The sequence below is a fragment of the Prosopis cineraria genome, unplaced genomic scaffold, assembly GCF_029017545.1.
Source record: "Prosopis cineraria cultivar Desert tree isolate PC_DT_omini unplaced genomic scaffold, ASM2901754v1 PC15, whole genome shotgun sequence".
NCBI classification, from domain to species: domain Eukaryota; kingdom Viridiplantae; phylum Streptophyta; class Magnoliopsida; order Fabales; family Fabaceae; genus Prosopis; species Prosopis cineraria.
This window is the reverse complement of record NW_026555346.1, coordinates 4805768-5020081: the sequence shown is the minus strand read 5'-3', so window position 1 is coordinate 5020081 and position 214314 is coordinate 4805768. Positions and strand designations below refer to the sequence as shown.

At 34.9% G+C, this 214314-nt stretch overlaps 14 protein-coding genes, 2 long non-coding RNA genes and 1 pseudogene across 48 annotated transcripts; 8 read left to right on the top strand and 9 right to left on the bottom strand.

Moving 5' to 3' along the window:
- The first annotated feature begins 6854 nt into the window (after positions 1-6854).
- Positions 6855-14254, top strand: LOC129294498 (ATP-dependent 6-phosphofructokinase 6-like; annotated as a pseudogene).
- Positions 14255-25719: 11465 nt separating this feature from the next.
- LOC129294412 (calcineurin-binding protein 1) lies at positions 25720-39246 on the top strand. 4 transcript variants are annotated; one of them, XM_054932762.1, is made up of 19 exons: positions 25724-26114; positions 26251-26325; positions 26458-26577; positions 26668-26708; positions 27149-27360; positions 27559-29396; positions 30984-31190; positions 31296-31964; positions 32094-32329; positions 32458-32668; positions 32764-32919; positions 34311-34468; positions 34552-34744; positions 34954-35336; positions 35496-35676; positions 36646-36869; positions 37303-37966; positions 38340-38412; positions 38710-39246. In XM_054932762.1, exons 1-19 carry the CDS (start codon positions 26112-26114, stop codon positions 38934-38936), a joined length of 5871 nt encoding a protein of 1956 aa, XP_054788737.1. In that variant the 5' UTR covers positions 25724-26111; the 3' UTR covers positions 38937-39246. The 4 variants fall into 4 exon arrangements, with proteins under 4 accessions (XP_054788739.1, XP_054788737.1, XP_054788738.1 ...); XM_054932761.1 differs by having other exon boundaries at positions 25725-26114; positions 36646-36875; XM_054932763.1 differs by lacking the exons at positions 34311-34468; positions 34552-34744 and having other exon boundaries at positions 36646-36875.
- Positions 39247-39385: 139 nt separating this feature from the next.
- On the bottom strand, positions 39386-43591 carry LOC129294413 (RNA polymerase sigma factor sigC). Of its 3 annotated transcripts, none has more exons than XM_054932766.1 (9): positions 43331-43591; positions 42813-42976; positions 42130-42696; positions 41816-42046; positions 41227-41367; positions 40915-41115; positions 39888-40070; positions 39609-39737; positions 39386-39500 (listed from the first exon to the last, which is right to left on the bottom strand). In XM_054932766.1, the coding sequence occupies exons 1-9, from the start codon at positions 43428-43430 to the stop codon at positions 39444-39446; spliced, it is 1773 nt and encodes a 590-aa protein (XP_054788741.1). In that variant the 5' UTR covers positions 43431-43591; the 3' UTR covers positions 39386-39443. The 3 variants fall into 3 exon arrangements, with proteins under 3 accessions (XP_054788741.1, XP_054788742.1, XP_054788740.1); XM_054932767.1 differs by adding an exon at positions 43136-43236 and having other exon boundaries at positions 39386-39737; positions 43331-43490; XM_054932765.1 differs by having other exon boundaries at positions 39386-39737.
- A 3963-nt stretch (positions 43592-47554) lies between these two features.
- Positions 47555-49367, bottom strand: LOC129294179 (uncharacterized). The gene is made up of 3 exons (XR_008589311.1): positions 49267-49367; positions 48607-48695; positions 47555-47783 (listed from the first exon to the last, which is right to left on the bottom strand). It is a non-coding gene; the product is annotated as an uncharacterized LOC129294179 (long non-coding RNA).
- Positions 49368-61148: 11781 nt separating this feature from the next.
- On the top strand, positions 61149-64829 carry LOC129294575 (putative lipase ROG1). Of its 4 annotated transcripts, XM_054932993.1 has the most exons (10): positions 61152-61619; positions 61828-61895; positions 61991-62061; positions 62286-62555; positions 62764-62924; positions 63558-63613; positions 63745-63803; positions 63879-64002; positions 64354-64451; positions 64635-64829. In XM_054932993.1, exons 1-10 carry the CDS (start codon positions 61375-61377, stop codon positions 64704-64706), a joined length of 1224 nt encoding a protein of 407 aa, XP_054788968.1. In that variant the 5' UTR covers positions 61152-61374; the 3' UTR covers positions 64707-64829. The 4 variants fall into 4 exon arrangements, with proteins under 4 accessions (XP_054788971.1, XP_054788970.1, XP_054788968.1 ...); XM_054932995.1 differs by lacking the exon at positions 64635-64829 and having other exon boundaries at positions 61150-61619; positions 64250-64386; XM_054932994.1 differs by lacking the exon at positions 63745-63803 and having other exon boundaries at positions 63558-63600.
- A 4021-nt stretch (positions 64830-68850) lies between these two features.
- On the top strand, positions 68851-69781 carry LOC129294218 (EPIDERMAL PATTERNING FACTOR-like protein 2). Its single transcript, XM_054932415.1, has 4 exons — positions 68851-68963; positions 69092-69223; positions 69332-69366; positions 69481-69781. The coding sequence occupies exons 1-4, from the start codon at positions 68957-68959 to the stop codon at positions 69748-69750; spliced, it is 444 nt and encodes a 147-aa protein (XP_054788390.1). The 5' UTR covers positions 68851-68956; the 3' UTR covers positions 69751-69781.
- A 2918-nt stretch (positions 69782-72699) lies between these two features.
- LOC129294222 (uncharacterized) lies at positions 72700-75719 on the bottom strand. Of its 2 annotated transcripts, none has more exons than XR_008589325.1 (3): positions 75136-75719; positions 73640-73848; positions 72700-73109 (listed from the first exon to the last, which is right to left on the bottom strand). It is a non-coding gene; the product is annotated as an uncharacterized LOC129294222 (long non-coding RNA). The 2 variants fall into 2 exon arrangements; XR_008589324.1 differs by lacking the exon at positions 72700-73109 and adding an exon at positions 73242-73543.
- A 5167-nt stretch (positions 75720-80886) lies between these two features.
- LOC129294809 (amino acid permease 6-like) lies at positions 80887-84934 on the bottom strand. The gene is made up of 7 exons (XM_054933307.1): positions 84687-84934; positions 84356-84589; positions 84106-84199; positions 83765-83979; positions 83482-83624; positions 81560-81787; positions 80887-81467 (listed from the first exon to the last, which is right to left on the bottom strand). Exons 1-7 carry the CDS (start codon positions 84802-84804, stop codon positions 81042-81044), a joined length of 1458 nt encoding a protein of 485 aa, XP_054789282.1. The 5' UTR covers positions 84805-84934; the 3' UTR covers positions 80887-81041.
- An 8563-nt stretch (positions 84935-93497) lies between these two features.
- Positions 93498-111710, top strand: LOC129294154 (uncharacterized). Of its 14 annotated transcripts, XM_054932316.1 has the most exons (18): positions 93504-93872; positions 94137-94179; positions 94944-94988; positions 95114-95290; positions 95362-95447; positions 104846-105000; positions 105328-105392; positions 105511-105705; positions 105894-105948; positions 107199-107438; positions 107571-107704; positions 108120-108309; positions 108429-108488; positions 108576-108824; positions 109201-109459; positions 109530-109735; positions 110603-110653; positions 111083-111710. In XM_054932316.1, the coding sequence occupies exons 4-18, from the start codon at positions 95214-95216 to the stop codon at positions 111371-111373; spliced, it is 2313 nt and encodes a 770-aa protein (XP_054788291.1). In that variant the 5' UTR covers positions 93504-93872; positions 94137-94179; positions 94944-94988; positions 95114-95213; the 3' UTR covers positions 111374-111710. The 14 variants fall into 14 exon arrangements, 10 of the variants coding, with proteins under 10 accessions (XP_054788298.1, XP_054788299.1, XP_054788297.1 ...); XR_008589307.1 differs by lacking the exon at positions 94137-94179 and having other exon boundaries at positions 93498-93872; positions 109679-109735; positions 111083-111171; XR_008589304.1 differs by lacking the exon at positions 94137-94179 and having other exon boundaries at positions 93499-93872; positions 109649-109735; positions 111083-111171.
- Positions 111711-125530: 13820 nt separating this feature from the next.
- On the bottom strand, positions 125531-129042 carry LOC129294706 (receptor protein-tyrosine kinase CEPR1-like). Its single transcript, XM_054933167.1, has 2 exons — positions 126299-129042; positions 125531-126167 (listed from the first exon to the last, which is right to left on the bottom strand). Exons 1-2 carry the CDS (start codon positions 128790-128792, stop codon positions 125809-125811), a joined length of 2853 nt encoding a protein of 950 aa, XP_054789142.1. The 5' UTR covers positions 128793-129042; the 3' UTR covers positions 125531-125808.
- A 3595-nt stretch (positions 129043-132637) lies between these two features.
- Positions 132638-136360, bottom strand: LOC129294382 (receptor-like protein kinase 7). The gene is made up of 3 exons (XM_054932706.1): positions 133565-136360; positions 133126-133481; positions 132638-133009 (listed from the first exon to the last, which is right to left on the bottom strand). The coding sequence occupies exons 1-3, from the start codon at positions 136287-136289 to the stop codon at positions 132971-132973; spliced, it is 3120 nt and encodes a 1039-aa protein (XP_054788681.1). The 5' UTR covers positions 136290-136360; the 3' UTR covers positions 132638-132970.
- Positions 136361-143094: 6734 nt separating this feature from the next.
- LOC129294584 (protein ZW2-like) lies at positions 143095-144686 on the bottom strand. Its single transcript, XM_054933004.1, has 2 exons — positions 144608-144686; positions 143095-144523 (listed from the first exon to the last, which is right to left on the bottom strand). The coding sequence occupies exons 1-2, from the start codon at positions 144684-144686 to the stop codon at positions 143964-143966; spliced, it is 639 nt and encodes a 212-aa protein (XP_054788979.1). The 3' UTR covers positions 143095-143963.
- A 4619-nt stretch (positions 144687-149305) lies between these two features.
- On the top strand, positions 149306-155781 carry LOC129294260 (sucrose transport protein SUC4-like). Of its 4 annotated transcripts, none has more exons than XM_054932479.1 (6): positions 149306-150321; positions 152235-152974; positions 153241-153304; positions 153391-153434; positions 154616-154781; positions 155116-155781. In XM_054932479.1, exons 1-5 carry the CDS (start codon positions 149823-149825, stop codon positions 154778-154780), a joined length of 1512 nt encoding a protein of 503 aa, XP_054788454.1. In that variant the 5' UTR covers positions 149306-149822; the 3' UTR covers position 154781; positions 155116-155781. The 4 variants fall into 4 exon arrangements, 3 of the variants coding, with proteins under 3 accessions (XP_054788454.1, XP_054788453.1, XP_054788452.1); XM_054932478.1 differs by having other exon boundaries at positions 155029-155781; XR_008589336.1 differs by having other exon boundaries at positions 149307-150321; positions 154616-154852; positions 155029-155781.
- Positions 155782-157207: 1426 nt separating this feature from the next.
- LOC129294259 (protein DETOXIFICATION 48-like) lies at positions 157208-159986 on the top strand. The gene is made up of 2 exons (XM_054932476.1): positions 157208-157959; positions 158114-159986. The coding sequence occupies exons 1-2, from the start codon at positions 157903-157905 to the stop codon at positions 159629-159631; spliced, it is 1575 nt and encodes a 524-aa protein (XP_054788451.1). The 5' UTR covers positions 157208-157902; the 3' UTR covers positions 159632-159986.
- A 16381-nt stretch (positions 159987-176367) lies between these two features.
- LOC129294338 (probable beta-1,4-xylosyltransferase IRX9H) lies at positions 176368-180001 on the top strand. 3 transcript variants are annotated; one of them, XM_054932621.1, is made up of 4 exons: positions 176368-177571; positions 178545-178794; positions 178923-179122; positions 179439-180001. In XM_054932621.1, the coding sequence occupies exons 1-3, from the start codon at positions 176763-176765 to the stop codon at positions 179091-179093; spliced, it is 1230 nt and encodes a 409-aa protein (XP_054788596.1). In that variant the 5' UTR covers positions 176368-176762; the 3' UTR covers positions 179094-179122; positions 179439-180001. The 3 variants fall into 3 exon arrangements, with proteins under 3 accessions (XP_054788596.1, XP_054788594.1, XP_054788595.1); XM_054932619.1 differs by having other exon boundaries at positions 178914-179122; XM_054932620.1 differs by having other exon boundaries at positions 178914-179126.
- A 173-nt stretch (positions 180002-180174) lies between these two features.
- LOC129294336 (uncharacterized) lies at positions 180175-201478 on the bottom strand. 5 transcript variants are annotated; one of them, XM_054932616.1, is made up of 28 exons: positions 201346-201478; positions 200885-201089; positions 200226-200385; positions 199378-199470; positions 198575-198677; positions 198248-198410; positions 192536-192710; positions 191727-191855; positions 191010-191612; positions 190267-190887; positions 188842-188907; positions 187887-188000; positions 187328-187573; positions 186486-186533; positions 186248-186394; positions 185734-185916; positions 185567-185629; positions 185058-185168; positions 184866-184949; positions 184734-184781; positions 183797-183871; positions 183484-183579; positions 182508-182588; positions 182357-182428; positions 181664-181708; positions 181459-181542; positions 181272-181375; positions 180175-180879 (listed from the first exon to the last, which is right to left on the bottom strand). In XM_054932616.1, the coding sequence occupies exons 2-28, from the start codon at positions 201085-201087 to the stop codon at positions 180768-180770; spliced, it is 4029 nt and encodes a 1342-aa protein (XP_054788591.1). In that variant the 5' UTR covers positions 201088-201089; positions 201346-201478; the 3' UTR covers positions 180175-180767. The 5 variants fall into 5 exon arrangements, 4 of the variants coding, with proteins under 4 accessions (XP_054788591.1, XP_054788590.1, XP_054788592.1 ...); XR_008589368.1 differs by lacking the exon at positions 201346-201478 and having other exon boundaries at positions 181272-181426; positions 181503-181542; positions 200885-201339; XM_054932615.1 differs by lacking the exon at positions 201346-201478 and having other exon boundaries at positions 200885-201339.
- An 8900-nt stretch (positions 201479-210378) lies between these two features.
- LOC129294746 (auxin-responsive protein IAA8-like) lies at positions 210379-214013 on the bottom strand. 2 transcript variants are annotated; one of them, XM_054933219.1, is made up of 7 exons: positions 213745-214013; positions 212520-212953; positions 212242-212447; positions 211954-212168; positions 211700-211841; positions 211308-211369; positions 210379-210889 (listed from the first exon to the last, which is right to left on the bottom strand). In XM_054933219.1, the coding sequence occupies exons 2-7, from the start codon at positions 212928-212930 to the stop codon at positions 210873-210875; spliced, it is 1053 nt and encodes a 350-aa protein (XP_054789194.1). In that variant the 5' UTR covers positions 212931-212953; positions 213745-214013; the 3' UTR covers positions 210379-210872. The 2 variants fall into 2 exon arrangements, with proteins under 2 accessions (XP_054789194.1, XP_054789193.1); XM_054933218.1 differs by having other exon boundaries at positions 212520-212967; positions 213745-214011.
- Between the last annotated feature and the right edge of the window lie 301 nt (positions 214014-214314).

The window sequence follows — 214314 nt, the reverse complement described above, 5'->3', positions numbered from 1 at the left end:
TTTGTAGTTATTGTATGAGTGTATTAAGAGAAGCCGTCCCATATTGTCCACATAAGAAGAGCTCCTAATATATGTATACTAAGAAATGAAGCTAGTAATGAGCTTGAAGGAAAAGTAAGTTTGCACACTCCTTATGTTTGAGTTGAAGAGACACTATAGGCCTGTTTGGACACTTGTTTTGGGACAGTTTTCTGTTCTCCAGAATAAAAAACAAAAAATTCGTTTGATAACGTGTTTTCAAAAAGTGTTTGGAGAATAAAAAGGCAAAATATTGTTCTGGAAAATAGAAAATGAAAATAACTTTTAAGTGTTATGTGATTATTATTTTGGAGAACAAGAGAGAATGAGAAAAATATCTATTTTAATTTTTTTTCTCAGAACATGTTCTACAGAACACTAATTTTCAGAATAATAAAATAAAAAACAGTTTCAAACAGTCCCTATATCTTTTTACTGAATTTGGTTTTGCAAAGATTTTTAAATTAATTTTGTAAATATTATTTGCCAAAAGACCTTTGGTTCGTGTTTTAAGTCTAAATACAATAATTATTTAATGTGCATTAACCAGGTTTTATTTTGCATAAAAACTTGAAAACGAAGGCTGACATCATGGTTTTTGTAACTCACAATTAAATCAATTAAATCATACTTTAAGGCTTTCAACTGGTCCATGCCTATATATGTACCTATATATGTAGAATGCAGTGCAATCCACTATCAATCTCTCTCTCTTGAGTTCTAGGCCTCCTCCTCTGTACTGTGTTAATCGAGTATTATGTTAGTCTTTATTATTTTACAACCTTATTTATTTTATAAGAAAAATTTGTTTAATTTTAAAAAATTGTTACGTGATCAACTTGATATGATAAAAATATTTTTAGGATAGTGTTTTTGAATATTACTCAAACTATAATTTCACTTTCTATTTCCAAAAAGTGATTCTCCCTAAAAGAAAAAGTTACATATAATATTCATTTAATTTAATTTAATTGTTCGACGAAGGCGAGACAGTGAAAGGATCGGCGATAGTGCGATACCATTAGTTGTTAGAACTCGAATTAAAGTCAACTGACGGGCTGCGGTGTGACCTAGCCACTCATACATGAAGCGGTTCTTTTTTCTCTTTCATGTTGCCACCTCATACTGTCGTCCATGAGCTGGTTCTGCCCATTGTTTCCCTGCTCTTTTCCTTTCCATTTTAATTATAAATTGGCGAGGCCTGAATTTTGTCCACTAATTTTTTTCCCTTTACCAGCAAAATTTGTCCACTATCAACAGTGAGGCAACTTGCATCACTCATTTTCTTTTAAAAAATCTCACCTTTTGTAAATTCCGTTGAAATTACTGTTTTATGCACGGTAAAAGTACTGTTCTTTCTAGAGTATGAAAACTATTTAATATTTTATTATATTTTTTATAACTATAACATAAAAATCCACAATGGGGTAGAAGATTGAGGATATAATTTGCAATTCTGCACATAAATTATGAAATACTCACTCTGCAATCGCGTAAAAACAGTAATTTTTTGGGCAGAGTTTTCTTCCCAATCCTGTGCGTCGCATGAGTTATTTTCCGATTACAATAAAATTCCTTCATACGACAATCTTCTAGATAAGACTAACACGTGATACATTTTTGTAGTTCTTAATAACAATTTTAAATAGAAACGCCACAGGTCACGCACGTCACGTTCTAAAATTAAATATTTTAAAGTAAAATATTCAAATTAATAAGGTTATTTCAAAACATTTTTAACTTTAATTTAATTCCCGGACTTTCAATTGTTTTTGAGAATTTGGCACACAAACAATAATATAGCTGGGCTGTGTGAAAAAAATTTAGGATTTAAGGTAAAATTATTTAAGAGGCTAGAAGTATTTTTATTTGTTTATCTTCATATCACTTTTTAATTTTTTAAGTTGCAAAATTATATATAAAATTTTCTAATAAAATCATTCTTATATTTAACCTTCAATAGATAATATGGTTTATTCGTTTAATTTATTTTGTAACATGGTTGATTTTAAGTAAGATTTAAATAATTTTAATTTTGAAATTTTCTTAAGGATGCTTATGGAAATTGTATTGTCAATAGTAGGCTATAAAAAAGGTATTGTCAATTGTATTCCATAATCAATATATGTAATTAGAAAAGAGTATTTGAGAAAAAAAGGAAAGAAAGAAAACATTTTAGCCTTTGATTTTGATATAGTTCAATATTTTAATTGGAGTATTTTTTTTGTTGCTAACATTTCTTTCAATACTTTCAATTTTAAAAATGAATCAAGATATCAATATCAAAATGATCATTAAAATTTAAGATTTTTTCAAGATTAATACAACAAATTCATTTCATCTTCATTCAAATTTTTTAAATTTTTAATAAAAATATATAATTGACATTAATATTTAATATAAAAATAATAATCAGTTAGATAAAGTATCAGTACATATTTTTTTTAGACCTAACCCGGAATCTTAATGGCCTAACGCGCTCTCCGCAACTTTTGTCTGGTTCTCTGGTGGGAAATGGAATCTATGGTTGGAAGGGACGGATAGAGATGCATGCCCCCGGTTATGAACGCTGTACAAGCTCTTTTGAGTGCGGAAGCACTTCTATTTTTTTCCCCCTTTTAAAAAAGGAATCAGATTCCAGTCATAAACTTGAAAAATCAATGTCGTGCCGGCTTATTTAAAATTAAAAAATAAATAATTTTTATAAAAGCAGATATTATTTTATATTTAGTTTATTAATAAAAAGTAATTATTAATTAATTTTTTTAAACTTTATAATATTTTTCTTAATTTTTATTTTTTAAAAATAATTTATTATTATATTATTTTAAAATTTTATTAAATCTTTACGTATCCAACGTTTAAAATATTCTCTTTCATTTATCTCATTAAATTATTTTCAAAAACTATTTAAATTAGGGAAAATGACAAGGGACTTTCTAAGGATATTAATTTCAATTAAGGATCATGAAATATTGAAATCTCAATTAAGGATCATGATTTTTAATTAAAATAAAAATATGCTTAACTTTACAAAATTGTCCTTCACTAAATACTAAAAGAGATTAGCTTTTGCTTGCATTCTCTGCTCATTTTGGGTGCGAAAAATTTGCTATCATCTGCATAAAAATTTGAGCAAAAAATCATAGTCTTCAATGGAGTGGATCATTATTTAATCATCATCTTCTCTCCCTCTTAATGATAGGTAATTATATTCATTGCTTCTTTTTCATCTTCTTCCCTCCCCTATGTGAAAAATCTGAAGTTTTAAAATTTTTCTCTTTTTTTATCTTTTATGTCTTCTCTTCTCTCTCGGGCAAAAGATAATTTTTGTATCTCTGTAAATGATATTTTACATCATTTCTCTTCTATAGCTAAGAAAAATATAGATCTTGTTGATGATTATATACATATACACACACAATAAATAATTTCTGAGACAGATAGTGTTGAAAAAATTGAATGAAAAAAAGATGTAATGTGGATGCTAATTTTTTTTTATTTTGTGATGAAAAGTACACCGATATTGAAAAATGTAACATTAATGCTAAATTATTGTAGCCATAGTTGGGATTACAGGAATGATCGCTTTCAAGTAAGACACAGATAGTGTTAAAAAAATTAAGTGAAAAAAAATAAAGTCGTAACATGAATGCTAATTTTTTTTTCTGTTGTGATGAAAAGCATGTTGATGTTAATAAATGTAACATGGGTGTTAAATTGCTATAGTCATAGTTGGGATTGTGGGAATGATGGTTGTGAAATAATAAATTTACATATTGCTCCTAGTTGTTTTAAGTTTATTTTTTATATGGCAAGTACTTCTGTAAAAGAAGTATTAACCTATGAGTAATTGTAAATGCAAGATGGAAGATTTCTTATAATAGTCACAGCTAGAATCTTCCTCTAGGCAAGAGCTTGAAGGAATATCACCCTCTTTGCCATATTCAACACAAAATGCTCTCACACTACTCCTTGAGGTTAATTAAGTAAAATGAAATGATTTATTTATGAGTATTGGATAGATATTTGAAGATGTGATTGTATTTACAAAAGCATCTATATATAAGAAAAAATTATAGATTCACAATGATTTGTGTAAAAATCATTGATATGCCTCAATTGATCGATATATATTATAAATATTACAAAAACAATACCTTTTTAAAATTATCACTGATTACACGTTCCTCAGGACAACTATACACCAAGCGAAGAGAGTCACAATTTTAAAACAAGAAGGTGTACTATTGCTCAAGATGTAATCAGGTTAGGCATATCAAGAATAAATGCTTAAATCTTAATCCAAGAATAGATGTAGGGACTGAAAGATGGTGAAAACCATATGCATATTAATTGGTTTGAAATTAGAATGTATCTGTTTTTATTTATTCAGTGTGTTTTGCTGTTGACTCAATTTTTGTATAGACATCCACACCATATTTTTATATTTATGGTGATGACAAATTATGTAAATAAGTTTGCAATTTATGTTATCTTTTAAAAAGCAGACTGCACGAGTACCATTAGGTAGATGAAATATTTTGTGTGTAAAAAGGAATGCAAATATAGTGTATATGCATTGAAATCAATGTAATATAATGCTAATATTTATTTCAGATTTAATTATGTGCAAGCGTAACTACTGTGATAATATAAGACTATTAAAATTACTATTATAGAATGGGAAATTATTATTGTAACTTGAGAAAACATGAACCTCACTTAAGAATATTATATTTTTCCTAATATCAGAGAAACTTTTGAAATGTCACAAAGTCATTTATGAATATACAAACATGGCATGGGAATGTTGCTATTATATCTTGTGGAAATATGAAACCCTATTCAAGAATAGATTGTTTCTTATAATTTTAGAAACTAAGCTTTAAAAAGTTTCAATATTACTTACGAATATACTAAAATGGCTTGGAAATTCACTGACGTCAATTAAGATAATTTACCCATGACTTATCAAATTTTATGCTTATCAATGCACAATTAGCTCCATTTGAAAATTCACTAGCTTGATATGAGAATATTGGTATTGTATCTTATGAAAACCTTACTTGAGATATGATTGTTTAACAAAAAAATCACTTATCCAAATTGAGATTCATAAACATGACTTGGGAATTCGTTAACATAACTTGAAAATTCACTAACATGGTTTGGGAATCAATAACATTAATCAAGATAATTCACCAATGACTTGTCTAGTTTCTTGTAAATTTAGCAAAAAAATACTTAAGATTAATTGTTGTATCATATACATTGAGCCACGGAAAATACTTAAATACATAAAATTTTAATTTACATCATAGATATGATCAAAACATAACTTGTGAAAATCTATATCACAATTGTCTAATCTATTCATTCAATCTTTTTAGTCCTCTGTGCCTGGCATTTGAAATATATATCATTACTTGTGAGGCTATTCTATTGTGTGGATGAGTCATCAGGCAATACAATAGCTTAAACCTCATTTTACTCAATTATTCTTGCACAATTGGAGCAAATCAATTAACAGAGGCATGGTATGATTGCATCATTTCCCTTGCATAGTATCATTGCATTGTCTGAGGTGAATGATGACATACATGCCACAATCAACTCTACATAAAAATTTTGTAAGATAAAAGTTGTTAATAATTTATTACTTTACAACTATCATTCTCGTAATCCCAACTATAATTACAACAATTCAACATCCATGTTATATTTTTAATATTGGCACACTTTTTATCACATAATAGAAAAAAATCAGCATCCACATTACACCTTTTTTTACTCAATTTTTTTCAACACTATCTATCTCAGAAATTATTTATTGTATGTGTATATGTATATAATCTAATCATCAACAATATCTCTCTTTTTTTCTTAGCTATATAAGAGAAATGATGTAAAATATTATTTACAAAGATACAAAAATTATTTTTCACCTAAGAGAGAATGAGAAAACATAAAGATAGAGAGAAGATGAAAACTTTAAAACTTTAGATTTTTCACACAGGGGAGGGAAGAGGATGAAAAAGAAGCAATAGATGTAATTATCTATCACTAAGAGGGAGAGAAGATGATGACTCAAATGACAATCTATTCCATTGAAGACTATGATTTTTTGCTCAGATTTTTCGCATACATGAAAGCATATTTTTTACACCCAAAATAAATAGAGAATGCAAGTAAGAGCTGATATCTTTTAGTGTTTAGTGGAGGGTAATTCTGTAAAGTTAGGTATATTTTTTATTCCAATCAAAAACCACAATCCTTAATTTGGATTTTAACATTTCATGATTCTTAATTAGAATTAACATACTCAGGGTTCCTTAATTGTTATTTTTCCTTTAAATTAACTTCTTAAAATAATTAGATATATGCATTTTTTGAGATCCTAATTATTTTTAAAAAATAAAATAAATATCATAAAAATTTATAAAATAATTTAAAATTGAGTAATTTTTATATGAAATAAGGTAAAAACAAAATGTGTCCTATATATCTATCATCTTTATTTTTTATGCCAGATCTTTATTATTTTTATAATGTAATAACTGTATATTTAGATAAACGATGCAATCAAATAATTTTGCGGAGGGAATGTTAGCTACAGTGCCCGGTAAAGCTGCGCCGCTGGTTTTGCATCTCAGCCTTCTCCTCCCTCCGCGCCCAGTGCTTTGCAAAACTGCTCTGGATTTCCTTAGCGGCAATCCTTAGTATCCAGTAGTCAGTACCCTGTATTGCGCTGCAAAGAAAATTCTTGAACCCACGCCGTCAGTTTTTGCCAGGACGCATTGTCTAGATTGGAGTTCATTCCCTTCTCACCTGATCTCCGTCTTCCGTCGCGGCGCAACTTGCAAGCATATAATATATATATATATATATATATGCAGCTTTCCGTTTTTGCGGGCACGACCTCCTGTTAAGGCTCATTTCTTTTTCGGTCGCCATCCCTGTTTGAAAAAAGAAAATAAAAAAAAGAAGGAAATTGAAAGGAAACCGTAGCTCAAAAAATGGGATCTGAGGATTCGCTGATGAAGATCGTCCATGGCGAGTTTGGTTACATACTCGAGGACGTTCCTCACTTCAATGACTATATTTCTAGTCTTCCCGTAACTCTCTTTTACTTCACTGTTTCATTTCCACCCTTCTTTTAATTACTTCCTCTATCTTTCAGTTTCATTTGTGTGGAAATGTGTTAGTATCAGGAACTTAGAGAAACCACACTCTCGTGCTTATTGATTGCATGGTGAATCATTTATATGTTTTGATTTTGCTGGAACTTGCTGTTCACTTTGTTAATATTACATGGTCCCTGATTGTATTCGCAGACATACCCAAATCCGTTGCGATCTAACCCAGCATATTCAGTTGTGAAGTAAGTGAAGCCTTCCAATTCGTTAATGTTAGAATGTGCGTTGCTTGCTTGTTGTAATCAATATACTGATTCTTAATTTGCTTAATACTTATCATCAGGCAGTATTTTGTTGACGTCGATGACACTGTTCCTCAGAAGGTTCTATTCTGCACGTTTCCTGCTTCTTGTCTCCTTCTTCTATCTCATACGCCCTTAGCATTTAGTCTTCCCTGTTAAATGATCTATGAACTCCTTTTCCATTCGAACTCAGTATAGTGCCCCTTCAGGGTTTGTCTTTATGTCTCTATTCAGGGAAAAGAAAGGTTGAAAGGGGGAGGAAGTTCTTCTTTTGTTACATTGAAATAGAGAAAACTGATGCCAAAGGATTCCATCCCCCTTTTCTTTGAACCTTTCGATGCAAAAGAAGAATAAGGAAAGGAAATTGTATTTTTTTCCCCTTTCTTATCGGCATCAACATGGTGCATTTGATTTGACTTCGTGCAATCTTTCCATAGATCGTCGTTCATAAGGGTAGTCCAAGGGGTGTACATTTTCGACGAGCAGGACCCCGGCAAAAGGTAATTTTTTCTCTTGTAGATGTATTATTGAGAACCATCTCGATTTAGCTGACAGTAACTTAATATGCTGTGCAGGTGTATTTTAAGTCGGATGATGTGCATGCGTGCATTGTTACATGCGGTGGTCTTTGCCCTGGACTCAACACAGTCATAAGGGAAATAGTCTGCGGTCTATCTCACATGTACGGTGTCAACAAAGTCCTTGGTATAGATGTAAGCAGCATATTCGCAATTAGTTTATGTTTGATATATTATCTGTTGCCTTGTTATACAGCCTCTGATTTGCACTTTTAAATAAAGCTTACATAGTTGCAAAATCATGATGTACTCGTTTTGCTAGACTACTGTTTTTGATTTATTTCATATTTTCTGTAGAATGGCATGGGTAATTACCCCTGCATTCAACCGTTCCCAACTTGGTATAAATGTTTTGGAAGTTTATACTTTTTTTCTTGGCCAAAGATGATAATACTTAATTGGATGCTAGAATGATATTTCTTAGTGCAAGAGGTGAACTCAGAGTGGACTTCATTTATGAAAGGTATTACAATATAGTCATCACTATATATTTGTTTGCAACATCTTAGATTAATCGACTCTATTTGGATGCATCTATATGTCTTTACGAGCACTTCTATGTTCTTCTTAGGCAAGCTAGACTTCTCTTAGCTATGTGGTTTGTCTTTATTTCCAGTGGTTGTGTGTAGGAACTTAATGTTTGTGCTTTGAACTTGATCTATTAGGTATGGAGCTTCTCATTTTGCAAAATTAATATTGAAAAAATAAGAGTAATTTATACGAATTGCTACTCAGTTTTGCTAAAATTACAGACTTCCCTCTTATTTTGAAAATATTCACTTGAGCCAAAACTTTACTAAGACACCTTCTATAAAAGAATATTTAAGAGTGGTTGATGGATGTTACTTTAGTCAAGAAATTTAAAATTACACTACAGTGTAGCTTTAGCAAAACTTAAGAGAGGCCTATGTAGTATGTTATATTCATGTAAAATAATTGAGAAGACTGCATTTCAATGCTCACCCTGTAAATACTCCAGCCATGAAGAGAAAAGCATGGTGAATAATTACTAGAAACATGGGCATATTATGGGTTTACAGGTGCTAGCTAATAAATTGAGTTGCTGGAAATTAATTACTTTCTATTCAAGGCTGATAATGACAAATTATGATTCAAGGGCGCCAGATTTGAGCTATTGATTCGGAAGGTGAAAATATTTTGTCACCGAGTCATAAGTTTGAATGGCAATTACTTCCCATTCAAAACTTACTTTATATAGGTTTTTAACCAAACAAATATTTGGATATCTTGAAATATGTTTTTATCTTCCCTTTATCCTTTTCATCTTATGGATTGATTTGCACTTGGTTTCTCCACCGACTTCCATGTGGTTATATACAGGGGGGTTACAGAGGTTTCTATTCCAAGAACACCATTACTTTAACACCCAGAGTGGTCAATGATATCCATAAGCGTGGGGGTACCATTCTTGGGACATCACGGGGAGGGCATGATACTGGCAAGATAGTTGACAGCATACAGGATCGTGGAATTAACCAGGTCTATTATGCTTTAATCTTATTTAGATGAAGTTTCCTGGATGCTGAATGTTGAGAAAATTTGTTTGTTATATACAGTTAAACCTGAACAGTTTATTGTCACAGCATGAATAATCATATGTTTAGTCATTGTTACAGGTTTATATTATCGGAGGAGATGGAACCCAGAGAGGAGCAGCTGTGATTTATGAGGTATTTTGTATTTTAATGTTGCTTCTCTTGGCCCCAGTAAAAAATGAAGGTAGGTGGGGAGGCTCATTTCACTTAAAGGAGAAATATGGTATATATCTTTGGTTTATTTACTTTTTTGGTCCCTAAAATCGTACTCAGTTGTTAATTTAGTCATAAGTAATTAAGTCCCTATAATTTTATAAAACTTGCTTCCCCCCAACTATTGAACCCCTGCCACCTTGTTATTAAATTGTGTTCGCATGACCAATAAAATAACTATTGTGGCACTACGAATGTGCATGAATCAAGTCATCTTCTCACTGGAGTCACTCAATATAGTTATGCTGCAAGCCTAGCATGTGAGTTAATTTCACTATCCAAATTTACCATGCATTCGGAGAAACTCCAACCTGATAAGCTGTCTCCAAAAGGTGTAGATTGCCACAAAGTTTTATTATCCCTCATATAACCAAATTCTTTCTAGTGAATTTGGAGAAACTAACCCAAACTACTAGGATGTGCTATCTCTCTCCAAGAATACCAAAAGAGATTATTCCAAAAGCAACTATCTGCGGGACAGTGAAGAAATGTAGGCCAATTTGTACCAAGTCTCTTTCTAATCTTAGTTTTTTCAAATTTTGTCAAGAATGTTAAGCAATGAATCCTGGGAACAGCATTTTTAATTTCTGTGGACCTGTTCTGCAACTGCATGATTAACTTGTTGTCATTCTTAGCATCTTTTCATATTAGGTAAACATTTTGAATAGATTTTGGGTATGTGCAGGAAATTAGAAGGCGAGGTCTCAAAGTGGCAATTGCTGGAATTCCTAAAACCATTGATAATGATATCCCAGTATGTTTGATCACGTTTCTTAGTTCTTTATGAATTCAAATAATTTTTTTTTATGATTTCTTATAACCAGGGAAGAGTTGGTTATCAAATTTTTGAAGGAACTTCATGTAAATTTCCTTCTCTCACCTTAGGTTATTGACAAGTCCTTCGGTTTTGATACTGCTGTTGAGGAGGCTCAACGTGCCATTAATGCAGCGCATGTTGAGGCTGAAAGTATTGAGAATGGGATTGGGTTGTAAAGCTGATGGGACGCTACAGTGGTATACATCATATTGATATTTGTCATCTTATAAGTTTCTAACTTGGATAACGTGGACCCTCAGTGCTAAGTTTGTCTCATGCAAATATAAATTTGATTTTTCATTGAAGTCCTCTTAAATGATGCCAGTTGCTTTCCTTAATTATTATGAGTATATCTATGCCTGTAGGTTTCATTGCATTGTATGCTACTCTTGCTAGTAGAGATGTGGACTGTTGCTTGATTCCAGAGTCACCCTTCTACCTTGAGGGAAAGGGCGGACTTTTTGAATTTATTGAGAAAAGGCTAAAAGAAAATGGACATATGGTCATAGTCATAGCTGAGGGAGCAGGACAAAATCTCCTTACAGAGAGTATCCAGGCTGCAAACCAGAAGGATGCTTCTGGAAACAAACTGCTTCAAGATGTTGGTCTATGGATATCTCAGGGGATTAAGGTATTAACTCATGTTTCACAATATTCTTTAAATAGAATACTTTTTCCACGGCAGTTTGTTTAGTCTACAGGCTGCACATCCAGCCATATATCTTTTAGAACATCCAAGTGCTATTAAATCAATATCATCGCCTCCTGTCTTTTCCTGAAGGTGGAGAATTTCTTGACTGCAAAGATTTTCTCTGGCCATTGTAGCTCTTGCCTATCTCTTAGAGATCAACTGGACATCATGACATGCTGGGCTTAAGGCAAGATTTATTTGATTGATACAGGTGCTCATGATTCATGAGACCTGTATTTATTCCCCAAGACTATTTTGACTCAAACCCCACCAATAGGTGAGCAGAAAAACTGTTAGCCGTGGCCAATATTGGATGACCCTTTTAATAATCTTTGAGAATTGAGAGCAATTGTAAGAAACTAAACTATAACTCCTCTTTTATATATATGTATGTATAAAAAGTCTGCATATTAGAGAGATTGTAAACACTACCTTAGCTTTCTCTCGATACACAGATATCTGACATTTAGAAGTGTCCTTATTCCCGAGCCACAACCCCTTGAGGTTTCTTTAAATGTCATATTCCTAACTGATTAAATTGATGAATTGTGAGTTTATTTGATATCTTTCTTTACTTCTGATTTTGTCCATGCGGCATCTACTTTTGGAAACCTCTTATGCCACTAAATGCATTTTTTATATTGCTTAAAGATATGATTGGAAAACAAAATAAATAGATGTGAATTTAAAAGGATATCTAGTTCTTTTTAATATATATATATATATATATATTTGAGCTGTTATAGAGCCAATAAAAATAACTAGACAGATTTGGTACATGTCGTTTCACAAGCTTGATAAGTTGTGTTGGTTACTTGATTCTATTTACACATCACCATGACTAGCTGGCATCTCATACCATAATTGATAGAAATCCCACTGTTTTTGTCAATTTTGTTCGACCTACTTATAATTTGTATAGCGATGCATATTTTTATCAGCTTTAAATTTTTTGTATCCTTAGAAGTTTTTTTCCGACAGAACATTTAATTTATAGTGAAATCCACCAACCCACCCCCCAAAAAAAAGAAAAAAAGAAACTCTGTAAAAGATTGAGGAGTGTGGTAGTGTAAAGTTTTGCATTCATATGCTATACTTTTTTTGAACTTGGCAGCACTGCGACCAAGTTTGAACTTAGAACTTTTTCTGACATGTACAAAATTTTTGCTTCAATTTGGTGGCACTTCAGTTTGACATTTGAAGATTTTTTTCTATATTTTTGGTATATGATTATCTTACCTGCTTACACCATATGACTGCGAAATATTCTGTATCTATATGGATAAAAGAGATTCATTATTTGGATTTTTGAACTTGGTGGCATTGACACTGAGTTTGGGAAAAAAGATATTCAAACTCAATGGCACTGTTTGTGCAAAGAATAGTATGTGAATGCATAACATTTGACTTTTCGTACTGTGGAATCTTGATCCTGGGGCCTTGTGCACTCTCTAACATTCTTTTTTCCTCTAATAGGATCATTTTGCAAAGCAAAATAAGATGGCTATCACTCTCAAATATATAGGTGAGTTTCTCTATGCTGACTCCTCTTTCATGGATATATATCTTCATATGGTATGCTATTTTGATGGGGAGGAGGGAGCTGAGGGGAGAAGATTGGAAGCTTCTTTTTATTGAACCTAGAAGATAATGTGGAGTTCTTAAACCGAGTTATCTGGCAGATCCTACTTACATGATCCGGGCAATTCCAAGCAATGCATCAGACAATGTCTACTGCACACTTCTTGCTCAGAGTGCAGTTCACGGTGCAATGGCCGGGTATACTGGATTCACAGTTGGGCTGGTCAACGGCAGACATACTTATATTCCATTCAATGTAAGTCACATCCCATATCCTTAGGTACTGATTCATGGCTCTGTGTGCATGTGACTGTCCCCATCAACGGATTGCCAATGATAAACCCAAAATGCATTGTTCCTTCTATAATTGAGATGAAAGAATGAAACTGCATTTTACATCATTCATTGTCATTGCCACATATTCAAATGCATATGAACAAAAACAGCTAAAGCGTCATGCCTATTTGTTCTCTATTTCCACTAAACTATTTATTTTGTTTTCAGAGTTTGTATTCTCTAAAGATCAGAATTGTTCTGACTATATTGTGGATGTCTCAATTTTGAAAACCAGAGAATCACTGAGAGGCAGAACAAGGTTGTGATCACAGACAGGATGTGGGCAAGACTTCTCTCTTCGACCAACCAGCCAAGCTTTTTGAACCCCAAAGATGTTAATGAAGCCAAAAAGGAAAAGACGCCTCGTACTCATTTTTTAGATAGCGACAATTGTGAAGATGGACGACAGTCAGAAAACCAAGCTGATACGAATAAAGGGAGAAAAAAGTAGATCCTGGCTTGTTCATCTGCAACTATATTTGGTGGTGTCATTGGGACCAAGACCGGCCGTGGCGAAAGCTTACAGCGATGGGAAATCTTCGATTTGTTCTTGTTATGATAGTACTTTTGGTATTTTGTCAAGGCTAACTCCAGTCATCAACAATGATCCGGAATAATGCCACTGAAAATGAGGTTTCCCGAAAGGACTTGCTGCTTGATCACCGTTGTTCTATGGGTCGTCGGTGGGCGGCAGCGAATGACTTGAGAGTTTCTTCTCTTTTTCTTTTTCTTTTTTGATAAAAAATGACTTGAGAGTTCCTAATTTCGACGGTTTTAATTTTAATTTTCTTTTCTTTTCTTTTCTTTTTTTGGTCAGAAATCTCGATAGATTTACTATAGTGAAATGAGGTAAACAAGTGTTGTGCTTTTAATGATATTTTTGACTCGTGCTTAGAGATATTCAGGGCATTTTGATCGATAAACTTGGTATATAACCATGAAGCCTGTATATGGCACTTCGAGAATATGTAATAATTTCTTTATTGATTGGGTTATTGAATAAAATTCAACATTAGTAGCTTTCATCAGGATTCCTATGGAAATAATTTTTTTTTCTTGGCTATAGATTATTATTCTTAAAATAGTAGTAATAAATCGAGAAGACAAAACAAATTTCAACTCCTATAGCTCATAATCAAAATTTAACCACTATTCGGCGTCGTATTTTCTCGTATCAGGTGAATTATTTTGTAGGATCGTTTATTAGCTCCTTCCCTCTCTTTTTTGGCCAATTATCATTTATTAGCTTCATGAATATGCATGTGGGATCTTGTGTATGTCCAAAAATGGGTGCTTCATGTTACATGCTGGCTGCAATGGTATTATGTGAACTTGTGGAGGAAAAAACAACCAACTACAGCCACAATCCGAACCACAAACATTTCTTCATGTTATGCATTGTCACCATTTTTCTCTTTCCCCTTAGAAGAATACATCATCTTTTGAGAAGTCAGTGACACGTGCAATTTTTCTGAAAAACATAAACTTCATTCTCACATTTGAGAAGTTCAGAATAAATCATGGAGGCTTGACCGAGAAGTGACACGTGTCAGTTTAGGGGGGGACAAGTCGCGCGTGTTGGGCGATTCAATCCCGTGCAAAGCCGTTGGTAAAAAAAAAATAATAATAATAATAAAATAAAATAACCTTTTATTTTATCCCATTCTTTTCTTTGGCCAGAAGAGTTTTGCTTCTCATGTTGGAGTTTCATGGCTTTATCATGATTTCAGGGTTATTTGTTGTTCTGTTTTTTTTGTAACTTGTTCCTTACTGGAGCTAAATCTATCTTTAACCTTTTCCTTGTAATCCTGTTGATAAATATGATTGTATAAGCCGAGTCTTTGGTCCTTTTCCCTTCCTGATCTCTCGAATTGGGCGGTTTGTCTTCAATCTTCTCTATTCTTCTACACACTAAACCAAAAAAAAAAAATGTTTTAATCATTTCCGATTCCGATCCTACGTAAACTGATGGATGAAGGAGCCTTGAATTTCTCTCTTTTTCTCTTCCTGCAATTTCAAAGAGCTAGGACTGGATCTCAGGCTGGCTACATGATTTTGGAGAAGAAGAATCTAACGGTAACATTTCTTTGAGACGATCATCGGAAGCAAACCATGTAATATAATTTGCCTTTCCCTGAATTTTTGAATAAACATACCTTTAATTGGAAAAATAGCAGGGAGAGCCAGTAAGACCAGAGACGAGCAGGGAGAGAAGGTTCTTTAAAACTACGGCTAACAGAGAGAGGGGCGCCATGGCCTTTCTATATCCCAACAAAAATCAATTTACAAATAATCAATAACTGGTTTGTTTCGGCTTTTACTTTTGCACTAGAAAAAAAATTTTGAGAAAAAATTGCTTCTCTTAAAAATAATCATAACATGAGAAAAACATATTTATAATTATTTTAATTTTTAAAAAATTAGGAATTAAAAATAAGATAAAATCTCATCAAAATACGAGAAAACATTTGAAAATAACTTAATATCACAGTGTGTGTTTCGATTAAAAACATATACAATTGAAGTTAGAGTTAATTGATGCTAGAAAAAAACTCTATCATTTTAATGTGATTTATGTTTAAAAAGCTTTTTTTTTTCAGGAGTTAGCTAAGTAAATTAAAATTTATTTAGATGATTTTATTCAAAAGCTAGTTAAAATGTATAATGATAAAAATGTACATGAATTATATATATATATATATATATTATGGCTAATTTGATTTTTTATGAAAAAAATATTAAACTAAAAATTTTTTTTAAAATAAATTACAAATATAGATATAAAAAAATTTAAAAATCTTAACTTTGAAATAGGTAGAATTAAATGATAAAATTCAAAATATTCAATTGTGAAAATATAAAATAAATTCATAAATTATAAGATATTTAATTCATATGAGTTACAATTTTATTTTAAAAAGTAAAATTAACAAATTTAAAATAAAAATTAGCTTAGATGATATAATTCAATAATTAATTTAGATGTATAATAATAAAAAAGAATATAAATTTTATTTATATATATTTTTATGACTAATTGAATATTTTTAAGAAAAAATATTAAAATTTAAATTATTGCAATTATATTTTAAAAAGATAGTTTGAATGTATAATGACATAAAAGTAAATGAATTTTATTATATACATTCTGGTGACTCAGTTTAATATTTTAGAAAAAAAAATGAACTTTAAATTACGTTTTTTAAAAAAGGTAGAATAAAAAACATTTCATAAATGTGACATTTCTGGGATCTAACCAGCAATAACTAACTAATAAACACATATTTTTTATATTAACATAGTTTCAATTTAAAAACCATATTGTTAAATTATAATTATATCTTTTTTCTGCCAAATAGTCACAATTATATCTATCCATTATACACATACATGTCATTTTTTTTAAATACTATTTGCCTACAAAAAATATACTCCATTCGTTTAAAATATAAGGCATTTTTTGAAAACTTAAATGTTAAAAAATATAAAATATTTTTAGTTTTTTGAGGTATAATCGCTATTTTTTAAAAAATATCTTTATTGATAATAATTTTATATTTGTTATAGAATATTTAATAAAAATAAATATAAAAAATAAAATTAATTAAAAATAGATGATTATTTTATTAAAAGATAAAATTTAATTAAAAATATTTTATATGTTTAATATAAGAGGATGAGAAAAAGGAGGAGTGAGAAGAATCTGATACATATCACTCATTTCAACCATCGTCATCACACGACGTGCATTGAAAGGAAAACTCCATCGAGATTCAGCAACTACATTTTTTTAGGCCTCACATTTGTTTACCTTTTTTCTTTCTCAGTTAATTTAAATAATGAGCTTTTTACTCTCTGAGGTTTGAACCACCGCACCCTTAATTGAGTGGTAATTCAAACACACCTATCAAATTTTTTTTTTTATCAATGGATAGATACGAGGATTTCATAAAATATGAATGTCACTAAATGCTGGAAAAAATTTATTATTGTAATCAAATATGAGAATAATTTATGCTCTTTATAAAATATATAATAAATTATTTTTTATAAAATCTCTAAATAATCTAGAACTTTTTTTTTAAGTTTAGATAACCATGCCTTTAAGTTCCAACGTCTCTTTTGTAAATATCAATTTATAAATACGAGAATATTAATTGTAAACTAGGTAACAATTAATTTTACTGACTGAATCAGTTTTTAACTTTTTGGTAGGAACATTTTTTTAAAATAAATAAATAAAATATTTTTAAATTTTTTAAATAATATATTTATATATATACTCTTATGGTCTTGTTTATAACTTGAAACTAAGAAAAGATTTAAAATTTATTAATCCTATTTTTTTCAACAATTGATTAATTCTGTCTAGAAATATAATAATTTTTAAATTTTCAAATTTATCATATTAAGTATGCATATTTTAACAATATATTTACTTTCTCCAATATTCTATGAAGGGTGAATGAAAAAACTTGTGACGAAAATTTAATGAAGTAATTTATAAATAAGATAAAAAATATTCTCTCTCTATCTTATAAATAGGATTAGAAGGAATGTATTAATATTTCTCCCTTTTTAATATTTATTATTTGTAAATAATACAATAAAGATAAAAAACACAAAAAGATTAAATTCACAATGACTTTAATTTGAAACAAAAATAAAATTTTAAATTAACTAGTTTGAAAAAATGTAATAGTAATAGCATTTTTTAAAAAAATAACATATTTTTAATTTTTAAATAATATATTTATATATATACTCCTACGGTCTTGTTTATATCTTGAAATAAAGAAAAAATTTAAAATTTATTAATCATATTTTTTTTCAACAATTGATTAATTTTGTCTAGAAATTTAATAATTTTTAAATTCATTCTATTAAATATACATATTTTAATAATGTATTTTCTCTCTCCAATATTCTATGAAGGGTGAATGAAAAAATTTGTGATGAAAATTTAATGAAATAATTTATAAATAAGATAAAAAAATTCTCTCTCTATCTTTTAAATAGGATTAGAAGGAATGTATTAATATTTCCCCCCTTTTAATATTTATTATCTATAAATAATGCAATAATGATAAAAACAAACACTCAAAGATTAAATTCACATTGACTTTAATTTGAAACACAAATAAAATTTTAAATTAACTAGTTTGAAAAAAACGTAATAGTAATTGTTTTTTGTAAATAACATTGTGTTTATTTTAATAAAAAATCTAATTCCAAAACCTTTTTTTTAATACACGAACTAATACCCTTTTCTTAGAGCAAATTGTTCAATAACTATATTTCACCCCGTGCATCGAAAAGATTTCATCATTGAATACATAAAATATTGTAATGTTTCAAGAATCATTGTATTGATAAGTAAAATAATAATGTTTTAAAATTACCATATCATATATGATCAGATTTCTCTTGTAGAAAAGATTTCATCAAACACGTGAAATGCAATATTTTTGTTTTGAAAATGTTTATCTAATGTCTATTAAAAAGAAAATCAATCACATAAGTGTTTAATCTGGCCAATTTATTATGATAACACGAGTCATTTTTTTGTTAATACAAGGTGGACATGTATGTCTCTTAAATAATAACCAATAGTAATTATCAACTGAAACTCCCACTCTCAAAAGAGTTATCTGCATCTGTAGTAATGAGAATATTTAATGTGCTAGAGATAGCTTTATGTTTCTCCATTGAGCCTCATTCCTTCCTTATTTTTAGAGGCTTCCTCTTTAGCTTTGTCAGTCTCTTGTTTGTTAGTAGGATTTGACACTTCTTGCTCTATTATAACATGCAAAAGAATTTACTTCGGTTAGTCTAGTAAAAGAACCCTAAATTATGATGATAGCGGTCCACAGCACTATATTCTACCACCGAAAAATGCTTCACAACACAAATGAACCATAAGTCATCATCAAACAAAAGACAAAATATAGTCAAATCTACAGGGTGAATCCACATTGCAACTTGATTATCCGAACCAAGTCATCATCTTAAATGTATTTAGCTTTCCATGAAATCCTATTTTCTAAATAAAAACAAATATTATTCTATCAAGAATTATTTCAATACTTATGACCACTAAACTATGTTTACTAACAACAATGCACTAATGTGATGTGCACATGTTGCAATAGCAAACCGAATGATTAGCAAAAACAAAAAAAATTTAAATGATTAAAGTCAAATATTACTGAACAACTTTAAAAGAAGTACAAGGAAAAATTTTTTAATATTGCCAGTTTCTAATTTCCAAAAGCAAGTATCCTTTATAGTCAATAATCTTGCAACAAATACAATGTCACCCAAAAAATCATAGAGGACAGTTGCCTTCATCATCATTATCTTCACACATAACATCATCCATCCTATTAAATTTTGCAAAATACAAATAAAATCAACACAAGCAATATCAGTGAGAGAGAGATGGTTGAACCCGTTAATTGTAAAAGAACATCGCATACTGAGAAGTCCAACCTACTGAAGTTCAAGTCACAATGTGCTCTAGATCACAAGGTGACAAGTCATTAGGTTTGTGATTAAAAATAAAATAGCTTTTCATGACTTACATTTCAAGAATAAAAATTATCTTTTCATGACTTATATTTCAAGAATTCAAGTAAAATAACATGACTTACAATTGTGCATACCATATAATATTAAGAAAAATCATGCATAACTATGGTGACTACTAATAACAAATGTTGGAAACAATTTTTATGGATACTATAAAGTTTACATGAGATACAAGAGGAGAAATAAATGCTTAAATCTTGGAGACAAATTGCTAAACCAAAAGGATTAAATATATGATTATATGCCTATGTCATACGGTGAAATAATAACTAATAATTGATCAACTAATATTACAATATCTACAGTACCTAACATCTATAATGGTATCTCAAGAGAGGAATTCACATACAATGTAATTGATTGCACAAAGGTACAAGGAGTTCATTAAGTCTAATGCAATACTCTTTTTCAAATGGTTTGAGAACTTTATGATGTTGAGGGTTATAAATCATCAACATTTGGCAATCATAAATGGCACAAGTACTATCAATTTTTATATTTACACAAAAATCCTATCAGTTCAGTTAAATCAGTAAGCTAAGGACCACTTACCCTTTCAACAGAGGCAATAGTATTTTGTAAATCTCTTATAATCACCTGTACTTTCATGCTTCGCTTCCACACACCTACAATGAAACTTTAAAGCCCAAGAACAAAATCTAGAAAAAAGTTTCTACATACTAAGTAAGAGAGTTAATGTTGGACAACCTACCTATGAAACTCAACATAATGAGTGAAACAATGCCTGGTCTGATTAGTTGTAAGGAAACAAAAATCAACAGGTTCTGTTTTGATAATTATCATTGATTATTAATAATTAATGCATAGTTAATATATTGATATTTTAAAGTAGAAACTAGTTGGAAAGGATGTATACGAAGGGAAAAAAATAATCCATGACTGTACATGATAAATAGGCTGGATGCCAGCACAAAAAATTATTAATCATTCGATTAACGTAGAATCAAAAATGTACGTGCATCATATTACAAATCAACAGACACCACATTGATGTTGCTTTAATCTTAACTAATATAAAGGATCTCGTGGAAGTTTCAAACAATCCTAATAGAAGAATGGCAATTCCTTAAGCAAAAATATTAGGCGCAGTTAGGAATTTCATAGCGCTTAAAGTTATAAGGCTCAATAAAATTAGTACTTGCATGCTACTTCCAATGAAAAGTAAAACTAAAAATAGCATCATACTTCTACTCCTGACTTCAAATCAATATCGTCAATTAAAGCTTTTTTTAACTTGCATTATTATTTTGAACACAATATGTTCATAAATATTTAAATTTAAAAGCATGAGCCTTCTTCACATATCTACTACCCAATACCCTTGCTGAGAATTGAGATGGTGGCATTAAAGTGAGTTGCATGCAACTGCTATACCTATACAAAGCAGTAAAAGCTCCATTCAACTATTCGATGTGGGTAAAACATATAGGCAGGTGAACTAAAAACATAGTGCCTGTACTTGCTAAAGATGGGTAGGACAATCCTACCATCATATATATATCGAGATACTATTTTAAAATAGCAAATTTCAAATAAGTGCTATAATGCATGCAATATAGGTGTTATTGCTTTGCTACATAACAAAAACTATCTCATTACATAAAATATAATTAAAACTAATACACACGCGAGCACACATGCACATGAGTCATCGAGTGTAAATTAAAGGTAAGGTGCTTAAGTAATTATCCAAAGCTTTTAAATTAAATCCTCCTAACCATCAAGCACAAAAAATAATGATTAAATACATATAACTAACAGTCAAGGAATCAGTCATCAAATATTTAATGAATATTATATATAAATAGCTAAAATATAAAGATGCATGAAAAGGAAGTAAGGAGATGGAGAATTAGGCATGAATACGATGTGAAAGCTAAACATACCTATCTTTAGAGTTTAAATATAATTAAATATAACAGTAGCAACATTGACTTGGGTACCTCTTTCAAAGTCTTGACAATCAACAAGGTGGGTATCCAACAGACAGCTCACACTCATGATCACGTCATCTTATTTGGCCTGAAAATCAATATTTGGAAATGGCAATTGCCTGTCCTTATTGTTCATCAAACCCTTTCCTACTTTCTACACCTCAATCCTCATTTGCAAATTAGTGATATAGATAATGGCATCATCGAGTAAAGATGCCTTGTCAATTTTTAGATATGCTAGGAATGATAGATCTTAAGGCATAAAACCTCTCATTAAGTTTCTCACATTTATGTCTCTTTGCTTCAACATGATTCAGGGGTTCCTTTCTATTTTTGGCAGGTTTTCTCCCTTTTTTCCAGGCTTTAGTTCATCTATATGAGGTAAAAAGTCTTCATTACTAAGGTCTAGAAAAGATGCCCTTGCTTGAGTATTGAAATTCTTACCAATTATTTGATTTAGTTGCAAGAACAATTTTAGTTTGTTACTATCTACTATACTCCCATTGGAAAAATTCCCAAATGCATGGTTAGGCCTTAGTGCTTGTACCTCACAAGAGTCTCAAGTGAAACCAAAATCATCTTCTATCTTTTGGGAGAAACTGATAGTTATGGACTAAGATTTTACACCCTTAAGGCTTTGCGCATGATTAGAATCTTGGGATACACCTTAGTTTGTCCAAAATTAGGTTCTCCAAAGGTTGTTCTAATTTAAATGTAACAATAGCAATATTGAGAAGGAATTCTCAAGCAATTTCAAGGCTTTTTGCATGCTTTTTGAATTTTTAGGACTTAAACAGACATGATTATGATATTAATCAATAGACACCACATGACATATCCACACACCTCTCCCTATAACAATCTTCCACCACAATATTGACGAAGATGATTTAAGTGTAACTGTACCGTCAACATTTAAGAAACAAGAACCTTCTACACAATAAGCTTCATGGCTCCCCGCTATTGTAGACCAGAAAGAGATAACACCTATGCCAATACTCTACAATAGGGGACACGAGATGCAAGACAACCCAAAAAATACTATTTAAATGTGGAATAAGAAGAATCAAATGCGACAATACCATAGAGAAGCACGATCATTGATCGAACCAACCAATATTAAAAGTTAAAGTCCACAAGAGATCTATAGCGCAGAGAACTAGAAGCACATGAGCATGGTAAGAACCCTAAAATATGATGAGAAAACTGTCCGCGATAAAACTCTACACACACACCCCATAAATAAGCAGAACACATCAAAACCCACTTTCAAATTTTTCCTATAATGGTGCACTCGGCCAATGCCCAGGGAAAAAATTTGAAATATGCCAAAGCCCACCAAATGATCCACCACTCTCTCTCTACACTACATATTAAGAAATTGAAATAAAATAAACAAGATTATTAATTAAATAATCACACTAAACAATCTATAAGTAGGCAAAAATCGACAAAGGTTAAGGTGTTGGATGATAAGAATTACATTGACATTTTTCATAACATTTAGGGAAAACAAAATTCACATGCAACATTAGAAAAATAGTGTTCAAACAGGTGAAATCACAATAGTGAACAATGCCATTAATGAGGGAGGGGCGCGAACCTCCATTACTTTTCAGCGGCCATTCTTGGCATGACAAAAAAAAGGAAAGGGGTTTCATACATAAAAAGCCAAGCAAGGACCCACTCTTTTAAAAGAGGAATTGAAGAGGCCGAGGTGGAATTGATATAGGTATATTGAAGCTTACGTGGATGACACTATTTATATACTATTCAATGGACCATCCTAAGTAGACATAGATTATAGATAATGGTATTGAAATACAATTGGCACTTTGGATAATTACATAAAAGCCCCACGAATTGAATTAAAGGTGGCGATCTTGGCTAATATGAGCTAGGCCTTGAAGCTTAATTTCCTTAAAAATGTTGCATTTTTTAGGCCTCACCCTGATTCAAATGGCTCGATGGCGGGCCCATAAGCCTTTTTTAAAAACTTAAAAAAATAAAATATTGTAAAATTAAAAGTAAACCATACAATTAAAGGTAATCCAATTCAGAAAACCATGAAGAAAATTTCTATAGCAACTAGCAGGGCAAATTAGGAAAAAAAATCAAAGCAGTAAGATGTCACGAACAAATTCTAAGCAGGAAAAAATTATGAACTACTAGTGGTAATAAAAAATTGTGAGGGACTAAGAGTGATAAAAAAAAATAACAATAATCTAACCAATTTAAAGTCGATATTGAGAACCAAAACTTCAAAAGCTAAGATCAAGATAGTCAAATAGAGGCACTTGAAGGTAAAGGATGAGATTAAGAATGTGAGAACTAGGAGTTGAGAGCCTGGGATTAAGCTAGTGACTGAGTGCAGTAAGATCGAGAGGCAGTTGAAGATTAGCAATTCAGAGGTGAGATTGAGATAGGTGAAAGGATGTAGAGGAAGCGATCGATATCAAAAGGACAAAACCACCTCAATGCCATAAGTCCATGACTTATTGACATGCTGTTGCCAAGATCACTATGAGGGAGGAGTGGGAGAGGTTAGAGGAGAGCATTATTTGCGTGGACTCGAGTAGTCTAATATGAAGGAGCATTATGAAGCTAAGAGTGACTGACCAAGCACCTGAAGCCATAAGACGCCACCCATAAAGAGATGAGAGATCGCAAGAGTCGAGAACGGGGAGGCAGAGTTGAGCTAAGTGAATGAAGGGCTTAAGGTTTTTTAGGCCATTTTCATACGACGCGTTTTAAGGAGGGACGATTAAAACACCGTCTAGGTTCAACACTATTTTTTAAGGCTTATTAACATTAGGCTTTGAAACTCAATTGCTAAAAAAAACTAATTTTTCAAGCACGAATCTTTATTTTTGACGGGCTTAAATAAATGGCCCACTAAACCTGATTCTTATTCCTATCATAGATTGAACAATCAGGATCAAAGAGATGAGACCATATTTGTTTTGATGGAATGGGCTAGGTGGAGTGGGAACGGAGGAGAGATTGATAAAATTTGAGTGTTTGATAGGATTGAAGCCATTGGTAAGGATTAGCCCGTGACCTCAAACAAAGTAATAAGTAATCCTTTACTAAATCATGGGAATGGAGGTCATTCCATAAGAATGAATATTCTAGATAAAAGTGACCCTAATTATTAATTTTAAGGATGAGATCATCCTTTTATTTTTGCCCCAATACCTCTCTTGCTTTTGCCTCACACAATCACCTTTTGGCTCCGACTCTCCCCCTTGGCCATCATTCCCTCACATTCACCTCACCCCTTCATTGCTATCAAAGATCTTTGCCGCCCTTATTCCTCCCTTTGTCAATTTTGTTCCTCTAATTTGTTGCCGTTATTGAGTTGCCTTTGTTGCTGCTTATTGTTGAGATCTTCTACCGTACCACTAGTGATCGTGACGAGCTTGTGGGAGAAGAAGTTTGTGGATACAACATGGTGAGGAGGGGTGGCGCCTTCATTTGTCTTTTTGATGTTGTCGTCTTCACAAAAGAATATCTTTTTGGGCCACCCTAAAAGCAAAACACAAAGTTCCGGATTTATGGTTTTCAATTTGGGGTTTTGTAGAAGACGTTGTTGATTGTCTTCAATTTGTAGATTTTAACAATGGTTGATTATTTTTTACCTGGGGTTTAGGTTTTTTGTGCTTTTGTTAATTGTTTTTATATTTGGGATTTTGATTATTTGTGCGTGGATCACTATTTTTTTATTTGGAACTTTAATTCTGGATAGATGATGATGGATGGTTGCTGTCACCAGGTTCACCAACTTTTTTTTAAAGAAATAAAGATAAAATGGTATTTTGTCATTATAATTATAAATATTAAATAAAGCAATTTTAACCATTTTCATCACATATCTAACATATTTTTTACTCCCATTTCCATTTCCATTATTATTCCTATACATATTCCTATCCCTATCCCAATAAAAATCAATCCAGGTGCCAGACGAGGCCTGAAGGGAAAAAGGATAGAGGAGAAGGAGAGAGCCCCGTGCTCCGCTAAACACAGTGGTTATTTGACAAAAGTGGTAAACAAGGCAACGAAGCCGCTTGGGGAAACGGACGAACCTCTTGACGACGTCGTTGTCGATATCGTCCTGTTGCCCGGGGCGCGCGGTTGGGAGGAATTTCAAGCCAACATCGAAGCCTAGAAGTCCAAATTAATTAGTTTGCAACTTTGCTTTGAAGCCTCACGGTGTTACATTCTTGTGTGAAGATGCAAGGTTGAAGTGCTAGATTGAATTAACAAAAATATATAATTTCAAAAGATTAAGGAGCCACTCGATCCTGAAGATTTCATACTGAAAGTTGAATATGGTGAGATCATGTTAGGTTTACAAAAAAAAATTCTCATTCATACTCATTTCCGTGATACCTTCATCGTTCTCGTCATTGTCTGCATGGATTTGCACGAGTTTTATTTTTCTGTTAAAACTTTGTTTTATTTTCTCAGTTCTCTATTGCGGCTATCAATGATACGGACTCCAGAAGTCGGTGGGAACCACTTGCTCCAACAAAGGAAGCCCAGGTATGCCATTCCTTTCTGCTTTATTTGGTTGTAGATGATATTTCTGAAACTTGATGCCAACAAGAAAAAGGGAAGACTGTCGTCTGCAAGTTGTGTCACGAGCATTCCCAACATTTCCCCCTGTTGTTTCAGGAATTTCATCTGTCTCAAACTTATCATGAAGGACTTCTTAAGCTACAATCAAAAGAATATGAAAAGGCTCGGGAGCTTTTAGAATGTGTTCTCAAAGATCCTCTTATAGCTAATGCGCAAGTACATTTTTTTCCTTTCACAAACATTTTATTTATTGGGGTGTCCCACTTTTATTTTGAAATAATAATTTGACGCGTTTTTCCTTGTCAGGTGGATGGCAGTGCCAGTGATGATCATATTTTGCAACTCAGGTTTTGACCGTTTTGTTCCTTGTTAATGCAGATTTTATATTTACTGTTCTGTTATTTTATCACGCTTCTGTGATCTCCTCTATCAAAATTCAGAGTATTCTACATGATGCCTATTTTCCCCTTTATAACACATGTTCCCTGCCAGTCTTCCATGTGGCAGATTTACCCTGCTCACATCTGCTTATCTGGTTTTTTGTGCAATCCTCCATATTCTGATCTGATTGTAATCAAAACGTTTATTATTACGTAACTATGGATAGCAGATACAAGCCCTGCATTGCTTTAGTCTAGTCGTAGCGATCAGGACTTTTCTAATTGGGATTAGTAGGCTTTTTATTGTGGAATTTATGCTGACTAATAAGCTAGGTCTATTCCTTTCCAGTTTGCTGATTTGTGTTCACTTAAAATTACATTAGTGGTACTTATAGTTGTATTTACAGGTTTTTGGCATTGAAGAACCTAGCCTCCGTTTTTCTTCAGCAAGGTTCTGCTCATTATGAGAATGCACTCCATTGTTATCTTCAAGCTGTGGATATTGACTCTAAAGATTCTGTTGTCTGGAACCAACTGGGAACATTGTCATGCTCAATGGGTGTATTGAGTATTTCACGGTGGGCATTTGAGCAAGGCCTTGTGTGTAGCCCTAATAACTGTAAGTACTTAACTATCCTTTATTCTTTTATTTATGCCATGCTTAATGCATGTTAATTTTCCCCTGCATGTACTTGTGTTGGGTTTTCCCTTCTCTTTCTTCATCATGAGTTCCTCTTGAATGTGCCCCTGGGGGGGTTTTTTTTGTTTCTGTCTAGTATTTATGCATCTGGTTTTTCACCCCTGGCTGTGTCTTCAGGGAATTGCATGGAAAAACTTTTGGAAGTTCTTATCGCTATTGGCGATGAGGTTGCATGCCTTTCTGTTGCAGAATTAATTCTGAGGCATTGGCCATCACATTCTCGTGCTTTGTATGTTAAAAACACCATTGAAGAGTCAGAACCGTTGCCATTTGCTCCTAGAGGCATAGACAAGCTGCAACCTAAACATGTACGGCTTAAATTTCCAAACAAGAGAAAGGCTACTGATGAAAATCTGGATGAGGTTGTTGCATTTAAGAAACTGAACCAGAATGTAGAAATTCACCTAACAGAAGCTTCCTGGGTGGCTCTTGCTGATGCACTGCTGGATATCTTATTTCCATTGAATGCTCAAAGTTCTGATACAGAGCATGAAAAAGCAAGCAAATCTGGGGACATCAGATTGAGCATGTTCATATCCTGTTCAGAAAATGGTATGAACTCTGTGATTGGGAAAGGGCCTAGTGGTGACAATATTGCTTTTGGTGATGGTAACATAGAAAGCCCAGGTGCCCTTAAAGGAAAGGAAGCAAATTCCCAAGAAGAACAACCACATGAGAGGCGAAGTTCTCGTTTAGAAAGGCTCAGGAGTCGTAAACCAGGGAAAGAAGAATCAGATTCTTCATGTGGCAAGGACCATGCTCGGGTTGTCAGTCAATATCTAGAATCTTTTGTTTCTGGTGAATTGGTTGGCAGAGATTCTCTTGATACTTCTACAACATCCAAGACAGTAGATATTGAATCAAATGAAGTTTCTAGATTTGTAAGAGAAACCTCACAAAACTATGGTGCTTACCACGTGGGACACCTGCTTTTAGAGAAAATTGCAAGACAAAGCCTTAGGTATCAAGATGCATTTGTCAAATTCCTGGAGTTGGAGAAATTGACAAGGCATTGGGGAAAGGAAAGAACTGCTGAATGTAACCTTTTTCTTGCGGAACTGTATTATGACCTGGGGTTGTGCTCTCCCTGTGGTTCTGAGCAGTCAAAGTTTATGTCAGACTCATCTTATCATCTCTGTAAGATCATAGAGTCTATAGCTCTAGACTATCCTTTTCACTTGACTCATGAGTTGAAGAAGGAAGGTTGTTCTTTGGCTACCATTGCCTCTGTCGACGATAATTCAGACAGCTCACTTCTAATGGAAAACAATTCTTTTTGGGTTCGATTCTTCTGGTTGAGTGGGAGATTGTCTAATTTTGATGGTGACAAGGCAAAAGCTTGCGAAGAATTATGCACTTGTTTGTCACTCTTGGCAAAGAGGCAAAGTTTGAACGATTCCCTATGTAAAGTTTGCTGCCCACATTGTAAGATTATAAAAGAGCTAAGCATTGATAGAGTTCTTTATGAAATTAATATATTAAAGGTCAATTTCTTGATGGAGAAATCAGTCAATAAGTTGGTTGAAAGAGAAATGTATTCAGAGTGTGTACCCTTGCTTTCTCCACTTCTCTTCTCTACAAAGGATGTCTACATTGATTCATTGTCTTTAACTGTAGCGGATAAAAAAGATGAAAAGATAACCTCAGTTGAACTAATGGCTCTAGATGTTCTAATAGAAGCATGTCAGAAGTCAAAGCCAATGGATATGGAGCTCTATTTAAATTGTCATCATAGAAAGTTGCAAATACTGATGGCTATTGCAGGGCTGAATATGTGTACTACATCATTTAAATCTTCCCATCAAACTCTAGGCATTAGTACTCCTCCTAATGTTGATACTGCTTCAAAGGAAGGTTCAAGTAAGCACTGTAGTCTATTGGTTGCCGAGGAAGTAAAAGAACTCTCTGACTGTGTCTCAAAAGTGAAGAAAGTTATTGATCAATGTAGAGATTCTGTAAGTAAATGTAATTGTTTCAGTACTCTTGGATCATTGACGTGAAGTGTGTTTCTTGATTATCATTTCCCAGTTCAATTGTAAAGAAAGTTTATACACTACAGTATTGTGATACTCTCTTAATCGTCTGGTTGTTGAAACCAATTGATTTTTGCACTTGACTTTTCCATTGTTGATTTTAATATTTATGTAATTATTAAATGTTACTTACTATTACCTTGTTCCCTTAATCCTTGAACATCCACATGTCATTGTGGTTCCAAAGCTTTCCCTTGGCATGTGAAAACAAAAGGGAGAATGACAGATAGGTCCCAAGGGGACCAATTAATTCAAAATAAGTCCCAAAGTGCCTCACTTTAGGAATTTGCAAGTTCGGCTCTCAATTTTACAATTTCGTTGTGATGATTTTTTTTCAAATTTTAACATGGTTGAAAAATAAACAAATTTGTTTTTTCTTATTAAAATTTGAAACACAAGTTGCAAATTCATCACAAAGAAATTGTAAAATTAAAAGCCGAATTTGCAAATTCTTGAAGTTTGGCACTTCGGGACTTAGCTTGAATTAATTGATTCCTTTGGGGCCTATTTGTCATTCTCCCAAACAACGTGCTCATCCTGCTGCCTATCTTACGGTATTTGGCTCTTTGTATTTTTAGGGGTATTAGGTTTCTTTTTCTTCCAAAAAATGAAATTACCTGAATGTCTTCATTGACATACTAAGAATAGAATCACAATCTCATGTTGGAGATTAACATCATCTTGGTTGCTGTTGTTGTCATATTTAGAATAAAGTTATAGTTCATGCTATACAGATGTTATTGAAAATAAATTGGGGAGGTTTACACATATTCATTAGTGTTAGAGTAGCCAAGTATAATTTTTTTTTAAGGAGATGGTTTTCAAGTATGATTTTCCTAAACCCCTGTGGAGGTCAATGTAATTTATTCTAATTTTTCCTCTTAAGTTTATGGGGACAATGTTTTTCAGTGAGATTTTTCTTCTTCATCAAGCAAAATGTGGGATGAGGGTTAGTCAATGATTTATATGTAATTTGTAGTAGTTTATTTATTTTTAGTTCTTTTTCTCCTTTGTTAAAGTTTTTTCCTTTAATGCTGGCCAAAAAAGTTTTTGCCTTTAATTATTTACTGTTTTCAGGTTTGCTGATTTTTTTTGTTAATAGACAAATGAAAATGTGTTGAGTCTCGTATAGTCTGCAATACGATCAGCTATCCAAATTATCCACTTATTTTCACCCTTTGTTTGTGGGATTGACGAATGATGAATTTTACTGTGCTACTTGACTTTTTTTCCAGACGACATATGCAGCTAACTCCTGAATTTGTTTCTCCTTTTGAATCTTATATATTGGCACGGGCATCCATTTAAAGGCCCCCCTTCCATGAATGATTTTACACAACTTTTATTCTTAATTATGCTCACAGCAAATTTGTGTATCATAATTTTGAGGTCTTTAATGTAGATTCTGGGAAGTTGGTTTTGCTGACACACCTTTTGTTACTTCAATACTTTTAACAATGGAATGTCATTTGTAGTGAAAACGTTTTGTCTTAATTCTTATGCCTGCAGAATGGCATTATTGGTCCAATAAGCAGTATTTGTCAGATTCAATCTCTGCTCCAGTCAGTCATGAGCTATTTTGCGAACATACTTGTCTGCGACAAAGCCCCTGGAGTGGTGATTTCTGATCAAGCTGAGAGCAGCTGTTTTGTTGATGCAGCCATTGTATTTTGTAAACTTCAGCATTTTAACCCAAATGTACCTATTAAAACTCAGGTGAACTATTCCCTTCTAGGAAGATCTTAACTTGTAATAAAAGTGATCTTACTGATTCTGGTTTATATAGCACTTCTAATCTTCTTACCTGAAAGCTGATCTCAGGTTGATTTAATTGTTGCAATACATGACTTGCTTGCTGAGTATGGGCTTTGCTGTGCGGGTGAAGGTGGCAAAGGTGAAGAAGGAACATTTCTTAGATTTGCAATAAAGCATCTATTGATCTTGGATATGAGGCTTAAATCCAGCTTTAACCCTAAAAAGAAAGAGCTAATGCAGCGGGATGAGAAGGCATCCCAAAACAACGTTGTTAATGTGTCTGCAGAAGAATTGAAGACTTATAAATTAGATCTTCAGAAAGATTGGGCCAAAATAGGTGAAATGGGATCTGAGGAGAAGGATGATCATGAAGGAATAATATCCAAGGGCATTTTATCCCACAAAATCCATAATAAAGACAGTAAGAAGGTAGAGGGTGACAATCTTGGAGATGCAGGGTCTGAAAGTAAGCTAAGCAAAAGCGAAATGGTAAGCAATCCTTTGATTGAATGTGGTAATGAGCTTACCGAAGATGAAAGGGAAGAACTTGAGTCAAAAATTGACAATGCCTTAGATCAGTGCTTTTTCTGCTTATATGGATTAAATCTGCGATCTGATTCATCTTATGAAGATGATATAGTGATGCACAAAAATACAAGCCGGGGAGACTATCAGACCAAGGAACAGTGTGCTGATGTTTTCAAGTATGTTCTTCCCTATGCAAAAGCATCGTCTGTGAGTACTCTAATGTCTTTCTGCGTATCATATTTGTATATTACTGCTTGTCCATAGAATTCTGTACGGACTACAGACTACAGAAACATGCATTTCCAATTTTCTGGTGATAAAATTTGTTTGCATCAGAGAACTGGATTAGTGAAGCTTCGAAGAGTTTTGAGAGCTATTAGGAAGCATTTCCTGCAGCCACCAGAAGATGTCTTGGCTGGAAACCCCATAGACAAGTTCTTAGATGATTCTGATCTATGTGAAGATAAACTCTCAGATGAGGCTGGGTCAAATGGATTCCTGGAAACTATTACTAGGATCATTTTTCCTGATGCAGGAGGTCTCACACAGTATAACACATTATTATGTGGGAGGTATATTTGCATACCATACTGTGGATGCTATATCATCCATTAATTTGTACTTATACCCATCGTTCAGTATATATCCTTTTTCTTTGTTTTATCTCTTTGAAGTGACATTAGTATATTTGGACATTCAGGTCCGAACCGTATTTGGAGGTCTATTGTAACTTGTATTATTTCCTTGGTCTGTCTGAGGAAATGAGTGCAACAGATAAATGGCCTGGCTTTGTATTGACCAAGGAAGGGGAAGAATTCGTTGAACAAAATGCCAACCTTTTCAAATATGATTTAATGTATAATCCTCTTCGCTTTGAAAGTTGGCAGCGTCTTGCAAACATTTATGATGAGGTGAATTGTGGTTACTGTAAAAACAATGAGTTGGGTTTCTTTGTCTGTTATCCGTGGTTGTGTTTCTTAATATTCTTTTAGATGTGCTGATTCAGGAAGTAGATTTGCTGCTGAATGATGGTAGCAAACACATTAATGTAGCAGGATGGAGGAAGAATACTACTTTACCCCAAAGAGTGGAAACAAGTCGTAGGAGGAGTAGACGGTGCCTGCTAATGAGCTTAGCTCTGGCAAAGACATCTGATCAGCAGGTTTTTCCTAGCACGTGTGTTTTTAAAGTGACCCTTTCTAAGTTCCACTTCAAAAACATTATGCCTAGAACAAACTCAATAGCCATTGACGAGATCATTAAATGAGACATGAAATTTTAATTTCACTAGTTCACAAAGCTAATTCTGCTGAAGCTGACTCCTGTTTTCCTTTTGATAATTCCTTATCCTCTTCAAACCTGTAAATCTTGGGTTATCAGGAATATGAGCTACATGCCTACACCATGTTGAAAGAATAGATTTCATTGGCCCGAAAATCGAAAAGCTAGATCATATTAATGAAAGATTTAGATGTCTTATTTGTTTAAGCACATGACACCATGCTGTAGGTCTTTGCTTTGTCTGATCTTACATAAGGAAGCTTTGTAATGTATCGTGGCACCATCTTGGATGCATTCCCAAAATAGCCAGTAGTTTAGCACTATTCTAGCAATGGTTTGCCAGATAGTGAGAGCATCATGTCACAGGATTATTACTCTCTTTTCAAAAAGCTAGTTTAGTGGGGTGTGCAGCGCACCTATTTACATGGCTAAATCCTCCCCAAGTCCCTCCAATGTGGGACATAACAACTCCCCAGGCCAATTTGTTATGCCCTTGTCATGAGTGGCCTACCGAAAGGGCCTATTGACTTGACAAACTCAGGCTTGGCTTTGATATCACTTTGTTATGGGATCATTTCTTTCCAAAAAGCTAGTTCAGTGGGGTGTATAGCATACCTACTTATATGGCTCGAACTCTCCCCAGGTCTCGTAGACGTGGGACATAACAAACAGCCTTGATTACAGCACCCAGCTGCACACACACACACACACACACACACAAAATGAGCAGTCAGGATGAAAGCAAAGCAATCTGTTTCCAAGAATCAAAACAGAGCAACAACATTGATTTGTTTTTGTATGCAATTAGAAAAATTATTTTCTTCAATCAATAACCTGTTTCAGTGACACTGTAATTGGATCCATCTACTCCAAGAATTCACAGAAAATAAAGCCCTGTCAACCTTTGCAATTCAAATCCAATCATATATCACAGCATTCAAGGGATCACCCTTTATGTTTGCTCAGCCAATTCTTCTCCTCAAATTCTCATTTTTCATTCATTCAGCACCCTATTACTGACAATTCCTTTTCTTTCCTAATTTCCATATTTTTAACCACGTGCTGCTTTCTTTTCCAAGCATGCAACCCTCGATTTTCCCACTTCTATCCATGTGGTTATGGATCTGCACCTTTATATGCTTGCAATGCTAATTTCATATAAAAGAAATAAAGTATACTATGAAAACCTAAGCATATCCACAGTCATAGTTATCTTGATAAAATAAATGGGATCTGTTTTTAACTATTTGCATCAACTTATTTTTGCTACAGTGTGAAATACATGAGTTATTGGCGTTGGTATACTATGACAGCCTCCAAAATGTCGTGCCTTTTTATGATCAGAGGTCTGTTTTGCCTTCAAAGGATGCAGCATGGATGATGTTTTGTGAAAACTCAATGAAACATTTTAAGAAGGCCTTTGCACTTAAGTATATTCCCTTTTCTCTTGTGGTGTTATCTTTTTGCATCATTCTACTTCTTTATGTTTTAAATGATTCAATTCTTCGTGCAGACAAGATTGGTTGCATGCATTTTACTTGGGCAAACTTAGTGAAAAACTTGGATATTCACATGAAACCTCATTATCATATTACAACAAAGCTATTTCATTGAATACGTCAGCTGTAGATCCTGTCTACAGAATGCATGCCTCACGCCTGAAGCTACTCTTTAAGTATGGAAAACAAAGTTTGGAGATTCTTAAGGTTCCCCCCCTTCCGTGATCATTTATTTATCTTTTTATCATTTGATGTGAGTTTCATGTCTTCATGCTGTGAATTTATACTAATTTCAGCAATTTTATATACTTATATCTTCTTTCTCATTATTCAGTGTCTAACATAATTCGAAGTTAAACCTTTTTATTTCTAAGTTGACATGATTCTCATTTGGATCAATTTTTGGTCTTTAATAGGTTCTTTCAGCACACTCTTTTAATCAATCTGCAAAAGAAGCTGTCATTAATATCCTCAGTGACATGGATGAATCATTAACAAGTGCAAAGGAAAAATGTGTACAAGTCAATTCTGTGGAGATAAGGCATGAAGGACTGCTCAAATTGGATAGGGCATGGTCCATTCTTTACAATGACTGCCTCTCTGCCCTTGAGACTTGTGTGGAGGGGGATCTTAAACATTTCCACAAGGCCAGATACATGCTGGCTATAGGGATTTATAAAAGGGGTGACAGTGGTGATATAGAGAGGGCAAAAGATCAGCTATCTTTCTGCTTCAAGTCATCACGTTCTTCCTTTACAATAAATATGTGGGAAATTGATAGCATGGTAAAAAAAGGAAGGTATAGCTTTATACTTATTTGTTTTCCTTTCTAACTTTGTTTGTTGGTTGTAGAAGAGATTGAATGTTATTGAACTTGGTGGCTTGCCTTTTAGCCTTGCTAAGAAAGAGCACAGGTTGCTGTTATTAGCAACTAACCTATTTGCATTATTTATATCAGGCGAAAAACACCAAGTTCTGCTGGGAACAAGAAAGCCCTTGAGGTTAATTTGCCAGAAAGTTCACGGAAGTTTATTACTTGCATCCGTAAGTATGTGCTGTTTTATCTCAAGCTTCTGGAGGAAACTGGAGATAGATGTACTCTAGAGCGTGCATATAATTCTCTTCGGGCAGATAAGAGGGTAAATCCCAAAAGCCTACTGTATTACTTTAACATAGGTTATACATCAACAAATAATAAATTCTGTTTAATTGATGCTTCAATTATTTCTGTGGAAGTCCTTAAGGCAATAATTACTTCACTTGATGATTCTGAGTCGTTTGATCTAAGAGCCAGGAAAATGGAAGGATTAATTAGTTTAAGCTTAGAGGTCAGATCAGGGTGATGGAAGTTCACTGTTGTTCATATGTAACTAGAATTTTGGCATATGAGGAAGAGATTTTTCATGAGCACATTTTAAAGGGTTTGCTGCCAGATTCTCTGAAATAAAGCAGAGTAATATTAAGGAGCAACCTACTGCAGTTCACTTCCAGTTCTTAATCGGGCATGCAAATCAAGGATCCCTTTTTGCAACCACTCTGTATTCTGAAGTAGACCAATTTTTCAGATTATCATAACTTTTGCTAAGAACAAGGATGGACTTACAATTGGACTACCACTAAGCCAAGATTGTTTAATGAATTTCACTGCTTAGCACTGAGCTACTGTTTAATTGGTGGCAATCTCTATCCAAGTGTGCTAAACATCAGAGGTTGATTTTCTCTTGAAAGAAATTTCTGGAGGACGACCTAACCCAATCTAGCAAATGCAGCATTCTTACCGGCCCATCATCTCCAATAGAACAATAGAATCAATAATACGTGCATGTGTGTGTGCGTGTGTAACTATTTTAAGCATTTTACCAACAGTTTTTGGAGTTAATATTTTCCTCTTTCAGTTTGTAGCCCCATAGCTACTAGTACTATTCCTATCCCTGGAGGGAACCGAAAGAAAAGGAAGAAAAGAAAATGAAAACTTTCATAGATGCTTTAGTAATGCACAAGTTGTCCCCCAGCTTAATTTCTTCTGCCAAATTAGCATATTACGCACACAGCCCTCACAGTATCATAACCTGACTTGATTTGTCTTTTAATTCCCACCATGAATGCAGTTTTCTTTATGTATTGAAGATCTTGTGCCAGTGGCCATTGGAAGGTATGTAAAGGCTCTGATTTCAACTATGCATCATTCTCAGACTGCTGGCTCCCGTTCAGCAGGCTGTTTTGACCATGTGCTTGAGAGGCTGTTTACTTTGTTCATGGAGCAAGGGAATTTATGGCCAGAGATATGCTGCTTGCCTGAAATTAAGAGCCCGGATACATCTGAGAGTATTTTGTATGGGTAATCAACTTAAAAACTAATATGATTTATTGTTTTCCTATAAATCCTGAATTTGTGAATCTTGTTGAAGCTTGTCTAATTGATTTACAAGTCTGTAATAGAATAGAAGTGGAAAAGAGAGGGAAAGCGAGAGATGCAGGGGAGAGAGAAAAAGAGAGATAGAGGAAAAGGAAGCAGAGAGGGACGAGAGAACAGGGAAACAATAAACTGAATACCACTTCTGTATTTAGATCAAAGTTATTTCAGGTGGTCGTTACATCTCTTTTTTATAGGCACTCTCACTCCTAATAAGCTATCTCTAACAGTTATAGTCCCAACTACTCCCAAGTAGCTACTTTTATTTATTACAGCATCATATCAGAGTCATTCATATCTATATGTCAATGGAAATTCAATATGTCTAACACATATCATCTTATCCTTTCAGATATCTTCACGAATATATCGTGTCATTAGAAGAAAATGGAAGACTGGAAACTCTTGAAGCAATAAATGAGAAAATTCGCAAACGTTTCAAAAACCCAAAGTTGGCGAACAGTAATTGTGCAAAAGTTTTCAGGCATGCTTCTGCTGCATGGTGCCGATGTCTTGTATATAACTTGTCGCAGATCACTCAATTATCAAGTGAATTCTCACACGAGAACAAGGCCCTTCTTTTGACAGAAGGTGGTATGGACAACAGCCAGTTGCTGTGTGTTGATCTGCAGACACATGAATTATGGAGTACAGCTCTTGAAGAACCAATTCACCAAGAAAAAATTGAAAAAAAATGGAGTGCCATTTTATCAAAAATCAAGAATACAGTTATCAAGAAAGCTTTTGATGATAATTTGGAGGCTGCAAACACTTTGCTCAGAGCCTCCTACAATTTTTACCGTGAGAGTTCTTCTGTATTTATTGGCTCTGGTGTCAAGCTTTATCTAATTCCACCTCAATTGGCAACTGAAGCACAGTTCCACCCAAGTATGCATGGGATTGAAGCGCTTGATCTTAGCATCCCAAGGAAGCTTCTCTTGTGGGCTTTTGCACTATTGTATGGTCGCAGTGCTAATATCTCAGTTGTTGTAAAGCATTGTGAAGAAATTACAAAGGTATGTTCACTAAGTTTTCCTGCTGTGCCAGCACATTTATTAGCGTGAACAAACACTGATATGGCATCTTTGAGTAAGGTGCTTGACATTCAGATATTTCTTAAATGAACTTTGCTTTTCTCCTTTGAGCTTCGAGTAAGGAGTTCATCTCCCCTTGACTAGTGAAAGCACAAATCAAGTAAATTTTTCTAAAATTTCAGCCAGCGCCTATATTGAGATTTTTTTTTTTTTTAACGCAAAGCTATATATAGATTAAGAACAATGTCTTAAACTTCTATCTTGTTGGTGCATTGATGGCAGATGTGATTTTCTTAATTGAGCCAAAAATCGGTTCACCTTACATCCTCACTTGTTCTGAACTTCTGATTTGCAGTCAAAGATGAAAAGAGGAAGTGGAATTTCATATTCATTTTCAAATGTGGCAGCTGCCACTCCAACTGTTACAGGTGTTTTTTTTTTCCCCATCCTCTTGTGATTCCAACTAACTAGGTCTTATTGGGATTAGATACAGTGATTTCAACAAGTCCGTGCAAAAAGATGGTAATGATGCATGGCGATATACTTAAAATAATTTTTAAGAAACCCTTCTTTTATTACTTCATATTACTGTCTGCATGATTTCATCATTTACTAACTTCATGGTGGTATCATCTGAGTTCACGTCCTTTTACAAATCAATATGGCCCATTGATGTGAATCCCGGCATCTCGCGCATCTGATAACGTTGGGATTTTAAAATGTAGGCAGCGGGAAAGAGGGAGCAAATTCTGCTGGATGCATTGATGTAACTCCTACACATGTGACAACAGTGGGGTCTGGGTCATTGTCTGGCCACAATACCGCTAATTCAGTAATTTTGCGTTCTCCCTCTGATGAGATTCAAAAGAGTCTATTTGATTCTCCCCAACTGCAACATTGCAACGCCATGGCGGAAAGGAGCAATTCGATGACACTTGAAGGAGATCCGTAGAGCTTGACTTCATATGAATAGAATGCATCCAATTACTGGAGTGGAAGATGTCCTGTCACTCCAGGGAAAAGCATGAACAGTATCGTGTACAATTTGTAGATCTTGCTGTGATATATAATTAAAATGTAAATAATGTATCAGAGTTATACGCTTATGTCTTAAATAGACCACACCATCGTATTTGAAAATGATGGCTGCAGCTTTCCTTGTGGTTGCAACGTCCTCCAATTCTTCCTTATTTTCCCTTTTAATTTGTTATGTGACATTAAAGAGAATTAAGAGAATATATCTAGGTATTCTGTTTTTGTTATTCTATCTTCCTCTGAAAATTTGCGCGTCGGCCGCTGAACTGGTTGGCATTTCGCAGTCCAACTATTCAGACACTTGTTTCCTAGTAGTACGAACCAAAATGTCCTGTCTGAACATGTATTACTTGATGGATAGAATGGTTACTGTTTTAAGTTTGCCATAAATTTATCAGCATCTGATGCCACTCCGAAGAGGCAGCTATAGTAATGTATAACAAAATGGGCTCCCTGCCAATCTGAAAAATGACTCTCGGGGCTGCAACAAAAAATGAATTATTCTCCCACTCATCTATATAATATAATAGAATAAACGCCATAACGTGTTTTCAGGGGTGTACAAAAAACCACAAGAAATATTATTTACGCTGCTATTTTGGCGATGAGGCTTTCTTCTGTACAGAGTATATTCGAGTATCATACAGTGTCCCCACTCTCCAGGCGATTGTGATGCTACTTCAATTTGGAACAGCGGACAGAGTCTACAAAGTCGTCCCTTGCAGCAAAAATGAAGATGTTATTTGAGCTTCCCAAAAGCCAGTGGAAACTACAAATCCAAATAATTACTTAAATTTAAGTTGGTCGCTTCATTCTGTAACTTTGTTAGGGCTTTCTTTTCTATCCTCCTCACCCACTCCTTACTAACTTGGAAAAGCCTCCCAATTTCCTCAAGAGACCTGGGCTGGTGATCATTAAGACCAAAGCGTAGAGCTAGCACTTGCTTTTCCCTTGGTTCCAAGTCATTCAGAAGATCATGCATGTGTTTTCTCATCTGCTGCTTCATGACAGCTTCTTCAGGGCTCCCTACTGACGCATCGGGGACGAGTTCCTGAAGCATGGATGTCAGAAAATAGATTACACCCGATAACAATATCTAACGGTACGGGATAATTTTCATGAGTTCATAATGTTTCATTTTTTGTTAGGTTGACCACATTAAAGTGTAAAAATATCTCGAGATGGAAAACTTGGAACGACCTCCAGCATTCTATACTTTTATGAGAATGTCGTTAGGCATTAAAAAAATAATGAAATACTAAAAATGGACTTCTGAGGTAAGCGCAGTCAATAGTCATTCTCAGCGGATGAAATGAATGTTCAAACTGATGTCCCTGAACAGAAAAGCCAACAGTTTCACCTGGCAAGGCTCACAGAACATGAGCATGAAAAGATGCACGCTCGACAAAGTCTCAACGAAGCAAAAAAGACTTTAAACTAACAACAACAGTCTTTAGATATATATATTTTCATGAATCAAACATCTCCCAAGATCAAGTACAGATGTATTGAAGAAAACAACACCAAACAGAACCATACACTCTGTTCAGCACAATGTTTCTAATTTTCTATTAGTTGACGTGGAGCAAAACAGGTTTACCTCAGATTATTAGACATATTATCTCTTTACCCTGAAATCCTAGGCTTGAGACACAACAATGTTTACTACTAAGAGAACCTTTTCCCATACATGCTCCGCATGTTTTGCATTTTAATTTGCTTGGGGATCTTATTGTGAGAAATCAATCATATATTGAACGCAAAGTTCTAATTTTTCCTTTTCCCCTTTCTATGTTGGCCCAAAGGCACGCAGCCCTTTTCTTATACTGCCAGTGTAGATGTTAATAATTATGATCATGATGAAAAGAGATTATAGGGAGAACTTCAACACGTACCATGTATTTTACACTAAAGCAGTCCCCTATCTTCTGATTAATTGAACCGACTACTCTCAGGCAATTGTGAGCTGATCTGATTTTATCCACGGAAAGACCTGTTATCTTTGCGATTTCATAATCATCTGAGTATTGCATCGCAGTACTTTTCAGGGATTTTTGTGCTTTCTGTATCTGATTTATTGCCTTGCTCAATGACCACTAAGAAGAATAATGAAGGAGAAGGAACACAAGGATCAAATTTCAAGATTTTTCTGGCAGGAGAGATGAGATCGGTACTAAGAAATAATCTCTTAAACAAAAGAGACATACAGGAATTAAGATTCCCCGGGCATATCGCGCAACCATTCTTGACATCGATTTCCTTATCCAATACTGCACATAGGTTGAGAATTTGTAGCCTCTTGTACTATCAAATCTCTCTGCACCTTGGAGAACACCCACGTATCCTGCCTATAAAATATGCGAAAGAAGACATACTCAACTGAGAAGCTAGCTAGAGTGTTAATATAAGAAAAATTATATCCGCAAGCAAAGTTTCATTATAATCAAATAATTGTCACTGTTAGTCAACTTCACGAAAGCATTGATCAAAGCATCAAATAAAGTAGCACCCATGACTTTTTTTCCAAGTGTTTTGTCTTATAAACTATGAAGCAAGATAGTGAAGCACAACTGACATAATGACATATCAATAGTTCTAGCAAAATGGCCTTACTTTGTGTGAGGGTGTCAACAGTTCAAGATGTTTGAATAAGATAACAGAAACCAAATGCTCCTATAGACCGTAGTTTATATCATGAGTAAACATGTGGGTAGAAGGTCAAAGAAGAAACTCATCCTCAAAAATAATAAATTAATAATTATAAACAAACTACTCAAAGTAACGTTTGGAACACACCTGAAGTAAATCTTCTGATGCGATTCCCATTCCCTTGTATTTCTTGGCAAGGTATAGAACTAAGGATCGAGTACTCCTTATAAGCTCATCTCGACAATAAAGGCCATAATGCAGATGCTGCCACAGCCTCTTCTCATCAACTCCAGCTGCTTCTGCCCAGCTCCTTAAGGTTACTACTTCAGTGGTATCCTCTTCCATTGCTGCTTTAATTCTCTCCAACCCTATCAGAACCTACAGAGGCACAAAATTTTAATAATAACCAATTTTCACAAGCATGCAACAAATGCACTCCATTCTCTTCACAATAAACCAACCTTTACTGCTGTTGACATTTCCGCTTCCTTTTTAGCAACTATTGCTCTCCTGTTTCTATTATTCAATGTTCTTTTTACAGATGAAGCTGGTAGGCCTAAGAGACCGTCCTCAATAGGTCCTGAAGGCAATGGTTGAGATAAAACCTTCGAGGAAGTTAATGCTCCCTTCCTTCTTGGTTTATTTTCTTTTCTCCTAGATCGGACAACAACTTTACCCAAGTGGTAATCTGCCTTGCCATTTGTCTTATGCTCACAAACTTGCTCAGGATGTTTGTCACAGAAATCCAAAAAACGTGAGGTTTCAAAAGATCCTGACAGACGAGAATTGAAAAACTCTAGAGCTCCAAGCTTTCCTAGTTGCATCATGATATCTTTCTCCAACCTTAGCACTTCAGAATCAGAAAAAGTTTCTTCTAAAACATCTAGGTTTTCCATTAGCAAACGAAAATGTGATGCCTTGAATGACTGGAAGCTTGTAGAAGTTGTAAATGTCTCCTTCCCAAAAGGCATTTGGGTATTATCAATCATTTCATGAACACTATTCAAAGATTTCTTTCCTTTGTTCACCTAAGAAACAGGAGTTTTTATTATATTGCAAGTAGCTAATGATAGAAAACAGCATTAGGCATGAGTACTGCAAATCTGCAATAAAATAAGGGTTGTCATACAGGATAATAGCTAACCTTGATTTCTCCATCTTCCAAACAATCATCATGTAGGGTTTCCAAAACTGAAGATGAACAACTGGATGCCCTTCGAAAATCATTTTGGAAAGTTTCTCTTTCCTCATAAATGGTTGACAGCCAAGATAACCTCGTGGGATTGAAAGAAGCTTCCCTGCCTCCAGCTGAATCATATTTATCGTATCCAAAAGTTAAAATAACAGAGGCAAGCACAAACACTGTCACTAAAAAATGGTTGGGTTGATCAGGAATCGAAACTAGAAATAGCAAAGTATTCCTTCTTTATTTTTTTTTGGCAACGGACGACAAACATAGTTACATACTTGAACGCCAATAGGCAAATCTATACATGAGATTATCAAGCTGCTTCGGAAATTGGAACCAGAAAACAAAACGTTGTACAGCCCAGGACTTGACGCGTAAACTGAAGAAGAAATCATTTTTTATTTGCATCATCAACAATACCAAAATGAAGTACAAAAAACTCTAAGAAGTGGACGGTATAGAATAGAACTAACCAGAAGACGAAGAAAGCCTGATTGGTGAAGAAGTGAAAGAATGAGGAGAATGAGCAGGAACACTACAACCGCTGAGATTTAGCCTAAAACCAAAATTCATGATGTTTTCTGAATATCAGCAGTGCAGAGTGGAATGGAGTCCATGAAATGTTCGATAATACTACAGTCTACAGAGATGGCATATCAAAAGTATGGATATGGCTCTGCTGTCACTCCCACCACCAGTTGTTCCTCTCCTTTGCCCTGGCTGGAATATTTTTTTTGCTTCTTTTTTCTTTTTTTCTTTTTCTTGTAACTAATCAGGGTGATCATACATGCAGAGACGCAGAGGAAAAAAAAGAAAATAAAATAAAACTCGTACATTGCAGCCATGATGCGAGGAAAAAAGCATTTGAAGGCAAAAAAAAAAAAAAAATCCGGCAGTTTAATCACTAATGTTATCGGTGTTGTTACTTTTTTGGCCGAAATTAAAACGATAATCCTGTGGAAGATTTAATACTGATGTCAAATATGGAACATAAAAATATTGGAAGCAGAATAATTTATTTTGGGCTGGTGCAGAATACGATTTCTACTTTAGTTTGTGTAATGACTAATGACCATAAATATTAGTTTTTATTATAAAAAGGAAAACAGTTTTACCAATACATATTGTTTCACTCAATTTTTAATTTAAGTTTTTAACGCTAACCACTTTACACATTATAAATTGAAAAATAGCCTGAGGAACTTACAAAGCAAAACACGCCACTAACTTTGAAAATAAAAAATGAGGCTTCAAGGCAATTAAGGATCTCAAGTAGCGATATTTGTTGCGATCAATGCTCTCTCTGTTTAGCAGAAAGTCATGGGGATCTTCGTGCAACTGTGCAGTCTGCAATTGCCAAACAACATGGTGATCTTCGTTCACCTGCGATCTCCACCGATTTGACTAGGAACGACTTCTCTGTCACTGTTTTTCCGGTACAACTTCATCTCTCACCATAATTTAGGAATTCAAACAGGCTGCTTATTGCATATTTTGGGGATCAAAGCATTTGCTTGCAAGAGATGGCTGCTTAACTATCTTCTTGAATTCTGTCTGCAGTTGGAACTTTTGGTTACTAAGAATCTTATTCATGCAAATTTAAATTAGATCCTTATGCTATTACCACACATGGCAATGAGAAGTGATTCAAATGTGAATAACTATATGTATATTTTAGCATATGTTCATGATACGGAACGTGTTTGTGCTACTATTAGTTTGATGGTTTGAATTATGCTTGTACTAGTAAATGCTTTAGAAGAAGCAATGTTTTCGAGAGTAGTTGCTACAATAACACTTTTGGCATGTAATAAAGCAAAGATGATTCATATGAAAGGTTTTTAGTTGTTGTGACCTAGGTTTTAGCAGACATTACATTTCTATTCGACTAGATTTGAGTTTAATCAATTCTAAATATTTATTTTATGTGACAAACTAGTTTGTACAAAGAGTTTTAGATTATGTTAAGATTTTTTTTCCCACTTGCTTGTTCAATTTGAGGCTTGTAATATTCTACCTTTTATCAATCATGTATTTTCCTCATTTTCTTTATAGGATGCAAGGATTCTTATTAGATAAATGAAATTATTAAAGTATTTCTAAAGATGGTTCTCCCTCCTTCAAACTACAAGCAGTTGTCGATGAAATGAAGAGATCTAAATGCTAGATCAAATCACCTAAAATAAGAAGTTGAGGGCATAAAGCAAAAGAAAAGGCACTTCAAACAACAAAATGAGAACATGGAGTGAGAGGTTGAAGAGAAATTTAAAAAACTTGAAGACTATGTTTTTTTATTGTGGCTGTTGTTTCAGATTCATTATATCATTCCATATTATAACCCAAATTCAACAAATGTATAGACTTAGAAAAAAAGGTAGCAGAAAGGAGACTCAATAGAAAAAACATGTAAGAACAGTAACGCTAAAAAAAGACGCGTACATACATGTAGAAGAAAACTCACGAACCCATGTAGAAGAGAGTAGAACAAGAAAACAAAATGCCTTCAAATCTCTATTTGAATATATAAATCGAATTAAAATAGTAGAGATCAATCAAGATCGTTGTTTAATATAGCAAAAAAATGCTTTGGAAGCCCAAGTCTATGGTGCCATCTTCCTTTCATGCTGCAAAGAAAACAAAGGATGCACTGCCTTCAAAAACACTTGTGTGTTTTTTGTTTTTCTCTTAACATTTCTTAGTTAACGGCGTTGGCCGCTCCGTAAGCTCCTCGGTCGATTTCAAAATGTGTACGAGCTAACTTGTTTAACAAAGGAACCAAAGAGAGTAAATAAAAGAGGGGGGAAAAAATATGCATCGCATTAAAAAAATGAAAGAAGCAAAATGGTTTCCCTACTATAATTTTAGTTTTTTGAATTGAGTTTTCCAATTTAATTTTCTTTTAAACATTTCAATTGTTACACATTTTTTCCAAAGCAAACCCTTGGTCTCATCGGATAATTTAGGAAAATTAAGATTTTTATCTATAAATAGCTTTTCATTTTGGTCTTCAAGCAAAATTCTTCCAACTTTTTTTTTTCATCGCCTCTACTCCTCCCAAATACTTTTTCTTTCGGATACCTCTTTACAAGTTCTGAGCCATGACAATATGGCATTTGGTTTGGGAGCACGCCTCAGCAGATGAACGGTGTGCGGCCGTGCGGGTGCGGCTATTTTTTCTGAATCTGATTTTTCATTTTATTATTTTATTTTCATATTTTTAATTTGAATTTTTATAATTATTTATTATAAAATGAAATTATTTTATATTCTGAACCATTCACAATAAATATATTATTAAAATCTAATCTAAAATAAAAAGGTTATGTCTGCTCAAATATTTGTATTCTTTGAACGGTCTTGATGACGGTGCACACTTTTAACTTTTTCTTTCAAGGTTTGCAGCAGGTCTCTTTTACGAATTGTAACACTTGCCCCGAGGGTTATCCAAAAATCACACAATTCAAATAAACTAAGTGTGGTTAAGGAGTTAATCTTAAAACCAACTTAGGAAACAAACCATTTAAATCACTAAGCAAATATACGATTGCAAAGTAAACATTTAAAACCTTAAAAAAATTATAGGTTCTAACTATAGCGTACGGAAGCAAGTTAGATGAAAGAGAAATAAAAAGATACTGTCATGACAGCATTTAAATTGCTGTCATGACAACCCTCCCGAGTCAACTTCTGGGAGGCGTCGTTCCGCCATCCGACCTCTGATCGAAGTGATTTTAAAGCTCATACGTCACATTCAAAGGGTACTATAAGTATACCAAATTTCAAAAAGATCCAACGGTTGGATTGAAAATTAGACATGTAAAAAAAATAGTTATTTTTGCTGTCATGACAGCTAAAAAGCTATCATGATAGCACTTCCGGACCAACTTTCGGAGTGCACCATTTCATCATCTGATCTCCGATCGGAGTGATTCCAAAGCCCACATGTCACTTTTAAAGAATACTATTAGCATACTAAATTTTGAAAAAAATCCAACGGACGGATTGAATTTTATGCAGGTTACAACATCAATACTGTAGCTGTCATGACAGCAATTTAATGCTGTCATGACAGCACCTCCAGACCAAATTCCGAAGTGCGTCGTTTCTCCGTCTCCGATATCCGATCGATGTGATTCCAAAGCCCACACGAAGCTTGTAAAAGGTTTTATTTGTGACCCAAATTTTAGAGAAATCCAACGGTTGGATTAAAATTTGAACACCCGGATGCAAAAGTGCAGCTTTTTGATAAAAACCATTTTCAAAATTGTCCAAATCTCATCCTAATGGTCACAAACCTGTGGGAACACTTTGGACACGTCAAATAAGACTAAAAACACCTGAAAAAACATTCAAATGATGGAAAACCCCCATACATCAAAATTTGACCACCCGGGTGCCATTTCCCAAAATGGACCCTAAACCCCCAAAATGCACAAATCATACAAGGGTGGTCACAAATCAATCTAAATACCATGTATTTATATAAATACATATGCTAAATATTTTCACTTGGCTCAGAGCTCCTTGTGGGGCCCACGCACCCACTCTCTCTATCCAAGGTGTATGTTTGCCTATAGCACACCATTTGCAATGCAACCACTTTGCATTTGCTTATAAAATCACATATATATCAAAATAAAAATCTGCTTGTAATAGAAACTTGGTCTACTAAGTAAATCCATCAAAACCACACACCATAACCAAGTTTCCTAGCCACAAGTCTGCAAACAGACAAAAATTCATACACAAGCACACAATCCACACATATTCACACACACATACATAATCATATCCTACTGGCACCCTAATCTTAAATACATTACAATATATTTGCTCAAAAGAAAGGGGTTGCAGTTCTTTACAAATCACAAGCAAACCCCTAGCTTTGCTCCTTTCCTCGTCCACCACTGGATCCCTCGCCTGGACCTAGAATATTGAAAAGAAAGGGGTGAGACAACCACAGTCTCAGTAACAGCGAAATTTACATTGATTATTACAAAGTAAGCCATAATCAAATAAACGAATAATAAATTCAACATAGTATATAATTTAGCCATTTAAAATGCATGAATGCATGACCTAGGCCGGTATGGCCTTTCATGACCAACAGAATGCCCCCTGGCACTCTTTAACTCGCAGGTAAACCTTATACCTACTTGTACCTCCACAGACACAAAACATAATCTAAGGCATGATCTAATCCACCGAACCGCCTATGCCCCTTCGACGTGAATCCTGAGCAGTCAAAGCTAACTCCCTCCCAGAGCTAGCCCGACTTACTCTCCATGTGAGAGCTACCTTGGCCTAGGCACTCAACCTCACACTTCATATGTCGGATTCCCTCCCCTATTGAGAGGTGTCGAACACTCAATACACTAACCACTTTAGTGCACTGAGCCCACAATACGTAAGACAACACTGAGTACTGACAGTGTGCCATAGAATATCAAAAATCCACACCTTCTCATTGGTGAACTCCCACCGAGATCATGCCTTTTACTCTTGTCTATCTTTCCTGAGTATTGACCATTCAACACTCTAAAGTAGTATAATATTTATAAATCTCATTTCCATAAAAACATTGTTATTAAACAATTAGAAAACATATTTACACTATAATCATAGTAGTACCCTATAACCCTTTATAAAGCACATTTAATCTTTTAAAACATGTAATGCATGATAAGTAGTAATATTTATTCAAAAATAGCTAAAACAAAGTAATAAGAAATATAAATTCCCCTGTTACCTCAACCCTTTGGTACCAAAAGGGTTCTCCTTGTACAAAATAGGGCTCGGCTTGTTCCTTACTTCTCAATAAGTTCCACCAACAATTTTCTACAACATATAAGTGATCCACATCACTTATCATGACAAATAGCATCAATGAAGACTATAACTCATACCACACAACTTGGGTCTATGAGCCATAATCCATCCCAATGGTCCATATATTTAACCAACCATTCACATAGTATCACTTAACCACCAAAACCATTTATTAGCCATCATTAGGCTAATTTCCAATTTATATAATTTTTTATCAATTAAAAACCTTCACTTAGTGTCACCAACTTTCACCATTAGCCCTTATAATGAAAACCAAACATTAATTTAAATCTTATTGGGCTCAAATAGCAAAATTATAACTAAATCAATAAGCTTAAACCATTGAAGAGCAAAAACCCAATTTCTCAGGATTTATTTTGTGTCCAAAACACCTCTTTTCATCCAATTATCCACTCAAAACATTAGATCATTATATAGAAACTCAAAACATGCTCCCTAGGATCCAAAGAAACAAAAGCTTACAAGAATAAAGCCTTTGGGATCAAAATCCAAAAATCTCCTCTTCCAAAAATTGAAGAAAATCAAGAGAAAGAGAAGAGGATTGAAGTAGGGAGTTTACCTATCGTGTAGCCGAGCTCGCAACGGTCGTAAAGACTCCTAGATCCAAGCCTAACTCCCTCTCTTTCTCCTTTCTTCTTCCTCTCTCTCTCTCACTCTCCCGTTTGTGCGTTTCCTTCCCTTGTTCATTTTCTGTGTTTTCTGCATCTGTTTGCTCTTTAAAATGCTGGTCAAAAATTTTGGGGAAAATTACAAGAAATAGCCCAACATTTTTTATTATTGCACAAAAGCCCGGGTCAACTTTGGTAATTTTTCCATAGTTAAAAATCAAATAAAACCAAACTTTTGCTTGGTAAAATTCAAATTCTGGGCCTCTATTAAATTATTCTAAATTTTAATTTAATTATAGATATTTTATTTTATTTTTATTTATTTTTTTTATAAATTTGAGTCTTAAAGTTTTTAGGATGTTACACGAATCATGTGGGCTGAAGCCATGAGAGTGTGGAGCCTTTGTTTTTGCTATATTTTATTTCTGTATTTATTCTTTTTCCCATAGTTTATATATTTTTTAAAACTTTATTTTATTCTTATTTATTTTAATTTCTTTGAAAAAATTTGGGAAAGTAACAATTAGGTCCAGAAATATTGAATTGATGATACTTAAGCTTTCAACAATTTTTTTTGAAAAATATCAATTTAGATAATTGTATATTTAAGAGTTTCAATTGTAAATAAATATTTAAGTATGAAATATAACTCTTAGATTATAATAGAAATTTTTACTAATAACTATTTAATTTAATATTTATGATTAATTTTTTCAAAATTTTTGCTGAAAACTGAACTATCATTAATTTAATATTTTAAAATTTAATTGTCATTCTCTTACGAATTCTCATCTCTGTAATATAATATACGGGAAAAAAAATTCAGTTAAAACCCGGTTCCATTATATACAATCCTTAGAAGTTAGAACGACAGGCGCAACATTTTTTTTTTAAAGAAAATGAATTTGAATGCAACAATTTTCATTTTTTTGATAGATGGTTGCTTGTAAATATAAAAAATAAGAATAAAATATATTGACTTTCTTTCTACCATCGCCTTTCTGTTTTATAAAATATATTGAAGCTCTCATAGAATCAATTGTTTTAACACACAATTTTTTTTAAATTTTAAAATTTTACTTTCATTTACTCAACTATTAGCTAATCATTGATCAAAATATCCTCTTTAAATATATATGTTATTTAGAATTAAAAATAATTCATATATATATATATATATAAATATTTAAAATTTTTTCGTTTTACAAACTTATTTATTTTAGTAATTTTTAAAAATATAAAATATATAAGTTGTTTAAAATAATAATTCAAACACGTATGTAAAAAAATTAATGAAATAGAAATTTAATATATAATAAGACATAAATTTTTAAATATAATTTATTTTTATTTTTATTTAAATTTTATTAATTTGGACACGATATTTTTAAATTACTTATTTTAATATTGTTATACTTAATTACTTAAACTTCCTTTAATTGGAGGGGAAGAGAGTAGACAATTAGATTATAGCGGACAAAATAATAATGTTAAGTCTTTTGACATAATTAAAAATAAAAAATTAATGTATTTTAAAATTTTCAATGAAATATTTTTTACAATACTAAAAATTGAATTAACGTGTATGTTTTTGAAAATATAATAGAGCTCCATCTAATTTTAACAAAATAAAAGGTAGGACATTGTATTTTTCTCAAAAAATAGATGGAAAGTATTGTTTGTTTTTATTATTTGCCTAATTTTTTTTTTAATGAACGAATAGAGTGAAATCGAGAAGGGGATGATGATTTATATACTTAGTGTTATATATTTAATATATTTTTATCTAATTAAATTAAGATATGTGAATTTTAATGTTTTAATAGTATTAATAATAAAAATTTGTTATATAATAAATAAATTTTAAAAGATACACATGCCTTAATTTAATTTAAAACAAACACTTTAAGTATATTAAGTATATAAGTTTTTCCCAATCAAAAAAATAAACATACTCAATGCAGGGCCCAACTAAATAATCAGTTGCATTGCAAGAAATTGCATGTCATCTAATAAGGGTGAGCAAAAACCAACCACGCCGAACCAACCGAAATCAATTCAATAAAAATTAAATAAAATTAGTTATTAATAAGGCTTGATTTGATTTTATAAATTTGAAAACTGTACGAATGGTTTGGTTTTGTTTTTTTTTTGTTTGTTTTTTTGAAACCTTGACCAAACATGAACTGCACATCTTATATTTTCAATGTATTTTTGTTGGAGGACTAGCTCTCTGGAGAACAAAAGAAGTAGAGTTGAAGGAGAAAGTTGCACATATCGTCTTCAAACCATGGGTAGCGTTTTTTTTTTTTAGGCTTAATTGATTCCCACCTATTTCAATCTTTGAGTATAAGTTCGATTGATGGTGAATTTCTTTCGAAATACAATGAATACCTTTGAATAAGGTATACAGTTTACACCATGATTTTTACAAAGCAATAGTTTGATTTTATCTTTAGTGTATTCAAAGAATAAAGACAATGGATTTTAATGGTTAGATATACAAAATGAATGGTGAAGAGAGGTATTTATAAATACTAAAATGGTACCTTTTAAATAATAAAACTCTCCTTAAAAGTTATAACCAATATTAGTTTTACAAAATGAATGTTAGTTTATGAGCAACCCTATATTGATTTGTAAACATCTTTATATTGATTCATGAACCTATATAATTTAATAATTAATATTAACCAACAGTTATTTATAATAATTTTTCATAAAAAGAAACATCCTTTTAATATGTAAAGTTTTCTTGAAATATACTTCCTTTTTTATCAAGTGACACATTTTAGTTTCATAACCCTCCAAATGTTTCTTTAGAAAACAAAGAGACGTGACTTTCTTCTATATAGTCTTTTATAAAAATTTCTTAATTTATAAAGACATGATTTTTTTAAAAAGACATCTCTTCATTTTAAAAATATAAAAAATGTTATGGTTGTGTTTATTTTTAAAAAATTGTAACTTCAACTAAAGATCAACCTAAACCAAAAATGCTTTAATAAAATTCATAAACCTTCCTTTCTAAATTTTTCTATTACAAAGTCAAGTGTATATATTTTGTGTTACTTCAAGAATGATTTTTTAGATAATTTTAGATATAGAATTTCTCTTTTTTTTATTGGGTTAAAAATACAAATTTATTCTTGAAGTTTTTATGCAGATACATCTGATATTTTCGAAAAAATTTGATATAATGTCACCCTAAATTTTTTTAAAATTTTTTGTACAATCTCGCCTTGAATTAACAGATTTAAACTTTTATCATTAATTTGACCATTAAATGTTTCCTTGGCTTCTCCGTGTAAGTTCATGTCATTTTTTATTCACTTTTTCCCCTTCCTTCCAACCTTTAAAGCCATGCGGACATCTTCCCTTTATGTCATCCCTTCTCCAGCTTCCTCCGTCTCTTCTCTCCCCCACCCATCTCTCTCTTCTTCACTTGACCACTGTTGTTGATCCAATAAACCAAAGCACTTGGGAAATCCTTCATACCAGATTGAGAAACCAATTTCAATTGTTTGCATGTCCTCAATCTTCACTTCACATGAAAGCAACGAAACCTCCTTAAAGGAGTCGCTCATTTTGAACCAATCTTCATCATCTAGGTTGCGAAGAGAGAGATGCGATGAACATGATGATCTAGAATATTATGGACAATAATAGAGAGTAAATCTAATTCTCATTAATTGAATTGATATGCAGGAGTACAACTCATAATTGTAGACACTTAATGACTAATGACTCAGATGAACACGTGTCTGTAACTGCATAACCAACTTAACAATTGTTTAACAACTTATAACAATCTAACTGATAGATATATCTGACACGGCGCAAGCCTAGGCGAGCTTAGGTTGAGATCTGGGTTGCAGACACGGAGCAGGTGTAAGCAAGCTTAGGCTGAGATTTGGATTGTTGATTTTGATCCAGATACACTTTATGTTTGTTTTAATTTTATTTGGGTTGTCGATTATATTTGATCTGACTATATTTATTTTTTATTATTTCTAGTTTGTATTGATTGTAGATATGAGTTTGTTCGATTATGATTTGTCCTAGATTTAGATATTTTGACTTCGGGGGTAGGGATTCTGTCGGGGTATTCTTCTTCAGGTAGCGAGAAGAAGATGAAATGCGAAGAGAACAGGTATTCTTCAAGAAAGCTGATCTGGGACGTTATAGTTCGCTTGGATTGAAGGCTTTTCTTGAAGCTTGAAATGAACTCAGGATCTGCGAGTTTGAAGCTTTTCTTGATGTTTTCTCCTAAGCCGAAACTCTCCCAAATTTTTCATTTATATTTATCTCATATTCTCTTGCACAAATCAGCGTAAGAATCCAAGGTGTTAATCCCTGTTACAAGGTGCTTACAATTTCTATGCTTAAATTGAATTGTTCAATTGATATTGAGATAACCAAAGAATTATGTTGTGTTCTTGATAGGTTTGATTGTTTTAGCTTGATTGTTATTCTATTTGAATGTCAGGTTAGGATAATCGCTTGGCTGGGGTCTAGGTTTGAAGATTGATGATAAAGTTGATGAACTTTGAAGAAGATGAAATTTAGGTTTGAAGATTAACATCCTATTTAAAGATGATAAACTTATAAAAGAAAATATAAATTTAGATTCATGTATTTTACTCGCATTTTACTATTAGTTTGTATATTTTTTTTATTATTTTTTATCCATGTATTTTTGTTTTCATTGTTTTAGAAACCTTAGAGGGACCTAAAACAATAAAAAATAAAAGTAAAAGGATTAAAAACACCAAAAAAAAGTATAGGAGCTAATAACAAAATACAAGTAAAATATAGAAATTTAAAGTTATGTTTTTCTAACTTATAATAATATAATTGTTGATGATTTTCATTTGGCATTGGGTCTTTTTTTGTTTTCTAATTTTTAATTTTGAAAAACATTCACGCGACTGTCAAAATCAAATTGGGATTAACTATCAAACTGATAATTAATTGGGTCAAATTTGATGGCAAGATAACATTATGTCATTTTTTTAAAAATGTTAAAAGTGAAATTAAACTAAAAAATATTTTAGAATATAAGGAGAATAAATTGAGACTATAATCATTTTTATTTAAGATGAGCTATTTTTGATTACTGACATCAAGATAATTTTTAATGAAATTTAACTAGTGTTACTTATAGATGCTTATTTTGGTGTCTAATGATAATAAAATTTGAATATTTTTATTTTGAATGTGATAGTTGTTTTTATTCTAGAATGATAAAGTCAAAAATATGACTTAAAGTTGAAATAGGAAAGAAAAAATAAGAGTTAAAAATTAGGCTTAATCTTAATATATACTTGTACATATTAAAAATTAAAAACATTGAAATATATTTCATGTATAATAATATAAATTAAACTGAAAAGAATTGTTTAAAAACTAAATCAAATTTATTTTAACGAAAAATTAGTAAGCGTGATTTTTTAAGAAAAATTAGTGAAAAGGACATGGTTAAAACCAAAATTAGTCTTAGGGACCAAATGTATTTTGAGAAAACAAGTCTATTATTATATTCATAAAGTAATTTTTAATGTTGATTGAAATGCCCTTGTTTGAAATCCTACCTTCGCACGCCCTAATCGAAGAACCATCGGAATGCCTTTGAAGCTACTGAGCTTGAAGATGATTGGCAATGGTGACTCCTCTCATAATTGCTACCTCTACCTCTACCTACTAAAGGTGATTGGGAACTCCTCCCTCCATCACCTCCTTGTCTATTGCCTCAGATCCCATTCATTGTATCGTATGTGAAACCATAAAATTTGTGTTTTCACCTATAATGGATGCTAGAGAAATGAGCTACATTGCAGGACAAGGCTTGAATGTGGCAGGGAATGACCTAGTCATGGATTAAGCCAAAAAATTGATGTTTGTAAATCTCAGATCTTAAATTCATATCTTTAGTAAAGAAGAGTTGCAAAGATAAGATTACTCAAGTTGAGGGATCCTTGTAAAGAATGGTGATCTCATTGCGTAAAATCAAGAAGATTGAATCTCTCAACTACAGTAGGGACTATCCAGTGCTATGTTTCTCTTTTTTAGAATTTTTTCTATATTGAATCTCTGGTGTCATCTTTGTTTTATTTTTCTCTAATTTTCACATATTGATATTAGACATTAGTGATGTGGGAAAAATATTTAGAGAATCACAAAGTGAGCTATACATATTTATAGGTACAGAATGGACGTCTGCTTAAATTTTTTAACTGTGATATTTGACAATCATATACTGCTGTCTAAACTTGACCTACATTCTGCTCCTTACCAACAACAACTTTTGATCAATATAATATAAATGCTTTTAGTGTGTTCATATTCTTTAAACTTGTGTGACTTGAATTATAGAGATGATGCTTTAACAATAATCATTTAGAAAATATTATCATTCATTGTGATATCAACAAAACAACTATTGTACAAAGATAAGAATCACTCTTCATTGTCTTTGCAAATTAGCTTTTGTAGCTCTTAATTCTACTAACATTTGAGGACAAACTTGACATTGTCAAAGTTAGAGTCAATTTCACCTATTATATACATTCAAATGTGATCACATCTCATGTCTTCTACATTTCTTTTGGCCAACTCATATATTTTATACAAAAACAAGGCTTAATCCGTAATTAAAGAGTAATTAACCAAATAAAATAATAAGAGAGCTCTGGTTTAAAACACACAGCCTATAATTTTACTCCCCTTTTTCTTTTAAATCAAAGTCTTTGTGTTGTAAATTAGTTTTGTAATATTATAAACCAACTAAGAACTCTTTTATACACTTCTTCCACCAAATCAATTTTTGTCAATTTTTATTTATCTTTACTTTTTTCTATAACAAGATTTAGGGTATCATAACCTGTATATATGCTTGTATTAGTTTGTATTTTGAAATTTGGTCAATCCATATGTTGATTTTGATAAAAACTGTACCTTGCTTTATTTTTCATCTGCACAGTAGTTATCTAGCCCTAGAATATACATTAAGCAATTAGTTAACCTTAAAAGCTAATGTATACATCTTTAGAGTTCTTGTACTAGAATACATATAATGATGCCTTAATACTTTTTCATTTCACAAATTCCCACGTTTTCTTTCATTAGTTTAATCATGACCATAGCTTCTTACTTATTGCTTAATGCCATAGAGAAAAAGCATATGATTGCCTGATTGAAGGAGAAAATTATTATAATCATTTCATTTTGGATAAATAGCTTATACCTAAATGTAGCATGGCATGTATGACCTACTTGTGATTGCTATTAATTTTCATTTCAACCATAATGTTTTAAACACATTGAAGCATAAGATTTTGTCTAAAGATGAGAAAAAATAAGTTTAAGTCAAGAAGCTCTTACAAATTCAACTCATACATATCATAAATCAAGTGAACTAAAAAGAAATGTTAATCAAGGGATTCCCTTGAAAGATTGAATGAAATTGTAATTGTACTTTGAAATGTACTTATGACCATCCCCTTATTTGTTTTTTTTTGTATATAAGATGTAGTTTAATAAGAGTGTGATGTTATTCTTAACCCTCCAGGGTATAATTTTTAATATGGGGTACCATATAGTTTTTGTTTATGATTTTGATTGTATTTGACAAAAAGATAAACTAAACCTAATAAAATTGATGTTATTTCATTGAAATTATGGATGTTCATTCTTGCTCTTTACATTTACTTATTCTTAAGGAACAATTCATTTGTCCTCCACATTACATTGTTGAATCTGCATCTTTTATAAGTTAACATGCCTTACTATACAATATATAATACTTAAAAGGAGAGAACTTATCGAGAGTATTCCTTTATTTGATTTTTATATAAAGTGGAATGTAGTTTAATATGGGCATGATGTTGTTCTTACTCCCCATAATATATTTTTTAATTTAGGATACCAGAACGAGAGGGTGCAAGAATTTTGGTTTAGAGTGTAAGAGTTTTAGCTTGGGTATAAGGCTTCTGACTTAAGGTGCACATGTTATGACTTAAGGTGCAAGGCTCTTGGCTTAAGGTGCATGTGTTATGGCTTATGATGCAAGGGATCTAGTTTAGGGTGTAAAGCTTTTGGCTTGGTCATCTTTATATAATTCATAGTCATTTTCATGTAATTCAGGAATACTAATCTCCCTATGTGTTTAATTTACATGTAATCTACTAGATATTACATGTAATTCATTCCTTAGTCATACTTGTGAATTTCTTCATATATTGATTTTCATGTAATTCATAGTCATTTTCATGTAATTCTAGGGTATACTCTGTATGTGCTTGATTTACATCATGTAATCTACTAGAGATTACATGTAAATCATTCCTTAGTCATACTCATGAGTTTTTTCACATATTGATTTATGTGTAATCCATAGTCATTTTGATATAATTTAGGAGGATAGATAGGGGCGTGCTCTCTATGTATTTGATTTACATGTAATCTGCTAGAGATTACATGTAAATTATTCATCAAACATGCTCATGAGTTTTTTCTTGTATCGATTTACATGTAATCAATAATGGTTTACATGTAAATCTAAGGCACTAATTGGGGTGTCCTCTTTATGTGTTTGATTGACATGTAATCCGCTGGAAATTATATGTAAATTATTCCTCATGCATGTTCATGAATTTTTTTCATATTGATTTACATGTAATCCATAGTCATTTGCATATAATTCTAGGGATTGATAGGGGTTTGCTTTCTATGTATTTGATTTAATTGTAATTTATAAGATGTTACATATAATTGTTCAAGCCAAAAGCCTTGCACCTTAAATTAGAACACTTGCACCTTGAGTTAAATCCCTTACACCCTAAGCTAGATCTTTTGTACCTAAGCTATAAGCCTTTCACTCTAAGCCAGAAGCCCTTATACCTTAAGCCAGAAAGCCTTACACCTAAGCTAAATTCCTTATAGCTAAGACGTAATCGTTATACCTTAAGCCAGAAGCCTTGCACTTAAACTAGACCCATTGTACCTAAGCCGTAACCCTTATACCTCAAGTTAGAAGCCTTGCACCTAAATTAAAAGTCTTACATCCCAAGCTAGAAGTCTTGTATCCAAGCCAAACCCCTTGTACCCAAGCTATAATCCTTACATTTCAAGCCAAAAGCCTTACGCCCTAAGCCATAAGCCTTACACCTAAGTTATAACCCTTATACCTTAAGCTAGAACCCTTACATCTTAAGTCGGAATCCTTATACCCTCTAATTGTTAAGTTTATATGTAATACTTAATGATTTATATGTAATCAAGGGGTATTGATTTTTTTTGACAACATTTCACTTGCCGTCTGGAACTCCAGCAGGCATACTGTTACCTGTCAGAGCTCTTGCGATCGAAGTTCTGGTGGTCAGATTTTGTGTTTTTTTTGAAAAAAAATTAACACATAAGGGCATTCCAATCATTTGCTAAAATTATTTAATGAATAAAATATTAACCTTAGTTTTTCAATTGCATCTAATCCTTGGGACCAATTTTCCCTATTTTTTATGCAAATCAATTGATTCAATTTGACTAATGTCTTGATCGAATGAAATCATTGGTCACCTTTTATTTTCTTAAATATTACAATAATTAATACATTAGGAAAATGAAAATTATTTCCTTCTAGAATGCATTTTTGTGCCTCGAACAAAAAGTTGAGGTTGACTTTGAGATTTGACATAGAGTTAAAAATAAAATTGTAAAGGCAAGCCTATCAATTACAAACTCATTATATTTCTTCGTCGGATCTATCTAGGTATGAAATCATTATATCTCTTATCTTCATCAAATATACTTGCTAATAATCATATCTAATAGTAATTTTTCACAAAATTGATATTTTAATATTAATTAGTGTCATCCATGAATTGGGTGAGGCTTGTAGGACAAAGTTATTAGATTATTTGGAGCATGGTGATTTGGATCCAGATGAAGATCTAGATATAGTTTTTTTTAAATTTCTCTCTAACTAAAGGTTTGGGAGACTCTAACCTTAGTTGAGAATACAAAAGCTTATTAACAGGTCTAAAGTCATGTTTAGATTAAAAAAATTCAATGAGCATTAGAAGCAAAACCAACGTTCTGGCCAAAGCTATCTTAAGGCCCTATTTGGTTTGGGCGATCCCCTGCCCTCCAAATTGGGGGGGGAGCTCCCCTCCCCTCCCCTTCCCTTCCCCCCTTCCCCCTCCCTTCCCTCCCCTCCCCTCCCCTCCCTTTCCTTTGAACCAAATAGACCCTAAGGAGCTTTTCAAGAAGTGTTCTGGTAAGTGAAGTGTTCAAAATCTTCTCTCTCTTACTTATCACCTTCGAACTCCCATCATTGCTCTTCTCCTTGCACTATCGAACATGGGCTAAACAAATTGAAGGTTTTATGGTTGTCGGAATGGTTTGAGGATCGAAGTGAGGTTGTGAAGTGGTTTGCACGGTTAGGTGCCACAGCTAAAGATATTAGGCTACAAGTTGGTGGGTAGGTTCTTGACCCATTATGGTTAGACGTTGGTGGTGGAGGCTATTCAAAATGAGAAGCTACCGATGCTTTGGCATTTTTGGTAGATCAATGATTGAATGTGAAGGCATTAGAGGAGAAGAAGATGGGATATTCAATACTGAGGGATGAGAGAGATGGATGATTTACGAGAGAGTTGATGGTTAAGTTAGTGAGGTTAATTATGGTGGAAGAAGAGGGAAGGATCGACAGAGAGAAGATAAAAGAGATGAAGGACTTGTTTGTAATTTGCAAATAAAGAAAGTAGGAAGAATATGTGGATATGGACATATGGTGAAGGAAAAATAGCATGCTATTTTAGTTGGATTATCTGAGTAGAGTCAGGAATAAGGGTTGGGCCTGAAGAGCCGCCCATTTAAACTCATTTTTATAAGGGTTCGGGCTTAAAAAATGATATTTTTTAAGAAAATTGGGCTTTTAAGCCTAGCCCTAATAGGCCCAAAAAAGGACTTGGACTTACGTGGCCGCCTTGTTTTTCCCCCTTAAAAAATAAAATATTTTTATTTTTAAATTGAATTTAAACTTTAGAATATATGTTTATATTTTAAAATTAAAATTTCTATTATTTATTTTTAATTTTTAAACATTATAATTTATATTTTTAAAAAACATATGAAATATTATAAAAAATATTAAATTCTAAAAAATAAAATAATAATAATAAGTGCTATCAGGCTTGATCCTAACCCTTTATATAAGGGCCAAGTTTTAAAAAATGAGGTATTTTAAGAAAATCAAACTTAAGGATTTGAACCTTTAAGGACCGGATCTGCCCATTTTCCAGCTCTACACCTAAGAGGCTACAAATGTTCAAGCTCTAAACAAATATTTTTTATTTTCCATGCTATTTTATATTTTTAATCTATTTTTAAAATTATAATTTTAAGTTTGATATTTTTTAAATAATCAAATTAGTAACAAAATATATATATAAAACTTATATTCATTTTAATTATTATACATTTCAATTGATTTTTAAATTAAATCATTCAAATAAAATTTAATTTATTCAACTGCCTTGTAAAAAAAGTATTCAAATATAAATTAAATTAAAATTATTATTTTTTTTACCTTAATTTGTTAATCTCAATTAATTCTAATCTCAGTTACAAATTTGTTTGATTCAGACACGCACATGGGCTTCAAATAGTGGAAGATTTTGAACGCGGCGTGCTTGAAAAAAGAGAAGAAAAAAAGCAACGTCAACGAAAACTTCAGAGTCAAGGAATTGAATGTATCGATGGGCAGCATTGCCTCGGAGTGAGGACTAGCAATGGAGGTCCAAGCCCCATCCTCCGCATTTTTTCTTTCTCTGATACGACGGAAGATATTTTACACAAGATCGGTCGCGAACCCATATTGACTATTCTGAATCACGATTCCTCAGCCCTGGCACTGATTTTTCTATCAGCACAGTGAAATCTATTAACCGGAACTGCTTCCAACGGGCCTTATTTTACCTCTCGCTCTCCCACATCGAAACGACACGCAAAAACTGAACGATAGCAACTCAGTATCGTTCTGTTCTCCGACCTCACTCATGGCTTCTCTAGATGGGGAACGACTACAAAGGGTTGAAGAAGCAGAGGGATCAAAGAAGAAGGAGCTCAATGGATTAAAGGAGAGGAAGAAGAGTAAAAAGAATTCATACATGCCGAAGCTTAGCTGTCTCAGAATCGAACACGATGCGACGGGGAAAAGTTTTGATTTGGAGGTTGTTGATGCTTCTGGACAGCGCCCCCATCCCACTCACTTGATTATAATGGTCAATGGTCTTATAGGCAGGCTAGTCCTACTTACCTTTCTCGGTTAAATTCCACCCCCTTTTTCATCCTTTTATCTAAATACATATATAATACCGATGAATTGATGATCGATACTTTAACTGTTAAGTTTTTGTTATATCGTGATGATTGTGCAGTTTATTAATTCTAGTTATCGACAGCACAGAACAGTCCTGATGTTATGCTTAACCTCTGTTACTTTTTCGCAGTGATCGGGATTGGAAATTTGCTGCAAAGCAGTTTCTCATGAGGCATCCATATGATATTATTGTACACTGTAAGTCCGTATAATATTGCTACCGTTATTCCATCATGAGATGATTTGGATTATTTCATCATGAAATTGAATGCGTATGCCATTGTGCAATGCAGGCAGTGAATGTAATTCTTCTATGCTGACATTTGATGGTATTGATGTGATGGGAGAGAGACTAGCTGGGGAGGTGAGCTATGACATTGTCGCTAAGCAGCTTGTATTACTTTCTTGGCATCTGGAATTTCATTAGGAACCAACCAAATTGTTTGAAATTTCATGTTCTTTTTGTCCAAAAATTGTAATTTCATATGGTTTACTCTGTTCAATCTATAATGTTTCAAGGGGGTTTTGGGTTTTTGAATCTGCTGTAACAATCCAAAAATTTTCCACCCCTCTTTTTTCTTCTCCCAGGTCATATCAGTTATAAAGCGTCACCCAGGTGTTCAGAAAATTTCATTTATTGGTCATTCTTTAGGTGGCCTGGTTGCAAGGTATGCAATAGCCAAGCTTTATGAGAGGGACATTTCAAAGGAAATTGCTCGGGAGAATGGACACTCTGGAAGTCACAATTCGGATCCAGCACGCCATAAAAGGAAATCTGAAGGAAAAATTGCAGGACTAGAGCCCTTAAATTTCATAACCTCTGCAACGCCACACCTTGGATCTAGAGGTCATAAACAGGTTACCCTATGTGCATTGACACTTCATTCCCTGTTCTTCCAGTCTCCTTGTTTACACTTGCTGGTGTAAACCCTTTTTTTTTTGGTTAAAGCAAAATGAAAACTCTTATCTCTATGCTTAATGTCCCTAAATATTCTGAGGTCTCACGTTTTCAAGTTGCTCCGTTTATCTATCTATTTTCCTTGGACTTGGTTCAAATCTTCTTCAGGTTCCGGTTTTATGTGGATTTCACTCTCTGGAGAAAGCAGCAACTCGTTTTTCATGGTTTCTTGGCAAGACAGGGAGACATCTTTTTTTGGCTGATAAAGACAAGGGGAAGCCTCCACTTCTTGTTCAGATGGTTTATGACAATGAAGATATGAAATTTTTGTAAGCTAGATTCATTATCCCCTGTCTTCTTTATATAAAGTGTTTTTTAAATTACAATCTTGGTCCAAATTATAGGGTGTTATGTAAAAATAGAAAAAACATAATTTTAGATCCTTGTACTTTGCTCGCATTTGCTATTAGTTTTTGCACTTGTTTTCGGTATTTTTGATTCCTATACTTTTGTTTTTTATTGTTTTAAATCTCTTTAAGATCTCTATACTTTATTCAAGAGAAGACCCAAAATAATGAAAAACAAAAGTACAAAGATAAAAAACACCAAAAAAGTACAATGATCAATAGCAAAATGCAAGCAAAATATAGGATCTAAAGTTATGTTCTTATAAAAAATCTAATGATTTTACATCCCTACTTTTAATAGTGATCTCGTAAATTGTGAGCAGAGGTTTCATGATCTATCCTTTTCATCTCTATAATTAATGGGGGATAAAATTGTAATCTTACGTTACTTTTACACAAATTTAATTATGTAATAACTTTTTTTCTAGATGTGTGAAAACATTGAAAACATCTTATAACAAGGATTTGAGGATTGGAGGGAGTAATTTGATTTTTTATGACTGGCTTGCCTAGTGGGAATCATCAAGAGTAACGCACTCTGCCTCTCCTCTGCAGATCTGCTTTGCAGTCCTTCAAACGGCGTGTTGCCTATGCAAATGTTCGTCATGATCGTATCCCTTTCTCTTGCTTAATGTAGGAGATGGCTAGAACTTAAATCAGTAGAACTAATAATTGGTTAGACTCATCATTCCTTTGTTACCCTGTCTGGAGTTCTTACATGAACAACTTGACACCATAACAGAACTTGTGGGATGGAGTACATCGTCTCTAAGGCGTAGGAAAGAACTCCCCAAGCCCATAGTAATTAATCTTTTTCTTCAGCGACTTAGAATTTTTTTTTTTTTTTTGTATTGAAACTTACAAGTTTTACTTCAGAATCTTCCACGGCACGAGAAGTATCCACATATTGTAAATGTGGAGGCAGCAAATCCCACTAATTTTCCTGAGGAAGTTCTTGCTGAAACCAACGTTAATGGGCCCGATAAAATTGACCTGGAAGGTACGCTCACCTTTTTGAACTCACAAGTGAGAGTACTTAACTGAAGCCTCTCAGGTTTTGGCTAGTCAAAATGTTCTGTATATGGTGCTTGTCCTTTTAATTCTATGCTTTAAAATTTTGAATGACGTCGTGGAATTTGGGAAGAGCAAGTGACAAGATCTTTGAACTTAGTTGTATTTGAATGCTATAATGTGAAGACAACTTGATGGTGCAGTCTACATAGTTTGAATTCTGTTATTTTCATTAGGGGCCAACATGCATGCTTCTGGTTCTGATTGAAGAGGAAGCATTGGTGATGTACACTGAGTAATATTCTCAATCATTTTACTAAAATATAACTACACTTGCCAGAGGAGATGATAAGAGGCTTGACAAAAATGAGCTGGGATCGCATTGATGTGAGTTTCAGTGGCAGCAGACAGAAATATCTAGCGCATAATACTATTCAGGCAAGTTCTCTATCTTGAAATAGAAATTAATTGTGCTGAAGAATCGCAATGCTTTTGTTTCTCTCTTTAGAAAACTATCAGGACCATGGAGGTTCTTCACTACGCGTGCAATTTGTATGCTTGTACAGTCTGTGCTGATTCTATAAATTATTTAACATCATCTTATTTTTCACTTGTATTCAGGTCAAATTCCACTGTATCAACTCTGCCGGAGCAGACGTTATCCAGCATATGATTGACAATTTTGAATTATAGTTCCCCTGCTATTTTATTCTGTTTGAGCCCTTTCTTATACAAGGGAGCTTCGGAAGAGGAATTGTGCAGACACAATAACAGTGTTAATGATATAGAAGAAAGAATGTGAGGCATTTAATTTTATCTTCTTACCTGTAATTTTCCTTCTTTTTGGCCACCACACCATTAGTTGCCTTCAGTAAGTAATAAATCCTGACATTAGGATTGAATCAGTACGGCGAAGTATGTTATGAAGGCGTAAGATATGACAGAGTAGGGTTAAACTTGATTCACTTCGGAATTTTCGTATCTACTATAGTATAATGGCATTTCGATTAGTTAACAGAAGAAGAGTGTTAAGAGAGACTCCATAGCTAGGTGTACAGTACATAAGATTTAATATGACCCAAGAATGGTTGAATTTATTCCTTGGATTCCTATGAATATCCACAATCCCACCCCTTTTTTTAAAAAAAAAAAAAACGAAACTCTATTAATGGCACGTCCCATGATTGTACGGACTATAAAATGATGAGGAAGCAGTAAATTTAGAGGAAAGAAGAGGGGAACAAGAGGATACATACATTCATACATTCACACACACACACATATATTTTGGACCAAAACAAGAGTGATATCAAATTGTACACACACACACACATATATTTTTTTGGACTATATATATTTTTGGACCAAAACAAGAGTGATATCAAATTGTACATAAAATTTATTTATTATCAACATTTCCGTGTCATGCTGAAATAACAAGAGCACATGATGTGCCAACAGTACGCGAATGTCAAGTTCAATGTCTCCTTCAGTCCCCTCACCCACTCGTCACAAGTATCAACTGTCCAATCTTCATCGTTCAATATTAACAGACCCACCGTGTCCCTTCCAATTCCTCTCATGAAAGATAGCGGAAGAATGATGGTAAAATCTCACACAAAAAAATTAATTATTATAAAATTTATTGATAATTGAACTAAACTATACAACAACAATAACAATAAGCCTTTATCCTATTAGATGGGGTAGGCTATATAAATTACAAGATGCCATTGTGCTCTATCATTTAATTGAACTAAATTATATTGATAACTATTTACTGCAAGGTCTATTGACAACTAAATTAAACTGCATTGATCAATGTAGTTTAATTTAATTGTCACTAGCACAAGTAATTAATTCCCTTGTGTGGGATCTAATTGCAATTATTCTAAAGATAATTGATGACCAGCTTCACAATGAGGATTCATTTATTTATGCCATATATCTAGCAATAAATTTAGCTTTGAATCTGGCTTAAAAAAAGTAAAGTAGCAAATTTAATTATATATTATTTTTAAAAAACATATGATAGCTTAAACTATTAAATAATATAAAATAAATCATGAACTTTAAAAATAGAGCATCTAATAGCGTGGCTGTTAATTTCAGCTAACGAAAATTATATGAGATCTACAATGACACGTGACATGACACAGGCATGACATGTTGGCATAGTAAATGTGCAAATTTAGTTATGAACTATTTTTTTCATAAACACTGGGTAGCTTCTATTATTAAAAAACAAACCATCCAACACATTTTTCCTCAATTTTGACTAAATATCATTTATTTTCATACTTATGAGACCTATAGAGCATTAATCTCTCTAATCTTTTTGCCTTTATTCTCAATTCCAGCTCAAGAAAAAAATTCAAAGATTTCTTATCGTAAGACATTCACAAGATTAGTGCCAATAAAGTAGAAGCTTGATTTTATTACGTATGAAAGAAACTTGATTCTATCTTAATTTAGCTATGAATTATTTCTTTTACTTGTTGGCATTATTTTCATGAATGTCTTCAGATAAGAACTCTTTAAACCTGTTCTTCTCAATATGAGATTGAGAATGAAGACAAGAAGATTGAAAAGATTAATGCTTTGTGAGCTTTACAAACATGAAAATAAATGGTGTTTCATCAAAATTGAAGGAAAGGTGTTGAATTGTTTTTTTTTTATAGTAGAAGCTATCAATTACTTCTCAAAAATAGTTAGTGGCTAAATTTGCATTTTTACCGTGTTGATGTGTCGTGTCACGTGTCATTGTGAGCTTCACATAACTTTCTTTAGCTACAATTAATGGCAGGTTATTGGATATTTTTATTTTTAAAAGTTCTTAATTTATTTTGTACCATATAATAATCTAAGCTATCAAATATTTGTTTGAAAAATACTATAAGGCCAAATTTACATCTTTACCAAAAAAAAAAAAAACAACCTTAGATGAATTAAACAGGAACGTGAAGTTTGTATAAATGGGAGGGTATATGTCACTACTGATTCTTTTTAGTAGAGCTTGTTCAACCAAGTCTACTTAAAAAAAGATATATCCCCCAAAAACTGAATGTCAATCGTCTAGTGTGCCCGAGTTTGCTTGTAAGATGAATCTATGATATGCCAATGGAAGAATTTCAACAAAAGACCCTTAGCTAAATTTATTTACATTCAAAACTTCTAAATTTTAAAACTTTATTGCAGTCTAAAGATACTGATTTAATATTAAATTAATATTAAAATTTTTTTACTTTACTTGTTAATGGTTCTATTTCACTTGTTCATTTATTTACAAAATATAATTAATTACTTTACTTTACTTATTTTTATTTCAAGTGTTTAAATCATCTTAATACGACATGCTGATTCCTATATTATGTATTGTTCATTTATTTATAAATTATTATTAATTTTCTTACTTTATTTGTTCATTTTTTATTTTACTTGTTTATCATTAGACTTTCACTTGATTTTATTTTAGACAAATAAATGAGTGAAATAAAATAATTAATAATATTTGATAAGTGAATGAATAAGTGAAGTAGGAAATCTTTGATATTAATTTAAATAAAAAATAATTTTATATTTTTTTAAAAAAAATTAATATCAAATTAATATTTTTAAATTGTAGTAAAATTTTAAAAATGTATCATTTTAAAATATAATTAAACATGGGCAAGAGTCTTTTGTTGAAATTCTCCCCGTACTAATTACTGCTCGTGACGTTGTAGTTCAACATTTTTTTTTTGGTGGGGGGGGGGGTGTAAACGGGTAACATTGTAGATATAGATACCTGGACTCCACATGACTTGACTTGGCAAAAATGGGACAGAGTTGGCGTGTTGGGATGGGGATGGGCAGAGTTTCACTAAAGGAAGCGCAAAAATGAATGTATCAAATACTCCCTCTACCTCATATAAAATATTTTTAATTAAATGACATGAATTAATAAAAGTTAGTTATTTAATTAAAAACATAATAATATTTTAATTTTATTTTTATTTATGATAAATAAAAAATAATTTTTTTTAAAATAAATTAATGAGAGTGTTTATATTTTTTTATTTAATAAGAACATAATAGTTCATTCATTAAAAATTATTAATAATTTGTTATATTTAAAAATAAAAAAATTTTAAAAAAACTTTTTATACATATATGGGCGGAGGAATATGTGAGAGGCCATGATGTCCGTCCTGTTGCTATTCTACCACTTTGTGAACTTGTCGTACAAAATTGGGATTTTAGGGTTGGTTCATGTGGTTGCTTCTGCCTTCAGCTTTGCGCAGAACGGATTACATATTATAAATAATTGTTACCAATCTTATTAATATTAATGTAAAAAAAAGTAAAAAGAAATAAAAATATATAACATTTTAAATATATTTTTATATAATAAATTTAAAAAAGTGATATTATATTTTTCATGAAAAAATTTAAAATATTTTTAAAAAATATTTAAAAAATTATACTATAACTTAAAAAAATTAAATAAATTTTTTAAAATGTGTTTTATAAATAAAATGGAGAAGTATATGACGACACAGTCGAAGTTGTTTGGCGGCACGGTAAACGAGGATAGCTCTTTTCTTTCTCTCAACGTCAAATGTTGGCCTACTCTACTGCTTTTGCAGTCCACGTACCGCGTTGCTCTCAATTGATGGGGAAATTATATAAGGCATCAGACTTCAGAAGAGGTGATCCTTTTTGCATAATGGAGGTGGCATTCAATCTCTGACCCTACCTTTTTCAGAATTTCAGCTTCACTGCTTCTCTGCTGTCACTTATCTTCCCTCTCTCTTTCTCTCATCTCTCATTCTCTTACAAAGTCATGCACATTTAGCTTCCGGGTTTTGGTTTATTTCAAACTGAACACTCAACAAAGTCACAACATTTGGCCTTCCGCTTCCACCATCTGAGTTTTCTCTTTGTCAAATTCTGGCGCAGAAATGGCTTGTCTGCTTCCCACACACTGAGTGCACTCATGCACTATTACTTATTACTACTACCACTTACGTCTTATTTTGGCGCGCATTTTAAGTTTCTGTACTCACCAGAAGCAACTCCTCCATTCTTACCTGCAGTCTCTTTCTCAGAGAAAATGGTCAGCGATCAAATCTGCGTCTGTTGGCACAAATATATACGAGTAATCATATGCTTGCTAACTCTCTTGGCGTCAACCTCAATCTTCGCCCAAAAAGGGTTCATGGCTGAAGGTAAGGTTACTTCTATGTACCCTTGTTTTAATGCAGAAAAACCAAGCTTTTTCATATCCAAGTGTCCAACGTAACTTTGCTGATTTTCTAGTACGTTTTTGCATGCAGGCCGAGCAATTCCCAGGTTAACAGAAGCGTCAAAGGTAATTAAGAGGTCCTTTCCCTCCTCATACATGGTTACATAAGCTTCTTTACTGTGCAACAAGTATAAAATATGTGCCAAAACTGAAAATGTATTCGTAATTGTATATATTCAGAGGGGCATCGAAGAAGAGAAGGGGCTGGTAAAGGAATCAAAAGCTCAGATAGGGTCAAGGCCTCCAAGGTGTGAAGGAAGATGCACGAGCTGTGGACATTGTGAAGCAGTTCAGATCCCAATAATCCCCCAGGTCCAAAGCCACAGTTCGACAGCGACAGCAATACATTCTGCAACAAGAGCCACTACACACTCAAGAGGCGATGACCTTTCCAACTACAAACCCATGAGTTGGAAGTGCAAGTGTGGCAACTACTTTTTCAATCCATGATTCAAATTTCAAACTGCAAACAAGTCCCATTCATTTTTTGGGGGCGACAAGTTTGTATGTATCACTTCGCTGAAATACTCATCTCCCCCCCCCCCACCCGGGCCGAATAGAGCAGAGTTTGCTCCGAGTTTGTATGGCCTTTTTTTTTTTTTTTTTCTTTTTTTTGTTTTTGGACGAGAATGTTAGAATTGTAATGGGGAGTATTGTGTTAATTATGAATCGGAGAAAGAACTCTGACCCTTTTTGTCTCTAGCTATCTCTAGGCTGTGAGTTATTAAAGAAGCCTGAAAAGGCGGGAGCGTGAAGGTTTGTGATTGGACTTGAGCAAATTGGCAGAAAGAGAGAGTGAGAAGAGTGGGAGCGTTGGGTCAGGACCGCCCCTGCCTTTCATATCCCCACAAGATTTGGGGTATCAGAATTAGAGAGGCTGAGCTGCAGAGCCCACCTCCAAGAGATTTACACAAGCCACGACAGCTTACGCAATCTTCTTTTCTGTGTTAAAAAAACAAATTCAGTTTATTCAAAGTGGCTATCATCTCCAACAAATGTATGCGTCATTCGTTCTGTGAACGGTTCTAATGGTAATTACGGCAAGGGAAGCTTCTTGGCTGGTAGATCTTCAAAAAAAGTGAGACCATTCTCGAGGTTTTCATGGGTGCACTTTCACTGCCTTTCCTTGTTACACCGAACTGGATAAAGCAAAAGGCCAAAAAAAAAAGGACAGTCTTTTTGCTGTTAAAATGACCGTCGCAGTTGCACAGGGAGGCATTTAATGCGAGTAGTGAATATGGTACCCAGGAGCCATGACATGGTAAAGATTTGGATTTTGGACGTTCATTTTCTTTTGTCAAGTGGTGCTTCCTACTCTTCCTCTCAGCCAAGGGCCTGGTTTGGCCCCGTTCAAATGATATTATTTTATAAAATTTTAAAATAATAAAAAAAAGCTTTTTTTTAATGACAAAAAATGTAATTACCTTTGTTTAAGATGCATTTTATGTAGAACTAACATTAAGATTAAAAGTAATAATTTTTAAAACTATATATGATTAAAAAGTATTTATTATTTTTATATATTACTAATTACTAACTAAAAAATGATTAATAAAACTAAAATCATAAAAAATAAATAATAATCATGAAAACAAGATGATACTTGAAATATAATAACAAATATAATATTATAAAACAATTACTCATTACTTAAAATTAAAAAAAAATACAAAAATATATATATGTTCGAGCAGGGCTGGGCGGGACTTAACCCGACTTAGTGTCCGGCTCAATGAGCCCAAACAACTCAAACAAGGCCAGACATGCCGGGCAATCAGTTGCAAAAGCACTACATCTCAAGAAGCTCTCCCTCAAATAAGTTTAGGCTACAGGGATTTGGATTCGCCATGGAATTGCGATTTTCGACGAGAAAGAAAGTCACGTTGGAGTTCTAACTTCAATTAAACTTAACAATATTCAAATATAATATAATCTCTCCCTTCGATATATAGTAATCAACCATCACTTCAGATAGAAAAGAAACGACCATAAATTGTCCCTAAAACATAAATTGTATAGAAGATTGGAGACATTAACGATACTGAAAAAGGCATTAGCTTCCAGGGATTTAACGTTTTTCTTTTTTCTTTGTATATATAATAATTTAGGATATTTTTAAAATCATATTTATCTTTACAGGCATAGGGTGTCAATGAAATACGTAAATATCTACAGAAAAAATAAAACTGTTACGTGGAGTTGGGGAACTGTCATACGATTTATAACTCTTTTTTTATCAGCATACCATTTATAACTTATAAATAATAAGATTTCTATAATTGTTTGTTTATTTTATATACTGATAATAACATAAGCTTGTAATTGCTTTACTCAGAATAACTTTCTCATCTTTTCATAAGACCCGCCTAATTTACTTTCAACAGTAAAGTAAAGAATGCTCCAATTTAACTAATTTAGGAACAAAAATATTCCAACAAATATTTTATGGCATTAGGTGCTCAAATACTTTAAAGATAAAATACACCTTAGTCCTAAGAGGGGAGGGGGAAAAAAAAAAGGAATCCTTGAATAGTTATCGCCACACCACCTCGCAGAAAAATTAAAGAAAAAAGTGGCGTCTGAACTCTGAATACCTTACACGACATTAAAAATACAGGCCTAGAAAATTTTGGGTTTGAATCAATGGGCATTAAATATGGAAAAGCAATATCTGCTTCTAAATGGGCCTTGAGGCCCTCGAATGATGTCAGTCCAAAAACCGCCCATTACTGACCCAAGCCAGCTGGATGCTGAAATGAAATAATAATAATAATTATTATTATAATAATTCCTAGCCTTTGTTCATTTCCCCAAGTACCTGAGGAAATAGCACAAATGTCAACTATTATCAGCAGAGGAATTTCACCGTTCATGAGTTGTCATCTTTATTTCTAAGCAAATTTGATTCATTCTTCTATTATTCTACTTCAATTTCTTTGAATGGGGCTTCAAGTAAACTAGTTTCTGGAATCAATAACATTGGAGACATTCATGATATTGAATAATGAACATCAGATACTTGTATAAAAATTGATCTAAATTAATTTCTTCTTATTTTCAAACATATTATCTTTTTTGGCTAACATTATGTATATAACTTAAAATTTTAAATGTATTTTAAGTCAAATGAATTTAAATCGAGTCACCAAGTAACTTTCACCCAAAAATTATAATTATAAATACATAAAAGCTAAAAACCGCAACGCCAACGAAATTTTCACTGAGATGAAGTTGATTTTCTTAAAAGCTCTGGTGGGTTATTTGGATTTGGAGAGAAATGCCAAAATGTGTACGAGTAACGTCCCAGTGTTAGTAAACCTTGTCCTCCCCAAAAGCTATTGTGTTAGTTCTGGGTTTTGGAATGCTTTATCAGGCAAGAAAACACACTGTAAGATCTCATAACGACTCTAATGGTGCTGATCTGTGAGTTCATATAGACAAATAGCGTTTGAAAATGAACGTTGTTGGTTTTTTCCTGAATCCTCATTCAGAAGTTGGTAAAGGAGTTGCGTCTACAGACTGTCCGACTCGAATGGGAAAGTCATCCATGGCTTATCGTAAGATCCGTGTCTTACTTGATTATTAAAGCAAGTGCCTTCAAGAAAATCCTGGAAAATGTCAGGCCGATCTTCTGATTCTTGAAACTTCTAGGTGATGTTTGAAGTTTTATGCCTTGTTGACGTTGGAATGCAAAGTGGGTAAAGCATCCCTTCAACGTGGCGCATGAAAATCAAAGAGGCATTCATAGCCACGTATCTTTGTTTACAAGGGCACAACACCTTCAACCCATGAATGCACTTTAGTCCCACCTTTTCAAGAGAGCAAAACTCCAAAATTTTACTCACCCTGGCTCAAGCACTATTCTATTGAAAATAAGCATAAAATAAACTAGAAGGATATGTCATGGTTTAAATACTCCGTATGATTAAAAATTATGCATAATCTGTTACTTGCTAATCCTGTTTAATAGAGTTTTAAGTGGACCTTCTGGTGTGCATTCCACTGCTGGCCCATCCATATTATAGAAGTCCCCGATAGGAAAATTAGAAGATTAGAATAACAGTGGTACTTTCCAGTCATGAACACAAAATCCTAGAACAAGGAAATAATACACCTGCTCAAAAGTCTATCCAAATGATAGTAACTGGCAAAGAATACAGCAAAGCAAATGCATTTCGCTTCAGATTTCTTTTATCCTTTTCCTTTCCTCAAATTATGGGCAGTGTGTTTATTTCAGGGGAGCCTATAAATAAATAACAAGCAATTCTTAAACTACAAGACACTTTTGAAATATAATGGACGTCAATTTGGTGCTAAACAAGTAAAGAAATGCTCATACCTGCAAATATGCCAACGGTTGTCAGGTTTTAAATTGCCATCGTGTGATAAATCAGGTATTCTCACTCAAGAAATGACCGAGTGCATAGATGAATGACAAGAAAATATCCAGATAAAGAGGCTTATTTTCAAGGTCGAATGGACAAAGATAGCAAAGAGTGCAGGTCAAAAATGTCCAAATTCCAAATGTTCGTCCATGAACTTCAGACGCTACAAAATAATTAACAAGTATTATCAGTCCTCTGAAACTCGTTAGATTAGTAGGATCATGTTCAAAACCAAAGTCAATACAAATAACTTCACAAGTTTTCCAATAGAATAATATGCCACCTTGCTTGCCGTTACTTAATTGACTACACCAGATCGATAAGAGACAGGTATTTGTTTTGTTTTAATAAGCGCTCTTGTAAGTTTATTAGTCCTTAGGTAAGGATATCAATGGGCCCTTTTGTATGTTTTAACATGCTGATCTTAGGGGAACCAATGGGCTCATGGGAACAGGATGCATGCAGGCTGTGTTTAAACTTGGGGATTTAGTAGCTAACGCAAGCAGAGACGAGGATAGCATTCCTGCATGAGCAAAAAGGTCCCTGACCTTTACACATGAAATACTCTGGAATTTGAAAGCACCAATGAACTAGCTCCCAATGCTTCAATCCTATAGCAGATTCACTGTTTGTCTAACAAGCTAAATTTCCTTATCTATGCAATCCAACCTGCAGAACTTATTGCAAGACAAGTTAAATCTTCCTCGTGCAACACCCTCTCACTAAATGACAAGTTTCTATTTGGTTAAGCACTTGACGAAATCAGATGTTTTTTTGTTACTTTTTTTTGTCCTTTTTAGGTCACAGCTGAATTTCTACAACTTTGTTGGTCAGCTAATTTGACTCCAACGACGAAACAACCCAAGCATCCATCTTCTCTTTAATTTAGAAAATATCAATACGAAGATATAAGAAATTCCACCATGTTCGAAACATCATATTGCTTTGTCCTCAACACAATTTTCAGCACATTTATAACTGAAATAAAAACGTTCGCATCTCTATTTCTCGCATAGTCCCATTGATTTCTATTATGCTACAAAACACGAGAATTGTTGCATGGAAACAACAAAATGGGAGAATATTATTTCAGAATTTATTGCACCCCAGCAAACTTGGAAACGATGCTTTGTCAAGGTGCTTGGATGGCATGGTAAATAGTTGTAGTGCAAATTGACCTCAAAAATAGCACTTTAAGAAACGAATTGGTGAAAAGAAAAGGAACAGTGAAAAAACTAATTTGAAAAACAGTTAACAAAAAACAGTTTCACAAATGCACTATCGGAGTTGGAAATGTTCACGCGGAAAAGATCTCTAGAAAATCTGCAAATACCCGGTTTGCTGGTATAAGGAAAAAGCGGGCTCAATATTTTTGCATTGTGCATATAAATAAACTCTTTGAAGAGAATAATTTTAGAGAAGGGATCTAAAAGATCTGATGAGTTCTTACTTATTTGACACAGCAAACAACTCTGGGATCCGAATATACACTCAACCCATTGCAGCCGCTGGAGTAGCGAATTGTCCCCAGCTACCTAAGAAAAAGTCCTCTACTATAAACCCACGGTGTCCGCACTCCACACCCTAACGTGGGGAGATAATTTCATTGATGAAAGTGACTCCTAGAAAAATAAACAGGCTGAATTCCAGAAATCCACTGTGGATCTAAGGGGATTACAGATTACTAACTATGCGCGCTTGAAAATAAGCAGCATTGTGGAAATGCAAGAAACTCCATAAATAGTGGAAGTCGAGAGGATAGAAGCTACTGTCAGTGTTAGAGAAGACGGCAAGTCGAAGAGCCCAAATGTCAAAGAAACCGAACCAGACGGAGGCTAATCGGAGCGTGCCAACCAGCATCAGCCACCATCCTAACGGCTTCATATTTCGTTCCCAAGCTGCCTGCCTTGTGATCTCCGAACTCCGTTTGAGAATTGCTTCCGCTACGGCTAACACTCATGCCTCGTTTGCCACGAAGTGTTTTTGGTGAAAGTGGGAGTGAGGATAAAACTGGAAGTGGATGTGGAGGTTGGATCTAAAAGTATAAATGAGATATGAATCATATTTAATAAATATAATTATATTCTGAAAATACCAAAATACTCGTAAATTTATTTTTTTAAAAAAAAAAAGTCATCTCCTTCCTCGTTCACTGTCTACTAGAAACCAGGATTTGTTCATCGTCCACCAGATCTCAAAATACCCAAACATGATAAACCAGCCAAATTTCAGGATCTATTGCTGGAAAATGTAATGAAAATTAGAGAATTAAATATCAAAGTTGAAGAATATAAACATCCAAATTGTGCCTGAATGTTGCCAAACTCAAATCGACCCTTCCGCCATAAATCTTAAGTACAGTTCGACGATTCGGACATGAACTGGCGAGCGAACGCTGGGCTAGATAGGAACTCAGATGCACGAGCCTCGTTAATGGTGGAGAATCAGTGGTATTCACCGAAAGATGTAGTTTTCAGATATGTTTTTCAGGCGGAGGATGACGGAGAATCATCGCAAAGTCCGGTTAGTGCAGAATCAAGCGGTGGTTGCTGGCGAAGGGCCGTCGCTATCGCTCGTGGAGGGTCGGTTACAGCTTGCAAGAACATTATGAGAGAGGCAGGAGGCAGGGGTAAAAGAGTCCCAAGGAGGACGATGGAACCATCGGGTAAGGCATGGAGCCCAATTGATTGAACCAGGCTCCACGGAGAACCGACTTCTATAGTACCAAACGCATAATTTTATCGGTTCCACTTCCACTCTCACTTCTCCCATACCAACTTCTTGTTAACAAACGAGACGTTAAGATTCAAGAAGACAGCTGTCTATTGGAAACGATGTCGTCAAAAGACCGTGGGACTCCCCTCCCGAAAAAATAAAAAGGGGTCCACGAAAGCTGTCGTTTGACAAAGCAATTCCCGAACCAGCTGGCCAAAAAAATGTCCTGGTTAAAAAGAATTAAATAATTTTTTATAACGAATTTTTTTTGCTCAGACCAGCGTGAAAAATCGTTGGAACATGTTCAAGACCTGGGAACAAGTCGTTGGAACATATATAGCAAAAATTATTTAAATTATGAAGTATTAATCTCTTTTCTCCTAGATTCAATTCCGTTAATAAAAATTGAGGTGCTTTTATTTAGAAAATTAATGACTTTGGTTAACTTCAAACCTGAAGAGTCAAGTTGGGTCGCAGCTCACAATCCCACAAAGATTCAAACTCAGAGTGTGTGTGTGTGTTTTTTTTTTTAATTCCAACTCCAAACCAAAGAAACAGGCACAGTTGGAACTTGCATGAAGAAGTAGTTTATGATGCCAAGGGACTATGGCCGAGTCCAATCAAAATATCCTGGAAATATAATCATCATTATAAAAATAAAATTTACACTCCACCCGTTTAAAAATGTAAGACATTTTTGAGAAGTTAAATATTTAAAAATGTAAAATATTTTTTAGTCTTTTGAAATATAATCATTGCCTTTTTTTTCAAAAGTGTCTCCATTGATGAATGATTTTATATTTATTATAAGGTGTTTAATAAGGATGAATATAGAAAGATAAGGTTAATTTGAAAGTAAGTAACTACTTTATTGAGAGATGAGATTTGATTAAAAATGTTTTATATTTTTTAATGGAGGGGGTAAATCCTAACTAGCATTGTAAGGTATATAAAGGAAAATTTTTATGTAAGTCCTATTCAAGACAATTAATTACTCGAAAGTTTACTAACAATCAAGCTCAAGGAAATGACAATACATTATGTTGTAATTTTCTTAAACTCAGTTATCAATGGATTTAGGAGTGATTAATTGTCTTAGATAGGTCCTTAAAATAATTCTCCCATATATAAATCTCAACAAGCATTTATTTTTAAATAAAAATATAAATTTAATCACGGATTATTTTTCAATAACTATTTAGTATTCTATATTATAGAGTAGTACAAAAAAATTCATCGATAGTTGAAGATGTAGCATTTATCACCTTCCATTCATTTGGTGGTAACCTTCATTTATTCCACCCAAATTTGTGGAACCCACAAATTTTCAGTCTCTGAGATGATGCCCTGCCTCAATCGTTTTCACTGGCATTATTCTCCTCCTTGGCTTCAACGTTCTAGAGTTCCACCTCTATGCGTCTTCTTCCTTCCTTCCTTGGCCTCCAACCCTCCACCCTTTCCCTTCCTTTCATACTCACATTCACAAGGGTGAGTTTCAATTCAGTAGGCATATAAGTCGCTTGCAAAAGTGAGCTCCTTGTCCTCTTTGAGTAATAAAACCAAATGCCATTTCCTTTGCTTCTTAAAGCGATCCTCGAAATCCAATTTCATCATTTTATTCTTTGTATGGTCACCGTTATGAGTCCACCATTAATATCAAAGACCAAAGTAATCACAGGACTGATCTTATTTGAATTATCAAGTTTGAAATATTTGTACGGGTGAGATTTCAAATTTTCAAACTCAAAAGAATACTCAAATATAATTGAAAAAATTAATGAAAAGGACTTAGTTAAAAACAAAATTGGCCATAGGGACCAAACATACTTGAAAGACGAAGGTTAATATTTTATTAACTAATTAATTTGAGCGGTCGCTTTCCATTCATAATAAAGTGATATTAGAGTTTAATTTCATTTAAGATTTGAAAGTTTGTTATTACGCAAACGTTTAAAGCTCAAAATTATCCTTTGTGGAATCATCTTAAGGATACTTATACTTGAATAACCTATCAAGTAGTATAAGTTTAGGTCTTGTCAAGACTTGAAAGCCTTTTATTGTGCATATATTTGAAGTCCAAAATGTGACTAACCTTGGTTATAGGAAGGCCTTGATTGTTGGTGCATGGACTTGATATTTAGGGGCATATTTGATATGTAGAGCTTGTGAATTCACGCTTGAAGGTGTGAGTGGATTAAAAACAATATGAAAAGTGCCACATAAATAAAATTAAACTTAATAATTAATATATAATAAAGAAAAATGACCCATTAACTCAAGCATTTAAGCTTTGGGTTAGATATGATGTCTTCTAGTTGATCTTTTCTTCTTTGTTAGAACCTGGTTCGCCCAAGACTTGAAAACATGTTTTGATGCATGTTTGAAATTCAAAATTATTCAACGAGAGACTCCCCACATGTATCATTTTAAGTACACTCATATTTAGATAACCTAACAAGTTGTATTAGAGCTATGTTTTACTTGAAAGACTTGAAAGCCAATTATTATGCAACTTGTGGGACCTATAAATAAATAAATAAATATATGTATATAGGAAATGATAATTTTATATATTTTCATCCTTTTAATTTAGGCTTTTAAATATTTATTTGAGGCTAATTAAATTTAATTGAATATTATTTGATTTTATTAGTCAATTTCAACTTTTAGATTTTAACTATCCATATCTTCTAGATCCAATTTGAAAGATATTAATAGAAATTATTTCAAATAAAAAGAATATGAGCATACTTGAAAATTAAGTCAAGAATTAAATATTTAAAACTTTATTTATATTTATTTTGAGTTTTTAATATATTTTTCAATTAAATGTATTTAAGGTAGTTTTGTTATTCTCATTAAATTATTGGGTTTGAATTTTCTGAGGAGAGGAGCACATGGCCGCAAAAATCATCTGTGAATTGAACATAAGAGAGGTCGCCGGGCATAAGAAATCGTGACACTGGGAATTGAAATTGGCGAAACAGATGAGGAGGAGCAGAGGCGGACGTGCTTCTCAAATACGTTGGGCGATGGCCTGCTGGGTGGTGTTTGATTTTTAATTTTATAGAGGGCTAATTTTTGAATATGATAAATTATAAATTATGATCTTAAATTTAATTAAAATTTTTAATATTCAGAAAAAAATTATTTTAACTTTATTTTTATTTGTTATTTTATTTTTTTATTTTTAAATTTTATACTTTAATTGATATTGTTGATTATAGTAGCTTTATTACATAATTATTGAATTATAAATTTTATTTGAGATTTTACTTGCTATAATCAATTATATAATAATATAAAAATGATTTGACCTGGCTTGGGTGATTATTTATAAATTTATTTATTGTTTAATTATAGAATGATAATTTGAAAAATATATAATAGAATTAAAATAATAAAATAAAATAAAATAAATTTATTTTATGAACGAGAGAGATTAAATTTAATTGATTGGGTTATGATTGATTGTACTGCTTGTGTTTGATAACTTTGTCAATTAAACTTATTTTAATTATTTAATTTTAATTTGGCTTTTTAAATTAATTTGGTCATAAAAAAGCCCCTCATCATAAAAGAGATAACCTAAATTGTGCTTCACTATTAAATTTAATTTTTATTATTTTCAGTGTTGTTTGACAGCAGTGTAAATATTGTGTGCATTACCTTAGAGAAGAGTGAATATATAAGGTGGGTGACAAATTTCCAACCTTGAGGCGTGCAAAAGGAATGGCTACCAATGAGGAACGCGCAATGTGAATGGGAAGTTGATTAGATCTTAGTGGACGTCCCTGCTCCCAAGTCACCCATTTTTATTCAATATTAATATTCTTTGCTTATCATTACGCTTCAAGTCCAATCCCACTTTCCAAACCCCACGGAACTTATTATTCCTTTTTAATTTTAATGCGCGGAACGAGAGCCTTTCCACGCGGGGAGATCAGCGTGAATAAAATTAAGAACGCACTGAAAATGTGGTTTCTCTTTTACATGTAATATTATTATAGCAAGGTTTTAATTAGGAACTCTTTTGATCATTTCTTTAGTTTTTCACGTTCTGATGTCAAAGTTGTGTGGTTCTTTTGAATTTCCAGAACTTTGATTTTATTTTTCCTAGTAGTTTTAATCAGCCATTCAGTCTAATGTTGACTGAAGGAAAGAAAAATATATAATAACATTTGACATTTTCAAATGCAGCATAATATTTGACATTTTCCGTGAGACTTGTTATGTATTAACACACGGCATATAACTAACAGCATACACATATCTCCGTGTCAATAGGAAGTAGTGGACGATCTGATTTAAACGCTCGCTTGCATCTTTTAGAGTGCTATATTTGCGTTGCCATAATTATTACACACTGTCTTATTCCAATTGCAGTTACTAGCAGCTGGAGATACGAGTTATCGCTTCATTTAATTATTTCAAATTACTAAGGATTATCTTTGAATTTTTGAATATGCTGCAGCTAGGCGTTGCATTCAGAGGAACATTTGATAACATTAATTAATTATCCATGGACTAATATACCGAGGTAGCTATTTATTAAAGGTGATAGAACAGAAAGCTATAAACACACACACACACACATATAGCACTTGAATCTGAATATTAATTGATGAAGCATGCAAACGATCATTGTTGAGGTTTGAAGGGCTGGTACTTCTTGAGATCTTGAGCAAGGCCTTGGATGGAGCCAGCAGCAGAGATGATGGAAACGATCAAGCAGGCCCAGCTTAATATCTTGAGCCAAGTCCACGTGAAGGAGAATCTCCGCATATTCGACTGCTTAATATACATCTCTGTCGGGAAGTAAACCGTCAATGGCCAGAACGAGAGCGACCCAATGAGCCCCAAGAAGTCATTGAAGAACGGGAACATCATCGCTATCACCGCCGTCACCACCACATAAGCAGTCCTCCACACTAACCTGAACCAGTTCAAGTTATACGTCCCGCACAATGGAATGTTCAGAGCATGCTCGTGATTTACGAACTTGCTCTCGCCCCATCTTTCCTTGCTCCAGTTCTCCACGAACCCAAATATGGGCTGGCAAAACACCTGCATGCCCATGAAAAGCTAAGTTTGGTAAATATACCGTAACGTGCGTGCGTTACTTGTAATTAATTATGTATGATTGCGCAATGATCGACCTGGTATGCTCCGATTAAGTGGACGGCGATGCAGACGTTGGCGAAGTCAATGAGCCAGAAGGGCTCGTAGAAGCCGAACCCTGTGAGGAAGTTTCCGGGTGCGTCATTTCCAAATGCTGCGTAACCTACGCACCCGCACAGCACATAGAATATGGTCGTGGTGAAGATGCCGATCGAACTTGCTTTCTTCATTACTTTGTTTTCTGGAGGGCTTGATTTGAGGGTATCCTGCAGCAGTCAAATCATGTGGTCCCCCATTATCACTATGCTTGAAAGCTAAGCTCCATAACTCTTCACATGTCATTAATTATTCTAAAGCCAGTGCTCAAGTGTATTGCATGTGATTACGCAACTCTGATCGTGCTTTAACATAGCCCGTGTAATATTTTATAATTTAATGTTTTACATCCTATAGTTTCAATGAGTTTTACTCTTAATTCATATAATTTTTTAAAGTTATGGGTTTCTATTATTTTAATCAGATTGAATGCGTTTATAATTTAAGTCTCTATAATTTTAAAGATTGAAAATATTAAAAAAAATATAGGAATTAAAAATAAAATATGTTAAAACTAAGAGATTAATGATTGCATTTTTCTGCACTACCTACCCATGATGAGACAATCCACTGGGAGAAATTTGGTCTTGGCAGATGATTGAGATGAGCCCAAAAGAATGGTGGACAGAGGTGCTTGGAACAGAATAAGGTAGGATTCTACTGTTGTAAAATAAAACTATATTATTTTTCATAAAAAGTAGCATTCGGAAGAGTGGTTCATCGATTTGATGGTCCATGTATGCAAGGAATCCTAACTAGCTATGGCTAGGTAGGTGCGGCAATATAGACCATGGACTAGATGCAAAGGTTTGATTTGCATTTTCCCCCTCCACTTTCTGATGAAAAGTAGAATAAAGGAAGATGAAGAGACATCTAACTATTAAACTTTCTGTTAAGCACAAATTCAACCGATACTGAAGTGGAGGAAAAATAAATTAGTTAAAAAACGATCACCTGTATTCTAAACCTCATCTTTCCAACGGAATTAATTCGATCTTTATATAAATAGTGAGTTTCTGTGATTAAACCATTAAGCGGAGCCACTTCTTTCGAATGGCAATAACCCTTTTAGTGGCCAATTTATGCAAAGGGTCTTCTCAGTCGTTTTCATGACAGTGCTGAGGAAACAGAAAATCTACAATTTTTGGTTCATTGGCAGTAATCGGCGGCCACTATGTCAATTCAAGTCGGCGACTTGGCCACACAGTAGAAGTCTTTCATGCTTAATATGCTAACTCTCAACCATGATCTTAAAGAACCCACAGACGATATTATATCCAGAGGAAATGCACCATACCTAACTCAATACAGATAACAGGTGCTGAGTATTACTTAAAGCCACTTATACTAAACTCCCATGACACATCACGGTTTGAATTTGAGGAACTTATAAACTTTAAGTATGACTGGTCTAATATTTTAAAAACAATTTCTAATTAATTTCATTAAATTTATTATATCAGAACATTGTATATCCATGGATTTTATATAGACATAGAACTTGTTAAGATTGTTGGATCTCGTAATTGAAGTGTATTATAATTAATTTACCTAATGCCGTAGGTCAAATCTAAAAGCTTCCAGCATACAAGAGTGAATTAATGATCATGCACCATGATATTATTATTATATTATCACAAAAGAAAGAGATACCCCCTTTATTTACGAATGACTTACGTGTTGTTACTTCTGGCCTCAATGTATATATCACCCTAAATATTAATGAATTAAGTTGCTCTGTATCTGCCACTCTACTTCGGTCAATTATCGAGACGGATGTCACATGCAGTGCATGGGCATCTTGTCAAGGGGGTAAATTAGCATATATCAGTACTACGATGGTAAGAAGAAGCATATGACTTGCCTGGATTTCGATAAGAACATTAGAAAAAGCATAAGCGAAGGCAATGTCTCCGATGGCTTGGAACATCCTCCAAACCTTCTCTGATCCCGTCACGTCCACACCAACTTGCACTCCCGTTAAAGATGTTCGTACGTGTTCCCCACCTTTTTCATAGCACGGACCAAATATGATTATTAGACTTCGACCGGCAGGACCATTTACCACCTTTTAGAGATTCCAGTATACGGAAAGATGTAAGAACAAAAACCAGCAAAAAGTTGGGGAGTTTTCACTTTTCACTAACCTGCGACTTTAGCTATAGAGAGTCCCAGGCCAATGGAAGAATAAGCAAAAGACATAACGGCTGCGACGATAGAGAGCCACCAGAGCTTGTGGAAGTTTGGTATCTGGCTGAGCACGATTTGGATGCACGCAAACATGATCATAAAAGGGTTGTTTGATATATAACATTTCTCATGATGCCCGTGTTTGTGAAAACAGTTCGATCTTTTCACTGCCCTGTTTCGTTATCACCACAACATACAGAAAGAGAGAGAGAAAATATATTAATTTACATATACGGTCGCTTATTAATTATATAGTCTGTACCAGTACTGAGTCAATAGTCTGTGCGGAAATTCTTACACCATACTAATTGACGCAGTTATCGTGTAGCCGATGGTCACGCCTATAAGATTAATGTACTGAGCTAATCCACACAGCCGAAATTTCCTACCTCCTGTAGAAGGAATATTGGGAATTAATAATGTAACAAAATCACATGATAAGTGAGTAAAGTTCTCCTCTGTAAAAAGTGACACTGGAGAGTCAGAGATGTGCCAGTCTTGGAACTCAAGAAGTAGTAGAGTGTTAGATAATGATGATTAAATTATACCTAGGATGGATCTGACAACCATGGAATAAGTATAGTTTCTCTTGCCGTGGACGGGGTCAGGTGAACGGTAGCAGTCAGCAAGAAGAGTGGAGGTGAAGTAGGTGATGAAAGAGAAGGCAAAGAGGACGGCAGGCCCAGCCACCCATCCCATTTGAGCTATTGCCCAAGCCAGTGACAGCACACCAGAGCCTATCACAGCCGTTATGATGTGGGCACTCGCAGTCACCCACGTCCCTTCACAATCAAAATCAAAATTTAAGTGAAAATTCTTCTCAAACACCAGCGTAACCGGTGATATTATATATATATATATATATATCAAAAGAAGTACCGGTTCTTTTGACTCGTCCGTCGTCGTCGAAGTTCTTGCCTCCATCGCCAAACGCTTCCGGAGTTTCTACGTACATGGCATTCTTCTGATACTGATGATGATGATTATTGCTAGCCATGTCAAAGAGAAAAAAGTTGATGTGTTTGGTTTGGCTAGCTCAACTATAATGGAAGCGTCCAGCAGAGACACTCATATATATAAATATATGAAGATCGAAGAGAGAAGGGAAGAAGGCGTGATAGTGCGTTTGGGGAAGAACGATAGTGGGTTAAATAGAGGGAGGAGGCGATGGAAGTCAAAGGGAGGGATGGCACGTGTAAATCGATTATAGGTTGAGGAATTTGCAGAAAAAGCGACGGACATGGAGCTGAGGTGCTTTAGAGAAAGGCCAAGAGAGCTGAGAAAAAATTAATAGAGAAAATAGAAAAAGCAAGAGTTAATGGGAGAGCTGGGAGGTTTAAGATGATAGGTGGGTTGAAGGGGTGGAATTTTTGGAAGGGCTATGAACCATTGAAGGTGGCAGATTCTGGTGTGGTTGTGGAACCAAAGTGTCCCCACACTCGGATTTTAGGTTTTGGTCCATCCATTTGGACGCCATCCTTGTAGTAGCCATTATGGGTTCTCGAAATCCCTCTGACTAAGCCACCATGCATGCCCTCTCTCTCATGTTACTTGATTATTCCCCCCTTCTTCTTTTCTGCTCTCTTTTAGTTTTTTACATTTTCATCATCGCACACCAAACTAATTCAACTTCAAATTTTCCTCTTTTGCATCATTAATTAGTCCTAGTGCCTAATGAATTTTTTACCTTTTTATCTTTTGGGTAGATATCAACGTGGTGAAGAGTTATATGCACATGACCCACGAAGCACTGATCAATTCATGCAGGTCAGAGTCAATAAAATTGCCTTAAAAAAAAAAACAGAGAGAGAGAGGCATTTACCGTATATAAGCTTGAACTACGTTTCTGGATCGTGAATGCTAGCCGGGGGCTCCATTAATGCGCAGTTAGCAGTTGAAGCTAGAAAATAACGGGTAAGATCTAGTTCTCATTTAATGACCAGTAATACCAGAACTCGGCCATGAGTTGGCTGTATCCACAGTGTACACACGTAATAAATGTCAGCTATATGTCACGGCCTTGATCTTTGTTAAACCATGTCAGCCTTAGCGTGATTAACCTATTGATCTTTGTTAAGTTAGGCGAACTCTTAGAATGTTGGTAAAAAAATTAGAAAAACTTGAATACAAAAAAAAAAAGAAAGCTTGGATGAGAGAAGTTGAGAGCTTAAAACTTTGATTACTTTTCTTGTTATTTACAAATAAAGGGTTGTAGGGGTATTTATAAACCTTTTCCTTTTTTTAGAAAATTCTCACTTCCTTAATGGACGGTAAAGATCAATCTAATCTTACAATTTACATTCATCCTCTAGAGTGTTCCATACAAATATCTAAATATTTATAAAGATATTTCTAGATTAATTTTTAAAATACGTGTGGAATGTTCTAAAATATTTTAAAATATCCTAAAATATTATAGACATCTTCACATTTCTCTCTAAGTTTCTAGAACCTTCGAGAAACTTTTAGATTTTTCTAAATTATTCTAGACTATTCTAAATGCTTTTAGAACATTCTAAAATATACTAGATTCTCATTAAACGTCCTGAATTCTCCTGAAAATCTCTGCACCATCCTGAATGCCTCCAAAAACACCGTAACCTTATGATTTCTTCTCTTTCTAAACAAAGATTGTGACATATAGCTGGAGAGCACAAGTTCATAAATTGGCCATGGCTGATGTTTATTGGAATTTGCTATCTACTCCCTCTGTTTTTAACTTTTTTTTTTATATATAAGATACTTTTAACCAAACTATATAAATTAGTAGAAAAATATTTATTTAATTAAAACTACAGTAACATTTTAATTTTACTTATAATTATTATAAATAAAAAATGAATCTCTTTTTAAAAGTAAATTAATAAAAATATTTATTTTTTTCTTTTTTTAATGCAATAAAAGTATAATAATTTATTTATTAAAAAAATATGGTAATAACTTTTTATATTTAAAGATAATTTTTTTAAAAAAACTTCTTATATATGAAGTAACTGGTTGAACAGCCATTTTGGATCTTTGCTTTGCTGTCCCCTCCACTCTTCTGGATGCCAAACCAGGGGAGGGCCGACATTAGCGAACTTTTTCTGTCGATTTTAATTACCGTGACTCTTCCAACAAGGAAAAAAAATCCCAAAAGCAAGGCACTCTATATCTTTGACACCTACGATCAGGCCGTTTCTTCCGTTACCAAAAAAGCAGCTCCTCTTGATTCGGCCAGAGGGGAAACACTTGTTTTAGTTTGTCCAATCTTGTTTTTAAGTACGTACTTCCAGGTTCCAAGTAACGCCAAAGCACTCTTCTCGAGAGGACAGTCGTGGCGAACAAGTCCAGTATTGTACTTCCACGTTTTGACTGCTACGCATTTCTGAACTAATATGAATAAAACCATGTATGTGCACGTTTAATTGGTGAATTTTGGGGCGCAACTTAGTACTTTTCAGAGATGCGTTGCGGTTTTTATGATTCAATCACATGACATAAAAATTAAATAAAAAATAATATTTATATAAATAAATAAATAAATAAATAAATAAAATATTAATGTGTTGATTGTATTTGAGACCTTTAAAATTGGGCAAACAAGTTCAATCTAATAGGCAAGCCTTTAGCTTGCAATTTTTTGTGAGTTGGGTCGGCAAAATGAGCCCATTTTAAAAAATGAGTTAGGTTAGCTCGAACTATAAAAGTATGTGGGTAAATAGGTTGGCTTGCTAGCCTGTTTTTTTTTTTTAAAAAAAAAAATTGCTAAAGCATTAGACTGCTTTGGCATGGATTGAGCTTTCTAACTTTGTTTTTTTGAACCATTTGATCAGATCAATTCTATGTATAAGTTGAATTAATTATTTTCATCTAATTAATTATTATGAACATGATTCAAAGCTAGATGCTGAATTTCTTAATTTTGGATTTGCATGAACCCTAAGTGTGAAATATAAAAATAATCAAGATCAAGCAAATGTGTGTATAGATATAGCTAATTGCCTAACTCTTAGTTAAGGTTAATAAATGAAGGGGTCAAAAAGAATCTTCGAGCATATATATTTTATATAATATAAAAATAATCCTGGCTAACTAGTTGAGAACACGTATAGATTTAAGCTCAATAAATAATTATTATCTAAATAATTGCAATAATAATTAGAATAATAAGAATGAGGTAGATTAAATATTTTGAGAAGAATCGAGAAACTGCATTTATATCATTTTTCTTTAACCTGATTAGGTGTCTATGAGTGAGGGAGTAATTTGAGGATAGCTTATAAATATATTCTGTTTTAATGAAGTAAAAAACAAAATTCACACAATTTGGTTTATATTAAAATAAAAAATGAAGATAAAAATAAAAAAGAAAGAGTTATTAGAGTACATAAATATGTATATAAACTTTAGATTTTTTGCTAAATATTTGTGTGTGTTTTGCGGGCTAGTCCACGAGTTGCCTAACCTGTCAGTCAACGGGTTGGGTTGAGTTTTTCAACATGTTTATCTGACAGGCTAGCCCAACCTAACCGCCAAAATGTCAGTCCACGCAGGTTGACCCGTGAGCCATTTACATAGTGCTAGGGATCTCAATGCTAAAAGGTTAAATACTTGGACAACCAGAGTTAGAGGCAGAGGCGTGTGTTGCCACGAGCTTGCAATCTCAAAGTAAAACACTGGAGCTAGAAGCATGTCATTATGTTATGACTCGCATGCGTTCAATCTTGATGTCAAAGGTTGAAGAGCTAGAGATAAAGGCAAAGGTTAGAGGAGATGTTAGAGATTAAATCTAGGTTGTAGAAAAGAGATTATAAATTAAAAAAGAGAATTGGATATTAGAGAAGATAAATCACAAATTTAAGCAACTGAGCCTAAATTTTTTTTTTTTTTCTTTTTTATATTTTTTAAGCTTTTGATTGGGTTGACCTATTCCAGTTTTCAAGTTAACTTTGATTTTCTTAAAATCATCCGAGTCAATCTAGTCCAAATGTTCAAATAGTTCAAATAATTGAATCAAGTTGTTGTATTGAACAATCAACGGTTGGATCGTCTAATTCAAATTTCAAAACACTGGTGCTTCACATGTGTTGATGTAGTTACTGGCATTCTCTTTTTAATTGATATAAAGAAACAACATTAAGTAGATTTTTATTTCACTAATAAACATATCGTGAAAGACTAACTATTGTGATCAAAATCAAAATTTGATCATTTTGTAACTTCTTTTTCAAAAGTTCTGTTAACAAGAACGATGGAGAATTATATCAGAAGTTGTCTTTGGAGTTCTTGGATGTTGAAGAGGTCAAAATCACGCGGTCAGGAATCAGCATATCAAATCGCACACAAGGGTCCATAATTGAGGAACTATACACGATGCAGTGATGATGGAAACTCCACCAAAAAAAAAAAGAAAAGAAAAAGAGATTCCAACATAATTCGTGGCACGAGAATATGGTGATTTGCGCGGCGACAGTATTTGTGTGTGTATGAGTGGAAAGATGGATTAGCATATATAAAACATGTCAAGGTTAGCTTCACCAAAAAAAAAAAAAAAACAAAGAAAGAAAGAAAGTCAGGGTTAGCTAGCGATTGATGTTATGTACTATGACTATTTGATGCATTTTCTATAAGAAAATGACTGGACAATATTGGAGGGATAAAATTCTTGCCTCGGCCAATTATGTTCAATATTCGGGCTTATCTGAAATAATGTGGTTGCGTTGTATTGCAGAAAATATTCTCAAACATATTTTTCCACTATACCAAACCCAGTCTATGCTTTTGCTTTTGCTGTGAATAGTTATAGAGTGCGCTTGATTGGTGACCTCGATCAGAGAACTACGTACCCGGACAGGAAATTTTCTCATGGCAAAATAATGAAAGAGAGACAGAGACCATTAATTTCATTGTTCCCGGTGACATTAACGAAATCAGTTATAAGCCATGCTGTAGACGATAAAAGGGTGTCTCTGCGTGTGGTATGCTTTAGATTTCGAAGGCATATAGTATCTATACAGCAATCCTAGTCTAAGCCTTGTCTTTCAATATTAATGCCAGTGCCAATTTCGTTCTCCTGTGCAACTTTCCATACTACTCAACCTGTAGTCAATCATATATATATATATATATATATATAAAGGAAAGACAATTATTAATTAATTGCTCAATTAATGCTGCTCAATTAATGCATACTCCACAAACGTTCGATTCTTTGTTCTCAAGCTAGTGCGGGAATGTCTAGCTAGCGTGCACCAAAAATGTACAAAGATGTGCGAAATTAATGCATCCAAGATGGAAAGGGCAGGCAGAGAAATGACAAAAAACTTTAGTATTGGCAAAGAGACGGGAAAATTTTAGATAAATCCGTGCACCATGTTATTCATAATACACTCAATAAAATTTTATTAATTTAATTAAATAAAATATTGTGTGTTATTATTTTTAATTATTTTATTTTTATAAAGTTAAATAAGTAAATTGACTCTTAAATTATAGATCAAGAAATATTTGAGATCATAAATTTATTTTCTATTTAATGTTTTCTTTTAATTTTTAAAAGATATAATTTGACCCATGTTATTAACAAAAGTTAATTTATGACTATTAGTTGGCAAACAAATGATAAAAAAAGGACATTAAAAATTATTAAAAATGCCCAAAAATTACTATAAAGGAGCAAAAAAAATGACAAACAATTATAAAAAAAATTAATGAGAAGGACAAAGAGAACTTTCTTGACAATTTTTTTTAATTTTTGACATTATATTTTAGTTAATTAACGGTCAAACCTAACATTTATTAACGTCAAAAGTCAAATAATATTGTTTTCAAATATTGCATAAAAGATCAATTTAAATTTTAAATACTTTTGAATTTATAGTTTATGAGCTAATTTATTTATTTATTTTTTTATAATAGAATACTTATTTAATTTATTACTTTATTGTCTATATTATTATTAATAGTAGAATCCATTTACATTTAATACTATTTGAATGAATGTCATATTTTTATTGTATGGATTATAAATTATATGGTGCGCCGGATTTGCCCAGGAATTTTTTCGGAGAGTCAAACTTGAATTGACTGTCTCATTTGTTACAGGTATGTACCATAGTCATGTAATACTTCTTCCGTTCCTGATAAATGCAAGTCTTGATAATAAAAATTACACACATCATGGAAGATTCCAAATCTATGTATTATGTAAAAATAATTTTTTTCTTTTTATTTTCATTCTCTATCCAGTGTCACAATGTTTAAACTTCAAATAATTTTACCTAAAATTATATCTATAAAATATATTTTTAGAAGCAAGTATTAATTATACTTAAAATTTATATTAAAAGTTATATTTAAAGACTCAGAACTTGAAAGGCTAAAAAAAAAAAAAATAAAAACCTGCAAAACATTTATGTTTAAATAAGTATTTCTTGATATATCTGTATTAAAGCCGCGAGTGCCTCATAAGATTTTTCAAGTATAACTAGAATTGATCCAAAATCAAATTATGAATTTGTTGATTCAAAATCAATTAAAACACGTCTTATATGAATTATAATATAATATATAGTACTATTATATTACAAAACCAGGCAAACAGACCCAACCGATGCGTTTGGGTGATAAGCGTTCTTGCATTTGATTAATTTTGTCAAGCGTATACAACGCAGGCATGTTTTTCGCCTTGCGTGGCACGAGACTACTACGTAGATATGGAAAATAATAAAATTGACACGTTAAATTATACTCTCTCCAATCATTTTTCAGAAGACCTTCCTCCAAGATCCTTATCATTAGTTTCTTTACAAGTTGTGGAAAAAAAAAAATCTCCTAAATCCCATCTATATTATTATTTTTATTGCAGGCATATGTTCTCTCATTAAAATCAATATTGTTCGAGGCATAGCACATACTAAATGCAAGTATGCTATAATTCTAAGAATTCAAATTTCAAAAGCATTAACTAATTTAACCGAACTTTTTTTATTTATGAAAAATTGTTAACTAGTCTGATCGGAGAGGAAAGTTTTTCTCGGCAGAGTCTCCCTGCTTGCAAGACAACGACTTGAAGGGCGAGGAATCGGATGTCCAATGGCAGTACCCTCTCCATGAAACTGAAAGGGCTGGAAACAGGACAATCCAGGAGACAAATTATAGAGGAGAAAAATTATTATTCTGGTTCCACTTTAGATTTCCAGGCAAAAGATAAAAAAAAAAAAAATCACTTTGTGCGTGGGCTCTAATTAAATAGTGACGTACCTACGTTTGAGCTGGTAGGGGCAATTGCCCCCATTATAAGCTAAAAAAAATTGCACATAATGATTCAAAATATTTCATTGTCTCCTTTAAAAAAATTTAATTGCCCTCTTTCTTTAATGAAAAATTTCAGTTTTCTCCTCAAAAGGTTTCCCTTATCTTTGAAAAAGTTCATTCAGCTTAAATCTTAACCATATGTTATAATGTTAAATAGATAGAATAACAATACTTAAAATATAAATTTCTTTAATTTTAACTCCCTTTAAAAAATAATTAATATTTTCTCCTTGAGTAAAATTTTTGTCCCGGCTATTTAATTTTTCTGGGTCCGGTCCTAAAATGTTTGGACCACTTTTGTGGCTGTCGCAGTCATAATATGTATGTGCATGTATAGCCGAGTGAATTTAAGTGACATGAGGGTGGGAGCTTCTGCGTTTTCTCAAATTGGCGTCCATAAAGCAGGGAGGGACCATTATTTGGTTTATGCCTTTTTGCTTTTTGTAAGGGTATCTTTCATGTAGCATCCTGTTTTTCTATTTATCATTATTCTCTTTATTAATGGGCCATAAATCGGGAATAATGTCACGACCATATTGTGATGACAGTTGTTAATCCCCGGACTTATGTGTTACTGTGCATCCAATTTTTTTTTCTCTACAAAATAAAAGCTAATAATATTTTTTTTGGCCAAAACAAGACAATAAAAACTAATAATATGACGATCCACATTTTGACGTGAAACCTAAGCGTTGGGCTTGCTGTGGCTGCTCAGTGCTGATGAAGGTCAATGGGCATTACTCGTCCACATGGTCGGCGCAAACCTTCCAAGGAGTGTATACCCAGATACTCGGCCCATGTAATCTTTACTGACTCTTACTATTCCACTCCCAACAACTAACTTTATAATCAAGGCATGTTGATTCAGATGGTAAGGAGTTTGAGTTTGAGTTCCGTTAATGATTAGCTCCATATTTGATCCTTGGGGCTACGAGAATGAATAAAATATGTTTGGAAGAGTCACATCTTTTAAAGCTTTAGTGTTTGAATTTAAATTAGTCAAATTGTTGGCTTTGAATATTGTTATGTGAAAAAAATAATTGTAATAACGTATGTTCACAGGAAGACTTTTACAAATAATTGTAAGTTATAAAATAATTTAGATGACGATAAATTTCAACGACATTGTACCGTGTTTCTACATTAAAACATTAAATTAAAATTAAAATATTCATATTTCTTGATCCCTATGAGTATTCATTCACCATCGATTTCAATGAAGATAAAATAAAGTAAAAATAATTAATATTTTCATTTTAAAATAACAATTATTTTAACGGGAAGGTCCGATTAAAAAATGGACAATTGAAGTTTTGCCGTGCTTGGCCCAAAAAAAAAAAAAGGCACATAAAGAAAGCAGTTTCTATCGTCAAGCAAATGGATTGACGATAAATTCAAGGCATAAATATATAGAAAAGAATCTCCAAACCTCTAAATTTGGGGATCAAGATTCAATCAAATGGGGAGTATGAGTCCATTGTGGAAATTCAGGTCTCGGGGGACAGGTATATAGAGGATCAATCCATGGGTGGTTGCAAAATGAAACCACATAGGGCCCTGAAGTTGTGACAATTTTGCGCGTCTTGGCGCGCTATGTCGTTAAAATCCCAACACCGCAAATCACCCCGTGGGCCCCTTTTCCATTCCCTCCTGCAGTTCCGTTTCCTCCTCATTGTCCGAGCAATCCCTCATCAGTCATCATTCACAGGAGCACCGTCCCTGGCAGAATTTGTGGATGCTTCTTCTCAATTTATCATCGTCTTTTTGGTCAGTTAATTTCTCTCATTTTCTATTATCACCCTTTTCGCATCGTTTTCTTTTCCTGTTTTTTTTTCCCCCAGGTTTCCATTATTTGTTGTTAGGATTTGGAATCAATTAGATGCAGCTTCCATCTGTTTGAGGAATTTCACCTTTTTGTCATGCCGTAGGGGGGCAATAGTGGTTCATTACCTGCATTCCATCTTCTTAGCAACCATGATAGTCGTTAGAAAATTCTCTCCTTCAAATGCAAGCTTGTCTTTTTATTTCCAGGTTCAGCGGGATAATCTCGAATTTCTTGTCGGTCTACCGTAAAGTAAGACCTTTTGAATATCAAATTGCAATTACAAGTTGCCCCTTATACGTGGGGCGGAGGGAGGAGGGACTGGTGGAGGCGGTTATTTATTTTTTTATTACATACTATGCATTCTCGACTTCATACAAAATTTATGCAGTCTTTATACTATATGCTTTTCAATTTTGATCCCTCTTATAACTAAATCTCTGCCCCTATCTGCATACCGACGAATTTCACTTTTTCCTATGTTTCTGAATTTTTGAGATATGTGGACACTATTGTTTAAACTGAAAGGAAATTTTCTCCTAATCTTTAGGGGTAAGTAGGGAGGAAAAATGGTTTATTAAAAATTTTAAATTTTAAATTCTTGAGAACTTAGGACCAAGAATTCCCTCAAAATTGTTGACGAAACTTATTGTGTAGAATCCAATTAAGCTATTATTCAGTCTTATTTATTATATATTTCCAAACTTACCCTTAAAAATTATGAAATAAAATCCAATTAAAAGAATATTTTTGTCTTTTATCTTTTTTTTTTGTGGGGCCCATGTTGTCTTTTAACGTTAAGAAGTAGAGTACTGTATAATTTAGACTTCTTGGGAACTAAAAAAATTTGAATGAATCAATCAACTATGAATTTTCCAAGACCTTTTTTGACACATACTAGTTTGTTTTCTTTCCTTTTTTTCCCCTCCTAGTTACTTATTACTAAACAAATAAAATGTTTCTTGTCAGATCTTCTTCTCATCCACATTTATGAATTCTGCCATCCTTATTTGCAGCTCTAAAAGTCAAAAGAAGGAGCCGAGAGCGAATTTGCAGCCAAGGTTCACACAATAGCTTGTTAATTTGTTTGAGGATTAGGGTTAGATGAAAGGCCAAGGTGGGAACTTGTAGTTGTTGAAATTCCTATTGACTCAATAAAGATAGGTGCATGTTCTGCTTATTGTAGTGTATGCACATGGCAAGTTGGCCGGTTGGCTGGTCTGAAATACAAGAGCTAGCTGCTAAAGTTGCCTGATGTAATTCCACATTCTGTCAGAGTCAAGCCTATGGCTATGTTGAATATTGTGCAGGAGATCGCCATCTATATTGATAGGTTTCACAATCTTGACCTTTTTCAGCAGGGGTATGTTTCCTCTTTTATTTTGTTTTCTATTTAACCTTAATTGATAACCTGATATACTATGATTCTTATAGATGGTATCAAATGAAGATTACTATGAGATGGGAGGATAGTGAATATGTCTCTGTTGGAACTCCAGCAAGAATTGTTCAATATGAAGGTAACGTTGTTAAGATTGTAAACAGTTTTGCTCATCTTTTTTCTGCGCCATCATCTTGTTTGTTTGATATCTGTGCAAGGGTAAAGTTATGAAACAATCTTCTTTTCCTATCAAAAATGAAATATGTATCCTACATAACAAGCTGGCGTAGAATGCTTGCAACTATGACAGACATCCTCTCTGAGGCAAAGCATCAATTTTTCAGTGTCTGTGAAGAGAGAGGGTATATGGTACACCCTAGAGTTCTTAATCCTTTTTGCATGTAGAAAGTATATCTTATTCAGGCATTGACGCCTATATTTTAACAAGAGTTTACCAAGGTGCCCCCTTCCCTTGGGGGATAAAAGAGCTTGCTGAGCAATTGGCCTAACGTTGGCTGGTATAGCCGTCTATATTTTTTCTGTTGTTGCCAGGGTGAGTACATTCAGTAGAAATTTGAAATCATATGTCTTTTCTCAATAATTTGTTTGAAATATAGGCGACAATATCTTGAACTAATATAAGAATGGTTCCTTTCAAGTAATTTTGTTGAATTTATTTGAGGTTGTGTTTTCTGGTGACGGGTTCTTCAGTAAGGTTGATAATATATTAAGGGGGAAAATAGTGACTTCTTGAATATTGAAGATATTGCATAACTATACCCCTTTGTTTATTATGTCCTCTTTCATTTTGTCTATTAGTTTGGTTGATAAGCTTGGGCATGCATTTAATTATGAGAGCAAATAATGATATGCTTGACTACGGAACTCTTTTCTCCTTTACTGGTGGTGTTGGACTAGTATTCTATAAGATGAAATGTGTTCTTTTCTGATGTGTAGAACAGAGAAGCATAAGAGGGACAAAGAAGAGAGTTTCTGAATGGTACTGAGGATTTCATTATGCATAAGAGGAATAAGGCACACTGAAACCCCTTTATATAGGTAGCCAACTGAAAACTAACTAACCAATGGCTCCTTATATTCATTCTAATTATTCTAATTACATGTCAACACCCCCTTAAGAACCCTTGACCTCAAGGGTTAGAAACTATAAAATAGGGATTTTGCTTCTGCAACTAGAACAAAGAGATCCAGCTGGGTTCTTCATCCGGAAGACCCTTCCATTGTACTAGAACTTCTGTAATGATCCTTCCCTTTCTTCTACCCATTCATTTATTCAATGTCTTTCTGGAATCAACTTTGAAGGAGGTTTAGGCCAATTTATAGGCAGATGCCACTGCTTTACAGAAGGATCAGGGCATAACTTGAGTAAAGAAACATGAAAAGTGGAAGGAACTCTTGATTCTGGAGGTAACTCCAACTTATGTGCCACTGGCCCCACTTTTTTACAAATTCTATAGGGTCCAAAATTCCATGGAGCTAATTTCTGGAGTTCCTTGTTGCTGTAAAAATTTGGTGATAAGGTTGCAACTTGAGGGACACCCACTGCCCCTTATCAAATTCTCTATCACTCCTATGCAAGTCTGCTTTTTGCTTCATTCTATTCACAGCCCAGTTGAGGTGGTATTTTCTTTCCCTAAAGCCTCTTCACATGCTAAAAATGTTCTACCAACAGCTTCCACAGCTGCATCTCTAGGTAAATAGGGAATATGCGTTGGTGGAACATGCCCCTATAATAATTCATAGGGAGTAGTGTTGGTAGAAGTGTGATAAGAAGTGTTATACCACTATTCTGCCAAAGATAGCCATTTACTCCACTCTTTTAGTTTTTCCCAGCACATACATCTCAAGTAATTCTCCAAGAATATATTGAGTAATTCTGACTGACCATCTATTTGTGGATGATAAGAGGAAGAAAGCTTTTGTTCAACCCCCAAAACCTTCAACAATTCCTTTCAAAAATTACTGATTAAGAGGAGAACTCTATCACTAATGATTTTGATGGGAATCCCATGTAATTTGTACACATTATCAAGGAATTGTTGTGCCAAAGTAGATGCTATAAAAGGATGAGATAAAGGTAAGAAGTGTGCATATTTACTTAATCGATCAACAATTACCCAAATTGTATCTTTCCCATTTGACTTGGTGTGGAAATCCCATTAATTGTGTAAATAGTAAATAGGCTTGATTTGTTTTTTATTATTATCCCTTCTTCTTCGCCTCTGACTATGAGAATTAATGCTGATTATTCCTTACCTAGTCATAGGCTAGAAATCAAGGATTAGATTAGCCTAGCACTGTGTATATATTGTAAATCATGTTCATGTTTAGATATACAATTGAAGCATTTCAGTCGACTCTCTTTCACATGGTATCAGAGCTTGAAGGAGAGATCGAAAACGTATCTGATTCGGAAACGGAGATGGAACCGACTGGAGCAGTACGCGACACCCAGACACGATCTGTGACTGACTCGAGAGGCTCCGATAGCATGATTCCAAATCAGAAAGAAGGAACGAACCACTTGCGAGTGACTCTGGGGGGTTCGACAGTCTGATTTCGAGCCAAAAGGGGGGACAGTACGCATCGATGCCGAGCTTAGAGGGCTCAAACGTCCTCATCGTCTCCGAAAAACTGACCGGAGACAATTATCGGGAGTGGGCACAGACGATGAAGCTCTCTATCGAAGGTCGTGGACGACTAGGCTTCCTCAATGGCGATTCTGTAATTCCAAATGGCTCAAATCTGAAAGCCCTTCGCTTCTGGAAAAATGAAAACTCGATGGTGGCTTCCTGGCTCATTAGTGCGATGACTCCAGCAATAAAAAGGAGCTTTATGTCTCTACCTACTGCAAGAGAGATATGGGAGGCTGTACGAGAGGCATATTCTGATGGAGAAAATGTTTCTCAAATGTTTGAAATTAGAACTAAATTGTGGCACATGAGACAAGGTTCTCGTAACCTTAATGACTATTATCTTGAAATGACTGCTCTTTGGCAAGAATTGGATCTAATTAATGAAGATGCCCGGAAGTGTGCTGAGGATGCTGCCCAGTTTAAAAAACGCATTGACAAAGAAAGGCTATTTGAGTTTCTAGCCGGACTCAATCCAGAACTTGATGCGGTAAGGGGGAGGATCCTGAGTCTCATACCATTACCATCTATTCGTGAAGCATTTGTTGAAGTAAGACGTGAAGATGCACGTCGGCGTGTTATGCTGAAAATTGATGCCAAGGGGACCACTACCTGAACCATCAGCACTTGTCACTAGAAGTGCAGATCCAAGAGGCCAGAAGAATAGACCCACCTGTGAACACTGTAAAAAGACAGGTCACACTAAAGATACTTGTTGGGATATTCATGGCAAACCCCCAGACTGGAAACCAAAGAAGCCAAGGGGTTGTGGTTATCACACTGGCATAGAAAAGAGTGATGATAGGCCCACAACACCTCAAATACATCCAGCCACCCAGCAGTTCCCTCCTGAACAGTTTGCTAAATTCATGAAATTTCTTAATACCCTCCACATGCTTGGCACAAAACAGCCAACAGCCACGGTAGTCCACAAAGGTAACTTCCTACAAGCCTTACATGTCATTTAACATCTGTGTATTGAAAATCCCTGGATTGTAGACTCAGGTGCTTCTAATCACATGATGGATAATCGAGAATTATTCTCCACATATACTCCATATGGTGGCTCCCTTAAGGTTAAAATTGCTGACGCTACAGTATCCCCAGTCGTTGGTGCTGGAGACATAAAAGTTTCCGATAAGCTGTTTCTTCATTCTGTTCTTCATGTTCCAAAATTGAAGTGTAATCTGTTATCTGTGCAAAAATTGACCAAGGATAAACATTGTCATGCTGACTTCTTTCCTAACTATTGTATGTTTCAGGAAATGTCAACGGGGATGATGATTGGCAGTGCTAGAGAATTTGATGGTCTTTATTACCTTGATGCATCCTCTAAAGAGTATGGTAGCGTTTGCAATAAAGTTTCCTTTCCTAAGGATAGTAGTATTTTGTTATGGCACCAACGTCTTGGTCATCCCAATTTTTAGTATTTGAGTCAAATGTTCCCTTCTCTTAATTCTAATAAAAATGTTTTCAAGTTTTATTGTGATGTTTGTGAACTTGCAAAGCACCATAGAACCGCTTTTTCTCGCAATATTTACCAACCTTCCCAACCGTTCACCACTATTCACAGTGACCTTTGGGGACCTAGCCGAACTACCAACAGAACACATAAAAAATGGTTTATAACATTTATCGATGATCACACCCGTGTTTGCTGGACCTCTCTCCTTAAAGACAAAACTGATGTTGTCCCTGTATTCTTCAACTTTTACAAAATGATTCAAACCCAGTTTCACACCTCTATTAAAATCCTACATACCGATAACGGTACTGAGTTTATCAATAACTCTTTAGGCAATTTCTTACAGCACCATGGAATTGTTCATAAAAATACTTGTGCTTATAGCCCCCAACAGAATGGCATAGCTAAAAGAAAAAACCGGCACATTTTAGAGGTTGCTAGAGCCCTTCTTCTTACCCATAATGTACCCAAATTTTATTGGGGTGATGCCATCCTTATCGCCACCCATCTCATTAATCGAATGCCTAGCCGAATCCTATCTTTTAAAACCCCACTTGAGGTTCTTCACACCACCCATCTTATTCCTCACCTTGAAAATAACCTTCCACTGCGTGTTTTTGGGTGTATTGTCTTTGTTCACATCCCTCATAATAGTAAACTTGACCCCCGTGCCGTTAAATGTATTTTTCTTGGATATTCTGCTTCCCAAAAAGGGTACAAGTGTTATGATCCTCTTACACAGAAATTCTTTGTTAGCTGTGATGTCACCTTCCATGAAGATGAATCCTTTTATCCAAAGTCTCCAACTCAGGGGGAGAGTGTGAGTGACTTGGAGCCTTCCTTAGAATCCTCTTTCCAACTTGAATTAGAATTACCCGATAAGTATGAACCTCCATTAGAACTTCCATTTAAAGTTGGTGAGTCAACAATTGAACCTGAACTAGATAATGTACCTACCACCGAGGGGGATCCTAACAAGGGGGAGAGAACAAACACTGATAAATTCTATGATCGGTTCTATGTTCGGAGGAAAACATCAAGGAACCAGACCCAAGTTCTTGAAGCTGACCATGATTCTGAACCAATGACAAATCCTGAATCTCAAGAAGATAGTACTGACTGTGATTAGCCAGGAGGAGTAGAAGAAGATTTGGATCTTCCCATTGCACTTCGGAAGAAACCCAGATGCTGCACTAAACACCCAATAGACAAGTTTGTCTCTTATAAAGCTCTCTCACCTCGATTTCAAGCCTTCACAACCAATCTGGATAGCATTACAATCCCAACATGCATTGAAGAAGCACTACAGTCCCCAGATTGGAAAAACGCTGTTATGGAAGAAATGAATGCTCTCAAGCTAAATGGTACATGGGAAGAGGTTGAGATACCACAAGGAAAGAAAGCTGTAGGTTGCAAATGGGTATTCACAGTGAAGTACAAAGCAGATGGTACTGTTGAAAAGTTCAAGGCCCGTCTTGTGGCAAAAGATTTTTCCCAAATCTATGGAACTGATTATACAGAGACATTTGCACCAGTTGCTAAGCTCAACACAGTAAGAATTCTTATGTCCCTGGCTGCAAACCTTGATTGGCCATTGTATCAGTTAGATGTAAAGAATGCATTCCTAAATGGAGACTTAAAGGAAGAAGTGTACATGACGCCACCACCTGGATTCCCTGCCCAGGAAAGGAACCTAGTTTGTAAATTAAAAAAATCCTTATATGGATTAAAACAGTCACCTCGTGCATGGTTCGAAAGGTTCACACAGGTTCTAAGAAAGGAAGGGTTCACTCAAGGGCAGAGTGATCATACATTGTTCTTCAAGCACAGGGAAGGAAAGAAAACCATTCTGAGCATATATGTGGATGATATCATCCTCATAGGGGATGACCATAAAGAGATGGAAAAGATTAAAAAGGCATTGGCCAAATCCTTCCAAGTCAAAGACTTAGGGGATTTATATATCCTGGAGAAAATGCATTCTCGATTGCTAAAAGAGACAGGAATGTTAGGGTGCAAGCCTAGTACGACACCTATTGAAGTAACATCAAAAAGGAAGAAGATAAAAAAAGATGAGAGAAGAAGAAGAAGAAGAAGAAGAAGATGAGGAGGAAGAAGAAAATGAAGGGAAAGATGTTGACAAAGGAAGATACCAAAGATTAGTTGGGAAACTTGTCTATCTTTCCCATACTAGACCAGATATTGCATTTGCAGTAAGTGTAGCAAGCCAACATTCTCATTCTCCTAAAGAGAAACATCTAAAGGCAGTTTACAAGATTATACGATACTTGAAGGGCACACCTGGAATGGGAATATTATATTGAAAGACAGAGAAGAAAAATGTAGAGATATTTCACAGATGCAGACTGGGTAAGCGCCCATAATAATAGAAGATCAACATCAGGATATTGCACATATGTGTGGGGAAACCTAGTGACATGGAGGAGTAAGAAGCAAAACGTTGTTGCAAGGAGCAGTGCGGAAGCTGAATTTCGAGCAATAGCTCATGGTATATGTGAAGAGATATGGGTAAAACGGGTATTAGAAGAATTGAGGATTGAGTTAGAACTTCCAATGAAGCTGTACACTGATAGCAAAGTTGCTATAGACATCTCACATAACCTAGTTCATCATGACAGAACCAAGCATGTTGAGGTTGATAGACGCTTTATCAAAGAAAAGATTGAAGGGGGCCTTGTGTCACTCATACATGTGCCGTCACGGAATCAAACCACAGATATCTTCACCAAAGGCTTGAACGAGGAGATGTTTGAAAAGTTTGTAGGCAAGTTGGAAATGATTGATATATATAGTCCAACTTGAGGGGGAGTGTGGAAATCTCATTAATTGTGTAAATCGTAAATAGGCTTGATTTTTTTTTATTATTACCCCTTCTTCTTCGCCTATGACCATGAGAATTAATGCTGATTATTCCTTACCTAGTCATAGGCTAGAAATCAGGGATTAGATTAACCTAGCACTGTGTATATATTGTAAATCGCATTTTCATGTTTAGATATACAATTGAAGCATTTCAGTCGACTCTCTCTCACACTTCGGCAATCCTTCAATGAAATCCATAGTCTCCCAAGCTTTACTTGGGATAGGTAGAGGCTGTAGTAGTCCAAGATAAGCTACTGATTCAAATTTACACCGAACATATGTATCACAATGCCTCACAAATTCTTTGACATCCTCAACTAATTTTTGCTATTGAAATAACTTCTTAACTCTTTGATAGGTAGCTTGCACACCAGAATGCTCTTCTTGTGGACTAGTATGAAGCCATTCCAAAATTTTATGCCTCACACCAGGAGTATTTCCCACTACTAATCTGCCATTTTTCCTTCAAAACTGACCATCCCAATTATATTTTCCTTTTGCATCCCCTTGCTGTTGCAAATAAGCCTTTAAAGCTCTTAAATCCACATCATCATCCCAACTCTTCTGAATTTCCAGAAAAAGAAAATCTGAACAAGTATGAAGAGACACTTGAAATACCTCATTTTTAGGCATCCTTGAAAGAGCATCAGCAACATTATTGTCATTGCCCTTTTTGCAGTGAATTTCATAATCATATCCCATGAGTTTGGTCACCCAATATATTTAGAATGAGTGTAGTGAATTTGGAATTGCTTCCCTTCAAGGTATTGGTGCTGGTGCTCCACAATTTGCACCACCCTTATTAACTCCTTCTTATAAATAGAAAGATTCAAGTGTCTAGGAGGAAAAGCCTTGCTGAAAAAGGCTATGGGTTAACCTTGTTGCATCAGAAGAGCACCAATTCCAAAGTTACAAACATCAGTTTCAACTTCAAACATTTTAGAGAAATCTGGAAGAGCATGACTGGGGGCTGTAACTAGAGTTCCTTCAATTTTCTGAATGTGGCAGCAGCTTCTTCTGACCAATGAAAATTATTTTTCTTTAATAAGTCAGTGAGAGGTCTGGTCAGGGATCCATAGCCCCTAATAAACCTCCTATAATAGCTCGAGAGCCCCAAAAATGATCACAGTTGCTTCACAGTGGTTGGTACTGGCTATTCCCGTACTGCCTTATTCTTCTTTGGGCCGGTTGAAACCACTCCCCCATTGATAATATGACCCAAATATTCCACTTGAGTAACAGCTAAAGTACACTTGCTTACCTTCACAAAAAAAAAAAAAAAAATTCCTCAGAATTTCCAGAACTACATGCAAATGATAAACATGAGTTTTAAGCAAGGGCTATAAATCAAAATATCATCCAAAAAAACCTAGCACAAATTTTCTTAAATAGTCCCTGAAAACACTGTTCATTGCACCCTGAAAAGTTGCAGGTGCATTAGTGAACCCAAAAGACATCAGTGATCACTCATAATGGCCTGAATGAGTTTGGAAGGCTGTTTGACAAAGCTGCATCAGATCTTCCATTGGGACTTCATAAGTGGGTCCAAATTGAGACTTTGACTCTTCTACATATTTTGGCCACATCCACTTACTCCCTTCATCTGATAATGCGAGGGCCTAATGCCATTGCCAAACTTTTTTGTCTAGATGCAAGCTGGCCACGAGAACCTTCCAATCCTTAGGTGTGTTGTCGAGTTGAAAATTAAATTCACATTTTAGGATCCAACCCAAGATATTATTTCTTTGAAATTGGGGAAACTCCATCTCGGTGAAACGTGTTTGAGGTTGGTATTTGTTTGCCTCTTGTCAAGGTTGGTCATGGTGGGTATTATTGCTCGCATGCCCCCCTTGAGGAGATTGATTGTGATCGTGAACCATCTAGGTGAGTTAGTTGGTGAGTACTTGGACAGTGCCAGAAAGGCTAGCAAGTTTGGAAAAGGCATCTTTAAATGCATGAAGCTTATCATTACTGTTGTTGATCATAACTCTGTTGTTTTTGCAATCTTGTTTTTGGCATACAAGCCTAGCATCAATGGCTCTAATATCACTAATGTGTAGAATAGAGAAGAATAGAGGGATAAAGAAGAGTTTTTGAATAGCACTCAAGATTTCATTGTGTATAAGAGAGAATAAGGTACACTCAAACCCCTTTATATAGGTAGCCAACCGAAACTAACTAACTAACGGTGGTTCTTATATTCATTCTAATTGTTCTAATTACATACCGTTCTCCCTTCTGTTTAATTTGTTGAAGAAGCATATCTTTGGTAGCATCTCAAGAGCCTTCACTGGCCAAGCCAGCAAACATTCAAACTTGCATGACAAGTACTTGTAAACATTAAATTGGAAAAGGAGGTTTTTTTTCTTTCTTTGAAACTACTTTCTTATGTGTTTTCCCTTCTTTTCTTTGAAATTACTTTCTTACACTTTCTGTATGATCTAAATTTTTCTTCATGTAAAAATTGTTGGATATTTGGATTGCCTATTTCTTACATTCTGACTGACAACTGAGGAGTAAATTCCTGTTCTGCGGCTTCTGATATAGGTTCTAGCAGTATATATGGTGCATGGAGGATTGATGATATAGACAACAGTTTCTCAACGCGGCCCTTTCAGATAAAATATGCTAGGCAGGACATTCATTTATGCACGATGATAACATTCAGATTTCTACTTGATAGATTCGAGGTAGGAATCACTCTATTGTTTTCTGCTCTTTGTTGGAGTATAAAGTGAAAAAGAAGCCTTGTGAGATTACTGTTGTATTTGGATACCCTGTAACCTGTTAGGATGATTGCTTAGTCCATATTATCAATAAGGACGGTATCTACATTTCATATTAGGCTTACATTCATTTACTTTCAGGTGTAGACAAGAAAATAACTTGAAAACAGTGCAGAATCAAGATAACTAATTTTTGAAAAATTATATAGCATTTTACCATTATTTTTCCCATCCCTCTCTTTGAAATTAACCATTCTTGTAGCATTGAACTCTATTGTCTCTTAATCACAGGGCTTACCTACAACTGCTGTTATTATGAAATTTGAGCTCATGTATGCTCCTACAGTTCAAAATGGGTAAGTGCTAAAATGAGCATATTCGTTGGCCAATTAATATAAACCAAAGCAAGCTTGTCCTTTTTGTTTGATATCTCTTTATTGAAATTGTACACTGATTGGGGTCCACCATCTACAGTTCAAACTTGCAAGCTTTTCTGGATGCATCATCTTGCGCTATCCATGAATTTCGACTTCCCCCTAAATCCCTTTCAGGATTGCATTCATATTGTCCTGTCTATTTCGATGCTTTACATTATGTGCTCGTTGATATAACTGTGCACGTCAGTATATTAAGAGCCACTTCTTACCATTCTGCATTGAAGGTACCCAGGTTTGTCTTATGTTCTAAATTTTTGTGTAAATCAGTTTAACTTTTAATTCACGATCATTATTTTCATTCAATTCCCTTTTAGAGCAAGTGGCTGAAAAAAATCCCGTTTTTAGAAGATTTGATCACAATTGTTTTCTTTTGCATGTTTGGTTTACATATGGTCACTTGTTTGTCTTAAACGAATTCAGCAATTTTGGCATCAATGAAGCTGTTGTTGATCAAGGTTATGGCATGTTGAATCGAGTATGTTATAGACATGGGATATCTCTTTTTGGAAACCATTTTTCATTGAGGTGGCTTTGTTCAAAATAGATATTGAAAGCTTCTTCTCCCCTTAGTTTGATGGTTTTTTTCCTTGGCCTCTTTATTGCCTGTACAAGGTTTCTACTATAATACTTGTTGCTTCTGGGTATATTTTTGCACCTCTACACAATCACTGTCAATGCAATCACCTTTCGAGAAATGGAAAGTTTATATCTTCTCAAGTGCACCTCCGTACATTCATGTGCTTTTGCACTGCATGTGGATTACAGTTTTATAATTTATACTTCTTTCTTTTCAAGTTACACCTTGAGCTCTGTAGGAACCTATTTAACCTGAAGGTCAAAATATGCTTTCTAACTGGTCGATCATGTCATAATTTAATGTAATAATGATTTTTCAGTTAGACTAGCTTTTTGTTAAAGTAAAAATAGCAGCAGAGGAAAAATTAAGCCAATAATATAGAGAGACAATTAATGTGAGGATGAGAATGAAAGGAACTTTTGGTAAATGCTACTTAAAAGGTCTCGATTTTAGATGGTTTTGTGCATTTTTTGCTGTTAACTATTGATGAGTACCTAAGTGAGATGAGGAACCCTACCTAAAAAGTTAGATGTTAAGGTGGGAAAACCAATCGACTTAAATACCCTATTAAGCGTTACATATTACTCAATGTGGGACTTGGTATCCTATACTATCAGGTCTCCATCAATTGGCTTCCCATGGAAAGCTGGCATCCCAATGGCTACACTCCATAACACTTAACCTGACCTCTTACTGGTTAGAGTCCTTTATAGGTAGTGTTTCTTAGAACTACCAACAACCAAACTCTAATACCAATTGATGGGTATCTAGGTAGGATGGGAAACTCTATACCAAAATCTAGCTGTTGAGGTCAAAGAACCAACTCACTTAAATACCTCATTGACCATATGAGATGTGGGATTTGATGTTCCATACTACTAAGTATCCATCAAATATCTTTATGCCAATAATGATTAATTTTAAGTCAGCCCCTACACACTAATAAAAGCTCTTGCTGGCACTGAAAATTGGGTAGAATTTATTCAAAATTGTTTGACGACTGATTCCATGTTGTTTTAGTATTATATTATATGAATAGGGCCAATGTCAGTGTGGATTCTTTTTCATCTTGATAAAAATTTTGTTTATTGCTTTATTTCTTCAGGCATTCTTCGTGCATTAACATAATGGTTTATGTCACTGAACAGGAATTGGATGATGTTGTAGACGTGAAAGATGTCATACGCACTAAGGCATTGCTAACTGCTCATGATATATTGCTTGAAGAACTGTTAAAGCTTAGTAAAGCAATTGATCTAACAATTGATATTTCAGAGTTGGTGTCAAAAGGGAACAATGTGGAGTTTTTAAATTATGTTCCACGAGCAAGTCAGGTTGCTTCCAATGTTGAAGTTTCAGTACAAGGCAAGCCACAAAATGGTCTTGAGGTCCTTACTTACATTTCTTGTTGCAGAGAATGCTTGTTCTTTTTCTTCCATTTTTTTTTGTTTTTTGGTTTTTGCATGCGCATCATCTTTATGGTTTCATGTTTGCTTATCATTTCTGCTCTTCTTTTATAGGGGCTTAATGGTGCTCTGGATTTTCAGAATGTTGAAAAGCTTCATTCCTTCTCAAAGAGTGAAATGTTGGACTGTTTTAATTCTCTGGGAGATCAAATGCTGTACTTATGGAACAATTTTTTAAAGTTCCATAGGTTCACTCTTTATCTTGTATCATTACAATTTCAGCAAGACTAGTGGTTCTCTAAATCTGACATCTGAATCTGATTTGTGCTCTAGCTTTTTGAGCTTCACGTTTTAACTAAATTTAAGGAAAAAAATATAGATTTTCTTGCTAGGCTCTGTCTCTTTTACCATTTAATAAGCAAGCATATACAACTTCATTTAGGAACCTTATCTAGTTATTACTGGAACAGTTTATACTTTCTGGGGATTGACAAAACCCCAACAATCTGCATCTTTTTTGTGGCTGGTTTCAAAAGATGTTTCCATAGGAATGCTTTTAATAACAACATCCATCCATCCCCATGCTGACATGCAGCTGCTAGAGCATATATAGTGAAAGTCGATGTTAGCTTGCTCAATTGATTGTTTTTAACTTGTTCCTAGGGACAACAAAACAAAAGTTCTAGACTTTTTACGTGATGCTTGGGCTGAGGATCGGAAAGCTGAGTGGTCAATATGGATGTTACACTCTAAGGTAGAGATGCCTCATCATTACATAAAATGTGAGAGTCATGGGTCTTCCACCAAACCTAAGCATAGAAGAGTTTCCAGTTCACTAAAGGTATCTGATGAGGTAAGCACCAGTAGTTTTATGACATGTTTACTCTTCATAGGAGGAAAAGGGAAGGAGGGAAGAGTGGGCCTTAAGGTAGAACAAGGTAAAATCCTTATATTTTTCTGTGTTTTGTACAGCCTCCTCAGACTGCAGCAACACGTGCTGAACTTCATCGAAGGAGCATCACACAAATGAGGGTAAGTTATCACCTTATATATGTTGACTACAGATATCCTGATTTTTATTTACATATGGGCTGTTGATTTGTTAACCTTTCCCTGCAGATCAACAATCGGTCAATTCAAGACATGCAGGTATTTGGAGATCCTTCACGCATGCCTATTGTTGTTGTTGAACGTGTGATGAATGCACCACGACGTACTATCAGTGATAATTCATATATGAAACATATTGAGCTTATGGAATCACATAGCCTACAAACACAGTTCAACTCTGCTACAGTAGATAACCAATTGATGTCAAAAGTTGATGCTTTTACACTGAAGATTGTTGTCTTCGTACATGGGTTTCAGGCAAGTTTGTGCTCTCAATTTTGCAAAAAATTATCCGGCTTTTTTTTGGTTATGACTCAAGATTGTTTGTCCTATCTGCTTGTTTTAGAGAGCTCAGAGTAGTTCAAGTCTAATACTTTATTACAAATTCAAGTTCATGGGCAGGATTCTCAAATCTGACAAATTTGTAGAGAACCTGGGATTTTTATAATATAAGCACGGTTGTTCATGATAATGACTGGCTCTCTTAGAAGGAGTGTGAACTTTCAAGTGAAAATAACAAAACTATAAAATGAAAAAAAAAAACTATTATTTAGAATTGCTTGTATATTTAATTATTTATAATATTGGCAAATAAAAATATAGTATTAAAATGCGAAAGGTTGTAATATTGTAGGGGCATCATCTGGATCTACAACTTGTCCGAAATCAATGGCTTTTAATAGATCCCAACATAGAATTTCTCATGTCTGAGGCTAACGAAGATAAAACTTCTGGAGACTTGAGAGAAATGGGCCAAAGGCTAGCTCAGGAAGTTATTTCATTTCTTAAAAGGAGGATGGACAAAGCATCTAGATCTGGACACTTGGGAGATATTAGAATAAGTTTTGTTGGGCATTCTATCGGTAATCTCATTATAAGAACGACAATAGCAGGTAGGTCATAGATTTACATGTGATACCGTGCTCAAGTTTAAATTTTTGTTGCTAATTTAATTCCTTATAGATAGCATCATGGAGCCATATCTAGGATACCTACATACATATGTTTCTTTATCTGGTCCACACTTGGGGTATCTTTATAATTCAAGCTCCACATTTAATTCGGGATTGTGGCTTTTGAAGAGACTGACAGACATACGGTGCATTCATCAGCTCACTTTCACAGATGATCCAGATATCCAGAAGACGTTCCTTTATAACCTATGTAAGGTATGGAAGGTCTTTACAGAGATTAAGGATCGAATGACATTGGCTTGAGAATATATCATGTCTGACTTTGCTTACCAAGCTTCTATGAAAAATAAGTTATTAATTATTATATCACATATCTCATTTAAATGTTTATAGTTAATAACTAGTTATTGAATCTCTTCTTTGTTTTGGAGTGGGGGTTCTTTAGGAATATCTCCTTCAAAGTTAATTTTTTTTATAGGATTTCCTTTTCTTTGTAAATGCACTAATACTTTAAGGTGGAAAAAGAATACAACTCCTTGACATCGGGACTTGGGCAAACAGCCCCCTGAACCTAAAATTTAGCCATCACCCTTCCTTTATACTGTATGAATGTGAAATGTCTCCTTTATACTGTATGAATGTGAAATGTCTCATGAGCTCATTTGTTCAAGCTTTAAAAAAAATCTGATTTTATTCTAATTATCTTCAAAAAGCTTAAACAAACATAAAACATTTTCTTTAAAAAATATTTTTTTTTATTTTAAAAAGTTTAAACGAATGGGCCCTATATTTTATTTTATTTCTAATTTTCTAAAATGTAAATTTGCTTGTTTAGGAATTAATGTGTGGATTTTTTTGTTGAAAAATAAGCGCCATGTGATAATGAAGTTGATTTTTTTATATATAAAATTTAAGTAATTTGAGTCTGGAAGCTCACACTAAGATGCTAAAAAGGTCATTTCATAATGTGGCGATGCCAAATGTAAATATGGCCGATCTTTTGACGTGGTGCCAATACAGAGTGTTCTGCTCTGGATGAATTGATCTTATCCTATGCAATCACTTCGTTTTATTTTCTAATGCAGTTCCTCCTGCCACTTTTCTTTTGTTTTTTTTTTTCAGCTGAAGACCTTGTACCATTTCAAGCATATTATATTGGTTTCTTCCCCTCAGGTATTTTCTTGCGTCGTGATTATTCATACTACGTTGGGAATGTCTTATTTGTTGGGTCATGATGTATTAGTTTATTACGATCATGATTAGTGAATGGGTTTTGAGTTAAACTGGAACTTATTTTATGGATTCCGTTATTTATCAATGCATGTGAATCATACTTTTGTATGGGCATAAAATTGTTAATTTTAGGAGTCGTGTGTTCTTCGTCCTTCTAATTACAAATAGCATTGAAATAGGCTTCTCAAAGTCACTTCTGTACTAAAATAAAAGAAAATTTCAATTTTGGAAGCCTTGCTAAATACTGGCTGATGAACTGGCTTGTCTTATAGAATTTGCAGCTTTATGTCATGACGGTATGCTTGCTTTCAGTTTGACTGGGAATTTCGTTTTGTGGGGTTTCTTGTTCACTGGTGATGAACTGTTCAGGATGGTTATGTGCCGTACCACTCTGCTAGGATTGAATCATGTCAGGCGGCTGTACATGACACTTCAAAGAGGGGAAGAGTGTTCTTGGAGATGTTGAACAATTTGTTGGACCAAATCCGTGCCAATTCCTCCCAACATCGGGTGTTCATGCGTTGTGATGTCAATTTTGATACCGCTGCCTTTGGCAAGAATTTTGACTCCTTCATTGGCAGGGCCGCCCATGTTGAATTTCTTGAGTCTGACATTTATGCCAGGTTCATCATGTGGTCTTTTCCACAGTTCTTTCGGTAACAATTCTCCACTTTTTGCCTTCTCTTAACTCTTCAGGGGTCATCTCAAAATGGTCTCGGGGCCTTAAAACCAATGCATCAGTTTGCAGTGCACTTGTAGCTATAGACATCCGATCTGTATTCCTTATTCATGTTGTAAATTTCTACCGAATTGTATGCATGTTATTTTAGTGACGTTATCATGGTAGGTTACACAGTTCATATCAGATGTCCTTTACTGGGATTGGGAACGGAATTAGCACACGACTGGAAGTCACTTGTTGTTTCCCTCTTTGTATGGCTTCATTTTGCTTTCTTTCTCCAAAGGAACCGGACTACACTAGTTTTTCCTTCGTCAATTACTTTTTCCCCTCGTTCCTCACTGTGATGTGTATGGTGAACAATTTCTCTCCCCACCCAAATTAATGAGACTTCTCAAATGGGGTAAAAGATTTTTCCAGCTCAAGTTGCGAGAGAAAAGTTAAATTGGTAGGCAGGGACGGATGTACAAGGTGAAACATGAAAAGGGCCAATAATGAAAGATTACAAGAAAGCCGGGGTCAAAATTAATTTACACAGTTGTTCCAAATAAAAATAAACAAATTTTCGGAGAGAATTTATATCATGGGAGGAAACACCCTGCTTGCTGCTTTGTATCCATCATGGTGGTAGGTAATATTTTTATTAGCTTCCTTGACTTACAAATTAGCCATACTAATATAGAATTGTTATATAATGATATGGTAGGAGATAGATAGGGGAGAAAAAAAAATAGAAAAATAGGAAAGGAAGATGAAGGACGAGAGAGAAAAAGGAAATAAAGGGACAGGATAGCTCTGAATATATTTCTGGGGTTTTTCACATTAAGCATAATATCTGACTTTGCTAGATCTTATATAGGCCCTTAACAGCAAATCCTAATAATTAACTATCTAACTAACTAAAACTATTGTTCTTTATTTATTTATTCTTTTACATATCAATACCTTCCCCTAAAAAGCCCTTGACCTCAAGGATGCAACAATTAGAACCCTTCAATGAAAATAACTAAAAAAACAAATAGAATGAGCAAACTAGCAACTTGCATGTGGAGAAAACTCCTTCCCACCGCCAAAAGATCTCTCTCTTATTATTGCCTGGTATCTTCAATTTCTTCTATATCACAGGTGGAAGCATGGTGGGCCCATAACTCACAAGTCTAAGGATTGAAATTTAGTTTTGATACCACTAATATGGTAAAAAGAGATTAAGAGAGAAGAAAAAGAGAGAAACATAATATAACAGAGGAGAAATAGGAAACAAAGAAAATGAAATAAAGATAGAAACAAGACTAAATATATTTTTGGTTTCACATTATGCATAATATCTAACTTATATCGGATCTTATATAGACCCTTAAAGAATGGCTTGTGACAATAGAAACAAAGATTCATTGACCAAAGATTAACCTCTTCTTGGTTTAATTTCCTTAATATTTTTGAATTAGGGTTTGAAGAAGAACTTGCAATCGACAAAGCAAAGAAAGTAAATCCATTCGTCGATGAAAAGGAATGGTACTTTGGTGAAAGATCAATCTTACCCTTAATAAAATGGGAACCATTACCTCTTGCTACTGTTTTCACATCTCTCCCTTTACTCAATACATGCGATGTGTTAAGAGAAAGGCAAGGAAGACCATACCAATGCAATCTATCCTTTTTACTCTTGTCAAGCACATTAAATTCTTTGCTTAACTTCTGAACGTGAATTTCTTGTAAATGAGCTAAGCTTATAGCGTTTTGTAGTGTAGTGGTCTTTAATAACCTAATGAGCCTAGCAAGCTTATGTTGTAAGCCCTCAAGTTAAGTCTACACTAAATAGTCTTTTGTTAGGTCAAGATTGCAAACAATTTCATTGACTAAGTTGTTGTAGTAATCCAAAGTCCCTATTTGTCATAGACGCATCAATTTGGCAATAAGAGCCTTAAAGGTAGGTCCAAAACTTTTCTTTATGCCTTCTACATAGTCCTGCCATCTCACTTATTTATCGAGGGTCTCGAACTTAACTAGTCTCCATCAATTCATGATGAGATTAGATTAGGGAAACGACACCTCATGGTTATTAGTATTGGAAAAAACTGTGACTCAAAAGTAAGTGAAGTAATCTTGGCTAGGCAGCTTCTCACAAGCAGAAGGCTTAGGTAATCTAATGACAAGGACAAATCCCACTAAATAGCCACTGATTTTATATTAAAAGTATTAAGAGGGTATAAAGTTAACATTAATCATGCATATCATTATATGACCACATGGTTGTTATTTTTGTAGTTTTGCACGTTTTATAAAGGGCACATTGTTTGTTAGTGTTGTGACCCTTGCATGTTAAATATTCTAATATTACATGATTGTTGATTTTTTGAATATACAAATTGGATGGTTTAATATGTGAATATGTTTAATTTGAATATATCATTTTCATAAGTATGATTAAATTAACTTGCATTTATATAGGCTAGATTAATCTTGGTTACTAAGTGGTTATATTTACTCTCTCTCTCTCTCTCTCTCTTTTAATATTACAAGTGCTAATTCATTAAGATAGGATCAAGGAAAATAGTTAGAGGCATAGGATTTTTATCCTAAATTTACAGGCCTCGTTTATTTAAAAGTTGATGTGTATAATTTATCTTGATAATGTCAACTAGAAGATTGTATATTTTTGCTTACTTACACTATTTAATTCCTAATCTAAGTTGTGTATGTTGGGCCTTAGGTTGTATGTGAATCAAATATGAAATCTAAATAAGTCAAAATACTTGTATAAGTAAGGAGTGAATATATTTGTGAATGATGGTGATTTAAATGTGGAATTACATGATTGATACTCCCTTTATCATTTTTGAAATTAAAGGGTTGAGTATTAAAAATGTGTTGTGGATGATATTGAAATGTTGTAGTGTGTTACATAGATTTTATTAAGTGTGGTTTAGGGTTGGTTGAGCTTATGACACTTGGTTGTAATTTTTGACACCCTAGTTATCTTTTGAAAACAAAAATGAGTGAATTTTTATTTTGGTGTTCAACTTTTCATTGAGAAATGATTTGAATGTAAAACCAATATTATTAGCTAGAGTTTGGAGAAAGCTTTCTATTGACACTTAGATTACCTCAATTAAACATTGCATAAAGAAATGAGATGCGCTAGAAGTTTGGCCAAAAAATCTCCTATGACAGCTTTCATGGATTCTGCATTTTACACCACTTATGCCACTACATATTGTGCTAGAATCATTGTTTTTACTCTTTTGACACTAATTTGATGTTATCATATCTTGTATGATGTTTATGCTTTGGTATATATGTTTTACTCTGATTTTAATTTATGAAATGATTTTATAACATTTTAAGTGTTAAAAACTTGAGATCTCATTTATATAAATTTTATAAACTTGGTAATCCATTTATATCAATCTCATGATTACCTCAATTTTGAAATTAATTGTGGATTAATGAGGATGTCCTTAGAAGGCTTACCCTTAACAAGATGAGACCTATTCCCCCTAGCTACTATTTTCACATCTGTCCCTTTACTTGATATATGTAATATGTTAGGAGAAGGGTAGAGATGGCCAAACCAAGTTGATTTTCCCCCTTACCTTCATCGAGCAAGTTAAACTCTTCACCTAACTTCTCGATGTGAATTTCTTGTAAATGAGCTAGACTTAAAGCAATTTGTAGTATGGTCAGCTTTAATAACCTAAAAAACCAAGCGAGGTTTTCTTATAGGCCCTCAAGATAAGTCTGCACCAAGTAGTCTTCTGATAAGTCAAGCTTGCACGTGATCTCATTGAATGAGTCGTCATGGTTGGCTAGCAATCCTGTTTGTTGTAAATGCATCAATTCAACCATGGGAGCCTTATAGGGAGGTCTAAACCTTTTCTGTATGTCTTCTACATAGTTTGTCCATCCCATCACGTGTCCCTTTCTTCACACATAAGTGCTTGATGCCATGAGAAGGCTTTCTCATCCAAGTAAATACTGGCCATCATGACCTTTCATGCTTTAAGGGTGTCACTGATCTAAAAATATTGCTCACACTTAAGTAGAAGATAGAAAATAGAGGAAAATAGGTAAGGAAGATGAGGGATGAGAGAGAAAAGAGAGAAAAAGGAAACAAAAGTAGAAAGAGAATTGAATATATTTCTAGATTTTTCAAAGTAAACATAATATCTTACTTATATTGAACATTATATAGACCCTTATCAACAAGTCCTAACAACTAACTATCTAACTAGAACTATTATTCTTTATTTATTTATTCTTTACGTATTATATAATCTCAATGTATTTACTTGTATATTAAGTAGTACTAAAGGTCAATTGTGCTGGACTCCAAAGTCAATGTTGATCTGGATTTCTTGCTTTGCTATTGCAATTATATAACAATGCGCTTGAGCTCAGGTGACTAATATCATGGGATTTTGCCTACTATTTTCAATAGGGAGTTTTAGTGTATTCCTGTGTGGCAGTTTTACAGCCATATAATCTAGAACATTTAAGTGATAAAACTAGCTCTTTTCCACATCATTAGTTTCACCCTACAAAGTACATGGGGCATACAGTAGAAAAGTGCCCCAACGGCCAACTTTCATTGAATCATACTGAGATGTTGAATAGAATAATCTTGAATAATTAAAATAGAGATATAGAATTCTTTATCAAAAAAGAAAATTGAGATGTTGAATAGAATAATTAAAATAGAGATGTAGAATTTTTTATCAAAAAAAAAATTGAGATGTTGAATAGAATAATCTCGTCCAAAGGATTAGACACTGCTGGGACCTTGTGTTTTTGTGGCCTAAATGTTCGAGAAAATGATGACCCACCTAGCTAGCAGATATCAATTAATCAAGCATTGAGACGGGGCAGTGCTATGATTCAATCACCGAATTACCTGAGGAGCGTGAAATGATTTTTGCTTCTGAAACAAAATAATCAATCAACAGATTGATTAAAGAATTAAAGGCGATGAAGCACTTCGCTTTCCTCAACAAAGGAGCCGAATCTACCACTCTCCGTTAACAGAATCAAACCGAGGCATCAAAGAGCCAGCTAGATTATTAACTTTGGTTCGAGAGGCTGCACATACTGACGATGAGGATCATAAAGTACAAAAGATGATATCTGTTTCTTAGCACTGTTCCCTAACATTCATCTCCACCACCATTCTCTCTCTCAGCAGTCTGCATTTTCCAAAATACCAAGGTCCTCAGGAGCCATTCTAAACTCCACTTCCTCCATATCCTCCCAAAACACAAATTCAAGTCTGGCATGCGTGACATCAAACTCGTGATCTTCCAAAAGAAAATTCCACAAAGTTGAAGATCACACACAACTCTGTACACCTCACCAGGTCACCTCTTGGGACCACAGTTAGGTTGGCAATTGATGCCACACTAAAATCCAACTATGTGCATCATCTCCAATTCAAAAGATGTTGCATCTAGAGTATCACAGATTGATATTTCAAGCGTACATTTTTTGCAACAATACTGGTAAGAGATGACAAAACACTACAAAACGCGCTATGCATGTGGTAAGAACGGAAGAAACTAATACCACCAATCAACGTTTACCTGTGGAGAAATCAGGATCCCATCATAAACACTAGAAAGGTGATGTATGTTTCAACTACAGAGTTTCCAATACAATAAGCAATCTTTATCTATCAGACTGATTATCTTTATGACAATGCCCAGCAGATTTTAAAATAAAATTCAAAGAGTAAGGGTTACTTTTTAGAATAGCAGCAAGCAATAAAGTGCAGATGTCAGTCATGTCAAAGTACAAGACATCAAGACAAAAAGAAAGCATCCATCTCAATATTAAAAATTGGTTTACCAAGAAGATACAGGATTGCATTATCCAAAAAAAAAAAAAAAACAGAATGACCCAGAGGGATTGCGCCAATCTCCAGTCCTGGAAATTCTAGTTCATATTCAAGACTTATTCGGGAAACTTATACATGACGAGAGTAAATCGTGATCATGATCCACAAAAATTTACTCTCGTATATTATAAAAGTCAGGACACATGCCAATACCAGCACGTATAATAAAAAGATCATGATCCACGAAAATTGCTTATGTAAATATGGAGTAAACAAATCCTGGAACTGAAAGAATTTGATACTATGGTAGTTACTTTTGCTGAAACAGCAGAATTTAGGGATCCTGCACTACACTGTCATTACACATAATTCTAACAATTGCTTCAACAAGGAATAAATTATGTGGAGTCTGACACAACTGTATATTTCATTAAACTCTAACTCTTCCAGTAACTAGTTGTTAAAAGAATACATATAACAGCAAATCAATAAGAAAGTGAATAAATGAAAATAGAAAAAAGTAATAGTTAAACAGACCATTCTTATCGCTTGCAAAAGTGAAAACTTAAGCAATTCCACCAAAAAAATCTAAACACGATCGACCAAAGTCTTGCATGATTCCCTGTCCTCTTAATCTGCAACGGAAATATTGCATTTGAAAATGGAGCTTTCCATTAAGTAGTATTTGATGCTCAAAACACAATTGAATTCCATGCTTCTCTTCACAGTATTTATTTTAGATATTAACTCCACTATGCCCGTAGTTCTAGGAGCGAATTACCAGCAAGACAACATGGATTTGTCTGCTCAGATCTTGTGAAGTTGTTTGCAAGGCTTCAAGACGTGATATTCTTTAATTATTGGTCAACTTGCACTGAACAGACTTTATAGGCAGCATTTTGGAACAAGCAGTTTTCCAGTCTCTCTATCCCATCTTGAACTTTAAACTTTCAAGTACCCAGGCCATTTGCAGGAATCGTGAATTATAGAAGTATATTGCATATCAAATTGATACTAATATTGAAATTAAGAATTGCTTCAGTATTTTTTAGGCATTAAGTTTTCTCCCAACGTGCATCACTCACCGAGAAGGGGAAATTTGCACAAGGATTCCTCTCTAATAACATCTCTTCCAGCAAGATATTCTCCAATGAAGGGTGTGTATACAAATCCCAACCTTTTTACTACTAACAACACTTTAGAAACTGGAAATTCAGCAAAACCCTAGGATTATAAATTATATGTTGTGACAGAAGGGATCAAATTTCACCAAATTGCAAATGCAAGTATCTAAACCTTTCAAAGAACTGATGTTGACCAGTTCCATGTAAACCTTTAGATGAATTAAAGATATTAAAATGAAAAATTGATTATTCCTAGATAATTCAATTCAAATTTCACAAATTATGTAACGAAGTTGCAGGCAAAGTGATAACAAGAAAATACCAAAGCAGAGTATATCTTTGTTATTCTTTTCCGTGTGATTCTGACGCAAAATTGGGGAAATCTAAATTATCATGAGCGAGAATTTTGTGAGAATTTGGTCGACATCATTGTTGCAGCATCAATTCTTGGTAAGAGTTCACATGTTCAAAGCTGCAATATGATGGTCAAATTTGATCCCCTGCCACACACAATATAATTTATACAGTAATGAGGTAGTGATGAGGTGCAAAATTCACTCTACTTTTTTCTTTAGGTAAATAATTTATTCATGATTAAATGCATAGATTTGACTGCACAGCTTCCATTGAAAAAATACATCAATAAAGAAAAACGCAATCTTTTACTCATGAACCTTTACAAGATGATCTGTAACATGGGGCAACTTACCGAGGTTTAAAGCACTGTAACAATTGGTAGTTTTATTGCTCACAATTCCCTCAAGATGGATGCTTCGAAAACAGCTCCAAGGTGGGCAGACATTGAATCTTCCTAAGAGCTACCACCACAATCCAGTATAGAAGTGCACGATGTGACCCAAAAACCTTAAAGAATATCGCAAGAAAAGGGTAAATTTCCTAACTGATTAAAATCCTATTGATATGCCGTCATAATCATGAACCTTAATACTGCTTTGAGGTAAAGATATCCCTAGATTCATATACCTTTATTGATAACGCCTGATTAATGAAAATAACTGCATTAATCCAAGTATCTTATTACAATCACACTGTAGGGAATAAAATAGACTATATCTACCCTTCTGAACATGTTCAGTCATCGTCAGGCCCTCGTCAGACAAATTCACGAAGAACAAGGTCATGCAAGTCCCACTTGAGTCAAATCATGCCGAGGATGCTCCACTAATGCGTAAAAGTGAAACAGTGATCCTATCAAGTCCAATATGCTCCCTGACTCATTATTTGATCACACCCACCACATGATTTTGTTTTTTGTTTTTGGTCCTATCTCCGTCCAGCATCCACTATACCCGCAGAATGAAAAAACAACTGACAAACACTATTCTGAAACGGTACTTAAAGCTCTAAGGAATCGTTTAATCATTAGTTATCTTTTAATCTTTAACTGACAAGCCCTCACCGTCTCCAACAAACCCACAAAATAATAATCTTGGACCGTGCAGCCCCACAAGACAAGACGGACTAAAGAAGCATAAACGCAAAGCATGTGAAAAGCAACAAAAATAGACAAAAAAAAAAAACGGATCAAAGAACGGTGAGTTGATGGGACAAATTACTGTATAGGAAAAAAAATGAAGAAACACATATGCACATAAAATTTTCATCGCCATGATCATTAGCTATGGAAAATGGGTACAACATCAAGGATACAAAAAAGTGGAAGTCAAACGAATCATCAAAATCCTCCCTGTACCGTCCTGTTCTTGGCATTTCAGTGTAGAATAACAAAAACCCAGATCGATGACGAATCGTATGCTCTCCTCTGTCTTCGTTTAAGGTCTCAGGTTGCCGCAAAACAAAAGTGGGGAAAGTAGTAGAACAAAAAATAAACAAAGGATAAAACGCAAAGGGGGAAAAAGTGTTTTTAGCAGCCTGTGATGGAAAAAAGAAAAGAAAAGAGACGGAGTATATTTTAACATAAATATAATATAATATATATTGCCTGGCTCCATCCTGTCTGCCTTTGAGGACCCAAGAAGAAGTGAGAAGAGAACACAAGAAGCCGCATTGTAAAGCTGTCATCGAAGAACGGAGTTAGAAAGGGACGGTGAGGCCGGTGCGTCTATGGGAGGAAGAACATGATGGCGAAGATTGCATGAAACGGAGGAGAGAATCACGTCGTCATCGTCGACGTCGACGGCCATTGAAAAGCGAAATGGTAGCCAAAAGGCGCCTGCCTGCTTCCCTCTGAACTGTGGGAAGGACTTGAGAGAGAGAGAGAGGGAGGGAGGGAGGGAGGGAGGAGGGAGGGAGAGTAAAGAGAAATGTTGATTGGCGGGGGGAAAGAGGAATGGGGCTTTAGAGGATTGGAGGGAGGGGGACGTGTGAAAGGCGTTTTTCAACTCCCTGTGAGTTGCTGTTTGTGGAAACGGTCACCGTTTGGCGTGTCCTGTCTCGGACTCCCATCGCTGCTTCTCTTTATTTGGCCCTCTCGCCTCGAAACTCTACAAATTTATCAAACAGACAATGCCAGTCTCCAAGAATTTTACTGTCAAATGACGTCACCTTTTCACTTTCTACCTCTTGCTTTTTTCATGTATAGAAAATAAAGTGAATGAGTAAAAGCATTTCAGATGGAAGGGATGAGCAATTGCCAGGGAAAAAGTGGAAATGAAACAGAGGGCTGCCCCTCTCGCGTAATTTATCGGAGCATATTACTCCATGCATTAGTACTCATACTGTCATTTCACGCTCCAAAGCTGTTTCGTTTTTTATTTGCAGTCTGCTTCTCTCTGTTCTCGTGCGCTTTGCCTTCAACGCCACGCAACTGCTCCTTTGGCTGCTTCTGCCCCTCTCTCTTTTGAAAAAAAAAAAAAAATTGAAAGTGAAAAAGTGGAAGAGGAATAATTGACGGGAGGGGGAGTGGCTGGGGAGAGGAATGGAATCTAGAAAAACGGCATTGAATGCGAGGAGTGTCGAGGGCTTGGGATGATGGTCCCCAGAAAATAAAGCGTTTGCTATATGGTAACCGAACCACATGCTCAAACGTTGGCACGTCCTTTGCTAACTGTTGAGTCGTGAATGAATGAATGAATGGAGTATCCCAACCAGAAAGATGTGTGCGTGTAGGACGAAGCCAATGAGCGAGGTCTTTACCATTTCCATGTCTCGCCCAATCCAGCTTGTCTTGTGCCTTTTTATGGTAATTCCCAACACACGCAAATGCTCTTCATGACCATTTATTTTTCGTCTTTAATGTCACACCTCTTTCTCAAAAAGCTTTCTACTCAACCACTCCCTTTCCCAATCCCCTTCAAAATCCCCACCCCGTTTTTTCGTTCCATGTGAAAAGATGACAACTACAGATCGAACATTAATATTAATAACAATTATATATCCGTGAATTTGAAATCTCAATAACAAATTGTTATTCATGCTTGTAATAAATTATTTTTTAGTGATTGATTTTAAATTCACAACTAATTCTCATAAATTCTAATCAATGTTATAAAAAATTTTAAATATATTTATTTAATTTTTGAATAATTTATCTGTATATTGACAATAAAAAAGAATTTCATAGTTAACTCTCATAAATTCCAAACTAACATTATAAATAATTCAAGGTATTTAATAGGTTTTTCAATTAGCTATTTATATTTTTTTTAATTACAAGTAAGTACCATAGTTTATTATTGAAATTGCAATAATTCACAATCTATAAATATCATTAATATTCTTATGGGATTCCTAATTATTATTTTCCCTTTTCATGTTCGCTGCAAAGTGACATTTACGAACTTTCTGAAAATAATTATTTCAACCAAAGACCATACATTCTTAAATATTCTAAAAAATCATCATGGTACTATTTGGTTGAAATTAAAATTCTTCTAACTTGATTTTTTTTGAATATATAAGTACTCAGATTTAATTGAAAAATTTAAATTCTCTATACTAAAATTTAAAAAGTACTAAAAAAATTAAAGGGCTTTTGCACAGATAACCCATATTATAAGACTAGATAAAAGAAATACCCTATCCTTTCTTAAATTTTAAAAATGACCTTTTTAATATTTAAACCATAATTAATTTACAAAGTTGTCTTTTTAATATTTGTTTTTTTTTCAAATACCAGGAGATTTAAAAACAAAAAAAAATCTCTGGAATGAGAGAGACAAGTGCGAGAGAGGAGAAAGAACTTGACACAAGAGAGACGAACACGAGATAGCAAAATAGTGTGAGTGAGCCATAGTTATAATGGTGAGAGAGAGAGAGAGAGAGAGAGAGAGAGAGAGAGAGAGAAACGCATGGTGAGATATATTGATGGCACTCGACAAAATAGAGCACTCTAGCGGGGAAATGGAGCTATAGATTCATAATTTTTTATTTTATTAGTTTAAGTATTTGATTCTTTATAATAAGCTAAGAGTTTAAAATTTTTTGTGGACTATGTTTAACCTGTTTTGAATAAATGATTATATATTTTTCGTATTATTGATCTGTGATACTATATAATTGATATACGATTGTATATTACTAATAAACAAGTTTATATTTGATTGTCTGGTTATATTGATCTACGATAGTAGAGCAGTGATATACTATTATGGATTACTGATATATAAGCCACGTTAGTAAAAACTTATCAATTTATTTATCATTGAGATACAACCATATATTAATAATGTAGCATCGCAAATCAGTAATAAAATTTTCTCTTTAATATCTAAGGTCCTCTTCATAATATTTGGAAAAAATAAGAGAGAGAGAGAGAGAGAGAGAGAGAGAGAGAGAGAGCTCTGCAATGAAGATGGTAATCCAAACAAATCAAATCAACAATTCTAATAAAAAAATGCTATATGAGAGATGAATATTATGATTCAAAAAAATGAGATCAAAAAATTTGATGAAAAAAATATTTAAAGATGATAAATTAGAAAGAGAGCATATACAGTATGATTTTTGATGATAAAGATAAAAGATCCAATTAGTTAAAAATTATTTAAATCAAATATATTATGTTTTAATAATAAATTTATTCTGAAGATAAAAAAAGAAAAAATGCATTTAATTAATTTTATGAATGAGCTATATTTTAAAATATTCAAGAAGCTCATCTATAATTTATGAAAGTTGTATTTTTTGATGTTATTTAACTAATTCTAACATAAGATTTTTATTTTTAAAAAAAATTTCTAAAAAAAATGTCTGGACTGAAAAAATTTCCAAAATTGAAAATTCTTATCTGTATGCCGTGAAGGTCCTCAAATGTCATCTTCCAATAGAAGTGTGAGCTGGCAAGTTTGGAGCTTTTTCAAAGCCTTGGGTCCATAATTCAAATCTGGACTGGGCCTCAAACTTTTAGGAAATATGGGGCTTATAACAAAGGAAAATTAAGATTTTAAGCAATGAATCCAAGAATCATTTCAAGGACGCATCATGCGACATTGCGACTGGACACTGAATTAATGACACGTTTTTACTAGCCATGCGCATTCCATGCTCTTTGTTTTTGATCTGGAATGCACATTCCGTGTTTGTGAATTCGCGAGAGCGAAAGAAATGTATTGTGGAAAAAAGTTCAGTCCCATTTTAAATTCCCTTTATGTGGGTGCGCCACTAATTTTCTTCTCAAAGTGAGCGAACAATTAGGACGGATAATATCTTGAAGTCTCAAATAAAATGTGAGGTTGGCGTATTCAATTTTGGAGTGATTCAAATGGGCATTATATCCAAAGATGTCAACCTGGTCGTATTGATTGCGGATGGCACTTTGAGATTATTACATTATTTTAGCAAATAATGAAACGTGTAGTGTCCATATTTGCTGGTCTGATTGGCAATTTTCTTCCTAGTGCATCGCATTTGATCAGCTTGATGATGCCCTGGGTCCATGCTTAAACCAGAGTTTCCAATTCTACGATTAATTACAGGCAATGAAGTACGTGATTCCGGAACCAAAACATCAATATAATAACCTTCCCCCCCGGCGCCTCCTGGTTGATCGAAATAGTGAATATCATGTATTCCTCCTTTCTGGGCCAAGATGATGTCTGAGATTTTATGAACAAAGATGATATACGATACAGAATATGCGCCTGACAATTTTCTATGCTGGTGTCCTTGTGCCTCTACTCTTCGCCCTTTTGCATGTACTTGCGGCGAAATTATGAGCTTCTTTGCCACAGTGAACTGGTCAAAGCAGGCTTTGATCCTCTTGTCTTGACATTGAAAAGTTGTTATTATCGAAGCTTCTTACTTTTTCTTTATGGGCTTTCCACCGCTCGAAAAGAAATAATTTATTTCTTTTCTTTCTGTCTTTCTGAATCCCAATCCTCCAAAGGTGACCCTACCATCCCACTCATAAAGACATAATAATAGATTGGGAGTTGCACCCGCACGTGTGAACGTGAACATGCATATAAAGGAAACAATTATGCGTCCGTATATGTATGTACCTGTGCTTCGTGCTTTAATTTTACAATATAATTTTCCCTTGTTAGAGTTTAGACCCATCATAAAAGCTTAATCGCATACAGTTGATCTTTTCTTTATTATTCACGCATGAAGTGTTGGGTTTCCCTCAGTGATTTATAGTTTAGACAACCGTAGCGTAATTACATGTAATTTTCTGCTCGGAAATATATACTGCTACTTTGACCATGTAGCATATGATCACGCATAGCAGTAGCGACATTATTTATTAGTGCAATAAGCTAGTGTTTGTGACAATGGAATACTCTGATACCTCACTTAAATTTTCTGTAATAAACTAATCAAGCATATTTGAGCTTGTGAGTGGAGATTCGTGTCTCACTATCTACGGTCAGACATGGAAGATGCCCCTCTCTCGCCAAACGCCCGCTTCACTATATTTCTCAAAAAACAATCCAAGTCTCCGCTAGAAGGAAGAAAGAAAGAGGAAGAAAATAATTGAAAACTTGAACCACATTATTGCTTTTTACTCTTTTTCCAACCTAAAATGGGGACATGAATCTTCTCAATCGATTTTCCCATTTACCTTTGCTGATTGAAAGCTTCGTAAGGGACCCTCCGCGTATAAATGTGCCTTAATTATATATATAATCTTCTTTTTAATATTCAGAAGGGAGTCGCAATCTTTCAGTCCCCTCACCAAATTATGCCTCATTCCATCGCAATCTTTCAAAGCAAGTTGGCCAACGATATCAGGTGTGGGTCTATGAAATATGGATTCTGTACTGTTATATGAAAAAAGTGCCATGGCATTACTACTAATAATTGTTTACAAGATTAAACATACATCAGAAAGGGAAGCAGCAACAAAGACAGAGAGTCGGAGTCACGGATTCTACAGACCACTTTTGCATAGGAAAGATAATACAAGTTGCACTCTCCAATGGGTCCCTCAGGGGAAGTCTGAGGGACTTCTGATCTAGCACTAGTGGTCAAATTTCTCCCCCTTTACCCTTCTAAGATCATCACTTAATCATAAATTTATTGTGGTGACAGTCTTTGTTATTTATATGGGATGGGTCATGTCTGACAACTTGCCGGAATCGAATTTGCATGGGTCTGCATCAATAAGTCGCTGAACCACCTCTTTCATGGTTGGCCGATTAGCAGGCAACTTGTAGGTGCACTTAATGGCAATTCGAATCACTTGTATAATTTCCTCACTGAATAATCCTGATAATCTCTTGTCTATTATTTCACTAATTCGTTCCTTGCTGTCTACCTTGTTTGAAACCCAGTATACGATATTCCTGTTCTCTCCAAACTCCACCTCCACAGGCTTCTTTCCGGTTATCAGTTCCATCAGAATCACCCCAAAACTGTAGACATCGCACTTGGTTGTTGCTCTCGATGAATATGCATATTCTGTGAGACCCATGAAAACACGTGGAGTCAAATATGCATTGAAAGTAAACGTTATTGATATTATAGGGTCTTTTAATTTAACAGATGTTTTCTTCAAAATGATTTAGGCCAGAGAATTAATTAACTATTACCTGGGGCTAAGTAACCATAGGTTCCTGCAATAACAGTTGTGGTGGAATCTTTGACTCCTCTTGCTTGTAACACCTTGGCGATTCCAAAATCCGCAACCTTGGGCTGATAATGAGCATCCAGGAGGATGTTAGTAGACTTGATGTCTCTGTGAATAATTGGCGGAAGCAAATCGTGGTGGAGGTATGCCAAGCCCTGTGCTATCCCTAGTGCTATCTGATGACGAGTAGGCCAAGTCAAATGGATCCAACTTTTGTGCAGGGCGTCCCAAAGATTACCGTTTGGCATGTACTCATAAACCAACAAGCTGAAGTCAAAGCTCGTGAAGTAGCTGTACAGTTTGACTATGTTCTTGTGCCTTATACTTCCCAAGGTCGCAACCTCATTTTTCAACTCCTTGTCCAGAACCATGCGGTCCTCTTGAGCCGGATCCTTTGATGATCGACTCCATAGCTTCTTCACTGCAATAAGTTCACCGCTCTTCAACTCAATCTTGTACACTGTCCCTGATCCACCGTATCCCACTATATTCTTATCCACCATGGCCTCTATGATCTCCTGCCGATCATAATTTAATTTGTGGAAGCTCTTCAAGTCGCAAGAGAAGAATGAAGAAGATAGTGACTCATCATCTTGTTCCATACTAGCCTTATCTTTGGCAGGCCTACGTCTTATAAACAATACAGCTCCAAATCCAATGATGATCAAAGCTACTGAAATTATTGCACCTACCCATACGACACGTGGCCTTTTTCTGCTGCTATTTTGTGGACACACTTGGAAATTCTGGTCTGATGAGTTAGCATAAATCGGCAACATGCAGACACCAGGATTCCCTGAAAAGCTTTCTAATAACCCTCCTTTCACCATTGAGGAAGGAATTGGGCCAGAAAGCAAGTTGTCTGAGAAATTGATATAGTTGGGTAAGAGTGCAGATAGACTCTCAGAGATGGTCCCACTCAAGAGGTTGTTGGAGAGATCAAGAACGTTGAGGGACTGCAAAAAGGAAAGTGTGCTGGGGATGGAAGAATTTAGCTTGTTTCCTTGCAGCATCAGTGAATTAAGCCTCTTCAGGTTTCCGATTTCAGAAGGTATAGGTCCAGACAGAAGGTTGTAACTAAGATCAATCTTGACCAGATTGGTAGCACGAGAGACCGTAGGAGGTATGAATCCAGAAATCTGGTTCCTCTGTGTGAAAAGCTCTGACAAGTTTCTAGAATTTCCAATGGACTCAGAAATGGAACCAGAAAAATTATTGTAACCCAAATCAATTATTGAAACATGTGGCAAGCCAAAGAGATCCCCAGGAATTGAACCCTGCAAGTGGTTATTACTTACTCTGAACCTTAAAAGAGTGAAGCATTTTGCATAAACGTCTGGTAGCACTCCAGAAAACTGATTATCCAGGACAAGAAAATAGAGCAGTTTACCTCCCTTGCAAACCCCCGTTGGCAATGGACCAGATAGTTGGTTTTCGGACAAGTCTAAAACTACCAATTCAGAGAACTGGCCCAGATTTCTTGGTACGTGACCGCTCAGGAAATTGTCATAAATAGACAATATTCTCAAGGATGTTGAGTTTTCTATCACAGCTGGGATTTCTCCTGTGAGGCTATTGTTGTAAAGCTGTATGACTTCAAGCTTGGGAAGGCGACATATAGATTCTGGGATGTTGCCGGTCAACTTATTGACTGACATATCCAAGTCTTTGAGCTCCATGAGATTTCCTAGCTCCTCAGGTATGACGCCAACAAGACTGTTATAGTAAAGCTCAAGAAATTGCAGATTTTTCAGCATTCCAAGCTCCGGAGGAATATGACCAGTGAGGAAGTTTCCACTCAACTCGAGATCAACAAGAGACGTAAGGTTTCCTATGGACGACGGAATCTGACCTTGCACCATGCACGTCGTGAGCACCATAGACTTGAGATTTTTGAGTTTGTAAATATCCTTGGGAAGCGTCCACAAGTTGAAGCCTTCATTTTCGTTGAAGGTAAGGACCTCGAGACTGGTGAGATTGAACACGGACATGGGAAACTGACCTGTGAAGAGGTTATATGATAAATCCAGAACCTTGAGAGATGTCAGAGGGGAGAAATCAGGAAGCCTTCCAGCATGAAACATGTAACTCATGTTGAGCTCTTCCAAGCGGGAACAGTTGACGATGCTGTCAGGAAAGTTTCCCTTGAGGCGGTTATTGCTGAGACGAAGAACACGTAACTCCGGCAAGAAAGAGCATATATTTTCAGGCAAGTTCCCGGAGAGCGACCAACCGGAAACGTCAAGATTGATGACGTCTCCTTGGCTGTTGCAGGCAACCCCGGTGAAGTTGCACACAGGTCTTCCTCCGGTGACATCCCAACGGAACGGGTAGTGTCCGGAGAAAGACTCCTTCATGAGAGCAAAAAACTCAGACGGATTGGTATCAATACTGAAGACCAGTGGAATACAAGACAAGGGAACAAGAATAAGAAAGAAAATGGTTTTACGATCCATTTTGGGGAAAAGAGGATGAGGAGGAAAGCTGGACAGTCGAGTACAGTGGGTACAGGGTATTCAAGGTTATTAATGTTGCAAGGAAGGGGACGAGTAAGAGGTGTATATATGATGAAATTAGTTGTGTCTCATGAGGTGGGTGAAGGTGAGTGGATCGCTGCCGGGTGAAGCAGAAAAGAGATAGCCTTGGTGACCAAAAAGCAGGCCTTGATGCGTATATGCAAAGAGTTGAAAACACACACACACATATATATCGTAAAGAGGCTTATAAGTTCCCACTGGCTGATCAAATTTATACTCCTACGTACAGGTTGCAGAATAAACAGTACTTCTGACCCGGGACACCACATTATTCACTGACCACGACCTCTTGTTGATCCATTTGTCTGTAATCCTTCAACCAGGTCCAGTCCGTGGGCAATGGGCATGCATGTCGATGGTCTGTGTATTTTTCCGTTGGATTCCTTTCAGTCAAAACCTGCAATTAGATACTAATTATGAGAATGCGATTTCGCCGACGGGTATAAATTAAAACGAACAAATACCGTTTCAGTGATCTTAATTGAACCGAGTTTCATTCAGAATAATTACTTTGTTCGTTGCTTCAGCAAAGGTTTGGATGCACTTGAAAATGGGTGTCCCTGTGTTGTACGCAACACTTAACGTCTCATTTAGTTATTTGAGGTTACTTTAACCCCAACGGAATTTAACTAAAAAATTCCTCATCAGCTTGGTTTGATCAAACCTGGAAAAGCTTGTGATCATCACGTGTAAATTAAAACCATAATATAATCAAGAATTATTTACTAATCGGAAAATTATCGAGTGAGTTTAAAAAAGTAAATCCTTCATTGCCGAAAGCTAACTTGGGTGATTTTAGAACCAACCTCCCACCTAGATTGATTATATAAGCGAATGGGTAACTTCCTTTTTGCTTTTCACGGATTCCGGATGACCCCGTTACTGTTTCTCTATAGGAAATTGAAAAGGTTTCAAGCTTTAATTATTCCGTAACGATTTTAGGTAAGTGAAATTTTAGCAGTGACATACATTTTCCAAGGAATAAATGTTCGTTGCGTACTAGAATTTCTTTCATCCCTCACAGCCTTCACAATTTTGACACGTTGAATATAAATTTAAATGGCCATGTTAAAAAGTTCAGATGTCCGTAACAGTTAGGTAAATTTATATACCTGATATTTAATATTGACAAAATTAATAAACTTTATATTTATTAAAAAATATTAATTACAATCTTGAAATTATAATATATATATATATATATATAACTTTTCAATTTTACACTTCTTTATAATTACTATTAATAATATAATAAATTATTGCTTAAAATTTTAAATGACAATAAATAAAATGGGGGCAAAATTGAAAAAACATATTAATCATTTTAAATGTGCCTTATATTTAGGGCAAAAAAAGGTTTAAACTTCGTCTTATATTAGGGACTATAGCAGTATAGTCACATCATGAAAATTTTAATGAATACTTGTATATATAGTTGATTATTTAATAATCAATTCCTTGTGTAATTAGCCGGTGAGCATGTTTCATTCTGTTATACAAATTCTGAGTTTTATAATAGTTAGCAGATATTATGAAAAATAGATAAACAGGTCCTGATATAAGGTTTGAACAAAACAAGCATTTGTATAGTTTAGTTTAAGTAGAAATAAAGATAGCCAGGTTGTGGGAGAAAAGGACATAACATGGCGGAACATATACACTCATAAAGTTTAATGGCTTCATGTGAGATATAGTTACATCTCATTTATGCCCTGCTTGCCACTATTCCCTACTTGCTCCTCCCATTAATTAAAGATAAAAAGAAAACTTGTAATTTACTAGTTGAAATCTTATATTCTTAAAATATTCACATCTTTTCACCTACATCCTCATTTATATAAGAGTATTGATAATAGTAATTAAAATTTTAATGCATGATTTTTTTCAAAAAGAATAATAAACAAAATAAGAATATAGTTGAAAAAATAATTATAAGAATTATTCAATACTCTATATTTTAGACCAAGTAAATTTTTTGAAGATATTTTATATTGTGGTTGACATCAAGCCAAAAATAATGATAAAAGAAGAAAAGATTTTTATTGGCCTGGGTGGATTTTACTGTAGATTCCACTGGCTTTTGCTTTTTTTTCAAAACACCAATATTCAACTGGACATCAGCAATGGAACCAGCTAAGATTCGATTGGGTCACAGATAATTCGGAATTGAAACGAGAATATATATGTGTTCGATATGTAAAAGCAAAAGGCAGCAAAGGTGACATTGAACCACCATAGAGGCATAGACTCGCATGAACATAGACAGGCCAATTCTACGCTTCCATTATCAATACGAATCTGATCTCTACAATACTGTACGTCTACACGTGGACTAGGCAAAATTCCTTTTCCCGCTTGCATTACTTTAGTTCTTGTTTTATTTTTTTTTTTTGGATTAACTCCCGTGTGAAAGATATATATATATATATATATAACGTTATGGGCATTCAGTTGGGGGGGACCATTTTCATTATAGTTCAAAGTAATTGCATGGTTACCATATGTTGATGTCTGTATAAATAGTTGGTAAAAGCTCATGCATTATCCTCAGAATAATATATATGATAATATCAGCCGCAAAAGCCCTGATTACATCTCCCTCAGCACATAAGGGAAAAGGAAAAGAGTTTTGTTTGTATGTCATATGAGCAAGTGGTGTGGAGATGAACGATGTTACCATTAACTAAACAAGTCCTCTTTTCCGCTAACCCTTTTAAGGCTTGTTCAATATTTTCCCACTACAGAAGTTTAGGGTTTGAAAAAGAGCAAGTTATAGAGAGAGGATTTTTTTGTTGGTTAACCAAAAGGTGAATAAATGACTACGTTGATTCATGTGATATGGATCTAAATTGGAAGCCAACCCATATGCGCGCAAAAGGACAGTATTGTGTTGACTAACGAGAATTCCATACCCGAAAACCGATTAAAGATCCACCGTTTACATTAATCATGACAAATTTGGGAGAAATTAGCAATTAGCGTGGAGGATTACACTAGAAATGAAGAATTTGGTAAGCCCCCAGGCAGAATCGGACAGCTGGGAGAGTTTGTGAGAGCCCAAAAAGAAAAGAAAGGTGGGGAGTCCAACCTGTGATGAGTGCTCAATGGTGGAAGCGCAAAGCAAAGATGCCCACTCACTCACTCTCCTTTCCAAAAGTTATTTATTTTATCTACACAAAATTCTGATCTGCGATCATACCTTTTTTATTCTCTACCCCCACAAGTTCCTTGGCACTTGTCATATAATCTGTGGAAACCCCGAAATTCCTTCGCTTTATTCTCGATAGCATCATCATGCTTTTGCTTCATATTAATCTAATCAGTTTAAACACCACAATGCCAGTCTCTGTAAACTGAACACCCATGAATTGGATGCAAACCAGAAGATCTACGGAGGCCGCATGGCAAAACAAGTAGAATAAATGATGTAGGATTCCTCTCCTGCCCAATCAGCCCATAACTTGATGAGCACTTCGGCCCAATGCAAACTTCGGCCTGTCCAGAGTTTTTCTTTACTGGTACAACCGCTCCAGAGTCCAAGTCACCTTCAATAATTTCTTTTACTCACTTCGAAGGGGGCAAAAAAAAAAAAACAGTCAAAGTTTGACCGACAAGGAATCAAAACATTATTAGTTGCGGGCTCTTCTTTCTCTGCCTCATTGACTGGAATAGAATTGCGATACGACTATTCCCAGGAACCACAAAGGATGCAATGGGCGGGAACAATTCGATCAAGGTTGAGACTAAAAGAGGCATTCATAATATGTAATCAAATAAGCGGAATACTATTGCAGATTTGAGGAAACATTTACTTCACACGTGTTCTTGGACAGTTATCTTCGTCCTTGCCCAGTCACAAGTCATCCCATTAGTGTCTGGATTGGCTAAAATTCTTCTAAACTGATAGATAAAAGCTGAGTTTGTTAATTACCAATTAAACACAATATGTACTACCCCAATTGAAAGCTCGTTTTGTAATGTAACAAGCCTCCTTACAGCTTCTCCCGAAGAGAGGAGTCAAACAAGGGGATGCTAACCTAATTCCTCTATTGGAAACTGCTTCTTCTTATTGCAAGTCACACATGCATACATAATCTCTAGCTAAATAATTCACAAGAGTTCCTTCTTAGTACTGCCTGCAAAATTTGCATTTGCATTTCTGTCAAGTAGGGAGGTGATTTCTCTGGTAATCCAAAACAGAAGACTCTCAAGTGTTTCATTTGAGCTTAGGTGTGTGAGTATCCTGCATTACCTTTTCAGAGCCGTCTTTGCTAATGAGAATTCCAACCAATTTACAAGGTTCAGCATCCTCAAGCATTTGAACCACACTTCTCATGGTAGGCCTCAAAGCTGGAAGCCTTGTAGTGCACAGAATCGCTATTCTCAACATCTTCACAGCTTCTTCTTTATACATATCTGGTATTTCACAGTCCACCACGCTCATTATGCTCTCTTGGCTCTGCATCTTGCTGCACACCCAGCTCACTATGTCCTTGTTTTCCCCGTACTCTGCTTCTATTGGCTTTTTCCCCGTTATTAGCTCCATCAATACCACTCCAAAGCTGTACACGTCACTTTTCTCGTTCACTTTATATGTGTATGCATATTCTGCATCGGACATTTAAACATCAAATTTAAAAACAGAAACGTGATAACGAGCTCGAATATGAAAATGATGGATGGGGACTTACCGGGAGCAATATATCCATGTGTTCCTGCAATGACTTGCGTGGAATCCTGGCCAATATTGGGCTGAACAATCTTGGCAAGTCCAAAATCAGCAATCCTGGGCTTCATAAACTCATCCAATAAAATGTTACTAGATTTAACGTCCCTGTGAATCACTGGCCTTACACACCCATGATGCAAGTACTCTAATCCCTTGGCAGCTCCAACTGCAATTTCATACCTTTTTTCCCAGTCCAGTTCCATCTTCCCACTTGTGTGAAGCCGATCCCATAAGCTTCCATTTGGAAGATATTCATAAACCAGCAAGCTAGAATCCTCGCTTGTAATGCTACAGTAAAGCTTCACGACGTTCACATGTCTTATGGAGCTCAGCGTCTGCACCTCTGCATCGAATTCCTTGGACTTGGACTTGCCGTCTAGCTTCACGATCATCGGAGTACTAGTCCGGCTCTTCCTCCAGCCAGCGGAATCCATATTCCATATGTGCTTAACGGCGAGTTCTTTACCGTTTGAGAGTAGGACTCTGTACACGTTTCCTGATCCTCCTTTCCCTATTAGATTCTCTTGCTTAATGGAATCTAGAATCTCATCCTCGGTGAAACTCAGCACGTGGAAGGATTTCAGGTCCCAGGATTCTTCCTTCAAAGAGCGTTCTCGATATTCCTCCCTCTTATTCAGCTTCATGTAAAGAGCCAAACAAGCGAGAAGCATGATCAAGGCTATTGTGAAGCAAATGATGAGTGTACGGACGTTTCTGGGTATGCTTGAATGAGGAGAGCAAGGCCTGAAAGTGTTGATGCCGTCGAGAGTGCAGAGACCTGGGTTTCCATCAAGACTACCATTGAAAGCTTGAATGGATAGAGATTGTGGGATTGGACCTGTTAATCGGTTGTTCGATAGATCAAAAAGACTCAACCGGAGGAGTGTGAAACTCGCCGGGATCTCACCGGAGAGTTCGTTCTGGGACAAATTCAACGCATTAAGAGCTGGTAAATGACCCAAAGATGAAGGGATATTTCCAGAGAGTGAATTCTTCGCCAGTTCGATATCACTAAGATAAGTGCATGACCCCAATGAGTCGGGTATAGACCCGGATAATCTGTTGCTCTGTAAATGAAGACTGCTCAAACTTTTCAACTTCCCAATACCCGATGGAATTTTCCCGGAAAATTGATTCTCACTCAGATCAATCGTCACCATGGACGTTGCTTCCGAAATTTCTTTCGGAATCTCACCGGACAAGCGGTTCTTCCTAGCATGTAGAGTGGCAAGGGCCTTCGCGTTCTTGATATCTGACGTAATCGAACCTTCCAACCGATTCAGTTCAACATCGATTATCTCCGCGTTCGGCAATCCCCATATTCCAGAAGGAACCGTCCCCGAAAGCAAGTTATCGTTGACTCTGAATCGAATCATTGTCGTGCACTTCTCATAAGTAACTGGTATTTCCCCGGAGAGCTTGTTCTGAAGCACGAGTAGTTCCCGCATCTTTCCCTTGCCGCACATATCAGGCGGAATAGGACCCGTCAACATGTTCTCCGACACGTCGATGAAATCAAACTCTGCCCAAGAGCCGAGTTTCTGAGGAATGGACCCCTTCAAGTAGTTAGTGTACAAAGAGAGATTCACGAGTTCTTTAAATTCACCGAACTCGGGCGGAATTACCCCTGTTAACTTGTTTTCAAATAGTTGCAGGCTGACTAGATTCGTCAAGAACCTCAACTCGGAAAGATCGCCTTCAAGCTGATTCATGGACCCGTCCAATTTCACAAGGCTCGTGAGATTTCTGAAGCCGATTGGAAATTTTCCGGTTATTAAGTTGTTGTAGAACTCGAACTGCCATAGCTTCCGAAGATTCCCAATCTCCGACGGAATCTCACCGGATATAAAATTATCGGAAAATTCTAAATTTACAAGCTCAGTGAGATTACCTATTCCCGCCGGTATTTCCCCTTCGAGGCTACAATTCGATAGATAGAGCCACTGGAGGTTTGTAAGATGTACCACTTCAGTTGGAAAAGGTGTACGTTGAAAAGGGTTATCTCCAACGCTTAACCGCACAAGACGCGTCATGTTCAGCAGAGACTTCCATGGGAAAGTTCCGGAAAATCCGCTTTGGTTCAAGAACAGATATTGCAAGCGGTTAAGCGGAGATACATCGGGAAACGGGCCGGAGAAGTCGTTGTTTCCCAAGTCTAAGTACACTAGGTTGACACAGTTTCTCAAATCCTCTGCAACTTTGCCCTGCAAGGAGTTGAAACCGAACGAGAGCTTCTGGAGAGAAGGGAGCTGGCAAATGGAGTCAAAAGGCAGAATCCCGGAAAGGTTCTTAGAGGAAAGGTCGATTTCCGTCACGGAACCGTCGGAGTTGCAGGTAATGCCGTGGAAATGGCAGGTGGGGTTGGTGGAATTCCAGGAGTCAAAGACGGGGGAGTTTGACTCATGGAGTGCGGATTTCAAGGGGAGAAGAAGTTGACGGTCGTCGGATTGAACACCGGAGAGGAAGGAGACGAGAAAGAAGAGATAGGAGAGAGGGAGGAACATGTTGGATGAAGGAGCACGCAAGGAAGGAGACATTGTGAAACTGGACGCAACAGAAGAAGCGGCGCTCCAGCAAACAGTGATATACCCTTGAATTTGTATTTTCGTTACAACGGTCGGTCCCTTTCTCCCTCCATTTCTTTTCTTTTCTTTTTTTCTTTTTAAAATATATTTCACATGAAGCATTGTGGGGGTTAATGCTACTTTTCCTAAAGCACTCTCGCTCACAAGCCAAACTAGTATCACTGAGTTGATGCGGTGTTCCAATGAGGTAGCTTCCTTGCTGGGAGAAAACATCAGCGAGGCCGAGAGTGGTGTTAAGACTTAAAAAATACATGGTTTTGTATTGACTCGGAGTTTCAGATAATGATTACCGCCTTAAGTAGAGTGACCCCGTTTGAGCCTTTGGATAGAAAGTTCTTCGTAACAGTTTGTGAACACGTCATTAATGTCTAGCTAGCCATGTTGTTAGAGTTGAAAACAAGGGTGAGGGTGTTAACTGTGTCAACCTTTGCAGAATTTTGTTTCCAATGTTGTTGACGTGATTGAAGAGCGAGCCCTTTTTCTCGTGGTTTAATTTGAAAAGCAGTAGAAATAGCAAGCAAGCATGATCGAATCTGAAAGACGAACTCTGCGCTTTTGTTTTCTATTTTTTTTTATTTTAAATGGCGTGAAGGAGAGAGTTAATAAGGAACTGTAAAGATCGTGGTTATGTTTATTTAAGAAATACCTATTTTAAATGTAATGATTTTTATTTTTGATTGCTGGGGTGAGAACGGGGGAGAAGAGGCGGTGTGAAGCACGGAAGAGGCGAGCCGCCGAGGTTGACTGGTGAGATCTGGCGCGAACGCATGATAAAAGGACAAGACATTACGTGGAAAATGTCACTAGCTGACGAAAAATTGATTGCCACTCCTCCTTTCATGCTTTAATATGCTTGCGCGTCGGATGCCGCAGATTAATTGAATCTTCACATGTCATTATATACCCACTTAAAATCTCATCAAGTCAACAAACATGATGTTGAGTCGCGTCTGTTTGACACCATCCTGATTCGTGGATCATTATTAAAATGATCAGACAAATGTGTTGCTTAGAATTATAGTGTACGGAGAACGTCTTGTGCGCAGATGCGAGGGGAGAAAAAAGTCATCCAATTAAAGTGAGCGAGTTAGTATGACATCTGGGTGCGTGCGTCGGGAACATTATGGAATGCTTAACCATCTCTCCCTTTTATATGTGAGCGTGTATTCAACAGAAAAGAAACATATAATGTGTCCCAAAACAACGAAACATATATACTAGGGCATTTTTTTAGTTCATGCATTAAGTTTAAGAAATGAGCGATGAAAAAGGAGGAGGATGTCCAGAGTTGCTCGTTACTTGTTTGAATGCAGATCTGTTTTCACTATTCAAACAAGCTGGGTAGCTCAAAATATTAGAATTAACAGTGCGGTGACGAGGATTTTTTTCCCTAATTTTGTTGACCGTGAGGTGACAAAGAGATGATATCCTCCACAATATTCATTATATTACGGTAACGCGGGCAAAACAACGCAAGATATCAAATAATTGTACCTGTTGGCAGAGAAAAATGTACATTGTACCTTAATTTGACAAAATTGCATCTTCCCAGCTGGCCCCAACAAACCCCGACCCACGCATGTTCTCCCAAAGCTTCATTTACTGGGATTTTTTTTTTTTTATAAATAAGACTTAATGGGATTTGTGATGTTACGTCGCGGATTTGATATTTTGTTGTGTCTTCCCAGTTCATTCAAATTAATCGCAGTTGAAAATACGGTATTTTTCAAACAATCTTCAATCCAAAGTAATGTATTCCTATATTTAACAGACATTTAATACTCTTTTTAACTCTAGACGATGTATTTTCGAGGATCACGGTTCTTATGCTGTTCTTTCATTCTTTCGCGTGTCTTTTTTTCTGAAAGAACAAAAATAAAGAAAATATTCGGTCAATCTTGCGTCGGTGACCCAAACACCTGTTGCATGCAAGGGGCGCGGGCAAGTTTTTCCACTCCTGTCTTGACCACAAAACCCGGATTGTGATCATTAGCTAGCCAGCTATAATGCATTATTCTATAATAAATATACATATAACTTACATTTTTTTTATATTTTTAGACATCGCTCCCTATATTAAGAAAATTTTTAAAATTTATTAACTCCATATAAAAATTTAATAAACATAATTTTGTTCTAATTAAATATACATATACTTTAGTTTTAATAGCATATTCTCCTCCACCAGTATTTTCATTCCAGTAAAAGAAAAAATTTGTGATAAGAAATAATATGATTTATAAAGAAAATAAAAATAAATCATTTTCTCACCACTTTATAAGACGGGAGAGGCATTTTAAAAATCATATTAATAGTTTTAGAGTAACTGTATCTCTTTGAGAAAAATAAAGGGCGGGGGATCGTCAATTGCTCTCTTTATCAACGAAATAGAATCAACTGTGGAAAGACACAGAGGACGAGTGCGATCAAATCAAACCAATTTCCGTGAAACTCAGAAACGCAAAAAATAAATAAATAAATAAATTGAAGCTGATATTGAGAACTGAGCCACGTGTTCATTGAATCAGATTCAGTTGGGAACAACGAGATACGTGGGCATTCTTTTTTCTTTCACATCCTATCCCGGCCTCACTTGGCCACTCAAGAACAGGATGAGCATTTGGGTGTCCAATATTTATCTCCCCACCTTCCCCTCACAGAATTGAAGAGAAGAAAAGAGTCGGTAACATGCAACCTTATCTTATTCATGCTTCACCTGGGAAAAAAAGGCACTGAATTAGTCTGAGATGGTGAAGCCAAATGATTGAGCATGCATGATCTATAAAGCGAGAAAAAGGAGAAAGAAGATTAAAAGCCACAAAAGCATGGTATCGTTAATGGGGAGAAAGGATTGGGAAGAGACAAGGGAAATGAGATCACCAGCTCAATTCATACTTTTTTTATTTGGCAAATAAAACAACTTTACGTGTGTATTTTTCTACCCTTTAATTTCATCAATCAATGATGTAATCATTCAACTTTATAACAGTACGTGCTTTTTATGTCTATTTTATTTGCAATTTCGAACTCATCGAGTGTATAAGTTTGGAATTATACAGCTGGGTCTTTACTATTTTTAAAATTACATTTTTAATCACATTCTTTAAATCAGTTTTAAAACAAAATAATCGGAATAAAAAAGGAAGTAAAATGCTGAAAACGGCAAGCCCCCGGGTTTGAGTTCAGACTAGCAATCATTTTTCTGAAACAAATCTGGCCGCCAGAGATTCACGGAAGACGTGCCTTAAAAAATACTAAATAATTGAAGTTATATTAAATAATAAATATTTTAAAAATTTATATTCATATTTTAAAAAATAAAATTATAAAGTATATTTAATTAATTTTAACGATGTGTGTAATTTAATTAACATATACTTTATAAAATAGAAAAGGAAATATATATATATATATATATATATATAAGATTTGACAGCTAATATTGACGTAAAGGATAACAAGGGGGCGGGGCATAAAAAAAGAAAGAAGCAGAGGAGAGGGAAGAAACAAATAATTACGTGCCCCCAGAGGGCAAGACAAAACCAAGCGATGAATATAGATAAATAAATATACAGGAGTCGTTTTCCTGTTCGAACTATTTTTTTTTTTTTTGTGGGTGAAATCCTGTTCTAACTATTATTATATTATATTTTATGTTTTTGATTGTTTATTATACTCTATGTTATTACTTACTATATTTGATATGAATGTATGTGGATGAAAATTTCCAAGATGTTCTAGATAGTCCGCAATTTTAGTCAAACAATCCAACCCATAAACACCCCCCCCCCAAAAAAAAAAAAAGGAACGACCGTGAAAATGGCAATGCCTGCTTAATGAATTGCCACCTTGCTGGTAAATCTCACCTGGTAAAAGTTGGGTCAAAACAGGATCTCCAGCGGATCTAATGTTGGAAGCTTGTTGTTTGGGAGACCGACAATGTCAAAAATAACTATTTTATTTAAAAATAATAATAATAACTGCTGGTATACTACTGGAACGTGACGGCGTGTGACACTCAGCAATTGAGGCAATTTTGCCCTAAGTTACGAAAAAAATAAAATCACTCATTGATCAGTGCTTTTTCCGTCAACCATTAATATTAATTATATATTTTTATTTAAAATTTATTTATTTACTTATATCATGTGTGATTCAACATTAAAAAAAGTGATATGAAGATAAATAAATAATATTCTCACTCATCTCTATTATAAACACTTTCAGCTACTTTATAAAAATCAAGGAATAACAATAAACTTTTTTTTATAATAAAGGAAATAAAATAACACTAACAATTTACTTATTTAATTTGTCTTAAAATAAAAAAAACTTCTAATCTCACCCTGTCAAAAATGGGAAAAGAGATACATAATATACAATAACCTACAAAATTTAATTTATAAAAGAGGTAAAATTAAAAAATAGAAATAATGACCATTCTTCTCCGGCACTCTTCATAAGTTGTTTGCACCAATTTTACTAATATCAATATAAAAAATATAAAAAATAAAAGTACATAAAATTTTAAATATATTTTTATATAATAAATTAAAAAAGTGATGTCATATTATTTTTTCGCTATCGTGAATGATAATTTTAAAAATATTTTTTAAATATTATATAAAAAATTACATCATAACTTTTAAATGAGACCAAATATATTTTTTAAAAATGTAATTTATAAATGAGATTGAAAAAAATACTTTATTTGAAGCACTAAATAATCCTTTTATAAAGTGTGTCTTGATACATCAGGTTTTTTTAAATAATTTTCTTTTAGATCTTAAAATTTGTTCCCACAGCCTTGCAAACCAGACTCGGCTTTGCTCCTTTGACCTCCGGTGCCTCTGCAACTCCGCTGCATTTTAAAGAAAATTTGGATTCAAATTTAATATTTTAATTTTAATTTATATTTATTAAAATAAAAAATTTAAATTTTTTTTGAACAAGTCTGATTACTGACCTGAATAGTTCAATTTTAATATTAATGGTTCAAATTTAATGTTAAAATAGTTATTATCAATTGACTATTTAAATATATAGTGTAGATTTAATATTATAACTTTCTATAACTTTTTAACATTAAATTCAAACCATCTATATTAAATATAAATTGTTTAAATTGGTGATCATATTTATTATTTTTTTTATAAATTTAAATCATCCATATTAAATTCTAAATTGTTCAAACTCTGATGAGATTTATTAAATTTTTTTATATGAATCATTCATATTAAAGCTGAACTATTTAAACTAGGGATCATATTTAAATATAGATCATCAATAAATTAGGGTCATCCACACAAATTTATTATTTAATAAATACAAAATAAAATAAAAATATTAAATCTACAGTCTAAATTTTCTCTAAAATACAGCAGAGCCGCGGAGGAGCGAAGCAGAGTCCCTTTAAACCTCGTGTACTTGCCTTAAATTTTATGAATATGATGGGTTGTGTCCGCGTGTGTGATAAAAATATACTATATATATATATCATATTGTTCTCTTATATTGCTATTCATTAGAATGATCCGCTTTTGCGTTTCTTTTGTCTCCTTTACTTCATTGGTCCTTTATCATCTCCCCCTCTTTCGTATTTGAAGAAAAGTTATTGTCCGGTAAAGACCCCTTGTCACCAAACAGCTCGTCCATTGGTCCATTGGTCAGATTGTCACCAAACCAGCGACTCTTGCTATTCTTCCTCGTCTTCTTTGGTGTTTTCACGACTCACGAGAAGAAACCACAAACAAGAGGCCCAAACACGGTGCAATAAGCCAATAACCGACCCACCAAGCCACGAAAAACTCGAGATCAGGCCCAATTTTACTTCGGAGTGATTCCTGCTGGTGCTAAATGCCATAGCTTTTTTCTTTCGGCTCCAGCCTTGGTAGGCTTTACCCTCTTTCCGCTCGTTGCATGTATTATTACATGCCAATGATAGTTTCGATTTTTTGTTTAAAAGAAAAACACTCAGCAATTAAATTTGGTACTCTATGACAGATATCATTTCAACCGACCCAAATCATATTTTTTTTCTTGGAGTTGAGATCTTGATCGTGATCGAATATGAGGAAAGTTTGGAATACAAATCCTAATTGCTACTCACCGATTAGGCTGTCTTCTTCCTCTTCTTTTTGCCACCAGTATCTCGTCGTTGGGTGTGTTTGGATGTTAATTTGAAGGTGAACTCAATTTTTATTGAATACTTACTCGACAATTTTTGTTCCTTGAATCTCAGCGCAAGTAGAATATTGTTTTTTTTTTTTTGTGAAATGGGTTTTTTAAGTTAATAAAGTCATGTTTGGTACATTAGATTGTTGTTCAAGAAAAATTGAATTGGAATCGAGAATCGTGCTTTCACTTTTATGATATGTATGAATCTAAATTTTTTTATATTCTGCCAAAATATCTACAACCAATTCATCATCGGCAACCTTTACGTCAAAGATCTACCTCCAATCTTCGATTCTACTCTCCATCGTCCTCAATCTTGTTGGATTCTAATAATGTCATTTTCATTTTTTTAAGTTTTGATTTATTATGGATTTTTTCTTTGCTCTATGATTGATTGTTTATACTGTTCTTGCTCTTGCCTTGTTGTCCATCAGGGTTCTTGTTTTGATTTGGTGGACATGGTTTGTTGTCGTCAGCAACTTGGCCGTGGAGCAGTGAAGGAGAGGGATGGAGGAGAGCTCATCGCACTTTTGTTACGATGTATCTTTCCTATTTTAGACACACACACATATATATATATATTTAATAAAATTATTTTAAAATTTTATCTCCATATCAAACACACTTTTATAAATCAATTATATTTAAATTTTGATTCTATTAAAAATTCACCTAAATTTATTCACTTTATTTTCTACAAGTAATATTTAAACATGCACAGTGTGACGCTTGTTCGTGAACATGTGAGGTCAGCATCAAAGTTGTTTTTTTTTTTTTTTGTAATAAAGAGGGCAAGCCCAAAAGTCTAGAAAATTACAAAGAAGGGGATTGAGATCCTAACACGTCAAAGGAAATTAAACTCCTAACAAAATTAGGAGCTACTTCGAAAAGAAAAGAACAAGATAATGCTTCTTTAGCGAGCTTGTCTGGAACTTTAGGTCAGCATCAAACTTTGAATGATGTTCTCAAGCAGCAGAAGCCCGTTGTATAAAGAAAGCAAATTATATAAAAGGCCCAATTATACAGAGCCTTGCTACTTGTTCCTGGGAACTCCATTAGCCTCACTCCAACAAAAACAAAAACAAAAACAAAAACAAAAACAAAAAGTCGCCTTATTCGAGTCCAAGAGCCAGGCTCTACCTTCCAGGCAACCAATAGGCTCTCCAGAGGACCAAGTTTCATTTACTTAATATAATCATCATCGAAAGCGTTCTTTCTAACAAGTCAACCTTGAAGGAGACTCGCCCACATCATCAACGAAAATCTTTATATTTATTTTTAAGAAGCAAACATGTGCGATGCGTAACAAAATGGATCAATGATTACTTCATATTTATAGCTGCGTTGCTCCTCCTCCTCTTCTTTTTTGTTTTTTGTTTAATGGGGGAGGGGACAAAACTGTAGACCGGTAAAGAAACACCGACCGGTTCGGTTTCCAAGCCTAGTCAAGGAAACTCGTTAAGAGGCGAAAATGTGAGTATTTGAGACGCGATAGAAAGCTCAACTGATCCTCACTGGCTGGACGGCTTTGGATCCTCACTGTGACGGTGCTGGCCTCTCAAGATGCACGCAGATAGGTACCCGGACAGGCCAGAAGTATCAGGACTGGGAAGAAGCCTGACCCTCCCTGAATCGCGAGTCCAGCCGCGTTCCCAAACTCCTTACGCGGAGCTGAAACTGAGCCGCCGCCGCCAGAAACTGCACCGCCTGCGAAGGTCTCAGAATTTCGAACACCTTACTCGCCGTCGACACTCGCAGCTCGTCGGCTCTCTCCAACACCCCCATCATTGCATTCTTCAGCACTTCCAGCGCGGAGTCCAGCTCATCAATTTCGCCATCGACCAGGCTCCCTACTCGCCTCGCCAATTGCAGCATCGACGGCCCTCCAAGGATCTCTTGAACACTCGCCATTGCGCCCGTCACGACCCTCTCTTCCCTCCTGGTATCGTCCCTGACTCGCTCCAGCGTCACCTTCTGCTCCGGCGATAAATCATCGACGGCGCCGTCCACCAGATGGAACACCAGAGAAGGCTTGTAGTCCGCAATCCAGAGGAGAGCCCGCTCGTAAGAAGACAACCAGGTCGGGGAAAAGACGAGGAAGACATCGGCGTCGGCGAGTCTGGATTTCTCCTGGAAGTATTGGTGGTAGTGAGAGAGGACTTATTGGATCAGGGCATTCTGTCGCTGCATTTTGAGGGGAGAGTCGGGAGTGAGGGAGAGAGTGAGAAGCTGGTCGAGGAAGCCCTGTTGGCGCGAAAGCCATCCGTGGAAGAAGCTCTGAAACGAGCCCAGCACATTCTGGTGGTATGACCTGTCCGCCATTGTTAATGGTTATTATAGCGCCTGCTCTGGCTGGGGGAACCAGAGGGCTGAATGGCGTTCTATTTATATGGCTTCTCCGTCGAATTGTTAGATGTTATAAAAAAAAAATATAAAATAAAAATGAAAGATCGTCTTTCTTAAGGCATAAGGATTTTGATCGAAACGGGGATGGAATAGTTTTCGAAGTTTGGATAATAAATTTGAAATCCGGCCCCCCCCCCCCCAAAAAAAAAAGAAGAAGAAGATATAATAAATTTGAAAAGGCACCTGGAGAAAGGAGGAGATGTCACAGGTTGCGTTGATGTCATGGCGGTGGGGGGAATTCCGCGTCCCGCCCCCGCCGTGGAATCCCGAATCACACCACCCAGGAGCCTGTCCTGTGATGCGAGTCAATGTTCCTTGCGCACGTGTCCATTCCTTTTATTTTAATCCTGATGCTTCTGCTTTTATCCCCCCCCCCCCCAATTTTTTGTATTCCCTTTGACCGACATACTCAAGCTAAACTAGCCTAAATTTTTGCACTCTAGGCGGCGAGATGGATCAAGAGAAGTATCGATAGGGTGAATAAAACTAGTTGCTGGTGCCTTTTCAGGTATATACAGTATAGCATTTTTAAAAGAAGAGAAAAATAATTAATGGATCGTGTTATTTATAACTTGTGAATGATATGATTTATTGAAATGTTTATATTATGTTTTGGATTTTAAAATAAAAAAATGAAGTAAAAAATGAGATAGTTATATATATATATATATATATTTTAAAGGGAGGGAGTCTGTAGAAAGCACTCCCAGACACAAAGCAATGATGATAAAACGATGTTTCCAGAGGAGGGTGTGAATGGAGGATTACAATACAAGCAACAGTCGACAAGAGAGATGCAGCGCTAAAGAGGTATAAAATGAGGGACTTAACTGTGGTTGGAAGTGGAGAGTGGAGGCACGAAGATGAAAGAGTGATTGAAGAGCGAGTGAGTTGGCTATCCAGAGAGTGATGAGTGGGGATTTATGTTATGAGGGGGGCTTTATGTTGCTCATGGCATGTAGCCTGCCTCATCTGCCGCCATATTCTTTCCCACACCAGAATTGAGCACTCGCCACTGGGTCGGTCATGTCTTTGGGCCTTTCCCTTTCTCTTTACGCTCCTTATTGGACCCAAAAACGCTTAGCTGGCCTTCCCTCTGTCTGATTTTCTTCAGGCCTGGGGTCATATGAGTCGGGAGAATTTCACTCAACGACCCTCAAGCAACATAGTTACATCCAGAGCCCAAAAGAATATGAAATTTCACAGCAGGACCAGAACCTAACTCAGATTAAACTTTACTGTTTAATTGATCAAATACCCTTATGTTATGTTTGAATATATATGAATTTGAATTTTGATCAATTTTTTTTTTGTTTGGACACTTGAAAATTTATGAATTTTAATTTGAAATATATAGATTTTAAATCTAAAGCCCAAATCAAAATTCACTAATTCAAACACTGCCTAGATTTATTTAAGAAAAAAATCATCCCGCGCCACCGGTGGCCGGATCACTCCTCGTCTCTAAAAAAATAAAAGAAAGAAAACAAGGACGAGGATGCATGCATTTTTGGTTAGTGGTGGGATATGTTTTATTTTAAGCCTGAATTGGAAACAATAAGCACGTGGCTTTTGCGGTGACAAGGACGCGAGGAATGAAAGTAAAAGTTGAGATTTAGAAACCAAAGAGCCCAGATTTTTAAGGAAAAAAAATCATGCCCCCCTTTCAGTGAATAGTGGAACGCAATGATCGAGTGAGGCAGGACAAAATAAGTGATCAAACAAATGAGGTGGTCATTGACATCGACTGCTTTGGCCGAACGCGCTTGTATCGCGTTTTTACCAAAAAGCATACTCGTCCATGCTCCGTGTCCATGTATCGATATCTCCCATACAATGTTATTTTAACGTTCTGACTTATCTATTAAATTCATATAATATATATGGGGCACACGTACGTACTCATCAATAATACTGATTACTGTGCCTTCGTTTTGCATAGGCTCAGCATTTCAGAGCATCTTTTTAATTTTGTTTTACCGAGCCCTTATATCCATACTTCATCAGCTTTCAACAACTGCAATACTATCGCTGTATCAGTGCGCGTCACATGATGCTAGTTAGTTTCGGTCATGGTCACGTGATACTTGGTGAGGACGAGGTCGGAAGTAGGCATCAATCTACTTGAAGTAGTACTAATGACAGCTGGATTGATTGTTCCGGACTTGCCGTTTTGACATCGTGCGAGCCTGTGAGTTCACCACCTTACCTACCCACCATAACCTTGTCCACAGGTCCAGCATTTTTCTTTAAATATATCTATAATTGTAATTTAAAACAAAACAGCGATTAAACTTTGATGGAATAACGATTCACCAGTTTTTACGAAATTTTCTGGAATTGTCTAACGTTGACTGATCACCACGCTCATGTGAAACGTGACAATTCGTAACATATCTCACCTCATGGAATAATTGCAATTATGTTTAGGAAATTCCCTGAATCACTACCGGCATTATCATGCTCGTCATTGGATGCGATTAGTAAGCAACGATGACTGTTTAATAGTAGTACCGCATCTGTCCCAAAATACAAGCAACTCTTAATTACTACTAACTCAAACTAATATTCCTTTCATTTTTACAATCACTTTTTATTTATTTTTTTATATAAACAAAATTATTCATTTTAATAAGCATTTACTCCTTTCATTTAAAAATATAAGACATTTTTAATCGAATCTCACTTCTCAATAAAGTAGTTACCTACTTTTAAATTAACTTTATCTTTCTATATTTACCTCTATTAAATGTCCTACAATAAATATAAAGGCATTGTTAATAAAGGCACCCTTTGAAAAAAAAAAGCAATGATTATATATCGAAGGACTAAAAATGTCTTACATTTTTTAATATCTAACTCCTCAAAAAATATATTATATTTTTTAACGAAGAGAGTATTATACGTGTCTTAAATCACCCCTTATAATTTATATTAACGTGAAATAATTAATGCATACTTGTATTTATTAATATAAAGTATTTTAATTTAATTTTTTTTATTTTTAAATATAATTATTATGATTAATAAACTTTTTAAAATTGTGTGTTATAATTTTTTTTTTTATATATAAAAACAGAAGAAGTAAGACTTGCTTGAGCTAGTTAAATATTTTGAATTTTTCAAAACTGCCTGAATCTTCTAAAACTTCCCTTATTAAATTGTAACACCATATTGATGACATCTGCCATAAAAAACGAGGTAAATTAAAAAAAAATTTATAAAAAACTTGTGTTTTAATTATAACAATTTCTTAAAACGTGATTTATATTTTAGAACAGAATGAGTGTGATTTCAGATTAGATTATTTATATAACATTCAAATATCAAGAAAACTAAATACAAATTTTATTTTAAAAAATGATAATACTCCCTCTGCTCTAAATTTTAAAATACTTTTAGGAGAGATTTAGTATTTTAAAATATAAGATACTTTTAGGAGATTAAAGTTTTATTAAATAAGTTTAGTATAATATTATCCTCCCTCTCTCTAATTAATTTTGTCCATTCTCATTTCAATGTATTCCCTTTGGTTCAAAATATAAGTAGTTTTTAGGAAAAATTAGCATACCAATAAAGTTCACATTTTCATAAAAATACTCCATTCGCTGAAAAATATAAGTATTTTTTAAGGAGTTAGATGTTAAAAATGTAAGGCATTTTTAACTTTTTGAGGTTTAATCATTGTTTTTTTTCTAATGTGCTCTTATTGATAAATGATTTTATATTTATTGCATGGTATTTAATAGAGGTAAATATAAAAAGATAGGGTTAGTTTGAAAATAGATAGTTATTCCATTGGAGGGTGAGATTCAATTAAAAATACCTTAATTTTTTAAGTGAGGGAGTATATATTATTTTTTTTATCCCTACTTTAACTTACCAAGACAATTTATGATAAGTGAGAGATATGCTCATACAAATATCTAGATTAATAAATGTAAAAAGTAAAATGGTAACATTTTTTTATATATTAAGTTGCTTATATTTTGAATTAAAGTTAATTAAAAAAAATTTTATATTTTAAACTGAAGGGAGTATTAAATTATGAGTACTTTTAAAAATTTATATTTTATTTTAAAAATATAAAGTTGTTAAGTTTATTTAATAAAATTTATTAATATATAAAATTTTATTTAAAAATATTTTATAATTTAAGAGAGAGCGACTATAATTTAATCTTGAGCTCGCTGACACAAACAAACAACAACAATAACGGTTAGCTCTCCATCATGTGACAGGACGAGCCAGGATGAAGGGATGCGGGGGATTCATCGGCCCGAAAATAATAATAGAAGGAAGGATACATGGGAATGATGGGATCCTTTTTCCAGTCCTTCAACGACAACCACATTTAGAACTTGATTGGGTACAGCCGTTGCCTGTTGGATAAGAGTTCCTTGATCGCTGGCCAAGAAGAGCCACCACTCAGCATTTTGATTCTTCCACACGCGTCCTTGTGATATTTTCTGGAGCTGGACCCCAAAAAGAAAGAATTCAATCTCAATTCGTTGTCGTTTTACTCATTAACGCCAGTGTGCTCGCGCTGAGGGGCAAGCCTGTCATTTCTCATTACCAGTTTCCCAGCAGGACTCGCACTTGCCAATTCTGGGACTTTGGTCGATCGCGTTAGGAGCCTCTAAAAAAGGCGAGGGAAAATAATAACCAACAAAACAGCATGAGATTTTGGTCATTTTACCGCATTCACGCGATTTTGCCCCTTGTGGCCGAATCTTTTTCCCATCAATTCAAAACAGTGATGTCTTAATTCTTCTGTTTGAATCAGTTCGACGATGGATCAGTAAATACGTGCCGGGACGAGGTTTGGTTTCGATACGTACAACGCTCTTCCCTGGTCGACAGGCACCCTTGGCTTATTCATCTTCTCCTGTTCCATGGTCTGATATTCCGATCAGCGAGGCTCTGTGAAGCGGCCGCTTCTCTTTCCCTCTCTCCCTGTCATTTCGTACCGCCTCGAGGAATTGATCTCGAGCAACGGGACACTGGATAGCAGGAAGGGAGGTGGGCTGAGTTACAGTGCCAGACTGTGTGATGCCGAATCCCCAATCTCAACGTCAACGGTCCAGAGCTCCACCATCATCGGCGCGGCCTCCAGCTCGATCTAGAGTTCCGCTCAGGCAATTATTTCGGGTGGCATCAGTGGCTGGAGGCATTCAGTTTGGATGGGCCTTGCAGCTCTCTCTCCTGACGCCGTATGTGCAGCAGCTTGGAATTCCTCACGCGTGGGCTAGCATAATTTGGTTATGTGGTCCTCTTTCTGGTCTCTTTGTTCAACCCTTGGTGGGGCACATGAGTGACAAGTGCGCCTGCACGTTCGGCCGCCGGAGACCCTTTATCCTAGTCGGAGCAGTGTCCATCATTATTGCCGTTCTGGTCATTGGTCACTCTGCTGACATTGGTTGGTGGCTCGGTGATACGGAGAATTCTCGGCCGAGAGCAATAACGGTATTTGTAATCGGGTTTTGGATCTTGGACATGGCCAACAACATGACTCAAGGTCCTTGTAGAGCTTTGCTTGCCGATCTTACTGGTAAGATCTTCTCGGACTCTGCCTTCAAATAATTGAATATGTGCTTGTTGTGACTTATGAGACAATGAAAGCCTTAACTGAACTATCTTTTGGAAAACTCCTCCGGTGTTAAAGTAGCAACGCTATAGCTTCCGAAGACGAAGCATTACTTTAGTAATTGCTTTTCTGTAAATAAGATATAGCCGTACTCTGCCGCTGGATGCTTGGCTGCACACTGTTGCAATTTGTGTCAGCAACCGACGAAGTTCTACAAAGATCAAGCCCCTTCTTTTCATATTATTTATCATCTGACTTCCTCATCACTACTCGGCACCATCAGTTGACTTGAATGATTACTGATGTATCTAACTGATATAGCGGATTTTCATATTTTTGGCTAGCAATGGTCTCGTCCACAGAACCAGAATTAGTATAATAGCGCGTTGTATATGCTTGCCCCTCTTTGCACTGCATCGTAGCATCATGTTTAATTCTCTTCTTCTTCTTCTTCTTCTTCTTTTTTATACCATGAATTAGCAGCTAGATGCACCTTTCCTTCCGGAACTTCAATGAGAAGTTCGGCTTGTCAAAAAAGGAATCTTTTAAGCATAATTTGTCCTTCGATATCCCATTCGATCCCATTATGGTCATTGACTTGATTGATGTTGAAGAACAGGTCGAACAGAAGTATCAGATCGATGATCTAACCAGAATAGTTGTTTTTGCTCTAAATTATCTATTAGATACTATAAATCTCTCAAACTTTGAACAAGTTTACTCATGCTATGATGTTGCAAATCGAAATTTGGTGCTCAATTTGAATATCATGTGCATTTTGTATATATATCAACAGCTTTATAATTTTGCTAATGATACATGAAAAGACTGTCGCCTATTTAAAACCAACAATTGTTTATTCAGGGTTATACTAGGTGCCAAATTCGAATTTTTGGAAGAAAAAAATTGCAACAAAGAATCACCTTTTTAACAGCTGCACCAAACTTGACAAACAAAAGCTTTCTCTAGTGATGAATAAATTTTCTTTTTTTCTTCTCATGAAAAGAATTACTCTTTTTTCCTTAAGAAATAATAATTTTTAGAATTTTTAGGATGGTTCTTTATGCTCTTAAAAATAATTAGAATTAAAAAATTAGATTTTATATTATGCTAAGAAGCTATTCTAGGTGCCTTTTAATTATTTTAAGAAGTAATTTGAAGTAAAAAGTACTTTATTTTTTTTTAAAAAAAAATAATGACCAAACACAAAATAACTTTTGCTTTTCATAAAATTTCTATACAATTAATCATATTTTTTTGACAATATGAAAATAATTTTTTTTATAAGTTCAAACAAACAAGCTCTTCACATGTTATTGTAGTCATAAATTTAGGGGTAATAACTTTTTCATGGCAATATTCTTTTAATAATGGCATTAGATGTTAAAAAGAGGTTCCATTTTTATTCTTTGCCTTCCTGTAATTCATGCAAACCACTAAAAAGCGTTGTTTGTTACTGTTTTAGAACACAAGTAAATATTTATGCTGTGCATTCGAAACTATTTTAATGTGTTACAACTTTGGTTATTGTAAGTTGTCACAGATGTGCAAATGCAATTGCAAAAGTAATCTTCGAATCATGGGGAAGCTTTTGTGAATGAAAATTTAGACTCTCATATCTTCCATGTTGTAATTTTTGACCAGACATGTGTCTTGTATACTTCAGTTATTCATTCCGTTAATTAGGGATAGAAATAGGTCATTTTGGGGGAAAAAAGCAAGGGAGAGGGAAAACCAGGTGAAAACGCAGACCATGAGTATTGTTTTTGTGTCAATTGCAATTCATTGAGAAATGGAAGTGATTACTCTAGTGAAGCAACAATACATTGACGTCCTTCTTCTTCCTTGTCTTGACCTTTTCTTCTGTATAATGGTAGGCAAGGATCATCGAAGGACACGAGTGGCAAATGCCTATTTCTCTCTGTTTATGGCTATTGGTAACATTCTTGGCTATGCAACTGGGTCGTTCAGTGGTTGGTACAGGGTTTTCTCTTTCACTGTTACCCCTGCATGTAAAATTAGCTGTGCGAATCTCAAGTCTGCTTTCTTTCTCGATGTTGTTTTCATTTTGATAACCACATATATCAGTGTTGCAGCAGCTCGGGAAGTACCTCTTGGTTTGAGTGGGGCAGCCCATACTGAAGAAGGGGCAGGAGAGTCGGGTAGTGCAGAAGAAGCTTTCCTGTGGGAGCTACTTGGGACATTTAAATATTTTTCAGCTCCTATATGGATAATACTGTCTGTTACTGCACTGACTTGGATTGGATGGTTTCCATTTATTCTGTTCGATACTGATTGGATGGGTCGGGAGATTTATGGTGGTGATCCAAATCAAGGCCTTACTTATGATGCAGGAGTTAGAATGGGGGCACTTGGTTTATTGCTGAACTCAGTTGTTCTTGCAATAACATCATTACTCATGGAATGGCTAAGCAGGAAACGGGGAGCTGGCTTTTTGTGGGGAATCTCAAACATTGTAATGGCTGTCTGCTTTATTGCAATTCTTGTAGTAACCTATGTCGCAAATAGTATTGGCTATCTTGGCAAAGATCAACCACCAATTGGCATTTTGATAGCAGCAGTAATAATTTTTACCATTCTTGGGTTCCCATTGGCGGTAAGTTGCTCAAATCTGCTGCTAAGCACATTTTTCTCTTTGGTCAATATATAATGCCCTAGTGGTTCTCTGACTCAAATTGAGAGGGGAAAGGTCTTAGTCCATTGTTATTGCATTGTCTTCTACTCTTCTACACAATTGTTTCTATGCTACCATGATGTGCCAGAAATGCAAGTTTGGAAGTGGCCCCATAGAGGGCAGAAATTGGATATTATGTGCATGTTACACATATGATTTAAACTAACTTGTCACAATGATTATTTCAGATTACTTACAGTGTACCATATGCCTTAATCTCAGCACATATTGAGTCTTTGGGACTTGGCCAAGGTGGGCATCTATTTATGGCCCTTTTCTGTTAATTTCTTTGGATATGTGACTAAAGAACTGTTTATGTTGATTGTTGATACTTACAGGGTTGTCAATGGGTGTTCTAAATCTGGCAATTGTGATCCCTCAGGTATCCTTGCTTTTAGATTCCATAATATCCTTTTAGTTAAATGTGTCATTCTCTCTGGATTTTTTTAAGGGGGTGTTGAATTGCTAAAAAGGCTAGATGAAATTGATTTTTATTCTTAGTAGGTGCCAATTTGAGGTTAATCAACTACATTAATAATTGAACCTAATTTTCTTGAATTAAGCTTCACTCCTGTTCATGGTTTTAGAACAATTGTCTCAGGCTCTCATGTCACTCGATAAAATATATAATTTTAATAATTGAATAATTGAGGTTTAGATGCGTGCCTTCTTAGACCATGGAAAAGAGGATGAAGTCCTCCTCAGTGAAAGTGTATAAATGAGTAGAACTTAACAGACAAGCTTCTCTAAACATTTGATACTTCCTTAGAAACCGCCTGATAAGCATCACATGTTAGCCATCAACTGATTACTATCCTCTGAAATTCCTAAAGAGCTAAAAAGGATTGAGAATATATTAAAATATTTTTTTATTAGAATATATTAACATGTCTTGATTTATACAAAAACAAGAATTATTCTAGCTTAGGGGCATTTGCTCGCAAAACCAGTGCTCCTTGGTCATTCAGTGACATTCTTATTATGAAATTTGGATGCTTCATTTTACACTAGTTTAAATATTTATCAAATACGACTATTCTGTGATGGAGGAGGCTTAGGCAGCATTAGAGTTTGCTTCTAAGTAAAGCAAATAAATACATGATACTTTGACTTGCATCATGTTAATCTGATTAGTTCCCTCCTGTTAACATGGAAATAGAATTGTCATTTTGGATGTGAAAACCAATTCATCTGCTGAAGAACATAATTGAAATAAGACCCTTAAGCTTGAAAGTAGCTATTATAGGAAGTAGAGGAAGCCCTTTTAAGTTACGCACTGTTGTAGGGGATATTCTGTACTTGCGCTCAGATTACACAAAAATCTAGGTGCATTGACAAACAACTGATTGTCAGAAGAGTTCAATTGAGATATTATATCTAGGTTGTGAAAATAATTATGCAGACGAGTTCGTCCACCATCTAAACCATTTAATATTTTTGTGTATTTCTAAGTTAATGATGACTTATCTTCCGTGAAAATGTAAACAATGTGGGAGAGGACCTATTTTATGTACATTTTCTATTTTTGGAGCTACTTGAATTATACATTTTTTTTGTTAACAGATAGTGGTGTCTCTGGGAAGTGGACCATGGGATCAGCTATTTGGTGGTGGAAACTCCCCAGCATTTGCTGTCGCAGCTATTGCAGCCCTTATCAGTGGACTCATAGCTGTCTTGGCTATTCCTCGATCTGGCTCTGGTTCTCAAAAGGCAAGAACCCACGTTTGAGGTATCGTGTTCTTTCTGATTATGGCACTGGTTTCTTTTGAGTTTTGAAGGGGGATGGCGATAAATAAAGAGGTGGGAAGAATTTGTACATAGCTATTTTTGCTTGTATCTGATTGTATTTGTAGCCTTTTTCGTGAGCTTACTTTCACGAAACCTCCCTCTTCTCTCAATCTTTTTCTAATGAACAATTGTATCATTTGGCTAAGCTTTCGTCTTATTGGTCATTATTAAGCTGCTTAATTTTTTAGTCTTGTAGGTTTCTGAGGCATTTTATTTTTTGGGAACCTGCTCCCTTGTTGGAGATCCTGATGAATTTAACAGTCTATGTAGAACAGTCAGAATGTTTGTGGTATGTAAACCATGACGGATCCTCTGTTTAGTGCAAGAAAGGTGAATGCTCTTCCATCTTCATGTCCAAGGATCAAGATAAATGTCATGTAGCTCTACTCTTTTAGATATCCTAGCCGGCATGCAACACTAAAAGTTGTCACAAAATACTGCACAAGAGATTATCTGCAATGAGTGAAGAATTTCTTAATTGCAAATCAGTCCCACCTGTGTAAGATGTTGCTTTCATGGCCTAAATGCCGCGGCAAATTAGCTGGAGTTGGAGCATCTTCAGAAGGCGGTAAAGCTACTGTCAGGCAGCATACTTTCCAACCGAGATGATTTACTGTTGATTTGGAATTATTCCGCATGAAGTGTTCATTGTGCGAAGGTGATTCAATCAATGATGTATTGGAATCTTATGCATAGCATACGTGTGATTTTTTTGTCTGTGTGAAGAATGTGCTTAGTGGCCAGCAGTGAATATGTGAATTGTGCTGATTGAAACCGTGATGGAGACTTTGCTTCAATGCTCCAATTTTTGTCACTTGCAAAAGAGAAATTCTTGGATGACGGGTTTTATTAATAATTGTCAATAAATACTTGTATTTCCCATACTTTGTGAGGTGTCAACCCTTCAATGAGAATTACAGTCAATATAAGCTACCAGATTATAGATATATTTTGGTCACATTTGAAATTGACGGAATATATGCATGGCAAGGAACTGCTGTGCACCAGGGCTAGTGAATGGCCCGGCGAGGCAGGGAAGAGTTCTGCAAATGCGTCCACCTTTCTATGGTGGTACGAAAGGTTTAGTTTTAGACGGATACAATTAGGGAATCTGATCATGCTTCTAGAAGAGCATAAACTTTTGCCCAAATCAAGTTAATTCCTGTGTCTTGTAACTCTTATCCAGAACTTGCATTTTAGGTATGTTATGTCCGAAAACGAAAAATGTGTGTGATCCCCCACTAATATCAACTTGGTTTAAGATGTCTTCCTGATTGATGACGCTACTTTTGCACGCCATTATCGCAACGTTACTTGTTTCCAATAGAAGTCGGCAGCACCTGCCAATTTGGATGCCAGCTTTGATATTCCAATACCATCTCTTTTCGCTTAATAACAATACAAAGAGAAACAACGCTGTTTCTTGTATATTAATTTCCAAGCATTTGGTTCTATTTCACGATACATATCTTTCAGCAACAGCGAGGCCGGGAATCTGGGAAGGAAGATAGGTCTGTATTCAATGAAGCAGAATAAAAGCGATGAGCGTTGAAGGATGATCATGAGAATGTGAAAGAGAAGTTGATGTTGGGAGGATGGATGCTTGTGGCGTGTTGCGTTCCCTCAACCTCAATGCTGATGCTGTGGCGTGCGCGGAGCCATCATCCCAAATAGAGATATACATTCAATGGTTGGAATTGAAGCACGTAATTCTCTCCCCATTGTCTCCCTTCTCCCATCTGTCTCTTTTCCACATGGCCATCCACCTTCTTCCCTCTTCAACCCTACTCGGCGGGTCCCATCCATCATGACACATGTATATATCCATCAGGATAACCATACAAAACCAGGAATGGGGTGATGGGATGAGATGAGACGGGATTTACACAAGCCCTAATGGGGTATTAATTACCAGTACTGATACGGTAAATGAACGTGTAATGTGAGCGCGCAACATGAGATTGGAGTGAATGATTAGAGCAAGGAAAAGAAGAGAAAGAGGATAGAAGTTGGTGTTTGGGCGGTTGAGATGAGATGGAGGTATAGAGAGACAGTGAAGAGTAATGCCGGGACAAGGGAGTGGACTGGGGAAGAACGGAACATGCATGGCTGCCTTAGAACATGCAAAAACACTTCCCTCATGCCCTCAAAATCAGCAACCAACTACTGTGGATCAAACAGTCTATGATTTATATGTATTGGGTTTTTAATATTCGTACAAAATATGCCCAACCGCATTACTAGTGTGCATGCCTCTTGTCTTCGCACACATCAGGTGTCCCACCAGAAAAAGGAAAAAATACAAAATACTGTGCCCGACTTGGCTTCTCCCTCGATTATTCCTCCCCCCCTTCCCTGTCTCGGGATAAAATTCTTTATGTTCCTCACACAGAAACCCTCACCCAAACACGGTGCTTTAGAAAAGATCATCCACTCCCATTAATGCTTAACACCACTATTAGAGCCGTCATTATCACACCACCATACTCATCCTCCATCGCTTTGACGGCTGTTTACCCATTTCAGCGAATACATTCATTTGCTTTTTCTGCAGCTTCACCGCCCTCAGGATATTGTTTCCTCTCTGCACTCAAATGCTGCCATTTCCTCAGATGCCACCCCCCTCCCCACCCAAAAAAACACTTTTTTCAACTTTTTGAAATCTCCTTTTTTTTTTAAGTACATGGTAACATAATTCTCACTTACAGACGGGGTCGGCAACCCAACGACTTCATAAATAAGAATTTCTTCTGAGATATATAGCATAGCATAATTTTTTTCACTTTTTGTGCACTTGATTCAGCTAGCGACACGTTCTCTTCGCAGGGCCCCAGGCTTCATGCATATAAACCAGTCCCTTCCATCATTTTCTTCCCATGTACAACACCCTCTTTCCCTTGCAGTCTCTAATTAACGAACACAAAGGGCACGATCACTTGTCACTTGTGCTTCTTCTATAGCTCGAACCGAGTTAGCTAGTCGTGTGTAATTCGAAGTCGTCGTCTTCAGCATCACCATTTCTTTGTCCCGCGAAAACCCCTCTCCCAGCCCCCCAGAAACTCATGGATCCTCCCTCTGATCATGATGATGATCTTCACAGATGGCCAACTCCGAAAGAGGTACCCCCTGAGTATATTACTTTTGTAAATGTAAATTTACCAAACTGGTTGCTTTATCTGTAACCACTCACGTGAGAACAAAAAGTTACTTTGTGTTCGGTTTATAACATGACATACCCATTAATATTACTGCCTTCTCTTTTACCGCATTCAGGTCTTTTCGGAAATCAAAGACATAAGCAAGATATCAGGTCCGACCGCCATCACCGGTTTACTCCTGTACTCGAGAGCTATGATCTCTATGCTCTTCCTTGGCTATCTCGGCGAGATGGAGCTCGCAGGAGGCTCCCTCTCCATCGGCTTCGCCAACATCACCGGTTACTCTGTCATCTCTGGTTTAGCCATGGGGATGGAGCCTATTTGCGGCCAAGCTTGCGGAGCCAAACAATGGAAGCTTCTGGGCTTAACACTACAAAGAACCATCCTTCTCCTTCTCTCAACTTCCATCCCCATCTCCTTCATGTGGCTCAACATGAAGACCATCCTCAATTGGTGCGGTCAGGACCAGGACATATCATCAATGGCTCAAACCTTCATTCTTTTTTCCATTCCAGACCTCTTCTTCCTCTCACTTCTTCACCCTCTCCGAATCTACCTCAGGACTCAGGGCATCACATTGCCGTTAACATATTGCACTGCAGTGTCTGTTCTCCTGCACGTTCCTCTAAGTTTCCTTTTGGTGGTTCATTTCAAGCTGGGCATAGCGGGGGTGGCTATAGCGATGGTTTTGACCAATCTCAACCTGTTCCTGTTCCTCTCTTCGTTCGTTTGCTTCTCCGGTGTGTACAAAGATTCTTGGGTTTCCCCGAGCATGGACTGTCTCAAGGGATGGGCGTCTCTGCTTTCACTCGCGGTTCCAACTTGCGTCTCTGTTTGCTTGGAATGGTGGTGGTACGAGTTGATGATAATGTTGTGCGGGCTTCTGGTGAACCCGAAAGCGACCATTGCTTCCATGGGAATCCTTATCCAAACAACATCTCTGGTCTATGTCTTCCCTTCATCTCTGAGCCTTGGTGTCTCCACGAGAGTGGGTAACGAACTGGGCGCCAACCGGCCTGCAAAAGCCCGCATTTCCATGATTGTGTCCCTGTTCTGCTCGGTGGGCCTAGGCCTGGCGGCCATGCTTTTCACCACCTTAATGAGGCATCAATGGGGTCGATTCTTTACCACCGACGAGGAGATTCTGAAGCTCACGGCCATAGCATTGCCGATTGCCGGAATGTGCGAGCTCGGAAACTGCCCGCAGACCACGGGTTGTGGGGTCCTGAGAGGAATCGCCAGGCCCACCATCGGAGCTAACATCAACTTAGGTTCCTTCTACTTGGTGGGTATGCCGGTGGCCATGCTTCTGGGATTTGTGCTCAAAATGGGATTTGCAGGGCTCTGGCTGGGGTTGCTTGCTGCCCAAGCCTCCTGCGCTGCACTTATGTTGTTGGTGCTCTGCAGAACAGACTGGAAAGAGCAAGTTCGACGGGCAAGAGACCTCACTACAACCCCAACTTGTGCTTCTGCTCATTCTTCACTTCCTACATTCACAAAACCTCAGTCTCAGAATAACCACAACTCTGGTGATCTTCAAGAGATTGTGATCAGTGACGACGAGCGGACCAAGTCGGCGTCGCTTGAGACAGACCCGTTAATATTTCCCACTACTCAGCAGAGTGTGGAGTGAAGTGATCGGAGTTGTTGGTATTAGCACAATTTTTTCTCCTTCCATTCGTTTTTGGAAGGAGTCGAGAGGAGAGTCCCCAGTTCGATTGGACTGTAGTGTACAATAATTTTCCACCCCACTTTTGCCGCTTTAATTATCCATTGTCCTCTAATGATAGCATTTGAGGGGGAAAGAAAACTTTTAATTACTTCGTGGTAAAGGCATTGTGATGGCAAAACGGACCTGAGGGCTGGGATGAGATTTGGACGGTTGAAGCATTTTTAATAAGATATTAATTATCTTTTATTTAAATATAATAATAATAACTATCAACTTGCTTACAACTAATATTTCAATTTAAAATAACAACGTTTATATGTTGATTAGTCTTCCATTAGCTTTATTATCGCTGTTATTTTAACACTTTGTGTTAATCAGGAGCGTCTTCGTTTTCTCGTGCGTTTTCTCCGCCTCCGAATAAACAAAAGAAATGACAGAATTAAGGGGCGCAGGACAAAATGTAAGATCCTGACCTCTCCCCAATGATGGTATAATTAGTGAAAGTCACCCCTTATGATTGGCCTCCACCTCTTTCTAACCTACGTTTCTTCATCAAATTGCTTCCCATAATGCTGCGCGGTGTGAAATAATAGAACAGGCTTTGGTTTGAAGTCTGAGAGTTTTATTTTTGATACAATAAAGTCTGAAAGTCGATGTCTGCACACTGATATATAGCAGAATCACCAAGTAAAACTGGCAGCAGAGTCCTTTTTCCATACTGTCTGTGGGACAGTGCTTGAAATGAATGGAAACACGGAGAGAGAGAGAGAGAGAGAGAGAGAGATGGACGTGGAAGTAATAAATGTGGCGAGGGGGAGGGCCCTGTTTGAAACTGCAGAAACAAAATCCAGCTATTATTGTTTCTGTCTACTTCTCACGTGACAAAATTTGGAGCACTCCCACATCCCCACCACTCCACCTAACCCTAACATGTTTGTATTAAGCTCCCATTAATGAATAAGCCTTCTTAATCCCTGTTTCTGTGGCTGTACATTTTGAACGACGCTTTATGGTGCGAGAGGGGCCGTCCGGCTTTGCAGCTTCTGAGCGCTACACCTGATAAGGCTAAGCCTTGTCGTCTTCTGCTTCTTTTTCCTTTGATGAATCTCTTCTCTTCAATTCTCTCTCGCACCTTATCTCCTTCTTTTTTGAGGATCGTAATATCTGCATCTCCGTGATCTGTATCCAGCTGCTATATCCTAGTATTGCTCCATACTGATACCCAAGCACCTTGTGGAGAAGAATTGTCTTTGTGATGGGCGGTACAGCGTCACCATTTCCTAGATTTTGTTGTGGGGGGCGCCATGTCTATCATATATTTGGTTTCCAGCACACGTTCATTCTGTGGATGTCCCCTGCTTATCACTTGACTACTCCACCCCCATTCTTCTTTCATTTTTCATTTCTCTGCGGATAAATATATAATTTTTGCTCAGAAAGCGACCTTTTCCTTCAATTCACCTTCTATATTAGGCCCTCTGTTTTTGAAACTCCAATCAATACTATGCAACCATTTTTACCCCACCTGGGATGGCTCCGTGCGATTGCACCGATTATGGGATGCCTTCTGTGTAACTTTAACGAGTAGAAATGCTCAAGGGTGGTACTCGTTGCGGGATTGCGGGTCTCAGGAATCAAACCGTTTACTGCAATTTTGGTACGCGCGTGACGTTTCAAGGCAAATGCATGTTGCCTTTACTGTGCATTTTCAATCAATGATTCATTATAAATTTATAACATTCGTATGATTTTTTCCATCTTGACATCACAATTCATATAAGTTTTTTTTTATGACGTTATTTTAAGATATTTTTGGAAATTAAAATAAACATGATAGCATAGTTTTTCCCCCCTAAAGTTATAATCCATTGACGAGATCTCCATAATATTTTTATTAAAAAAATCAGTTGTTGAAAGGATGGTCAGTTTTAGTCAAAATTTCTAAATGATGATGCTTTGCTGATGTAATGATGACGTTTGATAACAGTTAATATTTTGACTAAGGTTAACAACAGCAAGAATTTATTACTTATTGAAAACCTATATGTGTGTGTGTTGGTTACAATTTTAAAAATAAAAAATAATTTCATATATGATGGTTTTGCTCTTATTGAAAACCATGAAATTTGTCACTCCAATCCCCTTTTGACACAACTTCTTTGGTTCAGTATATTAATCACTTTTTAAAAATATAATAAGATTTACTTTATAAATTATTTATTGATGAAATTATTTTATTTTAAATTAAAATATCCAAATTATATTTAAAAAGTGAGAGAAAGAAAGATAAAAAAATAATATTATATAATTAACTTATTTTTTATTTGAAGTTTATATTTAAAATTTTATTTAATATTAATATTGATGAAGTTAATAAAAATAATTAATAAATAAGATTGGAGGAGTACAATGTAAAATTGTTTCATGCTGCATGACACTGACTTTTAAAAAAAAATTGAAAAAGAAAGACATTCTAAAAACGTGTGTGTGGATAGAGCATAGGAGACTAGGCGAGATGTGTAATATTGTCCCCGACTTTAAAAAATATTTTTAATCTTTTAATATAATGAGAGTTATTTATTATACTTTTTTATTTTTTGCTTTTATTATGATATTAAAGATTTTTGGCCGCGGATTTGAAATTGAGATTTCTAATTAAATTAGATCAGTGGTTATCAGTTTTCAATTTTATTCATATTGTAAATTAAATTATATAATTCATCATATACTCTGTATCTTTTTTTTATTTTTAAATTTTGGTAAAATTGTGATTTGTTTATTTTAAAATATAATTAATTAATTAATTAATTGTCATCATTGATTTCAATAAAATAGTTGAATGCCAGCATACGTGTAACTGTAACATCACCGAGAACTCCCAGTTTAATTGTTTGTAGCTATCGGTCACGTAGTGCCACTGTTATTCAACTTAGGGGCCAATACCTTGGAGCCACGTGTCATGTCACTATTAAGGGATTCTTCCGTTCCATTCCATCACCAACCACTAACCACGTCGCACTTGGCTCCCCCACCTCACCCTGCTTTTCCCAATTACGTGCTTTGACTAATCAATTTTTTTCAATCTAAATATGCATGGAATCAATGTATCATAATAAATCAAAATTTATCCTAAAACGGTCATTTGCTTTGGATTTTTATAACGCATTATCGAAAGAGTTGGCTTAATGTGGCAATTGGGAACATATGCGACGTTCCTTGTTAATTAATCATGTCCCGTCACTCACCAAACCCATATCTGTCGCCGACGCCATTTCCATTTTAGGCTTGGTTGGTGCATGGTACTGTAGGCAAAAGCTTCTACTTCAAGCCCTATTTAAGCCTAAGCCGTTCATTTATGCCGTGAAAAGTTAAACTAAATAAAACTCCTCCTTTCTTCTTTGATCTATGTGTTGCCCCAAAAGTGTTGGTAAAATGGTCTCGCTAAAATGACCCCTTCTCCGTGCATGGCAAACGGCAAGACATAATTGCTCATTGTGCGCATACAACTCAGAGATGGCCACCCGCATTTTCCTTCAGCTTCATGCATTCTTATTGTCTTCCATTATTGGGATTTCCCCCCTACCAGGATTCTAGGTACGATATATTCTTAGTATATAATAGAACACCAGCAGCAGGTAACCATTATTGCAGTAGATATATAGACGTAGATATTTCACTAGTTTCACTCTTTCACGTGAAGCTGCCAAGTTTTCAATTATTTGTAACTCTATGACAAGTGAAAGAGTGGTGGGAGGGAGGTGTTGTAGTCAAAGTACGGCATCATCCAGCATTATTCAAGTTTCAGTGCAGAGTAAAGAGAGATGCCAATCGTGTGGTACTTGGGAACTCTGATAGAAGCATGAGAAGTTAGCAGTGCCGTAATGGGTTTTCCAAGAGGGGGGCAGGGTCCCTCGGTACAAGTCTCACAGCTTCTTCCGTTGTAGGCACTGACACATAGGAAATGCTACGAGCGAGAGGGAATGCAACTTTTGAGGTTGGTGTCATTTACAGGGGACACAAATTGTCATTTGTAGGCCACAAGGGATAGTGCCCTGAGCTTTTTACTTTTAGGCTCATACGGAAGGGCTTCTTCTGGATGTCTTCAAAACCCTACCTGGCTTCTCAGTATGTGTACTACTCCTTGTCTCTTGTACAATAAAAGACGTATATTATATGTGGTGGCCTGCTCTCTTGACTTTTCCTTTCTGTTCTTTCACTTGAGTCACCCTCCATTTGGCATGTCTCGAGATGAAAAGCTTCCTTTGTTTTGGCCCACTTTTGTGCATGTTCTTTTCCTTGTGAGTCACTGATCGACCGTTCCCTTTCAAATACCCTCATCCACTGAGTCAACATTCAAAGGGCCGCTTAGGAGCCTATCATCTAGGGAAAATGATAAATAAAAATCTAGTAAAAACATTAATATTATATTACAATTTTTTAACAATAATGTTTTCAAATTTCAATATTGTTTTCACCATGTTTCAGTACTGAAATGTTTAATTTAATATTAAAATTTATATAAGGTCCTCATTCATCATTCTTCCTATCATCTATTAGATTATCCCCCTCACTTCGGCCACTACCTTAGAGGCTGCCCCTCATCTGACAGCACGACTGTACATTTCATTCAATATGTACGTATATATATGTGCAGTGGTCAGTGGTGCATGTAACCCCTGTGTACATTATTTTAGTTGAGTCGTAGCATATGTGCATGATTTACTAACAGTGACTTTTTTATAAATTTTGTTTTGCATATATAATGATCTATTAATTATACTCGTTATATTTATGATACTTTTTTTATCGTGATTATTACTTATAATATTATTCAAATACTTTTGCTGTTCCGTTCGATTGTTCATGAACTCCCAAATTATGGTTGGCGACGAGAAGAAAAGGGGGCTAGATTATTTCCCAAATTTACTTGTTCATTTCTTATTCGATAGCAATTTGACTCCCTGTTGGGTGTCCTGATTCCTGCAATTCTATATGGAATCTTAACTTCTAAGTTGCCTTTTGAGCCTTCCGACCCAATTCTTTGAGGATTATTGTTATTCGAGTGATCAGATGAATTAATTAGCATGTACTCGATGGCTGGGAGCTAGAACAGCAGCTGAACAATGAAAGAGGAAAATGAAACGAGGTTCCTTAATTTGAATGAAATATTTGAGTGCAAGTTGAGTCTGAAGAATAAAAAATCAGAAAAATGAATGAAAGGCGTCGACTTAAAGAGATCGTTTCAACACGGGCTGAACTAGACATTCTTATTTTTAATTGCTACGTACGATCAATTGATGAGACTAGCTAGTTATATATATATATATATATATATATTAGATGATTGGTTGTGATTTTTTTAGGTTGAGGATCATTGCGAAGACTTTAATTTTTTTCTGTATTCAAGAAAAATACCTACGCACCACATCATAAACTAGTGAATGGACTTAATTAATCAATAAAAAATCATACAGGCATGACCTTTGTACTTTGAATTGACGTGGAAGTGAAGCAAAGCAAAGATGCCACTTCCCTCGCAGATGCTGGTGGGCTTAGAATTTTCTTAATCTGAGAGTACCTCATCTAAAAGTCATTTGACCTATTTTCATTTATAGTTGTAGAGTTTGACTCATTAATCTCGCGTAACTACAATTTGGCGGCCACCTTTATCATGAAACTGGAAGATTCATATTGCAGGGATGGGCTACATAATTATATTGGAGAATATCTAAGGTAAAGAATGAAAAGGAGAGTCCAAAGAAGCCGTAAACACCAATCAATGTGAAGCATGATCTAGCAAAGATTCCAAAACCAATTCAAGAAAAAGCAAAAAGGGGCAGATACTCGTAGGTGTTTGTCAGGCTCGTGTTGCGAGTCGGGTTTACAAATCAGAGACCAATAAGGAAATTCCAGGGGTCGTGTGTGCACTAAGATTTGGATATTGCCATTGCCAAGCTTAGAGAGTCAAAAATTGCTAACGACAAAAGCGACAGAAATGGATGACATGGCGTCCCAAGCAATTCTGTGATCATAATTAGTCTGAATAGTAAAAAGCTATATATAAAAAGCACATGGGGAAACAAAGTGGGTTTAAAGTCCAACAACAATAATCCACTTATCAGTAGGGGATAGATCATGGTTGCTGACCCTACTAATTAATAAGTCCAAATGAAAACAAACAATGGCTTGTTGTGACTTTCAAGTAATGCATATTTTGACTTTTTAATTTGGAATTTTGCAATGTTAGCAGTTGTGAGCGATACGGAAGCGCACTATTAGTACCATCAATGGGGTTCGTGTCAACTAGCAGTAATATTGTGATGGCTTTGACGGGTCGTAAATAATTTGTTGCATTCATCAGGTCAAGTGCGCGCGCGCCGTGCATTTCATTACTGTACCAGCCAACTGCACCAGAGATGGCCAGACATTAACGGATTAATTCAAAAACTATTAATTAGGAGGATCTGAAAATGTGTGGCGGCCACAAGATCCATGTTAGTTAATAGTTCGAGCCTTGAGAAGCTAGCGAGGATATGGACACCACTTAATTGTTTGTGACTTTCAAGTAATGCGTTTTCGATATTGTGCAATTTTCCTAATTAGTTAGTTAGGAATGCCAGCAGTACCCAAGCACGACGCGATGATCATTATCAGTTACGTTTGTGTAAATTAGCTAGTTGTGATACAAATGTGGCTGCCCTTGTGGCTAAAGGTTGTGGGTTAACCATGTTCTTTTTGCCGAGTAACTGATAGATAGTAGTCGTGATATAATAATGGCTTGATGGGTTATAAGTCGTACCTTTCTTGAAGAAGTCCCAAATGGAACAACTAATGATTTTGAGACGAGTAACAAAGTAGGATGGTGTGATGGCTTGTAGAAATTGGTTTGGTAAAAAAATGAGAATCTTCGAATCTGTTAATATTCTTTGAGGTATAAAAGATAAAGAAAAAGCATAACTTTTAATTTATACACTTTGTTTAAGTTTTATTATAAATTATTACTTTTTTTTTCAGTGTTCTAAATTTCTATACTTTTGTTTTAAGGTATTTTAGGTAACACAAAAAAAGTTCAGAAATCTGTAATAAAATTTGAATAAAGTACAGAAATGCAAAGGTATGTTTTTTCAAAGATAAAAGGTAAACTCTTCTCAATTAGGTTTATTTCATACACAGCAAAATTTGGAGATAAAACGAACAAGTGCTTGCAAGTCACGTACTCCCGAATCCTAATTAATCAGCCTCGCCGTCGCTTGTTTCTGAGTTTTGCCATCACGTACCATAGTCCGCGCACGCGTCTTTCAATGAGAAGTATCCAGACCGGACCCATGACCCATCAACATATTAAGACGGCCCAATATGCTATGTGACCTCTCAGAATTGGGCTTAATTCATACACGCTTTAACTTCGTATCCACATAAAATTCCAACCTTCGAAAGTTTCAACGTTCGCCAGCGCCTTTCTTTTCTCCAAGCCCTTTTGGTTGATGCTGAATATTAATTTCGAAACGAAGCTAAGCAACTCGGTTCAATATACCACGAGCAGTGGGAAGCATTGCCTTTTTTTTAAAAAAATCAAACTATATTCGCCTTCTTTTTCTTTTGAACAAAAACTGAATACAAACATTAACCCAGATAACAGAAACAATACAAACAAGACAAAGAAAAAGAAGCAAAGAAGACTAAAACACCAACAACAGTCAATCATCAAGCCCCATCTTTGAAAATGAAAGATGGTAATTGATCAAAGACACAACAGGGGGAAGTGATGTTGCGAGACCATTTTGCAAGAGAATCAGCAATTACATTGGATTCCCTGTACATAAAATCAAGAGAAATCGCACAATCCCTTTCCAGCAAGCTTCTAGCTTCATTTATCAAAGTCCTGATAGGGTTGTGCGTAATCAGAACCTCTTGTGATGAGGATTATGGCTTCAGCACTGTCCAGATAAGCTTCAATTGCTCTATGCCCCTTCCACCAACAAAGGTTCAGTCCTTGAATAAAAACTATATTCGCGTTCTGTTTAGATTTTGACACATTCATATCAAACAAATTGAAAATCAAGATTGTTAAAAACTGGGATCCCATTTGGTTGTCCGAAAAGAATAAAATAGAATGGATTAGAAATATAAATGTAAAAATAAGAAGATCAAAACGTAGAGGGGATAAATGAATCATATTTATAAAAGGAAAAGGATAATTTAATTCATAAAATTGAGAATTATGATTTATGAAGTTTTTAAAAGGTGTGATAATTTTTACATTTATAGCATATAATATTGAGTATTATGATATTTACTATGAGAAGAAATAATAATTTAATTTATTTTAATTTTATTTTTTTAAACTATTTCGTTTGCATCATTTTTCAAACCATTCGTTAGACATTTTTTTGACAACGGGCTATCGCCTGTCTGCTGTTTAAATTATTTCCACCGACAGACGGAGGAGAATGAACAAAATAAAAAAGAAAACGCCACTAACAACGCGGACTCGCCATCAGCATATGAATATGATAGATTGTAATAGGGTGATGGAAGCTGCATCGTTGGACCCTGAGTCACGGCCTGTCTTATTTTAACGAAAAAACAACAATATGTGGGCTCAACATTATTATGAATAATACTCCATACCATAATATAAAACATATTTTAGAAGTCTTGCTTAATTCAAAGTATATTTTACTTGACAATTTTTATAATTATTTTTTAACTATTACCTTATTTTATTTATTATTTTTTTAAACTGACGTATTAAAATTTTAATTATTATTATTATCAAAATACTTATATAAAATATTTATTGGGAATAAAATTGAAAAGATGCACTGTTTTTTTAAGAAATTAAAATGTTAATTAACGTTTTTTGAAAAACATACATTAGTCATCAATACCTTGTATTTTAGTAGCGAGAGAGTTATGATTAATGAATGCAATATTTGGTTAGTGTTGGAATATTCTTGTTTGAAACTTAATGACATAAGACAGTAGTACAGTGCATATAAATGCATGATCATAAAAACTACCAAAAATAAATAAATAAATCCATTGTTTTTAGTAGCTGCTACGGGTAGTTATGCGGTTTGATCAAGAGCTGATTGATTACTTGGAAATACGGGCATTTAGTGCAAGAAAGACGAAAACCAACTGTGGCGGGAACAGTCAACAATTAGTTAAATGGAAAATGTCAAGGCATGGGAAATCATTACATGGTAGTATGATTTGATTAGTTAATTGATCGTAGAAAAATATGTGAAAATTAAGAGAGGTGCCGACACAAGGAAAAGCAATGGCCACCCACCCCCCCCCCCCCCACACACACACACACACACAACGAGCTCAATTCTGCTGGACATGAACCTGCTCTGTGGATTGCAATCTACAAATTTACAATCAGGTTGTATGAATACTTAATCTGCCATTGCAAATATTCTCAATCAAAATAATATGCTTATATAGTATATTATATATGCGATTCGACACACGCAAGTCCAGTTCATTTTGTGTGAAAAATATTTGAATAAATCTTTCGTTGGCACTGATCAAGTGACGCTATCTCGGATCCTAAATTTGCCTGGCACTCTGACAGAAGGAAGATTTCATTAGAAATATTATTTGTTAAGTTAAACAAAGAGGTTTTATTTCAATAAGACTAAACTAATGGGTGAATGACATTTCTTCAAAATTGGTTTATTTATTTATTTTTAAATAATCAACTGTGATGAGTGTTCTTTTTGGGGTTGGATTATAAATTCACTTAAAATTTTAGGCCACTCAAAACTCAAATTCAAATTGAACTTTTCATCCATTTGACGAAAGTAGTTACTCAAACAAGTAATTTGTTAAGCTCTCTCTCTCTCTCCTTTTTCCTTTTTTGACCAACTTAAGCTCTTCTTTTCACATTTTACCATGTTTAGCGTTAAGATATCACCACTACAAAAAGTGTGTATGTAACATTATTTATTAAACGGTTATATGTGGGAACATTTTACAAAAACAAAAAGACAGGAATTAAAAAAATTATATAAAATAATTATTTTATAAGTAAATAAAAACTAAACAATTGACTATTCAAAAATATAAAGTATTTTTTGAGAAGTTAGATGTTAAAAAAGGTAAGTCGTTTTTAATTTTTAAAAGTATAATCTTTTTTTTCAAAAGTGCCCTATTAAATGAATCGCTTTATTTATTTTAGGGTGTTTAATAATAATAAATATGAAAAGATATGGTTAGTTTGAAAATAAGTAATTACTTTATTAAAGGTGAGATTCAATTAAAAATACTTTATATTTTTTAATAGATGAAATATTTAAGATAATTGTTTAGTGTTTATCTCAATTACACAAGACCTGACATTAGCATGATATAAAAAGGTTTTGAGAATAAAACTGTTCCGTATTTAGTTCACTTACGAAACCGTTTCCTTTTAGATAATTGTTTTATACATAGTATTAAATGGTTCTATTAAAAGAACCATTTAGTATTGTATTTTAAAAACTTCTCCCCTCCCTTAAAAATGCTCTGTCTTCAAACGTCATCTAAAACTTGTACTGTCCCATGCATTTAATCCTATTCATCAAAACATCAAAGACCTATCATTTTTTGCCATTTCCACCTTCCTCCACCATAGAAACATCATGGGCTCATCATCGTTGTTTTGATCTTGTTGGTGCCATTTTGCTTATCGTGGGTCTCTTAGTTGAACAAGTTATTTTATATTTTGCTCATGGGTGTTTTACTCACTGTGGGTCTCTTCCTTCATTGCTGGTCACTCCACTACTCCCTTTCTCCCCCAATCTCCCCTCATTTGGTTGTGGGTAGATCAACAAAGGTATTCAAAATTTTATTGTTCTTAAATATTGCTAGCTACATTGGCGTAATATGCAAAATGAATTTGAAGAAAATGAGTTTACATCTCCTTTCTTTTTCCAATATGAAGAAGACCTGAATAGGACATATAACTCACTTAAGTGTCTATGACTTGTATTTTAAATGAATTTGTGCATTGTTCTAGGTTTTACGTTCCTTTTTTTTTCAGTTATTGAGATTGAAAATGGGCTTGTTTTCTAAAACCTTACATTAAATGTTTAGCTATAGACATTTTAATTATTTACCAATTTGCTTATTTTGATATTCAAAATATCTTTGCACCCCCATGTTTGTCAAAAGAGGTCTAACATAGAGGATCATATTTGTCAATCGCTATGTAGCCTCTCCTCATAGCCACAATATGATGAGTCTTAAGTAAGGATTAAAAATAGCTCAAAAGCTTTAAAAGTACTTTTAGCAATTTGGTGCCAACAATAATAGAACATTCATATTGACTTGTTGTGAAGGGTGAATCACATTATGACATTTCACTTTTTTTTAAAAAAAAAAATAATTATTTGTGTGACACTTCCTAACTATAATCATTATCACAAGAGACGTTAGATGTTACCTGTGATTGATGCAATGATAGGAAAAATATGATACCTTGACTTTATTGGTGGTGGCGATCGCAATAACAAGCCACATATAGTGAAAATGATTATTCAATAAGTTGACTAAGTTTTGTGCATGCATGTATGTATATAACTCGTTTTTTTTGTATAATTATTTCTCGTATTAGGTTTTCTATCGTATGTTAGGGCCATTGTCATATGTTGTATTAAGGTCGATTAACAATTTTGATAAGTAATAAAGGACAGTGGTAGCTTTGACACAACGACATCATGAATAGTTTGTCAATGTATATATATTTTGTAACACACCAATTTTTTTTTAAATAATTTAACTCAACCATAGTTGGGTTACAGCCACCCAACATATTTTTATATCAATAATTTCAATATAAAATATTTTATAATTGGCTTCAACTCACACAATATAACATTTCAGATAAATTTTTACCTCCCACATGCCATTAGGCTAAATCACATTTGTCCATCCTTATACTCCCAACAAGTAAACTAAACAATTTAGTCAATTTTCAACACGAGATAATTATTTGGCCTCATAATCATGACATTTTAACCAATCCAAAGTAAATTAAATATTAAAATTACAGTTATCCAAAGTATACCAAAAATAGAAATAGTTTGAAAGACATGATTACACTTATATATTTATATAATTGTCAATAAACAAAAAGCCCTAATATTGACAATATAACACATTATAAATCATAAATCAAATACCCAAAAGAGACAGTAGATCTAAACCACTAAGCCTCTGAGACTCCTTCACGCGTCACTCGTGGCTCTTCTCCTGAAAATTGTTAACCACATAATGAGACTCAAAAGTCTCAGTAACCAAAGCCGATTTATGATAGTGTATACAAACAGTTAAGTGTGTGCTTATTAAGTGAGAATTAAAAATAATATAATTCCAACAAATATAAAAAATATTACAATACACACAAACAACCATCCTTATATCCTTCCATTAACCTCGAGCCGTAGCTCTCACTCGGTGTTAAATTACCCGGCCAAAGATAGATTAGCCCTAGCCCTTACAAGCCACCTATTGAGCTCCAATAGGGGCGTACCACGTGGCACATAAATACAACAATAATAGCAAGTCTCTCAACACCTCCCACAATAATTAAACAAATTCATAATAATATTGCACAATTATACAATATTACAAAATTCATAATTTTCTCAATAATCACCCAATTAACATCAAGTAACACTAATCACAAATTAAAAGCATGGTTACCTTGTGGTTTTTTTAATAAATTATTCCTTAAAATTTCTCTCTCACCACAATCTTCACCAATAATACAATCTACAAATAACATATTATTTATAAATATTAGTTTCAATTTTTGAAACTAATAAAATAATTCTAATAATAGAATTAAAAATATAACATAATTCCTAATCTCAATCTTAATACAAATCTAGAGTTAATACTATTAAGTAAAATTTTTTGAACTCCTCTTTTAATTATCAATAAATATTAATAATCTAAAAATCAACTTCTAAACTAAATGCTATTATCAAAATTTTCTTTTTATTTCATAAATTCGTACCTAAAATACCCAAAAATTAAAAATTGAGTCTCTAGCTTAAAATCATAATTCTATAACCATAATAATTCATTTCTCATCCCAAATAATCATCTAAACCTCAATAAATTAACATATATTTTCAGATCTAGTTTAAAATTTGATCCATAAGCCACAAATTCAAAGATCATCAATAAATTTATACTCTAGAACATTTATTATATTACTAACAACCTCAAAAACTATATTTATTCAACATAAATTTATCCCTCTTTCAGATCTTAAATTTTCTACCACTACAAACTCAGAAATCAAAGAAGAAGGATGGCTAAGAAAATTTTTTAAAACACTTACTTAATTTAGAAAAGCTTAAAATCACACCCTAAATATCCTATTAAAAGCTTTTACCTTAAAAATTTAGATATTTCGCATCAGCGACTCGCGTTCTCTCCACCTCAGCTCGCGCACAGGAAAAGAATTGAAGAAACGAAAGGAAACGGGTAAGTTTTTATAAAAATTTAGTGGGTCCTATATATTTTTTTTTATTTCTTCTTTCCTCTCTCTTCTTCTTCTTCTTTTTTTATTATTTTATACACATCATGCATGTAGCGGCCGAAAGTCTTTTGTTCTCCTCTTCTTTTTTTTTTATTCATACCTTTTCTCTTTTTTTTTATAATAGTAATAATAATTTAATAATATTATTTTTTTAATTAATTAATTAATAATTTTTTTAAAAAAATTTAATTTAGAATTATATCCTAAGTTAGATTTAATAATTATTTTCTACTAATTTGCTTACCTCTAAATATTTTTTTAAAATTTCTATTAACCCAAATCAATTATTAAAATTTAAATTGAGATGTTACATATTTATCATTAATAATGTTAGCAATGTAGCCATGTAGGTCATTTTATAATATTAGTTGATCATTTTTTTATCCAATATGTGCTCATAGTGCCTAGAACAATTAGATAAAGTTAGGAATTGTGGATATGCTATCATAAAATACAAAATACATGAAGGGTATAATCCAACACACTCCCATTGAAACTTTTCTAGACAATATATATACTGTCAACCTTCTCATCATTATATTCTTTTTATAAATTAACATAACTTTAATTTGTCGTTGTTGTTTTTGCGTACAATATTGTGAGCATGCATATTGTGACACATTTATTAAAACTTGAATGGAAGAAGTCTTTAAAGAGCTAACACATATTATTTTTCAAGCATAATTTAGCTATAACAACCAGCAATATTGAGTAAATAAATGATATAGATATACTTGGCTAATTTTTGAGATTTAGTACCTTATTTTCATCACTAATTGGTTTAACTTAAACAATTGCAAATTGTAGATAGTTTTTGTGTAGGAATTCATAATATATATTTCATATATATGTTGGCTTCTAAAATTTTATTTCTAAGTGTTGTAGCTGTAATTTGATTTTTTAATGTACAATGCAAGGATGTGATAAAAATGTAGCTCCTTATTTTAAAAAATTTGGTCTTATATTAAACGGTTATCAAGAAAAATCATTTAATATTATAACGAAAAACAATAGTGCATCAATATAAAACAAATTCTTGTTATAACCATTTTATATTTTCAAACATTAAATGGATTTGATGTCATGACCGTTTAAAACTGTCACAATTTTAAATGGTTATTGGCAGAAAACCGTTTAATAAATGGATTCCCAATTACACCCCTCCAAACCTGAAACAAATATTAAACAATTTCGGGATGAAAACCATTAAATAAAAAAGAATATTGAAAAGTTAATAACCATTGAATAGAAGCTCGGGGAATATTCAGTACTGCATTATTCCGTGGTTTATAACTATTTAATGTTAACAAAAATAATCATTTAATAAATTTATTTTTTGTAGTAGTGTATCGCAATATAAAATATTAGAATAAAAAATAAAATATTTAGGATGCACGCATTTCACATCGCTATTAAAATTCTAGGTGCAACGATACAAGCAATGTTTTAGCAACTCCTGCTTGAAAAACTACAAGGAAAAATTCATAAAAAGAATAATAGAAGAGGAATGTAAAATTTTGATTTTTTTTAAAAAATTAATATAACATCTCAAACGCGATTCCGTAATCTCCCTCTGGCGGTAAAATACGAAACACAAACACTTGGAAGGTGGATTGTCATTCAAGATACGAGAGACCAAGCGCGACGCGGGACTATGATTATCTAAACAAGAAGGGAAGCATCTCAAGTAAGAGGCCAATCACAAGGTATTTGGCCAACCTCATTATGTTTAATAATCATGAGTTTAATTGTTTCCCTGTGCGTGCGTGTTAGAATACGAGCTGTGTAACGAAGACTAGATGTCCAAAGTATAACTTTATGCCCCTTTTTTGGCGTGAGCATTACTTCACTTGGCGAGACTTTATTACAATTAAATTTAACCTTAAATAAAGATTTGACTTCCCACATGACCCTTCATATGATCATACTCATGTCGGAAAATCAATTAAGTCATGTAAATTCGAGAAATCCTTCCAACAACATCTATTCATCTACTATGGAGAAAGTTAACTTTATCACTATTTTAATGGCAAGAAAGGACAAATAACAATTTATGCAGGGAAAAAAAAAAACAAAGGACGCATAATTGTCCAACAAACAATGTGATTCAAGCGAGCACTTTTCTTCACACGAGCATACACACAATTTTTGATACTCCTTCTGCTTTTAAATATTAAAAAAATTAATTCATGTCATTTTAAAAAAAGTTAATTAAGTATCATAATTATTTATGAAATTAAAGAAATCGAATCAAATTATTTCTGTAATTAATAAAATAAATTTTTTTTAGTTAAAATGAATATTAATTTTATTAAGGACAATTTAAAAATAATAAGAGTATCTTCAGTGACAACAGAGCCTTGACTTGACTGCCACCTAGTTTTGAAAAAAAAAGGATGAATAACTGTCATGAATTTAATCACTTCAGATAATTTCTATATTTTGGAATTTTAAGTTTTTAATAATGAAAATTCACTTTTCTATAAAATTAGATTTGAATTTTTTAATCAAACTAAAAAAAAATCAATTATGAAAATAAAAATTATTAAGATTAAAAATAATAATATTAACAAAGATAAAATGAAAAGAAATATGCAAGCAAAAAATTCTCATGTATTGCATATAATATGAAAAAATTCATACTATTCATAATTTTCTTGTGAATTTACTATATATAGCAAAGATTCTTTACAAACGAGCTTATTCAATTTGGCATGAATTTTGTCACATATGCACTGATATATTGGCATTGTTGGGACCTTATTACTCCTTATGTAATTTGAAGATGGAAAGATAATCTTCTTAACGATGGAAAATCAAACACAAATTTTCATTCAATTAGTTAGGGAAAAATGGGAAGCGAATGTGCAAGGAAAGTCAAAAGTCAAAACTCACAAGAGACGGGCTTAGCATGTGAATGCGAGGAGCAACCGACGCGCACCAGGGATGAGACAATTCCAACTCAGCTAGCCACGTGTTCCTCCTTGAATGGTGAACTGCGCCTGACCTTTTTATTTCTTCCCAACAAAATAAATTAAAATAAAACGGATCTCTCCTCTGAACCGGACCCAAACCCAAACCCGACCCACCAACACCTCCACCTTTTCCCTTTTCTCCTTCCTCCTTCAATCTTCACACTCCATTAAGCGCTCCCATCGCCAATCTCAGAGCTCTTCCGCTCCCTGCCTTGTTACCTTCTCTCAATCCTCCGCCTCCTTCACTCTTCACCTTTCAGCAGCTAACCCCAAATTCTTCCCTGCCTACTTCTCTACAGCTCTCACCCACTCTTCTCCTGGCGAGCTCTTCTTCTGCACGCTTCCTCAATTTGATTCCTCTTGATTTCTCCTCTGAATCCCTTGTCTTCTTGGGTTTTCGAGTGGATCCTCGTTCAGATCTTTGTTAGATGTATCTTTCCATCATTTTTTTTTTGGATGTCCGGGTTTGATCTCTGTCGCGGAATCGCCTTTTCACGAGTCCAGCATGTAATTCGAGTTGGCCTAGTAATGGGTGACTCGTTAGTTCTGTAATTTGTTCGAGGATTAGTTGATGGCGTCGTTCCGACGGACTTTGTCGCCTGCACACCACGATCGGCAGTACCAAAACGGTGTTGGCTCGTTTCCAGTTTCCTCTCCTCACCACAAGTTCTCTCCTAGTGCCAAGTATGCTTCGCCATTACCAGTGTTGGTTGCGTACGTAGCCAGATTGCGGAGGTTTCTTGCCGGGTTTGTTATGCGGCGGTATGCTCGGAAGGGGCAATGGAGAAGAGCATTGCTTAGCTGTTTGATCTTTTTCTTCTTAGGTTTCTTGTGGGGTATGTTTCCCATCGGTCACGTTGTTGATGACATTCACCGTCAGGATGTCTCATTTGAGATCAAGCCGCGGCGCGCAAATGCAGAATTAGTCCCTGAGGATCGTACTTTGAAGCATGATGAGGCTTTTGTGATTAATCCAGTGAGTATGAGTGTCGATAAGCAAATTGCTACCGATGATGCTCTCGATTTTGTGCCGAGGAAGCAATTGATTGCGGTGACTCCCACGTATAATCGGGCGCTTCAGGCCTACTTTTTAAACAGGCTAAGTCACGTGCTCAGGCTCGTACCTCCCCCAGTTCTGTGGATTGTAGTGGAAACGAATTCAGCTTCTATGGAAACTGCTGACATACTGAGGAGAACTGGTGTGATGTATAGGCACTTGGTTTGCACTAAGAACTCCACAAATGTGAAGGACAGAGGAGTTCATCAAAGGAATACGGCGTTGGAGCACATTGAGCGCCATAGACTAGATGGGATTGTCTACTTCGCAGATGACGATAATATATATTCTCTTGAGTTGTTTGAGACCTTGAGAAACATAAGGTATTTCAACCTTGCTATCATGCCTCGGTCTTATCACTTCTTTCAAATTAGATACGCTTTCGTCTGTGAGCTGCACTGGTTATGGCATAAACAATGTGGCTTGACATAGATTTTTTGTTTTATAATGACGTCTAATTTGTATAACAGCATTTAGTATGTCTAGATTTGATCCTTACTGCGATTGTTTTGGAGGTTTCGTTGTTGCAAGTATTTGACGTAATTTGCATCTCGTTTGTTGGGTTCGTGCATGTCATAAGCTACCCTAATTAAAAGGAGTTGCCACCGTTTTCTATTGTTGTATCGTATGTGGGCTTTCTCCTTATATGCAATTGTGCATGGAAATCTCAGTATGTACTTGAATATTACGTCCTTGAAAATCTCAGTTCTCTTTTCTTTATGTGAAGTATGTTACTTTTAGTCCCTTATATTTTCCTTAAAAAATTATCTGTTGAATTTCGTGTTAATATTTTTTTAATTTTTAACTGTGACGACTAGTCTTTGGCATGCTTATAGATGTGATTATTACAAGTCATTTATATGACTAAGTTTTTTGGTCTGGAACAAAGCAGTTGACACCTGCTGTTGGATTAGTGGTTCCTTGAGGGAATGGCAATATGTTCAATTTCCTTACACTAGTATTCTCCAGCACGTTTTGAAGTATTTTAGTCTATCACTTGTACCAAGATATGTTTGTAAATTGTAATTTTAGTTCTTAACGACTGTTGATTGAGAATTTTATAGAGAATTATATTTTGTCTCGGCATGCATTTCCTTCATGATTCAAATGACTCCAGAGTTTTCACTTCTTATGGTTCTCTTTGATAATTAATTACCTATGAAAATATAAGCATTATGTTATTCTTGACTGCCTCTATGAATGACCTCTTCGTATTCTTTCCTATTGTTATGAATGGTTTGCGCTCCCAGTTACATATCTATAATGGCATATTCTAATGTTAAACTAATTTTTTAGACGCTTTGGTACTTGGCCTGTTGCCATGCTTGCACAAAGCAAAAACAAGGCCATCTTGGAGGGTCCAGTATGCAATGCAAGTCAAGTGATTGGTTGGCATACAAATGAGAAAAGTAAAAGAGTTCGTAGGTTTCATGTTGATATGTCAGGATTTGCTTTTAACAGCACAATCTTGTGGGATTCTAAAAGATGGCAGCGTCCTACGTCAAATCCTATTCGCCAATTAGATGCAGTGAAGGAGGGTTTTCAAGTATGCTTCCTATCTTTAGTCTTTACTTTGTGTCATCCATTTAACTAGTTCAGATGTCCTTTTATTGTGGCATATAATATTTACTACTTTTATTGCAATCCATGAATTGAACTTTTTAGTTTTTGCAGGAGACCACCTTCATAGAACAATTGGTGGAAGATGAGAGTCAAATGGAAGGTTCACCTACTGGTTGTTGCAAAATAATGAATTGGCATCTCCATTTGGATGCTCGTAATGCAAATTATCCCAAGGGTTGGCTACTTCAGAAAAATCTAGATGCTGTCATCTCTGTCAAGTAATCCCCCTGTGATTCAATTATGGGCATTTGGTAGGTATGATTTAATTATTTTTGTAAAATAGCATATTGAATCTTATTTTAAGTCTCAAGCAAATGCAGAATATTGTGCCTGTCTGAAATTTATTGATCCTTAGGAGGGAAACCAAGTAGAAAAGATCCTAGTGACCTGTGGAAGATTGTCACTTCTTAGGCCATGGCGTTTATAATGCATCTCATCGTTTCTTCTAGCCATTAGTTTGTGTAGTGCATTGACATGACATTTAAATGGTCCAAAAATGTTTAGGTATTTATGTCTTTTATCCTCACAGGGATGTAAATTAACTTTTTCTTTTTTAAATCTTGACAGTTTACCTGTAATTCATTTCGGTCCATCTCTGGATAGATGCTACAATTTTAGAACAGTGGCTTTGCTGCGTTTTGTTCCCTGGCAAAGATTAGACAGGTTATATTGTTTCCAGAACAGGACAATATTCACTTTCAGAATCAATTTTTGTTCTTGTAAAAAACGTTACTATTATTTATTGATAGAGGAAAAAAGAAGGTTCCGTAGAGCACAGAAAGCGGAGTATTGATCATGTTTGCATCAAGGTTCGTACACACACTGTTGGATAGCACTGCTGGTGGCAAATTGAATGTTTGACAAAACTGTTTACAACTGACGGCTTGTATCAAAATTGGGGAGGCTTGTAACAAAACTGCACAAATTTAGTTTCGATGATCCTCTCCCCATCTTTTTAGGTCTATTTTAAGTTTATAAAGAACTCGGGATTCTTTTGAAGTTACCCAATTTGTGTAGCTTTGGTGAACAATACACAAACATGTTAAAAAGCATATAAGGTTTTGCATCATTACCAACTATCATGTAACTGCAGTGATGATTATGATCTCATGACCATTTAACATTTTTCACTAGGAGTCCACCCAAAATTATACATGAAACGCCGGAAATAATGGTATTAGTCACAACCGTGTTTGGGCATTCCCTGCTTCAATGAATCCCAACTTTTGTCATCTGTCCCGCAGTAAATGTTTTTAATTCTTTCAAACATCATGTCCGAGGTTTCCAGCTTAGCAAGATACCATTTGTTTTGAAATTTCTTACACGTGGCTGCTACATTGAAAAAATGCCAATAGTCATGACTGGCTGAGAAAAGAATTGAAATTGGTTTTGGGGGGTGGGGGGATGTTTACAGATACATTGGACAGACGTTATCATCTGGGTTGTCTAATTTACCAGCATTTTGACATCCTTCGTGGAATGAGCGGACTGACTGGGAAAAAATTTCCAGCAGGGTTAGATACGCCACTACACTACATGAGGATAGTTGGTTATTCTCTGGCTTCCAGGAAGGAGGCATCAAAATTGGATGAATATATTACATGAAAACGAGATAGAACAATAAAAATGACTAGTCGTCCATTTCCTCGAGCAGCCAAGGCGAGTTTGGCAGAGCACTGGAATGGGGCTCTAGAGATGGTAACTTTGTTGATATCGTCCCCGGAATAAGACGGCCTTCTCAACTCTTGAAAGAGAGTCCAGTCCATATGATCAGTCACTGTATCAACTGTTGGTATTTATCATGGGACGGCTGCAAACCCTGAGAAAGTGACCAACCTCCTCTATGCTCTACAGTTGAGCCAGCCAACTATTAAATTCCGGTCAGTCTCTCAACTATCATGTCAGAGTTGCTCCATGAACAGAACTTGTGTCAGAAGGGTGCAAAGAGGTCGACGGATGTTGCTGCATTTGTGTTTCATTTGCAAGACCAAGCACAACTAGTATTGATCTGTACATGGGAACATGAGTTAACTTCAAGAGAGGTTTATGCCACATTCTCTAACAATCCCATGACACCAAATTCCAACAGCAAAATCAAATATCTCCTTGAGACCTCAGCAGTTAATATTACATATTTTCATTCTTCAGGGTCGGAAACCAAAAATATGACATCCAGCGGTCAACAACAACTTCGCTTTCAATACAAAAAAATTGGGAACAAATAGACTGGCAGACGTTAATGTCCTTGAGAGTATCCATGTCTAATTATGAAATAGATGGGGTGAGCATCTGCAGCTAAATCTTTGAAAGCTCAGCTCAATTTCAAATTTGTTTCAGGTGCACGAACAAGCATTGAATTACAGACTATCTATCCCCACAGCCATATCTAGAAAAGCTTACCTGGGTAATGAAGATTTTACAGTGGGTTGACTGGCGTAAGAAGCAAGAGGACCTCTGAGATTTGCATGTTTATTGAGAGCACTTTCCAGTTGTGAAGGCGGCAGCTGCATCCAGAATGCAGAAATGCAGGTTGAATCTAAAGGATAACACATTAACTGATGTTATGTAGGTAAAAAAAATGCAATACCTGCAATAATACATGAAAAGAACGTGGCTGGGTCTGATACACACATTTTAAGAAACCAACCCAAAGTTTTGGCATCCTCCACACCTGCAATCAGTATAGAAGTAATCAATTTGTTGTCCAGTGGATTGTTAATCAGTAGTGTTAAGGAGACAGTTAAATATGAGAATCAGAAAAATGTCTATTCTAGATTTGAGTAAAGCTTTACCTGTTTAGTAACAAGTTTTGCTAATATCTCCATAACAAAATCAACCTACAAATAGAGCATAAATATTACAATTGCAAGTAAACATCTTCGCTATGCCATGCCTGATGAAGACTTCGGACACCAAAAAGCAATCGTTTTTAAAAACCTCCAAATCAGTAAAACGCAGGCCTTATGGTTGCACCGAAGAACTTGTAATAATTAAACATATATTAAGAACACTGAAATGGATAAGCACGTCAACAAAAAACGGTGAAACTAAATGTCTCTATAATAATTTAATAGTTCCAAAATAGATATAAAATTCTGTGCAATAACTTCCCATAATTGAAAAGACCATCACAAATTGGGAAAAGATCTTCGTTGAAAGGGGGATCAATATAAGCCTGCCTTCTCAACACATCACCTTTTCGGAAAGAAACATGAGGACTCAAGAAGCACCACCAATGCCCTACTTTCATGTCTAGATTATTCATATCCAATAAATTATCCTTTCATTAACAAACCAGAAAATACAAGGACTAAGTAAAGATGCTTGTCCAATCATTTGCTCCAAAATTGACTGAAGTTTTTTCACCATAACATGTCTACTGAAGAGCATTCAATTTCTACAATTACTTTTTAACCAATTAACAAAAGAAATACATAAACACTAGCAGCAATACGAGCACCAAAAACATGCAACAAGAGATTTACCAATAATGGAAAAGCGTCAACAGCCTGAATAACTGTTCTCATGAAAAGTAGAGGCAATGGAGTTTGATCAACCTGAAAATTTCAACAAGATTCCAATGACCATGTTGTAATATATCTGCTAATTGCTGCTGACCAGATTGAATCTACTTACCATCTGATTTAATGCCTTTGCCAGAACCTGTTGTGTGAACACAGTACGTTGCTCGAAACAAGCTGTGCAAGCATCAGTTATCTGATAATCAACAAATAGACAAAATTTGAGAAATCACCACTTGTGAATTTTGAACTTCAATTAATGCAATTTTTATGCGTTAGATGATAAGATTGACAAAACAAAGCAAGGATTATAGCGGTTCTATTGTTTAATTCTTGAGGGTAAGCAAACCAGAACTACTTTATAGAATGCAGATTTCGGTATAGTCAATCACAATCTGGCTAGAACTTCATTGGACAATATCTTAAAAACTTGCAATGAAAAGTAGCAGGCAGCTCGAGAGATGCAAAATTTAAAGGATATTAATGCATGTTGAGAAATATAATATCTCATTAGAAAATGACCTATTGAGAGAAAAAGTTGGTGCAAAGACTTGATATCAGAAGGAGCAGCGAATTGATTACAATTGCTTAAAATTAAACAATTTCCATTCATCAGGAATAAATAATGATGAAAACAGGAGCTGGTCACGTGTTTGATTACAAGCGCCATCAGCATCAGCCTTAACAAACCCCAAAATACACACACCCATTACCACCATGAAATGTACTTTTAGAAGAACTTGTCAATTGACATTATAGTTCTCACCAACTCAAATACATTATACGTGACCTAACATGAGAATAACTGTCTACCACGCTAGAAACCAATAGTTGATACTTTTCATAACAAGCATTCAGTTTTAAGTACGGATAATAAACCAAACAATTTTTCTACAGCAATGAGATATCAAGTCTGATAAGAACACAGCACACAGCAAGAGGAAAAAGTCATTGAAGGAGGGAGAGTCTGCCAGCCAGAAAAAATTGAAGCTTTCTTGTTGAATACACTTAGCTTTTGTCTCTAGAAGGGGGAAGGTTGGTTGTGGGAAATTCATGGGGTGTAATAGTAATTTACACTAACAGAAACATGCCTTCTTAAGTGCAATGCCATCCTTCTCAGGAACAATTCCATGGATTGCAACCAACACTTCTACAGGTGTCAGAGCTGGGCCCGTATGAGCAGAACCCTGCCATAAACATTTGTAAATGTTAAGCACATCTAGATGAAAAAGATAAACAGAAAACGAAAAAAAATTCAATGACATTGCTTTACAAACTTCAGTTTTTGCTGAGACAATCCTATTGTAAAAATTCTAAACACAATAACAGCGCCAAGACTTGTAAGCAACCCAGAACAAGCATCAGAGACAAAATATGAACTTCAGGTTAAGCCTATGCATATACCTGTAGTACATGAGCAAGTGCCATTTGGAACTTTTCCAATGGAAGATCAACAAGCCGAGGGAATATTGGTAAAACCTGCTACCATTAAAGTTTAACACTGTAAACATTGACCACATGACAGTACAACCAGCTAATGCATCACAAAAATTGCCATATGCTTCTCTCTAAACTTCTAACTGTTTATGGAACAGAGCAAAATGAAACTAGCATCTATAAGTAAATCAACATAACAAAATTTTCTCAATTCATAAAGGCCAATGACTTGCAAACAAAACTGTGAAGATTATAAATTCAAATTCAAAATTAATATAATTTAACCAAATGCCAACTGGTATTTATATTTGACATTGGGCTGACAATTGAGAAGTTACTTCGCAACAAACGAATGGAATTAACAATGAGCTCTGTATAATCTGATACATGGATAGGTCTGTGCATCATTTGGTAGCGGGTATTCAGAGGATAAATCCTTAACAAAAGATTTTTCTTGTCCTGGATACACTTTATCATGACTCATGAACGTGGATGGAACTTTTGTAATTTCCATCATTCTCATAAGAACTTCTTCAACTAATATTTTCAGGACCGAGGAGGAAGAAGATTGTCTTTAATGAAGATGGAACTAATGTTTCATATGTATGTTTTTTAATAGAAGAGTCAGCTCTTTTATTTCCTTATTTAGGGTCTTCTATTCCAGCTTTAATGCAAGTACTTTTCTATGTTCTGTGATCTCCACGAGATCCTTAGAGACTGGCCCTCTACGCCTCTGAATTACAAAGGAATAAAGCATTAGACAGAGTAACTGTCATACTATGGCCTCCTTTCATTTCTTTTCCCTGTTCTCTTCACCTAATGTTAAAAACGAGGTGAATGCAGCTTGCTAAATGGTACTCATATATACAGAAAAGAAAAACAAGGACAGAAGTAATGAATTGACCTCATTTTTGGACAGTGATGGCAGCAAGGGAACAAGAATTGAAACATCCTGCAGCACAGAACTAGCATGGGTAAATATATATCCAAAAATGTAAGCCTCAGAGCAGAATTAGGGCATACAGTCAAGGCATACCCTTAATTTAGTTTCATATAGATGCTTAACAGTAGCTATCAGATCAGCAGACGGTGTCGTTTCTTGAGTTAATATTTGCAACACCTACAAAGATGGAAACAACATTATAATCATTTATTTTGTATTTCAAAAATCCACCTACTCTTCTGTAGGGTGAAATAAGCTATGATCAATGGTGAGAAAGGAAGCTACCAGTGTCAGAAGATTTTCACTTCCTTGTGGTGGATTGGATATAATATGGAGAACTTTAGAATATGATTGTCCTAAAGCCCTCAAAAGAATAGGGATGTGACGATGAATGGCCTGTAAGTGACCAAATAGAATAGGTCAAAAGCATTAAACCAAAAACTGGCAGTGCAAATTATAGTTTAGAAGCAACAACATGACGTCTACTGCTTTTTATGAGCTCTTTCTTCATTCTCATAGTTTAATTCTCATAATTTAATGCCAAAGACAGAATTGAATCAAGAAAACAACCAGAAACCTAAGGCATTTTAAGCAAACAGTTCATCTAATGTGATATGATTCTCAATCTCATAGCCCAGGGCAACATCAAACATTCATGACGGATGTTGAGTTTCAGGAAAAGATCACACTTTAACCTCCCATTATATTAAAATTAAAAATAGACCAAAGGCACAGATTTTCAACCTCAGTGGCTGTGCTGAAAAAATAACATTGAAAGCAAAATGAAACAATACCTGCTTTACAGTTTTTGGGGCTCGCCCATAGACATCAAAGATAATCTGAAGAAGACTGGGTTTCTGCAGGATTTGAAATAATGTGTTGGTGTTAACAAAACAGACGAAAACTACTCAGTTGGAGTCACTGTCAACTTATAACCTGCATACAAAGAAGTAAAACAAACCTTTGTGCACAAAGCAAAAAACAATGATATGAGACGCTGAGCTTCAGACAATGACACAGATGCAACATTTGCTACTGGTTTACCAATTTTAGAGGGCTCATTTTCAGATGCGGGAGATTCTGAAACTTGCAACGGAGCAGGGGTTTCCTGACTTCCAATCTTTGAAACATAAAAGGCCAATAACTGTAGACAATTAAGTCATTTAATTTAGAACATTGCAAGAAAAAAATCCCTTGGACGTAATAGAAAACATGCAATTCTTCAAATAACGTTACTAGCTGTTCACATGCCAATCGCCTCTATAATTTAGGACAACAGCATAATCTATTCTACTGTGTTGCAGAAACCCAGGCCTCATTAAAAGGTTCCAATGAATCAAGATGGACAAAATTGGTAGCCATCAGCTTGAAATCCAATAATTCATTCAGGATTACAATGAATTCTTCAAAGCAGCCATTTCAGCAGAGTGTAATCCAAAAGGACAACAAAGAGGAGTCTGAAAATGTATACACACCTGTGTGTCAGCTCCTTGTTCAATGGGTCCAGATTCAGAAAGACCTGTATCTAAGGCCTTTTGGTCTACAGCAGACAGAAGCATTTGCTCAGCAAACTGTTCAACATCATCTGATATGTAGCTCAGTTGATAGAGCTTGTTTGCCACCTGCGAGACACACCAAACAAAAGAGGCTAGTGGTTACCTAATAAATTGATGGTCTATCTGACAGATTTCATATAGCCATAAGTTCATATACCAGCCGAATAGCTTTTGTTCGAATCTCATCCTGGGGATGAACTGCACACTGCAACATTGAAATGAACACATCAGTCCCATATGAGGAATATAATTGCATGATGATCAGACACTTACTACAAAAATATCAACAATGCTTTCAGTCCCTCATTTCATTTTTCCTCACCATACCAGACAATTACTTAAAAAATAACAGAAATGTCAGGGGGGCCAACTCTAGAGGTCTTCATGGATTGCCTGGAGATGTAAGTTATGCTTGGGAATTGGCACTCGTGGAAATCCCAAAGTTCATATTTTTAACTAACAAGAACCTGTTGGGTTTTAAATGGGTAGTCTGGTTTTTGTCTAGTTTATTTTTTCCCCAGTGTTGGGTTAGTTTTGGACTGGACAAGGCTCTGGCTCTCCAGTTGAACCAATCAACCTGGTCTGATTTTCTTAACATTGATGAAAATAATTATACCATGGACAAATCAAACTGACCAGCAATGTGCTTGCAATTATACCGTTTGCTCTACAACATAACTAAGTTTAATAAATAAGAGAAGAAAAATTGGAAAAACAAGTCAGCTCATTCAGAGAGATTAAGAGATCTTTATCACTGAAGAGCTACATGGAAAACTGAGAATTTAGCCAAATATGTTTTAAATTTGTAACACTGACAAACATAACACAAATGGTCTCATCCACATCCAACGAATATAAGAATTTTGTTTTTTAGTTAGCTACAAATATCGGCATAACTCCAAAATCTCAATTCATTGCATAAAGCCAGGAGATTGTTTTCGTCCCTAATGGCAATACCATACCCTGTCCCTGTGATGATACTGATGCATGATAAGTTACCTTCAATGCTATATCCAAGCATGCTTGCCGATATTGTGGACGTCCCAATATCAAACTCCAGATCGCACCAAGGCCTTGAGTTACACGCTCCATGTCACGGACAACTTTACTGTGACGATCAGTGACACTGGAATGGCAGAGATCATTCAAAACCTTCAAGGCAGACTCTGGCAAAAGTGGGACTTCTCCGAGAAGTCTACTAAAAGACTTGTCTGAAGCCGGGAGAAACTCCAACAGAGATTTGGCCTACAAGGAAAATGTACTAATCCATTCATCACAAGGAGTATTGTACTTATTATCAAGAATTCAAGTGTTCTAGTTATTATGCAGTTTTGATATTGCTTCCTGCATAGGGATTTGAATATAGTCCCTGATTTGAGCGAATCAATTTACTTTAGCTGAGATGATGAATGAAAGCATGCAACGAGACAAACTATTCTTCATACTTTCCTTATATGACACTTCTATCTAGAAATCTTTCTCAGGAAAAGCAAATGACAATGATGATGATATAATATCATGGGGAAAAAAAAGGCCAAACAAGGTATAATGTGCCTACCACCGCCAAGAGAAAATTTTCATACAGAGCAGCAGTAGATGAAGAGTTTGGAATTGAATCCAGGATAATGCAGGAGTGTAGATGGTACAAAACATGCAATACAAGTTCATGGCCCTGCAAATCCATTTCAAATATCATGTTAGCAGTGTTTAAAATTTTTAAAAAAATGAATAAAAACAAATCGACAGTGATATTTGTTAAACAGAATGCTGATCTCCATCCATAACCATTTAAACTACAGACAATTGTTGAGATGCTGACAACCCCCATCATACAACATTTGGCAATCCCACCAGCACCAATGCAATCGCTTATATCATTTGACTCCACTAATTAAATTTCTCAATATGTATTTCTAAGTTCTCACAACATCAAAGTTACGGCTTTATTTTTACAAGCAATAATGAACTTTATGAACTTCAAAAGCTTGCAATAGCACAAATTAACAACTTCATAGCAGGTGATCTATCAACACAGTTTGGATTCTCTGGAATCACACCTGATGGCTACTCTGCATGCTGTGGTGGACAATTTGCCACCTAGGTTCAAATTTCACCAAATTAATATATGGGAGCAAATGAACATATCTGAAGCTTCAAGCACCATATTATGTAGTTTAAGCACATCCATCATTGAGTGCATTCAAAACCCAATCTATTATTCTGGCTCTCATGCAAAAATCTAAAAAGATGACGCTGGCCTTTACTTATAAATAACTAATCATCTATTTTCTAGATAACACATGCAAATCAAAACACCTCAAAGACTCTTAAATTTTTATAAATGGAAAAAAAGAATTTATTAAGAAAGAAAGTACAAAGAGGAGGATGAATAAAATGGTGGAAATGACTGCACTTGACTGGGATATACTAATACTCAAAGGCAACAAGATAGGGAGAATTAAATTATGTAAAATTCTATAATTGAAATAAAGTAAGATTCAAAATACTGGCACCTTTCGCCACTGGTCATCCAGGACATGTTTTTGCAGCATCAAAATGAACTCTTTATCATCATCAATCTGCATAGCAGACCAAATATATTTATTATACTGCCCAAAACTTGATAGACAACAAATGATTAAAGCAGATCACATGTCAGATTCCCTTTCATTGTACTTTAACTTTTTCTCTAATGTTTTGCATCTAGCTGCAGTTTAATGTTTCAGGTTAAACAAACTATATTCCTGACACTAATTATCCATCTCCTTTAAGTGGCATAGAAAACTAAATCAAAGTAGTGTCTTCCCAAAACTATACAAAAAATTTGCATGACTAGAGATGCTCAAAACCTCAACATCACTCAATCCAGCCATTATCTCGCTTTACATCAAAGCCAGGTTGAGAAAGTCAAACTTTCTTTGGACCAAAGATCGTATAATCCTAATGTTGTCCTCTTTTTTGCTTTTTCTTGTTCAATTAATACCGAAGAGTGCACACACAGACGTGTTTAGTAAGAGGAAAAGCAATCGATATTAGAGTGATGAAAAATAAGGGTAACTGACAACACGTGCATATTTTAATACTACTTTCATAAACCTGTAATGTCATTATTTTTTAAAAAATATAGGATAAGTAAATATTTGGAATATTTAGAACCAAAAAAAAAAATGAAAATTGTTCCTGTTCCTTTTACTAATAGAGTACATAAGAGGAAAATTTATTGTTGCCTTTGCTGTCAATTTTGTTTTCCATGCTTCCAATTGCCTATACTTCCATATAGTATTCATTGTATACAATAGTTTATGACACAATAATTTAAATTTTTTTACGATTCTTGACAGCTATTGTTTTAAACTATTATTTGAAGAATACTAGGACAATGAATGTCTAACTATAATTAAATACCCTCTTCTCACAAATTTCTTTCAGGTAAGGCATCTATGTTTGGGAGGTAGTTTCTTAGAAACAACAGTTGTAGTTGTACATCATTTTATAATTGACATTATTATGACACCTTGAGAAGCATTGCTTAATACAGGAGCATAGAATTCTAAATACACATTAGAAGACAAAATAGTTGTACATAGATACTAAACCTTGTATGCAGAAGACATTAAATAAAAAACAAAAGAAGTTAGTCCATGTTTTCAACATACTTCTTTGGTCCTATTTATAAGTTACTTCTAACATATTTCACTGGTATCAAGGAAAACCTTAATCATTAACTCTGTATAAAAATTTAACAAGTTATCAACTTTACCCGTATTAAATATACATATCATAACAACATATTTTCTCTCTCTGGAGGATAAAAAAGGAAGTTTATGATGAAAATTTAAAGATGTAACTTATAAATGAGACCAAAAAAATTCTACTTTCTCTGCCCTATGAATAGTTCCGCAGGGAGTAGTTACAAACATTGGGGGGGAGTGGGATACCTGAGCAACCATTCGGGCAAGTAATAGCATGCAAAACTGCTGACAATCTGTCCCATGCAGATGCTTGTACGACTCCATAAGATGCTTAACTGCCATATGTTTAATGTTACTTTCATGATCTCTGGACAGTTCAACATATGGTGGAAGCTGTGGTAATTCCAGACAGGTATCATCTGATGTAGATGCAGTCGTAGCATCTGGAGAGAATTGATCATATTCTTGTATAGTTGAATTGGTCCCATTTGCCTCATTATCTGATAGCTTCACTGCACTCAGATCCTCGTCTGTAACATCAGCAACAGAGGGTAAGGGATCTGAAAAAGCATTTTCTTCTGGACTCCGGTCAATATCTCTGGGCGTCTCTTGAATCTCCATCTTAGTAATTGGTTTTTCAGGTGCTGAAACTGGTGGACCTTCAGAGATGATATCTTCACATTCTATGTTGACTGCTACAGGTGCTGGAGCATTGTCAACAGTGGCCACATCGGAATGTGAAACAGGCTTACTCAAAGATAAAGATTCATCAAACTCCAATTTCAAAGAACCAGTATCTTCCACAACTGATAGTGCTGTGCCTGCAGCATTTACCGCTACACGCCTAGGATCAAGACGACGAGGATCCTGAAAATTTGTACCAGGAAGAATACAAGTCGAATGAACTAACATTATATGATAATGGACACAGAAATTTCAACTATAGATGCCAATACCGGCACCGTAGCGCACAAACACAATAATTTTACCCTGCGTGGATCACGTTTGGAATCAGCAGGCAGATTGTTGACATTAGAGGTGTCAGATAGTGATGCAGCAGTGGCAATGGCTGTAGCTGAAGGGAATGGAGCTTGAGCTGTAATAGCAGAAGATTGAACAGAATTTATGGGCGCGGATGATACAGCTCGCAATTGACTGCGTTGGGTATCAGCTTGTGTTACTGGTAGATCCCCAAGCCTTGTTAATGATGGTGGCGTCTTAGGCAAGTGCCTCATGTTAGTAATGACAATATCAGCTAACAAATCAGGATGGATCTTTGAAATAAGGATTTCAAGAGATTCAGCACCTCTTTCTCCTTCAGCAAGCAAAGCACCAATCATAGCAATCATTTGCTCCACAGCAGTTAGTTCACTATCCAGCACAGGAACATTAGAGGATAGTTCGCTTGCAGAGTAAACATCCTGCTCAGAATCAATTATTTGAACAGGTAAAGGAGAGTGTAGGCCAGGGCCAGAATTAATCCGCTTAGAGATGACCTCATGACCATTGGTCAGTTGTTCTTTATCTACAGGCATTGATCTTTTTCTAGATAATTCCCCAGAAACTGGCGTCTGAGTTGATAGGTAATCATCCTGACCGTTAAAAATGAAAATGAATGTGATACAATAAGATGAAATCAGCAGCTAGCAACTAATTCTCAATTTCACAAACTTATCTTACAGCCATAAGTAGCAAGTCACACATACCTTGCTAGCTCGAGCATCACGAATAGAACGATCACCATTTCTAATTAACCTGTCAACTTGCCGAATAACTTGCTCAGCAGCATCTCCTGCATTCATAGCTCGCAGGCTCTTTACCAATCTTTCTCTTGACTGAAAAAAATAACAGAAATCTTGAGACAACGAATTTTATACCACTATAACAGGATCCTAATAGGACCATGCTATAAACTTCATTATTGTTCTTGGTTCATGACTGCATGCTAAATTTTTTTTTCTTTGGTGGGGCGGCAGTTTGTGGGATGACACACTAAAAGGAAGCAGGAATACAGTAATTGAACATAGAGAATATGACAAATTATGTAGTGAGCAATCCATAAAAAATGTATAGTTTCTCCCCATCTCCTTTAAATCCCTCATAGCATAAGCTCTACTCTTCTGTCCCCACTATTCGATGTACTATGGCAATGGTTCACTTTTACAAGACAAAAATACCTACAAGCTTCTTTTATGACATTATTTTTATTTCTATATTTTAATTTTTGTCCCTACTTCCAGTTTCATAGTTATTTTTACAAACTATCTACTACAGAAACGTAAAATAGAACGTTCTTTAAAAAAAAAATAGGTGCTGAATTTGCAATCATAATCTCTGAATTGGTATGTTAAAATAACGTAATTAAGTCACCAAGAAAGAAGCAAGGAATTCAGGGTGAAGCCATTATAATTTCGAAAAATCATTACATTGACATTGTAAAGAGAATATAAGAAAATAAAGATATGATCAATTTGAATAGAAGACTAACAAAGTAGGTTGGCATATGCATATTTACCTCTAATATTGGTAAGTAAGTGCACCTCAGAAACCCTAAAAATGCCGTTCTTAAGGAGTACTGAATACTAGCAACATGACATCCTTTTACTATTTGGAAATTTGGATCAAAATCGAGCAATGCTGGAAGAACAGTATTGCAGTGCTGTGGCCTTTTCCTTGCTATGGCTACAAGACTGTCAAAGGAAGCAAACTACAGGGTTAAATCCCGGATGACAAAAACATTGCAGGCAAGAGGGTAAAAGAGAAAGAGCACATTAACAACAGAAATCAAATGCAATGCTAAGAGCAGCATAACCTGTATAGAAAGAAGTTAGACCAGACAATTGCATACAAGGCATATACACTTTCACAACAACAACAACAACAATAAGTCTTATCTTATTAAATGGGATCGGTTATATAGATTGCATGATTATATTGTATTCTATAATCAACCAAGCCTTTGGGTTAGGGCATATACACTTTTTCAAAAAAAAAAAAAAGGAGGCCCCAAAAAAACCCAACTTTACCACTAACACGGGTATTTACTTTAAATAAATAACGTGCATCCCATAATATATCATTATGGAATCCGACACCAAAAACAGAACAGCATTAGCTACACACCTCTACATGCCTAACTTTCTAATTCTCAGTGCCTGGTCCCACCTATACTTTTTATTTATTAGTAAAACACAAATAAATATTTCTGCAATTAAGTTTGCTAAGGAAAATTATGGTAATTAAACAAACGCCTAAATCACACGCATAGATAGCATGTCAAAGGAAATTTTAGAATAAATTACTCAATTAAAAACTGCAGTTCATCAGTCCCAATAATCCAGTAGCATAAAGCTTTTTTCCTGCTAGAATAGTTGGGTAATGGATGTACAGGCTCACTTCAACCCCCCCCCCCAAAAAAAAACCGCCTTTTCCTGTTAAATATGAATTCATCTATTCTGAAGGTAATCAAGGAATTCAAGTTTACCAATGCCTTAAAGTTAAAAAGGCATAGAAAGACAAGGGGCAGTATCAGAATTGTCCATTATGAAGTACAAATGCATTGTTATGAATAGATAAGCAGCAAATTATTTTTCATCCATTGGGGGGAAGGGTGGTGAAAGGAAAAAAAAAAAGAAAAGAAAGATGAGCATGTTTATGCAGATAATAGTTAGAATTTCAAAATAACACTTCAATAAATTATGCCTGTGTTTCCATCAAATTCTTATTTGCGACATCATTATAGCATCTCAGCTAGCTAAAGTGGTCAAGCTCTTGTACAACTTAAAGAGAAGACACACTTCCATGATAACATCCTTAATTCAAGTTAAATTAGTGAATGACACAAACAATTTTCTTATATCTAACACATTACTTATAACAGTGACTAAAACTCAAATAAAACCTCCGAACCATGGAGTTCCAGATGAAACAGCCCATATAACAAGGTTGCTACACATAGAACTCCAAAGCTTTCACTCGCCTTTAAGAAGTTGCAGATGCAAAACTAACAATTATCCTAAGCATCATGGGCCATAATGCTTAGACAAGTAGTTAGAAAAAAAGAAGGAAGAAAAGATTGATTCAAGAGGACATAACTGCCTGGGAAGCAAACCAAACATGAATGTTGTTTTCTACAGCATAAATTTTAACTGAGACAAGATAAACTGAAACAAATTGCACAATTTAAAAATTACAGCAAACACCACAATACCCTCACTGGTGAAGCTGCCAAGCCCCATTACCATGACACATCACCAAAGCCACTCACTCTGGTGTCACCTAAACAGCAATATTATTAGTTTCCCTCACAAAACCCACCATTAGTGCAACCTCAGTTCCTTCACGAACTGAAGGTCACCCTAAATCACCTAGACTGAAGTTCCTAACATTCATTTGACAACAAAGGACTTTATTTCTCAAAAGCCTTTGACAATTGCACCATTCAGGCAGAGTTTAAGTCTACCTCTATGAAAAAGACACCCAAAAGTCAGCAGAAATTCATAAACAGTGCCCTTTCAATCCAGGAGGTTGATCCAAGAAGTTCAGATATATATTACGGATTAGCGCATGAGCTGGCAAGCAAGCTATGTAAGGGATTATAATGCTAACAACAATTAATCCACTTAATGTGTTGATACTAGATTTCAGCATGATCATCCAAAACAGCACTTAGCAAAGTACCGAAAGAAATTTTCAGTCACATGAAATAATTGAATTCTTTTCAAGGAAATATGTTGCATTGCTACAAACTGCAGTCAATTAAATAACAGTCAAGCCCAATTTTCTCATGCAATAGGGCTTCCATAAATTCCCTCTGCATCAATGGCTGCAGTACTCAAGTAATGCAAGTTTAAGAACAAGCACATGCATGATATCTTTGCCACCAAATAGAAACTTGAAAAGCATAAAACTGCAGAAGGATATATAAAATTGCAGTAGTAATGACTAAAAACACAGTTGACAATTCCAACAGCAAAGCCTTATGGACCACATTTGCATTCATCAGGATGTCAAACCATTTATAATGGGTCCAAATATAGATATGGATCCATATACATGACTGACACATTCTTGGTGATTCTGCACAAGATAAAAATAGACGACATTTTCACCACAATGAAAAACAGAATATACAGTAACAAGTAATTATGGGACCATTCAAATCAAATGACATAAAAACTGAGAAGTTTACATAACAGAATGTGATACGGATGCAGATGTCAACATAAGAGTTATTATCTTAAATTAACTTAAAAAGAAAAAAAGAAACTAGAAATATGATATGATGGATCAAAAACTTGTCAAGACTGATTTTCTAATGCAAACAAAGATATTAGGGACAGAATACAGAAGGAAGGAAGCATTCAATTTATGAGTCTGAAGCATAATCATGAGAGAAACATTCCTTTACAAGTACTTTCCAGTCTGTTTGAATTAATGCTTCAATATGGAGAAGATCCAACCACAACACAAAAAGGAGCGGAAGGTAGGAACAATGACTGCCGAGTTTTTTTGCATAAATAAACTTGCAGGGTAATTTTATAAAAGCTCAGGACTTATTTTTCTGAAAAATATTATGTCCATAGCCATGCAGTTTGATGAGTCCAGCCTGCATATTGAAATATTTGCCATAAAAAATTTTATAGTTTTTCAAGTTCTGGTAAACTCCAAGCACAATGTCCATGTCATGAACTTTGATTTCAAAAGGTAGGTTTGAACTGTATTACCAGATGAACCAATGAAATGGTATGAAAAGGAAATTTGCATTTGAAAAGGAGGTTACCAAGATAGTCAAAGAATCAGCAGAACAGATAGCCTTAAATATACAAGATCAACTGTGTAAAGTATCCAATAATCCAAACATAATAACATAAGGAAAGAAGTTAAAAGCCATAATGATGGAGCAAAATCACCAAATATAACACAAGCTCCCACCAAAATATAATTTGAATTATTGAAACATTAGAAGTGTGTCAGCTGTCATATCAAACGTAAAATATCAAATACATTTTTAATTTCTCTAAACATCACCAACTGTATGCACATACAGGACAAAAAATTTACACATTAAATGGTCTCTCTAAGAAGTTTGCAATTATAAACTGCATCGCTTGATGACCATATGTTTCCTCGATTCATGAGATGACCATTTTATGCATCAATAATCAATGTTATCACCGACCAGCTGGCACTCCACAGTATAAACAATGAACATAGTCTATCCTTGTAACTTTCATTACATGAACCGCCAAAGCAGCAGAATCCAAAGCCATTTACTCCTCATGGAGAGCTGGTCAGCAAGCTGCAATGATATCAAACAAGCAGCTGAACTTGTTCTATCCATGAGTCCCTGCTTCAGTGATCCCTCCATAATTGCGACGATAGTATAACCAGGAGGACAATGCAGTTATATGCTAAGTTTTAAAAAGCTTTCAGAATCTGAAGTGAAGACATGTAATAGCATCAGTAAAAAGGCATGAGAGCATCGTGTATAGTTACAATCACAAAACCATGGTGCACTTTATACACCAGAATTGTGAGACAAACACAAGTAACCTTCCTGCATGGAAAGGAGTAAAGGGAGTAACACAACAGTATATTTCAAATTTATAAAATGACACAAGTCAAAATGTTATGTGGTTAACAGGAATTAGTTACATTTGTGTAACCGTGGAGAACGTTATAAACCAAAGTCATAAGGCAAAAAGCGCATCACCTTTCTGCATGTAAAGGATTAAAGGGTACTAGACAATAATATATTTCAAATTTATAATACGACGCAAATTAAGTAGAATTGCTAGGCTGTTAGGAGGAGTTAGTTAGTCAGTTAGGAATCTGTTAGGATGTTAATTCCGTTAGGAAGTCTTAGTGCATCCCTATAAGCATAAATGAGGGATATATTCATGTAAGGAATGTGAATGAAACGTTTGTTTGCACATGTACCAAGAATACTTCCAGCTGCAAGTCTACAACAAATGTTCCCAAATAAATGAGTTTAAAAGTCTATGACCCCTGAAGATGAGAACCATCGCATATTTACTTTCCAGAAAAATGAACTAACAAGCTGATAAAAATACATGTTGAAAAGATCTTCGCATATTTTGATTCCCCAGCTATTACCCTCTCCCCACTTAAGGACTGCGAACACTGATTATTTGACATATTTTATACAAGTTAAGCCAAAACTTACAATCCGGAATTGGTGGTACAGAAGGAAATCATCAGACTAACTCATCTCTGACTTTCTCAACTTGCAGGACCACATACAAGCTAAAAATAGGGAAGCACAAATTGAAGACAGAAAGGAATCAAAATCAACAATTGTAAGTTACATGCTTCAAGAGGAGATGCAAAAACAGTTTGCAAGCAACTAAGTGGTTACAGCAGTAAATACCAATGGAATCAGTCCATAGGAAACGAAGGAGCATTAAAATCACACACCAATGTTGAAGCTAGCAGGGACTTTCAATGAACAAAAGAAAAGGGGGGGTGCATAATGAACAGACAAAGAAATTAACAACATGTAGCTGATGGTAAAACACCACATTGACATAGGATGCAAAAAGATAACTACTCAGTCAAGATGCAAAGTGACATACTGTTAAAAAGAATAATAAAGATGACAAGATTCATGCGAAATTCAACACAAGCAGGGGAAAAAAAATAAATTAAAACTCTGGACACAGGAGCTCACTTGAAATGAGATACATTTCCATCTATGCAATGCTTCCTGTTTCCAGTGCATGTAGGATACTAAGTTCCAAGACAAGATAAAACTAAGCATATGTGGTTTCATATCCAGTAGAAATACATATTTATTGGCGTACCCACAAGAGTCTATATGAACCATGAAATTCCTAAACTATGCATTGCTCTCGTGGGAGTACAACGATAGATTATATATCAATTATTCTACATAACTCATGTTAGTTTGACTTTCACACTACCAAGGCAGAAAATACAGAAAACCCATGCAGATTTAAGAGATTATGAAAGCCATTGGTATATAAAAAACATCATCAATTTCAATACAGAGATATGCAGGTGTGGTTCACCATGTAAAGAAAATAGAAGGACCATATAAGGAAAATGTAGAAAAACAATTTATCAAACAAAAATCATCAAAGAAAACCATTGAACACCCTGCCTTCTAAAATCGCAACTATGCTTCCCCAACATTATTTACTGAATTAGAACAATTATCGACCGGTAACACATGAAAACTCACCAATTGACAACAGTAATTGTCAAGCAACCAGGGAGGCTACCAGCCGACTGCAATAAGTTTAATAGAATGCCAACAGTCCTATTTGCTTCTGACATGAGCATCACCGGATCAAGAACAGGGTGACTAACCTCCAACCATGAGATATTAAATACTTTTCTGCCTCCTGCAGTGTCATTGATGTTAAAATTAAAATGGATGAGTATATTGAAACTAATGCAAATAAATCTACTTCTGATTATAAGAGCAAATTACTTGCGTGCTAACTCTATGTCCTCTTAATCTCATCATAGTATAAATGTTAAGCTCATGAAATTTGAAGGAAAATACCTTCTAAAAGCGACTTATCAGGATAACTGACGTCAGATGAAAAAAGTAAGACTAGTGTTTCCAAGAATTTCAGCGCCAACAACTTTGTTCCAACTGAACCAGGCTACAATATCATGCAAGTCAACTCTCCAATCAGCAAAATATGAAGTCCATCACCACCTCAAGTTCAAGTAAATGACTAAAATAAAATAAAAAAAATTGCGCAGTTTTGATAGATAAGGAAATAGGGAGTTAAACAAGTGAAGGCTAAGAAATAAACCTGTGTCAAGTTAGCTATCTGCAAAATGAAATTATTATAACACGTGCAGAAATTAAAAAACAGAGAGAGAGATGCATATTCAAGGACAAAGATGACAAGTAAAAATTACCGGCATACTGCCAACAAAGATGAAATTTACTCCAAATTCTGAATTCCATATCCCTAATTGCAAGAAATTTTAGATATCCCAATTCCCAAAGAATCTGTGGTGAAAGGAATTGGTAACTGAACCCTTCAGCATCCCCCAGGTTGCCCATGATCATAAGCAAAAGTCAAGCAGACTAAGATTTTAAAACCATCCGCTTCTTTCAGCAATTTGATTAACTTTAAATGCAAAGTTGAATTGTGGTACAAGTTATGATTCATTAAGTTGAGAATGCAAAAAATAACCAACCATGCATGTCACGATAACTTATCAACTGTAATGAAGCGGCAATTTAAAAATTGTAAAACCTTATAATATTAGCACAGCAGGTATATGCACAAAATTAAAAATCAAAGTGCGGCATTAACTGTGGATATAAAAGATGAAGGAGCTAGATACCTCCAGAGAAATCCCAACTACAGCATCCTTAAACTTGAGCATCCACATCCAAATCTCCTCTAACCACCTCTCAACTTTACCATATTGTTGATACTGTCAGATTTCCAAAATAGTGTCAGTAGCCTATTACAAACCAGTGCAAGGGAAAAGGAGGGGAGCAACACAAAATTCATCAAGTAACTCAAGCCTTTAAATAAAAAATCATGCATAAATAACAACAGTTTGATGAACCAAATGAATGCTAATATTGTATTAAAAATATAAATAAATAAAGTCAGTTCCATTCTGAAGAACTAGAGTGCCGACAATATTGACATTATACTTCTTGACAAGAGGAAAAAAGTACAATGGTGGAAATATTTATGAAGAAAGGTATGTGTGTGGTGGGGAGAAAGAAAGAAAGAAAGTCAAAAAAGAAGTTTTTTCCCTCAAAAATAGACATCAAACAACAGTTAGCTGTGGAGTTCTTAACACGATATAAATCTGTTCTGGTATGGAGGTATAACATAATTAATCTTGGGAAAACACTAAGTCCAGGGCATACAACACATTAGGCTTAGTTATAGCTTATAAAGTCAGTTTCATACAGTAACTTAAAGCTCACATGAACCATCCCGTATTTTACAAGCCTGTGATATCCCTGATCTTATAGAAGCCAGGGACTGAGGAGAACGTAGACAAAGAGAGCCATCATGAACAAGAAGCACATGAGGCAACAAGATAGACACAGAACTGAGTGTTCACACAAATTCCGATTAAGATTAAAAAAATAAGAAGAGGAAGAAGAGCAAATATGAGTCTCTTTGTCTTCATGTATGCATCAAGGCAACAAGAGGGCTGAATAGTACCTGCACTGTCATCTCTGCCAAAACACTGCAGAAGATATATGTGCCACTAACAATAGATTGCTTTACAACAATTGTGTCACTATCACGTAAAAATGCTAATAATACAGACATTAGCGCTGGAGAATGCTCTGCTGCTCTTAAACCTATCTCTTCAATTACCCTGGAATACAGAATGAAGATCTTAAAAAGAAAGATACCAGGAAAGACACCAGCCATTGCCACAGATATAGAGCGAAAGACAAAGATTAAACCGGTTCTTGTGGACAGCAGCAAAGTACTAAATTTGGTTAGATAACGGATGCATTGTCCAAAAACATGCCAAACAGAAGTTACAGCGGTTCAAAAAAAATATATATATTCCTGTATGCCCTAGGTAAAACAAATGCACATTTTTATGGCCTGAACAAAATGCAGTCTTGAAAACACAAGAAATGACCAGAAATCTAGCCGCAACTTTGCCCCGTATAGAAATATATTTTACGAGGAAAGCAAAATGGAACTATCCCCATAATAAGTTTGAGGCGGAAAGCAATGCAGTGAATTTAATTTAAATAGTCTAAATGATATAACAGGAACGTCGAAAAGATGCCTGCAACTTTGGAGAAGCAAGACAGCAATATAAGTTATATTGAATTCAAAATTGGGGGCAAAGAACTCACTCGATCAACAACTTTCGAACGAGGGTTTCGGGGGAGGACTGAAGCTCGACCAAGTAGGAGAAAAGGTCGGCAGCTAAAGACGGCTCCATTGACAGAAGAATATCCTTGGCTTGTCTCAAAGACGAAATCTTGACAGCTAAGTCGCCATGATTGTTGGCAGCGGCTAGAAGAGAGAGCGCTCGGTCCCTGGGAAATGCGGCCATGGCTGAAACAACAACGACGAGAGTGTAAAATATGAAGAGGAAAAGAGAAGAGGTTGGGTGGTTCAGAAAAAAAAAAAATCCTAGGGTTTTGAAATAAAGATGAGGGAGGCTTTATGGGAGGAGCGAGAGGGAAAAGAATAAGGAGAATGGAAGCTGCAGAATTGGCGAGGCTGATTCTTATTCCCAGCTCGCGAACGACAAGATGGTGCGGAATGCGAATTGCCAGTGGGAAATTTATGCAATTACGTGTAAACGTACATGAGTAATGTGGAGTCTGGAGACTGTCAAGACGGTTTTTTTAATTATGCATTACAAGATGCGGGAAAGGGATCTTTGATAGCGCCCGATTTAGCCTCCTCGGCTGGGGGCCGATCGGAAATGTGGTTTGCCTTGCCCTTGTCAGTGGAAAAGGAAAATCACTTTCATTTATAGTCTAAATAAATAAATAATAAAATTGGCAGTTTTGGTTCACTATTTGCTTTAATTAGTATTAATTCGGTTTAATCCTTGTGATTTCAAAACATCTAATAAATAATATTCCTGCCTTGACTGTGTTGTGCATGCCAAATAACCTTTGACTTAAAATATGTCGTTTTTTATTTATTATTGTTTTTTAGATTAACGTTGAATGTTAACCGAATTTAATTGACATTTTGAAACCATTTATTTGAACATGTTTAAGTTATTTGAAATTTTAAAACTATGATGACTAGATTAATTGGGACTAAATTACACCTTGGATAAAATTTTAAATAATAAACAACCCATTTAATTCAACCCCAGCATATGTGTAATAATATTACTTGCCTCATTATTATTCTATGTGTACTTGGTTAGACATCTTGATGGTAAAAATGATTGTACATTCTATGGTCATCTCCATTCATAGGTTCCTCTTGTGAATGTTGATTATCATCCTACAATCATTCACCAAATGTCTATTTTAACCTTAATTTCTTTCTTTATCCCTGACATCTCATATCATTTTCTCCCCCAGTCACTCCTCCCTCATTGTCCATACATCCACTACACCACCATTGCTATCGCTGGCAACATCTCCTCTCCTCCCCTTGCTGCATTGACGTTGCCATTGTCGGTGTTAAATTCTAAAATTTCATGTTATTTCATCACATTTTTTTAGATTTTAATCCATGTTACTTTATTTGTATATATTTGTATTGTCCAAATTAGGAAAATATGCATTTGGCTTTGGGCTTACATTCTTATCTTTAATTTAATATTTTCAACCTAATTTCATATTATTTTGGTTTAAGACTTGATTAGATATATTTCTGGAGCTTTGTTGATGTTTTTTGAATGCTTTTGAATGAGGAAATCAAGTGCAAAAAAGATAAATTTCATTAATTGGAAAAACAGTTCAAAACTGCCAAACTTTCGTTTCCAACTTTCGTCGCTATCAAAAAAATGCTACATTTTATTTATCAAAAATTGATTGGCTAGGACATATATATGCTGAGAACTTCACCCAAAACGCATTCTTCAAACTTTTAGACACATTTAGAGCTTGGGTGTGCTAAGGCTTGTGCATTAGAAGTGCTTGGAGTAAGAAAATAGAGTTTTGAAGACATTTGGAGCTCCTTTTCCTTGGTTTTTCTATTCATCTTCCTTTCCTTCTTGTAATATTGTAATAGCTGTGAATATCTTGTGTATTTGTAGCTTTTTAATGTTTATGAGTAGTAAACTCTTTGCTCTAAGATTATTTTAAACTTTTGTATAGATTAATATTAAGTTCCTTCTCTCTTTTTGTGATTAGTGATGTGTGTGTGTGTGTGTGTGTGTGTGTGTTTTACTCTTTTCTTAATGCTTCTAAGTGATTGGCCACCATTTACATGTTGGGCTCACTTAATTGATGCTTGAAACAGCTAGGTTGAGTGTAGAACTTAGATAAAATAGTGCAAAAACTTGATATTTACATGTTGAATGGATGGTTTTGCTAGTAAGATAAATATATACTTGTTAGCCTTACATAGCCATATTAGAGTTGGTGTTTAAAATTGAGTTTTACTAATTGTAATAAGAGATTAAGCAATTCATTTAACTAAACGCTTGTTCATGACTTAAGAAAGCTTGTCTAAGTATTTTTAGAACCCTAGGTTGGCACTTATTTTCATTAAAAATATTTATGAGAGGGGATAATTTTAGTGTTATGAAATGCAAGAAGGATAAATAATCATAAGTCATAATTTGTGTTTGAAGTTTATGAATCAATTGCTCTTCTTTATTTTTTAATATTAGTTTAATTTATAAAATCATTTTTACCTAACTTTATGTGGCTTAACTTAATTGAATTTACTTAATCTTTTGTTTAACCATCATTGTTTTTGAACAAATCCTTAAGAGAATGATACTTTACTTATCTTATATTATCTGCTACGACCTGTGTACTTGCAATGAGCAACAACCGACAACACCTTGCCTCCTTCCTTCTTCCTACCTCAACTCCTTATTACCACATCATAGATTCTTTATCAACATCCATGATCCTTCCTCCTCCTCTGCAAGTGGGGACTTGTAGGAGCATCACCATTAACGACCTCTGTGAACGGAGCTCCACTAGAGTCTACCTTTATGAATGGAGCTCTACTAAATTTGAGCTTCGGATTTTAACATTAATAAATTTGAAGTTTTTGCTCCAAATCTAAATTTTAAATCATGTTTCAAACTTCAACAAAATGGTGAGAACAGGCTCATGTTTTAAATTTGATTTATGTATATTACTGTGTTACATTTGATCATCACAAGAAGATGAAGATAGGGGGAGCTTGTGTTGGCTAAATGAAGTTCAAGGTTGAGTGAGAAGAGAAAGGGGAAGAAATGGCATAAGGCGTGATAGTCTATTTATTTATTTATTTATTTTTTAAATAATTGAATGAAAAATAAGTTTTATTGTAACATTTTCTATATGTTACCAAACAAAGTCATAGCAATCACCATTGCATTGCATTTTTATCTAAATGTGTAGTTGAACAAGACAAGATGAAAGTTTCAATCCCTCTAATATTACCTCAAATTTTAATAGTTTATTTAGACTAGAAGATAAAATAAAATGAGTGGCCAATAAATATTAGTTCAATTGGCAAGAATTTTGCTTATAACCCACGTGAAAATCTTATTGGTGGCAATTTACAAATAGTTCTTTGTAAAAAAATTTTAAGTACAGAGACATGTCCCAACTTAATGAGTCTTCAGAGTTCAACTCACCTAAACTCTTGTACATACAAAAAAGAATTAAGGTATCACTTTACCCCTAAACTATTCTTGGAGAATCAATATTATCCTTAAACTATTCATCATAGCAATGTTCATTCTAAACTAATTAAATCAAAACAATGTTGCCCCTACCGTTTAAAAATCATAAACATCAATTAACTGCAGGGAAACAATGAACAATAGGTCATACTAGCTATGTTGTTCATGGCTTTATTGTGTGAGTTCTGGTCTTGGCCATGTGGCAGCTCCCTATAAAGACTATCTTAGAAAACTTAATATAACTAGTTCAATTCCCTAAATCATCGACTAATATCCTTAAGTTATTTCCCTGGTTTGATTTTAATGTGATCAAGTGTTTTGGTTAGCTAGACCCTGATGAAGCCATGACTAATCATTAGTTAGAGTGAACCCTAAAACTATGAGAAGCTCTCTATAATATCTAAACCTTACTTGCGAGACTATGTAAGAGCAAAGAAGGACAATCATCAATATAAAAACACAAGACATTGCATTAATCTAGAGATAGCCAAATCAAATCAGGCATTTCATAAGAATATAGTCAACTAAACAAGTATTTCTTATTACTTCAAGATAAATTCAAACTAGAATTACAAGCTAATAATAAATTAACTTTAGACTAAGGTGTTGATCATCAATTTTAATGAAAGAAATTAAGAGAATAAAAAATCTTAGCTACGTGAAACCCAGTGATTCATCATCTATTCATCCTTCCTCTAAGATCCCTTGAGAAATCTAGCCAATAATCATCATCTTCAAAGTTTTAAGTTTGAACCCAACTAGGCCATTCCCTTCCATCTCCTTTAATGATAATTTGAAAGCTTGAATCCTTCTAGAATTATGAGGGTTTCGATGAAATTGAGAAGAGGAGAAGAATAAAAGTGGTTTTATGCAATTTAGATGACAAATGAGTAAGATATGAGTGATTGATTAGATAAAAAAATTGAAAAATAAGTGAAAAAATGAAAGGAAAAGTTTGAATGTGGGAAAATGAGAGAGTGATCTGAATGGAGAGTGAGGAGCACGAAAATGGCTCAGAGAAAATGAGAGAAAAGTAATGAAAACTTATAAAGTGGTTGTGGTCTTTAACCACAAGTCCAAGAGGCTAAAACTATAAAACATTTTGGAAGGAAATTAGTGGTGTTTCTAAAACTAGATTTGATCTAATACAATGCATCATTCCAAGAGTAATTTGCACCTCTTTTGTTTAGCATATGTTATGCCTAATTAGCCCTTTAGAAGCCTCCTTTGATTGCCTTGAATATGTCTCAAATCATTATATAAATCTACCAAAGTCACAATTAAATCAAACAATCAAAGAACCACAATATGACTTTTATTTAACTGGACTAAGGTAAAAATATTTAATTTATCCAAAGTAATAAAATGATTAAGGGAAAGTGAATATAAAAGCCTCACAAGATACAAGTGTAGACAAGCATACATCTGAACTAAAATAAAAAACTAATTGAAAACCCTTAAAGAGACAACCTTAAAATGTTGTCTTTTCCTAGTAACTTTTTAACTCAGGATGAATCAATAAAAACCAATTTGATCATTCATCTTTAACCTATTAAAAGATATAAATTGCAAACTTAACCTCACTTTGGTGAAAAAATGCATTTTGCAATCAAAATACTCATAATGCATGTAATTCAATAATTAGGTAATTTTGCACTAAAAATGTGATATGAATGTATATTGAAGCTTATTGGGTGTGTAAAATGGTCATAATTAATTAATAAATATGTGAAAATAATATGTCTTATCACCATAGTTGTTATATTAGATGAAATATGGATTATGATAAAAGTGAAAGCATTAATCAACTGACTTATAAGAGCCTAAAATAATGACCCTTTTTATGCATTCATAGTATATGAAAAGATAGAACAAGTGCTTGTCCCGTACACTTTGTAAGTGAGCTATTTTTAAAATTATCATGATAAATTTGGTTTGAGTTCATACATGAATTGCTATTTTTGCTTTTTCATTTGAAACTTTTAGCCATTCACAATACTCATAATCTGTTAAACCTTCAAGATGGTCAATGAGCCACTCGTGATTCATCTTGAAGAAAGAAAAATCAAACTCAAATCCATTATCTACTCATAAATTCACACTAACAAGTATTTACATAGAAAATATCATATCTCAACTTAGAGTTCAAGGTTCAAATATTTCTCTTTTATTAAATTTTAGAATGGGCCTTCATGTGATGTCGTGAAAAGTTTAACCTTTAATTAACTAAGTAAGTGAAGTTAATTAAGTTAATTAATGTGACATGTAGTTATAGAGAGTTAATGAATGTTTTAGGTTGTGATTTCAACCCTATGATTGAGTTCGAAGCAAAGTTGAGCCACCCTACATCAAAAATTAAGGAAAACAAAAGGGAATGGTTTTGAACCACATGTCGTGATGTGTGCATAGCATGCTGTGGCGCACAAACTAGTAAAAAGCGAGGAAGGCCTCTATGTACTATGTGTTACAACATATGAATAAAATTTTATAAAAATAAGTCTGCATCAAAGTTAGAAAAATAGATAAATGAAAGGAGAAAAACTAAAGAAATGCAAGGAGCTCTGTTAGGACTTGCGATTTATAAGTATTAGGAGTGTTTTTGAGCTTCTAGATATCAGAGGTAAGTTTTTCAAGCTTAAATCTCTCTTCTCTCTTCCATTTTATTGAACATGAAAGTTAAGGTTTATTAAAAAAGATGACTTTTAGTTTATAGAGGCTATAGTTTCAAACCTATTGATTTAAATAAAGTTAATATGAGTTGTTTAGGCTATTCAAACTTAAAATTTATAACATTGTAAGTTTTGATAGCTATAAAGTAATAAATATCCAAAAATCCATCATAAATAGGGTGGTTGGAGTAATATGAAGCCATTAATGGCTAATTAAGAGTTTAATAAAGTTAATGTAAGTTAGAGAAAGTTAATAAACTTTATAAGTACTCTTATATGTGAGGGAATTAGGTTGTGAGAGTTGAAAACATTGATTTATATATTGAAAATTATCATAAAAGGGATATTAATAATTAATATTATGATTAAATGTAGAGTGACCATAATTTGGCACCGTTCAAGCTTCGTGAAAGCTTGAAAGTAGGTAATTGAGAGGTAAAACTTCAACTTTTCAAAGGTTTAAGGTAATCAGTGAAAATATCTCTTGAGTTTTTATATGTTAATTGATTTATTGATCTATACATTATAATCAAAGCGTGTGAAATTATTTGAAATGCAAGTGTGGTATAAAATATTTAAAAATCAAACATTATAATGTTCGCAGAGTTCAACGACATGATTTATATGAAGTTCTATGAAATAATATTTGTGAAATTCAACAGATGTATAAAATGTGGAGTTCAGTGAATGTTTATAGGTATAGTTTAATAATATGTTATTTTTGTAGAGTTTAATGATGTGATATGATATGAAGTTTAATGATTTGTTATTATATGTTTATAAGCTAATCACGTGTGATGTGAGTATGATGATAATATTAAGCACACTTGTAAAGTGAGTAATTTACATGTTAAAAAATATCGCATTTTATATATCACATAATCATAAGACACGGGAGTTCTCATAAGACGAGGAGCAGTGAGTTTAAAATCATATGATAAGACTATCATTGGAGCTTAATGGTTTGCTTAGATTTATTTATATTTGTTGTCCTACTTATTTGATGAGGAATTACCTATTATGTAATAAAGGACTCGAACCCACTCTTATTTTTTACTTGTTTGATAAGGAAACTAATTTAGGGAGAACTACACCTTACTGTGTGAGATTTAGGGGAAATCGTAAACCACGGGTAAGTCAAGCAACATTGGCCAGGTAATTACTTTCACGTGAATGTCCAAGATAGTCTCATCTCATAAACGATCCTCGGTGTGTAATAGCCCATGATTTCATATTGAAAGCATAAGAAAAATATAAGTGAGGTTTGATCATACAATTTGTGATAAAAGGGTACATGATTGTCTATATTATGTCCCTTATATTGAGAACATATGATAATATATATGACTAACATCATGATTGTGAAAATGGAATTGCAAATGATTGATAATGGATATTAATGATGAAAATTGCATGTACGTGTTTTGAACATGTTAACTTGACACGAGTATGATCATGAATGCCTTACATATGAAGTAGTCAACATGCACCAGTATAAGTTAGGCATCAATTGATTATTGAGTAGTTGTACTCAACCCTCTCTTTTAAATATAACAAGAGCTAGTTCATCAGGTTAATATTAAAAGAAATAGTCTAAGACATAAGATTACTATCTTGTTTGTAGGCCTCATTTTCATTTTGATTATTATATGTATAACTTGCATGATATTACCAACTAGGAAAATACATGTTACTGGTTTACTTGCACTATTAGATTATTAAATTAAACTGTGTATTTTAGGCCCTATGATGTATACGTATTGATTGTAAAATCTAAAATAGGGTCAAAATACTAGTGTCAGTTTTTTATTGAGAAATAATTTGATTGTAAAATCAGTGTTATTAGTTAGAGCTAAGTAAAACTTCTTTGTAGGCACTTAGATCACCTCAATTAGATGTTAGATAAAGAAATGAGACACACGAAAAGTTTGCTCCAACTGCTATAAAAAATGTGTCATGTTCCTTTACCGTCAAAAATGTGCCAGGCAAATATGCCACGGCATGCCTTTATCTTCAACTACACTATTTTTAATTTTCAACCTTATTGCAAATGCTTCAATTTGTTTAACATCCCATGCCTTCGCATACACTTTCTACTCTAATTTTTATATCAATGAAAGTATGTTAAAGTGTTTTAAATTTTGAAAACTTAAAATTCTGTTTTGTAAAACTTACAAACTTGATAATCATTTTGAGTTAATCCCTCAATTACCTTAATGTCAAAGTTAATATAAGATTAGTAAAGGAGACCTTACATAGCCATTGTGCGTGCCTTGTCTCATATTCTTTTTATCCCTATATATAAGATGTAATCACACACCAATACAATTTAAAATCACAGTAATTTTTCAGTTCTTCCCTAATTATATTAATTAATATTATGACAGTGGTAGATAAAGCATACAATCAATATCTTTCCTTTTTAAAAAGATAAAGGAAAAATTATTTAATTATTTAAAAAAATCATAATACTTTTTATAGTTAATGACAAAATAAACTTATAAACAACACTATTTAAATAGAAACAGAGGGAGCAATTCTTTTTAATTATTTTAACGAGTTAATAACATGTAATTATGCCCGGTTGAATGTCCTGTATATCAATTCTACCATATCAAGTTCTCAAATAACAACATACTTCCATGTCAAGGAACAAGAACTAAGATGCAGGGGCGTATTTGAATCCCAAATACTTATTGTCAGGTAGAGACGTGTAAGTGGTGGAATAATCGTTGAGGCTTGCACTATATGAAGTTTTAACGTCTGTGCAATTCGGAGAGACCACACCTTTCTTCTTCTTCTTCTTCTTTTATAAATTTAATTTGTGAAACTTATAATTTGACATCTCTCATCATATTTTCTAGTCCTAATACAGTATAATTTTCATTACAGTAATACACATTAAGCTTTAAAATTTTAATTTTAAAATTAAACTACTTTATTTAAGCTCAATAATGAAATAACATCATATTTTTAAATATTTCCATGAGCCCACAAGTTGAACTTTAATCCCAACACAATGCCCTACAACCTTGCTACAATAAGATAAGAGATTCACAGGCTTGGCTCCTAGATACCCCAACATCCATATCTAAGTGTGGGACATCATATCTCATTAGTTTAAGGTGAGATCCATACCATCACCAAGCATAACGTTAATATAATAGAAAAAATCACATCCAAGAATCAATTAAAAAAATTATTTACAAATAAAAATCAATACACAATGAATTATTGTTAAGATAAAAACGTAACTTATTTTTTTTAGATGAAAGTTGGCATTGATCATTGTTCGTAAATAATTTTTTGAATAATTCTCAGATTTGATTCCCCCTCCATAAGATCGTAGAACTCACAAAACAACAGGTAAAAACCCATCACGTTTCTGCTCGTTTCAGTTTCTGGTTATACCCCAACTACGATATGAAAATTCTTCCAAAACATGTCAGTGCCGCTGGCAGGTAATGAATGGCGACAGTAAAACTGTAAAAGGTTCGTGACAGTGACGCATGGTTTTTCTTTGTTCGATCACACAAACATACATACAGACAAGGTTGAACCGACGACGCAATGTGCAAACTACAGATCCTGCGTCACATCAAGACCCCACATCTAAGTTCTCCTATAGCTTATTGCCAACTCAGCATGAACACCGTTACAACATAAAAATGACATGGTAAATAATATCACGGTTAAGGAAGCTTAACATGAAATTGTCCAGATCATCGTGCCTTCAAGTAATCACATGCCCTTCAACTTCTCCCCCACATCGCCCCGAACTAAGCTGCTAATCTCGTACCGGTGTTTGATGCACAGTGCGTGTAATTCTGCCCAGTTTCTCCTCTTTTATTTCTTTCTGGGAGCTGCAAGAACGCCAAGAAAAGTGATTTTGAATCACATAGAGTAAAAACTCAAAACAAGCTAAATACTAGAGCAGTTAGATATTTTGTCAAGTATCATTCAAAATGCTTTAGCTTCCCTGAGTAGAAGTTGACAGGTTTTCAACTTCTGCTTTACAGTCAAATTCTGCTTAACTGAGGAACTTCTGGTTTATATATTAAATGATAATTGGGATTTTAGAATTCAGTTTCTGGGGCCTTGGGATATTTTGTCCCGAGGTTAGTGTACTAATTCCTAAAATTTAATTCATGAAACGCAAGAAACTATCAACAATTACAGTCTACTTCACTTTTTGAGCCCACTCAACGAGAACCTTGTTCCCAGAAAGTACTGGCTTAAGATATGTTGTCAGTAGTGTGGTGTTAAAACTGGAATACTAACCTAAACCAATAGCTTCAGAACTCTTCATGATCCTCATCCTCCTGCATGTTTCAACAAACATCCTGCAAAGATTTTAGGAGACGAGTACATAACCACCGGTGACAATCAAATTAAAATGATACAAATTCGTTTTGGACAAAAATTTAAAGTGGCAAACAAAAGCATCAATCATGCATGTCTGCATTAAGATTATAGCGATGTGACTTGGAAGCTTAAAACTCAAAAAAGCAGATGTGTTTTCTCTCTCTTTCTTTCAGACACATAACTTCTGCAAACCAAATTATACGAGATAATAAGAGTAGCAGTTTTTAAACCACAATGCTGCAAGTATTACAGCTCTGTAATATAAATTTGCTACCCTGGAAATTATTTATCAATCGATCAGTACTTACTCCCAGGGAACATCACCCACAAGCATCCAGTCACCTTCTCTGTCCTCATAAGTAAGAACAAATTCAGACCCTCGAAGCAGATCCCTCATCTTGCTTTCATTCAGCATCCCGCTACCCAAAGTTCCGTTGGATCCACATTGACCTGAAATCATGCCAAAACAAGCAGTAACTGGATCCAGGCAAACCAATCAAGAATCTCTTCTTTACTACAATAGTGCTAAATTTCAATGTATCAAATCAAAGCTTTTTCCTACCTATGGTAAAGCAACTGAACATCTTCTCCAGAGAAGAAGATAGTTCTGGATATGCACTGTAATTCTTCAAGTCTACTTTCCTTAAATATGGAGCACCATCCATGCTGACCTTAATAAACAGTGCTTTTCCATCTACTTCTTCAGCGTTCTTTGCAGTAGTAGCCAATAAAATTTTTCTTTGTGATCGTATAGGAGGCCAACCCACAACCTGTGCCCTGCCACAGAAGCAAGATCATATATCACTATCAGCATCAACACTACAACATCAAATCCCCACTTTCCACTTACTTAGTAGCAGGTGCACCGTTGTTTTTATTTGCAGAACCATTATGATTTGGTCTGGTTTCATTCACAACATGGGGACTCTCTGGTTCCACCTTTGTTGGTGCTGCTTCTTTCGCTTTATCAAGCATATAACTAGTTTTCAATCCTAAATTAGGAGAAGTTCTGGGTGACAAAATTGTATTCCCCTCCGAATTTGCCAGGAAATTCCCCTGCATAAAGGATGAGGGACTTGTTAGCGTAATGCGCAGCAAAAAAGTACATGTCTCTTAAGTGTAACTTACCTTGGAGAACTCATTCATAGCTTCTGAGAATCCTCTTTTGTTACCCAAAATGGCATTCTTTGACGAGCGGTGTTGATCATCCGTTGAAGGGTGCAAGGGAAAAAGAGGTTTCTCATCAAATTGAGTTGAACTTTCAAAGCAGCGATTATCTGAGTCCTCTCTTTCAGGAGACTGAGATCCCGGAAGCCCAAGCCTCAGCTCTGTTGCTTTTAGGTTCAGCCTAGTTTTACTCTCATTCGAGAAGGACTGATCTGAGCTGTCCACTGAAGAACAATCAGATAATCCCATGTAGTCGCGTTCTTTCAATTTGGAGCTGATGAGGCAAACACTTTCCATGGTAGTTGAGGAGGCCAATAAATTGACATTGCTTTGACCTTTGTCCTCCCCTCTGCCGAGCAGCGGTGTTGACATTAAAATTCACCCGAGGAAACTACCTGCTTCGTACACCCTATCAAACATAACAGCATTCGACATTGTTCCGTGAACAGGCACACTGATCGAGTAATTTAACGATACTACAACACGCAGAACCTCCTAGTCGGCATAAAAATAGGAATCAAAGCAAGCAAGAACAGCTAGCCACGGTCGATTTAGAAACAACAAGCCCAACAACTAATTATCTGACTAATCCATTGAAGCGCACCTCTGCTCGCAAACTATTTGCTTTGTTTATAACAAGAGTGATCAGTGAATACGCAGGCAACAATCGCCAAGCATTGATATTAAATAACGCAAAGTTACCAACACTTCAAGATTTAGAAGCAATATCTTGACAAAGATTAGCGGGAAAAAAAACGCAGGATAATGTAATAAGCTCGGGAGGGAAGAAAAGGAGAGAGGAAACTAAGCGAGGGGAAGCCGGTGCTTTTCCAGGTAACGACTCTTCTCTGTTTGATTCGTCGGAAGATGAAAGGAGAAGCGAAGGAATATTAAGTGGCTGTGCTGGGTAAGAAACACACTACTGAGTAGAAAAGGAAGAACCCAAAAAAGGCAGCTGCTACCAACTACTGAAAAACTCCGGGGAAAAAAGAAAAAGATAGGTAGAAAATGTCCACCTATTGTTTGGGAATCAGTAAGGGGGGAAGAGAAAGAGCTATACCAGGTTGAAACAATGAAAGACGAAAAGAATCGCAGAAAATGAACTATGAAATCCGAAATGAATGGCTCGGTTTAACCCTCGAAATTTGAAGCAAAACTTGGAAGCTGAAGATTCATAACATTTTACCTGAATAATAACAGATCAGAAAGCTGAAGAAGCAACAGAGGTAGAATGGCTATGAGGACTGAAGTGAGCACAGAGAAGGTGAAGCAGGTAAACGAGAAACAGAGAGCAAAAGATTTAAGGTTTTCCTGTTAAAATCCGCCCAACAATACTCGTGCACCCAAGTCGAAGGCCAAGATTCCCTGATAGTTGGAAACAACCGTTGATTCATTCTTAACATAAAATAGCTTTACGCATGCATACGACATATGACTATTGGAGGCATTCAAGGTAAGAAGCTAAGCCATATTCCACAAATAAGATATGATGCTGCCCCAAAATAAATAAACTATAAACTATTCCTCTGAAAATATGCCCAGCAAGTTGGTATCATGAAATAATTTACACGGTGATTAACGAATAAACTTAAACCATTCTTCTGATTGTCTTGGTTCTAATTGTCTTGCCAAGAAAAATATTGCTTTGATCAGTTACTTCGTTTAAAAGCCGGCGGGCTTACGGAGGGTTAAAATTATTCTAGTGTGATTATGACAATAAATGAGGTGAGAAAGAGGATAATAAAGAAGGAATCTC

Bases quoted from the DNA above. Each gene is read 5' to 3' on its own strand.
- LOC129294412 (XM_054932761.1), top strand. The intron at 26,326-26,457 runs GTATGCCATTCC...CTGTTGTTTCAG, and splicing joins CTCCAACAAAGGAAGCCCAG to GAATTTCATCTGTCTCAAAC. The intron at 31,191-31,295 runs GTGAACTATTCC...AGCTGATCTCAG, and splicing joins ATGTACCTATTAAAACTCAG to GTTGATTTAATTGTTGCAAT.
- LOC129294413 (XM_054932765.1), bottom strand. From the start codon at position 43,430: ATGAATTTTGGTTTTAGGCTAAATCTCAGCGGTTGTAGTGTTCCTGCT. The intron at 42,977-43,330 runs GTTAGTTCTATT...AATATGATTCAG, and splicing joins CAGGCTTTCTTCGTCTTCTG to CTGGAGGCAGGGAAGCTTCT. The intron at 41,116-41,226 runs GTATGTCTCTTT...TATTCTTCTTAG, and splicing joins CCCGGGGAATCTTAATTCCT to TGGTCATTGAGCAAGGCAAT.
- LOC129294575 (XM_054932993.1), top strand. From the start codon at position 61,375: ATGGCTTCTCTAGATGGGGAACGACTACAAAGGGTTGAAGAAGCAGAG. The intron at 63,614-63,744 runs GTATCCCTTTCT...ACACCATAACAG, and splicing joins TGCAAATGTTCGTCATGATC to AACTTGTGGGATGGAGTACA. The intron at 64,452-64,634 runs GCAAGTTCTCTA...ACTTGTATTCAG, and splicing joins TAGCGCATAATACTATTCAG to GTCAAATTCCACTGTATCAA.
- LOC129294218 (XM_054932415.1), top strand. The intron at 69,224-69,331 runs GTAAGGTTACTT...TTTTGCATGCAG, and splicing joins AAAAGGGTTCATGGCTGAAG to GCCGAGCAATTCCCAGGTTA. The intron at 69,367-69,480 runs GTAATTAAGAGG...GTATATATTCAG, and splicing joins GGTTAACAGAAGCGTCAAAG to AGGGGCATCGAAGAAGAGAA.
- LOC129294809 (XM_054933307.1), bottom strand. From the start codon at position 84,804: ATGGCTAGCAATAATCATCATCATCAGTATCAGAAGAATGCCATGTAC. The intron at 84,200-84,355 runs GTATAATTTAAT...TTCCTTCTACAG, and splicing joins GGTTGTCAGATCCATCCTAG to GAGGTAGGAAATTTCGGCTG. The intron at 81,788-83,481 runs GCAAGTCATATG...TGACTGCTGCAG, and splicing joins ATGTTCTTATCGAAATCCAG to GATACCCTCAAATCAAGCCC.
- LOC129294154 (XM_054932315.1), top strand. From the start codon at position 95,214: ATGGCTATGTTGAATATTGTGCAGGAGATCGCCATCTATATTGATAGG. The intron at 105,001-105,327 runs GTAGGAATCACT...TCTTAATCACAG, and splicing joins TTCTACTTGATAGATTCGAG to GGCTTACCTACAACTGCTGT. The intron at 105,393-105,510 runs GTAAGTGCTAAA...CACCATCTACAG, and splicing joins GCTCCTACAGTTCAAAATGG to TTCAAACTTGCAAGCTTTTC.
- LOC129294706 (XM_054933167.1), bottom strand. From the start codon at position 128,792: ATGGATCGTAAAACCATTTTCTTTCTTATTCTTGTTCCCTTGTCTTGT. The intron at 126,168-126,298 runs GTAATAGTTAAT...TGGGTCTCACAG, and splicing joins CTATGGTTACTTAGCCCCAG to AATATGCATATTCATCGAGA.
- LOC129294382 (XM_054932706.1), bottom strand. From the start codon at position 136,289: ATGCTTCATGTGAAATATATTTTAAAAAGAAAAAAAGAAAAGAAAAGA. The intron at 133,482-133,564 runs GTAAGTCCCCAT...TGTCCGATGCAG, and splicing joins ACATGGATATATTGCTCCCG to AATATGCATACACATATAAA. The intron at 133,010-133,125 runs GTAATGCAGGAT...CAAATTTTGCAG, and splicing joins GCAAAGACGGCTCTGAAAAG to GCAGTACTAAGAAGGAACTC.
- LOC129294584 (XM_054933004.1), bottom strand. From the start codon at position 144,686: ATGGCGGACAGGTCATACCACCAGAATGTGCTGGGCTCGTTTCAGAGC. The intron at 144,524-144,607 runs GCTTCCTCGACC...TGATCCAATAAG, and splicing joins ATGGCTTTCGCGCCAACAGG to TCCTCTCTCACTACCACCAA.
- LOC129294260 (XM_054932479.1), top strand. From the start codon at position 149,823: ATGCCGAATCCCCAATCTCAACGTCAACGGTCCAGAGCTCCACCATCA. The intron at 150,322-152,234 runs GTAAGATCTTCT...GTATAATGGTAG, and splicing joins TTTGCTTGCCGATCTTACTG to GCAAGGATCATCGAAGGACA. The intron at 152,975-153,240 runs GTAAGTTGCTCA...TGATTATTTCAG, and splicing joins TTCTTGGGTTCCCATTGGCG to ATTACTTACAGTGTACCATA.
- LOC129294259 (XM_054932476.1), top strand. From the start codon at position 157,903: ATGGATCCTCCCTCTGATCATGATGATGATCTTCACAGATGGCCAACT. The intron at 157,960-158,113 runs GTACCCCCTGAG...TACCGCATTCAG, and splicing joins GATGGCCAACTCCGAAAGAG to GTCTTTTCGGAAATCAAAGA.
- LOC129294338 (XM_054932619.1), top strand. From the start codon at position 176,763: ATGGCGTCGTTCCGACGGACTTTGTCGCCTGCACACCACGATCGGCAG. The intron at 177,572-178,544 runs GTATTTCAACCT...CTAATTTTTTAG, and splicing joins GAGACCTTGAGAAACATAAG to ACGCTTTGGTACTTGGCCTG. The intron at 178,795-178,913 runs GTATGCTTCCTA...TGAACTTTTTAG, and splicing joins CAGTGAAGGAGGGTTTTCAA to TTTTTGCAGGAGACCACCTT.
- LOC129294336 (XM_054932616.1), bottom strand. From the start codon at position 201,087: ATGGCCGCATTTCCCAGGGACCGAGCGCTCTCTCTTCTAGCCGCTGCC. The intron at 181,543-181,663 runs GTAAAGCTTTAC...TACTGATTGCAG, and splicing joins CAAAACTTGTTACTAAACAG to GTGTGGAGGATGCCAAAACT. The intron at 180,880-181,271 runs GTAAGCTTTTCT...TCCCATGTACAG, and splicing joins GTAAAATCTTCATTACCCAG to ATCAATACTAGTTGTGCTTG.
- LOC129294746 (XM_054933219.1), bottom strand. From the start codon at position 212,930: ATGTCAACACCGCTGCTCGGCAGAGGGGAGGACAAAGGTCAAAGCAAT. The intron at 211,842-211,953 runs GTAGGAAAAAGC...GCATGATTTCAG, and splicing joins GTTCAGTTGCTTTACCATAG to GTCAATGTGGATCCAACGGA. The intron at 211,370-211,699 runs GTAAGTACTGAT...AAATCTTTGCAG, and splicing joins GTGGGTGATGTTCCCTGGGA to GATGTTTGTTGAAACATGCA.